A 288358-nucleotide genomic window follows, 5' to 3' on the forward strand; every position below is an offset into this window, starting at 1 on the left:
ATTCAACATAATTTTGAAGTTGTCAAGAAAGGGGATCATTCGCCTTTGAAGCTTATTAGAGATCACTTAAACTAGAAATGCTATTGTAATAAATCAAAGTAAGTGATCATAAGAATGAATAATGATTACACTAGTTTACAATAATTTTGCTCATGAATTGAAACATATGGGGATTTGTGTAATTAGGTCTTCTAACTTCGGAAAAAATATTAAAAAAATCCTGGACGTCAAACTTTTGAGATATTTCTTAAAAACGAAACATATAAAAATTTACATTAAATTAGTACAAAAAAATTAAAAGTGAAGTGTTTTAGTCCTCTTTTTATAATTATTTTCATTTGTCTCCCTCACGACACTCCCACAGTAGTCTCCTAGCATATTCTGATCCCAAAAACCTTGATAATTCCTCTCGAAAATCTTCAAATCTTGATGGAAAAGCTCTCCATGTTCGTCACTCATGTGTCCGAGGTTTTCCGGGAAAAAATCCACATGAGAATGTAAAAAGTGAATTTTGAGGGATATATTTACACCCATCAGTTCAAAATTATGTAATAAATTCACAACAATATCTCTGTAATTTTGACTTTACTTATTCCCCAAAAATTCTTGAACAACAAGTTTAAAAGAATTCCGTGCTGCATTTTCAACATCGGTTAATAGGCACTCAAATTTGGTATCAACCAAATTTTTTTTACTTTGAGGACCCGCAAATATCCCTTCTTTTAGTTTAGCCCCAGAAAGACTCGGGAACACGCTGCATAAATATTGAAATGCTGGTTTTGTCTTATCTAAAGCTTTTACGAAATTTTTTAATGTGTTTGTGTTATGGGAAAACCTTGATTTGACTGAATAATTTTGCCGCAAATAAAACAAAAATGGTCTGGGTTTATTTTACACTTTCTAGAAGACATTTTAAAATAGTTTTTACTTTAGAGTTTTGTATTTAATAGCGATTAATTAACGTTTATCTATAGGAAAGATGTACTTTTAAACAGTATTTATTTTTTTCCCGTTCATTTTTTTTGGAATTTGTCAAAAGAATACAACTCTGAAAGTATCTAGTAGCTTCGCCAGAGTGTTATGTACCCAAAAACGATGTAAATACCTAATTACCACAATTCGGTACACTACAGTATGTATTAGTAGTACTCAGGTCAGGGGAAAAATAAAAACCCATATATCTCAAAATTTTGACGTATAGAAGGGAAACAAAAAATGGTCAATTAACTAGCGTCCCTAGCTCTTCTCGAAAATATAAATTTCATTCCATGAGCAAACAAAAATGTAGTGTTATTTCTCATAACTAGAGCTTTAAAAGTTTTACATTATATTTTAGTGCGATCAGTTGGGTTTTATATATAGCTAAAATTTTATATTTCAATGTATTCTTTGTAATTGTATTGTATTGTTTTATTTTTTTAAAAGTGTTAAAAGTAATGTCTTTTTTGAAAAGTTACACCTGGGGTACATGCGCCACAATACCAATGTTCTATTGTTGCTGGCACCTTGAGCGGTGTCCTTTCGCCTCTATATATAACCAGACCATCTGAGGAGTCGGATAAACAGATTTAATTTTATTTTTTTAAACTTTCATTACATTAAACTGGCAAACTACTCTTCTGGAAACACATTAGTCTTAAATTGTTTATCAATAACGATATTTATGCGCGTTAATGTGTTTTTCGGATTGTCATAAAATGTCGTGGGTAGATATCCAAGTATCCTAAATTGGAGATATGGTCAATTATGGATTGATTGTCACAAAAACCAATACAAACAAGTAAGAGTGTTATATTCGGATATGCCGAATGAGGCACAAGTTTTTGGATAAAAAATCATTTTAGTTTTTAACATCGGCTCCTAAAACATTTCTGCAATTTTTTTATCCCTTCCAAAAAATAAGATTTTTCAAGATCATCAAAATATGTATTTTTTGTGAGATGATTTCATCATAGGAGTCAAATCTCTTTCTGTCGAGACATTTCTTCAGGTTTGGAAACAAGAAATAATCACTCGTGGCTAAATCCGGCGAATAGGGTGGAAGAGAACGCATTTCGTAGCCTAATTAAGGGATTTTTGCCTTGTTCTGTTTTCAAATCCTCATTAAATCGACCCAATAAGTTGGCATAATATTCGCTATTAATAGTTTCACCTTTTTGAATGTAGTCAATGTGGTTTAAATTGACAAACATTGGCAAACCCACCTCGGCCTTCTTTGGTGCCGATTCATCCCCACAAACCCACTATTTTGATTGCTGTTAGGTCTCTGGTGTGTAGCGGAAAACTTTTTCATATCCAAGTACGCATTCAATATTAAAACTACTGAGCCAAGTGTGATGATAATGCCTTCCACAATCTCTAGCACATTCAATCTCCGATCGGCCAACATCATATCGTGTTTATTTTCAATTGTTTCGGGTGTAGAGATCTCAACTGGGTATCCAGAACGTTCGGCATCTCCCGTGCTTGTACAGCCGCAAAGAAAATTTGTAAAACTTTGTTATACCATTGAAATTGATGGTGCTGAGTTCCCATAGTATTTATCAAGCTCAGCCTTTGGCAATTTTCTCCTCAAGTCACGCGGCAGTCTGCTATCAATATAAACTAAATGTCGAAGCTTGTTGAAATTTTTGACAGGAGTCTATTGATAGATACCTCTTGATTGGAGGCTCTTAACTGAAGGGGCAAATTAAGCGGCGGGATATTCAAAAAGTTACGGACGTATGATTGCCGCATAATCAACTTATTTATGACTGCTCAAACCGCATACCGGGAGGACATTTGTATGAAGGCTAGGTGAAATCATGGACCTATATTGCTCACTATCAACACCAAACAAACCTTATCAGAGAGTATTTGTGGACAATTTCAGCAAGGTAGCTCCTTTTGTTTGGGCCCTATCGTGTAACAGACAGACTTAAATTTTTATTTCTGGGTTCTACGACCAATATTTCGATATGTTATAAACTGAATGACAAAATCATTCAGGAATTAGAATTCACAATTCGATATGAGGATTCAAATGCTTTGGTTTTTGAACCATGTATCTGAGCCACTAATATATATCTTAATATAAAAAAACACTTTTACAAAAATGTTGTAATGAATTTAGGGATTATGTTGTCATTCCACTCGCCTACATCTTTATTCAGAAATTCAACACAAATATTCGAGGGATTGCAAACATGGTGAATGTACCTCGCGAAAGGAGACGGTTTACCGTTTTGGTTAACTTTAAACATAGAAAAATAGAAATCAGTGGAATTGAGGAAACATATATAATTTTAGAAATAAGAAGGAACTGCTATACGGAACTCCATAAAAAAGTGGCGATTGATCCCCCTTTTATTCCACTGAAATTATAAAGTCACACGTTCAGATTTCTTTTAGAAATTGACACAACAAGTTTATTAAAAATAAAAATATGATATTTTACTTAAAGTCATTTGTTAAGTTTTTAAATATTTTGCCAAAATGTAAAGAATCTTGAAACTATTTACACAAATTTGTATCAAATACTTTTATATTTACTGAAAGTTTTCTTATAATAAATTATTTTATAATTTTTTATACATTTTCAACTACTTAAATAGCTAGTACTTTTTCGAAATAAATTTTTAACTATTTTACATTAATTTGCAACAACAACCTTAATTTAGAAATTAAACACAACCATGCTTTTTTTACAATTTTTGTTAGATTTTTTTTTTTTGATTTTTTGCACTGCAATAGAACACTTCTTTGTTTAAGTATTTAAATGTTCTTTTAGAAAATAATCATTTTACCCTGGTTTATTAAGTAGAATGTACAATTTCAGTTTATTTAAACATTTATTTTAATAAAAATAATATGCGAAAGAAGGAAGGAAAAGAAAATACACAACAAACCTGAAACATTTCGAAACCAGGTTTTCTGTTTTAAATTAAAAAATATTCCTTCATAGTTCTTTTTAGCATTTTTGTTGATTGCTAATTCCTGAGAAAAAAAAACTGCCTTGAAAAACATTTTTATTTTCTCTTAATGTTTTTTTCTGCTATTTTTGTTTATTTTTTGTTGCCAACTGAAGAAAGACTCCTAAATAAATATTTCGTTTTTTTTTTAATTTTTGTACATGAAAAATAAAATACACATGAAATTTGTTTCCGCTTGTCTGACTGTTTGTCCAGGTGGTTTGGGGTAAACGAGTGAGTACAGGTATTTAATATTTATTTGAATTAAATTTAGTATTTCATCCTCTGCTTTGGTCTCAAATTTACTGCTTTTGATGTTGTTGCAACCATCTTTTACAGAAGACGGTAGGTGGTGGTACAGCGGCTGCTACGGCTGAGGTGGCAGCTGTTGTTGCTGCTGTTGCAGGTACTGGTGAGGCTGTTACTATAAAACCAGCTGATGGCGATGTTGCCATTATGTCATTATGATGTTGCTGCTGATGCTGGTGTTCCATCATAGGTATACTGATGGTAGCCACCTGTATGGGCATTTGGCTGGTTGTGTAGTGTAGTAGAGGTGGTGGTTTAGGTGGTGGCAACACTAATTGTTGTGCCGGTATCTGTTGCTGCTGTTGCAAATTCAATTTCATTAATTCTCACAATTCCGTACTCATTTCACCTACGATTGTGCTCTGCAAAAATAATATATAACCATAAAAGAGAGAAAAAAAAAAGAAAATTTCATTTTAATAAATAATTTAAATGAATTTCTGTTAAATTTTAAATGTAAATGTAAAAAAACAAACAAGAATGTAAAATAAGCTGTAATTTTATGTTATTAGTAAAATGTTGTTTTGTAATTATTATTATTATGTTTTTTTTTATTTTTTTTTTTAATAAAGCTTAATTATTTTGTGCTGGTTGGTTGGTAGTCATATTAATATTATATTTTGGTGTGTGTGTGTCTTTGGGTTACTGGATTGTAATGATTGTGTATTTTTTTGCGTGTGTGGTTCTACTAAGCGTATGATTAATATTAATTAAATGTGATTTTTGATATAAAAAAGCAAAACAGTATACATATACATTGTATATAATTACAAATTCAAATTTAAAAAAAAATAATAATATTTCTGGTTTATAATTATTGCAATGTGAAAGTAAATTAATGTAAAAATAGTTTAAAATGTAATAAATTATTATGGATGTTTGGTTACAACCATCGGAACTCGTTAAAAATTTCTAAACATAGAAATTCTGATAGTCACAAAAATGATAAATCCGGATTGATTCTATTACTAGTAAAAGTCGGTGTAAGAATATAAAAAGAAAATACACAGAAATGGATAGGAAAGCTGGTTTAGTTGGTCATAATTTTAGATAATTTTCGTAGTTCATCGAAATCTTGTAAGCACCCTTAGAGAAGATAATTAATGTCAATGATCTTCAAGGGATCTACAATGTTATGAGAACTTGTGAAACTTATGCTGTCAGACACACATAAATTTCAAATGGTCTTTCAACAAGGAACACAATAATGAAAATATGTACAGTGTTGGAAAAAATAATACGGACAACATTTAGTTTTCATTTTTTCTTAAATTTTTATTTATAGACTCATAAATACAAAAATGTATGCTTAAACAAAAATAAATTAAAATTAGACTTAACAAAAGAAAAAAAAAAAATATTCTATTTTTGAATTTACAAAAAAATATTTAAATTCCAAAAAACAGTCTGGACAATCATCCACATTTGGTAGACGCTCCCTGCATTTTAATTACGTCCTTGCATCTGCGTTACATATATCCAAGAAGACTAGCACAGGTTTTTGGGGATATAGAAAGAATACTACGCTTCCTGGATTTTTTGAAACATATCGTCTTTGATTTTAATCTTTTTTTTTAAGAACCCCCCACAAATACCCAATTTAGGGCACGCACATTGTCTTTTTTTGTGTACCTGTAGTCAAATTCTTTATGTTTTCGTCTTCGTGTAAACATTTTACCATCAGACCCAAACAAATTAATTTTGGTTTCATCCGACCCCAGCACATTTTTCCAATTTTCCTGACGGAGTTGTTGATTGGCGAATAATATCAATCTTTTTATATTTTGATTACATAATAAAGGCACTTTTCTTGGACTTCATAAGTCTATTCCTTATTGTACAACTTGTAACTGATGCCCATAAATCGTTTTTGATTTCACTGGATGACTTAAAAGTATTTTTTTTTTGGATGATCTTTCAATAAGTTGGTCCAAGCGTGCTGAGGTTTTTCTCTTTCTCTTTCTTTTTCGAGATTCATGTCATTTTTAGAGTGAATTGCATTGAAAACTCTATTTTTGAACATTTTAATATTTCTGCAATTTCACGAATAGATTTTCCGTCTTTTTTTAAGCTCAGAATAAAATCTTTCTGAGCTTGAGTATTGTGAGCACCTATAGCCTATAATTAATGGGTATATGGGAGATAAATGTATTGTGGTTCAATCAATACCTGAAGAAAGGTGTTATATCTACAATATCCTCCTTAGTGATCCTTAACATATTCAATTTATTCACTGATAGTGGAAAAAGGAAACACAAGACTGGCATTACTTTAGGCTCGGTCTGAAACAAAGAATATTGGAAATTTCAAAATATATCTCACTGGTTCGTCTAAAGAGAGTCAACTCAAAATTTTTCAATGTTCACTTTTTGCAAGAAATCAACGTACAGTACTCTACCAAAAAATACCGATGTATCCGTAAAAAACATAACAGCAATGAACATAATGAAGTACCAATATTCACAGTTTACTAGGGACCCTATTATGACTGCTTGGGTTTTTCTTTTACTTTAGGATATCAGGCAGCCATCTAGTAGAAAAGAATCAGCTCACTTGGTCCCTTTGTGTTACCTGAAAAAAAGAGACAATCCGAGCAGATTTCCGTGCTATTCCTAATAAAGGTGTTGAAGCATTCTAACTTCGTGCCCGAGAGTTCAGAAATACTGTTGAAGCAACGATGTTCTAGAAACCTGATGCGTAGATCTTCTAATGCCAGGCAGAAGATGCAAAATGGCCTCATCCTATTTTTTTAAGTTTAAATAAATTTAAAAAATATACTAATGGTGTATTACGTTCCCACAAAAAGTAACCAAATATTGATATTAATTCTATGAGTATATTAAAATAATGAATTCATATGATTTACTCCTACTGCTGCTAGATATCGTCTTGTTTCTTGCAAGCAAATTTGATAACATTTCAACAAATTGAGGAAACAAACGAAATAAATGGCAATATTTGGCAAAAAAAAAAAAATTCCCCCTTATGGAATTTTAAAAATTACCAAACACGGAAAAAAATCTAATATTTCCTCATACTACACATAAATACGTTCTCATAAAAACCAGGGATGGATGGTAAATCAAAAGTTATTTGAAGACTATGATGATATGCTTTTTTCGACATTTAACAGAAGCTGCCTTATGAAAAAAATGGGAAATAATGATGCACGAAATAAATAAAAAAAGCTTATGAAAAAGATCGAAACATAAAAAGAAAACAGAACAGAAATTGTTTAAACGTAAAATGAAAGTAATAGTCTGGAACAGAAAATAAAAGGGGAGAGTATAAACAGATACCATATTCTTGTAAGGAATATTCTTTTTTTTCTTCTTAGTTTTAAAGAAACGTAAATGTTTTCAACTCATAAATATTTTTTAGCAAAAAACACACGTGTTGAAGTTTGTATGAGTGAAGGAAAGTACGAAAATATTTATTTCACATCTCTATAAGTCTCTGTTCATAATAATTTCCTGTTTGAATGAAATGTATGCTGGAGTTTCTGTTTTTTTATTATTATTTTTCAAAGGAGGGTGGAAGCAGGAACAACTCATCAGTGTTTGTCAGCCAGTCAAGCAGTCATTGAATCTTCTATAACAAGTCATTTATGGTAGATTTTTAGTATTGCTGTGTGTGTTATAGCATTTTCTATCATCATCTCCATGTTTTTTTTTTTGAGCCATTAACAATAACAATTCATACATTATTTATTTTGATGTTTTATTTTTTGTTTCTTATTATTATTATTTTCTGTACATTTTAAATTAAAGTGGAAAAAATGTATTTATTTTTTTGTTTCAGAATTCTTTTATAAGAGCATACAGAAATAAATTTAATAGCAGGATTTTATATTTGATTTTGTGAAATTTCATTTTAAAAATACTACTTACTTATGTGGGAGTAGTTATGTATTATTTTTTTAAAATTCTATATAAAATGTGTTTCGGTTTTTGTTGAAATTTCTGAATATATCTAGCTTGTAATACGATTGCTGTTGTAGTATCAATTTATTAATATGTACTACTAGTTCGTAACAAATTTTATTTAAATTTTGTTGAATGTATATTTGGGCTAAAACTGAATTTTTCCGAAGAACATGCAATATTGCGATTTAGAGTTATTAGCGACGCCAGAAGCATGCTACACTCTATAAAAAAGGTATATGTAACGATACCATTTCCCCAACAAAACTGAGATGACAGCATATGTTCTAAAATACTATGGTATTGGCTTTCTCAGGAACCTGATAACATCCTAATTGGAGAGCCCTGAGGCTTGATGTTCTTAAGTACAGTTTTCTGTAGAGTGCTTTTTACCATTGCAGTACTGTATATAATACCAATGCACAGTGGGGCAGAATCAAATTTTTTTGGAAATAAATCTGGCATTTCTTAACGGCTGATCCGATCAGAATAAAATTTGACGTGGGCGTAGCCAAGGAGTATTCGAGTTTAAATTATTAAAATGGGCCATTCAAATCATCCAGGGGCGGCGCTATGGGGGGCTCAAAGTACCTTCGACATGTAAAATGTTTAAACACGTTCAGTTTTTTTGTTTCCTATCCGATTTATTTACTTGCGTGTGCTATTTATTTCCGAGTTATAGGCATTTCAAAATTGAAATTTTAAAATTTTGCCATACCTTGGTCCGCTTTTTTACCATTCTGACTTTTGGACCGAATGGACTCGAATTTTTGTTGGTTAGACAATTTCAATGTTATATTTTTCTGTAAGGTATCTCGACGAAGAATATTTTGGTATAAAAAACATGTCCTATTTTTCGAGTATGTCGCCCCTACAACCTTAGGAATGTGGCCTATTTTTTTATAAAAATTTCAACTTTGGGCCACATGTTCTAAAATCCCAAAGCTGGGATCAAAAAATGGGAAGCAGTTTTAGAAACCTTGGTGTGTTACTTATTTATCCCCAAAGCATTTTCCCAGCCCAGAAGGAAATGTGGACCGCATGGGTAAAATTTTAAAAAATACCGTTTTTGGGATTTTTGCTTAAATTTTTTGGAATTACGGGATTGCGTGTGACTTTTTGACGAGTTTTTTTTACAGATTGTTATTTAGAATAACAATTTAAAAAAAAACACTGAAAATTTCATTGAGTTTTGTTAATAAATAAAGATTTTATTACATATTACATATTTATTGAGCTTCTAAAACTAAAATTTGTATCAAAATTTTAATAGGATTGAAAATATTAGGAACATTTATTCCGAGTTATATTTTTACATACATATTTCTGTTTATTTTTTTAGTGTAAAGTAAAAATGCAATGCATATACAATGATGCAAGACCATTTACACAAGATTATGAATTGGCAACGTTTAGACTTATTCGGACATCTTTTTAGGATGGCAATTGTGCGCCGCATACGATACTGTGTGTATATTCATTAAAGATTTCAAGGTCACCACTCAAGGTTATATGAGATAACTTTTAAACAAATTTTATTACCGATTTTCGTCTAAAATTATTTGCCTTAAAAGCTGTAGTCTGAATACAGTCGCTCCAATTCATGCAATATGTAGCATCAGAGCTTCCTCTGAAGACTTCAAAAGGTTTCCTAGGAATATGTTGTATTCTCCCCGTTGGTCACTGAAAAACACATGTTGATGAAATTTCAAGTTTCTCATAGAATTGCGGATGTCAAAATTGACACTTGAAACGAATGCTACGGCAACTTCTTAAGAGGTTGTCGGCATTCATGGACAACAATATTGTGCAGTCAGAATATGCCAGATATAACATAGGCAAGCTTAGTAGCTGTTCATTCAATATAAAATCCTAACACGTCCACAGACTTTTGAACAGTCTATGAAGACGTTAAACATTATAGCTTAAAGAGATCTTATTTTTTCAGTCGGTAATATTATGATCATCACAGCGAAGCGCTTATCAACTAAATATTTTGTTTAACATGATCTGCATAACTCGACTAACCACAATAAAAAGATATGACAGAAAAATACAATTATTTAGTGGAATTTAAAGCATAAGAAATCTTTGTATGACATAAACTCATTCAATTTTCAATTAAATAGTAGACATTCATTTTATGCTCTAGAAATTACTAAGAAATAAAATCTTTACATAATTTGCAATTAGTAATTCTTATTAACTCAATATACAAAACACATAAATATTCCACAATTACCATATTCCTATAAGCGTATGATTAACATAAAATATTTTCTATTACTCATACGCATGACGGAACTCTATGTACATATGTACATATGTAGTTGTATTAATATTCATATTTTCTGCCTATATTATATAATAATTTTACAAATAACACAAATGCTTTTTTATTATTTATATTATTATCTAAATTACAAAACTATCTTCAATTACGTAACTATTTGCCACAATGGCAACAACAATACACACCATTCAAGATGACAATCTTTCCGGAAAGAAAAAAAAACTAAACACAATTTGCAAATGACAAGAGACAGAGAAAAAAAGTCAGCAAAATTGACACATAAACTAGATAATATTTGCTTAATAAAATCATTTATTTAGTTTGTTTTTAAGGAATAAAATCTGGCAACAACTTTAAGTAGAAATTTACATATTAATATTCATGCGAATATGTGTGCTGTAAAGAAAATATTATGTAGACTTAATATTATTTTAGAAATAATATAAGCAAATACAATGACCTTTTTTCTTTATCAGGAAAAGGTCTTATTACTTTGTTTTAATATAAAAAAGAAAATATAATTTTCCAAGATAAAATATAAACTGCTTAAATAAGCAAAATATCAAATATGTATAGTCTTTCAATGGGGTTTGCATGTTTGTCATATTTAAATTTTGTTATTTTAAAATATAATGAAATAACAATTTTAAAATTTCATGATGTTTAAAATTGGTTATTTGTGGATGTGAATGTTTGTCTTGACTGCAAAAATACAGATTATTTAAATTTTATATTTTCAATAATATTTGTATACATTTTAATCCCTTCATACATCATAACATAAGTACTTTATGAGGCAAAAGCTTTTTTTCATAGTATAAATGGTGGACCAAATATAAGAAATATATTTTTAGAAAAGAACTAACTACATACATTTCTATAAGTATTTTATTCATATGGTTTAGGGAACACAATTTCATTCATGTGGCTTACTATGCTGTTTTCGAGGAAATATTCCCAAACCTTGGCTTTATCTCACTAATGGCTGGAACGATATTTGCTTTTTTCATGGCCTCGATATTAAATAGCATCCACAAAAATAAGTCAAATCGCAGTTCCTAGGTGGCCAATTGATATTTTGAAGATGACTGATACCAAGATAGTTCATATCATCAAATGTGGAAATTATCGTTCTGTAGCTCAAGGAAATGTCATTTCAATGTTCCAAGAACAATGTTCCAATATTGATCTTATTTTGTTGATGTTGACTGTTAGTTAAGATTTGGAACAACCAAATTCAATGAGAAAAGTAAAGGAGAAATGCTTGTTTTTACTGTATGATTTCTGTCATTATTTGAGAAGCGAATGAAATAGGACTTTCGCTACAATAAGAATAGATTATTGCAGGGACCGTAACGGTTATAAGTGATATCAAAAAATTATTTTATAACAGCTACTTTGTGACTTTAAAAATAAAAATCCATCTAAACAGTTATTTTTGAACGTAGAAATAAAAGTTCGTATAAAACTCTTAAAAAAAGAGTTTTAAATAACCGTCATAAAAAAACTCACTGGAGGAGTTTTATTTTTTCGTCATAAAAAAACTCATTTGAGGACTTTTATTTTTTCCGTCATAAAATAAAAGTCATTTGAAGTGTTCTATTTTTCCCTTCAGAAAATAAAACTCATTTTATGTAAATTGACACCTAAAGCTTGCCGCTGGTCAGATCATAGAGATTTTTTGATTTAAAATTTTCTGGATAACCGTTTCATTACAAGAACAAAATAATTTTGACAAGAGTCAGAAGTGTCTCAGAAGGCACACGGAAGAAATGAGCTTTTAATGAACATTTTACTAAGTCAATGAATTCGCTGAAGAATACATAGGTTTTCTATATCTTGTTTGAGAAGATACTGATCAAATCATCAAGTAAATTTATGAGAATCTTGTCTATAGCTGGATGATTCAGATCATCTTCAAATATCATTTGCTTTGGTGGCCGGTTCCAAGTTTTTGGGTAGTATAAATTAGTGGATAATTCATTTTTCAACCTGGTGAAATGTCTGTTGAAGAGTTCGCAATTTTTATATTAATTATCGGTACTCAAACCCTCTGAAAAAGTTTAAGAGTAAATAATCGCAAAGAGTAGTCAACATAATATTTTAAATCTGCTGGATTTCGTGTCCTTAACCTTTAGTGAAGACATGATAACATTTAGCAAAGCTTCAGCAAACAGTGATACTCAATGGGATCATAAGATTTTTAAAGAACACTCTTTCGCAGTAAACTCCAAGTGAGTAAAGCATTCAACGTGAAATGATTTAAAGCTTTTAGCAAAGCCAATACTCAATACTTAAAAGTAGTATTTATCAGAGCAGTAGGAAAAATATCTTATATTTATTTTCCCCTGAAACTGTAACTGTTCTTTAGTTTCCCATTATTTTGTTGAAAAGAGCATTGATGATGGATCGAGAGGACTAACATAGTTATCAATTGGATAACAGGTGATAACTTTATTGGTGGAGAAATGTGACTCCTTTGGAAACCAAAATTAATTTCGAACAGTTTTCATGTCTGTAGTATTATTTAGGTATCTATGTGTATGAGTAAGACGTTGAGTCTTAGAGTATCCATAAAATTTCATAATGTCCACCAACACAGTGTCACAGAGTTCTTGATTTTTGGATAAAACATTATTTAGCGGAGCCACCGTTTAATACTTATCACAGTTTAAAACCACTTTGACACAGGACACAATTTTAAGTGATTCTGTGATCCAACCTATACAATGGTAGATCCTGTTGAATGTGGCATTCCACAGCTCAATCTGTGTTAACGTAGCCCATTAACAAGATGTGTGGCTCCTTTTTGTTTGTAACATTGATATATGACACCATGATTAAGTTAAGGGGTTAGACGGTTGCGATCAGCATGGCTGTATTGTCGACGATCACTGTGCCATAAAATACATGGATTGCAATGATTTTGGTTTCCACTGAAAAGGTAATTAAGCTATTGGCGGTCTTCGATATTCAGACGAGTAAACATCTTCGATGATCTTATATAATTAAATAGTAGTTTTCTTACTGGACTCATCTAGTTTATGAAAACCAAGTACGAGTCAACTGACATTATTTGTATAAGAAATTGAAGATAACACATCAATCAGTAGGCAAATGGTTTATTTAAGAATCTCTCTCAGTTGGATTTATAAAATCCATGAGTGATTGAGACGATAATAACACGGCCACTTAAATTTCAAGGATGGATGCCGTATGTAAATGAAGCAAAAGGCATCTAAAAACGGTACAGTGAAACAACTCCCATAAAAAATTAAGTAATTCTCAAAATTAAATGTTTTCTTTAATTTTGTGAACCAGCTTCGTCCAGTAAAGACTTCGTTTACTGCTGATATGGTTTGAAATACTTCAGGAAACCTTTTCACCCGGCAAAGAAAGAAATCTTTACTAAACAATGCCGGTTTATTGCTACACCCCAGAAGAGAATTATATCATAATTAAATTAAATTATTCCCTACAAAAAACTATTAAATAAGTCCAAAAGCATTAGGAGTTTCATAATAACATAAGTTCCAATTTGTATTCAAAATTGTGTGCAGGTTATTTAATTTTATCCTGGGGAGATATAACATGTTACCCCGAAAAACAATTCAATTGATGCATGTTTAATTTTCTGTACATTTTCATCTCGATCAACATAATGATCTAGTTTTTATCTCCAAATTTCAAAATATGTATATTTGTATATCTACGACATGTAGTTTCAAATAGATAGATAACAAATTTAATTACAGAACGAGTATTTAGCTAGTCGCGGAATTTTCAGTTTTAATGATCTATATAGATCATCGAGATCGTACAATTTACCAACCGAACAGAAGGAACAGAAATGTCACTATATTTTAAAATAACATTTAGAAAACTCAATGCAATATTAATATGAAAGACAAAATACTGCAAAGGGAAAGTATTGTGTAACAGTAAGAAGAGTCTGTTTTACTATAAATACAAATTTATTATGTTTTCCTTCAGCCGACCACTGCATAGAAGTCTAATGTTGATGAGCAAAGTCCATAAATTAATTTAAAAATGTCTTGGAAAACGTTGAAAATTTTGAAATTTGCGACGAGCATTTTGTCACAATGTCCATGAGTTGACAGTTTACTAATTGCTGCTCTCATACGATGACTAAGATGCGAAACCCCGAACCACTTGAATTCAAGTATTCGGCCAAAGTTCGTCTATACTTACATGTGGAATTTTTAAGCGATGCCAAAATCTTAATTGTAACGATCATGGACATTATGATTTTATAAGATTCTGCTGTTGCCCGACATATGACGTTAATATGTCGGATGAGGAGGCATATGTTTATATAAATGTTTTGGCTGAACACATTGAAGTAAAATACTAAAGCAGTCCACCAAGGAATAGACTATACAGTACATGTTATAAAATTTTATATACTGCCTTAATTTTTTAAAATTTGTAAACTCAACAAGTTTCTATAAAATAACGAAAGCTAAGGGAAACATTAACTTAAAAAGTAATAATTTTAACATTATGAATAACATTTACAAAAATATTAAATACAGAACGAAATACAGAAATTTATTGGCAAAATATTTCTATTAAATGTTTTCTAGACAAAGAATTTAAACAGAACTTTGGTGTGGTTTCTTATAAGACAAATAAATTGTTGCAACTGAAAGAATAAAGTAAAATAAATGAAACAGCAACTTATTTGTATTCCAAACTATAAACAAAATTTTACAAACAAAATAATAACTGAAAATAGAATATAAATTCCAATATATGAAAAGAAAATTGGAATTGAAATAAAAACTTACCGTCTACTACTTTGGATAATTGGTGAAAGGATTATCTCTAAACTGGAGGAAATATTTTGATTTTGATTTTGTAACTGATTTTGAATACTACGAGTGGTGGCATGTGGTGTTGGCATTAATGTTGTATTTGCTGTTGTTGCTATTGCAGTGCATGTGGATGATGATGTTGAGGCTGATGATAGTGCTGCAGTTGCAGCAATAGTTGGTTGTGTTTGGGTATTAGTGATGCTGGTATTATTTATGTTATAACAAGGATACGTTAAGGGGGAAGCAGTGTGAGGTGCTGGGGTTGGGGTTTGGGTAGAATTTAAATTGAAATTTGAATTTGTATTGGCAGATAAGTTATCAAATTGCTGGGGGGAATTATTATGATTTAGTTGCTGTTGTTGCTCCTGCTGATGATTATGATGAGAATTTTGTTGTATTGTATGGCTAGAACTACAACTACTACTGCTGTTGCTGCAAGTATTATTACAATTTAAGGTTTTGGCCATTAATGTTGGACTGGTGGGTTGTGTTGTTATAACAGGTTTATTACTATTCAACGTGTGGCTGCTATTATAAGGGGTGGTGGATGAGGGATTGCTATTATTGCTGGGGTTTAAAGAATTTGTTATTGATTTCAAAATCGTATTAGCATTAGGGGATAGTAAATGTTGTTGTTGCTCTTGTTGCAGCTGATAATTGTTATTATTGACATTACAATTATCTAAATTATTATGATTAGCCAATGACGTTGGATGTCCAATTGTTGGCGAGTGTAATGAAGAAGTCTTTGAGGCTGCTATTGCATTTACATCCTTTGTTAGTGACAATTGTTCATTATTGTTTATATTGTTTATGAGACAACCATCATCATACTCATCATAGGACACTTCACCATCATACAAGTCTTCATTGTCCAAATGGTGACTGGGCTCTTCATCGATTTCCTCTAAGTCATCTTCGCTACAGGTGGTTGAGCGAGACTGGGAACTGGAAGTGTTCGTGGTAGTAGTAGTTATTGTTGTAGTCGGTGTATGCCTATCATTGCCAATTATATTGTTGGTTATATTGCTAGACTACAGGGGAGGTTGTGATTTGCCAAAATATATTGTTTTTTTTTTTATAAAAATCACATAAAGATTTTTTATTTGTTTATATTTGCATTTAAGGGGGAGAAAAACAAGAAAAAAATATTGTAAATACTTAAAAAGGGGGTTCATTTAATTTCGATTTACACACAGATGCATTCCAAATATTTGATATTTAAGGACACACAATTGACATGCTATCATTTAAGACACATTTACAAATAAAACACAAAACATGCTTAAATTAAAGGGGAATAATTCTTATAAAAGAGAAAGGAGAAAGTTAAAATAGTATTAAATATTAATGCACTGGGAAAAACTTAAAATGTGTTTTTATTTATATTATATTTAAAGGGAAGTGCTTTAATTGTGCTTCTTAAAAAGCAAAATTTGCTAAAATTCTCCTTCTTAAAGGATTGATGTCTCCTTGTTCTCAATGAATCAATAACGAAATATTTTAAATTTGCAAAGTTTTATTGGCGGATGACTTAAAAATGCATTTTTTAGCTACGACCTTTTCCCATCTTTCTGGCAACATATGGATTCCGAGCCTAAAGAACTGCTCATCTTTTGAGGCCAAGAACGAATCAAGCCAATATCGGATACTCTCTTCCAAAGTAAAGCGTATCCCATAGAGATCGTTCTGCATTGATCGCAAACAAATAGTAGTCGGACGGGGTACGATCTGGACTATAAAGCGGGTGAGACAAAATTTCCCAACCACTTCATTATTAATAGTTTAACAGATATTGCAACATGTGGCCGAGCGTTGCCATGGTGGAATATAACGGTTTCATGTCTGGCCGCATATTCAAACGAATCTGTTGCATTCGGTACAGGTTTGCTGTGATGGTCTGGTCAGATGTCAGCAGCTAATAATAGATAGGACCCATTTGCTCCCACCAAATACAGAGAAATACCTTAGCGCCATGGATATTTGCTGTCGATTCGGCTGTTTGGCCGGCCTTTGCATACGATCTCTTACGCTTCGGGTTATCGTAGTGGATCCATTTTTCATCGCAAGTAATGATTCGGTGCAAAAATGATTTTCTTTTATAGCGTTCAAACATCATTTCGGAAGTCTCTCGGCTTCAATTTGTATGTTACCCAAAATACCAGCTTTTGGATGAATCCTGCTGCTCGCAAACGTTTTGAAATGACTTAAGTTGCTTCCAAAGATTTTGCAAGCTCTTATTGAGTTTTTCAACAATCTTATTGAGTAATGTCTCCCATTCCTGGGAGGCACTACTTTTTTGGCTGGCTTGAGCGATCTTTGTTTTCTGTGTCAAAATCACCACTTCAGAACCACACAAACCATCTCTCGCCCATTGAAACCGATGGTGAGCAATCGGTGTGTTTTAGCGGAACTTTTTCAAATTAAAGAAGTAAAGCAAAACTTCCCGCACAAAATTCAACATTTTCGAAACAAACAAAAAAAAAGAAAATTTTGCAGATTGCGCTATAATGTTTAATAACTACGAAAGAATAAATGACAGATATGTACTCTTATGTAAAATTATATATAACTTATTAAGAACTAAAACCGCATTCAAAAGATACGCCATCTATTGTAAATCTCGCATTTTTAAGTCATACACCCAATAAAAAAATTTTAGTTTCTCTTCGCTATAATTCCTAACAGTTGTCTGTTAAAAAAGAAATTTCTCAAGTTGCTTTTGAAAATTTAAATGCTATGATATTATGGTACCACTTCATAGATTTTATAAAGTTTAAGAACTGATTTATGAAATAAAATATTAAATCTGCCACTGGCATTTTACTCTGTTTACTGGCGAAGTTTTTTCTGTAATATATATGTATATTAGGGTGGGTCAATTTGTTCGGATGAGAAAAAACGGGACAGGCATATTGCAAAATTGGAATCTACACAAAATTCTAAGAAAATTTCCAAAAGAAAGTATGGGTGTAAAATTAAAACCTAGCTCCCGCCGAGAGACATAAAGCTACAACATAACACTTTTTTATATGAAAACCTATTTCTTTTTGCACAGTCTTTTAAACAAAATTTTATGTAGACAAAAATGAGACATTACCTGTTAAAATCGGTTATTAAACTTTTTCGAAAAAAGTTCCAAAAAATTTACCTTGTAAATTAAAAATTGTACTAATATTTTTTTTTTGTTTTTTTTTAGTTTTATTCATATGCACTGGGGTAGAAAACACTAAAATAGGTGTTAATGAAAAGTTTAATAACTTTTACAATTTTCATCCGATTTAAATAATTAGAACTGTGTTTTGTTAAGAACTAAATTTCCTTTATACATTGGTATACAGTTTTATAAACTTTCATATCAAAATAAGCAATGAAAATCGACTAAAATCTGAATTTCCTAACTGAGTATTTTTAAGCCTCTCAGCGGCAGCTAGGTTTTGATGTTAGACCCATAGTATCTTGCGGAAATTTTCTTAGAATTTTTCGTAGATTACGTTTTTTTGTAACAGGCGTATGTTGGTCAACAAAATTGACCCACTCTAATGTATATACAAATTTTTTCAATTTATTAAAATAATATTTACAAACTTCCTATGTAGGTATTGTTTGTTTCCTGTGCTCTATATTTTACAATACTTTTCAATTACAACTTTCAGCTTTGTGATATTTTTTTTTATTTTGTTGCTAGCATGCCATGCAATTTTAATGACGTCTATATTATTATTATTATTACTATTGTTATTTATTGTTAAATCAAACAATCGTAATAATACAACACAATATTATTTAAATAAAACATATACAAATAAATACAATAAAATAAAATAAATAAAATAAATACGAGCAAAAACATTCAATATCAGTTACAAAAACGTTAACATTTTTATGAGAAAAATCTCCATTTCCAAGCATTAAAGTTGTTTTTTTAAAAAATATGTATATTTCACTTTATTTTTCATTTATAGCGGAAATTCCTTTTTTATGTAAAATTATAATAATGGGTTTTTTACTGCAGTTTATTTATCTATACGTATTTAAAAGGTAAATAATTTAGTTGGTTTTTGTGCAATAAATACATACATATGTATGCATAATGGATCAATGAAATATTTAAATATTTTCTTTGTATTTATGGTATTAATACATTCAAGTCCTGTATATGTATAAACACTGTGCGAAAAAACCTAAGTAAAAAAAAAACATTTCAATAAATTTAAGGCTAATGAATTGTGGATATCGTTGTCCATAAGCGGATACAACATATAATTAGTCCATATTCACATATAAAATGACAAAATCTAAGTATACAAGTCATGCAAATTACTTGGTAAGTATTTAAAACAAATAATAGACATTGGAGAAATGGTGAAAAATATGTATGTGTATAAGAGCTTCCAAACTAAATTGTTTTTTTTTTAACCCGAGAATATGAAATTTAAAAAAATAACACAAAAAAATACTAAATATGGTAAATATTAGGGTATTCAAATTATTAGATTTATCTCTTTTTCGAATAATTCAATCACACATTTAAAATTAATGGAATTATTCGAATAATTAAAATTTTTTTTTAAAAAGCAAAGAATGAAGATTTATTTAAGTTTTTTAATATTTTATTGTTAAATAAAAACAAAAAGTTACGCTAAAGTTAACAAATCAAGTATTGATAATGTTAAAAAAACATTCAAAAACAAAAGCCATCCTTAAATGTTCATCAGAAATATTCGGATGAGATTCCCTCCCGAACAATCTATAAAACAATTGACTAGCAAACTCTTTAGTTTCCGTTTTGGAGATATGCTTTAACAAATTTGAGCTAGTTGGACATGATCCAGAATTCAAGTACAATATAAATGTATTAAGGACTTTTTCATGTCGTTCATTAATTCGGATTTTAAAATGAGTAACTAATTCTTTAGTAAATGAATTATTCACGTTTTCTAAATTATTTATAACAAATTGTATTATACCCCCCAGTGATCTTAGGGAATTACACAAATCTGTCCAAAGTTTGATATCTTTGCCAGGGAACGTGGCTAATTTGAAGTCAGAAAATCACATACGCCATCTCTTTCAACACCACTTTAATCTAAGCTAATATTTTCATTATTAATTGCGATTGTGCTAATATTTCGCCAGCATATGTTCAGTTTCGAAATCAATTTTAAAATTATTCAGTTATTTTACTGAATAACAAATATTTTATTCCGTACCTTTTATTTTCATTGGTTCAAGACATAAGTTAAAAATTTTGAAAGATTTGTTTTTAGAATTGTAACTTCTAGCAGTAATATTTTTATATTTATAGAAGGAGCTATCGGAACACTAATCTACAGTGATCGAAATACTCCTTTTATCTTTATTTATTTGTCGAATTTCAGAAACAATACAATTTTTATAAGTCATTATTACTTATCTTAATTTGGAATTGTGAAAAATTTTAAGCAATTTAATAAATTTAAATACATTTTTTCGTTTTATTCGATTATTCTACATAAAATTGTTCGAATTGTTCGTTATTCAAAAATGGTAATTTATTATTCGTAAGAAATTATTCGATTAATCGAACGATCATTAATCGAATGAATGCCCTAGTAAATATACTCATAAAGGATTATAAACCAAACAGTTTATCATCCTTCTTGACACTTTGAAAATGGCATTTCATAAACATGTTTATGTAAGAATGGTTAGACTGAACACGACTTCGCAAATAATAGAGAATATACTAAGTCAAAGGAGTATCGGTAGAGGGCACAGTGGGGCAGAATCGAAATTTTTTGGAAATAAATCTGGCATTTCTAAACGGCTGGTCCGATCGAGATAAAATTTGACGTGACCGTAGCCAAGGAGTATTCGAGTTTAAGTTATAAAAATTGATCCTACAAATGCTCCAGGGGCGGCGCTATGGGGTCTCAATTTTTTATTTATTAATGAAACTCAATGAAATTTTCAGCGTTTTTAAAGTTTGTCATTCTAAATAACAAGTTGTAAAAAAAACTTGTCAAAAGGTCAAAGGGAATCCCGCAATTCCTAAAAATTGGAGCAAAAATCCCAAAAATGGTATTTTTACAATTTTGCCTATAGGGTCCACATTTCCTTCGGGACTGGGAAAATACTTTGGCGATAAATAGGGAACACATCAAGGTTTCTAAGGCTGCTTTTCGTTTTCTAATCCCAGCTTTGAGATTTTAGAACATGTGGCCCAAAGAAGGGCAGGAGACCCATAGGCATGAGATGAGGAGTCAGTCGTCTCCCGAAAAATATTAACATTTCCATTCCCTTGTTTTTTTGAGAAACTACAATTTATCAATCTCGAAAGAATATGCCTTCAGCTACAGAGAGCCTTGCGTTTAACCTTCGCTTTACCAAAGGTTTTTTTATGTACATGGTTTACCAATACCCAACCGGGTGGTACTGCACTTCTATACATATGTATATGTATATTCGACGAAAAAAATTTAAAAAAATCGAAAAAACCTTATAAAAAGTATCAAATGTTTTTATTAAATTATATAGAACTCTAAAATTTCTTCAGTGAGTCTAAATTTTATTTAAATCGAAACAAAATGAAAAGAATATTAAACTAATAAAAACCAAGAGGTCACCCGGGTGGGTATTGGTAAAGCGAAGGTTAAAGGGAAGGTTTTTAGAGAAGAATGTCATAAAACATAAATTTTTCAATACCAAGTGGTACGAGATTCGTGGAGGATCTTCTTCAGTGAGCTTTTACGTTTATACAATTAAGAAACGAGAGTAAGTTTGCGGAGCTGTCTATATCAAGCATTTTGGGATAAAGATATCCAGCAGGCTCCGGATAAGGTGTAGAAATCTTCAGGCTTTGATAGCGGTCATTAAAAGTGGCAAACAAAAAAATTAGAATTCCATTGTTTACGTGATGCTCATTACTGCTCCAGTTAATCAATTTTGTTTATAAAATCAAAAGTTGTGGACAGTTTTTAATCATTTAGTGCTTGTATTATTTTGAACTGTGTTTTATATGCGCCTAGAAAAAATTAACAGCATAGCCGTTTTAAAGAACAAAAAATGTCGAAATTTTGATAAAAAAATTATATTTTTTTGGTGAAACAATTTATATTACTAAAACGACTGCGCAGTTTAAAATTCAGTTTTATTTAAAGGTAATTTTATTACGGAATTTCGGTTTTTATTTTCGAAATAAAAAAACATTTAGCACCACGGGTGTCCCGCTTGACTGAAAAAAAGTGTCAATTCGAGCACATTGTAATTTATATTCGTATATAATAATATTAACATAAATTTCGATATAAGTCATTTAAAGTTTTAAGAAATTAATCACCATAGAAGTCCAAAACTTGATATTGATGGTGGGTATACAAGACTCGGCACAGCCTAGTATAAAACTCTTTTTTGTTTTCTATTAAGAATAATATCTGCTTGTATTTTGTTTTAGTTTAAGAACATCCTGACTTTAAACTACAGTAACTCAGCCGATTTTCAGAAATTATTTTATGTTTAAATGGTAAAACTAATCTTTCACACAAAAGGAACAATTTTCAATAGAAGATATTTTTGGGATGTTTTGAAGTCGTACATTTAAGAATATCGTTATTTCATAAATCTATAGATTCCAGCACAGATTAGTGACTCTAGCAAAACAGGATTTCTACATGAGAACTGTTGCATATTTTTATACCCATCACTATGAGTGGGAAGGGTATATATAAGTTTGTCATTCCGTTTGTAATTTTTCATTTGCGACCCCACAAAGTATATATATTCCGTCTGTATGTTGAAATCAACTTTCCGTAGCCCACAAATGGCTGAGATATAAGGAAAAAACAGGGGTAACCGAATTTTTTTTTAACAAAAAATTATTTTTTTTTCAATAAATTTACAAAAAAAAATTTTTAAAAATCGTTTTTATTTAATTTTAAAAAATAATGTGGTGGAGAATATATAAGATTCGGCACTGCCGAATATAGCTCTATTACTTGATTTCGTTCGTTTGTTATCACCAGGGAAACCAAAATATGCAAATGCATGTTTTTTCTGGTGAGTCTAATGGGCACATGGATAAGATATTTACACGTTTCAGAACTATTTAAGAATTTTGGCATAAATTTGTTAGTGCATATTTTTGCATATTTTACCCTTAAATGCATATTTTTGCATATTTATGTCATATTTTTGCGCCTTAGAGCATATTTTACTGTTTAATAGCATATTTTGACTTTATCAAAAACAAGTTTTGTCTTTCTTAGTATTCGCTGTTGTGTTACAGGTTTTTACTTCCTTTGTATAAAATTCAAAATTGAAAAAAATATATGGCTTTTTTTCAATATAAAATAAGCTCTATTTTAATAATAGTGCCATCTAAATATAAAATTTTAGTTCTAATTCGAACTTAACCATTCTAACCCTAACGATAAACCTCCAATTAACATTTTTTTTGTATGAGAACAGTCAGTTTAACGTCACGATAAAAAATTACCAGAGATTGAGAAAATGGGGGTAAGTGTTAAAGAAATATTATCTTTTATATTTGCTCCTATAACATCAATTGATGTCGAAAGAACATTTTCTATGTATAAAAATGTTTTCAGATCCAATAGACAACGAATTTTATTTGAAAATTTATGTCAACATTTTGTAATTTATTGCAATAATAACCTTAATTGAAGAACTGACTTCATATTTATATAAAATATCATCAAAAAATACCTCTCGAGGACTTTTCATAACTTAAATTCCTATTGTTTTTATGTTGTATTTATTTTTTTGTTATATTTGTTTTAGTTCTTGTTATTTTTGTTTATTTTATGTTACTTTTCTAGTCTAGAAATGAATTGTATTGATTTTTTTAAATAAAAATATATATTTCGGTTAAAAATTATGTAAAAGTTTTTTAGGAGCATATTTTTTAAATTTTAAGAGCATATTTTTAGGTTTTTACTGCGTATTTAAAGCGCTTAAAACGTTTTTTTTAGAGCATATTTCCGGTTTCCTTGGTTATCACTGTGTAATATTTTGCATGAGTAATATTTAATACAGCTAATGAATTAATATTAATCATACGCTTACTTCAAATTCTATTTCCTTTGAATATTAATATTTGTTTTTACTACTTATTTTTCGTTATTATTTGCTGATTGTAATCAATTCAAAGCAATCCCAGTAGTAGATCTTTAATTTTCTATTCGTTATCATTTGCAAAATAGAGAAATATATTAATTAATCTAATCAAACGTATAAATACAAGTATGTATCTCTGTACATACTCGTACTTATGAGTTTATATAACTGTAAACAATTTGATTTTGTTTTTAGTTAAATTAAGGAAAAACAAATGAAAACTACTATACCGAAAGAAATACCAACAATGTCACGTACATATGCTGAATAAATGATTCGATATGAATGAAAATCGATTGAGTTGAATTGAGTCTTATATTAGTTTTACTTTTCGTTTGTCTGTTTCTCAACTCATACTAGTTCTTTATTGGATTCAATATGTTGTTGCAAAGAGTTAATAGAAATAATAGTTCCATTCATAGTAAATTGTTGTTTTTTTTTGCTGCTATTATTTCTATTTAGTAGTGAGATTGTAGTTTATTTAAGTATAAATGAACATGAATATGATAAGCATAATAGAATACTATTATAAGATACGTATGTAAACATACTTGAACATTTTACAAACAATTAATGGGTAGGGGAAAAATATCTTTTCATATTATCAAATGTAGTAATTGTAACATACTTCGTAAGGCTTTTGTATACTCTTAAAAATAGCATTATCTACATATATAAAAGTGTAACATTACTGACTCACTGACTGACTAATTCAGTATCGCACAGCTCAAATGACTGAAGCTAGAAATTTTAACTGTGGGTTCCTCCCTCCCCAAAACGATCCGATAAGAAGGGATTTTTGGGAATTCGAACGCTTACGGGGTAAAAAGGGGAAAAACAGGTAAATTCTGTAAGAACATAAAATTGCATGTTAATCCATTTAAAAAATAATCTGACCGGTGTTTCGTACTTTTTCGAAATTCGAACCTTTTAGGGGAGAAAACGGGTAAAAACTGTATTTTGGTACTTTTTTGGTATCTTTTAAACCAATAAACATAGACACAAATTTTAAATTGTATTCTTTACTTATCTAAAAATAAAATATATAAGTTTGGTACTTTTTGAAAATTCGAACCCTTAAGGGATAAAAATTGTCTTTATTTTTGTTACAAGTTTTTTAACAATATTATAGTCACAGTAACTATTTACATGTATGGTTAATTTGCAATTCACATGTTTGTATCAACCATATATATGGTTAAAGTAAAAAATTTTGTGTTTGTGACAACCATTACAAATTTTCCATCAGTACTTAAATTAGTTTAATGCCTCGGAATATGTATCATTGCACAGTGGTTTAAAAAGTTTTTTTTTTTTTTTTGGAAATAATTCGGTATCTTGGGAACTATTGGAGATACTGTTACGAAATTTCACATGGTTTGAGCTGAGGTGTTTTCGAGTTGATTTACGATTTTTTTTTTAATTTTGCTCGATTTTTTTATGGTTTTTTAGATATGGCGGGCCTACGGAGGGACGAAATTAATTTTTAAAATATCAGCGATATTGGCGATAAAATTCTAAATAAAATAAAAAAAACTTGCTAAAAAAACGCATCCAAAGTTGGAACTTGTACAAAGGGCCGTATTTTTTAAATTTTTTCCCAAAAAAGCCCATATATTTTATCTTTTGTAGAAAAAAAATTTCTTCGGGACTATATACAATTTTTATATGATCCGGAAAGATAACTTATTGCAAAAGCGTGTAAAGAAAAATTTGGCTCACTTAAGCGCACATACCACCCCCTAGTACTATCCAAACTTGGTCAATTTTAAACAAAATTTTAGGTTTGAGTAAAAAATTCTAAAAAGGCAAAGCACCGATCCTCTAAAAAGCTCCATATTTATATATGTTTCTTAAATAGCTGCTAAGTATTTTAGTTATCACACGGTAAATAACGTCACAGTAGGCACTTTTATAAAAAAACTCAGTTTGTGGAACACATTTTCGCCGTTTTAAGAATTTCGGTGTTTGAAAATAAAAAAAATAAAAAATTCTAGTTCTAAATTTAAGGACATTTGAGTCTATATTGGTTCCAAATTTTTTTGGATGTTATGATATCTTTAATTGTTAAAATTTTACATTAATTCAAATTTTATATTTTTATTTGTGGAAAATCACCATATGAAATTTTTTTTTAGTTTTTAAGGTAAATGAAGTCCCAAAATTTTATAAACTTATTAATTTTACTCAAATATCAATCTAAAGGTCCTAAGGTTGTCAACAATATCAAATACTTATACAAAAAGCCTTTATTTACTCCTCAGAAGTTCCACAAATTTGTACATTTTTTCATATATTGCATGCAAAATGAGTTTACACCAAACTTTCTGTTAAGTAAGCATGTGTTTGAATTCAAAATTTCCATTTGATACCTTAGTAACATTTTGCATGAAATATATGAAAAAAGGTAAACATTTTTCAAAGGGAGCAAGGTTTGTGGAGCTTTTTTCGAGCAAAATTAAAAAAAATAAATCAATAAACCTAAATATCTCTTCCACTAATAGAGATAACCTACACATTTAAGCGTATTTTTTGTAGATATTCTCAAGGACTATTTATATTTTAAGTTTCAGCTCATTCACTTCGCAAATGGATTTTTGGCGATTTTTTAAAAAAAATTGAGACCCGAGGTGACTAACTTTGAGGGGCCACGTACTGGCCTCCATTAGCGATAGAAAACACTTCAGCTCCAACCATGTAAAATTTCGTAACAATATATGCAATAGTTCCCGAGATACCGAATTATTTCCAAAAAAAAGTTTCTAAACCACTGTGCATTGGAATAAGGCTTTGGGATATGTATAAATTACATTTACCCTTACCCACTTAACAAACATCTCTAAGAACCTGCCTTTTTGGAAATTAAGTTAATATATACTATCTATAGATGTAAAGAGATCATAGCATGAATATCAAATTAAAACTAAAAAAATCTCATGAATACTCATGTATGCTGATGATGACGATAATAATGTTCATTGTTAAGTCTTCATTCTTACAATAATTTCACTACTTTCATCAAATAAATTGAACTAAGTAGTAGCATCAGCACTTATGTGTATCTCTTTTAAGTATATTTACTATTCACATACATACTCGTACATAGTATTCAAAAGTACTGAGACCAAAATAATATGTATGCATACATAAAGTAATGAAGTCTTTTCAGCATTTTTGTTAAGAAATTTGACTTTGATTTTTTTTAATTAAAATTGCATTCATGTTGAACACGTATACTTAAAATTTAGATCAGTGTTAACTTGACTTGGTTTATTATATTTGAATATTGTATGGTGATGGTGCTTACACCAAGGTTTATTATACACACAACTTTTCTATACAAACTAGATCCTTCATACGTCTGTGAGTACATTTTTTTTAAACAAATGTATATAATTGAAACATATTCATTATACAATGATGAATTATGGTGTGACGGACGTGCCCCATATACAGTGGTGGCCAGGAATTTAAGACAAAAATTGTTAGCTAAATTCCACGTGATTGTCAATTATTTTTTCAAATATTTCGACAAATATGTATGCATGAGGATTGTTTTAAAACACAAGTGTGTTTTATTCGACTGTGTCAATTCATACATATTCACCACGAACACATAACATTTTTCTACAACTTGACCAAAAAAAAATTTTTTTAAATAAACATATTTTCTCACATTTATATCATTATATTTTTATTATTATAAAATATTCGGACCAAATTTAGTATTTTTAGTTCCATTAGTTTCGGTCATATCATGTTATTAACAGCGGATGTTCGCTGAAGTGGGTCAACGTATTTCCACATATCTTTGTCCATATATGTTTTACCGATTTTTCCAAACATTTTTCAGAAACTAGAAACATTAATAATAAATTTCATACTCTTAGAGGTCCTTTTATTTTGGCTGTATCGCACTTAAAATTCAGTTGATGAAAAAAATTCAAGTATTTGTCTTAAATTGGTGGCCACCACTGTACATACAATGGAACTGATAGTAAAAGTCAGCATGACCAAGTTGAATCTATAATGTGAAAAATTTGGCCATCTCGATTGTAAATAGCTATTAAAGGGTGTTTTTTTAAGCTCAATAGAACTTATGAAATGGTTAACTGTCAAACGTACTATTTCTATCTATCTGCACTAACTTTTTGAAATTTATGATCAGTATACTCTGGCAAATCGTTATGAATAGACTTACGCTTGAACAGCGCTATCAAATTATCCAAATTTACTTTGAAAATCAGTAATCAGCTGTTTTGTTGCAAAATTGTGTTCAGCGACGGGTTTGATAATAAACATATGGAGTGAGACCATACAGACTCCACAAAAATGAACCGTTTGGTGCATTACGATCAATGAAGATCGTTACCGCACCATGATCAATGATTTTTTTTTGAAGATATTGATGACAAGACTTGATTTCAACCTACGATTTATTGCTACATAAATTTGGCGATAACTTGATTTCAAGAAATGGATCTGTCAATTGATCTCCAAGGTCGTGCGATTTGCCACCTCTCGATTATTTCCTATGGGGCCACGTAATATCATTGGTCTATGCTGAAACAACAATTGACACCTTAGGTGCCAAAATTGTTCCAGTTAGTCTTGACATACGGCCAGAAATGCTCCAAGAAGGGCCCAAAATTGGAGGTCCAGAATGCGCTTCGTCAAAAACAGTCGCGGTGGCCATATGCCGGAAATTATTTCCGAATTTTAATTCGAAAAAATAAAGTTTTTATAAATAATTTTAAAAAAGCAGCAGTTGACATTAGAGATCTTGCAAGACGAACCAAATCCGACTAAAATAGTTTGCTACGACAGGCAGATAATAATACTGGCGTGGATCCAGATTTGGGGGGAAGGAAATTAAAATTTGTTCTACTATTTCACCCCCTTTGGATACGCGCCTGATCTATGGATATGAGAATGAAACTAAATAGCAGTAGCAATTGGGGGTCTTACAAGTCCAATTAAATCTAACGAAAGTTGTTTGCACAGAAATCCAAATGATTTCTTTAGAAAACCTTTAGCTGTCGTCAGCATTAAGGAATTGTCAGATGGTGTATTTGCAATTGTACACCACTTTTTTGATTCTCGGCAGTCAGTATGATATTAAGGTTAAACAGCCTCTAAACAAAGATCAGTCTTTAAAGATGCAAATTGCATCATGGAAAGTTTTTTTGAAAAAAATGAGATCGTTTTAAGTTTGGTTTACTGTTTTCTTTTCAAAATCATAAGCATTATTGCTCGTATATTGCTGTCAAAGGAAGACTAGTTTCAGGATGTGATTTTTGATTGTAAACTTTAATGGCTTCCTACTGTTACTTGGAGATGGTGTGGAGAGGAAGAAACCTTTTACTTTCCGCTCCACTCTCACGGAGTCAAGCCCGACCACATAATACCCTACACTAAGTAAATGACCAAAAACATTTTTCTTATAAATTTTCAATAATTTATATTCGTGAGTGCTTTTCGGAAGTGTGCCTTATATGGGAGCTATGATCAATTATGGAGCGATCACCATGAAATTATGTCGTGTGATTTATGTGTACATGAAACTTATTTATGTTGAATTTTATGTGTATACCAAAATTTTTAGGAGATATATATATGTATGTTAAAGTGATTTTCGGAAGCGGGTCTTATATGGGAGCTATGACTAATTATGTACCGATCATAATAAAATTTGGTGACATGAATTCCGTATATATTAAACTTATTTGTGTAGATACCTGTATAAATTAAACATTTATGACCGATAAAGTCCAATTTCGGGAGGACATTTGTATGGGGGCTAGCTGAAATAATGGACCGATTTCAGGCCCTCGGGCCGAAAGAAACGGACATCGTTTAATCGACTCACAAAGTGATTCTGAGTCGATCGGTATACAATAATATAATATTTTTGAGCGTTACAAACATCAGCAAAAAATCCAATATACCCTCCCCACTGTGGTGGTGTAGGCTATAAACTCGATTAATTTTGTGATGAGATTCCTGTTAGTCACTCAAATGCATGTAAATTTTTTTATGTCGAAATGTCGTTGATCACAACTGTAGCGAATTTGCTAATGTATAACAGGATATCAACAAAGATGAATCAAGGTTTCGAACAGGTATTTAGACGACATTAATTCTAGACAAGAAATGCTGGAAACACATAATGAGACTAGCTTGACAAAATTCTTGGAATGATCGATAATCTTATCAATGTTTAGGAAGTAATAATGGATCAACGAATTACTCTTGTGGATTACACACATATAAAACTGGGTGACGATCTGCTGACATCACCGAGCATTTGCAAATTTTATAAAATTTGACTTTGGATTTATTTCAATGCCAATGTTATATCAAATCTACATCAAATTCCAATAGACAGTCACTAGATCTGTTATTAATTTTATAGATATGCGTAATTTAATATTCATGGACTATTTGTTGAAAGAAATCATCATAATTGGAATAATTAGATGGAATTTACTAAATATAAGACAAACATTTTCTTATCACTACTTAGTCATTTGCCTTGACTGTGGAAAATGAATATCTAATTTCTAGCATCTACTATTTGTTTCTATTGTTCTAAATGAGACCTATTTTAAAGATGTTGAAACGAGTATTCGTACTTTTCTGAATCCCTGCAGGATCAGTGAAATAAAAAAGGGAGAATCCATATCAAAACTTATAGAAAACTTCTATTTTCGGATTTGTTATCTCCATTTTAATGAAATTTACCACACATATTACCGTTCCAAAGGGTTTCTCAAATCAATGACTTTTTCATCGGAAAAACATTTCATTTCAAAAATATTGCACTATATTCGTGCAAAAAATGTTCGATGAAGACTCGATTAGTTCCGGATTTGTAAAGAAACCCGCTATTAAAAGTACGGTTTTTCATATAAATTCATCAAAAATTATGCTGGTCTTTGAGTAGTTTCAAAGTTATGGGCACTTATGTGTATATAATTTTAGACAATCTTAAAAAATTTTTCAATTTTCAAATTGCGATAGTTTTACATCGGAATGGTTTTCCATTGCAAAAGTCATTGATATGAGGAACATATTGGATATGTTATGTATGTGTTAAATTTCATTAAAATCGGAGATGCTAAATCCGACTGATGTCCGCTTTCACATGGATCCTCCCAAAATTACTATTAAATTTTTTAATATTTTAACTAGTTTTAATAAACATTATACATACATACATTCTATGCCAACAGCTAACACTTGGTTTAAAAACTCCTAAGATCATGTTACGTATTTTATTCAAGAAACTATTTTTATAATTTATTTTGTTAAAAGCATCTAGCACCATTAATATATTTTGGTAATAAACTACTTTAATATTCATTTAAATCTAGACCATCTAAAACACCAGCTCATATAAATTCTTTTAAAACAAACTTTTCATATATTGTATGCCAATATATTGTATTTATTTTTATTGTCTAACAATTTTGTTGTTTTATCTTAATTTTTACCGAAATTTCCCTTTTTTAACCCGAAAACTTTGCCAACAAACAAAGAATACATTTTCTTTTTTAAAAGAAAAAAAAATCGCAGACATAAAGTCCTGTTTATCTACTTCTCTTACTCTAGTCGAGTACATACATTCGTATTTGTTTATTAATGTTTTCATTTAAGTTGTTGTTTTTCTATCTTTCTTTTTTAACATAAACATTGTTTGTGCTCCAAAAAAATATAATAAAAACAAGAGGAACAACAACAACGCAAAAATTAATGTTTGTTTGTTTGTTAAAAAAATGAAAATAAATTAAAGTTAATTAAATTCTTGTCTATACAAGTACTAGGAGTCTGTTGTCTATACTACTACTTATGTGTGCATGTGGCTGACTGTACCCAGCAGATCTTCAAGTAGTCAATGTATTTCTGATAAACAAGTCAGCCAAGTGATCAGACATTAGTGATAAATGTCTAATCACTTGGCTGACTTTACATGAAATCGGTTATTGTAACTAATACGTGAGTTCTCTGGTAATTAGTTAACTACTAACAACACACTATTAGACTGTCTCTTTGTAGCTGATATCTGGATGGGTTGAGTACTAGGAGATATATTTTAGACTGACTATATGCTGTCAATAAGATTCCGCCTATGAGTGAGTGTACCCAGCAGCTGATATCTGGATGGGTTGACTGGTTGGTGTTTTAGATGGTCTAGATTTAAATGAATATTAAAGTAGTTTATTACCAAAATATATTAATGGTGCTAGATGCTTTTAACAAAATAAATTATAAAAATCGTTTCTTGAATAAAGTACGTAGCATGATCTTAGGAGTATTAAAATAACCAGTTACGTAGCTAGTAAGGTAACTGACTCTATGTGGATCACATCCGTTGACTACTTTGGACCAGCTATCAGACATCTCTCTTTGTATGTATAGTGATGACCAGGGAAACCGGAAATATGCTCTAAAAAAGCGTTTTAAGCGCTTTAAATATGCTTTAAAAACTGTAAAATATGCTCATAAAATTTAAAAATTATGCTCTTAAAAAACAAACTTTTACATAATTTTTAACCAAAAAATATACTTTTATTTCGAAAAAGGTAAAGTAACATAAAATAAACAAAAATAACTAAAACTAAAACAAGTATAACAAAAAACAAGTAAGAGAGCTATATTCGGCTGTGCCGAATCTTATATACCCTTCACCAAATTATACTTTAAAATAATTTTTTTTAAATATTTTTTTTTAATTTTTTTTAAAAAAAGTTTTTTCCAAATTCTTTTTAAAATTTTTTTTTAAATTTTTTTTTTGGAAAAAAAATGTATGATTAAAAAATATTTTTCCCGATTTTGACCCATTGTAGGTCCAACTTACTATAGCCTTATCTACATCGTTGCAATGGACTTTGAAATATTTATCATTAGATATCCATATTCTCTATATTAATGACTTAAGGTAGGGTCACACACGGCAAATATTTGCTCAAAAAAGCGTAACCACTTTTTTTTAGCACAAATTTGTTTGACGTGTTCACTCTTACAAGTGTTTTGTAAGATCAAACAGCATGAAATAAAATAAAACTAATTTTTTTGTTTTGAATCATCCTAAGTAAAATAAGTTTTTGAAATAAATAAAAGAATTCAAATGTATTTTATTTAGTGGTTACGTCTTTTTCGTCAAATATTTGTCATGTGTGACCCTACCTTTAGTAATCCAGATATAGATCAAAAATAGGTCAAAAAATCGAGGTTGTCCCGGTTTTTTGCTCATATCTCCGTTATTTATGGACCGATTTTGCTGATTTTAAATAGCAAACTTCTTGAAAGCATGTCTGACAGAATTATTGAAGATTTGGATCCCGAAGATATCTGGGGTCTTCAGAAAATTGATTTCAACAGACAGACAGACGGACGGACATGGCTTAATCGACTCCGCTATCTATAAGGATCCAGAATATATATACTTTATAGGGTAGGAAATGAAAAATGTAGAAATTACAAACGGAATGACAAACTTATATATATCCTTCTCACGAAGGTGAAGGGTATAATAAATACAACATAAAAACAATAGGAATTTAAGTTATGAAAAGTCCTCGAGAGGTATTTTTTGATGATATTTTATATAAATATAAAGCCACTTCTTCAATTAAGGTTATTATTGCAATAAATTACAAAATGTTGACTTAAATTTTCAAATGAAAATCGTTGTTTATTGGATCTGAAAACATTTTTATACATAGAAAATGTTCTTTCGACATCAATTGATGTTATAGGAGCAAATATAAAAGATAATATTTCTTTAACACTTAGAACGGTTAAGTTTGAATTAGAACTGAAATTTGATATTTATTTATTATTAAAATAGTGCTTATTTTATGTTAAAAAAAAACCATCTCTTTTTCAATTTTGAATTTTAAACAAAGGAAGTAAAACAACAGCGAAAAATAAGTAAGACAAAATTTATTTTTGATAAATTCAAAATATGCTATTAAACAGTAAAATATGCTCTAAAACGCAAAAATATGACATAAATATGCTCTTAAAACAAATATATGCAAAAATATGCATTTAAGGGAAAAATATGCACTAACAATTCGATGCCAAAATTCTTAAATAGTTCTGAAACGTGTAAATATCTTATCCATGTGCCAATTAGACTCACCAGAAAAAACATGCATTTGCATATTTTGGTTTCCCTGGTTCACTAGTTCGAGACAGTCACCCAGAACTGCTGGTCATATATAAAATTTACCAAAGTAGCTGCTGTACTTGTAGTAATTCTCAAGTGAATATATGTGAGTAACGGAATGTGTGTAAATGTTTGAGCAGTATCAGTTATAAGTAAATGTGTATAAAACGGCTATAAACATACAATTTAACTAAAGTAACGTTTGAAAAAGCATAGATACGAACCCACTCATGCACACACAGTTAGTATGTTCTATGAGAACTTATACTTTGAACTAGAGTGTAGGGATAATATACAACAAATTCTATATTACCACATACATAAGCGCATACTTCTTTGTATTCGCACATTTTGGTAAAATTCTGTGATAAAAGGACTGATATCAGAGAAACTAGTAATGTAAAACTCGGTAGAAGTAAGTAAGCTGTGATTCCAGGTACATTACTTCAGTGGTCGGCACAAACGGAACTTGTCTCATTTGTAAATTTATGGTAGTGATTATATAAACGAATTTTCTGATTGTATTTCTAATGTACAATCTCCAATTTGTTAACCATTTGATAATTTGAACAAGTTTTGTTCACATTGGTGTTGTGTCCATCTGAATAGTCCATCGTCTCTCCTTCGGCCGCGGGTGGCTATGAGTGTCGATCACTGCTTAACATAATGACACTTTTCATCTCTAAAATCCTCAACATAACACATAATCATAACACATGACACATAATCCTAAAAGTAATCTTAAATCATTTGTATGCTTTTGGATATTGTATTTATAGTAAAAAATATAAAAATTTACAAATAATGAATGATCTAACTAATCTCAGTCCTTACCACAACAATACAAACCAAGTGTCTGAGTCTGAATGATTAAATATTTAAGTAAGTATCTGTGAGTGTTTTTGTTTAGTGTATAAGTGTGAGTAATGTATTTAAATCTAAAATTACTAAATCAGCATAAAAGCTCTGGTATAATATTCGTTGCCTCTTTATGTGCGTTACAAACCAATATATGAGCAAATATCTATGATTGGCTGTGTGAATATTATTTGAAATTCTGTTTAGATCCTGTGGATTCCTCATTTTTGGTTTTAGCTTTTTATACACATGCGGCTGTGTTGAAATGCTTGCAAAATATTTACAACTTTTACAAATAAAGCATAAAGGGAAGAAAGAGGTCGGGTCGGCTACACATCCAGTAAATGAAAATATAAAATTTGGTGGTTTTGTTGAAAATTTACATTTGCGGTTTTATTTTTCCTTTGTGTATATTTTTCTTTTCTGATTAAATAAATATGAGTGTGTTTGTACTCATATACATATGCAGGAGTCTATTTCGATAATTATTTGCTATTATTGCTAAGCAAAATTTTGGCTTTAATGTCTATATAGAGATTAAAAGCTAAATTGGCAATGCCGCTTAAAGGTATTAAAAGGAAACTAGATCCACTTTGCAGAAATCTATCTAGATCTTCATAGAAATATGTAAGAGTGTTGGTCTTGTATATCCACCATCAATATGTGATTAGCAGGGAAACCAAAATATGCAAATGCATGTTTTTTCTGGTGAGTCTAATGAGCACATGGATAAGATATTTACACGTTTCAGAACTATTTAAGAATTTTGGCATCGATTTGTTAGTGCATATTTTTGCATATTTTACCCTTAAATATATATTTTTGCATATATTTGTTTTAAGAGCATATTTATGTCATATTTTGCGTTTTTAGAGCATATTTTACTGTTTAATAGCATATTTTGAGTTTATCAAAAACAAATTTTGTCTTACTTATTTTTCGCTGTTGTGTTACAGGTTTTTAAATCCTTTGTTTAAAATTCAAAATTGATAGATAGATGGCTTTTCACCAAAAAATAAAAAATTAAAAAACAGAAATTTTTTTTTAAAATTTAAAATAACAATTCGAAAAATTATTTTATCCAAAAAATGAAAAAACTGAAAAAAAATGTTCACCTAAAAAAAAATTTTTTTCCAAAAAATTAAAAAACTGAAAAAAAATTTTTGTTCACGTAAAAATATTTAAATTTTTTATTTTGAAGTATAATTAGGTGAAGGGTATATAAGATTCGTCACAGCCGAATATAGCTCTCTTGTTTTAATATAAAATAAGCACTATTTTAATAATAGCTCCATCTAAATATCAAATTTTAGTTCTAATTCAAACTTAACCCTTCTAAGTATTAAAGAAATATTGTCTTTTAAATTTGCTCCTGTAACATCAGTTGATGTCGAAAGAACATTTTCTATGTATAAAAATGTTTTCAGATCCAATAAACAACTATTTTTATTTGAAAATTTAAGTAAATTTTTTTTGGTTAAAAATTATGTAAAAGTTTTTTTTTTAAGAGCATATTTTTTAAATTTTAAGAGCATATTTTATAGTTTTTACTGCATATTTAAAGCGCCTAAAACGCTTTTTTTAGAGCATATTTCCGGTTTCCCTGGTGATAATAAAATATATCTCTAATATATTGGTTATATGGGGGGGGGGTTTATGTTTAATTAAGGACCGATCCTCACAAAAGTTAGTAGAACGATATATGTTCTTATAAAACTTGTTTATGGACAATTTCATAACGATATTAATTATTATAAGACAATTTTGAATGTTCAAGTCATTTTCTAAAAAGGACCTTGTATGGGGACTAGCGACAAATGTTTTACGATTTTCGCCATACTTTACTTTATCATTTCAGAGTACTTAGAACTAATTTGCTCAAAATTTTATCAGGATTGACGCATAAGCTCAAACAGTATTCCGGGGGAGATTTGTATAGGGGCTAGGTGAAAGCATATTGCACAAACCAAGGTTTCCAATCTAACCATTTTCCTGCTAGATCGCGCTATCACAACACATACACTGGTGCATATTCCTATAAACGCACTTAATTTTTTCTGTATATTTGTTATATCTTTGTTGTTCTCACCCAAAAGCAAAATTAAAAATGCCCAAGGGAACTTTTTTGTCCGATCAAGAAAAGATTCAAATTACATTTTTTTCACGACCAAGGATGTTCCAATAGAGAAATTGGACGTAAAATCGATCGCTCGGAAAGTGTGGTGCGAAATTTTTTGAAAAAATGTCAAAATTATGGAGTTCGCTAACCTACAAAGGGAAATACAAAACTAACAAGAAGACAACTTAATCTAATAAAACAAGAAGCAATCCGCAACAAATTGAATTCCACATAAATAAAGAATAAATTGCATCTTCCAGTGACTTCCAAACACGTTGCACACATTTTACGAAACGATGAAAACATAAAATGGAAAAAGCCGTAATGTAAACCAATGCTAAAAAAGCACTATAAAGAAACCCGTCTAAAATTCGCAAGAAAATATATGAAATGGACAGATGAGTGGAAAAAAGTAATTTTCTCTGACGAAAAAAAATTTAATTTAGACGGTCCTGACTCATACTCATGCTATTGGTACGATTTGAGATCAAACGATGTTCGGATGTCAAAACGTAATTTCGGTGGTAGCAGTGTTATGGTTTGGGCAGCGTTTTCTGCAGTTGGCAAGTCGAAAATATGCTTTGTTCCGACAAAAATGAATAGAGCGATTTATAACGAACTGTTGGAAGATGCTCTTCTCTCATTTATGGATGAAGATTGCATATTCCAACAAGATAATGCTGCAATCCATGTTTCTAAGCAATCGAAATCCAGGTTTAATGAACATAGCATTCCTCTGTTGGACTGGCCGGCTTGTAGTCCGGACTTAAACCCAATGGAGAACTTGTGGGGATACATGGCCCGTAAAGTTTATGCAAATAATGCCCAAAATGAAAGCATAATGACTGTGACAGAGCTGAAACTAAGAATTAAACAAGTCTGGGAGGAAATTGATTCCAATCTGCTTAAAAAATTAGTGGAATCAATGCCAAACCGTATTTTTCAAACAATCCATAACAAAGGATCATCCACACATTATTAATAATGATACAGTGGCCCATAAATTAAAGTGCGTTTATAGGAAATACCCTTAAAAATGGCTGTTAATCTCGAAATTGAAGTAAAAAAAAAAATAAAGTACAAATAAATTTTTTTTGTAAACAATATTTTAAGTGAAGTCTTAACTAATTTAATAAAAAAAATTATTGCCCCCCAAATATGTTGATGTTTAATTTTTATAGGAATATGCACCAGTGTATACACAACAGGTCACACAACTGGCTTTGATAATGTGAGGATATTGGATAAAGAAATTTTACTTTTATATTTAGGCCCTAATTTTGTAAATCACATCACCAAAGTGATATTTATATGGAAAGCAAAAACAAAATTTCGAAAATTTTAAAAATTTGTTTTTGTTTTATATACAAAATTTTCAAATTATGAAAGGCAAATGAACACTTGAATTTTGGTGCGTTTGTTCTGTTAAGAATTTGTATATAAAACAAAAACAAATTTTTAAAATTTTTGAAATTTTGTTTTTGCTTTCCATATAAATATCACTTTGTGACGTGATTTACAAAATTAGGGCCTTAATTTTTCTTTACCTAAAAATGTAACTTTAATATTTTAGTGAAAAAACTTTTTTAAAATTTTTTAATTTTTTACAATTTTTTTTTTCTTTGAAATTTACTAGTGAAAAAAGTTTTATTACGAAAATATTTTTTTGGTGAAACAAAATTTGGGATAAAAAATATTTTTTCTCGATTTTGACCCTTTGCAGGTTCGACTTACTATGGCGTTATATAAAAAGTTTGCAAAGGTCTTTGAAATATCTGTCATTATATAGAGGTTGCCCTGGTGTTTCCTTATATCTTAGCCATTTTAAATAACAACCGAACTGTATAGTCCCGGTTCGGATATATTTATGTATGAATCATGTATATAAGTTATTTTGGGGCTACGGAAAGTTTACTTCAACATACAGATGGAAATGGCTATATCGACTCCGCAATCTATAACGATCCAGAATATATATAATACTTATGTGGGATCGCAAATGAAAAATGTAAAAATTACAAACGGAGTGATAAACTAATGTAATACTTTGCCACTCATTGTGAAGGGTATATTGACGTACGAGGGCGACTTTTTGAATTTCCCGGCACTTAACTGAAAGGGCAATACTATCCCTGCCAACAGGCATCTCTCAGTTGACTCCTATCAAAAGTTAAATCAGCAGCGTCATTTAGTTTGTCTTTGACAGAAATTGGAAAAAAGTGAATTTCTTCAGCTCATTAGCATTATTTTTTGCGGAAAAAATCATTACTCAAATGGAGTCTAGACTTTTAATACTATGGGAGCTCTGCACCATCAGTTTCAATGGTAAAAATGTGGATTAATGTTTTTCGTTGTAGCCGTACAAAGACAGAAGATACCGAACGTTCTGCATCGAAGATTGAAAGTGCGTGAGATTGTGGAAGCCATATTCATCTCACAATGCTCAGCTCAAATTTTAAATAATCACTTGGATATGAGAAAAATTTCCGCAAGATTGCTGCAAAAATCCATGAAGTAGCCCCGAGTGACTATTTCTTGTTTCCAAATTAATAACTCCGCCGAAAGAGATTTGATTCCAACGATGAAATCATCTCACAAAAAAAAACTTATTTTAATGATCTCCAGAAATCTTATTTTTAGGAAGGGATAAAAAAATTTAGAGAATTGGTAGATAAAGTGCTCAAAGGAGACTATGTTGAAAAATAAAATAATTTTTTATGCAAAAACCTGTGTTTCATTTTCGGAGCTGAAGATTTGGTTATATTGCTGGAAACACATATTCTTCATGTCAAATTACTTTAATTTCTTTCTATTGTTAATTTTCTGTCCAAGTTTCCCCTTAAGACCACTACTGACTCAATCATTTAAAAACTTTTAGTTTTGTTAAAATAAATTATATAATTCTGTTTTAATCTTTTTTTTTATGAAATATTGCTATAATCTAAAATTTATTGTTATTATTTTACTATTATAAACATTGTATTGCTAAATCTTTTATTTTATTTTATTTGATTGAATTTATCGAAAATAGTTTTGGGTTTCATGCTAAATTCTTTACCACATTTTAGTGTTTTGTGCTGAAAAAGCACATGCAACAAGACTGCCAAAAACCATTGAGGAATTTAATTTATTTAAATTAAAAATATGTGTATTGATAAAAAAAAGAAGTATAATACATACATTTATATTTTTATTATTTGTATTCAATTAAAAAAATGAAACATTTTAAATTGATTAGAAATTTAATAAAATATAAAATAACAAGAATTTTTTTTAGATATTTTTATTCAAATATGTTAATTCGAGGGTGGTTTTAAAAGACCGTAAGTTCGCAAATCATGTCCATGATTTTTACTAGAGATGTTAACAATTTTATACATTCACTTTGGGAAGTGTTGTGCACAAAACTATATTTGTCGCTGATGAGTCTAGAATCTGTAAGAAATTTACCGTCTGTAATTTAAAGTCCTTTTTCTCAGTCACTATTCCATGCCAAAAAAAAATGGTATTGCTTTTCTCATAAAAAAATAGACCAACAAACAAAATAGCTGCTCCAATTATAAGTTAAATTTTATTTAAAATTTCTAGTTTGGTTTTTTGGAAGCACATTATTTCCAACTGAACTATTTAGAAAACAGGATTACTGAACGAATTACAAGGAAGTTGTTATACATACATATGATACAAGATAATACAGCAATGAATAAAGCTACAAAGTAATGTAAGTATACATACATAATTATGTACGTACCACTGTTTTGAATAATACTTTCCTAGATTGCATTTTCGTTTATGTCTAACTGTCATAGTTAATTTAACGTTATTTTTCTTGCAATAAAATAAATTTGTGTAAAATCTCCCTTAATAAATAAAAAATATGAATGTATGAAATAATTGCATAAATACACATTTTCAGTTTACATAATTTTGTGTTTATTTTGTTGTAACTGTCTGCCTAAATAATTTATTCAAAAGTGAAATAAACAGCACAATGGATTTGTTAAATCTATCACATTCATCAATTTTTAATATGATGAATAGAAAAGAGTTTTATTTAAAACAAAACGGTAACATAATGTTCTTCTATATGTGGATTTGGTTAACAATTTATGTATTTCAAATTAATTTTTTGCTAGATTCTACATATTCAGCATATGGGCAATTCCATATCATCGTACGTGACATTTGTAAGCCTATAGGGTGGAATAGATTTTGCAAAAATAAGAGTGTCTGAAAAATAATTTGGTCTTTATGTTCCATTCAGAGGATACTATATTTTAAAATAATAAAAAGTTCAGTCGATATATTGTTGTCCAAAATATTGAGCGAAATAAGGGTATATCGTACGTGACATAAAACGGAACTCATTTTGAGGTACATGTAGAAATATGCGAAAATATTCGAATCGTGAGAGGCGTTATGTTTTCTTTTAATTTCTTACACTAAACGAAATATTTTGCCTTTACAATCCGTCATATTTAAATAAAAACAATCTTTTGATGATTTTATAATAAATAAAATTTAATATCGTACGTGACATACCGTACGTGACAGATTTTTCTCTTATAATAAAAGAATATACATATATTCTGTATATATATGTATGTATGTATACAAAAACTAAAATAATGAATAGAAAATATATATTCGGTTTCAATAAACAATTTGACAATAGCAAAAAAACAATCAGAGTTAAATTCATTTTATACTACAAGCTAATTGGGAGCCTAGTTTTCGCCGCAATTTTAGCCTAAAACATACCTAAAACATTAAAAAATTAAATATAATCAATTTAAACTATTATTTTTGTCTTTAAAATGTTGTAATATGATCTATATACTTTCACATAGTAACATTTTATTATTTTCTTCTATTCAAAAAAGTTTCAAGGGTTTTTGTTTTTTCAGTCGTGGTAGCGATTCTCGTGGAATTGCCCATATGACTTACATATACATATATACAATCCTCTGCCATCATGAGTAAGAAATAATTCCAGCAACTGTGTACTATTGACAAAGTGCTGAAATGTTCTACATGTAAGAATCAACCCATTTTGCAGAAGTCAGACAATCTGAAAGTGTTTTTAATTTAGCTTCTTCATTATTTATTCTATTACAAATATAATCAATTATTTTTTGACTCTCTTCAACAATTTTTGAAAACACACAGGCCTTTTTGGCTGGCAAGACGACAACAGGTAACATTAACAATTCAGTCGTAAACTAGATCTCGAAATTAATCGAAATTAATTTTGAACGCTTATTAGCTCCCAACGACTTTGCAAGCTCTTGTTGAGTCTGACAACAATTTTCATGGTATAATGTCTCCATAAAATTCTTGGCCTTCAAACTTTTTTGGTTGGCCAGGGCGATCTTTGTCTTCATTGAAACCTATGCAACACATTCACCATAAGTTTCGATGAGCAATCGTTGTGCTTCAGCTACACTTTTTTTTTCAAATTAAAGGAGTAAAGCAAAACTTCCCGCGCATGAACTAGAAAAATAATGTTTCATCTTGTGAAAATAATGAGCTTAAGTCGATCAAAACCTCTTCTAATTTTATTTTAATCATTTTGTGACGGATGTCAAACAAATATTAGTTGTACATTTATAAAAGGTTTATAATCAGAACGGGTTCCAAACAAGTTTGTTTTCTATGTGTAGCTACGGCAAGCCAGTTGGTAAATATAAATTACGATTGAGACAATCAAATATTGATCACCCCATCTGAAACTTTGCTGGCACAACAGAAAAGTTCAGTTATGAATACCGAATCATTCGATTGACAATAAATTCGGTTGTCACGACAAAACAGTTTTTTCTGTGTAGATCATTATTTATTAAACGATATGAACTTGTTCAGTGTGTGTATCGTAAAGCTGTAACATTTATAAATCATATTGTATTTCTCCTTTATTAGAATGACATTGTTTATTACATCTATTTTCGAAACTCAAACATATGACCTTTGATCTTCATTATATCGAGTGTGTGGACTTGTTAGGACATTGAGGCAAAGATTTAGGATGATTTACAAATTTAATTATTCTAATAAAATTATTTTATAACTTTTGAACAGTTCAGACTGTTTACTCTTTAAGCGATTTTGTGAACTTCTTAAAAAAAACTATTCCTATGTTTTTCCACAAAACAAAAAAAATTTTAAAAATAAAAAAATAAAATTGAACAATAAACCAAATCATTAAATTTCTAACAATTAATTTAAAAAAAGTTTTAAAACTAAATCATTTTTAAACTCTTACTAATATTTTCTATTAATATTTCAATTTCACTTTATTTTTCCTTGACTATTTTCCTGTTTAATTCCGCAACGCAACACCAAATGACGTCTACAGAACAAACAATGTTGGGAAATAGAATATTTAATGTTTTCTTTATGGTTTTCATATCTAAAGTGCTTACAAATCATTGGCATAATATTGCCATAAAAATAAATTGTAACAAAATATTATTTAATGTTCTTTTCTGTATTTTTTTATTTTTTTTTGCTTCTAGTCCCCCTATTTTTATTTTTGTTCTTTGTTTGGGTAACCCAGTAACTAGAGAGAATTTGGAATACCAATTGAGGCATATAGAAAACAGCAGAAATGAAGGTTCATTGATTCAAGGCAAAAAGTAGGAGGATAACAGAATGAAAAAAATTATCAAGAAAATAAAGAATTCAAACTACTAAATTAGATTGTTAATGGCTGAAAGTAAACAAATTATGACAAAAACAAAAACAACAAACAGCAATGAAGAGAAGAGCTTTTATAATTTCTGTATATAACTACAAGCAGAAATTGTTCAACTTTTTTGTTTTGTAGAAAAACAGAGGAATAGTTTTTTTAAGAATTACTTTAAAGATACACAAAATTGCTTAAAGAGTAAACAGTCTGAACTGAACTCATTCAAAAGTTATAAAAGAATTTGGTTAGAACAATTAAATTTATAAATAACCCAAAATCTTTGCCTCAATATCCTAACAAGTCCACACACTCGATATATTAAAGATCAAAGGTCATATATATGTTTGTTTCGAGGGAAAACAATACTAAAGAAACATTTTAACATTTGCAACTCATTAAAATCCCAGTTAATTTTATCATCATATTTTCCTTGTAAATGTAGGTCAATTACCGCCAATTTATTTCCTGCATTAATACATGACAATAAATTACAAACTCAAAAAAAAAAAAAAAACAAAATACAAATAAGACTAATAAAGACCAAACTGAAATATCCTCATTATTGTATCATATATCACATCCATCATATTATTATGCTTAAAAAACATACAAATAAAAATAGCTTAAGTCATCATATTTCAAACAAATTACCCTTGTAAAGCAAAAATTTGTGCTAAAATTGTATCAGTTATTTTCTGTAATATAAATTGAGCAAAATCCAAAAAAAAAATGGCATAATAATAGTAATAAACATAAATAATCATTAACAAATAGAAACAACAGAACAAAAAATAAGCAAAACAACTAAAAATTTATTTATTTATTTCCACACAATAAAACGTGCAAATCACAGAAATTCAGCTCAAGAAATATATGAAAAAAAATCATACTTAAAGGAAAACCAAAAAAGAAATCTTAAACTTCTAGATACTTTGGTCAAAATCCATGGCAATAATAAAAATAATACTTATTGTTACAAATATTAAATACATACAACACAAAACAAGGCAAAAAAAAAAACTGAAAGACAAGACAAGTCAATAAACATGCATTAAAGTCCATGAAGAAATATGTATCAGACAAAAAGTCAGACAAAACAAATTATCTTAACAAGACAATAATAGTTTAGTTTTTTGTGGAGCAGTGTATTTAGTAGGGCATTCATTCAGGCAATGATCGTTCGATCAATCGAACAACTTCTTGCGAATAATTATTCGAATAATTTAAAAATTACCATTTTCGAATGATGAATTATTCGAAAAATTTTATATTGAATAATCGATTTTTTAAGCAATTTATTAAATTGCTTAAAATTTTTCATAATTACAAATTTAAATAACACTGTGCATCAAATTTCGGGTCATTAAATCTTTCCCGAATGATACCAACGGGAAGTGATAGTAGAACATCAGTAGACCAAAACCCCCAAAGGGTTTTAAAAAGTTAGCTCGTATTTTAAAGTTATGCGCCTTTAAAGTTCAGCTTTTTTGAGTAAAAATTTTTCATATATATTTAATTTTTAAAATTTAATTTGTATTTTTTTTACATAGTTTATATAAAAACAAGTAAGAAAGTATGTTCGGTCAAGCCCGACCATATAATACCCTACACTAAGTAAAAGAGCAAAAACATTTTTCTTTTAAAATTTCAATAATTTATATTTTTGAGTGATTTTCGGAAGTGGGCCTTATATGTGGGCTATGACCAATTATGAACCGATCACCATGAAATTAGGTCGTGTGATTTACGTCTATATTAAAGTTAACTATGTTGAATTTAGTGTGTATACCAACATTTCTAAGCGATTTATGCACGTTAACATGATTTTCGGAAGCGGGTCTATATGGGAGCTATGACCAATTATGGACCGATCGTAACAAAATTTGGTGACATGCATTTTGTATATATAAAACTTATTTGGAGCGCAATTTGTGGAGATACATTTATAAATTAAACAATTATGACTGATAAAGTCCAATTTCGGAAGCACATTTGTATGGGGGCTAGGTGAAATAATGGACCGATTTCAGCCATTTTCAATAGGCTTGGTCCTTGGGCCGAAAAAGTAATATGTACTAAATTTGATCGAAATATCTTCAATGTTGCGACCTGTACTCTGCGCACAAGGTTTACATGGACCGCCAGCCAGCCAACCAAACGGACGGACATCGTCCGTCCGTGATTCTAAGTCGATCGGTATACTTTAAGGTGGGTGTTAGACAAATATTTTTGGGCGTTACAAACATCTGCACAAACACATAACACCCTCCCCACTATGGTGGTGTAGGGTATAATAATGAATGACTTACAAAAATTGTATTGTTTCTGAAATTCGGCAAATAACTAAAGAGTCTTACGATCACTGTAGATGAGTGGTCCTATAGTTCCTTCTATAAATATATAAATATTACTGCAAGAAGTTACAATTCTAAAAACAAGTCTTTCAAAATCTTTAATTTAGGACTTGAACCAATGAAAATAAAGGTTATTTAGTTATTTAGTAAATTCAAGGGTGAATGATTTTAGAATTGATTTCAAAAGCGTCTAAACATGAGCATATGCTGGCGAAATATTAGCAGAATTGCAAATAATAATCAAAATATTAAATTAGATTAAAGTGGTGTTACAAATTATGACGAATGTGGTTTTGAAACGGTCGTCTAAAGTGATATTTAGGATGACATTTAAAATGATTATGTTGGAATAGACGAAGGTCATGATCTTAAAATATATATATGGGGGATTTCATGTCAAGTGAACCAACTTTTGAAATCGATGTCTTCCGATCGGGATGAAATTTGCACCAAGGTTAGCTCTATTGGATAGTAACTCAGACACAATTTTTCAACAACATCGGTCGAGAACTCTCTGAGTTATAGGGGGTAAAATTTTGACAATTTGGTCAAACAGGGGTTTTTTCTTATCCATGTAACTTATTACCTATTGTTCTTAGCAAAATGTGTTCCAAATAGTATAGATAGCTATTTCTTCGATCTTTCGAAAAAAAAATATTTAAAAAAAAAAATAAAAAATTTTTAATATTTTTTTTCCGAAATCAAAAACTTTTTTGACTTTTTTTTAAAATACGCTATTTTTTTTTATTTTTTTTTTTTCTTAAAATAAAGTTTAGATATTTTCCTTGAACACCTACTTGGTCGCTTAGTGGGATGCGAGTGGGATATCTATCAAAATAAATATTTTGTAACTCAAAACATAAAATTTTTGACTTTTTTTGCAAAATCAAAAACTTTGTTGACTTTTTTTTTCAAAATGGACCCTTTTTTAATCTTTTTTTTTAGGTCAAACAAAAGCTTAGATATTATCCTTGAAGACCCTTTTGGTCGCTTAGTGGGATGCGAGTGGGATATCTATCAAAATAAATATTTTTTAACTCAAGACTTACAATTTTTGACTTTTTTTTTGCAAATACGATTTTTTTTCCAAATGGGCCCTTTTTTAAAATTTTTTTTTGTAGTCAAAAGAAAGCTTAGGTCCATTCCTTTAAGATATTTTTAGTCCCTTAGTGGGATGCGAGTAGGATATCTATCAAAATAAATATTTTGTAACGCAAGACATACAATTTTTTAATTTTTTTTTGCAAAATCAAAATTTTTTTCCAATATGGGCCCTTTTTTAATTTTTTTTTTTGCTCAAAAGAAAGCCTAGGTCCATTCCTTTAAGATATTTTTAGTCCCTTAGTGGGATGCGAGTGGGATATCTATCAAAATAAATATTTTGTAACGCAAGACATACAATTTTTTAATTTTTTTTTGCAAAATCGAAATTTTTTTCCAATATGGGACTTTTTTTTAAAAATTTTTTTTGCTCAAAAGAAAGCTTAGGTCTTTTCCTTTAAGACCTATTTTGTCACTTAGGAAGATGTGAGTAGGATATCTATTAAAATAAAAATGTTGTAACTCAAGACATTCAATTATTGACTTTTTTTTTGCAAATTCGAATTTTTTTTCAAAATGGGCCCTTTTTTAAAAATTTTTTTTTAGTCAAAAGAAAGCTTAGGTCCATTCCTTTAAGATATTTTAGGTCCCTTAGTGGGATACGAGTGGGATATCTATCAAAATAAATATTTTGTAACTCAAGATATACAATTTTTGATTTTTTGGCAAAATCAAAAACTTTTTTGACTTTTTTTTTAAAATGGGCCCTTTTTGTAATTTTTTTTTTGCTATAAAGAAAGCTTAGGCCTATTCCTTTAAGATGGTTTTGATCGCTTAGTGGGATGCGAGTGGGATATATATCAAAATAAATGTTTTGTAACTCAAGACATACAATTTTTGTGTTAAAACATTTATTTTGATAGATATCCCACTCGCATCCCACTAAGGGACTAAAAATATCTTAAAGGAATGGACCTAGGCTTTCTTTTGAGCAAAAAAAAAAATTAAAAAAGGGCCCATATTGGAAAAAAATTTTGATTTTGCAAAAAAAAATTAAAAAATTGTATGTCTTGCGTTACAAAATATTTATTTTGATAGATATCCTACTCGCATCCCACTAAGGGACTAAAAATATCTTAAAGGAATGGACCTAAGCTTTCTTTTGACTACAAAAAAAAATTTTAAAAAAGGGCCCATTTGGAAAAAAAATCGTATTTGCAAAAAAAAAAGTCAAAAATTGTAAGTCTTGAGTTAAAAAATATTTATTTTGATAGATATCCCACTCGCATCCCACTAAGCGACCAAAAGGGTCTTCAAGGATAATATCTAAGCTTTTGTTTGACCTAAAAAAAAAGATTAAAAAAGGGTCCATTTTGAAAAAAAAAGTCAACAAAGTTTTTGATTTTGCAAAAAAAGTCAAAAATTTTATGTTTTGAGTTACAAAATATTTATTTTGATAGATATCCCACTCGCATCCCACTAAGCGACCAAGTAGGTGTTCAAGGAAAATATCTAAACTTTATTTTAAGAAAAAAAAAAAAATAAAAAAAAATAGCGTATTTTAAAAAAAAGTCAAAAAAGTTTTTGATTTCGGAAAAAAAATATTAAAAATTTTTTATTTTTTTTTTTAAATATTTTTTTTCGAAAGATCGAAGAAATAGCTATCTATACTATTTGGAACACATTTTGCTAAGAACAATAGGTAATAAGTTACATGGATAAGAAAAAACCCCTGTTTGACCAAATTGTCAAAATTTTACCCCCTATAACTCAGAGAGTTCTCGACCGATGTTGTTGAAAAATTGTGTCTGAGTTACTATCCAATAGAGCTAACCTTGGTGCAAATTTCATCCCGATCGGAAGACATCGATTTCAAAAGTTGGTTCACTTGACATGAAATCCCCCATATATATAAGTGATGTTATTAACCGCGTAAGTAAGTGGTGAAAAATATTTAATAAATCTAATGATAAATACAAAATATTGCAACTTACGTTTTGTTACAAAAAAAAATATGGAGTTCGTCTTATGCGTGATATTAAACAACGCGATGTTTAAAGAGGATCACCGTTGGACATCTTTGTTTAACATGGTAATAAACTTTTTGCGTATTTGTAAATGCGTCAATCATTCAAATTAGCCACGTTAAATTACAATGATATCAAACTTTGAACAGATTTGTGTAATTCCCTAAGACCACTTGATTAAGCAACGATTCGGCAACGTTGATAGAGGTTGAGGTATAATACAATTTGTTATAAATAATTTAGAAAAAGAGAATAATTCATTTACTAAAAAATTAGTTACTCATTTTAAAAGCCGAATTAAATACGTTTATATTGTACTTGAATTCAGGATCATGTCCAACTAGCTCAAATTTTTTAAAGCATAACTCCAAAACGGAAACTAAAGAGTTTGTTGATTTTTCGGGAGGGAATCGTATCAGAATATTTCTGATGAACTTTGTTTTTGAATGTTTTTTAACATTATCAATACTTGAAAAATAAAATATTATAAAACCTGCATAAAACTTCATTCTTTACTTTTGTAAAAATTATTAAATTATTCGAATAAGTCGATTAATTTTAAACGTGTGATCGAATTACTCGAACAAGTTAATCGGTTTATTTGAACAAGAGAAAAATCAAATAATTTGAATACCCTAGTATTTCTTCATATTGCTCCAATGACTGTTAAATGCTTGAAGTTTGCAATTGTTGGCAAGAAAAGTTATAAAAAAGTAGTGCATGGAGCACAAGCAAATTAAGACAATCAGTGAACAAACACTTTCTTGTTTAAAATGAGCTTATGATTAAAGATAATTAGAATTTGTTCTGTTTTAGAAATTTATGAAAACACAATACAGCAAACACTTGGTAATGACTTGTAATAACCGAATAACATACTTTTCAGCGACTATTACATACCGAGGCATTGTGGTTCCAGTAGTACAAATATGGTCCATGGTTTTAAGTAAAATTGTGAATTTTTTTAGTCGTTTCTCCACATAATTAATGATAACTCAAAAAGGGTTAGTCAAAAATAAACATAGAAACGTTTAAATTTACATAGCTTTTAGTCAGTTTATATATAGCGTTTTAATCGGCTCAGTAGTTTCGGAGTTATAATAACAAATTGAAGCAAAAAATATATTTTTTACGTGAGAATAGCAAATTATTTTGTTTTAAAAAAACTCAAGAAAAATTAAAAACGGCAGAAATTGTTCAGGTTTATTGCTTTATTGCTTTTAAAGCGACATATAATAACAACAAAATGAGATTCACAATTAAGTGAGTTCACTCATTTTCACAAAATTTTAGTTTTTTGTTTGATATACATAAAATTGAGTAGTTAATGTTCTTCTTTCGATTGATTGAATTTTGAAAACATTTTCCCCATGCTATGTATAAATTTTTATATATATGTATATTGCGTTTCAATCGGCTCAATTGTTTCGGAGTTATAATAACAAATTGAAGCAAAAAAAATATTTTTTTTTTGTTTTAAAAAAATCATGAAAAATCGCAAAAAGCAGAAATTGTTCAGATTTATTGCTTTATCGCAAAGCCACATGCAATAGGAAAAAAATGAGATATCGATCATAAAAATCGATGGATTCTTTTCTAATTCATTCACAATTAAATGAATTGGTTCATTTTCGTTTTGATGTGTCAATTCAAATTATTCGTTTTTTCTCTTGTTCGAATACTTAATCGAATTATTCGAATAATTTAACAAATGTTTTTTTTTAAAGTAAAGAATGAAATTTTGGTTTATGTTTTTTAATATTTTATTGTTAATAAAAAAAAACAGAAAATAACGTTAAAAAACATTCGAAAACAAAAGCCATCATAAAATGTTCATCAGAAATATTCGGTTGAGATTCCCTCACGAACAATCTACAAAACAATTGTCTAACAAACTCATTAGTTTCCGTTTTGGAGCTATGCTTTAAAAAAATTTGAGATAGTTGGACATAATCCTGAATTCAAATATAATATATATTATTTTGGATTTTAAAATGAGTAACTAATTCTTTAGTAAATGAATTATTCACTTTTTCTTAATTATTTATAACAAATTTTATTATACCCTCTAGCTCTATCAACGTTGCCGAATCTTTGGTTAATCAAATCTGTCCAAAGTTTGATATCATTGTTAGTGAACTTGGCTAATTTGAAGTCAGACAGATGATTTATAAATACGCATAAAGTTTATTACCATGTTAGATGAACTATATGTTTTTCTTGCAATAAAGCGTTAGTTTCCAATATTTTGTATTTATCATTAGATTTATTAAATATTTTGCAACTCTTACGTACGCGGTTATTAACATCACTTATATATATTTTAAGATCATGGCCTTCGTCTATTTCAATGTAATTATTATAAATGTCATCCTCAATTAGCAAAATCATTTTACCAAATCCAACTCTAGCTCAGATATATTAATATTATACAAAACAATTGTAATTTTTTAATGTGTTCTTATCATTACTTAAGTGTTAACAAGATGATTCGATTCACAGCTATATTTTTGACCATTCGATTTAAATACAAATTAATTTTGAGTAGTTTCACTTTGAACGGAATTTTTCACAACTTCTCACGGAAAATGTGATCATTTTCAAGGTACTGGAAAAAATGTAACGAGCGTCACGTAACGTGCGTTACAAAATGTTCTCTGCTTTTTATGAAAACGGCAAATGTTTGTTCATGCAAATAAGTTATATTAGAATTCTCTTTCATTAATCTTACTTTTAGGAACAAGATTTTGTGTGCTTTATTATGCAAAATTCGATAAAATTACAAAAAAACACATCAACTTTTAAAATTAATTCCATAATTTGTAACGTGCGTCACAAAACTTTGCGATCAATTAATTCGCAAGAAATGGCAATTGAAATGTAATATCTTATGTCATTTGGAATTGCACTTAAATCTCATTATAGCGTATAGTATACGTTGGAGGTATCTTATTTGAAAAACCAAACAATTTTCATTTTTAAATATGAAAACGTGTACGAATGAAACATTCGTCACGCAGGATTTGCCATATATCTGCTTTCAACTGATATGCGGGGAGGCAGACATCGTTATATTCCTATATATAAGCATCCAACATATTTTTATACATAGTGGGGTCGTAAATGAATATTGAAGAAAATATAAACGGACTGACAAACTTATGTGTTTAAGGGCATAAAAATAATAATCAACTGAATAAGTTTGTATGCGTACAAAGTTACAAAATCACAATACTTTAAAAATATAGCAAAAAAATAGAAAACCATGCAACTAATTTTAATTAAATTGTGATTTAATTGTGTTTGCTGAAATGTTATGAAAAAAATATATTCCCATAAAAAAAAAATAAACAGAAAATTATTTCACTTAAATATCAAAAGTATAAAACGGAAATACATGGTTACACACATTTAAAATTAAATTTGCTAAATAACTTAAATTAAAATGTGGTAAAAACATAAAACATAAATTCAAACACTAAATTAAATAAAACAAAAAATAAAAACACAACAAAGACATGCCAACTAAAAATGTACATATGTATCGTAATGCAACCAATAACATAAATGGTAGATACATTCAACAACATTTACAACAAGTGTATTAAAAACGATCATAATTTACCACAAACACATGTAAGTCAAACATAAAAACAACACGGAAAAAAATAAATAAAACGGAAACATTTAGTTGCAAGCAAAACAAACAAACAATCAACACACATATTTACTGATACTGCAACATTCGTGAACAGTTTTTCTAATAATCTGTGATTTTTCAACTAGTACTCACAGTCTGTTGCATAGAATTGTTTGATGTTGTTGCAACGTTTGACGGAATATTTGCTGCCATAGTACCATTAACGTTCTGTTGATGCTGTAAAAAGACCAGAGGGCCCATGGCATGTTGGGGTGAGGCTGTCGTTGCTAGTCCTGGTCCTGTTGCTGCAGTTGCTTTAGCATTGTATAGAGATTTTGGCTGTTGAACAATGGGTTGTGGGCCTTTAGACGAACAGGCCGTATTATCGAATTGATAATACATGACATCGGTGGCTGGAGTGGCGCCACCATATGCAGCAGGAGTTGTGCTGTTAGTAGTTTTATAAACATTTGGCGGTAAGGAGGGATCAGCAGTCTGTGAACCAGAAATATGATAAGCTGTTGGCTGTTGTTGTTGTTGCAGTTGCTGAGCTTGTTGCTGTTGAGTGGATCTAACAAATTCGGGCATTTGTGGCATTTTATAATTGTATATGAAGGGCGGTTCATACTCATTTGTTGTGGGATACGCTAAAAATAAATCTGATTTGGCTGGATGTAAACGCGAGCCATAGCCCGGATATTGTGAACCGGACATGGAATAACCCATGCCACTGAGAGGCGCCAAATGGCCACCACCCGTCAACAGTTGGGTCTTTGTTATACACTGACCCGATAGACGTCTAGTGGGAAAACCTAAATCCGATTTAGCATCCCGTTTTTTGGCCTGTATGGACGCAGTGGAGGGTCCTTGATAATAGTAAGGGGCAGCTGGGGTATTTGGCCATTCTGGAAAATGATCCATTTGGGCATTAGTAAAGTTACCACTACCGACACCACCACCAATAACACTATTATTATGACTATTACTAATATTAATTGTACTACCATTGCTGCCCCCGCCAGCTGCCAAGGGACGTGGTTGCGTTGCATTGCCACTTTTCGTACCGAAAACATTGTTTAAACTAAATTTATATTGATTATTCTCAAATGTTGTGTAATTTAATAAACGATAACTAGGTTTTGATTTATCAGCACCCTTATCCAAAAGCTGTTGTTGCTGTTGTATTTGTGCCGATTGTTGTGGCAATTGCTGTTGTTGTTGTTGCTGTGGATGATGCTGCTGTTGCTGCATGGGCTGTAGTGGAGGATGTTTATTTATGGATGATTATTATTGTTGTTAGTAAATACTTAATCATGTTTAAATAAGATTAGAAAAATGTTGTTAATTTATGGTGCCCAAATTTAAAGTAGAAATTTGTAAATATACGTGTGCTACAGGCTGTGCTAATATCAATGGCTGCTTGGATGTGTTCAATGTGGAGGAGAAATTTCATGTGAAATTATAATTTTTCATTTGTTGGTATTGAAATGAAATATGAAAATTTACAAAATTGTTTGTAAATTAAATGCTTGCCTTTAGTGGCTTTTACATGAATGCTATTCTATGAATACCAGTTTATAATGTGCTTTATTTTGCACTATTTCATATTTATTTTAATTTCTTATTTGACAAGAAAAAAGAGTTACAATTGAGTAAGTATTCAACCGTCTAGAATACTATGTTTCCTTTACTCAACAAGGGCCTCTAGACTAATAACATTTAGCTATGCTATATCGCCCGATACTGCGACACCTTAAGGATATTTTGTAACACAAATAATACCTGCCCGGTTTAGCTATTTTTATACAAAATAAAGAATGTATAACACTTGTCATGCAAACTCAGCATGAAAAAGTAAAAGTGGAAAATACTATTTCTGAAGATTCATTTGATTCGAAAATAATAATTGTTCAAATAAATTTGAACTGGAAAATGTTTTCATTCGAATGGCATTTCACAGTGATAATTTCAGTGCCGTAATTACACGATTAGAGGCGAGCTTATTTCATTAATATTGGATATTCACATATATTTTTATATTTGACATTTTAGCCCAGCCTGAAATTTATTCGCATCCGTTAAAATGTTCCTAAATTTAATGATGTCATTGAAATATTCATCCTGCAATATTCGCATATACCGAAGACTTTGGCATGTAAGCTCATCTTTAATATGGATCTGAACTTCTGCCTGAAAACTAAAGTTCTCAAAATTTGAAGACACAAAAGAATATAGCATGCTTTGACATTCATGTTCATCAATTTATACTATAATAAGGTCCTGAGTTCAGCATAGGCTCATCGGCCAGAAAAAAGTCAGCGATCTGTCTTCGTATTTCTTTAACATTTGCTTTAATTTATATACCAAACGTTAAATATCTAAAAGAGGGCTATGTGCCAACAGACACTGATATTTTTGTATTTGTTCCATATTTACGTTCGTGTTCAAGACAAAATAGCGATAATATTTTCCTATATTTGAAGATTACATTGAATCTCCTACCTGTCCGTTAACAGACTCTGCATATTCCCACTTATTAAAGAATATGGAATAAATGTATATTCGCAGCAGGGCTCCTTCAAAGTGCAGTATTTACTGCAGAGAATTTTGTAAAAAATATAAGGTGTATTGACCTAGTTTGTCAGTTTTATAAAAAACCCGTTGATGAGAAGACACGCCAACCTCTGAATCTTGGCAATTGTCTTCTGCTTAAAAAATATTTTTATTTGAAGTTCTAATTTACAACTGTAATAGGAAAATAAAAATATGCTTCATTTAGTATGATCCTTCGAACAGATGTTTTAAGAATTAGGGGTATTTCATGTCAAGTGGACCAATTTTTGAAAGCGATGTCTTCCGATCAGGATGAAATTTCATAGTTGGAAATTGGATTACTATTGGATAGTAATTCAGACACAATTTTCAACAAGATTGGTCAAGAACTCTCTGAGTTAGAGGGGGTCAAAATTTTACATTTTGGCCAAAGATGTGTTTTTTCTCATTCATGTAACTTATTACCTATTGTTCTTAGCAAAATGTGTCCAAAACAGTTTAGATAGCTATTTATTTATTCAATCTTTCCAAATAAAATTTTCACATTTTTTTTTGAACATCAAAACTTTTTTGATTTTTTTCTAAATGGGCCCTATTTAGGTCTTTTCCTTAATAAACTTTTTGGTCGCTTAGTGGGATGCGAGTTGGATATCTATCAAAATAAATGTTTTGTAACTCAAATTTTTGATTTTTTTTTTGGCAAAATCAATAACACCCAGGAAGGGAAATCCCGGGAATTTCGCATAATTTTCAATCCCGAAATTCCGAGAAATTGTGCGAAAATTCCCGGGAGTTATTTTCCTTAGTTTTATGTGATGTTTTTTTAACTTGACTTTGACTAAAAGCCGCTTAAAGACTCAAAAGAAATACAGACGATTCACAAATTATTCCAAAAACTCGTGAATTTTCAGGGCTGTTACAGAATTCTATTCTTATCGAAAGTGGAATTAGTTTAGTATTTTTATTTTTCATAAAGATATTATGGGTTTTCATCAAATTTTAATCAATTCAAAATTAAAAAAAATAAAATATTAAATTTTAGCGAATTAACAAAATTAATTGGAATCTAATGGAAATTGAAACCATTCCGATTCAAATGGAAAATGGTGACAGATTTGTATATAACCAAAATTAGAAATCGAGTCAGCTTATCACTTTATATAAATTTTTTATTTGAATCCAATTACCTTTTAAAACCAAAGACATTTATTAGATTTTTAACGAAGTCTTCATTCTTAAAATTGACTAATTTGTTCTAGCCATGAATTCCCGTGATCCCGGGAAATTTCAAAATTAATACCGATTTCCCGGCAAATGAAAAAGTGCGGGAAAAGAAAAACTCAAATTGTAATATGACTTAAGTATGAGTTTGTAATTTTCAAATATGGTCCTTTGAACCAAATTCTCTCATTTGGTATACATTTTCTATATAGCAATTTGTGAACATCCTCTGTAAAACACTATTTAATGATATATTTTCAAACATGAAATTCCAACTTTCCCACATTTTCAACTAACTACAGTGGAGTGTACTTATAATTATTTCGTGTTTAGTGTTATTATTTTATTGTGTTGTTAAAAAATATTAGAGAGTATAAAATGAGATTCAATACCGTAATTGTGTGATTGTTAACTGCTGCGGCACATGAGGAAGGCTGGGAAGATGATGACGATAAAGTTTGCTGCTGCAGCTGATGGTGATGATGATTATGATTCTGATTATTATTGTTGTTGTTGTGATGGTAATGATGTTGATTGTGTATGTTGTTTAGATGGGAATGTTGTTGCTGTAGCAGGTTAGTAGAGTATTTATAATTTTGCTTTGGCTGTGAGGAGGAGTTAGTACTAGTACTACTATCATGACGTCGTTGGCCATGAAATGAATGCTGTTGAGGATGATGAAGATTATTATGATGATGATGATGCTGTTGCTGATGATTATGATGATGTATTTGGTGTTGTTGTTTATTTTGATTACTCACAGTCTGTTGCATTAGGCTATTGTAAGCCGAGGTATTACCAACTCCCACTCCAACTACATTGCCGCCGCCACCTACCCCATTCATAATATTATTATGGGTAATTGAGGATTTACGATGACTACCACTAGAAGCACCTGAAGATTTGTTAGTGCCATACCGTGTACTGTCACTGGATCTACATTAAGGGGAGTTTTGTTGGTAGAAATTGTTGTGTGTAGGAGGTATGTTGCATGAAAATAGAAAGTGAGGCAGGAAAGTGTTCATTAGTATTAGTTAATGATTGGCAATATTATCGTTTGGGATTCAAATAATTGCTGTACTTACCGTTCAGAGGAATAGGCATAATCTTGATCGGCTCCCAAGCCAGAGTCGGTATGCTCATGTGATACTCTTAAAGTGGAATTTTCCATAGGACTTAGATTTGAACCGGTAGGAGATATAAAATCACCCATACTCATACTGGACATCATGCTGTACACAAAAAGTGTTAGAGGTTTTAATAAAGACAATTTAAAGGTTAAATCTAAATACAACACCAACAAGGATTTACTTAAAAGAAACCATTTAATCAACCTAATTACCATTAGAAACCCAAAATACAACTTACCGCACCAAACCACTATTACGATCACATTCCCTCGACGAAACTGTACTAGCTGAGCGTATTGAACCATTTTTGGCACCATTACTATCATTGGGATTAGAATTTTGGTAACATAAGCTAGTGAGTGGCAAATATATTTATAGATACATATATGTAAGTAACAATAGCAATTGCTTGTTTTGTTTCGTTTTTTTTTAGTGTTTAATGCTTTAAGAGCGGCTATCGCAAATTACTTACCCTCTAATGCGATCGACACGATTTTTACCATGACCACTGATAGAACCACTACCATTGGTCAGGGTATTACCGGAGCCGGTACTTTTGCCGCCAACACTATTTTTGCTATTGCTCTTGTGTATGCGTATATTCGAATTGGAACGTTTTGAGTTGGTTTCCACGACGGTATAAGGGATTTCACGTAATTGATCTTCCGTCATGCCAGCCGTGTCTACCAAACCAAATTGTAAATGTTTAGCCAATTCACTATTCCATAAGCGATTGCGATCGGAGGGTGATCTGTAATAAGCAAATCATAAAATTAATAAAATACTTCGTTTGTATTTCTATTTTCATAAACAATAAATAATTTACTTATTCTTTTTGTGCCTTCTTGATTTGTGATGCGAATGTGTATCAGAGTGCGAATCGTTGCTATGCAAACTACGTGCCACCATGCTGCTCTTTGAAACAGATGCTTGCTGCACTGAACTCTGACCCAAACTTGCTTCTTGTTGCCTTCGCTGAGCTTCACGCCACTGCAGACTGGAATCAATTAATTCCGAATGTGAACCCACCGCACTGGCACTACGTGCCGTTGATGAACGATGTCCCGAATAGCTGCGACCACGTGTACTATCATGTTCCGAACCAGCTGAATCACGTCGATGACGTGAACGTCGATGTTTGCGATGATGTGAACGTGCCGATCGTCCCGAACCACGTGATAATTCGCTCTCATTATCTGAAGTACGGCGATGACGATGTTTATGCCTGTTGTGGAGCAAAGAAACACAGCATTATAATGATGCTTATTAATTTGAAATGCTAGAAAATCAATAAAGTTTTTTTTTCTGTCTGTCTCTGTTGAAAAATTACCAGCTATCAATTGTGCTTGTCTGAGATGCTTTATTGATTGAAAAATTGCTACTTCTAGGTAATCATATAACGTGGCTTTGATTTTTGTTTTATATTTTACAAAGTGTAATAAATCTTTTAACTCAATAACTATTTGGTTTTGTAGACAACATGTTGAAAACTGTGTTTTCAATTGTCTGCAACCAGTTTTTTTGTCTCGCTGGGCCTGTTATAGACATATTGTAAACGGAGTTGTCCATTATTTGGTGCACTTCAATAGATTTGGTAGAATAAATTATCTTAGCAGAAATTTACTGGTGTTCCGCTTTATATAGAGATCTAGTTCTAAAAGTCTATCAATGAGAACATGTACTTTACAATGTTTTCTACCTATGAAATATTTGTCTGGCTTTGCACTTAATATATGATGTCAGAGATTAATTTAGAATTGATAATGATAAAGGTGCTGCAGACATCGGAAAGATGATGGTTATATTCTTAAGGGACTAACAAGAAAACTTCACTTAAATCAATTGTTATGTCAATTGTCTCATTCTCATTCAAAATACTATCGAAAGTTTTTTTTTGGAGAAAATGTAGGGCTGTTACCAAAACATTAATTGGTTTTATGGAAACATCCCTATGTGGTCCTTCTATTTGGCTTTAAGTAATGATTTCAGAAGAAACTTTTCCTAAGCAAGAATTCGAGAACAAAAAACTCCTAACATTCCAAAGAGAAAGGAAAAATGTTGTTTTCACTTTACACCATTATCTTTGACACAGCAGTAATAGCAACAGGATTCTTTAAGATGTCTTTCCAAGATGTGCAATGTCTATGTGCCAAAAACTTTCACATCCCTGCAAAATATATACAAAAGATTTGTGTAACCTTCAAAAAACAAAAATTACAACACAACTCAAAATTCTTAATGTTGATCATCATACCGACAAATTCAATTACCTGCGTGTGGAACGTGAATCATTTGAGGAATGACTCTCCACCGAACTAGATCGGTAACGTTGCTGGTGTTGTTGACTGTTCGTGGTGCCATTGGATGTCGATACGTGATCACGCTGTGATGAACGCGAATGCGTATTGTGTGTATGCTGAGAATGATGATGGTGATGATGATTATTACTGCTGCCGCCTCTGCCATCAACACCGTTACCACCACCACCGCCACCTGTTGTGCTGGCCGAACGTACTGATCGTGGACTGGACGGTTTATTGCCAAACAGAGAGCGTTGCTGTGACCTCGGCCATGGTGCGCTACGTGTACTTCGGGGGGAATCAGGTGTCTGTATATGACTGCCACCACCATTGGTATTGTTGTAATTACTTTGACTATGCGGCATTGTTGTATGTTGTGACTGCTGATGATAGGGATTAATGCCAAGACTAGTTGGTATACTATACGTTGAACGATAGGGACTCTCATAGTTGCTGCGAAAAGGTAGATGAATTTTAAATGAAAAATAAATACAAGAGTTTAGTATTTTTTTAAATAAATAAAAATTGATCAATTATAAAGCCTTAAATATAAATTGTTTAATCATAAATCTAAATTAAAGGCAGTTAGTTATTTTGCCCCCAGGACATACCCTTTGTTACATTGTAACGAACTGCTTTGAGCTAAACATAAAGTCCACCTTGATGAGCAGACAGACAATCATCTTTAACTCCTTACATGGACATTTAAAATAGAACTAGAGAGTAGGAGCAAGAGATGTGTTTGTAATTGAGTAATTATAGGCGCGATTTGTTTAGTTGCAACCATGTGGCATTATGATGGTTGCCAGACAAAGCATTTGTTTCTGTTACTTGGTACAAAGAGTGAGTTATTTGTGTGGTTTCTACAGCACTTTATTCATAATGGATGTGTGGTGACCAACCATCTTTCCAGGGTACTAAAGTGTGTTTTGTCCTGGGGTTTCTGTGAGACTGTGGCTGCTGATGTTAAATATTTGTTATTTTTCACTGTTTGGCATGTTGTTGAAAAGTGTAGTGGACGCTTGTAGTTATTACACACAGTCAAACAGATGGACAGACATACGGACAAACTTCCATTCCATTCTTTTATATGATTTATGTATTGCCATTTAAAGTAAATTTGTTTACCAGTTTTATTTTTTTTATACTATTAGTTTTTTACAGAAATATATGTTTGTTGGCAACAAACGAAAGAGCTTTTCCAAGTTGCCTGGTTTGTTGCCAGTTACGGGTATGAGGAAGTTAGTTCTGCTAGAGAAAAAAAAATAATGTTCCATTATATGAATGTATGCTGTTATTTATTTTTTTTTTGCTTTTCTGCTCATTTCGTCTACTTCGTGTGATTTAATGTTATTGGTTTTTAAGTTATGGACAATTTAAATTTTTTGCATCATTATAGTTGTTACATAGGAATGTGGGCAGTCAGTCTGTCATGTTGTAGTGCTGTTTTCTGTGTAAATAATTTTGTTGAAAGGAGAGTACACGTTCTAATGTATCACGTACTTTTACATGAAATTGCGGTGTTTCCACAGCGTCAATCTTGTAGATTTTGAATAAAGATTGCGGAAAAGAGATAATAATTTGAATTTAATAACAAATTCCTGTACACAATCTTAGATGTGTTCGGAGATAAATGTTGTTAAAGGAGCGGTGTACAAAATGTTTGATTGTGTCTTGAAATTATCGGATGTGATTAACGAGTGTTGTTGTTTTCAACTGTATAAAATTTAATTTAGCATTGAGAAATGCTTAATTATTAATTGGAATAAAAAAGTGGTTTAGAAATAAGTTGATAACTTATTGAAAGTGCGTTGGTATCATCAGAGTACTTATATAAAGCCAATTCCTAAAAGTGATAGAGTAATAATCCGACTGCGATATAAATTTGGCCTATATATGATTTCAAATATTTGGTAGTTCTGGATTTTGTGATAGTGGACATAGAGGGAGCAGATCTCACTTTTAGCGAGTTACTTAGATTCCATTAAACTGGATACTAGAAGTGTAGTGGATTCGTTCATTTAAGTATCTTCATTTTAGTTGCCATGGGATAGTGTCCTCGTTCCGTATTTCATATGATGCAAGTACATTTCAGACAGCGACGCTGGCGATCACAGAGGAATACAGAGAACTATATGATAGAAATTTTAGGAATTTGTATCGAAAACCTGACGCTATACATGTCCGTCAGTGTAAATAAGAGTTCTGTAGACAGAACAGTACTTTAATTTCCCTTACATTGAGTGAGCAATAGAACATAGCGGGTTATATGCTGGAATACAGATAAGGCGCAAATTATATAGCTGATAGCGAGATCGGCTCGGACAGCTACGGATACAATCCGAGGAGATAAAAACATGGCCAGAATATAAAAAAAAATATTTCGAGGTTGATGACAATATTAACGGGTCATCGGTTAACTATCAAATAGACTCAAAATCTCTTCCATTGGCTACTGGTGACAGCTGCCGGGATCTTACGAACGAGGCATTATTTCATGTTCTCTGTGAATGTTTGGCTCATTACGCAAATTTACATGTGTTATTGGGTGAATATTCGACGTCCTATCTGAGATTACAGGTGCCGTAAATTGAGAGTATAACGAGGCCTGAATACAACATAAGATACTCTGCTCAACATAACCTTAACGGGTCTCGGACTCTCTTTCAATTAATATTGTATTGCGGAAGAGAAAGCAGCTCATCCGACGAATATACACAGCAGGTATTGGGAACTAACTAAAGCAGGCCTTAATTTGACAATATAATCTCTGACGAGTTATCAAAGGCGTTCTATCCACTATATTTGAAGCTATCTGGCTCGATTTTATTGCTCACTCAGACTCAGAAATGTATGATGAGTCATAAACAATCTAAAGCTCTTGATGTACTGGGCTTGAGATGCAGAGCAATTTCCTTTGGATAAAAAAGTATGAAATGTTACCTTTAAGAGACTCGAATTGTTTTTAAAAGCTGTGGTCACTGTTTAATGCCTATAGAAAATGTAATGGAACTCCTTACATGGACTTACTGGCAGCAAAACGAAGAATACATATCGGATAGACTGATCTGAAATACTTAACCTAAAAATAAAGGTTTCAATAACAATCTAACTAACTTTATTTTCTATATATATAGCTATTTATGTTAACAAACTTCCCTTAAACCATCCCATTTCAAAAGAAATTATCTAATGTAAAACTTATTTAAATTTTCCACTTTATATTCAAAATAACTAACATGTATTTCGCTGGAATTTCTAGTTCCTTCAATAGATTTTCCTGTAAATCTCTCAAGCAGTTAAAGTATAAAATGACACAACACATTTTGTTTGCCATCGACAACTATTTTCTATTAATTTCCCCAACTTTCTGTAAAAGTTGAATTAATAATGTGAATGTCTACTGTAATCTAACAAACAACCCACGTATGCTTGGCTGCTTTGAACAAGAATTTAACAATTTATTTTATTACTTAATTTCTTGGAAAGATATACATTAGTTCTTTACTTTGAGGCATAAAATTGATTCTTGTAATGTCTAGACACAAAAAAAAAAACAATTGCTGTATGTTGCGAATAAGTAAATAAAGCTTCAGCACTTAGGTTGCAGTAATATGAATACACAAAATAATTGAATTTGACAAAATGACTTTGTGGCATGAATTTATTTAATTTTTAAACTCATGGCTCTAAACATAGATAAATACATATACAGAGATCGGAAACTCGACTGTCAAAGGCCTAACTCAGTTGCCAAAAACCTAAGGGGAAAGTAAAAAAAAATATGTAAAAACAAAAACAACACTCGCATGTGTGATTATTTTGAGTAATTTTTGTATTTGAGTTTTTTTCTAGTTTCCCCTCTATGTGTATTTCCCTTCAATTTCATTCTATCTTTATCTTCTAATCTCATGTTTACTCACCTCGCATTTTTGGCATTTAAAAATGCTGAACTGCCACCAAATTGCTCTGATTTTTTACAGCCATTTAAGAAATCATCCATTACACGTCGTGGCTGACGTTTCGAGGGAACACGCACAAAGGCAGGAGGTGAACGATTAATAAATAAAGAATCTTTTGATGATTTCTCTTTGCTATAAAAAATAAAAGGAATAGAAAGAGAATAAAAGAAATGTTGAGGTTTTAAATGTAATAATGTTTATTAAGGCAGACAATTTAGCTACATAGTATATTCAAAGTAATTGCTGTGTTTTATTTAAATTTTAAATATACTAGAGTCGTAAATGATTAAATTATATTGGATATTGGATTAAGAGCCATTTAACAAGTACTCTTACACAAACTTTCAGTTCAACAACTTAAATATATACAAGAATTAGATGTCTATATGCATGTTACATTGTGGTGAAAACTTCAGAAGATAAATTCATGAATATTCCAGCGTTTGTGGTTTATTATTATAGACGAATGACTTAAATACCCTAAAAGAAACAAGTCTGGAGCGGATCTGGCGATCTTGCAGGCCAATGTAAATCGTAAATCAACCGATTCTTCAGATCTTGTGCCAAATCAGAGCTCCATTATGCACGTGAGACGTGGAATACAACAGAACATGACGTAAATTCAATTCAAGTGTTTATTACCCGATATCGTTAAAGTTTTACGGAACTTTGGAGACAAGCAAATCAGCTCCCAAGCCCTATTGAAATTTTAAACTGAAAATGGCATTGAAGTGGTCACACACTGCTCAGGCTTTCACCATCAACTGCACAAGGAAGGACACGAAGTGTATGCACACCATATCATACCTGTAGACGTCATTAAACCGGACCGAATGGAGCAGATTCGTTGTTGCACTTTGTTGCCAATAGAAAACAAATGATGGGTAAATTCACATCGTCCATATATTTGCATTTAATTAAACCAAGCAAACAATCACATAAAAAGCTTCTCTTAATATATTTTCGCGGTTAGGGATCGATATATTGGAACCATGCCCTAATTGATCAACTTGTGGCAATAAATGTTTGTATTGGTCACGCTTCCTCGAGTATCAGGATTATTTCGAGTTCTTAAGGAGACTAACGCATTCCTTGGCTTGTAGCCGTGTTTTCTGTATCTGTTTACTTCACGTCTTCCTACGAGACTGTTTATGTTTAATAAAACAGGATTATAAGCCAACCATTTCATACAAACGTTGGAGTAAAACAAGGATATTCCCTATCACCCCTGCTATTCAATATAGTGCTGGATGACATCATGACCGAAGTCTGTTTAGATAGAAGAGGAATAACATGGAGCCTCTCACGTCAACTTGAGGAATTGGATTATGCGGATGATATTTGTCTACTCTAGCACAAGATCACCAACTTGCAAACAAAAGTAAAAGATTGGCACTCAATGTTGGACTTCAGATAAATATCAAGAAAACCAAAGATATGAGAATCAACAACGTTAGCACCGATAACATCATGCTACAAGTCCAACCAGTTGAATATGTAGAAATCACCTGCTTCTAGTCAGTAAATTATCAACGAATGGCGGCGCTGAAACAGACTTAAGTAATAGGCTCAATAATGTGAGAGCGGCTTCTGTTGTACGGAAGTAAAACTTGGTTAGTATCGAACATCATCACGCAAAAACTACAGGTATTAATCAACAAGTGATTCAGAATCATATGCAGAATATTCTGGTCTAAGAACATCAGCAACACTGATATTTGGAACCTTACCAACGAGCAACCCATACTAACACAAATAAAACGTAGGAAATGGAGGTGGATCGGCCATACTATTCAGACAGTATAACAAGGATTGCGCTAGAGTTCAAGCTTCAAGAAGCCGTGGTCGACCAAAGACTACATGGAGACATGCGATACTCCAAAAAACTTGGATAGTGAATCTTACATGGGAAATCGCAAAAAAAACTGCAACAAATCGTGTAAGATGGAGAGCTTTGTGGAAGCCATATGCTTTCAAGAGGGGTAATGGAAAAAAAAAGTTTAATAGTGGTCAAACACATTACATTTAGCACATAACATCATAAAATAAATTCTCCAATTTGTATATTGCTTCGGCGTGTTGATTTCAACATTAGTTATTCATTCAAATTCTAAAAAAATCCATAACTTATTCATATAATTCTTACTGTAAAGAAGTTACCAACAACCTGTTTCATTTCCCAAAAACTCTTTGCCTCATCATAATGAAATTTATTTGATAATTTAAATAGTTTAAAAGATGAACATAAAAAAACTTAGCATATTTTTCAATTTAATAATGTGTCTGTCACTAAAACTAAATCATAACTTTACATGGTAATGACCATGAAAATGTTAAGAAAACTTTCATAGACACAGTGTGTCTATGCAGCTAGCATCACATGCATCTTGTAGAATAACTGCAATATGAACGTTTTTCTTTTTCGTTTTCGTTTTTTTTTTCCTTCTCGAAAGTTTGTTTTTTAAGTAATTTAATTAGGAAATGTGTTTTTCATTTGAGTTTTTGTAGATTAACATGTTCCCTGTTCTGTCTGGCAAAATTCAAACTTTGTTTTTTTCTGTCTCTGTCTCTGTCTCTCTCCTTTATGAGGAGTGTGTGTGTTGCAAGTACTAAAAGTTTTGTTAAACAAATTAAATAGTAAAACTTTTGTTTTGACTTTGCCGGTCCCATACTAGTCGTGTGTTTAGTTGTATGGTTAAATGTGTGCGGTCTAGTGTAATGCACAAATAATTTCATTCTCTTTCTCTCTTAATAAACCATTAAGATAATTAGCAATAAAATAATAAATGTTTTGGTTAGAGTTGGCTAGAGGTAGGCTTTTGAAGGGAAAACATAAGTTTCTAACATTAATACAGACACCTTCTCATCATGTGCCTTGTGTGAATAATTTAAATATACTTACTAATTTAATATACTAAATGGTTTGGCTGATATCGCACATGCTAACAATATAGAAGACTCATGTAGTTCAGAAAAAGTATGCTTAAGTCTTGAGCTCCTTAGAATGTTATATCTCGAATTATTAATATATAATATTTTATAGGACTTTTGTAACAGTCTGGATTGAAGTCATCTACTTGTTTAAATAAATCTGTATCAATAATAAGATTCATTATTTTGCTGAGATCATTAACAAGAAAATATACTTTTCATGTTGCATAACTTGGACAAAAATATAAGGTAAAATCATCGGAAAATACGTTCTCAATTATACAATTCATATACGAATTTTGTAAGAACAAAGCGTCATATGCGTGAAGTTTTGCTTTACTTCTCCAATTTGAAAAAAATTTGCGCTGAAGCACTCCGATTGCCCACCCAAGTTCCATCGGTTTCAACGTGCGTGAGATAGTTTGTGCAGTTCAGAAGTAGTTATTTTGACACGAAAGACAAAGATCGCCCTGGCCAACCATAAAAGTATGTAGACCAAGAATTGGAGGCATTACTAAATGAAGATAGCTTGCAAACTCATTGGGAGCTACTCAAGCAGCAATTTTAAAAAGTTTGCGAGCAGCAAGATTCCAAAAGCTTGAAAATTGGGTGCCATACGAATTGACGCCGAGAGACCTTGAAAGACAATTTTAAAATTTCGCACCCAATCATTACTTGTGATGAAAAATTGGCAACATTCAGCCGAATCGTCCAGCCTTGACCAGCCCAACTACTATTTGTTTCGATCGATGCAGAACGCTCACTCTGGTATACGCTTCACTTTGGAACAGAGTATTGGCTTGATTCGTTCTTGGCCTCGACAGATGAACTGGTCTTTTGGCTCGGAATCCATATGTTGGCAGAAAGATGGCAAAAGGTCATAGCTAATAATGTCCAAGACCTTGAATAAATTTAAAATATTGTGATTATAGTCATTAAAAGCATCATCTGCTTTTTCTATATGTGATCTGGAATATCGAGAATGTATTTTTGAGGAAATATTGAACTTTTCTTCTAGACTTAATAGAAGTTCCAGTGTCACAACGGTTGCGACAGATTTTATCAGGATGACGAAAAATTATCTGTTACATGTCAGTATAGCAAGATAATGTGTTGCTGATCAGACAGTTCCATCTGGCATCTCACCGTCTTAGTCACCCCAATTATTAAATTCTGATGCAAGATCTCCGCCCAGCTATTGTGCATGAACTATTCCCGGTTTTATTTAATTATAACAATAAGTAAAATAGAATGTGCCACTTTAACCAATAGTAAAGACCGACAGAGGTGAAACAGCTTTTTCAGCACCTGTTAATATCCAATGATATCAATATGAATTATTGATTCATTTGGAGATCGAATTCCGTTTCAAACGAACTCTATCCTCTGATATATTCACTTGGTTTGCTCAGCAGTCATCCCTATCGTTACAAATACTTGACCACTCGCCATCTCACTTTACAAGAGGATAATGACCAGCCAAAATATTGACTAGCTTCTCCCAAAACGCTCCTAAAAAAAGTATGATGGAGAAAATCTCCTCCAGAAAGACTATTGCGAAAATCCTTATTACATACGCTTTGATATTTAGGGTCATAAACACCAGCCCAGTGTCACTACTTGCCTGATTGGGACTGTTAAAGACTCAAAGACCATATTCGTATGGCTTCATGTTCGATACGATCACTTATCCCTACTACACATCACATATACATGTATTTAGATAACCTAATGAGAGTGTTTCCCTCAAGGAGACCGGTAATCCTCTTGGAGGTCTCGTACTTCAAGGAAAGACTGTAGAACTTCGTTTCGGATATGTGGTTTACTCCTTGTAACTATATTCTGTGCGAGTACTTCGAGTGTTTTGTTATTGTAACAAAATACATTTAAATTATTCACTCAAAGTACTCGCCAGGAATATAGAAACTAGTAGGTAAAGCGTCTTTGAAGACCTTGTGCTTGAGGAAATAAAAAAAAAATGGGAACTTTTAGTTTATTAATAGCTGACCCGACAGACGTTGTCCTGTCAAATTAAAAAAAAAGATGCTTGTGTACGATTTGTGAGAAACGGTTTGAAATGGGTAAAAATAGTTAAAAGAAAAAAAAAAACGTATTGTTGAATAATTTTTATTCATATAGGTTTGGATTATGTTTGATTTACATTTGATTTTAAAATATTTTACGTTTTAACCATTTGAAAACGTTGGTTTATTTCCTTTAAATAAACCGGATACTTTTGATTGCAAATAAAAGCCGTTTAGTAGTTTGAAAATTGTAACAACTTTTTATTTATTTAAAATGTACAACAACAGAATTAAATAGTCACTCAATGTTTTTTATATACGCTTATAAATTCGCAGAAATAAAGACACACTTTATAATGTACACGAATTCACTTTAAAATACAGCACACTTTAAGGCACTCAGTTGATGTTTATTCAAATAGCGTCTCCGATAAACTCACTCACGTCTGCAACCTCTGCCACTATTTATAACACTGCATTACCATCTAGAAAGCTCTATTTCTACAATGTTCCTTAACTGTATATTCGAATTCGAATATACGGTCGCAGCAAACAGCGTTGCCATACTTACGATCAATGGTCAACTGAAAGCTTTTATTCAATGTTAATAATGCCCACAGATATGTTAAAGTTTGGGCACTGCTATTTGAAAGCATTATGCAACTTTAAAGTACAATTTCGTAACAATATGTACAATGAATCTTATGGTCATAGAATAAAATATACAATGAAGCGTTACTGAGAGACAACGAACCTAAGTCTGTTGTCAAAAAGCTAAGTCTTGCAACAACGAATTTGGATATTTTGAGTTTTTATATAAAAATCGATTTTTTTTCAGAAATATGAGTGATCACATATCGAGCTCCTTTTCTTGATTAAACGCTTAATGGCCAAGTTACTAACGGTTTTAGATATTGTGAGCTTTTATATAAAAAATCGATTTTTGTTCAGAAATATGAGTGATCACAGATCGAGCACCTTTTCATGATTAAACGCTTAATGGAAAAGTTACTAACGATTTTAGATATTGTGAGTTTTTATATTTTTTTGTTCAGAAATATGAGTGATCACAGATCGAGCTCCTTTTCTTGATTGAACGCTTATTGGCCAAGTTACTAACGATTTTAGATATTGTGAGCTATTATATAAAAAATAGATTTTTGTTCAGAAATATGAGTGATCACAGATCGGGCTCCTTTTCTTGATTAGACTCTTATTGGCCAAATTATTAGCGAATTTCGATATTTTTAGTTTTTATATAATAAATCAGTTTTTGTTCAGAAATATGAGTGATCACAGATCGAGCTCCTTTTCTTGTTTAAACGCTTATTGGCCAAGTTATTAGCGAGATATTTTGAGTTTTTATATAAAAAAATCGATTTTTGTTCCTTTTCTTGATTAGACGCTTAATGGCAAAGTTATTAGCGAATTTAGATTTTTTGAGTTTTTATATAAAAAATCGATTTTTGTTCAGAAATATGAGTGATCACAGATCGAGCTCCTTTTCTTGATTAAACGCTTATTGGCCAATTATTAATGATTTAAGATATTTGAAATATGAGTGATAACAGATCGATGACGAACAGACGTGGACAAAAAAACTTTTGCGGGCTAATTCGGATTATGACATTAAATCGGTCCAGGCGCCCTGCGGTTTTGGATGTATCGAAAAAATTGGCGTGGTCAATATTTCTTTCAGTAAAAACTTAAATTGGATTACTATGAACATTTTCCGCTTTTGGATAAATCGAAAAAAGTGGGCGGAAAGATGGGCGTGGTAAATTTTTCATTCCGTAAAGACCTAAGTTGGACTATGGCCAACATTTAAAAACAAAATTTGTCACAGATTTGTCATTCTGTGAAAAATCCTTATTTGAATTTTTTTACTCATGAACTATTTATACAAGACTACTTTCCTGCTATGTTTTCATCTTCAGTTTTTTAACATAAATTTCATGTGCATGCTTTAAACGATGTAAATAGTTTAACCAACAAAAAAAGTACTTTTTACCAACATAAATATTTCTCAACTTTTACTATTAAAAAAATTTTCATATTTACAGCCTTTTTTCGTTATGCTCATTTAAACAAAATTCCAACAAACAATTTACATGCGTTCATATTTTCTTTTAAATATTTCACTTAAAATATTCCCATAATTTATCACTTCACAATTCTTTTGAAATAATATTTTCGTTGCCATCATCATTGTAGTCATTGTCATGAAAAGTAATGCTTAAAAACTTGACAGATTTTTTGGAATGAAATAAGAGAAACTTACCTGCATTTCAGTCTGCTACCCAATTGAAAAATATCTGAAGTATTTGTGGGAGAATTTGGTAACGTTGGTGGAATACGCATTAAACGAAAAAATGCATGATGTTCCACACAGCAGCGCCATAAATGTTTGCAGGCTGATTTGCGAGGTGTTTCAAAGCCATAAGTACTTAACTCGTTCTATAAATGGAGAGAAAAGAAAATACAAAATTCAGGGGTACTTATTTGGTATGAAGAAAAAGTAAAATAAATCCATTTTTTTATCTATTGTATGTGAACAAAAGCTTTAAAAGCAAAAAATATTTATAGTTTTTCTTCTCTTTTTCAGCTGTATTTATCTTGACAAACTTTTGCTCACAAATTATGATAAAAATGTCTTGCAACTTGTTAGCAATTTTACAACTTCTCTTAACGCCTTTGATAATAAACAATATATTTTTGTGTTAAATAAAAGCTTCAAAGTAATTTACATACTTACATTTTTATCACTTATCCTTAGCATAAAATAACGTCCTTTATAATAAACTTTGGCTATGCGAGGCCAATAATAATGAGCTACTGTTGTCTTGTTGCGCAGCACCACGATTCCACTTGGCGTTAGACCAAGAAAATATTCGACACTATCTTCACCCTGCAAAATAAAAAAAAGAACAGCAAAAAATGCATTATAATATAAATAAGAGCTGTATATATCCTCCATAACTCTTTGTTCTTGTACATATTTCAAAGATGTTTTCTAAGGAATTTTTCCGTGTTTGAACAAAAAAAATACATAAAAACTGTTGACAAACTGTTACCAAGTTTAGTAGTTGTTTGGTTTTTTCCAAAGAATTTCTCTTTTTTGTTTAAATAGTGTTTGTAATTAAGTTAATGAAAAGTTGATAAATTTGAATAAGTTTTCCAAGTAAAAGAGTTCTAAAGAATTTTCTAAGGACATGCTAGTTATTCTTATAAAATAGTAGTATTATGTAATAAGTTTTTGTTGCTGCTGCTGTTGGAAGTGTGAAATAAATTAAAGTTAATTATCTTCAAAAAAGCGTTGTTATAGAAGAGAAATGTTAGAACTTTTTTTAAGTAAATGAAAAAAAAAATAGAGTTAAATAGTACTACATATTTACTAATATAATATCCAATCGTCTTTAATGAAAATTTTGCTTGATGTATTATTAGACAACTAAAACTTTCCTTTAATTTGCTCTCTTCTCAAAGGGAATTTATGTGTATCCCTCTTCAAGGTTATTTTAAGGATAATTGAAAGAAAGTGGAGGTAAATGGGTTTTATATGTCTTGTAATAAAAATTGTGAGATAGTTCATTTGTATTTAAACTGTAGTGGAATGCTATGTGTACTCGGTGAAACAGTAGCATCCAACCTACAGATTTAGCTAGATCATCCAATTTATCTCTGGGCCTGGTAAAATTAAAATGTTCCAAGAGTCAGAAACAACATACGTAATCGGCTAGACGAAAAATGGAAATATTGGATATGCTTACAAATGTTCTTATGACGCTATGGTCCATATGTAGAAACTTCGTATATGGAAAGTAGTGAAATAAGACAACTAAAATTCTGGGTATACTTTGGCAACGGATGTACTTATAACATTAAACTAGTGTGACTGAGACGCACAATCCATGAGCGTCTTATAAATATCGTCAGAATATAATTTTCACAAACAAATGACTAAATTAGAAATCAAGAAATTTAGCACAGTGATCAAATGTCAGTTCATTCTAAGATAACCAGCTTTAAGACAATCTGTTCATTGGAATTTCTCTTGGTTCGTAACAAGTACTTTGTGGGCTTGCACAAGTTACTCTAATGAACTTACATACTTGCTTTAATTTAAAGTAGTTTTGCTAGTATGATGAAATGAAAATATAAAATGAAAATATAAATGGAAAGACGTAAAGATTTTGTAAAGGAAGCAGATCGGTGTTTAGTTAACCATCAAGTGGTGCGAGGAAAGGGTTGACTATCCACCCAGCCAGGACTATTATTGTACCATTTACTAGACTTATAGAGTCGTCTTTAAAATGACTCATCTATTGAGTTAAAATACTTGACAGGGCGCTCACTTGGCATAGTCATTTGTCCAACACTACCAATAAAGATATTAGCGCAATCAATGCCAGCCTATTTGGTCTATTGGGTAGAATGTGGCGCTATAGCACCTTGTTTTCCATTTGATCTCAAAGATTTTTATATTTTTGGAAAGCGCTCGGCTAGGTCTGAAAAAACATGCTGATTCCGGGTTAAAGGCATTACAAAATTGAAATTTTCCCATACATTGGTCCGCTTTTTTAAAAATATATAGCGTACTTTTGGACCGAATAGACTCGATTTTTGTTGTTAGTTAGAGAACTAAATTTATCAATAATACATACAAAATTTCAGAGCAATGTCAATTATGGATCCAAAAATAAACGATTTTCCATTTAAAAATACAACACTTTCTTTAAGGACACATAATAATTTTATATTTTTCTTTAAGGAATATTTACGAAGAACATTTTGGTATAAAAACAACGTTAGGGGCGACATATTCAAAAAATTGGATCCCTTTGAAATTTGACCTATTTTTAATTAAAATTTCAACTTTGGGCCACATGTAGAGTTGTCAAACCGGTTTTAGAATTATTCGAAAAGCCGGGTTTTTCCAATTTTCCGGTTTTTTTAAACCGGTATTTACAAAAGGACGGTTTTCGAGTTATTCGACAATCGGTTTTTTTGTCTCGAATTATTCGACAAAATCGAATATTTTTTAAAACTTATTTTAAGATTTTATGCGATTATTTTTAATAATTTTAATACAACAAGTAAGAGAGCTATATTCTTATATATATAATATATAATCGTATATACCCTTCACAAAATTATACTTAAAAATAGTTTTTTTTTAAAAAAAGTTTTTTCCAATTTTTTTTTTATTTTTAAAAAATCTTTTTTGGGAAAAAACAATTTATGACAAAAAAATTAAAAAAAATATTTTTCCGATTTTGAGCCCTTGTAGGGTCCAACTTACTATGGTCTTATATATGTCGTTGCACAGGTCTTTGAAATATCTATCATTAGATATCCATATTGTCTATATTAATGAGTGATCTAGATATGAGTCAAAAATATGTCAAAAATCGAGGTTGTCCTGGTTTTTTCCTTATATCTCAGCCTTTTATGGACCGATTTTCTCGATTTTAAATATCAATCGAGCCGGAAGAATTCCCGATATATTGATGTATGAACCACGTATGTAAGTTATTTGGGGCCACGGAAAGTTGATTTCAACATAAAGGCGGACAGACGGCCATGGCAATATCGAATTTATAACAATCCAGAATATATATACTTTGTGGGGTCGCAAATGAAAAATGTAGAAATTACAAGCCACTCAATTCTTAAATTTGTGGGATTTTTAAATGAATATAATTAATACGGTAATTTCTTGTTTGTGATTAATTGCGTACTATGCCGTTGAAGGTATACAAAATATCCAGTGATTTTAAAAAATCTTGAAGCTTTTTTTAAGATTCGCCTATTTTTAGTCAGACTCATTATAATGATATGAAAGCTATCTATTATAATAGTTAAAGTAATGCTTCAAATGAGTTATTTTGTTACCATTGTAGATAAAATATATAAATATTCTAATATCAAGTGAATCTAATTGTAAGAGTCTTTAAACTTTTGTAAATTACCAGTGTCCTGTTATGCCAGAAATTAAGAAGGGGTGCCACACCCCTTGTTCCCATCCGTCCCATTTTTGGATAAACTTCATGTACTGATAAGAAATTGATTCGTATAAAGTTTGAAGGCTGTCGCAATAATAGTTCTGCAGATATTCGAAAATACTATATACTTTGCATGGGAAGTTCCACGCCCACTTATCCACTCCAGCCCATTTGCAGCTATTCTATGTAAAATGATAATTTATGTAAAATGATAAGAGAGCTATTCAGACAAAGTTGGAAGAATCTAGTAATTATAGCTCTCAAGATATTTAGAAATAACTAGGTGACTCACCCGAGTTCCGATTCTTCCCATTTGTATACCCTTCACCTTCGTGAGAAGGGTATATATTAGTTTGTCATTCCGTTTGTAATTTCTACATTTTTCATTTCCGACCCTATAAAGTATATATATTCTGGATCCTTATAGATAGCGGAGTCGATTAAGCCATGTCCATCTGTCTGTCTGTCTGTTGAAATCAATTTTCTGAAGACCCCAGATATCTTCGGGATCCAAATCTTCAATAATTCTGTCAGACATGCTTTCGAGAAGTTTGCTATTTAAAATCAGCAAAATCGGTCCATTAATAACGGAGATATGAGCAAACAACCGGGACAACCTCGATTTTTCACATATTTTTTTTAAGTCATTAATATAGTCAATATAGATATCTAATGATAGATATTTCAAAGTCCATTGCAACGATGTAGATAAGGCTATAGTAAGTTGGACATACAATGGGTCAAAATCGGGAAAAATATTTTTTAACCAGAACTTTTTTTTAATCAAAAAATTTTTTTTGTCTTAAATTATTTTCAAAAAAAAAAAAATTTTAAAACTAAAATAAAAAATTTGGAAAAAACTTTTTTTAAAAAAAATAAAAAAACAATTAAAAAAATTAAATTTTGTTTACCTAAAAATATTTAAACAAATTTATTTTAAAGTATAATTTGGTGAAGGGTATATAAGATTCGGCACAGCCGAATATAGCTCTCTTACTTGTTTTTATTAACTTCTTGCACTGATAAGAAATTACCTCATATGAAGTTTGAAGCCTTTTACATTTACAGTTCTCCAGATATTCGAAAACAACTATTTACTTTGTATGGTAGGTGCCACGCCCACTAATTTAATACCGCCCATTTTCAGTCAAACCATGTAAAATGATAAGGGTGCTATTCGGACAAAATTTCAAAACTTCCACAATTATAGTTCACCATATATTTGAAAATAACTATTTACTTTGTATGGGAGGTGTCACACCCCCTGTTCCGATCCGTCCCATTTTTAGTAAAACTTCAAACAGTGATACGAAATTGATTCGTATAAAGTTTGAAGATAGTCACAATTTACTTCTGCAGATATTCGAAAATAACTATTTACTTTGTATGGGTGGTACAAATTTTGCCCTCTTTTGGCCCTTTGTGGTCCAAGTTAAGAAAAACTATATGGTCTATTATTGCTTCCATGTAAAGGAATATCTATGTTCCAAATTTCAATCAAATCGGTGCAGCCGTCTGCTCTTGATTGTTTAAGAACTACAGGTACCAATATTACCGGTTTTCCCCCTCTAAATCTCTTTTTGGTCCAAGTGTTAAAAAAACATATAGCCTATTGACGCTTCCAAGTAAGGATCTATCTGTGTTCCAAATTTCAAAAAAATCGGTTCAGCTGTTTAGGCGTGATGCTCCAACAAACAAACTTACAAAGACATTTATATATTTATATGGATATAACTCCAAAGAAAAACTTGTTCAAGCTTATTCCTTTCTATCCCGAGTATATTAAATATCCATTTGTTAATATGTACACACGCTATATTTGATAAAGTTTTCTCTATCACTGCACGGCGCAACTGGACTCCCTCCATAATTGTTTTTCTTAATGGTGGCAATAAAATTCTACAGAGATTCGTAATTCATTAACATTTTGTTAAGATCTAAAAGTCTACAATTCTTGTTTAATATCAATAAAACTAGCATTTAATTCATGTTTTATTACAATTTGCTTGTTTATGTGTGAATGAATGGATGGATGTATTTATTGTATGTAAAACATAATTTATATTTTATTACATGAACTTAATCGCATAAAAATATGTGGACTAAAGTCGCACCCCATACCTCTTTACACAGCTCGTTGTTGGTTACAAAATAAAAGGAGCAAAAAGGAAAAAAAAAATTAACATAAATTTCTACAATGTCCTTTTAAACATTTTAGTTGGGTATATGATTTCAAAATTGTTGTTATGTTGTTGGTTCATTTTGTTCGCACTCATGATACTAATTTATGAAAATTGTAAAACTAATAAATTTCAATGGCAACACCACGATAAAATATGATGATATGAGTATGTGTGTGGGTGGGTGTTTATGTGTATTAGTTTATTTACTTTTTATTATGTGTAACAACAGCAAAAACAAAATTCTTATCAAGAAATCCCCCAAAAAAAATTAGAACTTGGAACCACTAAAATGGCAACAAAACAAAAACAAACAACAACCATCAAATTCACATTTCAACTGGTGAAAAAAGGGGGGCCAAATAGTAAGCGACAGATGGGGTAAAGAATGCGACTACGCACTCTAACCAACCAACGAACCTTTAAAACAAGGTGATTTATGCGACATGGTCTAATGCTCTATCAAGACTGCCATAAAAAAATGTAAATGAACCAGCCAACCAAACGAACAAACAAAATATTTATATCAATTCATTCATTTATTTCTCTCTGCACAATTAGACCAAAACAAAGACCAAAAATCTTTCAAATGCCACTGACTCGACTCCTCATGGAAAAAGTGTTAAATACCAAAATGTCTAGTAGTAAAATACACAGGAGAAGAATATAAGCGTGTGTGCCTTTTTATCATCACAACACATTCTAAACCAAACATTAGTTACAAAATTTCATTGCTTTTTTTTCCATTAAACTCACATCATAACATTTTCTATGACTGTATGTATGCATGTTGGTTGGGCCTTGTGTTTTGGGTAATAAAATTATTCGTTGGAACCCAACCTTTTGCCTTCATGAGGATACGAGGTTTTGCATTATAAAATGAAATTAGGGTTGTTTTTGGCCATTCTGTCTTTGTAGTAAACTGTTAAATGCGACAATGTTAAACTCACCAGCACTGGATGTAAATCCACACCATACATATCATGCCATTTCACTTTGTCCAAGTAATTTAATTCAGCTGCTGCCGGTGACATTCCTTTTAATTGCTGATGTAATTCAGCGACCCGTGTTTCAAGTTCGCTACTTTGATTCGGTAGCAAACGAAATTCAGATACATAACCTTTGGAATGGCGTCTTTGGTCATAATCACCCAGTTCAGCTGTAATGGGAACAAAATGTTAAATAGACTTTAATATTAACTGAAAATTAAGTACATTTATATGAACATAGAATTTTGAATAAAATAAAGTATTATTTGTAAAAAGAATTTTAATGTGTCTGTTTAAAAAATGTTAAACTACCGTAAATCTTACTTAGTCTTGTATTCCATGCAATATGTTAAAAAATGTTAGCGTATCTTGACATTATGCTACAAAAAATGGCAAATTATCATTGAGCACAGTGTCTTATGTAGTTCATGGGTTCCAATGTCTTTTGATATCAACAGAAAAATAAATATAATTTAAAAAAAATATTTAACCTTCTCCTCTTGAATTTTCCCGAATCATCCAACAGATAATGGTAATGAAGTATATTGGAATCCATGGAAGGTGTTATTAATCGAAGGAAGTCAATGTGTTGATCAAATGAGCCATACTATATTCTAATTTTGAATACATATGCTATTTCCAAAGTAATGAAAGGCACAACTCAATATTTTCAAAATAAAATAAACATCTACGAAACTTTCAATATTTAAGAAGAAGATATTAAATCCATAATATAAAAAACGTTTTTAGAGCTAATGTCAGAATATTATTTATTCTGGCTTGAGTTCAATTTGTTTTAGATTTGTTAACCTTTCCTTTTCGAACCTTTTAATACGATTCAAACTCGGTGGAATGTAATTAGATACCGAAATGTTTGTGAGTGACCCGAGGGACACAAATTCATTAATGGATTTGTATAACAAATCGAAATCCAGAATAAATAATGTTTCAGCAGACAATGGACAAATTAAAACATCTTCTATTACGAAAGTATTTTTTCCTTTGGTTATCATAATCGAGTGAAAAAGATTGATTGACTGCGGATATCACTATATCCGACCCTAAACAGTATGCGCGTGCTTTCAGCTGACTTTTTATTGAGTATCCCGAGAGAGATACTCTGTTCGCAAACAGCATGATTTTCCAGTCTCGGTTACTCCTCAACATTATTAGCAATGGTGATTTTAAAACAGTCATGCCCAAGCCCTATACTCTTGGTACTCTTTTGTTTTTGTAATTGCTCTTAGCTATAGGCTGTGTGTTTTGTATACTCACTAGAGCACTCAGCATTAGCAATACAAAATACACAAACAACTTTGTCTTATTATTTTTTTTGTCGTTCTTCACTGAATACACGCATGTTGAAAGCAACAACACTTTCGTATGCTTGCTGGTAAACATTGACGACTGCGATCATCCATGTAGATTTTGTTTTTGTTTATCGTATGATATTTTAAAAATGTGTGTGTTCAAAGTGAGTTTTTTTTTCTTTTTTCTTTGTATGAATTGGTTTTAGCAACAACAAATATTGAATAAAAAGTAGCTTTTCTTTAACTGTATTGGTGTTTACTCTTCCATAAGGAACTTGTGGGCACCCCTGTTTTAAAACATCTTAGTGAGCGGAGGGCCATTATTATATCCAATGTCTGGAAAATGGATCGAGTGATAACGATGCTGAAACCGAGGCCGATTTCCCTAAATAGACTTTCTTACTAGCACTTGACCTGTCGTGGATCTTCGATATTGTTAATCATGCTACTGATATCCAGGATATCATGCAGTAATGAGTTATTTGAGTGGCCCGGAGGCGTTCGCATAGTTTAAAGACTAATGCCAAAATCCTTGTTGAGTTAAACAAGGAGTCATTTATCATTCTAAACTACCTGCGCTCCCACAAGATGGGAAGGACCATAACATGCTTTGAGCTATGGTAAATAGTAAACGAAATCCATAATTTCGTCACTGCATGTAACCTGCAGTTTTCAACAATGATGTTATCGGCAACACTCTTCACCACTTGGACGAAGGAGATAAAATACAGCCTTTCGACTTGTGATGGTCTTTTTATCTTCTCATCATAACCGGTAGCGCATGGGTTATAGATAAATAAACCTTGATCGTAAACCTATGATTGCCAGGTCAGCTGTCAAAATGTAGTTTTAAGGATCCTGAAAGGCTTTCATAAAATAACCTCCGAATATCGTATTTATTAGGAAACAAGTAGTACCTTTGTTTCCTAATGTCGGGGAATACATCAAGCAGAAGAACGGTTATGGGATATTATCAGGGCAGTCATCCAAAATTCGACATGACACAGGACCCTCCGAAGCATGTCAGAGAGGACCTACATATGTACGAAGAGAGCATAGGGAGGTTTTTAAAGTTAATTAGCTGTTCGCTCTCAATCGCAATCAATTCCGAAAAGATTTTGAGGTAAAAAGCAAGACTCGTTCTGACACAACTGTGGTCAGAATGAAGCAACAGGCTTAATTCCTCTATCGTTCGTGACATCTCCAACTAATCAGTTCCCACATATTTAAATGTTCAGACAACAGTTGTAGTACAATAAATTGGAAGTCATTTCCATTCAAAATTCTCACATCAACAACGAAAGTATTTCCCTAAAATTTAACTTCTGAGAACATGAAAGTCACATGAATTGATCGATAAAATAAACTCTTATTAAGAATCACAACTAGTCTTCACAAGTTAAATCTAGTGGCTGCCATATACCACTTGTAGTCATGTGGTTACTAGAGTGACAATCAGTTGTATGGAAAAAAAATTTTGTTAAAATTTTGAAGAGTGCCGGGTGGAATATTGTGACACTAGGCCTAAATGTTAAGTGCTGAAAATTTGAGCCAAATCGGGCAACGATTTCTGGACGCGCATCGAGGTCAAAGTTCAGATATATGCAAAATTTTACTGTTAATATGGAATAAATAGGTGAAACTCGTTAACTTTCTGCATTGTTTTCTAGAAATATGTAGATTTATTTATATTAATGAATATTACATTAAAAAAAAAGTTTTGGAAATTAACCCTGTATCTCCTTTGGTTCAAAATGACCCAATACTGTATTATCGCCAAAATTAGAGAAAAATGCAAATTTTTCAGTTTTTGAAAAAATGTTGCTACTAAATAAATACTTTTGCAATTGAATGCAAAAGAATCGAAATATGTACGTAATTATCGTTGTAATGAAATATAAATGACAAAATTTGATTAAAAAATGTTAAAGTTATTACAAATTCGCCAGACCATTACCGTGTTTCAGGCCAATTGAACAAAAAATTAAAAAAAAAAATTTAGATATTTCGAGAAAAATTAAAATAAAAGCTCATTTTTACTTAAAATATGTCCATATTTACTTGTATATAAGTTTTTGTCTTCGTAGGATACCGTTAACCTATTCGCAGGTATGGCCAAAAAAAATAATTTTTTTTAACGGCTGTTTCAAAACTCCATTTTCAAATTTTTAAAAATTTTGTTAAACAAATTTCAGATTTTTTCGATCATCACATTGGGGTTTATTGAGATCAAAATAGGGAATAAAAATATGAAAAAATTATGTCAATACCTCTTACAGTTTTTCCGTACCTGCGATTGAAAATTTGCGTTTTTCAAGAAAAACTAATTTTTTGTCCATATTTAGGCGAATGAGTCCAATTTCCTTACTGTTATAAATTTTAAGTAAAACCTATTCATAATATTATAGTCCTTGTAATTTTAAATATGTTCTGAAAGTTTTACTGAAATCGGAAAACGATAACCTTTGAATCGTGAAGGTCAAAAGTAAAATTTTTCAATATTTGGAATTTCTAATGAAAAGATAGCGAAATGTTACATATTTTTGGGCCGATTTTCATGAAACTTGAGGAAAATATATACTGGGGTCTAGCATTTACAACAACAGTGCAAAAATTAATTTTAACCTTTAAGAGGACTTGGGGTCAAAATGGTTGTGTTTTTCTTGATTTTAAAAGTTGAGAATAATTTGGACCCCAAGTGCTGCTAAGGGTTAATTTCCATTTTTGTGCTGTTATTTTAAATTCTGGACTTTATGTTATATTTTCCTCAAGTTTCATGAAAATCGGCCCAAAAATATGTAACATTTCGCTATCTTTTCATTAGAAATTCCAAATATTGAAAAATTTGACCTTCGACCTTCACGATTCAAGGGTAATCGTTTTCCGATTTTAGTAAAACTTTCAGAACATATTTAAAATTATAAGGACTATAATATTATGAATAGGTTTTACTTAAAATTTATAACAGTAAGGAAATTGGACTCATTCGCCTAAATATGGACAAAAAATTAGTTTTTCTTGAAAAACGCAAAATTTCAATCGCAGGTACGGAAAAACTGTAAGAGGTATTGACATAATTTTTTCATATTTTTATTCCCTATTTTGATCTCAATAAACCCCAATGTGATGATCGAAAAAATCTGAAATTTGTTTAACAAAATTTTTAAAAATTTGAAAATGGAGTTTTGAAACAGCCGTTAAAAAAAATTATTTTTTTTGGCCATACCTGCGAATAGGTTAACGGTATCCTACGAAGACAAAAACTTATATACAAGTAAATATGGACATATTTTAAGTAAAAATGAGCTTTTATTTTAATTTTTCTCGAAATATATTAATTTTTTTTCCTAAATTTTTTGTTCAAGTGGCCTGAAACACGTTAATGGTCTGGCGAATTTGTAATAACTTTAACATTTTTTAACCAAATTTTGTCACTTATATCTCATTACAACGCTAATTACGTACACATTTCGATTCTTTTGCATTCAATTGCAAAAGTATTTATTTAGTAGCAAAATTTTTAAAATATCTGAAAAATTTGCATTTTTTCCGAATTTTGGCGATAATACAGTTTTTGGGTCATTTTGACACAAAGGAGATGCAGGGTTAACTTCCAAAAAATTTTTTTTATGTAATATTCATTAATATAAATAAATCTATACATTTCTAGAAAACAATGCAGAAATTTAATGAGTTTCACCTATTTATCCCATATAAATAGTATAATTTTGCATATATCTGAACTTTGACCTCGATGCGCGTCCAGAAATCGTTGCCCGATTTGGCTCAAATTTTCAGCACTTAACATTTAGGCCTAGTGTCACAATATTCCACCCGGCACTCTTTGAAATCTAAAAAAAAAAAATCGGCTGTCACTCTAGTGGTTACTTACGAAAAAACAACGTATGGTGTTCTATGTTCATTATACTTAATACTAAATATTTCAACAGTCGTCAAAATAATGTTTCAATACAAATTGTATAATATATGTATAATTAAATGATTTACTTACATTGCACAACGAAAGCACCCAATTCAGCAGCCAGTTCAAAGGCTACCGGCAGTCTTCCTTGCAAAACATCCTGTTTAACTTGTAGAAACAATTGATATCTGCAATTGAGACATTATGTAAATATTTGACAATTTTAGCAGGCAGACAAACACAGAAATTTAACAAACAAATACTTAAATAAGAAAAACAAATATGGCATAAATCTTTATGGAAAATAAAACGACAATAATAATAATAATAAATACATAAATGGATATACATATGTATATGAATAACCCTTTAACCAAAATCAACATACTTAAAACTACAATTAATAGCTGACTGACCAACACTCCTTATACCACTTTTAGTAAACAGTGTAACTAGTATTTGAGGAAACAATAAACAAAAGTATTTAGTTTTAAAGATTATTTTTAGTTTCCATGGTTTATATTCTGGTATAATATTCACACTGTCCATCTGCTTTACTGAAAGTTTCAAAATCATAATTATCAGTATTAGTTTGTCTGCCTGTCAGTCTGTCATGGGTTGTGAGTGCGTGCGTGTGTATATGTCAGTTTGCCTGTAAAATATCCAAATACTGTCCTTTTCTATATGAATGGACTGACAAATAAGAGTTATTTGTTTAGTTTTATGATAAAAGTTAATATTTACGAAAATTATTACTTTAGATTTATACACTCGTACACTTTTGCACATACTCTGTGTACAGAGTGCATAAATACTTGTGAATTGTAAATACGAGTGAGTATGTGTAGATGAGGAGTACGTTACAGGACAGAACAGAACACTTGACAAATATAACAAATCATAAACAGTGACAGATACAGACAGAGTCATAAACGAATAACAAAAACTGCCACACATCTGCCAAAATATTGGATGGTAGTGAAAGTAATTTCGAGATTTTGTTAATATTTTTATTTATTTGAAATATGTATACATAATTTAATGAAACAGCCTATACTTAGTTACCTATTGGTAGGTCTATGTCGTTATAAATTGAACATATTCAGATTTCTTGATAAGCTTTTTTTCTAAATAAATCCAAACTGAGTGGAGAAATATACAAAACCTGCCTTAAAATAACCTCCGATCACCACATTCTAGAGGAAATAAAGGTTCTACCAATTAGCGAACACAATTTCCTGCTGGGATTTTATTGAAGAAGTAATCCAAATTACGACATCATACTATTTGTGATTCGGCTGAGGCATGTCGGTTAGGATTGGCGTTCCTACGCTAGAAAAACTTCAAGGGAATTCCCAGGAATATTTTTTTAGAAATGTTCCCGAAATTTTTCCAGTGTAGGAACCCTAGTTCTGTCCGACATATGTTTCGGTTCTAGAGCAACATACAGTCAGTTGGTAAAGAAGCATTACGGCGGAAATAACAGAATTTTTCTCACTCAACTACAATTTTTCAGCCACAAATTGAAATTGTATGTTCTTAAACAAATTATAATTTGTTTAAGATCACCACATTCTAGCAGGATCACCACATTCTAGGGATTTTATTGAAGAAGTAATCCAAATTTCGACATCATACTATTTGTGATTCGGCTGAGGCAAGTCGGTCAGGATTGGCGTTCTTACGCTAGAACAACTTCAAGGGAATTCCCGGGAATATTTTTTTAAAAATTTTCTGGAAATGTTTCCAGCCTAGTTCTGTCCGACATATTTTTCGGTTTTAGCAACAAACATTCAGTTGGTAAATAAAGTCAGTTGGATGAAATAACTGAATTTTTCTCACCCAACTACAATTTTTCAGCCACAAATTGAAATTGTATGTTCTTAAACAAATTATTAAGGTGCATAATATTACAACTACTAAGGATATTCCTATTTGGAGAAAATAATAGTGGTGTAAATTTGTTTGTAAACAATCTGTTTTGAAAAATGTCTTCTTCGAAATGAACTACGTATGTATGAGTTTATCGTAAGGAGGTATTTTACCCATAGGTAAGGAGTGAGATCGAAAGAAACCACTAAATTTACAGTTTTGACTTTTTTTTATTTGATTGAAATTATAATTAAACTTTACTAAAAACAAATATTTTTATAGTTCTAATCAATAGTTATGAATTTATGAAACTTTTTCGGCAACCCTTCCATTATGGTTTTTTTAGAGCTTTCTGTCAATTTGCTCGAACAGGTTGATCATCTCCGTATAAAATCTATCACACTTTTGGACACCTTTTTTATGCTCTTCAATACTCATTTAACAAGAGCCCAATATCTATCCACTGGCCTTAGCTCCAGGCAGTTTGGAGGATTTGCCTCTCTTGGTACAAATACCACATTATTTTTCTTGCTTGCCATAGTGACAGGATGTCAAATCAGTCCAAAAATAAGTGGAAACATTAATAAGCCTTATTAATGTTTCCATCTCCTCTTTTGTAAGTATTCCTTGATGTAAATTTCGGTATTTATACCTAACATTGTAACAAATGTTTGGCTTCTTTTGCTGCATCTGCCATAACAAGAACTTTTTGGGAAAATTTTCTGCTTTTGGGTCCTAAACTTTTCTACAACATTCCCTCGAGCATCAGCCAAATTAAAACTATTGCCCAGAAGCTGCGAAAAATTGTCCAGAACATACGTTTCGTCATCCATTATGCAGCAGGTATATATTTTTAATAAAATTTGACTGCATTTTCCGTGCGCTGTCTTTGGCCTCTAAAGGTTTAGCAGAGTTCATGTCAGGAACTTTTTGAGCATTGTATATGTTTAAACCTACATTGACTTTAACTTTTCGAACCAAATAGTCCGAGTACTGAGCTAACCGGACTGCTTTCCTAACGGATTTGTTGGGAGCTCTTTTGAAAATGCTTTCTATTTATTGGCTTTAGACACATCATGTTGACCATTCCTTCTACCTGAATCAGGTTTTCAATCAACGAACAAGTTCTCCCGATACTGTTTAATAACATTGGAATCAGTTTGACGGCAGATCTTTGATTGTTTGGCCAACTTTTTGTAGGATGTTGGGTTTTGTTAAAAATATTTAATAATTTTAATGCGCACTTTTTTCACGTCCTTCATTTTAATCAGATTAACAACAAATGAACATAATAACTGACATAATTTGCAAAGGTAACTTTATCAATCATACAAATAAAAATCATATAATACTTGGGTTAAAAGTTTTAAGGAAAAACGAATGTTAAGGTTTTTTTCGATCTCAACTCCTGTTTCAGACAGGACATACTTATGCAGGATTAGATAATACAGAAGTATGTGTAGGGTTGCAATATTGGAAAAGAAGTAAACGGTTTTCCACCTGATATATCTCACGGCATGTCTTGTTAATCTCAAACAGATTTAACCCAGAGGTGTTCCAATTACTTTTTCAAATTTGTCAAGCTCCCCAAACAAAAACTGATGTCGTTTTGATAGTAGAAAATATTAAATTCATAAATGACAACTAGATAGGTAACTGAGAGTTAAATATCTAAGTCTGTTGTCAAAAACTTAATTCATGAGAATGTATTGCCATGTATTTTGTTATTGTATCACCTGCAATATGTGTGAAAATAGAGTAATTTTGTTTAGTTTTTCTTCATTCTCTCCTTCCGTTCTATGTATTTATTCTATGATTGAATTAATCATTCATATAAAATAGAATTATTTCGATATTGCTTTCTCTTCCACCCATTACAAGTGTTTATACATTTTACAAACAACTCTGTAAATCTTGAGTACTTGATATATTCAATGATGTACTTGTACTCTTATGAAATATGTTGGGCATGAGGATTATGATGGGTATGACGAGAACGACGATGATGATGATATTGTTTGATAATGGTGATGATGACAAATGGTTTATCATCACGTATGTGTTTGTATGATATTCAAAACACGCACCATCAACTACGAGTAACTACTCCTTTTTAATGTCCAATATTGCTACTGCTTTTGTCGTTTGTTTTTTCCATTCCTTCAGAAATACATATTTTCATGTGAGTACAGTATAATCTAATGCAATTGTATTATCTATAGAGTATTGTTTATTTTATTATCTCCTATATATAGCATTGTAATCAGTATTATTTTTTTAACAACCCACAAATACAAATGGAAGAAGTCTGTAATTTGGGTATGTTGGTGTGCGTATTAATGGTAACACCCTTTAATTTCGAATGACAGACCGTAAAACTAAGTAAAAGTATTTGGAGTAGATAAGAAATATACTGTTATTTTATGTAATAAGTACTACATGTGCGTACGTATGTAGAGGTTTATTTTGTAGGTTCCCAGCTGTTCTAGGAGACAGTCCCGAACGAGTGATTTTACCCATCATTTATGGTGGGAACTGGTTACCAAGTTATTTTAACACCTGCATGTCCTAAGCATAAGGTCAATTGACCCTTTTTGACTGGTTACTTGATCAGCTATATAATTAGTTATTTGACCACAAATAGTCATCGAAAAAGATATATCACAGACAGTCAAATAAACGATTGCCTGTAAAAAACTTTCCTCCGACAACTCTTCAATAGATTGCAATTGTTGGCAAAAATAACTATTTTCTAAAGTGACTTCACTATTGGTTACAAAGAGACACTAAAATGACTATTGAATTCACGCTATGTTACATGAGATATCAATATAATTAAGCAAAAATAAAAATAAACTGTATGAGAATTGTATCAATACAATTAGTTTAAAAAAAGTTTGTACGAATTACTCACAAAACGTTTAAAGTTACTACACTCTAGATTACTTATAGACACTTAAGTGGCAATTGTCTTCACGCTGGATTAGCTGGAATGTATAAAGTAACCAATTGTGTTCTCTCTGCACAACAAAGAGCACAAAGGTGGCGTCCAATTTTGCTAATTAAGCGTAAAGTGCTTTATCTACAACTTTGGTATCTTTGGTGACCCCCACTGAAATTTTCCGGCAAAAATTTTCGTCGAATATTTTAATCCTTAAATGTCCTTTTTGAAAGGACTTTTTAATTTTCTCGAAAAAAAGGTCAAATTGACACCTAAGGAGAGGAGCTAGAGAGTTAAGATCTTCCACAAAAATGATCCCCATAAAATTCCACAATATAACTCTGACAATAAGAATTGTCTTAGACATTAACTTTCAACATTTTTTTCAGTTAGTATACTGCTCCCTTCGATCAAAAAATGAAAACTTTGACCCACTGTAAAAAAAAAATTCAGACCAGATGGACTATAAGTTTATTCTACAAAATAAACTTATAGTCCATCTGGTCTGTGAAAGGGGTCTAACAAGTTTGATTAATAAGTATAATCCTATCCTGTAGAGCTTACAAAATTCGTTCACACTCCGAAATGTGTACAACTTACTCGTTATCGTTTTCAATATTGTCAATATTTAGATAACAAAAAAACAAAACAAAACAACAATTTTAATGACTCTTTTAAACCGAGTTTATATGGTGAATATATTGTGGGCGTTTTTTTTTTTTTGGGTGCTCCAGACATAGACAAACTCTAACAACTGTTTAACATTAAAAAAATAATGTGATGCTAAATGTTAATGTTCATTATCAGCATCAGCAACAGCACAAGCAGAAGCAGCAAAAACATTTAAGCCATTATTGATTCACTTATAGGTATTAATGGAATTTTCCAAAAAATATTTTATCCAACGTCCAGTAGTATGTAGTAAAATATAGATTTTTCTTTTTTGTTGCACATACAGACTGGTGGTGTTGTCAATGACCGCAGACTTTGAACAAGTAAAAATAATAAAAGTTTTCTAAAAAAAAATGCTGCCTACAAAAGAGAGAAATGATACAAATATTTAATAGTGTGTGATGACCATGTTATCACTGTTGATGCCGACTACCATGATGATGAGCATTCCCAAATCGTTCATATACCATATTTTTTTTTCTGGCTTATCCATTGATTGCATGGCATATCAAATATACGTCCGTCCGTCTATTGCAAATGAATGGAAAATTTTATGGTATTTAATTTGATTTCTTTTTTTCCATCTCTCGATTTTTGGTTGTTTTAGATTTAAACTATAAATACGTGTCAAATGCATGTTTAGTCTAGTAGTTTTTGTTTTCTGCTGCTGGTTTTTTTTTTTTGGGCAGGCATTCGCTTTTATTTGTTTCGTTTGATTTATTTCCAAAACTTTCATTTATTCATTTTTGTGTTCTAATATTTGGCTGCATTTATGCGAGATTGCATTGCATTGCGATTCATTTCAGTTTTGCGTGATTTTTTTTTTTCTCGTCGGCATTTCATTTCATTAAACATCTGTCGCTTGTAAATATTTATTATTGATAAATGTTTGTTTGTACTTTTATAATTGCTTTATGGAGTGGAAAATTTTTCACATGTTGACTGAAAATCGTTTAATGAGAATGAGTCGTCAGTTGAATAATTAAGAATTTTGATATTTAATTAAGCATGGTGGTGTTTGTCGAGGCCACAATTAGGAAGTGTTAAAAATGAAGGAAGGAATATAATACAGCAATGATTTTGAGGATATAAAAGCAATATCAATTGAATGTGTAAATCAATAACAGAAAATTCCTAACACCCGCTAATATTGGTCCTTCGGGAGCAACTAAAACCTGTTAAGTCCCAAAAGAGAACATCCAACAGATCAATTTTGACCTATATGAAAATTCCATAACACAATATTGGGCACAGAACCAAAAAGTATATATACTTATTCTGGGTTCTCATGAGATTTTAAAACAATCTAGCTATGTCCGCCCGTTCTTCCGTCTGCGCATTTGTCTGTCTGTTTAAAATATGATAGGGCACAGATAAAAGGATCTAACTTGGTGATATATTGGAATAGAAGCTATTTCAGAAACGATATCTTCTTCATCTACACGTGCTGTTTCACTTGGACTTTCTTCTTCCAAATCATATTGCTAAAATTTCTGTTCCAAAATATTCAATATAAAACAAGTAAGATTGTTATATTCGACAGTACCGAATCTTGTATGTGGACTAGGCACATATGTTGCCTGATTTTTCTCATACTTTATAATATAAATTCAGAGTACTGAGAACTAACTTGTTAATAATTTGATGAGGATTGCAGCATTATCAACATATTTATGACGTCTCAACGAGTATTCCGGTTGGACATTTTTATGGGGCTAGGTGAAATCACGGACCGATATTGCCCATTTTGAATACCAAATAAACTATATCAACAAAGAATATTTGTAGAAAATTCCTTGCGTTTGCGACTTATCGTGTTTCCAACAGACGGACGGACATAGCTACATCATCTTAGAATTTCATAAGGACCCAGAATATATATACTTTAGTGGGTTTTGCGATAAATGTTTCATTATGTTACAAATAGCAAATATTAAGCATTAAAAACTGTTTGGGCAATTTTGACCCATGAATACAGGATAAGGGTTAATTAACAAATATCATGTATTTGGTACTTTTCTTAAAAAAGTATTTACATACTTCTGAATCTCTGTACTTACCTTGTAATTTCCTCCACCAGCTTACAGGGATCCGCAGCATAAAATTTAACACCAAAATATAAATCATAAGGATCTGCTTTGGGTTTTAATTGGCGGGAAATGCGTGAGGCTGGATCCAACCAATGCTAGAAAAACACAACATTAAACAATTGATAAGAAAACAAGATAAACAGCTCAAACAATAAAATTGTTTCAAAGTAAAAAAAATAATAAAAAGAAAAAAAAAAAAATAAACAACAACAAAGAGAATTGAATATAAATTGAATAAATTTCAAATACTTATTTATTCTATGCTTATTTTTTTAAACTCAGATAAGAGTCGTCGGCACAGCCAAGGACTGTTTAAAATTCCAAAAGTTGTGGTGTAAAAACACAGTAATAAATAGCCAACATCCGCAAATTTAAAAGGAATAAACAGCAATAAAATAAATTTTAACTAAAATACAATACACAGACATTTATTAGGAGGCCTTGGACTCAAGGCTGAGTGGGAGTGTATAAAAGAGAGTTGCGGGTTAAAGCTGTTATTTAAGTTATGACCTTCACCAACGTGCTTAGGACATTTTAAAACAAAAGTATTTAAGGCTCTAATGGCAGAAACCAAACTAAATAAACAACCACAGTTACACAAAAGGACAATTTGAAAATTTTCCCTTTTTGCTGGATACAAGGCAGTAACGAAAACTTTGTTTTCTCCTAATAACTGCCTTGATGGCTCTCACTGTGTTCTTGGGTTTAGATTTCACAGCAGCACCAGCAACACCCACACCAGCCAGCAAAAAGGGAAAGTTTATGAAGGAATTACTTCTGGCTTGTCTGCTTGTCTTGTTAAATGTTCTCTAATATGTTTGGAAAGTAAATATTTTCATTTCATTTCGGTTTTCCCTTGAAAACCTTGTTATCAATACAAAAACTTTGAAAACATTGAGCAAAAAATAAAATAAAACTTTTTGTTTACTTTTCATTTTCATTAATTACGCCTGATCACATTCCCAATTAGCCCAGTCATCAAAGGATTTGCTCGATATTAGAAATATTTAAAAATAAAATAAATTGAAAGCAGCCTTGATGTGTTGGTGGTCACATTGGCTGTAAACGTATTTGAAATCATGAATCTTTTAATGTGTGTTGCAAGTTCAAATATTGTAAACATTTTGTTGTGCCACAGGTTTTCAGGTTGTATTTAGTTTAGAGGTTTTTGTCCTTGATAACTTTTATATGGTATAATGGTTGTTTTATGTATTATTTATATGTACAATGGTTGTCAGATAAATACTCTTCAGCTCACAATCCTTGCATATAAATAGTTACATATATAGAACATGTAAACTTACCGTTTGATTTTCCTCATCGATATAACGTATACCAAAGTAAGAGGTTTCAATTAAATTCAGTCTGGCAAAAACAACATCTAGCAATGCTTGACCAGGTAAATCATCCTGAAAATAGAAACACAAACAAAAAATTATAAAAAGGAATTTTTAATTAAATTTTAATCATGTTTATATAAGAAACTAGATCAATGTTGGTGAACTTAACTTTTAAAAAATTAATAGTTACATGTAACGAAATGGAATAAACTTGATATAATAATAAATAATGTTATTTAAAAGGAGTATTTGCTTATACGTCCAAGATGCAACTGCCAGTGAACACATATTTTTATTGTTATTTATTAATGCAATTTCGACTAATTAAAAATAATCAAAATAAAAATCTTCCCTATTTAGGGATAATGGGCACACAAACTATTAAATTTTCCAAAGCACCTACATCAAAACAAAGCTGTTTGTGCATGATTATCATCTCCAGCGACGAAAACCATATTTTCGATCACCACCAAGTATCAATATAAACATTTCGTATTTCGAATTTTTGGCAAAACCAATTTCATCTTATTATTTTTGTTACTAATGGGACCCCTAGGTCCAAACTCTAAGAAACATGCTCTGAAATTAACTGAATTAACCACTTAGCAATAAAGTCTCACAAATCGAAAGTGGATTTGATCAAACAAAACACTCTTCTTATTTGATAAATGATGGGATTTTTGTGTAACTGTCATTTTAGTACATGTAATTATTATACCCTTCGCCATGAGTGGCAAGGGTATATATAAGTTTGCCATTACGTTTGTAATTTATAAATTTTTCATTTGCGACGCCACAAAGTATATATATTCTGGATCGTTATAGATAGTGAAGTCGATATAGTAATATCCCTTGAAATCAACTTTCCGTAGCCCCCAAATAACTTACATACATGATTCATACATCAATATGTTGGGAATTCTTCCGGATCGATTGCTATTTAATATCGACAAAATCGGCCCACAAATCGCTGAGATATAAGGAAAAAGACGAGAAAACCTCAATTTTTGGCCTATTTTTGATCTATATCTGGATTACTATGTCATTAATATAGATAATATGGATATCTAATGATAGATATTTTAAAGTCAATGATGTATATAAAGCTATAGTAAGTTGGACCTACAATGGGTCAAAATCGGGAAAAATATTGTTTAACCCGAATTTTTTTTTCATCAAACATTTTTTTTGTCATAAATTATTATTATTCCAAAAAAAAAAAATTAAAAACAAAAATTTGGAAAAACTAATTTTTTTAAAAAAAAATTAAAAAACAATTTCGAAAAAAAAAAATTTAATTTGTTTACCTAAAATTTTATTTACCAAAGAGCTATATTACAGATAGGCCAAAATGTCAAACTCAGAGAGTTCCTGACGGATCTTATAGAATAATTGTGTCTGAATTACTATCCAATAGGACTACCCTATGCTCAGCTTCGGAAATTTCTCCTCTTCTTAGACCAAAGTTCGGTCTTAACTATACTTTACTCATATCATAATAAATTCTAAATCATATAGTCTTCTAGTTTTAGGTCTAAATATTCCCAGACAATGGTATTGGAGAATAGTCAAATTTCAAGGATGAATAGTAGCATGGTTGCATGGTGTGATTGAACAGTGGTCATATGATGCTGATACTAATCAATTGAAAACTTATATATGTTAGATTTAAGTTAAGATAGTTAAAACTAATATTGAACAGACCTATAGTTGCTTGCCACTTGCGTCGAAATCAGGAAAATGGAAACAGAGAACGAAACTGGAACAGAACAGAGAACGACACTGCTGTCAATCTATGGAGACTCAATTAATGGAACGAACGCATGTAACCCAGCAAAAAATTTACTTACCTAGTAAGCCAGGAAGTAATATTGGATCAAAGTGATAACTACTTATTATTTGACTGAAACTCTAGTTACTTTTGTTCGAGATTTAAAAAAAAATCATGTGTCCTACTTATAAATCTACTTACTCATTACCATAAAAATAAGTACTTATTCTAGTAAATAAAGTAATGTGCTGGGTAACCACCACTCATTACAAAATAATGCATGTGGTAACTAGTTGCCCTTACAAAAATTCACAAAATTTTTGCTGGGTAAGCTACGATACCTGCACAATGACTTTTACAGAAACTGCTACAATTAAGAGGAAGAAGTGATAACAAAACATCTTTTCTGCCACTGTTCTCGCTGAATGCTTTAGATTTAAACTGTAATAAGTGCTTACTGAATAGACTTGTCTTTCTACTGGAAATTTAGAAATGATATACACTTTTATCAACTCAACTGATTAAAGAAGCTAGAATTTGGAAGCATGATCCAACGTAACCCACAGCACAGCCAACATTTAAGCAAATAACAAATCATAAATCATGTTAGCTTATAAGGAAGTGTGAAATTGAATGACTAAGGAACACTCACATCAATAACAACGTTACCGAAATGTCACAAGAGGACAGCAAACGCCTTACCACTATTAGCTCTTTAGAAATTTTAGAAATTGTAAATCTAGTCATAGACGCTGCTCCTCAAGTTATTGGTAACAGAACTGCGAATAAAATATACTGGAAGACGAATACAAGAAATAGTCACTCCGGCCTTAATCCGGAGAATAGGGCGAAAGAGAGAGCAATTCGTAGCCTAATTCTTGGATTTTTTGCCATGGAAACTGCACATGTATGTACCCTTTTGTGCACCCGATTTAGAGCAAAAGCGTCAGCCATCTTGCGGGAAGCTTTCTCATACCCAAGTGATCATTAAAAATTGGCACTTTCAATCTCCGATCGACCAACCATATCGAGATTTTTTTTAATTGTTTCGGTTGTAGAGACCTGAATTGGGTGTCCAGAACGGCATCTTCCACTTTTTTACCATTGAAATTGATAAAGTAGAGTTCCCATATTATTTATCAAGATTAGCCTTTATTTAATGTCCAACAGAGAAGTTCTCCCCTACATCCATAACCTAATATATAACTTAAGATTTTTTTATTTTATTTGTTCAGCGTTTAAGCTTAAGAGCAACAGGAGAACATGAAATTTGATGCTGAATAATTTATTGGTAGTAAAAGAGATTTCGCTCTGTAAACCAACTCAAAATTCATCTTTAATCTATTTTATGTTCGCAATCCTGCAAATCCGACCTTATGTTTAATTAAAACCTAAGTTTATCCTGGAGAATTTGACATGCACTATTAAACAAAATAAAAGATATAGATTTCATATGTTTCAACAGTTTAAAAGACTTTAATTCCCAGGAAAACATAAACTTTATATAAACTTTTTTCTTTTTTTGTAAATATTTTCCATAAATTTACTTTATGTTTACTTTTTCATTGGCCTGTGGAAATCATAAATTCTCTTTTTTTTCTTTCTTAAAAAAATTTAATATTTTCTTTATCATACATGAAAAAAACAAATAAACAAACATACATATGTAATCGTAATAAGGAAAACAACAATAACAAAAGTATTTATTTTACCTTGAATATGCTTTAAGTTGTGTTTAAAAAGTTTTTTTTTTAAATCCTTTTACATAAATTCTCAACTTTCCATTTGACTAAACAAACATGACCATCATACAAACATCCTCGAACAAAAACACACAGATACTTACTGAGAAATAAACTTTAAATGTTCATGTTTGCAAGGAGTAGAGAAAGAAGTTTTCCCTTTAAATATAAATTCTTAAGCTGTCTGCCAAACAGCCTGCCAGCCAGTGTTTATACTGATTGTATTACTTTTCCTATACAACATATTCAGTTTTATTTGAAAAAAAAAAAAAAATTAAAAATATGAAAAAAAATCCACATTTTATCTTGTCGACGTCGTTTCTGGGTTTATTTGTGTGCGGCTGGCTGTCTTTATGTCAGTTGGTTTGTTGGAATTTGTTTTCTGTTTGTCTGTTGGTGTAACTTGGTTCTTACATTTTTATTTTCCCTTTAAAAGACGTGTGGCTTTGCACTTTGGAAGAGCGCTAGAATATTTGTTGTTTGTATAAATAAATCCTGACATCTGTTAAGGAACAAAAAGAAAACAAAATAAAATAGTAGAGAATTTGATGTATTTATAGTTTTGATTGAATTGTTGCAAACTTGTTTATTAGACAGCAATTTTGATTTTCTTATTGTTTTACTTAAGCTACATAAGAAAGAAAATAAGGTTTTCTTTCTCCGGCATATTTTCAAAGTATTTATGAGCTTTTAGAGTTGTAAGTTAGAAGTTTTTGGAAATTTTGATAGAGTCATTGAAAAATTATTGCTTGAAAACAATAAACACAACAGAGTTGAGAAATCTAAATACATATACGAATTTAAAGAAATCAAATTGTATACGACTCCTTTTATACCTCAATCAAATAATAATGAAATATTTGTTTAAAGTTTCCTGTTTTTCACCAAAAAAATTTTTTCAAGAATTTTTTTCACCCAACTTAGTTTTTAATATTTATCTTAAAGTATAATATTTATTTAAATTTCCTCAACTCTTCAAGACACTTTGAAATAATGGAGTCTACTAAAAATCTGCAGTCGTATACTTAATGTCTTATTTATTACAATTTTTAGTACGAATGCGAAATGTTTTTCTTTTTTTTTCTATTTCTATGTTGTTTAAAAAAATAACAAACAATAAACGCGTTTTGTATATCAACTCCTCTCTAAGAGTCATTTACTTTAGTCTATTTTGTAAATGCACTAGGATTCATTTAAATTTATTTATTTAGAAACTTTTTTGCTCCTCTAAAAAATCACACACATCACATTTCTATGAATGAGCTGACTAACTGACAAAACGAACGAACCTACAAATGAATGAACGAATGTGAGTAAATCTGAATTGTTGGATGAACAAAAAAAAATTAAAACATTCACATGAGAACATGTCACAAAATTGGTTGAAATGTAAAGATCTGCAAAACACGCAAACAAAAGCCCATTAAAGTGACATTGAGACTGTGAACGACGAAATCATAACTTCAAATTTGAATAAGACTTTTTGTTTGAATCTTGTGTAACAATGAGACAATAACTCTGAATGAGTTTTCGTCTTGTAAATACAGTGTGTTTCTGGTTCGATGTGTGTGAATCATACAGTGGGTAGTAATAGGGATTTTTGGATATTCAGTGAATTTAAAAAAGTAAAAGCGAACTTTTGAATATAAATTCGAATTATTTTCATTTCAACAAACGCATTCTGTACCAGTTCTGTTCTAGTTCTGTTCTAGTTCTGTTCTAGTTCTGTTCTAGTTCTGTTCTAGTTCTGTTCTAGTTCTGTTCTAGTTCTGTTCTAGTTCTGTTCTAGTTCTGTTCTAGTTCTGTTCTAGTTCTGTTCTAGTTCTGTTCTAGTTCTGTTCTAGTTCTGTTCTAGTTCTGTTCTAGTTCTGTTCTAGTTCTGTTCTAGTTCTGTTCTAGTTCTGTTCTAGTTCTGTTCTAGTTCTGTTCTAGTTCTGTTCTAGTTCTGTTCTAGTTCTGTTCTAGTTCTGTTCTAGTTCTGTTCTAGTTCTGTTCTAGTTCTGTTCTAGTTCTGTTCTAGTTCTGTTCTAGTTCTGTTCTAGTTCTGTTCTAGTTCTGTTCTAGTTCTGTTCTAGTTCTGTTCTAGTTCTGTTCTGTTCTAGTTCTGTTCTAGTTCTGTTCTAGTTCTGTTCTAGTTCTGTTCTAGTTCTGTTCTAGTTCTGTTCTAGTTCTGTTCTAGTTCTGTTCTAGTTCTGTTCTAGTTCTGTTCTAGTTCTGTTCTAGTTCTGTTCTAGTTCTGTTCTAGTTCTGTTCTAGTTCTGTTCTAGTTCTGTTCTAGTTCTGTTCTAGTTCTGTTCTAGTTCTGTTCTAGTTCTGTTCTAGTTCTGTTCTAGTTCTGTTCTAGTTCTGTTCTAGTTCTGTTCTAGTTCTGTTCTAGTTCTGTTCTAGTTCTGTTCTAGTTCTGTTCTAGTTCTGTTCTAGTTCTGTTCTAGTTCTGTTCTAGTTCTGTTCTAGTTCTGTTCTAGTTCTGTTCTAGTTCTGTTCTAGTTCTGTTCTAGTTCTGTTCTAGTTCTGTTCTAGTTCTGTTCTAGTTCTGTTCTAGTTCTGTTCTAGTTCTGTTCTAGTTCTGTTCTAGTTCTGTTCTAGTTCTGTTCTAGTTCTGTTCTAGTTCTGTTCTAGTTCTGTTCTAGTTCTGTTCTAGTTCTGTTCTAGTTCTGTTCTAGTTCTGTTTTAGTTCTGTTCTAGTTCTGTTCTAGTTCTGTTCTAGTTCTGTTCTAGTTCTGTTCTAGTTCTGTTCTAGTTCTGTTCTAGTTCTGTTCTAGTTCTGTTCTAGTTCTGTTCTAGTTCTGTTCTAGTTCTGTTCTAGTTCTGTTCTAGTTCTGTTCTAGTTCTGTTCTAGTTCTGTTCTAGTTCTGTTCTAGTTCTGTTCTAGTTCTGTTCTAGTTCTGTTCTAGTTCTGTTCTAGTTCTGTTCTAGTTCTGTTCTAGTTCTGTTCTAGTTCTGTTCTAGTTCTGTTCTAGTTCTGTTCTAGTTCTGTTCTAGTTCTGTTCTAGTTCTGTTCTAGTTCTGTTCTAGTTCTGTTCTAGTTCTGTTCTAGTTCTGTTCTAGTTCTGTTCTAGTTCTGTTCTAGTTCTGTTCTAGTTCTGTTCTAGTTCTGTTCTAGTTCTGTTCTAGTTCTGTTCTAGTTCTGTTCTAGTTCTGTTCTAGTTCTGTTCTAGTTCTGTTCTAGTTCTGTTCTAGTTCTGTTCTAGTTCTGTTCTAGTTCTGTTCTAGTTCTGTTCCAGTTCTAGTACTTAAACTAAAAGTATAAAGTGTCTTAATAGTCATAAAATGGGTTTATAGAAAAGCTCACTTTCTCTTAGTTTCCTAAAATGGTCACGTTTATTGGACTCTTCAACTATCTATACATTCGTTGCTACCAAACTGCTAATTTAATAATCTTGTAAAAAGGTTTTTATATCCCAATATAAATATCAATTTATACTTATGTATTTTAATTACTTCCATAAAAGGAATTTATCTGTCTCACCAACAACAACACCACCTACAACGGACCACTGTTCCTTGAAAACAAAAAAAAATATAAATATAATAAAGAGAATGTGATGCATACATTGTTGACAAGATTTTTATGCTAAATAAAATATACTGTATATAGGATTTTATTAAAAAATCCGTTATAAATATATATTCTAGTAATAGCCTAAGCTTCCAGTGTTCAGTTTTGTTTTGGTGTATTTTTTATACAGGGTTCCTTCATCTCCTGCTTATGTAGATACGGGTATGACTGAGTGTGTATGTGTACATAATGCAAGCTAAAATGAACCTTGATGCAAATTCTACTAGTAGAATCTAGAAAAAGAAATGCAAAAGCTAAACAAAAAAAAACTGAAAAGAACATTACTGGGTAAATAAAGGCAGTAGAAAAAGCATTTGTGTCGCATGATGGCCTTACAAATGTCATTTTTATTTACATTTTTCTTATTTTCTACATATTTGTTTTTATGCTGTCTCTGTTCTCTGCCGTCTATTGCTTTTACTGTAGCCACTACACTCTCTCTAGTCATAGACTACACTCGTCATCAGAGTCATAGTCATAATATGATGTTGCTGCTGCTGTAATGGTGATGATTCTGTGATGCTATTACGAAAATATGTTTTACAAAATAAAAAATAAAATGCAAACAAAACAAAGTACATACTAGCAAAAAAAGTGCAGTTGAAATGTCTATATATATATATAGATATATAGCAGCATTACTGCAAGTATAGTGAGAGAAAAATTAATTTTAAAACTTAATAATGACTCTACGGTCGGTCACAAACAGGTTTTAATGACTATGGCGAGAAAAGTTACGAAATGAAATTTGGGATGGGCAAAAGTCCTATTTAACGAATTTCTGTACTGAGAGTTTTAAAGTTAGTGACAAAACATCAAAGACTTTTAACGATTTCATCTTGTGCAAAGGTTCAAAATCGAAATCATTAGTAGTTTGGCAAGCAGTCAAGTTGCTCTTAGAGAAGAACAACAAGTTTTAAAAGCTAGCTTGTTGTAATTTTGGCAAACTGTCATGCTTTAAAGTTTAAACCCTTGGCAGGCGTTCATATAGTTCAGGTTACGAAGATTTTCGTCAATTTACACGTACACAAACCGAATGTAAACAATGGAGCGTAAATATAGCATTCAGTTGCTTGATGTTGTTGCGGATATTTTATTTTTTACCCATACATGGACACAAATTAAATGCCTCTATTTGCTTACCAAGGATTTAAACGCATAGACTACAACAGCAGGCTACCGTCCACGATCTATCCAAATTAAAATGTACATGTTTATATGGAGACGATTAGTTTGACGCCATCATTGCTGTAACCAACATAAGCTAACTTCTATTTTGGCTCTCAACATATGTCGTTTTCATTATACATAATTAAGTAAATGACATGAAATTTTTTATTGGTCAAGCACCTATCAGAATCAAAATACGGATATATCTTACTGTCCATGAACCGATTACAAACACTCATCGTGGTAAAACAAATAGCAGCGAATCCAGTCATCCAGATATTCACTGACGCATATAGAGAACACAAAATGGTCAGATGTGGTATCTTTTCGGACCAGTTGAATCTGATACTGTACGATAACATAATACTAGCAGAAATTATGGCTATAAATTTTATAGTCATAATTTCTGCTAGTATAAAACCACATACATATATACTAATAGCAAAACGGAGAACCCACTTGCAAGGAGAAATTAAAATTTGGTCTAATATGAATGTGCAGAAACGTTTAGAAACCTTATGCGGTAATTACTGTACACTGGCCTCTTGGCTCAAAAGTTACAACCATAGAGAAACAACAAGAGCGGAAACTAAAAAAAACTCAAACTGTTGTTTTTGTTTTCACATAGTTTTTTACTAATACATTCTCATCACTTATGTTTTTTACAACTGAGTTAGGTCTTTGACAGGAGAGTTTCCGCTCTATGTATATTTCTCTATGGTTGCAACGACTTACGTAGAAGTAGGATAGTAGTAAAGGATTTTTATACAAGTATATGATATTGGCGAAAACCTTAGGACTTGAAGATTAATATTTTAGTAAAATTAAACAATTTAATAAAATTTACCTTAAAAAATTATAAAATTATAATTAATGTAAAATTTTAACGGTTAAAATATCAAAATATCATAGTGTTATACAAATTTTGAGTTTTTTCGAGGATCGGGGCTTGCATTTCTAGAATTTTTACTAACAAATTGTGACGTCTAAACAAAAGGCAAGTTTTCTGCATTTCAAGACTTCTTTTGATATTCAGCTTTGAGCTCTTTTCTGGCAAACATGGTTTTGTCAACCATGTTTGGCAAAAAAGGCAAACATGGTTGACAAAAAAAGGCTAGGAGATTTTCGCAGGGGTTTTAAAAGAGAAACAAAAAAAAAGTGTAACTGCCACCTTAAATATTAAATTTTTTAAATTGGCCAAGTTTGGATAGTTCTGGTGGGAACTGGGTTCGCTTAAGTGAGCCAAATTTCGCTCTACACGCTTTTGTATTAAGTGCTCTTTTCGGATCATTTATAAATGTCCAAATTTTTTTTTTTCAAAATTAATGAATATGGGGACTTTTTTGGGAAACAAAGTAAAAATACGTCCCTTTTTATATCTTCCAACTTAGCAAGTAGTTTTTATTTTATTTATCTCTTATTTAGAATTTTATAGCAATACAACCGATTTTTTTAAAATAAATTTCGATCCTCCGCAGGAACGCCATATCGCACTGGTTCCTCTAAAGTGCGTCAACTCAAAATTTTCCAACTTTTTTGCAAGAAATCGATCCGTACAGTTGTTTCATTGTAATGTATTGAAAAAAAATAGCTTTTTGCTTCTACTGAACATTTTACGATATGTAAAACACCAAAAAAAGATCGAGAAAAATTAAACAAAAACAAGTAAGAGAGCTATATTCGGCTGTTTCGAATCTTATATACCCTTCACCAAATTATACTTCAAAATAAAAATTTTGAATATTTTTAGGTAAACAAAATTTTTTTTTTGCACTTTTTTCATTTTTTGGAAAAATAATTTTTTTTTTAAATTTTAATTTTTTTTTTGTATTTTCAATTTTTTTTTAATATTTAGCGAAAAAAAGCTATTAGTTTTCCGATTTTGAACCATTACATATAAGACCATATATACATCGTTGCAAAGGTCTTTGAAATATCAATCATTAGATATACATATTGTCTATATTAATGACTTAGTAATCCAGAAATAGGCCAAAAATTTAGGTTGTCCTGGTTTTTTCCTCATATCTCAGCCATTTGTGGACCGATTTTGCGATATACCCAAATATCCCTTCAACTAACCTACATATGTAAGCGTATTTTTTGTATATCTTCTCAAGGAATATTTATATTTTTGGATCTCATTTGGATCTTGAATGGATTTTTGGCCATTTTTAAAAAAAAAAATGTGAGACCCGAGGTGCCCAACTTTGAGGGGCCACGTACTGGCCCCGTTAGCCCTAGGAAGCTAAACAACTGCATATAAACTTGAGAACAGCTCCAACTAATCTAATAGTTCCCGAGATATCGAATTATGTCAAAAGAAAAATGTTTTTAAACCACTGTGTGACGCATTAAACGTTTGGCACAATTAAGTTAAGCTTAAGTTTAATTGTTAGTTATGAAATGGCAAAATATTTATACTCATTCGTTGACAGTGCTTGGAAATGCATAATGAGTTGAATAACTCTCTCAGTGTAATAAAGAGCAAAACAAAAATTAAAAAACTTGTTATAAATAAATACAGCGAACAAACAAAAGAGTCCATGTACACGTCTGAATGAGTGTGGTAGATGTCAAAGTTCAAAGAACCCCTATGCCGGGCACATAAACTTGAAAACGATGCGAATGTGTAAATAAAAACAAAACTGCCAACAGAATCATTCCATCAGCATTCGTTTAAACTTAATTTGTCCATAATTAACACAAGAAGCTAAATTTAATACAGTATTTTGCAATTATTCATAACTATCATGACAAAGGATAATTTTTTTCATTTATTACATTGCAAATTTTGTACTTGTAAATAATAGCAGTATTGCCGGACAAGTAGTAATAGAGGTAGTGGAATTATAGGTTACAACGTCGTGATAATGGTATGCTGTGCTATACCGTACATACTAGTTACAGCTTAGTTATTACTATTTTTTAATCATTTTGATTCTGTTTTTTTTTGAGAAAATATGACCTTAGGCTACAATATTGTTTGTTAATTTAACCATATCACCACCACCACATCGTGTATTTACTTACTACTGTATAATTTACTTTTTACTTGCATATACAGACATAAGTCTATTCAATACATATATTTATATTTAAGGTTGATTTTTTTTTAAATTACGATGTTAGTTTATTATAAAAAAAATCCTCAACAATTTTCCATGTAAATAAAACAATTGAAAAATAACAGATATTATTAGTTGTTGGCCCTGCAGCTATAAATATTGAATTTCCTTTACAAGTTGCCAGCACCACAAATAATTCATTTCAGTTTGTTTTATTGGATAGGGCAGCTAAAACAAACATATAATAAAGAACTATCAATAGTGGAGTTCTTAATTAATAAAATGAAAGAAGAAGAAGAAGAAAAAAAACAAGTAAGAGAGCTATATTCGGCTGTGCTGAATCTTATATACCCTTCACCAAATTATACTTGAAAATAAAAATTTTAAATATTTTTAGGTAAACAAAATTTATTTTTTAATTTAATTTTTTGGAAAAAAACTTTTTTCGAATTGTTTTTTTTATAATTAAAAAAAAATAAATTTAAATTTTAAAATTTTTTTTTTATATTTAGCGAAAAAAAATTTTTGGTAAAAAAAATCGTGTTAAAAATATTTTTCCGATTTTGACCCATTGTATATCCAACTTACTATGGTTTTATATATGTACGTCATTGCAAAGGACTTTGAAATATCTATCATTAGATATCCATATTGTCTATATTAATGACTTAGTAATCCAGACATAGGTCAAAAATTGGGGTTGTCCTGTTTTTTTCCTCATATCTCAGCCATTTGAGGACCGATTTTGCTGATTTTAAATACCAAACTTCTCGAAAGCATGTTTGACAGAATTATTGAATTATTGATTTGGATCCCGAAGATATCTGTGGTCTTCAGAAAATTGATTTCAACAGACAGACGGTCAGACAGACAGGCAGACTTAATCGACTCCGCTATCTATAAGGATCCAAAATATATATACTTTATAGGGTCGGAAAATTATATTGTGGAAATTACAAACGGAATGACAAACTTATATATACCCTTCTCACGAAGGTGAAGGGTATAAAAACACATTGGATCGCAAGCATAAAGTTTAAGGAAGGCATTTATAAAGAGAAACATTTTTAAATGTCTTTAATATAGCAATAATTTATGGTTGTGTCATAGTTTGAGAGAAAATTATGAGTTTAAATTTATTAGCGGAATAAGAAGAGTATATAAAATATATGCCAGTGTCTATAGATAGAGTCGCTATAATTTCCTTCAATCGATTGCTTATTTCTATTTTGGATTTTGTATATTCTGCCAGGTGTATAAAAATTCTGTTTGGAGTGTGTAGTGATTTGCATTCGCTCCGAGGATGTGTAACTATCCCTTAAAAAATCTAGTTTGGGTTTCTATCAATATATTCATGGATCTGATAAATGATGGTTCAATGATTGTCTCCATTCATTCTGTATAAAGCTCTCCTTTTGAAAGCTTGTCTAATATTTTATTTATATTTTTTTATTTTACAAAACTCGTTGAGAAGTTTATAGTGAAAATCTTTTCAAAAACAGCCGACACGTCATAATGTCCATGGAGGTTATGACACATACAAAAGTGTAATAATGTCCACGAGCCTTGTGTCAGATAGTCATAATGTTGACTATCACCATATTTTTAAAACCCTAAGTCACAGATGTCTCAATATCAATAATATGTTATTAAATATGTCATAATATCCATAAAGACAACAGATTCTGGATGGCAACCAAATTTGTTCCCAATCGAATAATTCTGTCTTAATGAAATAATTCTACAAAATTTTAAATGTATTGCCAGAAATTCGGTACTTTCAATGTTAATTCATAATTAAAAATTGGGTTTCTGTTTCAAGAAACCAAAAAAACAGACATCGGGAAGGTCACTGCATAATCAGTCTAAAGACTTTTCAGTAAACCATCCAATCCAGTGCAAATGCCACTGAGTATAAAACAAAATCAGCTAGAACAACAATCAGTCCAAAGACTGCTGAAAAAACAACCAACACCAAAGTCTTATCAAGGAAAAACCATGTAGCTGGTTTCTCAATGCACAATCAATCCCTGGTAAAGGAATTACTATCCCGATATTGATATTATTTGGGGTACCAGTTGACTTCTAAAAATATAATCCATTAGTAGTCGCAGAGTAATTTATAGTGAATACGAAAGCAACTAACAGAACAATAATTGGAACTTCGCTCCGGAACGAACCGAAACTCACTGGACGAAATATTGGCAACTCAACGAACGAAAGTGGAACTGTTGCAGATCGCAGAAAGTACAGTCAACCCAAGGACTGTGCAGGGTACAGCCAGTTCGAATACTACTCAATAAAAACTCATTCCTATGGCCTTTTTAAAAAAACAGTCTACTCTATCCGTTGAGAAAACAATTATCCTGAACTATGCAATAACCCAAAACACTTAGCAATGAACTTCAATAATTTCGAAGAATGCTGATTTAATGGACGAACCCATCATTTCTCTGGGTATCTGACTTGAAAAGGAAGTCGAAAGAGTTAGCAGTGATTTAGGATTTCTTTGAGGATAAAAATTAGCTTGGTTATAAACAGATTTCGATTCTAAATACGTCCAAAAATGCCGATCGTCCTTGAAGAAGGTGGTATTCATACATGTGCTGGCATGTTATTAGTAACAATGTTTCTTAAAAGCTGATAATGGCTGATACATTATGTTGAAACATAAGGCTTTCCGAAGGTAAATCTATTATAGTAGATTCTGAACGATACAGAACCATGATCACTGAGTAACATGATGTATAATTTGGTACCAGGCCAAACAAATATGTTTAGGTAATGAAAAAGCAGATGAACTTACGAAGCTCGGTACCCCGGAGTATCCGTGGTAGCAATGTTTCTTACCACTAGCCTCTGTGGGCACTGGTTTCGAATTTGGTCTATGTGAACAAGCAACAAGCTCCGGAAGTTCTCAAAGAGTATATACAATAAAAATGTGAGAACTTATCGACAGAACGATGAAATATGCGATAAAAAGAGTGCAAATGGTCATTAACAATTGGAGGCGCTCATTGACCGAAGATGACTAAATAAATGTACCGCACTGCTCTATCTGAAAAGCATTTCTTTTTCTAGATATCACTAGATATTTGATGAAAATTTTCGGTTTTGTGGGGGGATTCCTATTTCACTCCCTTTGGATTCGCTCATGTATTTGAGAGACGATACTAAATCCCTAAATTACTATTCCCATCTTGTATGACTTTCACTTATACTTATAGTGATTTCATACCAGCCGTCCGATAAAGTCCTTTACCTGCTGAAATCCCTAGGTAATTAAACACAACTAAAGATTTGCATTTAATTAAAAACAGAACTGTTCAATTTACGTTTATTTCAATTATTTCCATAATGATCAGTTGAAGAACTTAATTTATAACCCCACATACAAACGTTCAATATATTTCCTTATTCACTATAAATTATGTATGTAGTATATTAATAATTTAACAAGCGTCTTCTGTTTCTTTTTTATTACTTTCTATCTTTTATTGGCCATTAGCAAGAAAATGCAAATGTTATTTATTTAATAAAAACGTACAAAACCGATAAAAAAATACTCATACGCATGAGCGCATGCGTAACTTTTTACAAGTTGTTTTGATTTTGTTCTGTCTTTCTTTCGGTTCTTTTCTATCCATTCTACATGATGTGTTGATGCTTAAGGTTGATCTTTGTGTTTTTGTTGTTGGTGTTTTAGCTGTGGCAGTTGTTTTTATTGTTATTGTCGTTAATTTTAATAAGCGGTTTGTGTCTTAAGTACCTCAAGACACAAGACACAGCACATTAAGCCTAACAAAACAACGACGATGCGATAATTGTAATGGCAATAAGCCTTCCAGTCATGGGCTTCTTTGAATTTTTTTTTTACTTTTTCCATTGATGGCTGTAAAATCCCAGCAGTTCTAGGAGACTGTCCCGAAATAGCGATTTTATCTATCATCTAGGGTGACAACTAGTTGCATAACTAGCTAGTAGCTACGTAACTTGTTATTTTAATACGTGCATATCCTAAACAGGGGGTCTATTGATCCTTTTGGATTACAATGAGACTGTTTAATAGCTGGTCCGTAGTAATCACAGCAGTGGATTCACATACCGATTACATAGATTACTAGCTATCTAACTGGTAATTGATTAGCTACATAACTAATTATTTTAACATGAACGGATATTGAAATTACCGATTTCTGGTAAACAAACCTTTTTATTAGACAACTCCCCAATAGATTACTTCTAATGGGTGAAGAGACACTAAAGTGACAATTGATTTTAAGCTATGTTATATGAGATGTCAGCATACTTAAGCAAAAAGAGCAGTACAAAATAAATGTTTGAATAGACTATACCCTAGATTACATGGGATGTATAAAGTGACACATAGAGTTCTGAAGTACGTGTCAAATGACTCAAAATTTATCAATTGGAGTCAGCCAAGTGGTCAGACATTAGTGACAATTAATGTCTGTAAGAGATACATTGACTACATGCTTAACTGCTGGGATGCTTCTGTTCGAAGACCAGGAACACACGCACACTTCCGAGCACATGTTTGCTGGTGTATGTGACTAGAACTCTAATCAAAGCAAAAGTTTTCTTGTGTACAGAGCAGTAAAGGGGTTGGTTTATTTAGTAACAGTTTCCTCCATAAAGCAACGCTTACATAATCAACACTATTAAGCATTCTCTAGTAAACTAACTGACATTGAGGAAAATTTAAATCTTTTATTTACTTATCCAAATGTCAGAAATGTTTCAGTACTAATCACAATCTACTCCTTTTTCTAGACTGATATTCGAACAAACTTTTGAGAAAGTTCGAGTTTGGAGCAGGAGAATTATTTTGAAGTCTACAGATAATAAATATGACTTATTTATTTTTACATGATTTCATTCTATTAAACACTACATTTACCATAATGGTTGAACAAGTCTTAATGCTAAGAAACATAAATATACGCAGAATTAACAACTACTACAATTTATAAAATTTTATTAACGAATGACCCCAGGGGGTTAAAAATTATCTGAATGACTAAAATAGAGTGATCCTACATGTGCATATGCAGTTGAATGGACGGAAAGAAAGAATGAATCGAAACAGAAAAAACTCCAACCATAAGTGGCATGCAAATATGTGTAACCAAGTAAGGTGTACAACCCTGGTATTTCGCATAGATACATATTTGTTGTTTAATTTTAAATTTCTTTAGAAATATAGCTAGCTACCTTCACTGCTTAGGTGGCCACTGCAACAAAAGCAGCATTTACTATGGCCATTATAGTTTCCGGCGGTTACAAATACAAAAAAAAAACAAAACAATTATGTCACCTAGCCTATGTATTTCATATTGTCAAATAGATAACGAAAGTATTTAAGAGTTTTGCTTCAAAAATTTCCCTTTTTTGTTTAGAAAATGAACTGTGATAAAATGAAAGTGTTTGTTTTAAACAAAATATTTGTTGAAAGTGAAAATGACTTCATAAAGGCAATGATTGTGTTAAAAGCTAAATTGCTATTTTGGGAAATATATGCAAAATATATAATAAACATTGTGTATTTTTTAAATATTAATAATGAGTGGGTTGTACACTCCCATGAATGACTAAAAATTTTAATTATACTGTTCATATCTGTGTAATATGGATGATAAAATTTCTCTATATATAAAATTAATTAAGTCAAAATCATCAAAATCATCCTTCTTTGGTAGAGGATTCTCTGTAGCCTATCTCGGAGGAGCTGATTTGTCTAACTTAAGAGATTATCATCTCTTTATGGAACGATGGAAATCGCCCGGCAAAGTGCTTTAGAAGCTTTAAATGTCTTGTTTTGAAATGAGGGTAATATTTAACATGTTTATCTGTGCACTAGTAGTCTAGGTAGGTAGTCCTAGTTAGCAGGGCCTAGTGAATATATCTGGACGTCAGGAAGACGGATTCGTTCATTCAGGTCAGGTTGATTCCGCACTGAACCCATCTGTGACATGTGAAGCACCTCTTGAGGACCTAAGTATGATCCTTTGGGTATCACAAAGGTACCAACCAATTCATGGACCCAAGTGAGCTGGTTAATAATGTCTGCCTTCATAACCTAACCTATTTAGGCACTAATCATCAGTTTGAAATTTCAGTCTAAAATTTATTTAGAAATGATTTTAACTGTAAAACCTTGTTATAAAACGACGATATAATTCTAGATTAATGCTGTGATCTACAGGTAATTTTAAGTGGGGGAGATAGTATAGTATATATTAAGATCAATCAAAGATCAAACTGCTGTAAAGTCATTATCTGATTCTTATGCGACATACGATTTTATGCACGAATGCCAGCCATATCCCAGTGATGAAGATGAGCAGAAAAAGTTCACTGGATATCGAGATTGACTCAATAACATGCAAACCGCTTTATACAGGTCAATCATTTCGGGTGGGTTTCGGAAATTAAAATTTGTTCTACATATTTCTTTTTTTACTTTTTTATATGAAAACTTTTCGGATTTGGGGGGAATTCCTATTTCAAGCCTTCTGGATCCGTGCCTGATCAGCAGCTTTCGTGAGAACTAAATGTTGGTCACCAAAATGGGAGAAATTTGGCAGATTTGGCTTAACCTTCTTCTGCTGCAAGAGTATCATCCTATCAGTGAGATCATCCAATTGTATGCAAGAATGTCTTGCTTTTTTTAGTAGGTAAGTGAGCCGTTCTGCTTTGGAATGCATTTGGTTGCCAAGTTTTACTATCATGCCTGGATATTGTAAACAGTTTGATCAACTCACTGCAATGTTGTATTCGAATGTTAGCCTTGGTGCTCCCGTTTTGTACTGTCTGCTTTGACAATGCATTGCGCCTTTAGGAATCATTGTCAGATTATTAATGGATACGTGGGACGACTGTTTATGCCAATAATTCGTTTGTTCATGAAGAATATTAGTTTTGAATCCTACTTTAAATCGGATCATATGTGCTGCAAATTGGTTTTGAAACCTAGTTTGATCATATAGATAGGCTTGTGGTAGTCAAGTACTTGTTAAGCAAATAATTCGTTCATTTATGCAGCAAATCGGTTTGTTTGTGAATCCTAATTTAACTATATAGAGGATCTAAACTTAGATAAACTTCGTAAGATTGTTAATACCAACTTATAGTGTCAGAGTAGAAACACAAGCTTGCGGACTGCGAATCTTTTCCTTTGATATCAAGATTTGACATTGTAAATGTAGACCCATGGTAGGCGTTCATATTGTTCAGGTTACGATGATTTTCGTCAAACAACCCGAATGTGAACAAAAGAGCGTTTCTTGATGTTGTTGTGGATATTTTATTTTTTACCCAAAAGAGCACACAAATTAAATGCCTCTTTTTGCCTACCAATGATGTAGACGGAATTCTCACGGAATCCGGAATTTCTCCAAAGCTCATATATTTTCCCTCTCTCCCTCTCAATTAAATAGATTAGCCATATTTTTCTTATATTTTACGAACAACCATACCTGTTTGTGAATGGCAAGGAGAAAAAGAAAATATCGCTATGAAATACATACAACAATAAAATCCGCATCGTTTCATTTAATTTGTATTCTCTATGAGAAGCGGAATCTGCATTAAAATCCATGTGCTTGTGTTTCTACACTCGAGTCAATTATAAAATATGAATCTTTAGATTTTTTTAGAAAAATTTAAAGTTGAAGTGTTTAGATTCCTTAAGGAAATCTATTAGATCCTTTGAGTATCCACATACAATACAACAGTCAACGATTTTTGATCTCTGTAGGATCCCTATTTGCCATCACATCTTAGATAAATAAAAAAATATCTTTGCTTTCTTTGGAAAAACTTCAAGACGATAGGCAGTATATTGTTCTTGTCTGTATGGGCACTGCTACACGTTCAATATATATTGATCGCCATCCAATATCGCGATATTTATTGAACGTGTAGCATTCAGTATTGATGGATCGCGATCCAAATCGCAGAATAACCTAATCTTGCGTGATCCAATACAATGGATCGCGATCCTAATATCACAAATTATATTGAACGTGTAGCAGTACCCTATGAGAGACCAACAATCAATATTCAGCATATTTTCATTTCAAAAATGTTTGAGATTCTTATAGATTCTTTGTTTAGTTGTTCCTTATATTCATTATTAGTTTTGCATAATTTTGTTGGTTCGAAATTTAGATGGAAGTGAAGAAAATCGAATCTTCTGTCACCCATTTTGCGATTATTCTGCCAAGGACTTGCAACAATTCGCTTGTTCGGTTTATCTATTATATTAGCAAGGATGTTTCGAAAATTATTCCCCAACTGCTGCTTATTTTCATAATTGGTACGACAAAACCTTGACGTTTGACATTTTAGGATAGTAAGATATTGGAAACCCGTACTATGCAACATCTGCTCTTCGTTTGAGCAGATGAAACTGATCGCCTGAGCTTCTACTTTACCGTAATTATACCTTACACCACCATAGTGGGTGTTCGTGCTGATTTTTGTAACGCTCGAAACTATTAGTCTAACAACCACCTTAAAGTATACCGATCGATGTCCGTCCGTCCGTCCGTCCGTCCGACTGGCTAGCTAGCTGACTATCCATGTAAACCTGTGGGAATAGTTTCGTAAACTAAAAGTGGTTTCCAATTTTCGGGACAAATGTTTATGCTGTTATTTACCGTGTTATGAAAAGTATTATCTCTTTCATTAATGGAATTTATATACGAAGTAAAAAAACTAAACTAACTGATAACATAATTTAATAATTTTCCTGAAGTTCGTCTAAAAATGCACAATTTTTTCACTTAATCGTAATAAAATCCAAAGTGAAATTAATAACAGAGAAAAATGTACCCTTTTACAATCCACTTTGATTTAAAACAAACTATAAAAACTATTTGTAATAAAAATTTTATTAAAAGCTGAATTTTACTACTCTCTATTTTCTGCTTTTCATTTTTTTAACAATTTTGCAGCCATAAACTACTTTAGCTTTAAATTGAGAAAGTTTTTTATGCAGATTTTCTGTGTTTTTTTATAGCTACTTATTTTCTATTAGTTAAAGTTTAATAAATAGAAAATCCTTTTATTTAGCAACAACTACAGCTTAAATTCCTTATTAGGTTAAATTAAATTTAATCATCTTATGTTGATTTTCCCTATTCTTTGACATGTTCGTGCGTTTTATATACAATAAAAAAAAAACTAGGAGTAGAGTATGTATAAAAGAAAATGTCACTATAAATTTTTATCTTATGAATTTTCAATAGTTTATTCTGGGCTGGTAAAAGAAAAAAAAAGAACAGAAACTATGTAAAATTTTTAATGGATTTTAGTAGGATGTACTACTACCGTTTCGTTTTTTACATTAAATAAGTAAAAATATACAATTTTCCGGTTTATAGCGATAGTGTTTTTGAAAATGCGCTACACTAAAACGAGGATAATTGAGGTTTGTCATAGAGAATTACTTTTTCTCTTCTCGCACCAAAAATTTAAAAACAATTACTTGTTTTAACCTTCTTCTCACCCTTAGATAAAACCTACCTTGTTTAACTTGTTGTGTTGTTTTCCACACAAATGGTGTATCTAACAATATATATTTTTTTAGTTTGTTGTCGAAATCATGATTTACCATTAGTAGCATAATTATTTTTATATTTTGTTTTTATATATGTATGTGTGGAAAACCACACACCATAGAGGGCATTGACAACTTTTAAATTTAGCTTAAAACGAATTTGCTGGTATACAGTCTTCAATTTGTTCCCTCATATTCGATCATCGCCGGGCGTATGAGGTCTGCACTCTTTTTACTATTTATTGTTATTTAGGGTATTTAAATATTCTATATTGTTCACCATAACTTCCTATAAAATATATGTATAGTCTTATATTTATATTGCGCCCACGTTTAAATTTACTTTATATTCCTTGTCCCTCCTCTCTACTCCTTTTCCTTACTTTCAGTTACCACCAAGTCTTTCGTAAAACTATTCTTGTTGGATGGTTTTTCGTTTTTTTTTTCTCAACAATGCGGAAGATAATTAAATTTGCATTTGCGGTCAAGATGACCGTTGGTTGGGTTGGTTTATAAGTGTGTTGTTGTCGTATTTAGTTTTGGTTACAGGGAAATTTCTGGCCGGCCGGCCTGTTCAGTCAGGTCTGGCTTGGAAATTTGTCTTCTATTTCTACGTTTCACAATTTGTAAGAAATTTCTTGTATTTTATGTGTTTTTTTTACCTTTTTCTGTCCACATTGTGTTAAATAATGGAAAAAAACTTGCGAAAAAATCTATGTAAATTCATGTAAATATTTATCTTGTGGCAACGGTGAATACATATTTGTGTTGAATGCTAATTACGCTGAAGAATAGTGTGATAATATTTGTTATTTTCTGGCTTCCTACTTTTATTAATGTAATTAAGATGGAAACAAGGGTAAACAAGTGGTTTGATTTGGCTGGCAGAAGAATATGTATAAAAGCGATTTATTTTCTTTCAAGAATAGAATAATAGAACATCAATGTTCAGTGATATAGCAAATATGAGGTTCAGTTAAAGCTTCTTTATAACGGCTGGTCAAGTTATAGAGAACGCTAAAATCTTAATATAGATCAATATGCAATATAAATCATGTGATTTAAAAGCATTACTTTAAATTATTAAAGTATATTTTAAAACCTTAAAGAATGTCCCAAATTTTCAAACAACTTCAAAATTTAACAGACAAATCTGTCATAAAAATAACTGATTTGTAATAAATACGCTTTAATATCGCATTTTAAAATACCATTGAAAAATTTCAAATTATAAAAACTACAACACTTTTAGTGTATCTACCTACCTAAACTAATGCAAAAACAAAATTAAACTAAACTACTAAATTTCAATATTAAATACTAAAAAACATTTTTTTATTAGACTTTAAAATAAATAAATAAACTTTGCGAAGGTGTTACTGGTATTAAAGGAAGCAAAGAAAAAAAAACTAAAAACTGCCAACTGATTGCTTAAGTTTCTAAGCCTTGAGAGAAACAGTTTTAACACGAACCAGATGAAAAAATAAAACGGCAGCAGCATTTAACTAACCAAATGGCTGGCAGGCAGTTTTTATAAAATGCCTTCTGTGTTTGCACTTTTTTGGGGTTGTTGATTGTCGGACGAGAAAAGAAAAACTTAACTAAACCAAGCCAGAAACAAACAATATTTAAATGAAACTCAAATAAAAAACTAGATTAAAACAAATAACAAAAATAACTTTTAAATATGTAAAAAAAAAATTGCAAAAATAACGAAAACATTCCCAAAAAATTACTACTTAAGAGCAGCTGTGAGATTAAAATGGAAGTTAAAAAAAATGTTATAGTGAAATATTAATTTGTCTTAGGGTTTGTAACAAATTCTGTTTAAGCAAACATCATAAAAAAAAGATTTGAAAAATGCTTTTTTATGAAAGAATCATATTGAAAAAAATGATATAATGAAATTTTGTTTGAAAAAGCTTTTTCCTGGTAAAAATTTTATGAAATCTTAATTTAGAATATGAACTTCATGATGAAGTTCTTAATCTTATTTTGGTAAAATAAATATTTTTGATAAAATATTAAATCGTATTTTCGAAGAAAATCTTATACAAATTATGAAACAATAAATTTTGGGTTGAAAAGTTTTCTTCTTAGAAAAAAATATATTTTTTTCAAAAGCTTTCATACAACAAAATATTTTGAAAATTTCTAAAAAGCTTTTTATGAATGATATTATGAAAAAAGGTTTTTTTGCAAAAATAAATTTTACGAAAAATTGTCTGGTTCTAAAATATATTTCTTCTCGACAATAACTTTTTATGCAAAACTTTTTAGAAAAAATCATGTTTTAAAATAAAATTTGTCTTATAAAGATGCTTATATTGAAAACCAATCTTTCATATGCAAGAGGCTTATTTTGGTAAAAATCTTTGTTTTTGGAAAAAACGTTTTATTTTATTTAAAAAGGCTTTTTTAAAAAATGTATTTTCAAAATTTCTAATAGAAAAAAGGGTTTTTAGGAGAAAACCCTAACAAAATCTGTTTATGAAAAATTTACATGTGAAAATTAAGCTTATTTTGGTAAAAAGCTTTAATATGAAATAATCTTGTTTTCAATAGCCGTAATATCGAAAATGCTTTTTTTGGGATAAAAAGTTTTTTATTAAAGGATTCAAAGCTCAATTTTTAAAAATTTTGTTAAACAAATTTCTGAATTTTTTGATCATCACATTAAGACTAATTGAGATTATAATAGGCAATAATAATGTGAAAAAATTATGTCCATACATCGTACAGTTTTTCCGTACCTGCTATTTAAATTTTGAGATTTTCGAGAAAAATTTGATTGGCCATATATCCTGAAAGTTTTACTAACATCAGAAAACCTTAACCCTTAAATCGTGAAGAAAATATAATATTTAAGTTAAAAGGTTATTCGGGAATACAAAATTAGTATTTTAGTAAAATTGTTTTATGCTAAATTCCCAATTTTTAATTTGATAAATTCACTGAAATTTATTGTTGGGGGATAAGCTAGTTCCTATGCGCATTTCACTGGTTGCTTAGGCCAGAGTATCAGGAAACCTTTTCCCAAAAAGCTTTAGAAAAACTAAAGATATTATACAAATAAAACTATAGAGTATTGGAGAATTACAGACACTCAAGCTTTAATTGTAAAAATATCAAAGCTTAAACAAAACACCAACAATAAACCGTGATTTATCTTTTCTTACATTTCCTTATAAATGTTAGAGTTTTTATATAAATGTTAGAATTGAAATCAAATTAATATTATTTAAAATGTTGAATCTTTTTTTTAGGACAAATTTTAATTATCAATAAATCTATTAAAAATAGGTATTTTAAAGAATTCTACTAAAAAGCTTTTTTTTAAAAAAAATTTTTTCCTAAAATCTTATTTTTAAAGAAAAACATTGTTTGCAGAAAAGCCTAATTTTGGAAAAAGCTTTCATAGGAAAATGAGACAAATTTTTTTTTGTAGGAAAAGAAACTTTGTTATAAAAGACTTTATATATTTTTAAAACAATTCTCATGGAAAAAGATTTTTAAAAAAACTTAAAAAAGTCTTTTACAAAAACGAAAAATGATAACTTTCTACGTCTTCTTATGGAAGAAGTTTTTAAAAAAAAAAATTGCTTAAGAAAATAAAGAATCTCCAGCTTAGGAAAAACTTTTTCCTTAAAAAAAGTAGTTAGAAAAGTTTTCTTTCTTCTGAAAACTCTTATCTTGGAAAAAAAAAAACTTTTTAAAAAAAAAAAAAAATACGAAAAAACTCTGGAACTAAAGCTATTTGATTATCCTCAACTAAGATTTCTCGTGACAAAAGCGTTCTAATTAGAGAAGCTTTGCGCAACAAGTTTAATGTTAAAATCGTATATATCACAGCCTATTATCAATAGCAATAATCTGAAAAGTATATTTGACAGTTGAAAATATGGGGGCTTCTTGTAATGAGCAGAGCAATCAGGGGCAAAATTCTCGAAAATATAACAAACTTTTCTAAAAATTAAAATCTTATTTTGTATTTTTTGAATGAATTTGCAAGTTTGGGCGAAATGATTTTAAGAGACTAACGAATATAGTTAAATTCACACAATGGACTATAGGGTGCAGACTTCCAAAAATAATGTTTTACAAATTTGCTGTAAAATTAAGAAAAATGTTGTATCTAGATGAATTAAAAAGACCAAAAGTTTTCTGCAATGTTGTCAACATTTTTAGTTGCTGTTGTCTGTCTGTAAACGACAAGGTATATTTGTTATTGTTGATATTGTCGTCCAGACATGCTGGTAGACAAACGTGCAAATAATCATTGTATTGCTGTTTCTTTATCTACACACACCGGCTTTTGTTTTTTTATTTATTTAAATTTTTATAATAAAAAAAAAACTCTTGTTTATATTTTAATAACTGTATACAGCAACTACAACAATTTAACAAACAAAAAAAAAAACAACTAAAGCAAAATTAAAACAAAAAAGCAATTCAAAAACGTTTTTGTTTCACTAAGTATGTATTTAAGCCGACTGTGCAGAAAGAACATGCTGAAAATTATAGAAAAACAGACCCATGAAGTACAAATTAAGCAAAAAGTTGAAAAGTTATTTTGCCTTTAAGGTCTTTTCCATAAGGTTTTATTTTTGTCGCACTCAAAACGGTGTTTGTAGATGCCGTTTGTTGTTTGCTGACAACGTGCCGATTCATATTGTTGCTGGTAGAAATTCTTGTGTAGATTCAAAACTTCCTTTAACTTGATTTAATTTTTTTTTTTTTGTAAAGAGTTTGTTCTGTATGACATTTTTCCCATTTATTGTTGTGTGAGCTCAAAACAAATTATTTATTTTTATATTTTAAACTTTTTTTTTTGTAAACACTTGGGTCACGTTTTATGATTTCACAACTTAACACTGTTAACGTAACCGGCATTTTAAGAGTTTATCTTGTGGTTTTATTTAAGCAATTGCTACATGGTATTTGGTTTTTAACAAATTTTTTTTTTCAAATTTTAAGAAAAATATAAATTATCATATGCAGACGTTGATTTATGGTAATAATGTTAGTAAAATGCCTAAAAAATCATAAAGTTGTAATTTCAAAAAAGGTGGACATAAGTGTAATCAGATTTTAATAAAATTTCTACTATACAACTCTTTTATAGTTTGGACTTAATAGCATATTGGAGGACGAGATCAAAAGGCCCCAAAGGTATCCACTTTATGTATTTTAATTATCCCAATTTTGTGTTTTTCCTAAATATTGTGCTATATATGGTTGAAGTCTACAAAAACCTAAATTATCACGTATAGATTTATCTTATAGCTTACAAAGTATTCGCTTTTTATACAGTGAAAACGTGCAAGAAAACAATAATTACTGCGAATTGTTAATTTTGCATCCATTCATTTGGCTAGTGGATAAAGATAAGGTAGATATCGAATCAGATAGGGAATTTTGCATCGTTTTTAATTTTGCATCCGGTGTGCCCCACTTTGTGGGCTTGTGACTGTTCTGAACGTTGCTCTATAAAATCCAAATTCAAAACCATTAGAAATTACAGATTTTATTTCACCTACGGAGCGCTGTGGCACGGTTCCTTTTTTACAAATTATGACCGATCGTATATTACGCTAAAGTTATAAGATTTTTGTTTTAGTTTTATTGTTGAAATAATTCAATAATATTAATTTTTGTACTCAAATTTTTAAGCAATTTAAAAATCCATTAACAGACATTACCTTTATTTAGCAATAACAATTTATTAGGCTTTTAAACCAAAAAAAAAAAACATTACATTCATTAATTAGTTTCATTTATTTTCATTATTTCTTTACAGTTTTATATGCCGCTAATGCGTATTAACCAACAAATAAAGTAAGTTTACCTTGAAAATTTCTTTAAATCTAACACCACTAACACCTACGACAAAAATCCATTATTTCAAACTACTTATGGCGTCATGTTTAAACTTAATAAAAAAAAATACTGAAATATAAAACATGAATTTCTCTACAATACTTAAATCATGTGGAAATAAAAATACAAATAATTGTGTAGAGGTTTATTTGAATTTATTATCCAAAGCTAAAGTATATTGACAAACAAATACTCATGAAAGTACCAGTCAGTACACGAGTCTTGACATTGAAACAGCCAGGGTCTCATAGATTTTTTTAGTTTGTTAGCAACTGCCAGTGTATCACTAAGGTACTTGTCATACTCTTGAGGCACTTCAAATGTCAACTTGAAAATGTATATTTTTCAAATACATACTTATTTTGTTCATAAATTATTTTCAAATTAAGCTACAGTCATTAAAATGCATATTTGTAAAGATTTTTTCAGCACAGCATAAATTTTACGAATAAGTACATATTTTTTTCATTTATATTATAGCAATTCGTGTCACATTTAAAATATTATATTTAAAGTTCATTTGAATATAGGGATGATTTATTCGAAAGTTCACAGAGGGTCAGATTTGTCATCTTGATATAGCCAAACCCAACATTTTAAATTTTTATGTTGAATATACAAAAGTCTATAATTAAGCGTTTCCGAACTTTATATTTAAATAAAACAAAGAGATATCATCGATATTTTGTATTCATTAGAAAGGCCTACCGATGCCTTTATGTTGCATCCGAAATGTAAATATTCCATGACTCTGGCTCATAAATAACACTGAAATTGAACGATGCTGGCATGAGGGCCGCTTGATTAGTGGCTTATTCGCATATACCTGCAACTTAAGAAAACCCCACAAAAGTCTAACGCACGATCTCGGTGGCCAGTTCAAATTATCTCCTCGTGAGATTACCATGTCCTCAAATAGCTCGTGCAGAATGTTCAATGTGGTATTAGCTGTATGGTATATAGCGCATGTTGAAACCTTTGTTATCGTCCTAAATTCTATAATTTTGTTTGTTGACGTACCCATTCATCCAGAAATAGGCCTTATCGCTGACGATGATTTTCTGATGAAAAACGAACAGAAAATACATGAACGTATTTTTAACAGAAAATTCGACAATTGTAGTTTCAACAATATGGCCACTATCAACTGTCATATTGTTGTCACAGTTCCGAAATCCCTATTGAAAGAACCTCTATATTGATGACTGAAAAGCCCCTTCTAAGTATATCTCTACAGATTTTTAAGCTTGACACTCTTCTAGTTTTGGTGTATAAATCCTAATTTTTTTAAATTTGCAAGATGTCATCATTTTGGACCGGATAAGGTCATGAATAGTATTTATAACAAAACCGACTTTTTAAAAACCGGTTTGTGGGTTAACCAAAAATTGCCCATTTTTAAGATAAAGTGCTAAGTCCATTTTATTTTGTAAAAGTTTCAAAATTATTATCTCATTTACATGGAATTGAATATAAATAACTACGTTACTAAATATATAATATTTGATTTAATTATTGATTTAGTTTTCTCATTAAATTTCAACAAAAAAGAGAAAATCATAATTTTTTTAATAAAATATTTGATCATTTTGAAATTTAGTATCACTTTGACTTTGTGATATGAAACAGAAAATCCTATACGATGCAAAAGCACTTATTCTTAACAGTGATTATTTTTCATACCAAATAAGTAATAAAATTGCATTAACAGATTTCAAAAACATTTAAAATCAAGGATTTTAGATAGTTGTTTGTCTCTCTTGTAATATTTCTAAAAGGAACATTGCACGTTTATACACTAAGCTAAAGAAATGATTAATAAAATTGACTTTTAGGAACAAAATATACTAATGAAGTCAAATTTGTTGAAAGAAGGTATGTACATCAAATTCAATTTAACGTTTGGTAAAATCATCACTAAGTTTTTAAAGAATCATTAGTAAGATTTAGCCTAAACTGCTAGAATTATGCGGAAGTTAATTTTAAATAGTTTCATTATGTGCTATTGATTCTGAAAAACTTTTTAATTAAACTCATTATTCACTACTATTTAGAATCATTGTAATTCTTAAAAAATTGTATCGAATGTGGTTTATATTGTATATCAGCAGTTTAGGACCAAGTGCTTGATATAATGTGTATATAAATAATATAAAAAAATCACCAAACATGAGATTTATTCATTTTAATCCAAAATTTTAAAAACCGATTAACTGAGTGATATTATCTGGATCCTTATAGATAGCGGAGTCGATTAAGCCATGTTCGACTGTCTGTTGAAATCAACTTTCCTTACATACATACACGATTCATACATCAATATATCCGGAATTCTTCCGGCTCGGTTGCTATTTAAAATCGAAAAAATCGGTCCACAAATGGCTGAGATATAAGGAAAAAAACAGGACAACCTCGATTTTTGACTTATATCAGGATTACTAAGTCATTAATATTGACAATATGGATAACTAATGATAGATATTTCAAAGACCTTTGCAACGATGTATATAAGACCAACCTACATTGGGTCAAAATCGGAAAAAATATTTATATATTATATAAATATATTTTTTTTTGCTAAATATTAAAAAAAATTTAAAAAACAAAATTTTTTTTAAATTCTAAAAAGAATTCGAAAAAATTTTTTTCCAAAAAATTAAAAAAAAACTTTTTGAAAAAAAATAAATTTTATTTTGAAGTATAATTTGGTGAAGGGAATATAAGATTCGGCACAGCCGAATATAGCTTGTTTTTTTAAAATATTTGTTTATATTGTTTAATGTTCCTAGAACTCTTTTCAAGTATTTGATTAAATATTACTGGAGTATGTGGCGATGTGTGTAAATTTATGTATGTACTTGTTGTACTTGCAGATTGAATAATGGTTTTGTACATATTTGTCTATATATCTGGGATCTTCTTAATAAACAAATATGCGTGTTCTCTCTCTACATATATGTACGCACGTGTAAGAACTGAAAGTGGGCTTATATTTGTGTGTATATTCTAAACGTGTTCTCTTTGGTAACCAAGTTATTCAAATCACGTCATCTTCTTATACAACTAGCGTTGAATGTACTAACTCATTCGCGTTAAATTCATATTTATACACAAATATTTACATAAATCAGGCAGATTTGTAGTATCTGCAAATCAGAGTTTTAAAGGAATTGTTAAACATGCATTTTGATTAGTTGATGCAAGAACTAGTTCAAAAGTATTACATTGTTGAGAAAAAATGATAAGTATGACTCGAATTTATAGGCAAAATGCATGTTTTTTTCCGAACTACCAAATACCAGTTATATCCCACGCTGGATCGTTTTCAAAGTTTTTTTTTTCCATCGTAGCACCGTGTAATCGATATTTTGTTATATTTTAATTCAAAAAGTATATTTAAAAAGAATTCCTTCCCGTCCAATACCTGAAAGTTGTCTTCTATTAAACCTTCTTGACGACAAACTCAACAGTATTGTCTGGATTGTTGTCTTTTATGAAAACATTTTGACGACAAGATAACACAAGGCAATAAAATCGAAAAAATTTTAAAAACAAAATTTTTAATTCCATGGAGAGTTTTTTTAAAAAATGTTTAAAGGCCTGTTTCAAGATGTCAAAAGAAAAATTAGTCAAACAAATTGTATGAAAACTATTCGAAAGAATTTTAAAAACTGAGTCTTTTTCATACAATTTCTTTCGACTCAATTTTCTTTCGACATCGTGAAACAGGTCTTAAGTAAAATTATACATTTTTTTAGATGTTTCTCCACATAATTAATTAAAAAGAGTTCGTCCGATGTTATTAAAATAAATTAAAAAAAATTGAGATTATACAACCTTAAATCCGTTTATATATTGCGTTTCAATCGGCACAGTAGTTTCGGAGTTATAATTAAAAATTGAAGCAAAACATATATTTTTTATGTTGAAATAACAAATTTTTTTGTTTTAAAGAAATTATGAAAAATCGAAAACGGCAATAATTGTTCAGATTTATTACTTTATCGCAAAGCCACATGTAATAGAAACAAAATAAGATATCGGTCATAAATATCTATTGATTCTTTTCGAATTTATTCACAATTAAGTGAATTCGCTCATTTTCACAAAATTTTAGTATTTTGTTTGATATACATAAAATTGAGCAGTTCTTCTTTCGGTTGATTGAATTTTCAAAACATTTTCACCGTGCTATGTTTAAATTTCTTAGATTTTGGACGAACCACACAAAAATTCAGAAGCATTTAAAATTGTAGCATGTCTGAGGTGCCCTAATTTTAGACCTCACAGCGCAGGTTTTGAGGATTGTGTGTATAAATAATTATTCCTGCCAATGATCGTTGATGCAATATTAGAGTACATTTTGAGAAATTGATCAATGAAAACGAAATGGGCGACATTGTCCTCCAAATAATTGAGAATGCTATTGATAAGCAAACTCGGTCCATCAATGGCTTGAATATGATAAATATCCCCAGACAGTTATATTGGATTTTTTTCTTTGATAATTATCATTTCTCATAAATTAACGATTTCAGTCTTTTAATTTCCCTTTTGGTATTTATTGCCACAATGTGGTAGGGATTGAATCAATTTCTATACATTTTACATACATATACTGTACTTAGTATATGTACTCGTACTTTGGTACTTACTTACATATGTACGCAATTTAAATATACTTAATTGTAATGCCGTTCGTTGTTGTCGTTGCTGTCATTGTTGTACTTGTACTTAAGACAGGTATTTGAACTTGTCAAACATGTTTCAACTTTATATAACACTTGATAAGTCAATTTGATTAAGTATCTGGTACTTTTTTTTTTATTCGTAAGTACTATTGTGAACACAAGTATGTATTATTATTATTATTATTTGCTGCTGCTGCTATAATTTTGCCAGCGGCGTGTTGGTGCTTTAAAATGAAACCTGAAGAAATTATTTATTTATAACAAATCAAATGTTGTGCCAATAATAGAATATAAGGGCAAGTTCTGGTTAATATGTAACCAGTGTATAGGAAGTGTATTACAGTTGTTAATGTATTGAGTATTTGGGTACTCAGTATACTGTATATTTTGCAATACCTAAAAGTATCTAATCAATAACGAAAAAACTAAAATGAACTACTCTGTTTAGGAACTAAACATTTTTAATGTCCCCCTTGTATGGGGACCAGTGACAAATGTTGCCCGATTTTCGCTATACTTTATAGTATAATTTCAGAGTACTTAGAACTAATTTGTGCAACATTTTTGATTGCTCAAACAGTATTCCGGGGAGACATTTGTAAGGCGACTATGTGAAATCATGGACCGATATTGCCCATTTTCAATACCAAACTAACCTTATCAACCGAGAGTATTTGTGGAGCAGCCACACAGCCTTTCGTTTGGGCCTTATCGTGTTTTCAACAGCCAGATGGACGGAAAAAGCTAGATCGTCTTAGAATCTTATGAGGTCCCAGGATTTATATACTGTTTGGTTCTGTGGCCAATATTTCGATATGTTACTACGGAATGATTTAATAGTGGGAATAAAAAGTATTGAGTAGCATCCAAAGTACACAAAAATATGTATTGAGTAGTCAAAACTTTTCACATTTTACACCTTTAAAGTGTTTTTCTATGTGAACTCTTTAAATAATAAAGTTACTTCAGTTATCTTTTTGGGCGTGGTGATCCACATACGCTTAAAATCCGGCATGTCCTGGGATACCTTTCGTGTGTCCTTTAATTCTTTTTTTTCAAGAGCCCAATACATTTCCACAGGCCAAAGTTCTGGACAGTTGGTTGGATTTGTCTCTCGTTGTACAAAATTTACATTATTGTTGAAGGGCCTTTTTTCCATAGTGCCAAGTCAGGCCAGAAATATGAAGGCACTCTGTGCCTTTTTAAGAAAGGTAAAAGCTGTTTTTGTAGGCAATCCGTAATATATATTTCTGTGTTTATCGTGCCTGGTGTGACAAATGATTGGCTTCTTTTACCACAATTGCAAGAAACAGAAGAAACTTTTTGGGGATTTTTTTTATCCGGTATAGTTCTTGACATAAGTTTGACCTCAATTATTTTCGCTCGTTATTTTGCTTTTTAGTGCCCCGATCTAAGGGTTGCGGGTTCGATTTCTGCCAGAGACTCTTGGTGTTTCTGCAGACAAGCAAAACGATTCGCAGTTCGTGTGTTTTTTAAAGTTCCTTAACGCATTGCGATGTGGAACTTTGTGAACTTTATACGACTTCAGCCAAGCATTAGCTTTGGCTCTGCGTACAAAATAATCAGATCATTTAACTTTACGAGTTGCTATTCTGATAGAAGTGTTTGGTGCTCTTCGAAAGTGATGTTCGACTTCTATTGCCTTACCAATATCTGTGAGACCTTTTTTTCTTCCTGATCCTTTCATGATCAAGTTTTCCCTATAATGTTTAATGGCTTTGGAAACCTTCAGATCTTTTGCTTTTTATTTGAAAGTCCATTTTGGTTTTAAATATTTTTTCACGTACTTTTTTTCGGTGACCATTTTTACCGAAATAATAGTAGAAAATTAATGATTTATAAAAGATTATATCTGACATAATTTATTAAAAAAATATTAATTTGTAGGACCAAGGATAAGTTTTGGCTGGAATAGTGTGTATACGTTTTTTTGATTCACTCTTTATTTTACTAAAAATTAGAGTACAATAATAGCATTCATGATAATACAGCATGTTGTTAAATTCATTAGTGTTTTACTTTATACGAACTGCAAAATCTACTTCTTTATCGCTTCTTTGGAAGTTGTTTTTTCGCTATACAAAGCAAAGTAGTTGATACCCGTTATACCTTCAATTCCGTACTATTGTTTGCTTTTACATAATTTCAATTTATTAAATATTTATCAATATTTGTGCACATTATTTAATGCCCCCATAAACGTTTCCTTTTTTTATTTTCGTATTTTAACATTTCAATTGTTTTGCTCAACCTCCTACAAAACAAATTAAGCTCCCCATTTGTTCATTACATCCGTTTGTTTCTCACCCCTAACAATAATGGACTTATTGCTGATTTAGCAAAAAAAAAATATATAAAAATTGTGTGGAAAAAACACAACACAAAACAAAAAAAGATACTAAAATGGCAAAAGTCTCATCAATAAATGGAGTAAAGTGACAGTTGGCAAAAATAATGTGTTCAATTTCATTTATTCATTCGTTCATTCATTCATTCATTTGGAATTGTGTGATGTAGTTGTTGTTCATTGTTCAAATTATATTGTACAAAGTACAGTGACTGTGTATTTGTTCGTTCGTTAGTTTGTATGAATGAAACATTGAACATATGAATTGAATGAATGTGTTTTGTAGTTGAAATATTTTTACTTAAACGTTTATGACCCCAAATGACAGATGTAATTTGTAATTTACGAATTTATATTGAACATAAATAAAATAAATATTTATTGATTTATTGTTCGTTTAAAAACATTAAATAATAAATTTGTGGCTGTGGGGAGTAGGGATTGTGTACAAAAATAAAAAATAAGTTAGAATACAATATTTGGCTGTGTTTAATATTAAATACCCTCCATCACAAATTTAAGGCAAAGTGTGGACAAAGGTTAACTCTTTGCGGTTTGGTGGTTAGTTTACTAACCACATTTTCCATAGTCTTTAAAACATAGTTTATTGTCATCTATTGCCATTTTGCTAAACAATTATATTTGTTAAAGTCATCATTTATGATTTTTTGCTCTGGTTAGATAAATATATTAATTTGAAAATATTGTAAAAATCAGTTTGTTTAAGAGACTTTTAATTCAATAAAAAAAGCACAGAGTGTGTGTTTATTGTTCATCGAATTCAGTGTGTGGTCAGAAAATTTAGTCAAAAATATTCGATTTCCAAAAAATTTATACGAACCAAACATTTTTATCATAGTTATTTTTAATGTCAGTGGTTAGTAAACTAACCACTTCACCCCACAAAAACCTAGGAATGGGGTGGTTTTTTGTTAATGTTTTGATCAATTTTTTCTTACTTTTTATAATAAACTAACCTTGATTAAAGTAAAAATTCAATTGTTTTGATTTTAAACTTATACACAAAAAAGCGTGGCTAAAAGAGTTAAAGGTTTTTGTTGTGACTAGAGTGTCCAAAAAACCGGAAAATTTAAAAAACCGGTTTCCGGTTTAACCGAAAAAGTGTGTTTTTGAAAAAACCGGTTTCGATTATTATCTTTTAAAAAAACCGGTTAAGCGGTTTCGGTTTTTGCTTTCAAAAAAACCGGTTAACCGGTTCATATTAAATTTTTATTTAATGGAAATTTAGCCTTTGAATTCTTTATGCAACTATTTTATATCTTTTACGATATTTTTTTTTTTTTTTTTAAAACAAACACAAACTGCGAAGCGTTTTGCTTGTCTGCAGCTACACCCAGAGTCTCTGGCGGGAATCGAACCCGCAAACCTCAGATTAATAGTCCAGCACACTATCGACTAGTCTATCAGGGCACCCATGTTGTCAATGTTGTCAAATGCTACAATTTTCTATAAAATAAATCAATATTTTTAAAAATGGTATCAAAGTTTTTAATAAATATGTTTGAATAAGCTTTAGAAAATAAATTTAATTAAAACCGGTTAACCGTCTTCCAAAAACCGGTTTGTCAAAAAACCGAAAAGTTAAAAAAACCGAAACCGCTGGAGTTTACAAAGATAAAAAACCGGTTTTCGGTTTCGGTTTTGGATACTCTAGTTGTGACTCAATTTTGCATATGAATTAAGGAGTGAGATCGAAAAAAAATCTTAACATACAAAAATGTTAAAAAAGAAATCACTAAACCTACAGTCTTGATTTTTATATTTGATTGAAATTATTACAAAAAATATTATTTTTATAGTTCTAATCAATAGTGATGAATTTATGAACCTTTTCCAGAAACCCTTCCATTAAGGTTTTTATAGAGCATTCTGTCACTTTGTTCGAACAGGTTGTCCATCCCCGTTTAAAATCTACCACACTTTTGGACACTTTTTTGTGCTCTTCAATTCTCTTTTAACAAGATCCCAATATCTCTCCACTGGCCTTAGTTCCAGGCAGTTTGGAGAATTTGCCTCTCTTGATACAAATACCACATTATTGATCTTGTACCACTCAAGACCTTGCTTACCATAGTTTCCGGATGCCGAATCAGGCTAAAAAGAAGTGGGCACATTAAGAAGGAAGCATTCTCTTCTGTAAACATTCTTTTATGTAAATTTCGGTATTTATAGAACCCTTTGCAACTAATGTTTGGCATCTTTTGCCGCATATTGCATGCCATACCAAGAACTTTTTGGAAACATTTTCTGCTTTTAGGTCCTAAACTTTTCTACAACAATCCCTCGAGCATCAGAAACATAAAACAAGTAAGGAAGTATGGTCGGTCAAGCCCGACCATATAATACCCTACACTAAGTAAAAGAGCAAAAACATTTTTCTTTTAAAATTTCAATAATTTAAATTTTTGAGTGATTTTCGGAAGTGGGCCTTATATGGGGGCTATGACTAATTATGGACCGATCGCCATGAAATTAGGTCGTGTGATTTTTGTCTATATTAAAGTTAACTATGTTGAATTTTGTGTGTATACCGACATTTTTAAGCGATTTATGCACGTTAAAGTGATTTTTGGAAGCGGGTCTATATGGGAGCTATGACTAATTATGGACCGATCGTAACAAAATTTGGTGACATGAATTTTGTGTATATAAAACTTATTTGTGTAGATACATATATAAATTAAACATTTATGACCGATAAAGTCCAATTTCGAGAGGACATTTGTATGGGGGCTAGGTCAAATAATGGACCGATTTCAGTCAGTTTCAATAGACTTGGTCCTTGAGCCGAAAAAATAATATGTACCAAATTTCATCGAAATATCTTCAAAGTTGCGGCCTGTACTCTGCGCACAAGGTTTACATGGACAGCCAGCCAGCCGACCAGACGGACGGACGGACATCGTTTATTCGACTCAGAAAGTGATTCTAAGTCGATCGGTATACTTTAAGGTGCGTGTTAGACCCACTATGGTGGTGTAGGGTATAAATATTGACCCGGAAGCTGCGAAAAATTGTCCATACGTACGTTTCGTCATCCATTATGCAGCAGGTATATTTTTTGTATAAAATATGACTTCAATTTCTGTGCTCTAAATTTTTAGCAGAACTTTTTGAGCCTTGTATGTTTTTAAAACTGCATTGGCTTTAACTTTGCTAACCGGGCTGCATTCCTACCAGATGTGTTGGGAGCTCTTTTGAAAATGCTTTCTATTTATTGGCTTTAGAAACATCATGTGGACCATTCCTTATACCAGAACCAGGTTTTCTATCAACGCACAAGTTCTCCCAATACATTGTAATTCAGTAATCATTGTAATCAGTTTGAAGGCACCCCTTTGATTGTTTGACCAACTTTTTGTAGGACAACATTGGGTTTTGTTGAAAATATTTAATCATTTTAGCAGGCACTTTTTGCTCATCACTTTTCTATAAATATTTATGACCGATATAGCCCTATTTCGGGAAGGAATTTGTATGGGGGCTAGGTGAAATAATGGAACGATTGCAGCCAGTTTCTAAAAGCTTCATCCTTGGGCTGAATCAAATGTATGTACCAGATTTTACTGAAATATCTTCAAAATTGCGAACTGCTCTTTGCTCGTAAGGTTTATAGGGACAGCCAGCCAGTCAGCCAGAAGGATGAACGGACATCGTTTAAGTCATTCTAAGTCGAGCGATAGATATACTTTAAGGTGCGAATTAGACTAGTATTATTGGCCGTTACAAACATCAGCACTCCCCATTATGGTGGTGTAGGGTATAAAAATAACTCATAGTTTGGTCCTTAACTCTATTTCTACTAGACCGATTGTGCTGATTTGCAATACCAAACTACTTATGACAATAATAAAAGTGTTTGTAATTTCAACATTTTTCATTTGCGACACAATATTCGGGATCGTTAAATATAGCAGAGTCGATATAGCCTGCCCGCCTGTGTGTTGAAATCAACTTTACGTAGCCCCCAAACAACTTACTTACATGATTCATACATCAATATATCCAGTATAGTCCCGGTTCGGTTAGTATTTAAAATCAAGAAAATCGGCCAACAAATGACTGATATATAAGAAAAAACTAGGACAACCTCGTTTTTTTCCTATTTTTGATCTATATCTGGATTACTAAGTCATTAACATATACAGTATGAATATCAAATGATAGATATTTCAAAGACATTTCCAACGCCGTATAAAACACACCAACTAATGATTGGAGTGTATATCGAATAATAAGAACAAAACATTTCGGAAGCTTTACACAAAATGTAGCACTCACCCTCTCCCTCATAAAATACGTGATTTTTATATGTTGAGTTCCCATTTGGGTACAGGTTTCTGTGTAATTAGAAGCTCCTCTTCAGATAATGAAAAAATTCATTATTAGTTTACTTCTAAGTAATGCATATTTTATGTACTAGTCATAGAAAAGTATGTTGTTTGAATTGCAAGTCATTATCAAGTTTATGCTGGGTAACCTAAGTATTTCACACAAACTATGGCTGGTTCTTTTAAAATGAATAGATTTTGGTAATTTGAACAGTTTATAATCATTTCGTAGTTAACGAAATTTATTATACTTAATACGCATTTAATTAATTGCTATGATTTAATGTGGAATCACCAATTTTAGTTTAACAACAGAAACATATTTTTATTTGATATTTAGTAGGGTATTCAATCGATTAACCGTTAATCGGTTAACCGATTAATTTTAGACGGTTAACTGTTCGAATAATTTGAAATTGCCGATTTTCAAATAACAAATAAACCAATTAATTTGTGTCGATTAACCGATTAACCGAAAATCCTTTTTTTTGCACTTAAAAAAATGCTTTTGTATTTATTTATCCGTTTCAATTCAAATACAAATTTCAAATTAAAATTAGATATTTTTTGAACATCCTATAAACATGATTAGTGAGTTGTATAACAACTGACATATTTAATTTACATGTATTTGAAACTTTGTTTATATTTCCATGTATAGACGAAACTTTTTTTTAAATGAGTATTTTATCATAACTAAACGAAGCTATTAAATTAATCAAAATCTAAAACAATCCAAAAAGGAATATTCTTTATCATGCTTTTGAGAGTTTTTTTCCAAGAAAAGTTTTATTAAATCTAAAGAAAAAAATCGTTTAAATTATATTCTTTTTATAAAAGATTATTTCAGAAGATCTCACTAAAACCCTAAAAAAACTCACACATCGCTAATTTGCTGCAACAACGTCATAATTCAAAAAAAGTTGTTTCGAGAAAAACGTCTTTGAATATTTTATGACATTTTACTATTTCTTAAATAAATTTTCAACATATCATGCGAATTCAGAAATATAAATAGTAGATGTTAATATCTTTCTAATCTGTATTTAACCCAAATTTTTACTTATCAAATATACGAGAAAACATGAATTTTAATTTTGATGTTTACAACAAAAAAACACTCTCACACAAAAAATAATTGACTTCTTTGAAAAGTGATACAACTATATGAAAGATTATAGAACAGCGCATATTTTGTATTACTCAGTTCAAAAAACACGGATTTTGAGTTATGACGTTGTTGCAACAAGTAGGCGATATGTATACAAAAATGATCTCAAATACCTTATTTGCTGTTTCTATAAAATTAAAATAGAAATTATTCGGTTAATCGAATAATTTTAAATTAACCGATTATTAACCGAATAAATCTAAACCTCGATTAATTATTTGCTCGATTAACCGATTAAACCAGAAACCCGATTAATTGAATACCCTAATATTTAGCAAGTTAAGGTGAACTAACAAGTTTTAAACACTTAAAAATACACAATGACATATTTGTCAACAACTCTGCCACATTTGTACAACAGTAACAACAACAATACAACAGCAATCAGACCTAAATACACAATGAAATGGCAAATATTGGCAACATGAGAAAGTGTCATCAGTCACACAACAAACACTTAAAATATATACATACATGCATGCATAGTTACAAGTGATATAATGGTAGCATCATCATCGTATTTACGTACCATCACATATTATTATCACACATAAAAGCAAAAGCAACAATGAAACTAACAAATGTTTTTGTCATAGTTAATGTTTTGTTAGCACACTTCACCCGCTCCCCTCTCACACTACTCACCAGCCTAACACATGTTTACTAAAATATTTAGAACATTTAATACATCTACAAAAGAGACAGACAGACCAGACCGACCGACTGGCAGATAGACGGACAGACGGATAGACATCAGTTAGAAAGAAGTGTTAAAGTGTTGCAATGTAGTTGACTATATAAAATATGTAGAATAATGGTTTCAACACTGTACTGCGGCAACATCTGTGCAACACGTAACGTGTTGTAATGTGCGAACGAAACAGTAGCAATGAATATTTATTTGCATGACATTCTAACTTGCATACGTTTGCTAAAATGTTTTATTTTATTTTCACACATTTTAATGTAGAAAAAGAAAAAAAACAAACTCAATTGCCACAGAGTATTGGTGCCACAGGCTCATGTTACTCATTTAACTCTTGAAAAATAACAATATGACAGTTTAGTTGTCATTTGGTAATTTTTGTTGTAAACTATTTGCTAAATACTTAAATGTAGGTGTAATATTTGTATAGAGTACCATAGAAGACAGAATAATTGAATAAAAACAGACTAATTTCTTTCCTAATTCGATTCCAACCTATTTTGTAAAATAAAATTAATACTCTGAAAACATTCAAGAGTCAGCTCTGCTGAATCAGCAGTAGCTTGCGCTTGTCTCGTATCCCAAAAGAACGCGGAAATCACAATTACTCGAACCATGGGGCAGAATCGAAATTTTTGGAAATAAATCTGGTATTTCTAAACGGCTAATCCTCTCAGGGTGAAATTTGACATGGGAGTATAAGTTATTATTCGAGTTTAAGTTATTAAAATGGACCCTACAAATGCTCCAGCGGCGGTGCTATGGGGGCTCAAAGTGTAAAGTAACATGTAAATTTTTTAAACACGTGTAATTTTTTGTTTCCCATCCGATTTCAAAGATTTTTACATTTTTGGAAACCGCTCTGCTAGTTCTTGAAAAAACATGCTCGTGTCTGCTATTTATCTCTTAAAATTTTCAAGTTATAGGCATTTGAAAATTGAAATTTATCCACTTTTTTAAAAAAATATAGGCCGTACTTTTGGACCGAATGGACTCGAAGTTTTTTTTGTTAGTTAGACAACTAAATTACCAATAATATGTAAAAGATTTCAGAGCAATATCAATTACGGATGCAATAATAAACGATTTTCAATTTAAAAAATAGTAGATTTTTGCTGTTTTTAAAAAAAAAAAATTTCTTTAAGAATATATACAAATTTTATGTTTTTCTGTAAGGTATCTTTACGGAGAACATTTTGATATATAAAACATTTCCTATTTTTTAATCTGTCGCCCCTACGCCCTTCGGAATTTGACCAATTTTTTTTATCAAAATTTCAAGTTTGGACCACATGTTCTAAAATCCCAAATCAGGGTCAGATAATTGAAAGTAGTTTTGGAAACCCTTGTGTGTTCCCTATTTATAGCCAAAGTGTTTTCCCAGCCCCGAAGGAAATGTGGACTCTATGGGCAAAAATGTAAAAAAATAAAATTTTTTGGACTTTCGCTCCAACTTCCCTTTGACCATTTGACAAGTTTTTTACATTTTGTTATTTAGAATGAAAAATTTAAAAAACGGTTAAAATTTCATTGAGGTGTGTTAATAAATAAAGATTTTATTACATATTTATTGAGTTTGTAAAACGAAAATTTGCATCAAAATTTTAATAGGATTGCAATATTAGGAGCAATTTGAGATTTAAGATTTAAGTTAATTTTCAAGTCAATATCTCAATTATATTCAAAAATATGCCACTTTAAACCACCGTCCTTCAAAAATATTGCACTTTTTCATATTTTAATATGACTAACTCAGAACCATTGACTGGTTGTTAAATAAAATATGAAAAAAATGTATAAAAATGTTTTATTATGAAAAACGGACGGAGATTTAAAGTGGCATATTTTTTAAACTAATTGAGATATTGACTTGAATTTTGTTAGTTCAAAAATAAACTTATCTAAACAAAAATATAGAGCGCTTTCCAAAAATGTAAAAATCTTTGAAATCGGATGGGAAACAAAAAAATGGCACGTGTTTAAAAATTTTATATGTCGAAGGTACCCTACTTTGAGCCATAGCCATAGCGCCGCCGCTGGAGCATTTGTAGCATAAATTTTAATAACTTAAACTCCAACAGTCCTCGTCTATGCCCATGTCAAATTTCTAAACGGCTTATCCGATCAGAAATGCCAGATTTATTTCCAAAAAATTTCCATTCTGCCCCAGTGTGCATTGTAATAGTTGGATTTTGTTGGTACTCTTAAAATTATGTCATAGTTCCAGAACCTTTGAGATTTATGGGTGGTATATAAGTCCATGTCCTGATATTTTTCAAAATTTCTATTCTTAATGATTTAAATATATGAGGGTTTTATGTCAAGTTTCCAAAATACAATTTTTGTGTTAAAACATTTATATTGATAGATATCCCACTCGCATCCCACTAAGTGACCAAATAGGTCTTAAAGAAAAAGACCTAAGCTTTCTATTGAGAAAAAAGGGCCCATTTTTAAAAAAAAAATAGAAAAAAGTTTTTGATTTCGGGAAAAAAATTATTAAAATTTTTTTATTTTTTTTAAAATATTTTTCGAATATTTTTTTAAAATATTTTTTCGCAAGATTGAAGAAAGAGCTATTTAAACTATTTGGGACACATTTTGCTAAGAACAATAGATAATAAGTTACATGGATAAGAAAAAACACCTGCTTGCCAAAATGTCAAATTTTGACCCCCTCTAACTAAGAGAGTTCTGGACCGATCTTGTTGAAAAATTGAATTACTATCCAATTTGCACTACCTTAGTCCAAATTTCATCCCGATCGGAAGACAAGGATTTTACAAGTTGGTTCACTTGACATGAGATCCATATGTCTAAAATGGATCCATTGGATGTGTTTCTTTTTATAGTAGAAATTTAATTCGGAAATGACAAAAAATTCTTTAAATTTATATCAATATTTAAATGGACTACCAATAATCGTTGGGGTTTGAGAATGACACCAATGCTTTCTGTAATTTAATTATTTTTCAAAACAATTAATTGTTGTTATACTGATTTGCTTGAAAATCACAGTATTGTTACACAGAATGGGTTCTAGAAGTGCTTACGACATATCTAATTTCAAATATGTCCTTAACGAATAAGAAGTGCTTCTCATTATACTCGTTCTAAATTTCAATTATAAATACTTATCTACATATCTTAAACTATAATTACTTACCTTTATTTCATGTATAAAATCAGTTTCATCCAATAAATTTATGCGAACGGACATAATCCGTGATGGTCTACACAAGCAATGCATTTTTTATGATTTTTTTTTCTATTTTTTACAATACTATATATGTGAAATAATTTTCAATACAATTTTTTATTTATTTATTTTATAGTTGAATGTAACAACAATTTTCATCTATTATATTATTATTTTTGTTTGCGCTATTATTTACAAATATATTTTTCAATCACTAACAATTTAATTGAACTCATGCACACATGTAATATTTGAATGTATGAACAATATTACATTTTGTATTTTTGTATAGATGTTGTGATTTCAAATAGAAAATTTGCAATTTTTTCTAAATTTATTTAGTTTTACTTTGTTTATGGCTACATTATTTAATTTATTTAAAAAATCATTGTTGTTTTTGAAAGGGGAAACAATAGTTTATTTTTATTTATTTAGTTTGTTGTTGCTGTTATTATTTATTGTTGCTAAATATTGTTTTATGATTTTTTTTTTGTGCAAAATTTATAAATTTGTTGTAAAATTCTGGTTGCTGCTCTAAATATTAGATTTTTTTTGTTATATTTGTTTGAAGTGGAAAATTTGATTGGTGTTGATGATCTGGAAATAAAAAAAATTGAATAATAATTTATTAAATTTAATTATATAATAAGTAGTTGGAATAAATTAATAAAATTTAATATTTACAATATTTAAAAAACTTTAGAATATTCATATACATGCAGAGAAAGGATATAGTTATGACAAGGTAGCGTTAACTATACAATGTTCTACGCTTAAATATAGTTTCATAAGTTCAAATTTTAATTATTGTTAAACTCAGCCATAATATTGATTGTATTTTCATGTCATTATATGGTTATGCTACTATAGGGTTTTAGAGTTGTTTATACCCAACACTAAAAATATGGGAAATATATTGAATTTGAAACTCTCTTTGTAGCATATTGAAATATTGCTCGTAGAACCAAAAAGTATATATCGTCACCTAAAATGCAAAACAACTTTTCCTATCAAAAATAACCAAGTTATAACCAAAATTGAAACTAAAGTATCATCAAGTGTCTGATTTTCTTGAACAAAATAACGTATACGCTTTGAGTAATCATTTAATAAATCGTTTTTACCTTATTTTATGTAGTATCCTAATTTTTTTAAATAAATTAGTTGCAATTGAATATTTTTTGCATTCTTAATGAAAATTTAATGAAGAACCTTTTTTAGTTTAAAAAAGTAATTGTTAGTAATTAAAATAAAAAAAAACATAGTAAAATTAAAAATGTATTTATAAACTGCTTTTATTTAAAACAAACAAATATTTTTAATTAAGTTATTATTTTTTCATAAAAATTTATATTGATGATACGTTTTTTTGTTTCAGAAAATAGCAATTCAAAAAAATGTAAGCCACATATCTTAAAGTGTGCTTTGAAAAAATTAGTTTTTTTATAAAATATATTTCTAGAGTCATTGTAATTCAGATTTGAAAATTTTGTTTCAATATCTCAAGTAGTTTTCATTTTATATTGTTTTTTGCTCAAAATCGGCCATATAGAACCAGAGTTATGACCAAAATGTGTGACAACTGATATATTTCGAAATTCGTTTGCTATTTTCATAAAATATATAATAAAATGAAATTTTTACACATTTTACTTGTGATAAAAATACAAGCTCTGTTAACAAATGCTCTGTTATAGAATGGGACCATGGTTTCTCCCAGCCCCCATACAAACAAATCACAAAACGAAATTTTGTTTGGATCGGACATAGCCCACATATATGTATATGGGGGATTTAATGTCAAGTGAACCAACTTTTGAAATCGATGTCTTGTGGATATATATCAAAATTTTGAAGAAAAAAAATTCGATTTTAAAAAAAAGTCAAACATTGTATGTCTTAAGTTGCAAAATATTTATTTTCATAGAAAGCTCTTAAAGGAATAGGCCTAGGTTTTCCCTTGAGCAAAAAAATTCAAAAAAGGGTCCATTTTGAAAAAAAGTTAGATTTTGCAACAAAAAAAATTAAAAAATTGTATGTCTTCTGTTACAAAATATTTATTTTGATAGATATCCCACTAAGCGACCACAAAGGTCTTTAAGGAAAATATCGAAGTTTTCTTTTGAGCAAAAAAAAAATAAAATTTAATTTTAATTAATTAATTTTGGAAAAATAGTTCGATTTTGCAACAAAAAAAAAAGTAAAGCTTTTATGTTTTGAGTTACAAAACATTTATTTTGATAGATATCCAACTCGCATACCACTAAGAGACCAAATAGATCTTAAAGAAAACTATATTTCTTTTGAGAAAAAATAAAAAAGGCCCATTTTGAAAAAAAGTCAAGAAAGATTTTGATTTCGAAAAAAAAATTTAAAAAAATTGAAGAAATAGCTATCTGAACTATTTGCGACACATTTTACTAAGAAAAATAGGTAATAAGTTACACGGATGAGAAAAAACAGCTGCTTAGCCAAAATATAAAATTTTGACCCCCTCTAACTCAGAGAGTTCTCGACCAATCTTGTTGAAAATTACTATCTAATAGAGCTAACCTTGGTGCTAATTCCATCCCGATCGGAAGACATCGATTTCAAAAGTTGGTTCACTTGACATGAAATCGCCCATATACCACTCCCTAAAATTACTTAAATCTTATATATAAATAGGCCACACGTTTTTTTGTGGTACACTTTTAAGTATGTTATTGTCCACCAATATTTATGAAACATATATGTTTTAAATGGTTTTTTTCTCCAGATATGCACAATATAACAAATTATTTCAAAAATCGTTACATAAAAGTGGAAAAAAGCGTTTTAAAAGTGGTCGAATTTCGGCCACCAGACGATCCTAGTAAGCATAAATCTCTTACAAATATCGATATCAGGTTGAAATTCGACAAAAACCAATTATAATATATTTATATAGAAATCGTCGTACCAAATTTTATGAAGATCGGTCCATAATTGGCCATAGCTCCCATTATGTAAAGTCAAATGTCTTTGTCTCCCGGGAAATAATAAACAAAACTTTTCATTCCCGGGATTTGAACCAAAAACTATTACAGTTTTACGATTAAAAAGTCTTCAAAGACATTTCCTTGCGCCATGTATGGGCGCTAGTTGAAATCATGGACCGATATTGCCCATTTTCAATACGCCATATCGGGTTTTCAACAGACAGACAAACGGACGAACATAGCTATATCGTCTTAGAATTTCATAAGAACCCAAAATATAATTTTGTGCGATGAATATTTTGAAGTGTTACAAACTGAATGACAAAACCAATATACTCCCCATTTTTTACCCATTATCAAGGGTATAAAAAATAAATGTCAGAGTCTGTTCTTTAGATTCGTAAAAAGGATTCCGATATTCAATTCATTTAAGATTAATATAGAACCATAATATGATTAACAAGGGATTAAATTATGGTTAAGTAGGATCATATTATGATATTGAATTATGCTGTACATTAGTAATATTATGGTAATATATGAACCGTAAAACGTATAATTTGACAGCAACTATAAAGGGGTTGTGAAATTCTATTAATCTTTTAAATATTAGAAAAATAAAGGAAACTTAATGTTGAATGGTCATGGTCTCCAACAATTATCACAGAGACCTAAATAATATATTTCAGATGGGCAAAATACCCCTTTAGCTTTCTAACTAATTCCAAATAATTATATTATTATTGTGGCCTACTCTGCTACTTCACGTTAGTCCCCCTGCATTTTAATAAACCTAAGCTGTATCAATTCCAATTCTTTTGCATAAATTTTTAAATCTACAATTACTGTGAGATTATTTTTTCCCCCAACTTGTCATATATATATTGCATGTTGGAACTTTAGACAATTTCAATTCAATTTAAAAATGTCTTTGTGGCAAAACAGAAAAAAAGACACAAATAGCAATTAAATTGCCATAAATTATTTTACTCACAGAGTAACATAAATAAAGAATTTATTTCTATTTGTTCAAATACCACAAAATATAAAATAAACAGTATTCTCACAAGATAATCTAAAACACAAATATTTGCTCTTGATTTTCTTTCATGTTATGATTGTCATGGCTGGCGAACACGCCAGCTAAATTTTTCATAATAAAACTATTGAGAAAAACAACACGGCAATGGCAAGAAAAACAAACTTTAATTCCAGCATAATGGCACTTGAACTCCAAACAAACCGTTCCAAAAAGCTTGACCAAGCTATGAAATAAAGAAAAACTCTTAGGCAAGTATTAAATCATAGGAAAAAAAAATAAAAACGCAAATACTTACCAACTGACTCAAACTACACCCACCTCATTTTAAACGAAATGTTAAATTAAATTTAATAAAACTAGAAAAACAAAGATTATAAAACAATGATATGACTGAGTACTGGCACAAAATAGCTGCAAACAACTCCCCAAACAAAACAAAAAAATAAACTTGATTAGTCCATAGAACTTAAGAACAATAGCAGAGCAGCCAAACAGCTCAGTTGATAGATACTAGATACAATTGTATAAAATTAAGTGGAGTATTAAAAAAATATTTTCCCACCGCACCTTTTATACTGAAAAATAAATAAAAAAAAAACTCTAGCTAAATAAACTGGATCACTACCAAGAGGAATTTAAATGTTTTTTGTTGGAAATTTTTGCTTTGTTTTGTCTTTTATGGCAAAATAATTAAATCAAATTATTAAGCCGCTGGCAGAGTCATCAAAACAAGAACAAATTGTTTTTATAGATTTAAAGTTAGAGTCAACAATATAGGGTTTGATTTTATTAAAATTTTTATAAGAAATCTATAAAATCTTTAGTGAAACATTTTTACCAAAATATGACAGTCCCATGACTCTTACGGCTGACAGCAAATAGACCAAAAATTTTCACAAAATTTGTGTGACGATGTTCTCGATTTTAAATAGCAATCCAAGTTGGACAATATCGGTTGGATTGATATATCAATCATGTGTGCAAGTTTTTTGGGGACTTGGGGGAAAGTTGATTTCAACAGAAGAATGAACGGACATGGCTATATCTACTCCGCTATCTATAACGATCTAGAATTTGTGTATACACATTAAGCTGTCGCAAATAAAAAATGTAGAAATTGCTAGCGGAATGACAAATTTATACATACCCTTTCCACTCATGGTGAATGATATAAAAAAGTCAACCAATTGGGTGGTAGGAGGTGTAAATTTAAATTTTTTCTGCATTTTTCTTTTTTTTATTTTTAATATGAAAACTTTTCGGTTTTGGGGGGTAGGGGAAGTCCTATTTCACCCCATCTGGATACGCGCCTGATTGTAAATGTCGGACAGACATTATGATCTAAATTTTTCTTGGTTGGACCGATTTTGTCCATTTTCCATACCAACCATTTCTGATGTACAGATAATATTTGAGGAAAATTTCATCATCAAATGTTCTCTGGCGCATTCCATCTAGGCCCTATCGTTCCAAAAATAGACAGACAAACGCACATGGCTATATCGTTTTAGAATTTTGTGGTCCACATATTACAAAAGGATTGAATATATTCCCATCTTTTTGGTGTTGGGTATAAAAAAGACAACAATTTTTCGTCAAAGAACTTTAAGGATTACTCCAGTCTCATTATTTGGAAAGTGAAACATTTTGTTGGAATATTCTGGTATTATTAAGAAATCGAAATCACCATGCGTGTTTTCCCGAATAGGGCTGATTATCTTTAAAATATGTTATACTTTTCAATTGCAATTCATTGGAGTGTAAAAATTACTTTGCTATAAAAAATGTTCGCATATTAATTAAATTAAATTAAATGATTTTAAGAGTAAAATATTACAAATTTCTTACAGTCTAGACTTGAAAATAATAAGCGTGTAAAAATTTAAAGTCAGACTAAATTTAATAAGTTTGAAAAAAAAAACATGAAGAAACAAATACCTACAAACCCAGAGCAATGACCCGTTATAAAATGCATATAAAATTTAAAAAAAAAAATAAATAGTAATAATAAACGAAAACGAGTAGGAGGAGTTAAATTAAAAATTGGTTGGGTTGATGGTAACGAAAGAAAAAAATTGCATTATAACAATCATCATTTATCTTTTTAAATATTTATAGCGATTAAAACAAAAGCAAAATGTACTCCTGTACTTCACCATACAACTTGTTGTACTCATTTCTTTTATTTTATGTATATTTTTTTACTTTGTCAGTAATGGCCATAATTACTAAATGGCTGAAAAGAAAAGAGGAGATTGTAAAATGTAAAAAAAATTACACGCATTTTAATGCACACAATTGTTAAAAGTTTTTCTGTGCTCTTTTTTAAATTTTACGCAGTAATAGTACTTTTTTGTGGCCATAGTAGGGATAATATACATATTATGTATGTATTTGAAATGGCAAGATTAAAGGGGAATTTTTGTAATATTTATTATGTTTTCTAGAGGGGAACGGTTTTTTGTTTGATTTTGTTATGATTTGTAATATTTACTTAGCACATTATTAAGAGATAAAGAAAATAAACCGCCTCAAAACATTCGCATGAAAACAATTAAATATGAAGTTTTTAATAATAATTTTGAGGGCAACGACTGACTCTATTAGTGGATATATATAGGACGACGAAGTTAGAACAAAATCTTATGTAAGACCCCTGTTTATGAACTGGTAAACAACTATGAATTACAGTTCCACTTCCTTATTTTACCGACATTTCAGATAATAAAAAAATGTTTCTTTCTCCAGATGCTTAGATTTGAAATTGTAAACCGATCAAATTCAACTTTAAAATCATCTATTTCCAGTATCGTACAAAGCATTTTCTAATCAAAAAAACTTAATTTTAGGGGAAGTTTTGGTAAAATTGTCTCCGATATTTAAAAAAAATACTGCATATTTAAACAAACCTTTTGAAACTGTAATATATTCAATAAAAGGTCTGTTCATTAACATAGCACAGTGAAACTTATTGAGTCGGTAGACTTTTTGTAAAGGTGAAAACAAATATATGATTTAGGGAAGATCATTTACGCATTTTTGGGAAAAGTCCACATTTGGGCCGAGGCTGGTAAAAGAATAATACGAATTATTTGGCATCACCATAGTATCTAAAACTGTTGCCCATTTTGGAATCCAGCTTTGAGATTTTAAAACGCTAAGCCTTAATTCAAAATTGCGATAAAAAAAAAGCTAAGTAAAATTCGCAAGGACCTAGGCAAACCACTAATAGTATATTTCTATTTTAAAGCTAACCCTGTTGAGTAGCCTTCAAAATAAATATGAAAACATAAGTTTCTTAAGAAACTTTTTTCTATGGAGAAAGAGTACTAGCGGGTTTCCTATAAAAAAATAAAATTTTCGAAATTTTCAAATTTAAATTAAAGAAAAGTGCAGATATATTGCTGCCTTTTTAATTTTCACCAGTTAATTTACATTTGTTTGAAATTTATTCGATTTTCAATCCTAAAAATAGAAACCATAAATATATATAGATCGGAAACTCCCCTGTCAAAGGCCTAACTCAGTTGTCAAAAACCTATGTAGTGGGAATTTATTAGTAAAAAAATAATGTAAAAACAAAAGCAACACTCGTATGTGTGATTATTTTGAGATAATTTTGGGTTGAGTTTTTTCCAGCTTCCGCTATATACGATAGAAACTCAGTTTTATAGTTTAAATAACAAAAAATATAAAATATGAAAAGTTAAAAAAAAAATAGTTGTTTAGTTTGAATTTGTTAATTAATTAAGATGAATTTAATCGACAGTTTACAGTTAAAATTTCGAGACTTTTGATATATTTACATCTCTCACAAGGGTGTTGAATTCACACGGAAAAATAAAGAGTCGGACAACTTGTTATTTAATTTTTATGTTTATTGCTTAACTAACAAGAAGCATTTGAATAACAATTTGTGATTTAGTATGCCTATATAGGGAATAAATATTAAAAATATTTTGAAGTTACTTAAAAATGAGTTTCTGCAGGGAAGCTCTAAATACTTTCACATAAGTAGTAACATTTTAGTGGTTTTTGTTTTTTAAGTTGTAATTCTTGTGGAACTGCCCATATGAAATTTTATTCGAATCAGATCACCTGATTCGAAATCACAGATTTATTTCCCAAAATATTTTGATTCTGCCCCACTGTATTTTTGCGAACACACTTACTTGTGTAAATGTGCATTAAAAAATGTTTTGTTTGAAAATAAATGTGTTCACACCATTATTCGTAATTCTCATTAAAAATTCATAATTTTCTTACATTAAATTTGCTGATGCTGCTACTGTTAGTCTTATTATTGTTATGGTACAACTTTCTTTTGCTGGCTTAGACCATTGTTTGAAAGAACACACCATCTACAGCAAGTGTAAAGTGGGGGAAATTATTTATAGTTTTATGATTTTTTTTTTTTTTGCAATTATTTCTTTTCACCCACTTATCTGGGGTCTCTGTGGTAGTAGGTGAATTGCACAGCAACAAACACTTACACATATGTACGTACGGGTAGTTGTGATGCACATTTAAAATTTTTTTGCAAACATCCCTGCAGTTAAGCTGGGATGTATTCCTTATAGACAGTAATTGTCACTAATGTCTGATCACTTGGCCGACTTCAATTTATAAATTTTTAGGTCATTTGACACGTATGTGCTCTTTGTGGTGCTAAGAGTCAGGTGATTGCACCCATATATGTTAAAATAACCAGTTATTTTTTTGATCAAGTAACCATTCTGACTCCATGCAACCTGTATATGAATCCAATGCGTTGACTACTTTAGACCAGCAATCGAATAGTATTATTGTAATCGAAAAGGGTCAATTTACACGTGTTAAAATAACTAGTCACGTAGTTTGTTATGTAACTAGTTGTCACCTTAGATGATAGGTAGAATCACTCCTAGAACTGCTGGGATATTTATCTACAAAATATATATGGAGATTAAAAATGCACTTAAAGAAATGCAGAATTTTATTACAATGAATATGATTGATGACTGCGCGTTGAAAGAGACAAAACTTAGGTAGTCTGCGATTACCACTTGTAAAACACCTAAAATGATCTGGCATTTCTCTAGAATATAAAACCGTAATGACTCTATTGGTTCTTGTTTGGAATTCAACAACGCTTACCACAGATATAGGGTGAATTCCAAAACGTCTGTATGCAATGCAACCTTGAAAAGTCGAGCGATTCTTAACGCAACCGTCTAAACTTTGATAATGTTTCTTATCGAAAAATGTATGAAAACGTAAAAAAACAGGCAGTATGCTAAGGGCCGTTTTCTCATTAGGTGATTATCTTTTCTCCCAACGAAAAACTTAAATCGAAAAGATTAAAGAAATTTGATTTTCTCAATGTCTCATTTGCTTCTATTCTGTCGTAAGGCTAACCCGACCTCATCTGCCAATTATTTATTTATCGTACAGATAAATTCAATCACCTGACTGCTGTTCATAGTTTTTATTTGTTTGTGTTTTTGTAAACGAAATTAAAAAAAACAAAGTTTAATAGAGGAATTAACATTAATTTGATGGAGGATAAACTCGAAGAACATGAGTTCCAAGTGAATGCTGAAAGAGTTTATCATAACTCTTTATCATAACTACCTGGCAGACATGCCATGAATGGATTCCGGCTGTCGATGGCCACATTAAACCGCTGATTTATGTAAACTTGTTGTCACTTGAAGACAGGGTTCCCAACTTTCACATCTATTTTGAGAGGTATTGCCAACTGAAAATAATATTTTTTGTCGGTATATTGAGAAAACCAAAATTGTTAACGGACAGTTTATCGGCCTAATAAATTTATGTCTACATTTAGTAACAGGCAGTTTGTAGAGACATTGAGAAAACGGGCCTAAGTCTTTTTTAAATTTTAACTACTCGTTTGCATGCTTTGTCTTGATAAAGATATGACTGCATTGCATACAGACGTTTTGGAATTCACCCTTACTTACTGGGCACTGTATGATGGAGAATATATCGGAACGTATGATCTGTCTCAAAGATGAGTCACGAATCTGATCCAATTTCTCAGAAGTACCGATTGGTGCTCATAGGGACTACATAAGTTACAATGTCTTTCTAATTTTTAATATTCATGTATAATTCACATTATATTTGCAAACTTTTAAGGCTATCACCAAGGGTCTTAAAATTCTCCAAGTATACCTACTCTCCTCCATATTGCTAATAATACTAAATACAACAAGTAAGAGAGATAAATTCGGCTGTGCCGAATCTTATATACCCTTCACCAAATTATACTTTACAATAATTTTTTGTTAGGAAACAAAATTTTGTTTTTTTTTCAAAATTGTTTTTAATTTTTTTTCGATTTTTTTTTTTATTTTTTTTAAAAAAAGTTTTTTCGAAATATTTTTTTAAATTTCTTTTCAAAAAATATTTTTTTCGATTTTGACACATTGTAGGTCCAACTTATTATAGCCTTATATACATCGTTGCAATGGACTTTGAAATATCGATCGGCTGTGCCGAATCTTATATACCCTTCACCAAATTATACTTTACAATAATTTTTTGTTAGGAAACAAAATTTTGTTTTTTTTTCAAAATTGTTTTGAATTTTTTTTCGATTTTTTTTTTTATTTTTTTTAAAAAAAGTTTTTTCGAAATATTTTTTTAAATTTTTTTTCAAAAAATATTTTTTTCGATTTTGACACATTGTAGGTCCAACTTATTATAGCCTTATATACATCGTTGCAATGGACTTTGAAATATCTATCAGTAGATATTGTCTATATTAATGATTTAATAAAACAGATATAGATCAAAAATAGGCCAAAAATCGAGGTTGTCCCTGTTTTTTCCTTATATCTCAGCCACTTGTGGGCCGATTTTGTCGATTTTAAATGATGTATGAATTATGTATTTAAGTTATTTGGGGGCTACGGAAAGTTGATTTCAATATACAGAAGGACAAATGGACAGGCGGACATGGCTTTATCGACTTCGCTATCTATAACGAACCAGAATATATATACTTTGTAGGGTCGCAAATGAAAAATGCCATTTCTGGTGAAGGGTATAATAATATGTTAAACATTGCAATAGTATTCATGGTTTGTGGCTTTCACGAATTGCTTGACAACTTTTGCATTTTTCTTAAATTCCAAATTTCCTAAAAGTGTGTTCCAAAAAATGAGTCATTAAGCACCATATCCATGATACAATAATTGTAGAAGGTAGAATCACTAGGGAGAGTTTTCAATATTTAGCCCTAGAAAGTCAAACATTGATTTTTATTTTTTTCAAATTTTTTTTATATTTTCTTTTGTTTGACGTTACAAGAATTGTATAATTGAGAATTTATTTTCTACTGAGTGTACGTACCTTATATTGTTGTGTCATGAACATATCAATATTCGTATCATAGTTTAACAACTCCTAACTAACATAATATTCTAGATAAAATAATGTTTCTTTGGCATATGCAGTACCTATTACATTTTGATGTTGACTCAATCAAGATTCAAAATAAACGGACTGACTCTTATTGTCGCTGCCTCCATTTATATACCAGCGTCATCCTCTAGCAATTTCGTATCAATATTATATCTTATTGACATATAGAGGTCCATAGAAATTTTTATTTTTATTATTCGTTGGTTTGCATTTTTTATTTTACGTTCAGAAGCATCTACAAATTGTTTATGAACCTGACGAGTTATTTTTGTTTTGGCGAAATAATATTATTTTATAATTTTGTAGATCAGAATAGACAAACTTTGATTGTCCGCCTCGATGACAAGCCCTTGCTTTTACTATGGAACCGTACATTTTCCAATCAACTCAGAAAGTGTTATGAATTTTTAAAATTCACAACCAACTGGATTTTTTCCAAAATAAAATGTTTCTAAACTACCAGCAATATTCGATATGTGCAGTACTGTCAAATGAAAGACATCCTAATTCTCCCTAGTTTACCTACAGTGAAAACTCAATATAAAATTTAATTGGGAGCAGCATGAATTTATATTTTTCCAAGTCTAAACATATTATTATTATTTTGAGTTAATTGAAGGTGGTCATGGTATGTATGAGAATAACTACTATATGTACTGTGCCAATATATTTATATAGGGTGTTTCATTTAGAGTTTATTGTCTTAATTTCAAAAACTGTTTGGCAGAATCTTTATTTAATAAAGTTTATTATAACAAAAATAATAATCTCAGCAAATTAAAAATAATTTCGTTGAAATGTTGGCCGCGTCCATTTGGAATGTCCAATTTTCTATCACCCTATCCAGCAAGATTTGCTACAGGTAACTTTTGACTTCGCATAACCCCAAAGAAAAATTCCTAAGGTATGTTATCCTACGATCTAGGTGACTAGATGATAGGTCCAGAACGCAAAATTAGCTGCTCACCAAATTGATTTATCAATAAGGCAATTGTTGCTCGAAGTGCACGAGAAACATTTCTAACAAAATGCTGATTTTATGTGTGAGCTGTAGAACTAAAAGACAAGGAAAATAACCTCTTAATTAATCACCCCATATGTATTATGTCCATACAGCATGAAGGTGTTTGTTGAAACAGTGTAGATAAGTAATTTACATGCGCATTCTACATATATTTATCTAGGCTAATAATATGAAAATGAAAACCAAAAATGCTAATGAAAAAATTATAAAAAAAAACTTAATAAAACCTAGCAAAAAATTAAAAGAATCAAAAATTTAATAGAATTCACTAAATATTCGGAACCAGGTAAAAACTAGTAGTAGATAGAACTTTTCTGCTGATCCATTTGATTCAACTCTTTTAAATTTCTTTACGAATTAATTCTATATATTGATTAATTTTTTATCACTTTTGTCTTTTCTTAAGAATTAAATTATTGAATACTTTAAAGCATTTGCTATTATTCAAATATGTTGCGTGTTTTCAGGCAACACACTCATACACAAGTTAAGCTACTTCGTGTGTAGCTCTTGATTTAACACAACACTAGCACGAATTTGTTTATAAGTTTTGTGACTTCCTTGTCAAAACTTGTGAAGTAAATAAAAAAATAAAGCAAATATATGACACAAAATATCATTGAAACGGTTTTTATTATTTTGACACAGTTTTTTTTTTTTTTTGCATTTTGTTTTGATGGCGGTCTCATGTTGGATTGTATAGGAATACTTATGCAACAGGGATTGAAAGGAGTGTGGTATTAAAAAGTTTTGTATATGTTAGAAAGAAATAGAAATAATAATTAATAATAACTGGAAAATAACTAATTAACCCTCTAATGCTTAAGCAGGCCCAAGACACTCATCTCATGAAAATAAAACTTGTTTTTCATTTCAAAATCTCTTTTAACAGTTGCTAAAAAGTACTTAAATATTTTAAAAAGCTTTCAAAGTTTTTGAAATGAAAAATCAGTTATATTTGCATTTATTGGCATTTTTGCGATAAGTTTTAGAGGGTTAAGGAAGAGAATATATAAATAAAATGTTGTATAAATACACATTAAGGAGTGAGATCGAAAAATTCTTAACACACGTTTTTCATTACATTTTTTAACCCAAGTATTATTTGAATTTTTTTTTGATCAAGTTACCTTTGAAAAACATGTCAGTTATTATGTGTAATGTCAATTATATTAATTTTTTTGTTAATCTGATTAAAATGAGTGACCAGAAAAAAGTGCGTACTGAAATTATTAAATATTTTCAACAAAACCCAACTTGGTCTTACAAAAAGTTGGCCAAGCATACAAAGGTCTGCCGTCAAACTGTTTCCAATGTTATTAAACAGTACCGGGAGAACTTGTCAGTTGATAGAAAACCTGGTTCAGGTAGAAGGAATGGTCCACATGATGTTTCTAAAGCCAAAAAAATAGAACGCATTTTCAAAAGAGCTCCCAACACATCCGGTAGGAAAGCAGCCCGGTTAGCTCAGTGCTCGGACTATTTGGTACGAAAAGTTAAAGCTAATGCAGGTTTAAAAACATACAAGGCTCAAAAAGTTCCTGACAGGAACGCTACTAAAAATTTAGAGGCCAAAAACAGAGCACGGAAATTGAAGTCAAGTTTTATAAAAAAATATTCTTGCTGCATAATGGATGACGAAACGTATGTTCTGGCAGATTTTTCGCAACTTCCAGGTCAAAAATTGTATGTTGCTGATGCTCGAGGGAATGTTGAAGAAAAGTTTAGGACCCAAAAGCAGACAAAATTTCCCAGAAAGTTCTTGGTATGGCAAGCAATATGCAGTTGCGGCAAAAGAAGCCACTCATTTGTTACAACGGGCTCTATAAATACCGAAATTTACATCAAGGAATGTTTACAAAAAAGGCTGCTTCCATTCATAAGACTTCATAATGTGTCCACTTATTTTTGGCCTGACTTGGCATCCTGTCACTATGGCAAACAAGCCCTTGAGTGGTACAAGAACAATAATGTGGTATTTGTACCAAGAGAGGCAAATCCTCCAAACTGCCCGGAGCTAAGGCCAGTGGAGAGATATTGGGCTCTTGTTAAAAGAGAATTGAAGAGTACAAAAAAGGTGTCCAAAAGTGTGGTAGATTTTAAACGGAGATGGACTACATGTTCGAGCAAAGTGACAGAAAGCACTATAAAAACATTAATGGAAGGGTTTCCGAAAAAGGTTCAAAATTTCATCACTAGTGATTAAAACTATAAAAATAATTTTTTTTGTAAATTGTAATAATAATTTCAATCAAATAAAAAAAAAATTAAAGCTGTAAGTTTAGTGGTTTCTTTTTTATAAACATATATGTATGTTAAGAATTTTTCGATCTCACTCCTTATGTAAAGGGTGGTTTAATTTTACATTTTAAAAACGTTTTTACATTTTAAAAACGTTCCTTTAAATAAGCCGTATTCTTTTTAATTGCAAATAATAAATAATAATAAAAATAATAAAGTAGTATACAAATAATAACTCTGAATTTATTAAATTAAACACAACAATGGTTTAAATAACCACTCTCTTTTAAAGCACACACTTATTTTACAAAATTTAAAATACATATTTGATGTTTACTCAATCACTGCTTACGATAAACTAACTGGTTCAGCAACTTGCTATCACTATTTGTATACACCAGCGTCATCTTTCGAAGATTTCTAACATGTTCTAGCAGAGTATTGATGACAAGGTGCATCAACATTGTTTCTAAGCAGAAGTCTCCACTTATGGCAATATATACAAAATATGAAGACTTTTGATCAATCCAATATTCCAAGGTCATTTTGTCGGTTTCTATCACCTTCACGCGAATTGTTAAGCTGATATTCATCTTAGAAGCCGGAATTGTTTTTCGGTTATGCTGGTTCCATCGATATTTAGCAGCACTCCACAAAGAAGTTTAAACGCAGTTTCGATCACACGATTACCGAACCAAATGTGCAAAAGATCGACATTTTGATTTGAAATTTTGTTCCACAAATAATAGTAATGTTTTGAAGAGAATAAGTTTAGTTTTGTTAATTTTCTTTGAATATATTGAATATACATTTGGACCACCCTTTATATGATACATAATGTTTTGGATATTATTGCACAATAGGTGTCAGAATGTAATTAAAACGTTCGTCACTAGATACTTCCACCTTACAATAGAAGTTGCATAACGAACCTTATTGTGTTATGACCTACTTTTGCATAATACTTTAGTGTTTTAAATTGTTTTATATTATTGAAATGGTATTATAATAAATCCTCAGTATTATTATGCCAGACGCCATAGGAAACTCTCTGTAGACATTAGAAAATGTGGAAGTTATGAGTTCATTATACACTGCACTATTTCCGCAGAATTCATTTTAATCTATAACAATGATGTAAATTGTTAATTGCTATAATTATTATGAAAGCTAATAGAATCCTACCAGCTGTCACAATTCACATATACTCATGTGGAAATGATGAAATGAGGAAATGTAGTAAATTTTTAAACTTAAACAAAACGAAATACATAAAACGATACTCTAGCTTCATATAAAAACTAATGATTCGTTCCAAAATTCTGAAAAACCGCATAAATTCAAATTTTAATTAAAACACCAAAGCAAAATCGCATAAAAAAATCAACAAAAGTAGATTTATTTCATTTACTTAAACAGTAAAAACAACCGTTTAAAAAAAATAAACAAAAATATAATATTAATTCATTAATCACAGAAAAAACAGAAAATGATCCAAAAAAAAGCTAAAACATTTTTTAAGGAAATTCTGTAAATATTTATGATTAATCAAATGTTAAATTTGATTAATCATTTGGAATTGGTTCAACGTCACTTTCATCACTAGATGATATAATCATATTGTAAAATATAATTTTCATCACTAGAATTTAAAAAGAAAACATCTAAAATTTTAAAATCTGTTAAAATTCCCAAAAAAAATCGCTAATTTAAAAATCCCATAAATTTGAATCCGCATAAAACGAGACCTGAGTGTATATAAGTTTGTCCGTTTGTAATTTCCACAATATAATTTTCGGACCCCATAAAGTATACATATTCTGGATCCTTATAGATATCGGAGTCGATTAAGCCATGTCCGTCTGTCTGTCCGTCTGTCTGTTGAAATCAATTTTCTGAAGACCACAGATATCTTCGGGATCCAAATCTTTAATAATTCTGTCAGACATGCTTTCGAGAAGTTTCCGTTTTAAAATCAGCAAAATCGGTCAACAAATGAAAGAGATATGAGGAAAAAACCAGGACAACATCGATTTTTGACCTATATATGGATTAATATAGACAATATGGATATCTGTTTTTTTTTATTACGTTTATTTATTTATTGAATCTGCCTTACTTAGGCCTGACAATAAGTAATAAAATCTTATAACTAAAATTAAAACTAAATGCTCTCTGACGGGAGCGTTGATGGACAGACATATGGGCCACGTCTTAGCGGCCCATATGATAGTGTTTGGGTCTGTGTGAGAAGTCTTGCAAGCGGGTTCGGGTGGTTCCGTAATTTCATTAATTTTCGATTGGGACCTCTGTATAAGCTCAATACTGGAATTACTGGCCATTCCCCACAATTGGATTCCATATGTCCAGATTGGTTTTAAAACACATTTATACAGGATGACTTTATAGTCAAGGCTTAATTTTGATTGGTCATTGATTAACCAGTGAAGGCTAGAGGCTCTTAACTTCATGTGAAGTCTCTTGGCTTCTATATGACGATGCCAATTAAGTCGTCTATTCAAGTGAATACCAAGGTATGTAACAGTATCTGTCTGTGGAATGTTTATGTTATTTAGTGTGATGGGTGGACAGTCACCTAGATAGATAGATATTTCAAAGACTTTTGCAACGACGTATATAAGACCATAGTAAGTTTGACCTGGGTCAAAATCGAAAAAAATATTTTTTAACCCGAATTTTTTTTTCACCAAAAAAAAAAAATTTAAAAACCAAAAAATTTTTTTAAAATTTAAAAAAAAAAAAATTTTAATATTTAAAAAAATTTTAAAATAACAATTCGAAAAAAAAAATTTTCCAAAAAATGAAAAAACTACTTTGGAACAAAAAAATAAATTTTGTTTACCTAAAAATATTTAATCTTATTTGTATATAAGATTCGGCACAGCCGAATATAGCTCTCTTACTTGTTTTATATACTAAAGTTAGTAGCTCAATTTTTTTTTGCATTGAATCCTTTAAAGTCCTGATATTTATAGACACATTTGCTGTTTTGCTGTTACTTTTATATAAAAACACCCAGTTTACATAGATACATATGTATCTATGTATATCGCCTTATTGATGACAGTCATTCAGTCATATCTTACATTTTTGTACTATTATTTTTATTTTTTTTCATAAAACACGTTTTATTTCGTTGAAATAAAGGCTTTGGGCTTTATTTGGCAGAAAGAAATATCAACATAAAAACGACATAAAATATGGTGATGATTACTTGCATCTAAAGAGACATGAGGGCAAAATAATGTGAAAAGAAACAAGACAACATATACATACATATTTTATTTGTGTGCGTTAGTCTTAACCCATTTGCAACGAGGTGTTGGTAATCAAATACATTCTTACATACATATGTACATATAATTAAGGCTTTTTGTACCATAGTTATGGTCAAGGCAACAATGCTCGTTCTAAAGGTTAGTATTAAATCAAATTAAAGGCAACAAGATTTCAACACATTTTGCTGAAGTCGTACAGCATCCTTTTTGTTTATGCTATAATTTACACTATAATAAGACCAGCATTTTTCACAACTACATGTTGTTGTTTAAGTATAATAAAATTTAATTGGGTAATCAAGTTATGGTTAATATTATAGAAGAATGAATGGAAAATTTGGAAGCTGTTAATTCGAAATACTACTTAATTTTGCAGTACAGTTGAAGGGCGACCAATAACCAGTGGGACTCATGTGCCTCACCTATTTATTTGGAAATATTCTCTCATGAACTCTCGATATCTCTAAGATTACTAATATAAAGTGATCATTAAGATATTTGACATATCTGTCATACTGTCATCTGATTTGTATTCAGTATTGCTTTTATTATATATACGAAAATCAGCGTTCGATGGCTTTATTGAGAAATCATTTTGTTAAGCAGCTAATTTCGCGTTCCGGACCTGTCAACTGGCAGATTTTTTTCGTTGAAGTTATGTGAATTCAAAAATTCGTAATACGCGAAATAATGGTAGCTGGAAATGCTGGAATTTTGTAGCAGTGGTCGATGGTCACTGCAATGGATTACACGCCATTTCACGGCCTCTGAAAATGTTGTTATAATGAGGAAGAGGAGGAAATGGCAGAGCATCTCTGTCATAATCCGGCACTAGCGAAACTGATATTCATGACGTTAGGTTGCCCTTTTCTGCTTAAAGGATATATGTCTTCGTAAGGATGTAAGGACTCCTTTGCTCGACGTTTTCATTCCTAATTTCACAACGGAACAGATGTTAAAGGACCGAAGTGTGTCAGTATTATATTTGACAGCCTTTTAACCCTAACTACCAAGATCAAAAAAGAGATTCCGCTAAGGTATAAGAACTCCTATGGGATGCTGCTGATATAATGAATAATCCAGGCGACTATATTATGTCCAAGAACCATCGTCTTTCAGATCACAATACGCCTGTGACTTTGGAAGTTACAGAGGGAAAATATCTTTAAATATAACGACCCAGTCCAATCCGTCGCTTGAAGGGCGTACGGATTCGGTACTGCTAACCTCTATATTATTTTCCCGGTATAATAAAAGGACTGATTCTGACAGCTTTTAAATATGTTATGAAACGATGTCAGGTCTCGGAAAGTCTTGGAATCTAAAAAGGAGATAAACTCCTACCTCACATTTGGAGATTTAGAGATTATCAGATGTACAATAACTGATCTTAAGAGCCTCAGGAAATCAGTAACGCATTACATAGAGGAGACTATGTAGTTATCCTAACGATCTGACATGTAATCCAAGTGATCTCGGCGGACCTTTTTTGAGCAGGATCATATTCTCAATAAATACTATTTCAATATTTGAAATACTCCATTCGAAATGGGTTAAATTAAAAAAGGCCCACCACAAATGAGCCAAAAGTGTATGTAGCTCACGTTGAACATGAAAAGCTGGAGTAAATATCTATAAATTACACAGATTTTTTTTTTTTTTTTTTTGGCAAATGAAATGATAATGATGATAAGAGATTTGTGTGTACAAGTATATTTTTGTTTTTATTTACAGGGACAATTCATTTTCTGTTTACAATTTAATTTTCTGTTTCACTATTTAAAGCTAAAATTGCTGTTTCGTTACTTTTTTTCTACATCTTCATAGTTTATTGACTCTTTGAAACAGTTTGTAAATCATTGCTGCATGTGAGTGCTTGCAAGCTGCGTTTTTATGATGAAAATATTGTGAAGTAGTTTTCTAAACAAAATGTTTGCTGTTTATTTGTATTTGCTTTAAACTTATATGTATACATGCCCTGGCAGTGTATATTTTTTGTAATTTACAAATAGGTGTTTTGCTATATTAAAAACATACTCGTTTTAGAAATAGAAAACCTTTAAAAACAAAATCTTTCATCTGAACAATATTTAGATGCCTATAACATCTACTCGTTCTTGCTACAGTCATCCTATGAGCACCACTACTCACTGGTTGTGCAAGAACATAAACAAATTAGGGTTATTCCTGTCATCACTTTCACCTTATTCTCGGTATAATCTCATAACAATGATACTATGTTACTTGAAGATGTTTAAACATGGTTTTCATAATTTTTTGGAATGTTTTTTGACGAATTATTTAATGGTTTCCATAGAAAGTGATGCGCTTTTTCCAGAATAGAGCTGAATATTTCTAACAAAATTTCTATGTGTATGGTGTAGCATCATCTACATACTCTACTACTATTCGCTCATAAGTGCCGGAATTACGTGCTTTTCTTCATGTTGATGATGTTGAAGCTTTTGTATTGCGTTGGTGGCTGTTTAATTGTTGTCGTCAAAAGCATCTCACTTCTACTCCCTAAACCATAAAGTTTATTTCTATTTCCACAACAGCTGAATTATGTTTGTGCATATGTATGACTTTTGTTTTTAGGTTGTTCACGTGCAAGATTTTTCAGCAGAATTTAGTCAAATAAATAAATACAAATTTTTAAAACCAAGCACGCACCAACAGCTTTAAGATGTCTAAGTCTAGTTGGGAGTAGGTTCGTTGGTGTGTGCCAAAGGAATGTTTTTGTCAATTTGGAATATAAATTATCACAGTATCGATCATTCTACTAAACAATTGAGATCTTCGATTTATTTAAACACTTTACTATCGGTTCTGAAGCCTAGAAATACCATGAGATGCAATATTTTGTTTCCATCCGGGGTATGCTTGAAATCTTTTTTACCACAGAGCTATCTTGTATCTTTGCGATGTGTTTGTTAATGGACGAAGCTTCTAATAGAGGATTCCTTGAGATAAATGTTTCGGCTCTCAGTCGGCTAACGACAATTACACTGTGCTAGTTAAAAACACAGTCAAGCGGGGCACCCAACGGGTTAAACTAATTCGAGTACGCTGAGTTTAGTGGTGCTAACCGTTTTTTTAGGTTAGCTCGTATTTTCGAGATATACCGTTATTTCGAAAATGGAGGAGGTTGCACAACATATATTAGCGTAACTCAAAAACGGTTTAGTTTATTGCATAAAATGAAAAAACCGAAATTCCGCAATAAAATTACCTTTAAGTAGGACTCAAACTTTTATTTGAAATATAAATATTTTTGTCTGCATTTACCAATTTTTTATGCCGTTTTAAAAAACAAAAAATTCTAAAATTTCCAATTTTTACGACTGAGCAGATTAAATAAGAATTTCGGTTTTTTTAGATTATTCAATACACTAAACCGTTTTTGAGTTACGCGAATATATGTTGAGCAACCTCCTCCATTTTCGAAATAACGCTATATCTCGAAAATAAGAGCTAACCTAAAAAAACGGTTAGTACTCGAATTAGTTTAACTCACTTGACAGAAAAAAAATGTCAATTTCGTGCATAGTGTTATTGGTAAAAATGGATGCAATCCGAGGAGATAAATTTTTCTGCTCTTATCGGCTAACTTAACTTATTGACTAAAAAAGCTTTGGCTCTCGGTCGACTATCTACGGATTTTAACTCAGTATTGTACGAAGTTAGAATTATGGCTCCGTCTGATTATACTTTGTTACCCGATAGTAAAGTATAACTAGATCGGGACTTCCCTTGTTCATGTTTTTCTCAATTAATAATTAATAAATAAAATTAAATATCGGATACAAAATATTCAAGTTATCATAAATTTGCACGATCATTATGTGCCTCAGGTCTCTAGTATTTTCAAAGCTCCGATTTGAAATTCGATTAACATTTTGCTAAATCGTATTTAAAATTTGATCTGCTATTTTATTAAGAATTTTGGAGTTTATAAATTTAATATATAGCAGAAAATCGATGCGTTGCTAATACTGCGGATTTCCAAAAAAAACACGATAACTCCAAAATCTGCGTCAATCCAAAATTGCAAAAATCTGCACTTTAAAGTTTGACATTAAAGGCAAAAAAGCTGCACCTTAAAGGTCAAAGGTCAAGATTTCAAATTAAGACCTAAATATAACGAATTATTTTCTATTTTTCTATTGTAATTCATTATTATTTTTATAATCAACCTATCAATGAAAAAGGCCTAAACGCTTGACCTACATACGAGTATATTCCAGTTTCTATAATTCTTGCTAAAAATTATTTCAATACTCCACCACCATTATCATCATCAATAAATCATCAATTGTTATTTATATATGCCTAAAGCTTCATAAACTAACAATAAAATCTACCGTTTAATATAAAAAAAAAATTTAAACAAATTATGTAAATTTTATTTGTTTTATCTAAAAAATAAAAGCCTGAGAACTAAAGCAGGTGACATAACACTAAACATTGAGAGTTGCTTAAAAAATCCCACATTCAATTCTTCACCAAAAATTTTAAAGTCACTGAACTGTATACAATAACAGCGGAAATTTACATTTTTAATAACTATTTTTAAAGAAATTTTAAACAATGAAAAAAAAAACTTATTAAAGCAATGGTATAAAAAGTTGTATATGATTTTAAAAAAAGATATATTGATTTGATTGATGGTTACAATAAATTTTCAATAAAATCGTATAAAGGAAATGAAAACAATACAGATTTAATTAAACGAAATTTTTGTTAGTAACATGAATGAGTTGACGTTTTTTAAGCAAGAAAATCGCATGTATAACATTATTTTCTATATAAAAAGTACTATTTTAATATTATTTTGATACCAAATTAAAAACATAGTAAAAGAGATAATTTACACATGTAAGCGTCTTTTTTGTAGACCATCTCAAGGACTATTTATATTTTATATTTCAGCTCAGTCGGATCATAAATGGATTTTTGGTGATTTTTTTAAAAAAAATTAGATCCGATGTGACCAAATGTCAGGGATCTCACATTACCCCCAGGAAACTCAACAACTGCAAATCAACTCGAAAACATCTTAGCTCCAACGTGTGAAATTTCGTAACAATAACTCCAATAGTTCCCGAGATACCGAATTATGTGTTTGTTGATGATGACCCGCCTACCGAGGTGGGCGCAGTATTGAGCGGATCGACTTAAAATAGACACCAATACAATATTATTAAACTATACTCTATTTCAAGTGATCTTTTCCCCTTTTTTTTCTCCATTACCCCACTTGGGGGCATTTGGCTTTCACAAAGCATGTCCAACTTCTACGAATTGTTGCAGTTGTTTTTCGCGTATTTCCCATGCACAGAAAAAACAAAAATTCAAATCCAATCACAAAATTCATAAAGTCAATTGAATATTTTATTGAAATGGGACCTATCACAAAAATCACAAAATCAAACAACAAAATTTGTAAATATTTTATTGAAAAAAAAAAATTTTTTTTTCTTATTAAAATATATTAACTATCAATGAAACATTTATATGAAATTCCACATAAAATCAAACAATATTTTTAATAAAACCATAGAAACAAATAATTGGTTTTGACTAGATATTCAAACAATATTTTTTATTAAATCAATTAAAATATTAATAACATTTAAATTCAAAATCAATAAATATTTTAATTATATATTATAATATAATATTATAAACAATATTTTCTATATAAACTACTGATATACACAATATTTTCTAAAGAAAATACTGTTTTACACAATAGTTTCTAAAGAAAATACTGTTATACACAATATTTTCTATATAAAATACTGTTATACACAATATTTTCTATAGAAAAACACTGTTATACACAATAGTTTATAAAGAAAATACTTTATACACAATAGTTTATAAAGAAAATACTTTATACACAATATTTTCTAAAGAAAATACTATTATACACAATATTTTCTATATAAAATACTGCTATATACAATATTTTCTATATAAAAATACTGTTATACACAATATTTTCTAAAGAAAATACTGTTATATACAATATTTTCTAAAGAAAATACTGTTATACATAATATTTTCTATAGAAAATACTGTCATATAAAATATGAACTAGTTTCTCCCATTTACGGACTATTCAGCAAACGGGAATCCAAGTTATATGGATATTGTTCACCTGTGGGAAGATAAACCAGTTTTCACATTCATCTTAATGAAAATCAATCGTCTTACCAATTATGTCGTATTCTCCCAAATTTCTGTCATAGGAAGCTAACAACGTCTGCAATTATACCGGAATGTTTAACAATGATATAATAAAGAATTTTAAGTTCATACATACTTACCAATCTTGAAACGTGAGGAGTTATTGAGCCCTTGAACTCCTAGTCTGTTTCATGACGACCAAAACTTAAAAATTGTGTACATATGTAAATATTTTTTTTCAAAATATATGTATAATTTATTTTTATTTTACAGCTGTTTGTCAAAATTCACTATAAATTTGTTTTTGTTTCAAAGTAAACAAACATTTTTTCAATAATTTAAAAAATTGTTTGAGTTTATAAAAAAATTCAAACAAAATTTTAATAAAGAAAATATTTTGTTATGTACAAGTGTTGTCTATTATTTTGAATATTATAAAAATGTATCACAAAATGAAAACGTGCTTGATTTTAAGTACATTATGTTAAAATATTTACAAAACAAATAGACGTTTCTCATTATTAAAAAAAGTTGTTAGCATTGTTAACCATAAAATTTGAAACCAATTAAAATATTTATGAAACCAAATAAAATACTTAAATAATTAAATACAAATCTGATTTCAAACATGCATTTGTTTGAAAATATTTTAGTCATAATTTTTTCTGTGTGTAGATTACACTATCCTAATTATTGGAGTATCAGGCGTCTCCATGTACGATTTTGCCATTAGATCCATTATTATTGTTTGTATCAGTTTAAACGGTTGTTGTTCCAGCTAAGTAGATGATTGGTCTGCTGTAGCGGGTCCTCGGCTACATGTATGATGTTGCCATAAGGATTCAATCGATTGTTATTATTGCTTTGTGTCAGTTTCATTAATCGGTTGTTGTTCCAGCTAAGTAGATGATTAGTCTGCTGTAGCTGGTCTAGGGTAATGGTGCTGCCATCTGTCGTTGCCTAGAAACAACGACCTCTGTGTATTTGGTGTAGTAGTGGGGAACCTTGTTCATCTTTTGATTCCTACCTTTATTTCTCCCAGGTTCCGAGCTGCCTGACCTTTTCCATGATGTTTCCTCTTTTCCAGGTGGAGGAGTGGCCAGGGGTCTTCTTGGATGGATTGTTTAGAGGGAGGTTGATTTTAAAAACTCGAAAACCATGATTTACATTTTTCGTCCTCTGCCAGGGATCGAACCTGGTGTGCTTGGTTTTGTAGGCAATCACTTTAACCCAGCATTCCATCAGTTGATACATCGAAAGAATATTCATTCACATTTTTTTCTAACCATTGTAATTCGGGAATGATAAACATTTCTTCATAAGATGGTGAGGCTAATGAATTCACTATGAATACTACATGGTTAATCAATTTGGCTAATGAGGGACCATCCACATAAAAATAATTGCCATTTGTGATAAACATTCTCAAATAATTCTCCCAAAAATATTTATAAATATAATTCAGTATTAATTAGAGGTTATTAAAAATACATGCATATATCATTTCCATAAAATCTGCAGCTTTATTCACAATAAATTACAAGCTAATTTCAACATTTTCATTTTAAAATAATGAGATATTTTAATTATGCTGACCACTATTACTCATGTTAGTATATTTGGTAATATAAAACTTGTATATTAGGGAGATACTTGAAAATTCAGGATTTTTTTTAGTCTAAAAAATTTAAAGTAATGATGCTAATTGCTTGGGGATTAGTTCAAATTTTAAAAGTACACCATTAAAATTTGTTGGAAAATATTTGTATGTGATAATTAAGTAGCACCTTAAATTGCGGATGGTATTAACACTATAAACTAAAAGCCTCTATATACTCAATTTGTTTTAATGAAATTTGTGGCGAAATTTATTTTGCAGTTTTGAATTTTATTTTGTTTAGGTATGAATATATATTTTTAGAAAATAAATATGCAATGTGTGTGTGCGTTTTTTCACAATTGTTGTAGCTTATATAGGTTTTTTTAAATAAATTATGATATATTTGTGTTATTAAAACCAAACTCCTAGATGTATGCTAAATATACAAAAATATGTATATACAATTGCCCAATTCACAACTGGTGTTGTAGCGTTGTATCGTTGTATGTCGTAATTTTTTTTATTAATGTTTTGTTTTTGTTTCGAAAAATTTGTTTGAAAAATATTTACGACATACAACGATACAACGCTACAACACCAGTTGTGAATTGGGCAAATATTTACAATGGGGAGACGTGAAATTATTTTGCATTTTAATCCCTAAAGTATAGGAATGCATATTTAGTTATCGTATGTGAATATATTTATATGTTAGTAATAAAATTATAAACAACATTTTAATGAGCAATTAGACGATAGACTAGGCTATGGATTAAAAAAAAACATTATTTAAAGAGGAATTATTTAGGGACCTAAATCACCTTAGGCATTTTAGTTGCACAAGTCTTTTGTGATTGTTGATGTCAGAGGTAAGGTCGCACAGTGGGACATAATCAATATTTTTTTAATAAATCTGGTATTTCTAATGGCCTGGTCCGATCGGGATAAAATTTGACGTGGGGGTAGCTAAGGAGTATTCGATTTTAAGTTATTAAAATGGGCTCTACAAATGATCCAGGGGTGGCGCTATGGGGGCTCAAAGTAGGGTATCTTCGACATGTAAAATTTTTAAACACGTGCCATTTTTTGTTTCCCATGCGATTGCAAAGATTTTATATTGTTGGAAAGTATGAAAAAAACATGCTTGCGTATGCTATTTATCTCTTACAATTTCCGAGTTATAGGCATTTCAAAATTGAAATTTTAAAATTTTGCCATAACTTAGTCCGCTTTTTTAAAAATATAGCGCGTACTTTTATTAGTTAGACAAATAAAATACCTATAATATATAAAATATTTCAGAGCAATATCAATTATGGATCCAAAAATAAACGATTTTCAATATAAAAACTCAAAAAATAGTAGATTTTTACTGCTTTTTTAAAAAAAAAAACTTCTTTAAGAACATTTAACAATTTTATATTTTTTTGTAAAGTATCTTTACGAAGAACATGTTTAAATATTTTACATGTCGAAGGTACCCTACTTTGAGCTCCCTTGGCGCCGCTCCTGGAGCATTTGTAGGGTCCATTTTTATAACTTAAACTCGAATACTCCTCTTCTACGCCCACGTCAAATTTAGAAAATCTAGATTTAATTTCAGACAATTTTCATTCCGCCCCACTGTGCGTTGATGCTTTGAACCAATTAAATATCAATTGACAATTGACATAGTATAAAGCTTATTTTGTGGTATAATTTTGAGTACGTTTTTGACGACATATTTCTATTGGATTGAGATCTGGCGATTGGACAGGCCAATTCAAAACACGTACAACTCGGTTAGAGGTAGTCTTGGGTTCATTGTCGCATATTTTCATAGGAGTACGTATGCCATATCATGGTTTAAAATGGATCTGTAACCGATGTATGAATTAAACCAATACGTTGCACAGAAAAACATCCCCACACTATAATATTGCCACCGCTAAACTTGACTGTCTTATTAGTGTATGTATTTGAGGATCAGTCTCCTTCCATTTAGACGTCTTGCAGATATTCTCACTCGCATCACTGCCTCTTAAATTGTATTTGGATCAATCCGAAATGATAATAGTAAACTATTGCTGTATCGACAAGTTTAAATTTTCTTTGGCAAATTGTAAACGAGCAATACGGTTCTTCTTTAGAAATAAGAGATTTTTTGGGAATTTCTTAAACTTTTTTGATTAATTATATTGTCTTATTATCTCCGTAATGTTGAGTTTTAACAGTATCTTTCTCACGAAATTTGTGTATATTTTTTTAAACTGCAAATATTTTGGTTATGTATTACAGATAGTTTTTTTCGAATCAAGCAAAAAAAATCGTTTTTATTCCCACCTTATAGATAGCTATGTCCGTCTGTCTATTGAATACACGATAAGGCCCAAATGAAAGGAGCGCGCTGGCTGATTTTTTGCACAAATACAAAAATGGTTAATATCGGTTCAAGATTTCACCTTGTCTTCATACAAATGTCCCCGGAATACTGTTTGATCAGTCATAAGTATGTTGATTATGCGGTAATCCTTATAAAATTTTGCAAACATTAAAATTGGGCAACATTTGTCCCTAGTCCCCATACAAGGTTTCCCACATTTGGCACAGCCGAATATAATACTCTTAGAGCCAGTTTTTGGGATAAATATACATTCAAAAATACATTATTTGTTTAAACCTAGCTAAACTCAAAATTGTTTTAACTGACTGAGGTTTAACTGAGCATTGTTCATGCTGAAACCATAAGAAATTCTGACTGATGATATGAGGAGCCGCAGAACAAAAGGTACTTTTTTGCACATTTAAAATTGGCCCCTTAAAAAACTGCATGAACCTGGAAATGGTAACAAGTTTATTAATTATCAATAAATATATCTAACTGCCATAAGTCACCACATTAAATGATAAGGATGTTTGATATAAAACCATTTTAATATCGGAAAAAGAAGCTTTTGTTAAAAAATAAAGAAAAAAAAATTCGTTTTGTTAAAAACAAAATTAAAAACTATGTTTTTTATGCGTTTTTTTAAACGATAATATTTTAAATTAATGTTTTTAATCTAATATATAAACAAATTACACATTGAAATTAAATATTTTTTTTTTTCGTTTTATACTAGTGTTGTACGTTTTGTTAAGCACAAATTACTTATCAAAAAAATTTGCTAACTTGATAATATTCAACCCAAATATTATTAAAATACCTAAGAACCCAATTTTGAAAAATTGCGAAAAAGTACCTTTCATTCTGCGGCTCCTCATAGGTTCAGAAGCCTGAAAATCATATAAATTCAAAGAACACCTTTCTTCATATATCCTTAATTGTTTATTAATTGACTGATTCCTTGTGATTGATCTGTTCATCTACCATTTGTTTTCTTTTATCTAAAAAACACTATACAATGAATTAGAAACAATTTCTGTCAAAATAACTTTTTCAATGAACTAAAAAAAACTTTGAGAATAAATCACTAAACCGATTAACCGCCAACGGTATCGAATAATTGAAAACCCTAATTAGAACCCACAAATTTTCACAAAACTTATACTCACTCACATTAAACAAAAAAGGACTACAAGGAGATAAGGCAACATACAAGTTTGTACAATATAATCGTCATACATACATGCAACTTACAAACATAAAGACGTATTATGTTGTTGTTATTAAACTTCCTAGAACTCATCAACATCTTTATAGATTAAACAATATTTTTGTGGTCGTTTGTCTACATCTACGACCGTGATGAACTACTAAACAAGTGTAAAAGCTACGTGTAAAACACACAAAAACACAAAAATATTTACACATTTGGTAAAATATGTATGTAACAAATGTACTACGTATTTTAGCCATTTACTGAAAGTCTGACAGTAGTTGTCGTACAAGTCTTAGTAGTAGTTTTTAGTAGTTGTGGCATAAAAACCACAGCCCCTTGTCAGACATTTATACCGTCAGTCAAACCTTATGGCAAAATGCTAGTTGTCGTTATAAGGATGTGGTTGCTGTTGGTGGCTGTGTTTTTTTTCTTTGTTTTTGTTCTTCTTGGTTTTGGTTGTCATTTTCCAAGATTTGTGTAGAAAAAGTGCTTAAGCGAGAAAATGATAAACAACCTCAAGCCTTTTAAAAAGCCTCATTAATCTTCTTCACTGGTTGCGTTTGTATTTCTATTACTACTACTATTGCTGATGCTTGCTGCTCCTGCCTGACTGCCTCTTTTTCAAATGATGAACGTTAAGAAATGAAAAAGACAGAACAACAGAAACACATAAATTTTCACAATTTACAAGGCTTGAAATTAAATGTTTGTTCTTGTTACAACTATTTTCTATGTACGAGACTCTCGTCAGACATTTGTTGAGTTTTCGAAGGTACAATAAACCTACTTAAAGTTTCAAAAAATAAACTTAAACTGAAAATGAACAGACTGTCTAAAATATGAATTTAATGTTGCTTCATTTTGTTGCTAATAAAGCAAATAAAGATTTTTACGACCTTTAGAGTAGCTGAAGTAGAAACGTAAGAATTATGGCTTTTAATACAATTTATCCTGGTTTGCAAATGGAACAGTCTCTTAAGTGTGTTTAGAGAGAAAAGAGCTTAGCAATAAATAGAGTGGTTAATAATGAAGGGATTTCATTTTCGCAAATTACTGGCTGTGGAGTAAAAGATTTTTAATCAATCTTGTAGGGATTAGGAATGTTCTCTACTAGCAATTTAGAAATAAGAGGACTTTAGTTTTTATATGTGATGTTTAGAAATCATTATGAATTTTTGTTAAATTTAATATTTAAGATAAAAATGATATAAACAAAAGATCGGTTATGTCAATGAATCAACATACTCCCGACAATTCTTGCATATCGCGCATATAACTCAGATCATGGCATAATTCCCGCTTTCCTTTCACTCTCCAATCTTAATAATGTTTCTCCTAAAGCCTTGCTTTCATTAGAAGTTGAGAATTTCAGAAAGAAACATTGAAAATCTGATGTAATAATGAGAACGATGATAATGATTCCCTACGGAAAAAGGCGATATATTTGTGCAAAGCTTGAAGAAGCCTTTATGAGCAATGATATGCAGAGTTACTCTCGGGAATTGGACGATTCATGTAGATTTTTTTGGACGGCACACAGAGGGATGGCTTCATACATTTTTGTGCAAAAATTATAAGAAGTGGTCGTAGAGCATTGAAATTTGGCACCGAGTATTATATGGACTAATAATATCCAAATCGACTGCCCATACAATCCAAATCGATTTTTTCGCATAAAATTGTTTATATCCAAGTAATAGTCTAAAAATTTGGTACATACATTTTTAGCACGCATGCTAAGTTTTATTAAAATCGGCCATGCCCACCCATGCCATACGCCCATGCAATCCAAATGCAATACATTTTTGTGCAAAAATTGTAAGGAGTGGTCGTAGAGCATTGAAATTTGGCACCGAGATTTATATGGACTAAATTAAGAAACAAAATTAAATTTTATCAAAATCGTCCACGCCCAACGCCCACTGCCCATATAATCTAAATTGATTTTTTCGCATAAAATTGTTGATATTCAAGCAAAAGTCTAGAAATTTGGTATATACATTTTTTGAAACAAAAAAAGAACGCATGCCGATTTTCAATAAAATCGGTCAGGCCCACGAAACCTATACAAAAATAAGAATTTTTTGATATTTCGTTTTTTATTCGACAACAAATTTTAAGGTTTTTGACACAAAAATCCCTCTGTGCAGCATGCCGCGGCATCTCATCAAACAAAATAAATATTAATTAAAGAATACCGCAGCGTCCAGTTCTTTCTCCTATTTTCTAAATGATCTGCTTCCAACTTTATCTTTTCTTTTGGAAATGATATTAACATTTGTTATTCATATTAATCAAATTAAAGGCCGAAAATATTGCAGATTAGATCCATCAGACATGGTTTATATGATTAACGGTGATATTCTGTCAATCTCTAAATTGAGTCATGCGAACAGGATCGTCCATGATGCTCTCAAGACCCCAACGTTGGATGTAAACATACTAGGTGGATCAAGTTGCGGTATTTATGGGATATTGCTTCAAAGGCTATTGAAGTTACAGCTTACTACTATTGGCTTACTCTCACAATATATGTTGCGTTTCGATACATCAATTGTACAAGTTCTGATGAAATTTTGGAACTCTTACTCTCATTCATCAAGACCTCAAGAAATTGATTTATAAATTCCAGTCTATAGTTGCACTGTTGATGTATGGAATGAACTCTCTGTACACGTTTTTCCAGACTCTGCAATATCGGAGATATATACCAAAGTGTTTGTTACCACATCGAAATTTTTCCAAGAATTCCAGGTGTCGCTAAACGAGATATTCATCCGCGTTCTGGACACGGCGACAGGTTGAGCACTCGTGAAAGCTGACACGTCTTTAAATTGAAACGAATTCGAACGTAATATTGGCGTTACTAATTTAAACAACTAACTTCAGACAAATTTCATTCCAATGCCAAGGAAATATGAAGAGTTAAAAAACTTGCAAGGAGATCATAAAAATCTGCCATAATACGGATATATAGACGACATGAATTGCGATAAATCTGCCTAGATATGTACCTTCAAGAAACCTTATAACGGTCAATATTGGACATTTACAACGACCTTTTTGAAGCTTTAACGACGAGGAATAAGAGGAGACAACAGAATATATTGTTACGAAATTGTACTTGAATTCAAATATAACGATTATTACGGCTGATTTAAAGTTGCATAATACTTTCAAATAGCAGTGCCTCTCAAACTGTAACATATCTCTGGGCATTATTAACATTGAATAAAAGCTTTGAGTTGATCGTTGATCAAAGTTCACCAGAGATGGCGTGTGTATTAGAAAATTCTAGTCTTCGAATATACGAGCTTTGACAGTTAAAGAACAATCTAGAGTGCAGATGGAAGTGTTATAAGTAGTGGCACAAGTTGCAGTCGTTAGAGAGTTTGAATGCCTTAAAATGTACTATATTTTTTAAGTGAAAAAGTGTGTCTGTATTTCTGCGAATTTATAAACGTGTATGAACAAAACACTGAGTGACTTTTTAATTCTGTTGTTGTACATTTTAAATAAATAAAGCGTTGTTACAATTTTCGAACCACTAAACGGCTTTTATTTGCAATCAAAAGTATCCGGTTTATTTAAAGGAAATTAACCAACGTTTTGAAAAGGTTAAAACGTAACAATATTCTCTGTCATTTGTGGACCTAAGACGTAGAATGTTTGGTCAATACATATTCACAAAATCTGTCTATCTGGGGGTGACAGGAGTAAAATTCACTCCTTCATTAGATCAGAGGGTTGCGGCATCCAAGAAACATAGAACGAATAGTGTATTATGTATCAAAACGAGAGGTATGCGTGTGTGATATGTTTCAAGGTGCGACCAATTTAACCTAACCATCACACCATGCCCGAAATATTTTATTAAGCTTTAGTAAATGATTGAATTTATATCTAGTATATCTAGGAACCCCGATAGTGTGCTAGGATATCAATCTGAGTGTTGCAGGTTCGTTTCCCGCTAGAGACTCTGAGTGTATCTGCAGACCAGCAAAAATTGTATTTCTCAAAATATTATGTGGCACAGTTAAGGGTTGAACTTGAATTGTTTTATTTGGTTTTATTACTGGGTGAATGACAAGGAATTTTTTTAATTTATACTATTGTTGGTATTGTAAAAATTGGCATTAAGATCTACAAGACATTGAATATATGACGCATAAGGATAGAACTTCGCCACACAAATCCATTAATCTATTAACCCAACACTATAACTTAAACTCAAATTGAAACTAAATTCTATAAAAGTAACCTAAGACGAACAAAATTTTAAAAACGAATTTAACTCGTACTAAAGCACAATGCAACATTTATACACAAGCCACGATGTGGCAGCTTTATGACCTGGTGATTCTACATGTTGTATCTTAAGATTATGTGATTTGTGCAGTTGTTTTTTTTTTTTGTTTCTCTGTTGAAAAGACTTATTAATGTACATACGTGTCATTATACAGCTGTTGTAGAGAATTGTCACTGACTGTTTTCTACTGCCAACGCATGAAGTATACTTATGCTTATATTTTCCCCAGTTACTTTATTGGTTTGGCCTTGTTGCACAAGAAACTGATGATGGCAAACTTTAAATATTAAATAAAGAAAAGAAAACAATTTTCTTGTGGAAAAATGTTATCAAGACTAAATGTCATAAAGTAATGTATGTGTGGCACTGGCTGTCTAATGAAAAGACTTGTGATTTGAAAACAAAAAAACTGGGAATTGCGTAGTAATGTGTTGAGTAGCTGCTGGTTCACCATGGTGATGTGTAAAATCAGCTTATGTATGGACAAAAAAAAACTTTATTTAAAAAGTAGCAAAATCTTTAAGTTCTTGTTTGTGTGGTGATGGCAAGTTAACGTGGCTTCTTCATTAAATATTGATTTTTTTCTTGTGTTTGGTTTGGTATAAATGTTTCCTTGATGGTTTAGTCTTATCGTTTTTTCTTCTTTCAGTCTTTAATGGCCAGAGAATACAACAAATGAAAACAAAAACATGACCCAGTTTGTTTTGCTCCTCTTCTTATTCGTATTTTTATTGTTTTTTTATTGCATGTGTTTTTAATGTTTAAAGATATAAAACTAATTTAAATAATAAGCTAATTCACAAGGTGTCCTAATTTCAGAAGTACTAAAATAATAACAAGAAAAAATACGACTGTTGTGAACAACCCCTCATAACTAAGTGTGCTATTTCAAATCTAAATCAGCTGATATAAAAGACAGATACAAAATAAAACAATAACAAAAATTTTCTTTAACAATGCCAAGTGAGAAATCTAAAATAATATCCGGTTTGTGCGAAAAATACATTTTCGAGGTGGTAATGGCTGACTCAAGTAAATAAAGATTATCTTAAATTTGTTTGCATATTATTCTGCAACCACTTTTACACTTTTACGAAAACAAATTTTGTTCAAAAAATAATTGTAAACAAAAACAGCTGATTATCAGAGACCTGTGTCGAACACTTTTATCGGTGGCGGCGGCTTGTGAAAAATGGTATGGCGGCTTTGCATAATTTTTCCAGACTATAACTTTTTGACTGCGATTCTCAGTGTCGGCTCCCGAATATTATCAGCGACTCGGCGGCTCGGCGTATGCGGCTATTAGGGTTCGGCGCAGGTCTCTGCTGGTTGGTTACGACAGCACAATAAACATAGCTAACAGAGTAGTAATAGTTTAGGACATTTTTTGCTTGAATGGCAACAATAACATTTTTAAACCATTGTGAAATATTAGAACATTAACACAATATGACATGATAAGAGACCTTGTGAATTGACCAAATGTTTAATAAATTACAATAGGCTGTGTATAAGAGCTTTAAGTTATGCAGTAGTTTCTTGAGCTTTTTAGTTGCTAAAAGTATGCAATACTTAATTGTTTGATAATTATATAAATTGGGTGATGAAATCTTTAAAGATTTTTGTTGTAGCAATAACAATTTAATACATTTAACTAAAAGGATATTCAAATATTTGTTAATGTTTTACAGCATGGACTTCGAGGCTTTAAACTCTTAGGAATATCCAAAGCCGGCTTTGCTAAACTACGATTTCTATGGACGTCAAGACTGACTGCAAGCCATGGAAAGTATATCACTCTGTTAGCTGATTACTATACATTTTGCAGTGTCACAACATAATGAAGAACCTCTCCTAGCTTTACCCATCCCGTCTTAAATGTATAAATTTACTTGTCAATTTAATGGATTCTCCTCGACCAGTTTAAACATAATACTTGCCTAAGTAACCCATTACCAGCAAAAAGTGTTTTTTTTTAAACAAAATGCTTAATCTTTTGGAAAGCATTTTTCTTATTTTTTTTTACAAAAAAAATTACTTTGTTGAAATTTCCTTAAAAAAAAAGAAAACAAAAACATTATTATAGTCATACATCAGCCAACGGTACTTGGACATTTTATTCCTCTCTGTTTTTTCTGATTTTTTCTAAACATTTTTTTTTTCCTTAAATGTATCAATTACCCAGGCTTTGCAATATCGCATACAAAATAAATCAAACAATGCTACAGTAGTTGTTGCAAATAACCAACCAACAATAACAGCAACAATGAGGCAAGAAAAAGGAAGCAAGAATGAAAAAAAAAATCTTCAAATGAAATAAAAATAACAACTTAACACTTCTTTCTACACAACTTTATAAATAAATACAATTGTAAGATGCCTTGACTGGTTGCCACATCGAACACAGAGAAAACAAATAGAAAAATACCAGAAAAGAAGGAATGAAAGGACTAGAGAGCGGGAAAACTATAGCAACAACTTTTCAAGTGGTATTTCATTGACACTTTTTTTCTGTTGTTGCAAGTATTTTATTTATTTGTTTGGTCTGAAATCAACAGTAACATTTAGTTGTTTCCTTTTATTTTTTTTTGGTGTTGGTTCTTTATTTTAACTGTTGTTTGTTGAATGTGAATGTTGCAGTGAATTGAATTGCAACAGTATCGCCATCATCATCATCATGATTCGTGAATGATCATCATGTGTATTGTTGTTGTTGCATGTAGTTTACAATTGAACAAAGTGTAATCAATACAATGAATTCCAAGCAACACCATTATAGTTAGCAGCAGTAGCTGCATCATTCGACATCATGCTTCGAAGTCAAAGCTGTAGCAGGAGCCACTGTCACATCAGTAACGATAACTGTAAACAATGTTGCCGGATTGAGCACTTAGCATGAGCATAGAAGGAATTTAATCAGGGATGAGAAATAAAGTTTGAAAATGTACTTTATGGGACACAAGTGATACCAAAATTTTGGTAAACTATATATATTTATAGGAATATTTAGAGATCTTCTAACATGATGTATCATCATTTGCCTTGACTTATCAATTTAATTTGTGGGTTGATAATCACGGCTTTGTTTCGTTACTGATTAATTGCACCAAAAATACTTCCATGATACCACGTAAAGTAAGATTATGTTGGTTATTTAGAGATAATCTCGGTATTCAAGAGGCTTAATATGGTTCCTTGAACCCTTCAATACTTCTAATAACCCCTATGCTACGAATCAATGAACGATTTATACAAGGATTATAGTCATTAAAAAATACTAGACACTGAAACCTCCTTAATATCATTCAATGAAATTCTGCGGCCGTTATTTACACATTCACCTTGTCGAACAATGACCAGATACCCCTATATAAGGAGAGAAATTCAGTTCAACTTACGAATCAGAATCGGAGAGAGGCTTATGCCATTGTTATCGTGGTCAATTCATGAAAATCAATGCTGATGGACCACAAAGAAAAATGCTTAGTGCATCATTAGTACCAACTATTGCCATCCCTGAATTCATTGAATGAACAAATGAACGAATTGAACTGAAAATAAAAACCTACCGACCGACTACAACAGCAACAACAAAAAGTTTAAATGTTGCATTTCACACTTTTCTCTCCACTACAACTGCATACAAAAATACTTGATGACGATGGAGTTGAAAGAAAAAAGTCTCAAGAGGTTTTGGGAAATATTGTTTTCTTTTGTTTATTTTGTTGCTGTTGTTTTGGTTTTTTCTATAGAATGAACATAAAACAATGGCAACATGATGAAAACTAACCATACAAAATACCCAACAAATGGAAAGAAAACAAATCAACAAGAAACGTAAAAGGAGACGGAAAACAGAAATTGATGATGTTACATAGGATTACGATGATGATGATGCTGATGCTGATGGGTGGCATGGGGCTGGTTGGTTTTAATGACTGAAATGAAATGTAAACAAACGTCATTGTGGAGATGAACACAACAAATAAATACTTTTATACAATGATTAAGGCATACAGACGTATGGCGGGCAGACAGACTTAAACACAATAGAATTTAAAAATATTGGAATTTAAAAATAACTATAAATAAAACAACAGCATTTTGGGTGTTGCTTTAAAAATATGTATTATATTTGTTTAACAATGAATTTTTAACGAAAAAAATACATTAATTGTGTTTTTTTGGAAAATAGAAATGGGATTTCTAATAATTCTAATTGAAACCAATGAAATTTCAAAATATATTGTATGTTACAAACAACTTCAAAAGAATGATAAATTTTCAAAGCTTTCACCTATAGTTTTTAAATATTTAACATATTTTGTATATAAAATGGGAATACATATATACAAAATCTTAGGATCATATTAACATAAATGTTTTTCTGTGGAAATCTTAGAACAACTCGCAATATAAAATACACTGACTAGTTCATCTGTCCAAACCCAAATCTCTTAAAACTTTCGTAAGTTGAAGGGAAGTAGTACAAGACAGTATTCAAGTTTCCACGACAATTGGATCTTCACTCCGGAATGACACCAGTCCATTGTCGGCCAAAAAGTATTAACTCAGCGACAGCTGTATCAACCGCAGAAGAATATATTGGCGTTGACCCCAGATATCTTTTTCCTGGTCTACACTGCAATTCTTTATCCAATTTTCCTACTCGGAATAATCGTTTAGTGGTTCTACATAATTTACAGAGAATATTATAGATGCTACAAGTGCTGTTTGCACTACACTTTCGAATAATATACTCCCAAACATACTGCCGCTGAATTTAGTAGCGAAGAATTTGGCTCGGTCTTGATTATATCACGCAATCACTCCTTTGAAGTGATGTATGAAGTTTCTATACGATGCGGATATCATCTCGGATTGACATACGAAATCTTATTTCTGGCGTTACATAAATGCTCAATCTCTCATTACAAAGATCGTTAGGATCGCAGTAATATTTTCCCGGTTTAGATGCTGGCAATTAAAAGAGTTGTGGTTTGATTTCATTGAGATTAAATGTCGCCGCCATTTACAGTAAATGTATATACTAACAGTTACATATAAGCAGTACTTGACACCCGCTGATTGACTAAGCAATTAAACTTAATGATCATTTTGGTCTCAGTTCACAGCGATCTTTCCAGATTTCCCAGTACTCTCTTCTCTCTTTCAAACTTAGTCTTCATCGTACGACTGAAGAGGGCGTGCTACTTCAATTATGTGGAAGATGGGGAGTATGTATATTTGGGTGGCCCTTAATAAACGAAAGTTGGATTTTGGCCATTCTCACCCCCCAGTTTGGTGAACATTAGTAAAAAAATCATCCTGAAAAAATTGTAGGTAAATCGGTTGGGGTTAAGACGTGCCCAAGCCCTCTGAAGTTTTGCCCTCATAATTTTTTTATGGTTTTAGAAGTTTGGGTTCATTTTAACCCCAAGATATATATAGGGTTAATTTTAATTTTTCTGCTGTTTTTGTAAATACTAGGCTTTGTGTTATATTTTTGTTAAGTTTCATCAAAATCGGCCCAAATATATACAACATTTCGCTCTTTAAATTAGAAATTCAAAATATTGAAAAATGTGACCTTTGACCTTCAGGATTTAAGGTTTAAGATTTTCCAATTTTAGTAAAACTTTCAGAGTATATTTAGAATTATCTGCACTATAATATTAAAATTTATAACAGTAAGGAAATAGAGCTCATTCTCCAAAAAATTGCCAAATAATTGGTTTTTCTCAAAAATTTCAAAATTTAAATCACAGGTGCGGAAAACTATGAGAGATATTTTATAATTTTTTCATATTTTTATTCCCTATTATATTCTCAATAAATCCCAATGTGATGATGAGCAAATTCTGAAATTTGTTTAACAAAATTTCTAAAAATTGGAAATTTGAGCTTTGAAACTGCAGTTAAAAAAAAATTATTATTTTTGGTCATACCTGCGAATAGGTTAACGGTATCCTACGAGGACAAAAACTCATATACAAGTAAATATGGATATATTTTAAGTAAAAATAAGCTTTTATTATTTTTCAAAATATGTTTATTTTGTTCATAAATTTCTTGTTCTAGTGGCCTGAGACACGTTAATGGCCTGGCGATTTTTTAATAACTTTAACATTTTTTAACCAATTTTAGTCTTTTATATCTTATTAGAACAACAATTACGTACACATTTCGATTCTTTTAAATTAAATTGCAAAAGTAATTATTTAATGGCAAAATTTTTACAAAAACTGAAAAAATGCATTTTTTCCCCTTGTAAATGCACCTCAAAACTAAATCGCTAAGTCGGCACGGGTTGCCCTTCTTAGAACAAGCTACAAAATTTTTTGATGGTATTTTAGGTCATTACGAAAGTTTTCAGCGTGTATGCGATATCGAAAAATACGGGACACTCTAATATATATACTAACAGTTCCATATAAACAGTACTTCACAGCCGCTGATATCTTTACACAATGCCTGAGCAATTAAGGTTAATGATCATTTGGGTCTCAATTTACAGTGATCTTTTCAGATTTCCCAATATCAGATTTAGAGTACTCCCTTCTCTCTTTCAAACTTAATCTTCATTGTACAACTGAAGAGTTGGCACACACGATAGGCATCACAGGATTTATTTCAGCGATACGATTTATTTTGCGATAAGTGGATACGGTTTCGTTAAGCAACTCTTTTTCAAAAAGAATGACTTATGTAGAAGCTACTGAGATGAGACCAATGAGAAAAAGTTTTAAAACTGTGTCACCTTGAATAGGAAACGAAAAGCCTTGAATACCATTGTAATGGATACAGGATAACTAGGCAACTGTGCTGAAGCGTGCTACTTCAATTAACCTTCGCTTTACCAATACCCGGGTGACCACATCGTTTTTATTGGTTTAATATTTTTTTTAATTTTGTTTCGGTTGAAATGAAATTTGTACTCACTGAACAAATTTTAGAGTTCTATAGAATTTAATAGAAACATTTTAAAATTTTTATAAGGTTTTTTAAATTTTTTAAAATTTCTTTCGTCGCGTATATTTATAGAAGTGTAGTGTCACCCGGGTGGGTATTGGTAAACCATGAACATAAAAAACCTTTGGTAAAGCGAAGGTTAAGTATGTGGAGTATGCATATATCTGTGAATGCATTTGTGATAAATGTACTGGGTTTCATTGAGTGGCATGCGCAACGACTGGATGTTTAATACAATGATTTTTGTAGGAGTTGCGGAGGTGGAAAGATTGCTGAATACTTTCTATGTCATTATTCCACCTTGAAAATGAAACAAAAGATCATCATGGGATTCGATATCTACAAAAAATTGTCTGGCCTATCGGATATTAAAGTGGAGCATATTAGGAGATTTGAAACGTGATCGGTTCGGTTTTACTGTAAAGACTCTGATAGAACAAAGTAAATGTGAATTCTAATAGTCGAACCGTTTTGTGAGCATGGCTAAGCAGTTTTACTTAAGAATCACTTGGAGCAGGAAGATGTTAGAATCAGGGCAGATGATCTTGGCAAATTGGTTCAAGTGTGACTGACCTTTTCTATAGAGTCTAGACATGAAAGATTTATTGTAGAACCAAACTAACATTCGATCGTGAGTAGGTCTTATGCACATATATACTGAGATATATCTCAATATTACTGAAGAGATATTTTTTTTTTTTTTAAAAAAAGAGAAGTAACACTCAGGCAATTAATATGCCTATATATAATTGTGTTACTTTCTTTGGAAAGGGGATAGAGTGTAGAAGAAAAGGTGGTGAAAGGAGAAGAAAAGCTTTTTAATTGACAACTCCGCAATTGCGCGTTATGTTTATTATTAGTGAAGGTTGCAGCGCATGTGGTGGTGAGATGGCGCATTAGTCAAGCCAACAACATTTATTTAATTATTTTACTTCGGTGGCGTTTTAGTGTTATACCACCGAAGGAGGGCGCTGTGATAAATATTAGTTATTAGTAAACTAATAATTATTATAAACTGATGTTGTTGATTGGCAGCGGCTGGGAATCGAACCCAGGCCACAAATACCATATCATGCTTAATGATCAAACGCGCTAACCAATTAAGCCACAGCACCCTTTATTTCCCCTATAAGCAAATTGTTTCACTAAATATATTTCAATATCATAATTCAATTATTAATGCCCTATAAATAATTCATATTGTGAATTCATATGAAACAATAAACAACATTAAAAAATAAATTCAAATTACGAAAACAGTTTTTCTTTAAATCATATTCTATGAAGCAATTTTTGTTTTTATCTCTCAACTTCTGGAATCTGACTGACCATTATGCGAATATGTGGCCACATTAGTCATAATCAATCATTATTTTCAGTTGTGTGAAAACAAACTACAACAACATTATAAAAAAAAATGCTCATTATGACATTGCAAAATGTTTGCAAATCATGCAACCGTATCACGTTGCATATATGTATGTATGAACAATATACAAATTCGTTGGCTTTTAGCCTGTGGTTTAGCAAACATTGCACAGAAATCATTACAAAGAAATAAACAACAACTTCAAAAGAAAAATATAATGAAAAACCAAAGTCATAATGCATTAATAGTTATGATGACATTGAAATAATTTGTTTTTATAGCTTTATCCACATTTAGATCTATGCTTTTTTTCAGTTATAACCAATATTGACTATTTTAGCCATATTTCTGTTTAGTTTCATCTGTGGCGTCTTTGTCTCCAGCATTGATGTCTTTGTGCTTTTTCGTTTGTCATAAATTGTTAAAGTCAAATTTTCTGGAAAAAGAAAAACCAAGAATAATAGTACAGAAAAAGAACTATTTTTTTTTTGATATTTTTTGAAATTTTTGCAAGTCAATAGAATTAATGCATGCTTCTGCAATTTGTTAAACAATCTATGTTGACATTTATCTGACTGTGTCATTATGCATAAATGCATTTAAAGTCTGACAAAACCGACTTGCAGAAGACAATCAGACAGACAGACCAACTGCTAGATAGTTATAAAGACAAATAAATTCTCTACTTAAGTTTGTCTTCTTAAAAGGCACATGCACAATTTATTTTTAATGCTATTGTAATAATGTGATGTTGATGATGATGTGTGGTGTCTGCCACAGAATGTATTAAATCAAATTATTGTCAAAAGGTGAGTTGCACTGCACTGTGTTTGTTAAGAATAATTACATATCTTCCGGGTTTTATTAAGCGGATTAAAGAATTAGTGTATAATTAGAATTAATGAAATGTTAACAAATTAAGTAAGTTTTTGTAAACGATTAGATATTAGAGGGAATCAGCTGGAAATTCTAAGGGCTTGTCTTGTGACATTTTTTGTTTAGTTGATGTTAAATATTGCGCCAAATTTAAGGTTTCAGCTACATTCTGACATACACAACTGGGTCTCTATAAAATCCCGCTGACAGCCCTCGACCTGTTCATATGTATTTGTTTACAAATGTCAACAGAACAAACTCAGTTGGTCTACACCAGTACTGCAATATTTAAGCCTGGAAATGCAGTAGATGTTTTATGTACTATTGACAACCTGCTGATTTTGTGCTTCTGACAACAACCTGGTTTAACATATATATATATTTATATATATATAAATACCGGGAGTGTAACTTAAAATTACCGGATTCACAATAGATGGCGTATCTTTAGAACGCGGTCAACACTTTAAATAAATTCATATTGTACAAATGTTTTAAAATAAAAGCTAAAAATTTTAGAAAATCCCGCATTTTTAAGCCATAAACCCAATAATTTACCCATTTTTTTGGTAAATTTAAATTAAATTTTCTCACTAAGCGACCAAAAAGCTTTTTTTGAGCATAAAAAACTAAAAAAGGGCCCATTTTGAAAAAATAAAAATTTTTGATTTTGCCAAAAAAAAGGTCAAAAGTTGTATGCTTGAGTTACAATATATTTATTGATTATTGATAGATATCCCACTCCCAATCCGCTCAGAGACAAGAAAGCTCTTAAAGGAAAAGTTCTAAGCTTTCTTTTGAGCAAAAAAACAATTAAAAAAGGGTTCACTTGATTTTGCAAAAAAAAGTAAAAAATTTGATGTTTTGCGACCAAACAAATTATTTTTATTTTTAATTTTTTTTTCGAAAGATCAATTGGTAATAAGATAAAACACCTGTTTTGCCAAAAAGTAAAATTTTCTAACTCTGAGAGTTTTTGACCGATCGTTTTGAAAAATTTTTTCTGAATTACTATCGAATATGACTAACTTTGGTGCAAATTTCATGCCCATCGATTTCAAAAGTTGGTTCACTTGACATGAAATCCCCCATATGTGTATATATTTTCCCGTAGTTCCCTTTAGGAGCATAGTGCCTCAACAAAGGTTTTCCATCTGAGTTTGTCGTTAGCAATATATTTTATTTCGCTCCAGGATACACCAGTCTCCGCTTCTTCTATTTCCACTAGTCTGCTCCAGTTTTTGGATGGACGACCCCTACTTTGGCTTCCTTTAGGTATCCACTCGATACCTTATCTTGGTATCGAGAACTGGAGATAATACTTCCGAGATATGTGAATAGTTTTTGTTTTGCCAACATTAATCTTCAGCCCGGCTGCCATATTGCACAATGCTTGCAGCTTAGATTACATATGGGCAATTCCACGAGAATGACTACCACGACTGAAAACCCAAAAACCCTTGAAACTTTTTTTCAAGATGATTTGAATAGGAGAAAACACTAAAATATTACTATGTGTAAGTTTTTAGAGCTTATTACAACATTGGCATGTTTTAGGCTAAAATTGAGGTTAAAACTAAGCTCTCAATTACCATATAGTGTGAAATGAATTTGACTCTGACGGTTTATTTGCTATTATAAAATTGTTTATTGAAACCGAATGTACATATAGTCATATTGTCATAATGTCCTAATATATTATAACAGTTTTTGTTGTGTTTTAAACAAAAAAAGTATTATTTTATGACAAAACAATAAACATAGTTCAAATAGTCTTATTAGTTTAGAACTTTTTTGTTTCAAATACAACAAAAATTTGATTAAACTATAATAATATATTAGGAAATTATGACAATACTACCAAATAGTAGACCGTGTGAATACCCCAATTGTTTTATTATAAGAGAGAAATATGTCACGTACGATATTAAATTTTATTTATAATAAAATCATCCAAAGATTGTTTTTATTTAAATGTGACGGATTGTAAAGGAAAGATATTTCATTTAGTGTAAGAAATTAAAATAAAACATAACGCCTCTCACGATTCGAAAATGTTCGTATATTTCTACATGTACCTCGAAATGACTTCTGTTTTATGTCACGTACGATATACCCTTATTTCGATCGATATTTCGGACGACAATGTTTCGAAAAAACTTTTTATTATTATAAAATATAGTACCTTCTGAATGGAACATAACGACCAAATTATTTTTCAGCTACTCTTGTTTTTGCAAAATCTATTCCACTCTATAGGCGTAAAAATGTCACGTACGATGATATGGAATTGCCCATATGGGAACGTTTATGAGCAAAAGTTCAAATGTCATCCGTATAATCCAATTAATCTAGCATTTCATTTTGTACGACACTCTCTGACACTCGAGTGCATACCAAATAGCCTGGTGTTGTAACGTATTAAACTCTTTTTTAAAATCTATAAATGTAAGATAAAGCGGTGAACACCATTCAACAGATTGCTCGACTAGATTGTTAGAGTATTTGTGGACAATTTCAGTTAGCTCCTTTCGTTTCGGCACTATAGTGTGTTCAATAGACGGACGGACGGTCATAGCTAGATCCTCTTAGCATTTCATAAGGACCAGGATATACAGTGGTTGACAAAACAATGGAAACTTTTCCAAATATTTCATTAGTGGCCTAAAATCTGAAATAATTTTTTAAAAAATTTTAACATTTTTGTAGTATTTTATTTGTATACTTTTATTAACTTAATTTAACAAAAACAAAAGCACATAATTAATTAAATTCTAAAAATGAGAAAACAAAATTAAAAGATTTCTTTATTACGGCATTGACAAAACAATGGAAACTTAGGTATTATTTTAACAAATATGGTCTAAACTTTATAATAACTCAATATTTTGTTGGGTATCCCTTATTTTTTATAACTGCTACACATCGACGATGCATGGAACCAATTAAAGAGTCAATGGTCTCCTTTGAAATATTTTGCCATTCCCTTATAACCGCCTCCGATAAATCTTCCTTTCTGGCGTAATTTTGGGTCCTTATTTTACGATCTACAATTTGCCATAGATTTTCTATGGGATTGAGATCTGGCGATTGGGCAGACCACTTCAAAACACGTTCCTCGTTGGATTGTAACCACTCAGTTACAACCCTAGAGGTGTGTTTCGGGTCGTTGTCGTGTTGGAATCTCCAAACTAGGGGCATATTTTCCTCAGCGTATGGATCCAAAACATCGTTTAATATAGTTCTGTATCCTATACCTGTCATGGTATCATTTATAATATGAATTGGGCTCATACCTTGCCCTGAAAAACATCCCCATATCATAATATTGCCACCGCCAAACTTTACAGTCTTATTTGTGTACTTTGTATCTAATCTTTTTCCCTTTGGTCGTCTTACAAATGTTCTCCCATCACTGCCTCTTAAATTGTATTTGGATTCGTCGGAAAAGAGGACAGTATTCCATTTCTGTATCGACCAGTTTAAATGATCCCTGGCAGATTGTAGACGAACAGGACGGTTCTTTTTAGAAATGAGTGGTTTTTTCACAGGACGATAGCAACCAAGACCAGCCTCATTTGCCCTGCGACTAACTGTTCGGGTACTTATTTCTAATTTTAAAACAAATTTGTTAGAGTTAAACGTTATTTTTTTATTAAGTTTGCCATTCTAGGGGGAGTTGAGTTTAAATTTTTATATCATTCATTGATTGGCATCCTTAATACATTTATTTAATATCCTTTATTAAATTCTCTCTCAATTTCCTCAATTTATTTGAAAATAATCATTATTGTACATGTAGATTTTTGTTCATTTACATCTTTAAATTTACATTTAATTTTATAATTAAAATTCTTTTGGCAACAAAAAAAGAAACATAAAAAATATAAAATAAATTGAAAAATATATGTATATGTATACAAACATATCTACAGTAAGTAAATAAATAAACAACCACAGTGGCATACGTAATATTTTTGTAATTAATTTTATGTCAATCATTTACAAATACAACAAATAATTCGTACAACAAACACACTCACTGACACACTGGTACAACACACACTATTTCTTTGAAAAATGTTTTGCGGTTTTAAAGACTGACAAAGTAAATTTAACAAGAACAACTACAGCAATAACTAAGAAATAACAAAATAAATAATAGAAAAACCAAAAACTATTGGTATTTTACTAAATAAATTATTTATTCATAAAATAAAACACCCACACATGCACTCACTCTGTTGTACAGTGACAGCACAGCACTCATTTGAAATAACAAACAATCGAGAGCCCAAGTTAGTAGACTTAACTAAAACATTGACTTTAACCAACTAAAACAAAATTGGATTTTTTTTTTATTCATACAGACTTTGAAATTTACAAGAAAATAAAATTGAGTTTGCCATTAAACCGGCAATATGAGAATAAATTGAGCAGAAAAAGTCAGTTAACATGAATGTTGATAGTAGACTTGTTGTAATATAACATACTTATGTATATAAAAATTAAACATGTCTAGAATTGTTGCAACTTGCACGTAAAATATACAGCAAACTAATGGTCATTACAGATCATAATGTATGAATACAAATATCGTGGGTTTCAGGGGGAAGTTATTCAATACTTAAGTCAATATTTAATTGATATATTTATGGATAATAAACATTTTTGTTAAAACTTTAAAAATAAATAAATTTAAATTTCTTGGTTATATACTTCTTTAATACATATTAACTTTTGCTGTGATAACTCTCTTGAATTTCTTATACATTTTGTTCAAGTGTTAGGAGCTTTATCAGGTCCTGTTTTTAAAGATAAAGATTGTACTAAAAATGTGTAAATGTTGAATTGTCTAACAGGATGACAAGTATCACAGTAAATATTATCGAGTCATGCCTTGTTCAACAAATTTGCCCTACATACACACCTCGCCGCTTGAATAGGACCCCATCACTCACTTTTTATTTCTTTAAAATTTCGCGAGTAAAATCGGAACAAGTTGGGTCTACGTTTTAAATCTTGTATAAATTGGTACTTCGTTTATTTGTTATAGCCTAAGAATATATGACTTTTTAAACCAATATTTTTCTTGATTTTAATATTTTTTAGAAATTTAGAGGTGGTGTTGATAAGTTTAAGTTTTGAATTTGAGCTTGAAACACCAAGGAGGTGCCGAGCCACAATGCCCCAAAATGGGGCACCTAGGGTATATCAAAAATTAAAAATGATGCCAAATTTTTGTTCTCGATTAGATTTGAAAATTTTTTGAATACATAGAATCTAATAGAAGAGACATACAAACAAAAAAAATATTACTATACCGATATATTATCTTTTATAGTAAGTAATTCGCATTTGAAAATTAAAATTTAGTTTTTTTTTATCTACCTTATTCTGCTTTTTTGCTAATAACGGTTCCAAATCTACCCCGATTTGCTTGAAATGTCTTTTTTATACCCTTCACCATCGTGAGAAGGGTATATATAAGTTTGTCATTCCGTTTGTAATTTCTACATTTTTCATTTCCGACCTTATAAAGTATATATATTCTGGATCCTTATAGATAGCGGAGTCGATTAAGCCATGTCCGTCTGTATGTCGAAATCAATTTTCTGAAGACCCCAGATATCTTCGGGATCCAAATCTTTAATAATTCTGTCAGACATTCTTTCAAGAAGTTTGCTACTTAAAATCAGCAAAATTGGTCCACAAATGGCTGAGATATGAGGAAAAAACCAGGACAACCTCGATTTTTTACCTATATCTGGATTACTAAGTCATATCTAATGATAGCAACGACCATAACAAGTTGGACCTACAATGGGTCAAAATCAGAAAAAATGTTTTTTAACCCGAATTTTTTTTTCACCAAAAAAAATTTAAAAAACAAAAATTTTACAAAAAATTTACAAAAAAAAAAATTATAATAATTCAAAGAAAATGTTTAACAAAAATTAAAAAAACAACTTTGGAAAAAAAATAAATTTTGTTTACCTAAAAATATTTAAAATTTGTATTTTGATGTATAATTTGGTGAAGGGTATATAAGATTATATAGCTTTCTTACTTGTTTAACTTACCAAATTTATTAATATTCTTTAGAAAGAATTGTTTAAAAACCTCTACTGACTCAAAAGTTATGTGCGTTTAAGTTTAAAAAATGGAGTTTTTCGCGAATTTATTTTTTAGAAAAAAGTACTTACGTTAATGTTTAGTTATACAGAAAATAAAAACAAAATAAATAATGTGTTTATATTTTTCTGAAAGGAAACATTTTGGGAAGTACTACAGAAGAAAACTAATTTCGAAATTGGTATTACTGCGCGGTCCAGAGACTTCCGAATTAGACCTATTTTTTATGTAAATTTCAACTTTCTAATAATAGAAACCTCTTTTGTATGAATTTGCAATTTTTCTATTCTTTCTCTTATTGAATATTACATATTTTTCGCTTCTTTGGAAGTTCTTTTTTGCCAATCTGATTGTAGATTTATTAAATTATTTTGTAGTGAATTGAATTAAATACATATAGGTATTTTGGTTAAATCATATTATGATTTAAAATGTTTACATTGTTTAAAATGTTTACATTGTTTCGCACATCCGGATTTAATTCATTGACATTCGAAGAATATCAATTAATATTTGTTAAAACGCAACATACCTAGTACCTGACTGTTTTAACAAGATAAAAATACTTCTTAATTTTTAAAAAAATTTCTTTAAATGAAAAGAACACTGAAAATGTGTGCTTAACAAAACGTAAAACACTAGTATAAAACGAAAAAAAAAAATATTTAATTTCAATGTGTAATTAGATCAGGATTAAAAACATTAATTTAAAATATTATCGTTTAAAAAAACGCATTAAAAACATACTTTTTAATTTTGTTTTTAACAAACCGTAACATTTAAGTGGTGACTTATGACACTTGATAAGTAAGAAACTTGTTACCATTTCCCGGTTCATGCAGTTTTTTAAGGGAGAGAAATAAATAAAACTCCATTTGCCAAAAATTTTAAATGTGCAAAAAAGTACCTCTTGTTCGGCGGCTCCTCACATAATAAATTAAGTCATTAACCCTTTTCATATATACAATATATTAATCATTAAAAATATTAATATTTCATATTAAAAAAATATTAAACTACCTGTTAAAGAAGTAAACGATTTTAGTTGGACTGGACAGACCACATGATACCCTGCACCTCTTACGATTATACATTAAAGTTAATTGATTTTCATAAGTGGACCTTATTAGGGAGTTTTGGTCAGGGAAAACTTTATGTTTTCTTGGAACACATCTGAAAATATCCTTTTAAGTAAATTTTTGCAATATTCTTTGATTTCTCTATGACTACTATATACCGTCTGCATTACGTAGACATAGTCAAATAATAACTTATTTATTATGTGTTATATAACTGGTTGTTTGTTAGAAATTTGCATGAACACATTATATTTTTTTTACTAATAACTGCTGCTGTGAGTGCTTACAATCAATGAGTTATAAAATTCATTACTTGTAACTTGTTTTAGTTATAGTAAAGTAATAACTTACTAATAAGCGGTTGTTACCAATGACATCACTATTGCTTAAATAGTGAAGTAACAAAATATTCATTACTTTGTAATGAATTTTTATGCTGGGAGTTTCACATGAAAGGACAAAATTTAAATCAACTTAGAAAGTTAGTATACAGTTAATGTTGGACCATTATGTTACAAACATTTATACAAACTCATAACACTTTCCTCACTTCTAGAAGTTTTGGTTTAAAAACACTCAATTTAAAGCAACATTTTTGCCAGTCATACTTGAGCCCCTATGTTTATTACGGATTAGAAAGATACATATAAAAAAATAAATAAACTTTTTCATACTCTCAAACATGATAAATTCTAACCGTTCGTGTACATTTGAATGTATTTAATTTTCAGTTTGTTTTTTGTTCTTAATTTGCCGGTAATTATGTTGGTACGCTTAGGCAAATGTGGCATGACAGGCAAAAGGGTGCCGCAAGATGCCGCCACCGACGCTACCAACAAACGCTTTATTAATATTCGTTACAACTTCAAACAACCTGAACATCATACGAGTGCGATTATAAAGTTTTTACCTAATTTTTCTTTATTTATTATTTATTTTTTACATTATTTGAATTTGCTTGTTTATGTTTAAATAATAGAAGAGTTTTTTTTTAAATTAATTAACAAATATTGTACGTTCTACTTACATTCACAGACAGACACTTTTTATAAGCGGCTTTAGAAAATTATAGAGGGTGTTTTTTGTTTTGTTGTTGTTACTGAAATGAAAATACAAATAAAAACTGCAATTAGTTTAAGACAAATAATTACACTTGAAGAAATTCATGCTCTTTAAGTGTGCTAATTAGTTATTTTGCATGCTTGTAATTGGAACATATATATTTACAGATGTACAAGTTTTAGGTGTGTTTTAGAAAAAGGGAACATTTAGTTATAGTTTATTTAATTAAAGTACATTGACAGATGATTATTATAACCTTCATCATTAGTGGATATATGAGAGCTATAGAAGCAAATGCTACAATGTCCATTTTTTTAATAAATTTATCTAAAAATGCCATTTAATGAAAGCTTGTGGTTAGTCAATATACCAATACCTTATCCACTTTTAAACAATATAAATCAATGGTAAAAAATCAAACAGCAATGTCCATTGGACATAGTAGCTTTTGCTTTGCTCTCAATATGAGACGGTCAGCTCTATCATCAATATTACCCTATTTTCAAAAAATTTCATACTGTTCCTTTCTAATTTAAACCTTTTGTTTTGAAACATATTTTGTTTTCAATTTTAAAAAGCCAAAGTGAAATATTGTTAATAAATGATATGATTAATATTTGTTTTTTTTACAATTTGTTCATGTTAGAATTAAATCATTTTAAGCGAAACTCCAAAAAAAAATTTTATAATAATTATTAATTTTAACCAATCTATCTCAAACGAAGCAATGAACTTGATTCAAACTTACTTACAAAACAGTGATATTCTGGATTTTCATAAATACTGAAGTTAGTATAACGATGTTCGTTTAACCGTTAGTGAAAATCAAATTACCGAAGACCCCATTTATCTGATGGATCTAAATATTATATCAATATATCAAATATATTTTCGATTACACGGTGCTACGATATAAAAAACTTGGAAAACAACCTAGCGTGAGTTATAGAACTGGCTGAGTACATTACAAATTGTGTCAAAAAATGTCAGAAACACCCTCAAATTCAGAAGTTATTCTGTAAAAACAGTTTTCAGTGATGTTCGTCAACTTATCGATCTGTCACGCAGTCAGTTTTTGGCCGACTTTAAATTTTTTAACAGGTTTTGAAAGAAAATTGATTACGCTTTAAAATGATGTGCATTTTTTGATGCATTTGTAAGTTTTAAGTATTGTTTTTGTTAAGAATATCTAAAATTAAAACCAAATTTATAAACTTTTTTGATTTTAGTCGTTTTTCATTGCTTATTTTGCTATGGGAGCATATACAAATTTCTATCAATGTATAAAGGAAATTTAGTTCTTAACAAAACATGGTGGTAATTGTTTAAATCGGATGAAAATTGTAAAAGTTATTCAACTTTTCATTAACACATTTATTCGAATTTTCTCCTTTAATTTACAAGGTAAATTTTGTCGATCTTTTTTAGAAAAAGTTTAATAACTTTTGCAAGTATAAACCAATTTTTACAAGTTATATCTCGTTTTTGTCTACACAAAATTTTCTTTAAAAGACTGTGCAAAAAATAATAGGGTTTCATAGCAAAAAATTAAAATAACTATTGTTGAATTTGAAAAATAAAAAAGAAAGCGAAACTATTTATAAAAACTCACAAAATTTCTTGAAATATAAATTTTATGCATACATTTTATAAAAGCTTAATTCTTTACCTATCCATAATTGTTTAAAATTTTGAACTCCTTCTAAAAATGTGTGAGTTATAGATACTAAAGTGTTACGATCCACCCTAAAACCGTTTTTTCAAAATAACTCAAAATTTTGAGGGAGTTTCAAAATCTTTGAAAACGGTTGTAGTATGTCCTCACCTATGCCAACCACCTCCATTAGGTCGCTTTTTAAGTTCTGACAAAAAGTGTCATTTTGTAGCAGAGTGTTATTATGGTATTTAAAATCATTAAAATCGGTCCAAAAGTAGCTGAGATATGATAAAATTAAGTCGACTATCTCGACTATATCGATTTTTGGATAATATATATATGGCTATGGACAAGAATTGCAAATTTCAAGAATCTCTCTACTGAGATACTCGCTTGAGATCAATTGACGTAGAAACTGAAATGTAATGTACAGGGTTGAGAATTTGTGGAATAGATTACTGAAGCACAAAATGTTGACAATTGGCGTTCAGAGAAACCATACGCGATTGTCGATAACCAAATTCAAATACAAATTTTTACAGTTTGGAGGCATCATTGGATCACACTTCTTCGAAAAAGTTTCCAACAAGACAAGACATACAGCCTTTCAGAATAATTCAATGAATGCATTAAACATATCCTGGCTGTGTATTATCTCATTTCGTTGATCAGAATTGCCCCCCTAGATCTTGTGATCCAACACCATTAATGTTATTTTTATGGGGTTATTTGAAGTCACATGAAGAACATTATCACCTTGATGGCTTTGTTTATCATCCAAATTTACATCTACAACATATGGTACAGATTTTGGTCTCGATACATCATTGGACCACACGTCATCGAAAATGAGGAGGAACAAGCAGTGATGGAATAAATCCAATTTTGTTAAGTCGTGTGATTTAACATCATTGGATTTATTTTTATGCTGTTCTTTGAGCTCACTAGTGTATGCGAATTTCTCCTTCAAAGCATGGTTGGATGTGGTCATACCAAAGGCAGAAATTCCATGATGCATCAACGAAATTCAGCCACATTTATGCAAAATAGTCTTGCAAAATTTCGACAAATGACTGATTGTGTGTCATCAATGTCGTGAATGCCACTTACCTGATGTACTAGTTAATCCATAATCTTAACCTCTGTACTTTATAATTCAATAAGAAGATAACAATATAAAAAAAGTCTTTTTCTATTTCATTCAAATCTTATATACATTTTGGGCCACTCATCAGATAATGAATAAGTCATTTTAGGCTACTTCAAAGTAATACAGATGGTATGTACTATTCATTATCTTGTTTCTATTAGGTTCGATTATTTAATTGGATATTAAAGTATGCTCAGCGGGATTGTCCCGCTTTTAGTCACTAAATCTCATACGCTTTTTTAGGGTTATGTTGGAAATATGTAAGATGAATTCACCAAAACAACTAACTGAGGCTCCAAATGCAAAACATAAACTCAGCTACACCTCCTCTATAGTCGTGGGCAATTTTAACAATATTAACATCGGAATATCGGTTTAGAAGTTACAGATTCATTTTCACTTTTTTTCTGTTTCCCTTACTGTGCGGCGGTTATAGCCAACGAACTGTATCAGATCAATACCACATAAATGTGAGCTAAACTCGTTAATAGTTAAGATACATACCGACCACTGATATAAACAATTCAGTATCTGGCAGCAACTATGTGAGGTGCAGGAACTTTTCAATCCAACCATAGTATCAATAAACCATCAAACTACATACAAACATATGTAAATTAAATCAAGATTTAGCACCCTGTATTCGAAATGCATATTTACATTCACAAATAGTTATTTTGTATTACCAACACATTGACTTCTTTTCAATTATTTATGAATTTTTAATTGTTTTTCATACAAATTCATCATTAATATTCAGCATGACACATGTGACCACAGGTGTGTCACAATTCTTGTAAAAAAACTCAATTGGAACGCAAAAAAATTTCCTAAAAGCCCAACAATTGAAGACTGTCGCTCACCCAGACTACAAATATTCTTATGCTGCCCACAATATAATACTAGTGATTTATATCGGAGTGTTTCTTGAACATCATTATCACTTGGGAAGGAGTATGGAAATACACAACACATTCATAAAATAATTTTACATAAACAAATTAATGATAAATGTGTGGCTGTCATAAAAATACCACTGTTGTGCATTTTAATGTGTCAGATGGTCAGTCAATGTTGCTTTGCATACTTTTTTTCCGTATTTTTTTGTAGTTTATGGTACCATAAGAAACCCATTTTTAGAACCAGAAACATCAAAAAAAAATATGGGTGTAATCAATTTGTAAGTAATGTTTTTGCCATGACTTCTGGTATAAAAATGTTGAAAAAGAAATGAACAATAAATAGAAACCAAACACAGCTTTAAACGCATTTTGATGTTTTCATTAATTAATGTTTAAAAAAAACAACCAAAAATATAATTTCCAGGCCTAAAGCAACATTTGAAGCTCAATTTATGTTCACTTTGTAAATGCTTTTTAGTACTTTTTTTTGGAAATGAGTGTTTGTGTTAATGTAAATGTTTTTTTCCTTTAAACATGGTTTTTAATTAAAAACACAGCAACATTTTTGTAAACTTTTTGTCAACAATTATACAATCGTCTAAAATCAAGGTGTGGTTGAATTATTTTGAGGGTTTTTTTCTGTCTTTGTAACAAATCAACAGTTTTTATACTTTTTATGCCCGTTTTTATTTTTGGAGGTAGGGGAATTTTTAAACGAGAGTCTTTAATTATGTTTAGGCTAAAATAATTCTAAATTGTATGTGGTTTAATTTAAAGTCACTGCACAGTGAATAATAAAAACAATTAGTACCATTTGCTGATGAACTTTTTGTAGATTTACTTAGATAAACCATGAAATGAAGTGTAACTAAAATGTTGGTCTAAATTTAACTATAGCAATTAAGAATGTTTTTTATGTGACAATAAAATACCAACCCTTACAAAAACTTATTTATATCCAATTTAATCACAATATCACGAAAAAAATTATCATCATTTTCGCATAATCAACATATTTATTGCAGTATTTCGGGGGACATTTGTATGAGGGCTAGGTGAAATTATGGCCCGATGTTGATATCAAACAAATCTCTTTTAAAAGAGAGTATTTGGGGAAAATTTCTGTCTGCTAGCTTCCTTCGATCTGTCTGTCTGTTGAATAGACGGATGGACATAGCTAGATCGTCTTAAAATCTTCTGAGGATCCAGAATATATATGGGGGGTTTCATGTTAAGTGAACCAACCAAGTTTTGAAATCGTTGTCTTCCAATCGAAAAGAAATTTGCACCATGTTCTATTGGATAGTAATTCAGACAATTTTTCAAAATGGGTCCAAAATGGACCATACTTTTTAAATAGAAAAGAAGGGTCCATTTTGAAAAAAAAGTTAAATTTTGCAAAAAAAAACTCAAAGTTACAAAACATTTATTTTGATAGATATCCTACTCGCATCCCACTCAGCGACAAAAAAACTCTTAAAGGAAAAGACCAAAGCTTTCATTCGATCAAAAAAAATGTATGAAAAAAAAATTTTGAAAAAAAGTCAACAAAATTTTTGATTTTGCAATAAAAGTCAAAAATTGTATGTTTTGTGTTACAAAACATTTATTTTGAAAGATATCCAACTCGCATCCCACTAAGCACCAAAATGGTCTTCAAGGAAAAAATTTAAACATTCTTTTGAAAAAAATGGCCTATTTTGAAAAAAAAAATGTAAAAAAGTTTTTGATTTTGGAAAAAAATTACAAAAATATTTTATATTTTATTTTCGAAACTCAAAGAGTTCTTGACCGATCTTGTTGAAAAATTGTGTCTAAATTATTCCAATAGGACTAATCTTGGTGCAAATTTCATCCCGATCAGAAGACATCGATTTCTAAAGTTGTTTCACTTGACATGAAATTCCCCATATACTAATACGGGTCTACGACAAATATCTTGATGTGTTACAAACCGAATGACAAATCCTACATCTTTTTTGATGGTGGGTATAAAAATAATAAATTTATTTGTTTACTAAATATTCCAGTTACTAAAAACAAAAGTTTAATGAAGTCTTGCATCACTATCCCCTTACTACAGGTTTATTAGTTTTAAGACCTACATTAATATGGCCTTTGCAGCCAACTATTTATGCTACTTAAGGTAGAGTCACATATGATAAATATTTGACGAAAAAGACATTACCACTAAATAGAATATATTTGAATTCTTTTATTTATTTCAAAAAACTTACTTTACTTAGTATGATTCAAAACAAAATAAGTAGTTTTATTTTATTTGATGCTGTTGATCTTACAAAACACTTGTAAGAGTAAACACGTCAAACAAATTTGTGCTAAAAAAAAGTGGTTACGCTTTTTTGAGTAAATATTTGCCATGTGTGACCCCACCTTTAGACATCAGATTGAAATCATATCACATCAAGTAACTAGTTGAAATGTTTTCAAAAATAAATAAATTATTGATGAACATGTAATAATTTTTTAATGTTCCCTAATACTTCGTTAATTACATTGAGTAAAATCAACAACTTACAAGAAATTAGCTAAATCTTGCCATTTTGTAATATGTTTTTAGTTACTGCATTGCCTACAACTGCATTACCAAACATGTAAGAAAACAAGAAGGTGAAGCTAATTACTGCGAGTTGTGTATTTTGAAGCCATTAATTTGACTAGAGGAAAACTTTAACAAAACAATAAAATAAACTTATGATTGAAAAACCAGGCTATAGGCATAACTAGGTTTTTTATTTGATTTCATATACAGTAGAATCTTTTGATCGGAACAAAACCAGAAAATTTAAATCCTATTAAATGTTGCCCCATTTTGAGACTTTGTGACCGTGCTCCCGACATTCTATAAGGCCCGCATTCGAAACATTACTCGACTGTTTATTCACTTATGTTCAAATATTTAGACACTATACCACAAATGTTATTTCAATGTTTATTTGTTTAGAATTTACAAATTGTACGAAATAGTACCAACATAACGTTTCTACTTGTTTCCTATCTATATACATTCATTCGAATTTCTAAAAGCATTTGGTGTAAATCAAGATGTGTTGTAAATACTACGTATATCTTCATTAGTTTAGTATGTAAAAATGCGCCAGTTTCGCCCGTTTAGAACATTCGAATTTGCGAAAAATTCCTTCGCAGTGGATCCATGTTCCGGTGGAGGAACCTGTCGGAATTTCAAGTCTATAACTGAAGCAGTTTTGGCTGGGTCCCGATAGACTAAACGATAGTGTGCTGGACCATAATCTGAGGGTTGCGGGTTCGATTTCCGCAAAAAGCAAAGCTTCGTCAGACAGTAAGTAGGTCATACAGTTTATTTTATATAAAAATGTGTCGTGTCGGGACTTATTATTACTATTAAGTTAATATGTCATTATTTAGTTATTATAACTATTTAAGCAGGCGAGAGTGACATTTATAATGGAATAATTAAAGTCTTTGGAAATCTCTACTATTGAAAAATATTACTACTTCTGGACGATCATTTGAATGCTGGCCCCATCGTAGTCGTTTAGTTGGTCTATACTTTAATAGAGGATTATCGTTCGGTGGACTAACAAAAAATGTATATGTCAAACCAAAAAAGAATTGTTTAAAAATCTTGACTTACTCCAAAATTATATGCATTTGAATTTAAAAAAGCCTATTTTTCGCTAGTTTTTGGTAAAAAAAGTACTTTTTTTAAGTTATCTAAAACATTTCTGAGAAGATGTATTAGGAATTTACACTTTTTGAACAGCTAAATTTACATTAAATATTTTAAATGAAAAAAAAATGAAAATTATTGATACCGAGGGGACCAGGTCCATTCAAAAAACACCTATTTTTTATGTAAAATTCGACTCGCTGGTGTTGGTCTCAACTGCTATTATGGAATTAGAATCGTCCTTCCTGAGAACGAAAGTAACACTTGATGGCCATTTGTTTGTAACGTAATTGCTGATCACTTTAACCTAAGGATCACTTGACTCACAGGTATTAGGTACAAAAAGTGTATTCTCAGAACATAGGAACTTTCCAGACTGAGTATTAAGTATCTTAATAGCTACACTCATAAAAGGTTAGGTGGCCACACCTGAAGAATATACTACCTCATTACTTTAGATGATTAGAAAATATATATCTATGCTGGTGACTCTGATAACTAGAGATTACTTCATTAGGCGACAAATGTGCTGTCTCCCAAGGAAGTGTATGATATACGATGTTATCAGCTGTCTTCTCTGTTATCAGACTGACATGTATATCAGACATTGATTATATCATATTTTGATATTTAGAGCAGAGTATCGTGGTATCACACATGCAAACCACTGTAAACTTCCGCAATTTATAGTTCCAACTAATTATACTCAAGGTTAAAATTACAAAGCAAATAATATGATTAATTTTAAAATAATATTTCTCAATTTTGTTTGTATAATGACAATAACAACAACACAGTTCAACTGTTATTTCTTTTTTTTAATAAAAAATTTAAGAAAATATTTGTAAAGGTGTTACATCATTAATCATATAGAAACAAATCAAACAAATTAACCTTAACATATTGAAAAATGTTTGATTTAGGTGGCCAAAAATCATGTTTGCTGTTAGCCAAAAACCTCAACAAATCTAGCGTAACTTTCTATTTCTTTGATTCATGTCTATTTTTTTTTTCTTGTTAAAAATTCTTAATACAAACTTTATTTGTTTGCAAGAAAATGTGTGAATCTTGCCAAACATTAAAGGTCACTTAGAATAGCATGATTTTCTAATTTGACCCACAGCAGTAAAAGAAAGTCTACAAAATATAATTAGGAAACTAATTTGTTAAAGTTAAACATGTCATTAGGTTAGTTAGCTAATTTTAGAATTTTTTAAATTTGTTCTTATTATCTTTTTTAGTGAGACATGAAGAGGAACAAATTGAAGTTTGAAGATGTGATAGTTTCTTGGACTATTTTATATGCGAAATGATAAAAATTATATGAAATGTAAAATAAGTTATAGATACAAATTGAGAACCATAAATCCAATCTTGTCCCGATAGACTAGACGATAGTGTGCCGGACTATCAATGTGAGGGTTACGGACTCGATTCCCGCCAGAACCTCTGGTAGCTGCAGTTTGAGTTTGTTTTTTTTTAAATTTTAAACTTCTTTACTTCCTGCAACATTTTTGGAAAATTTTCTAATAATTACTTATAAATTAATCACTGTGCATTAGCTTTTAAGTATTTTCCTCTTCAATGCATTTACTCAATTACACTTCTTTCTAATTATCCAACTTGCTTCAAACTCATTATGTGATATCAATTACAGCAAAAGGTTTCCACTAAGATTAAAAGACTAAATACTCTGTCATAAAATAATTTTAATAACAGTATGTATGTATGTATTTGAAAAACAATAAAAGCTTTGTAAGACAATAATTATTTTTCTTTCTATTTTCACAAATCTTCATAATCATCAGCATGATGATAATGATGATCATGGCAAGTATTTAAAAGTAACATTCTCGTCTATTCTAAAACAATTTATAAATTGGCCACTTAAAGAAGTTTTTAAACTGCCAACAAACAAGTAAATTGTTTAAACTATTACAAACAATTTAAGATGAGCAAAATGGATGATAAAAAAAACAACAAAAAAATAAAATAAAAAACTGATGAAATGATTGCCGGCTGCTCCTACTGCTTTGCCGACATTGATGAACTGTGTGCTGCATTTTATTAAGAGCTTTAGAAAAACTTAACAAAAAACTAAATTATTTTATTGAGAAATGACTGACTGACATCATCAGTAGCAGTTTATCATTTGTTTGTAAAAATTGTACAGTCAGAAAAAAGATTAGAAAAACATCTTGTGCTAAATAAATACTGAAAATAGTTTAAGAACATTTTATGTTTTCTGTTGCTGTAACTGCAATGAATTTTGAGTTTACAAAGGCAGCCCATAGTTTTATGTTTCCTAGATGTGGTGCAATGTACTTTGGTTGTTTTGAATGGCTGGGTTAATTTAGAAATAGTTTTTTTCTCTTATTTGTGAAATATTTTACAAACTTGCAGCAATATTTTCACACCACATTCATAATGAAAATAGTCATAAAATCAGTATTGGCAAATGAATGTGAAAAATGGAACAAGGCTGAAGGCATGAAGCATTGAGGGGTCAAATAAAGTTATTTTAAATCTTTGGGAAAAATAAGCTTTTGCATATTGTCAAAAATTGCATGGAAATTATGTTCCACAACCCTGATTAGTTTGTGCGACAAAATACAATTTTTTTATTACAATCCCGTTTTTTTGCTTGCTTATTTACATGTTTTTGTGAATATATTTAAACTTACCCTGCACAGGGCAGCAGAATCAACATTTTTTGAAAATAAATCTGGCTTTTCTAAACGGCTGGTTAAAATGGACCCTACAAATGCTCCAGGGGCGGCGCTATGGGGGCTCAAATTAAGGTACCTTCGACATTTTTTTGTTTCCCATCCCATTTCGTCTAGGTCTTGAAAAAACATGCTTGCGTGTGCTATTAATCTCTTATAATTTCCGAGTTATAGGAATTTCAAATTTAAACATTTTGCCATACCCTGGTTCGCTTTTTTAAAAATATAGTTCGTACTTTTGGACTCAATCATTACACGAACTACTTGGTCGATAGAACATTTAGTCGATGTTTAAATTTATTTAACTTTCCGCTATAAATTCTTAAATCAAATTAATCGGGCTAAATTAATGTTATTAAAAAATATAGCGGGTTCGAAGGACCATATCACACAAAAGTGCCTCAATTCAAAATTAATTTGTTGGGGTTTATATGCTTAAACAATGCACAATACACTTGTTTATCTATAAAAAAAATATCAGTGTATTTTGTTGTAAAAAAAAACAGTTACGTCTTTCATTATTTTTCAATTGGTATATATTTTTTTCGATTTCTGAAAAATTAAAATTTTGAGTTTTTTGTATTTTGTATTCACTTCACTTAGAAACTATAAAAATGGTTTTATTTTTCATAATTCTGTATTGATATTATAATTTTGTTGTTTCTAAAATACCATAAAACTGTATGTGAACGCTCATTGAACTGATGCTTTATCAATTAGAAAGTATTAAAAGCTATTTCTTTTCTAATACCTTGTAGAATTGTAAATTTTTATTATTACTTAATTCTTTTGTGCTTGTGGTTGTGTTTATTTTATTTTTTCATCTCAGATCATAAAAATTCCATTCACCATATACATACGTATCTGGAATCTACAATTGTGTCAATGAATTTCTAGGTGCAACATAAAAACAAACACTCACTCTCGTACACATAAAAAATATAAAGAAGAAAATAGCCATGGATGACCATCAAAAAATGTATTGGAATCGCATTGTGGTGGCGATGGTGGTGGTTAGATTTAGTTGCCACATTGTGATACTGTTGAATGTTTATTATTTGTATTTGTTGGTTTTCTCATTTTATTAGCCATAGAGAGAAAATAGAATGAAAGAATCCAATAAATATACATACATTGATTATAAATGTCTAGATATGCCAAAATAAGAAGAGAAATGTTGTTTTTTTATTAAGAGGAAAACTGAAAAAAAAAACAAGTAAGAAAGTATGACCGACCAGTCGCCCGAACATATAATACCCTACACTAAGTAATAGAGCAAAAACTTTTTTCTTTTAAATTTCAATAATTTATATTTTTGAGTGATTTTCGTAAGTGGGCCTTATATGGGAGCTATGACCAATTATGGACCGATCATAACAAAATTTGGTGACATGAATTTTGTATATAAAAAACTTATTTGGAGCGGAATTTGTGGAGATACATTTATAAATTAAACATTTATGACCGAATTTCGGAAGGACATTTGTATGGGGGCTAGGTGAAATAATGGACCGATTTCAGCCAGTTTCAATTAGATTGGTCCTTGGGCCGAAAAAATAATATGTACCAAATTTGATCGAAATACCTTCAAAATTGCGTCCTGTACTTAATCGACTCAGAAAGTGATTACAAGTCGATCGGTATACTTTAAGGTGGGTGTTATATTAATATTTTTGGGCGTTACAAACATCTGCACAAACGCATTATACCCTCCCCACTATGGTGGTGTAGGGTATAACAATACATTAACCGAAATTTTAATACACCCTGCGCTATTACCGACGCAGTTAAATGTAAACTTATGAATACTTAGGATTTTTCACTAAAAATGCAACGATTTAAATGTACTCTGGGAGATATATAGAGGAAACTTCAGCAAATGGAAACAGAAAGCTACTAAATGTATCTTAACACTTCAACTGAATTGGGGCTTTTAAACACTGAAAAAGTGAGCAAAAAAACAGTTTTCGAGCCAAAATAAATGCTCATCTTTTGAGGCCAATATTGGATACTCTGATCCGAAGTAAAGCGTATTCCAGAGAGAACGTTCAGCTTCAATTCGAAACAAATAGCAGTCGGACGGGGCACGCTCTGGGCTATAAAGCGGGTGAGCAAATCTTCCCAATCACTTCACATCACATGTGACTGAGCAGTTTCATCATGAAATATTACGGTTTCATGTCTGGCAAAAATTATTTTTTGTAATACCTTTCAAGCAGCATTTCGGATAAACAAAATAGTCTTTCAAGGTTTCTCAGCTTCAATTCGTATAGTACCCAATTTCCTTGCTTTTGGATGAATCCTGCTGTTTCCAAACGTTTTGAAATTGCTGCTTGAGTAGCTCTCAATGATTTTGCAAGCTCTTCTTGAATTTTACAACAATCTTCATGGAGTAATGCCTCCAATTCTTTTTTGGCTGGTCTGGCAGTTTTTTTTCAAATTAAAGAAATAAAGCAAAACTTCCCGCATATGACGATTCGTTGGTAAAAAAGTCGACATTTTCGAATCAAGAAAACAAACTTTGTTGTTTACGATGTTCAATAACTAAGTGAAAATAAATGACAGATATGTAACCTTCAAAAAAAATATATAAGTTATTAAAAACAAAAACCGCTTACAAAATATACGCCTTCTATTGTAGATCCCGCATTTTTAAGTCATAAACCCAATATAAATATATAATTTTTGATCTGAGACACATGATAGTCATAATAAATTTGTAATAAATTGAAAATTTTCCAAGTGATTTATTCCTCAACTGTAATCTTAAAGATTTATATCGTTTCTTGTGATAAAATGCAAATGAGTCACATTTATACTCGCATCTTGAGTAGGGTGTTTTGTGAATCAAAACAGTAGATAATTCCTTTTTGCGCCAGTACCATAACAATACAGACATACACTAACTAACGGCGTTATTCGTAAAGTTAACAACACATCGTAAATCAAGATTTCACCCAAAAATGTTGCATAAAGAACGTCTAGTTTAACAACCATGTTTGGTTCTATTTATTTTGTTGTTTCTATTTCATTTCGTAACAAGATTTTACTATTTTTTTTTTTAGCAAGAAGTTATCTCATAAATATACCATAGAAGAATGACAACGAGTTTCATTCACTGGCATAGAAAAGCGGACAATGAATACAATAGCTACATTTTGGTTACACTGAAATTCATTGGATTTAATTCTTTAAAAGATACATATATTTTATAATAAAAAAAAACGAATTTGTTACCAATGTTGTGTACTTTTATTTGCTCCCGACTTTGAAGCTCAAAGAGATTTAAGTTCAGATTACAAATACTCAGTTCTACCAAAAGATATCGAATTATATTAAAAAATACGGAACTGGTGGTGGATTTGTTACTTCGGTATAACTAGAGCGAGGTACAGATCTTCGGGTAATCCGTAAACTGTTCTTCAGCATTTGTGGAAAAGCCAATTTTTATTTGTATGTAAAATATCATTAACTAAATGAGAATTATATAGAATATAAGAATAATATTCTACTTTATCCGAATATAACACAGCCATTTTTAAGTTTTAAATATGTATATAGTAGTCATTGCAAAGTATGGTAATCAGTAATAGCATGTATTTACCAATATTTTATTAGTTATATATAATTATTTATTATTGTGCCTTGATTCTAATCATACATATTTATTGTTCCATTGTACATTTCTTTCTTATAAATACTTACATATTTATTTCCTTTTGAGAATTTATATCTGAAGGTTATTTTTCTCCCAAATGTCAACAATTATTGTCTTTATTAGTTTTATATTAATGCGATTTTTTAATATCTCTAGCAAGGCGCCAAATTGTCGTTGCCACTTTTAATTTATTTCCTTTTGAAAATTGTATTGGTTAAAAATTCCTTTTATATTGTAGTGATACAGGGCTATTGCTATAAACAAATTTTATGGCTGTAGTTTATAACAAAATTTTGTAACATCAATAACAAAATATGTATGTAGTATACAAAAATTATTTTGTAAACAACATATTTTTATAGTAACATTTATCTAGGCTGATAAAATTTCAATAGCCAATGAACATTTTTTATATTAGGCTCAAATATACAATAGACTAGTATTGTTTCATTCATTAAAGCTACAGAAACAAGTCGAAATACCGTTACTTGGTGTAAGTCTTTACGTTTTCAATTTCTACAATATTTCTTTACAAGCCTGTAAAGTATATATATTATGGCCTCTTATATATCAATTTTCTGTAAATCGCCTATATCTTACGGAACCACATTTTATATCAATATACCAGACTTCAACACTAGAATTTAGGTATTAAAATCAGCACAATCTGTTCACATATTCTCAGTCATGACCAAAAAACCACGATTACCTGATTTTTTGGAAATATGTTTGTCTACATCTTGAATATTTACAGAACAAAAGGTACTTTTTTCGAATTTTTTTACAAATTGATTTTTTGGTATTTTTATAGTATTTGTGTTGAAATTTTCTAGAAAAAATCAATTTCCCAAATTTTTTAAATTTTCAAAAAAGTACCTTTTGTTCGGGGGCACCTCCCTTAATTCAGTATTTATTTTTGAACAATAAATGTTTGGAAAATTATGCTTAAAACAACTTTTCCAATCATAGTTTAAAATTTCCTACTTTACCTCAACTTTTCCGAAAATACATAGGAGCCAATTGCTAATGTTATTCCAGGAAGACTACCAGCAATTTACCAAAAACATTGTATAAACTGCCTTCAATCCTGAACCATTCTTCTGATTATACAATCCATACTACAGAGTTTCAAATGACATTCAAGTTATATTTCCTTACAGGAGGAATGCGCCGAGGTTTGTTTAACGAATGTATTTCACAATAAACCAAACATTGATGGGTCTAAGACATTGGTCAGCTCTCGTAGCCATCACGGGGGCCAACAAAATCGGTTATTTAACTGTACAACATGAATATCTACGAAGTCCAAAAAATTATCAAATAAGAAACAAAATTCACAAGTTAAAGAAAACCGAAACCTTTTAATGTTATAATAAACCCTAAATACCTTCACATTACTAGCATAGTAACATTTTTTTAGTGTTTTATTCTATCAACTTGAAAAAAAATTTCTAGGGTTTTTGTTTTTTCTATCGTGGTTGTAATTCTCGTGGAATAGCCAATATACTAGTTGCTATTGTAGGTCAAAAAAATTAAATATAAATTTAGAAATTTATAAGAGATAATCTATAGGCGTAGCTATGTTATTTACCTTAACTATATAATTTATAGTATAATTTTTTGGATCGGTTCAAAAACATAAAATTTAATCGTTTTAAATATTAGATCCCCAATATTCTATAAGGTCCAAATTCAAAACTTAAACTCGACTTTTCTACAGCAATGGGAAGTTTTATTAAAATCGTAGTATCCCTTTACAAATTACAGATTTTTTCCAACTTGACATCTCGGAAAGCTACATATTTGAAGAATTGCTCTAGTTACTATTGAATATTAAAATTCTGTACATCGAACAAATAGTTTATAAGCTCTGTTCTATTTGAAATTACTTAATCGTTCTTTATTCTCGCAAAAACTATATTTCCGACTGAAACTGGAACTGTATTAATATTCCTACTTAGTATAAACTTGTATCGATTCTACAAAAACTTACTCGTAATTCGAGCAGTAATCTAGTTTTATACATAGCTCAATAAATGTTAGTTTTTATTGAATTATTATAACCTACACCACCATAGTGGGGAGGGTATTATGCGTTTGTGCAGATGTTTGTAACGCCCAAAAATATTAGTCTAACACCCACCTTAAAGTATACCGATCGTCTTAGAATCACGATGTCCGTCCGTCCGGCCGTCCGGCCGTCTGGTTGGCTGGCTGGCTGTCCATGTAAACATTGTGCGCAGAGTACAGGTCGCAACTTTGAAGATATTTCGATCAAATTTGGTACATATTATTTTTTCGGCCCAAGGACCATTCCTTTTGAAACTGGCTGAAATCGGTCCATTATTTCACGTAGCCCCCATGTCCTTCCGAAATTGGACTTTATCGGTCATAAGTGTTTATTTTATAAATGTATCTTCACAAATTGCGCTCCAAATAAGTTATATATAAAACTTATTTGGAAAAAAAAATTTCATCATCCATTGTCACCAAATTTTATTACGATCGGTCCATAATAAGTCATAGCTCCCATATAGACCCGCTTCCGAAAATCACTTTTACGTGCATAAATCGCTTAAAAATTTTGGTATACTCACAAAATTCAACATAGTGAACTTTCATATAGACATAAATCACACGACCTAATTTCATGGTGATCGGTCCATAATTGGTCATAGCCCCCATATAAGGCCCACTTCCGAAAATCACTCAAAAATATAAATGATTGAAATTTTAAACGAAAAATGTTACAGATCGTAATTTTCAACATATTTCGATTAAATTTGTTAAAAATAATTTGTTCATGTCGCTTAATTGTATGCTGATCGGCCTATAATTAGTCATAGCTCTCATATAAGGCCCACTTCCGAAAATCACTTTAACAAGCATAAATGTCTTGAAACTGTTTGTATTCACTAGGGACAAATTTCCCGGGAATTTTGCCAATTTTTCACTACCCGATTCCCGGGATTTTTAGTCGGGATTCCCGGGAATTAAAAACTGATAAAACTACAAAGAAAACAAGATTGTTTTTCAAAAAAAGTGAATAGTTTTTTTTTACAGTTTTTCGTTTCTATCTCGGTAATAATAAACCGCTTATTATTACTATTTGGGGTTTTTCGAATGAACATTTAAAAAAGCATATGGAAAACTGCACGATAAAGGTGAATAATCTTCAATGCCAAGATTGACCGATGCGAATTATTCCAGAAACACTAATAGAACCTTTTGTTCTACTTTTGATGGCGGCACACCATTTAGTTTTTTCAAGTATAGAATTGATTTTGGACTTGAAAGGAAACACAGCACTAGTCATTGGTAACAATGTCATCTTTAATAATAAGAAGCTCAAGAAAATTTTTCCGATTCCCGGGAATCAAAAAAGGTCGGGAAATTAAAAACCGTAGTATTCACATAAAATTCAACAAAAATAACTTTCATATAAACATAAATCACACGACCTAATTTCATGGCGATCGGTCTATAATTGTTCATAGCTCCCATATAAGGCTTACTTCCGAAAATAAAGTATTGACATTTTTAAAGAAAAATGTTTTTGGTCATTTACTCAGTGTATTTTATTATATGGTCGGGCTTGACCGACCATACTTTCTTACTTGTTTTATATAATATTTTTCTATTGAAATTTAAAAGTCCATTTAAAAGAATATCTGAACCTATATTTTCACAATATTTTCACTTAAGTATGTACCGATTTTTTCATCTGTATAAATTACTGTTTAATAAATTGCAAATGAATGCATTTCCTTAGATTTTTTTTTTTAATTTTGATAACAATCATTATTATAAAAAATAATCATTTTATTAGTTATATCGCTAATTTACACATTATTTTTGAACAGTTAATTGCCTTCATTATGATGGCTGAATATTATGATAACCTTTTTGTAGGAAAAATTTATATTATAAAATACAAATTACTTTTAATAAGCTAACATTTAAGTTAAGCTCTACAAATAATAGTTAGTACTTAAATAAATTCCCAAAAAATTTTCATTGGCCATCAACATGATCGCCCATATCGAAATTCATGCCTACATTCTTTCTTTACAAAAATTTAAAACACAAAAACTTTCAAATCAAAATTTCATTGAAATTTGAGAACAAAACAAAACCCAAAACTAAGCCTTAAACGTTCATCCATCATAAATCTTTCTATATTGTTATTTTTCGTTTTTGTTCATTCTTCGTCTATAGTTTTAGAAAGTATTGCTAGAATATTGTGCAACAAAGTAACAACTACAACCACAAGAATAGAATAAAAACACTTGCTTTAAATAAATCGTATTCAAACTTAGAAAATAGACAGATAAACTCCCAAAGAAAGAGTAGAATAACAAGAGAAATAAAAAAAAACAATTTACCACACTTTATTTAAACTAATGCAACAACTATCCAAAAAAAACTCTTTATTTAGTCGTTGAAATGGAGAAAGAGGTAGAAAGAAAGCTTTGATTTTCTTGTACTACTTGTAGTTGTTGTTTGAATGTAACCAACAACAATTGCAAACAAAGTATGCCAGTTTTATGTATTTGGTAGTTGCATGATTTTGATGTTGATGCGTGATGCAACCAACAACTAAAAGAAAAATGTAAAATGTAAACAATTTTTTTGTAGACAGAGGCTGTTGCAGATAATTGGGACATACTTAAAACAACTGATTCAATTTCGGGTTCAGGTCATTGGATGTTGTTGATTATGTCGTTTGAGGTTTTATTTAAAGATGCAGTTTTATACAGCTACTTGTTGACTTAGCAAGTGGCTGTTGATGGTAAATTGCGAGCACATGTTCAGAGATTTAAAGGTATGGAATTGTATATAGATATTTGTTGCATGATATTGTAACAGTTTCAATTTTAACAATATTTCTATACTAATGATAGCGTGGCGGCCTCTGATTTGATTTTTCCAGCAAAATCATCCTAAACGACGAAATACATTTTCATCTTGATTGAATTAACAATTGTCAAAATTATCGCATATTCGATATGGCGACATGATATCTGACACGTGGTTCCAAGTGTACTCTCTTGTTTCGGTGTTCTCAATTGTCATTGAAGGAGATATATTTATGCAAAATTTTCATAGTAGACAAAGTGTAGTTAATTGTAAATTTGGACAGCATGAGTCCACCAGGGGTGCGGCCAGGTGTCCCCAAAGTAGGACACCTCGGGTATATTCAATTTTTAAAACGATCCTATTTCTTCGCCTGTGATTCGATTTCAAAAAAGTTACATATATAGAATCTTCTTGTGCAGAAAAAGCTATCAATTATCTCTTAAAACTTAGGAGATATTCACATTTGAAAATTAAATTTTCAATATTTTTAAAACCCTACTCCACATTTTTGATAACATCGGGTCCCGATATTCTCCATTTTCACTTTATTGGACTAACAACAAATGTATATGTCAAACAAAAAAAGATTTGTTTCAAAATCGGGACTGACTCCAAAGATATATGCATTTGAATTTAAAAAATTTTAAAAAGGCGATTTTACGTTAGTTTTTGAAAAAAAATTATTTTTTTCTTTTTAAGTTATATAAAAAATGTCTAAGAAGATGTATTAAGAATTTTTACTTATTGAAAAGCTAACTACATTAAATATCTTAAATGAAAACAAATTAAAATATTGTTGATACCGAGGTGACCAGGTCCATCCAAATAATGCCTATTTTTTTTTGAAAATTCAAGTTTAGGAAAAAATTCTAAAATCGCATAGCCGATATCAATATATAGTAACCCATTTTAGATGGCGAAATAGATAGTATGGATATTATAGCTATAAAAATAAAAAAATCCCACTTTTTCGGAATTGCGGGATTCCTGATTTGTTTCCAATAGAAAATTCTGCATAACAGTGAAATTTCACTAAAAACTATTCATAAATAAAAATTTAATTTCAATTTGAAAAATTTGTATCAATACAAAAATTCAATTTGTCATATTTTTCATAAAAGTATTCCATGAATTTTTTATTTATCAAAAGTTATATATATTTTTGAGAAGTAGACAAAAATTCCTATCCATTGATATATAACATGTCTAACTTATATTTTTTACGTGGCAAATTAATTAGGGAAAACTGAACAACTCGTAGAGAATTTACTTTTTATTTTGCTTATCGACGCACAATCTTGCTCACTTTGGTACTTATTGAAAATTCCGGTTCAATGCGTTGATGATCGGAAGAAGTATTTTGACGATCGTAACATGGATCTTATTGTGGTCCATACATTCGAACTGCTTTTTACGGCGACCGCGCGCATCATCGGATGATGTTGACCAGACGTCAATGGCTGTTGATCCGATGTCGATGGCTCCTGAACACGATGACGGCGCGGCATTTTCTGGTTGTTATTGAAGTGCAAGAATTGGCGAATATTGTCATGAAGATTTCGTGACATCCAATCCATTATGGGTTTGAAACCATAGTCACTGCAATATGATCGATGCTTGGATGCTTGAATACTGACATGTACACAGATTCGTATTAGCAACCGAATTTGTTGCCAACCGAATGATTCTGTTGTACACATAGAAATTGTCGGTTCTAGTAACAGAAAAGAAAGAAGAATAAAGAAGAATTTTTATTGAAGCAACCAAACTTTTATTACCACTTCTAAAATTTTGTAGCCACAGTAATTGATTCCCATGAATCGTGTGGTATTCAGTTCTGAGCATCTGCTACATCCATTGCTTCGTTTTCATCATGTAAATGGCCTACTTGCTCGTCATCTTCAAAATTTTCATTTCGGAAAGCATCATCAAAATCGAAAACTATGTCATAATCACTATCCACCATCTTCTCTTTCCGACCACAGCATCTGTTCTAAAATCACGAATTCTACGCGACATTTCTTATAAACAAACCCAAAAACTTTGCTATATAATTTTATATAAGGAAAATTTTTAACTCCCGGTGCCTGACGGTTTCGCAAATTTAAAAAAAATCCACTAAAATAAAAATTTTTATTTTAAACACTCTCAATAGCTCCTATTTTTGTAAGCTAATTTTTACGTATTTAATACAAAAATTATTTTTTTGAAAGTACGGTTTCAAGAGGCCATCGGCGCAAACTATGGCGCTTGTATCAAGAAATATTTTTAAAGTCGTAGCGGGAAGTTTATACAAAAATCGTTGAACATAGTTTTTAATTTTTTTGGTTGGTTCCTGGCTGTAGCAGTGGGATATTAAGGGCTAAGAAAGTAGTAGAAAAGTTTTTACATTTAAAATTTGGAAATGAAGTTTTTGCTGGTTATTAATAGATGAATTAAATATAAGTATCACAATTAATTTATAACTAAACATTAAGAGATAAAGAATTGCAACTTTAAAGCTCAGAATTTGATCAGATGTTTTTTGTATATATGGGAAATTTCATGTCAATCTATCTATCTAAACTATTGGAGACACATTTTGCTAAGAACAATAAGTAATAAGTTACATGGATGAGAAAAAACACACGTTTGACCAAAATGTCAAATTTTGAGCCACCCTAACTCAGAAAGTGCAAATTGGTGCAAATTTCATTCCGATTGGAAGACATCGATTTTAAAAGTTGGTTCACTTGACATGAAATCCCCCATATGTATGTTTTGTATATTGTTTCACATTTGACTTTTTTATACTCAAACTAGATGTTTTTCTTGTTCTGATTTTGATGTTACACTTGTCCATTAAGTTCGTCTTTAGACTATTTATGTTTTCTGTTGACTGCAGCTTGTTGAAGTAGCACTGGCGTGATGCAGTTACAACGTCTATTGTTGCATTAAACTTGTTATCGTTTTTATAAAAAAAAATATATGTTTTTTTTTACTTTTTTTCAATGTTAAATAAGTACGACATGATGTAATAGAATACACACAGGCATAATTGTATGGAATAGATTTCTAAAGCACAATTGAAGTTGATTTGACTGACATCTTTAAGTTGCAACTAGATTTTATGGGTTTGTTTTTATTTTTTGTGTGTGGTAATTTCTGTCTAAAGTAAAAGGCTGTGTAAAATATACATTGTATGTTTGACTTAATTAAAGCACAAAACCAAGTGTGGCAAGTTGGCAAATATGGTTCTAACGTGTGTAGCACACATCAACACACTTATCAGGCTAACTAGAAAATGTGTATTAAAAAGTTAGTTGCAACAGGGGGGGAAGTATTCTACCAACTGAACATAAATGTTTAGATTACAAATATTATATCTATTTTTATATTAAAATAAAGGTAACCTTCTCCTAAATCTAGATTGTTAGCTCATTTAAACTCTTTCTTTAACTTGATTTGGAAATTAGAAAATATTAAATCTGTATACCTATTAAAAAAAAGAAAACATGTTCTGTTTTTTTTGTATTAGATAAATATTTTATAACCATAAATGTCTTGTTGTCTTTTTTTTGTGTTTTATTTGAACAGTTACGCAATGGCTTAAAGGAAATTCTTAGCTAATAAAATTGAATTTCAAATCTATTTACGCCGGATGTTTAGTTGTTTTTCTCTTTGGCTTATTTTCCTGCTTATTTTAAATACAAATTACTCTCTCACACAATTTAATTTCTTAATTAAACTGTAATTTATTTATAATTAATTTGTTTTGTGCTTTTTTTTATTTTGTGCCTAAGTGGTGACTGTATTTTGTTCCCCTTGAAACAAAAATACGCTTTTAAACCTTTCAACAGAATTGCCGGCAAACAAACAAAAACGAATAATATTAAATGTTAGAAATTGTTGGGAAAAAAAATCTTCTTTTTTTAGGGTCCCCAATGACCTTTAAACAGACGACAGCTAAACAGCATGAACAAAAAAACGGCAACGGACGGTTATTAATTCGCCAGAAAAACGAGTATGTATGTTTGATGGTCATAAAATTTTATGAACAGCTTAAAAAAAATACACAAAAATTTAGACAATTTTATAGGAAAATATATGAATATTGGCTTGAAATACAGATAAAATTGGTTTAACCCATTAAAAGGGCATAATAAAAAGGATTCATACATTGTTAAGGGTTCCCTGAACGGTTTGCTAACAGCAGATATATATATATAGGTATATATTAGGGTATTCATTCGACTAATGATCGTTCGATTAATCGAATAATTTCTTACGAATAATTATTCGAACAATTTAAAAATGGCCATTTTCAAATAACGAATAATTCGAACAATTTTATGTAGAATAATCGAATAAAACGAATAAATGTTCATATATATTTAAAATTATTAAATTGCTTAAAATTTTTCATAATTTCAAATTTAAATAAGTAATAATGACTCACAAAAATTGTATTGTTTCTGAAATTCGACAAATAAATAAAGGCAAAGGGTAGACTTGTGCTTATTAGTTCATCTCAATGACCGCTCATTTTAATTCATAGTTCAAAAATTAACAGGTAGCTCTTCTAGTTCAATCGCTCTTTTTGACTTTTGAACTACATATTTATAAAAAAACAAGAAACAAGTAATACATGTCTTATAATAAAATATTAAAATTGTCTCTATGTTCTGAACTAAAACAACAGATATGATACTAGAGCTAAAATGCTCCTTGGGTTTTTAATTTGCTGTCAGTTGCCGTATAATTCTGAGAATCTATCCATTATGACCCTTATTTTTTCGGCATTATGTCAGAATTCTTATAAAAAGAAGTAGGAAAAGCAACGAAAACACGCATTAAGTTAAGAGCGCACATATGAACCATTTTAGTTCATAGTTCAATACTGAACTAAGTGAGCATATGATTTGAACTAGTTCATTTAGTTCAAATAATGGAATCGTTCAATTGAACTAGTTCGTTCATAAACTACCCAAGTCTAACAAAGGGAATTTCGATCACTGTAGATGAGTGTTCCGATAGCTCCTTCTATAAATATATAAATATTACTGCAAGAAGTTACAATTTTAAAAACAAATCTTTAAAAATTTTTAACATAGGACTTGATCCAATGAAAATAAAAGGTACTCAATAAAATATTTGTTATTTAGCTGGCGAAATATTAGAAGAATCGCAATTAATAATCAAAATTTTAACTTAGATTAAAGTGAGTTGAATGTGATGGAGAATGTGATTTTGAAACGGTCGTCGAAAGTGATATTGAGGATGACATTTATAATTATTACATTGAAATAGATGAAGGCCATGATCTTAAAATATATTTAAGTAATGTTATTAACCACGTACGTTGCCACAAGTGTTGCACAATAACCACAAGTGTTGCACAATATTTAATAAATCGAATAATAAACACAAATATTGCAAACTAACGTTTTGTTGCAAGAAAAGCATGGAGTTCGTCTTATACATAATATTCGTCTTATAAGATTCGGCAACGTTGATAGAGCTTGATGTATAATACAATTTGTTAGAAATAGTGAATAGTTCATTTACTAATGAATTAGTTACTCATTTTTAAACCAGAATTAATGAACGACATAAAAAGGTTCTTAATACGTTTATATTGTACTGGAATTCAGGATCATGTCCAACTTGCTCAAATTTTTTAAAGCTAGCTCCAAAACGGAAACTAAAGGATTTGCTAGTCAATTCGCACCTCCCTACGTGCGATAAACTAACAATTTCAACATTTGCTGATGATACCGCCATTATTAGCTCAGACGAAAACCCACTCATGGCATCTAGTCAACTACAGAATTACCTCGTACGTGTGGAGTCATGGTTGAAAAACTGGCGAATAAAGGTAAATGAGCTGAAAAGTAAACATGTTACGTTCGCTCTAAGGAGAGGAAATTGCCCACCTGTCACACTCAACAACGTTAATATACCGCAGTCTGATTATGTCACCTACCTTGGTATTCATCTAGATAGACGGCTTACTTGGCGCCGACACATAGAAACCAAGAGACTTCACATGAAGTTAAAAGCCTCTAGCTTTCATTGGTTAATCAGTGACCAATCAAAATTAAGCCTTGAATATAAAGTCATCCTGTATAAGACCGTTTTAAAACCAATTTGGACATATGGAATTCAATTATGGGGAATGGCTAGCAACACCAGTATTGATCTTATACAGAGGGCCCAATCTAAAATTCTTAGGACCATGACGGGAGCACCATGGTACATAAGAAATGAAAACATCCACAGAGACTTAGAAGTGACATTGGTAAAGGAAGAGTTCGAGAAAGTCCGTGAGAAATATATTGTGAAGCTGCGAAACCATCCCAATACGCTTGCAAGACAACTTGTGCAGACCCAAACCCGATCCAGGCTCCGTAGAGCAGATCTACCACCCCGCTAAGATGAGTGACAGTTTACCATAATGGCTCTCTTGCTGAAGAGCAAATAGTTTTAATTTTAGTTATAAGATTTAAATACTTATTGTAAGGTCAAAATAGACAGATTCAATAAATCAATAAAACGTTAAAAAAAAAAAAAAAATTGTTTTGTAGATTGTTCGGGAGTTAAACTGATCAGAATATTTCTGTTGAAAATTTAATGATGGACTTTGTTTTCGAATGTTTTTTAACATTATCAATACTTGAATTGTTAACTTTAACGTTATTTTTTGTTTTTCTTTAACAATAAAATATTAAAAAACGACATCAAAACTTCATTCTTTACTTTTTAAAAAAAATGTAAATTATTCGAATAATTCGATTAATTTTAAACGTGTGATCGAATTATTCGAACAAGTTAAAATCTCTTATTCGAATTATTCGTTTTATTCGAACAAGATAAAAATCGAATAATTCGAATACCCTAGTATATATGTATATAAACAACGATTTAGATAGAAAAACCTGCAATTGTTTAAATTGTAAAAAATATGCTGGAGAAGACCAGTCGAAATGTGAACTGTAGGTTCTTTTTACATTCAGAAATTATTGAAAATTGTTAGAATTTAGCATTTTTGCAAGTCAAACATTACAGTGTTAATACAGTTGAATTTAAGCCTTTTATAGTACAAAGAAATTCCAGCAGAAAACAAGTAAGAAAGTATGGTCCATATAATACCCTACACTAAGTAAAAGAGCAAAAACATTTTTCTTTTAAAATTTCAATAATTTATATTTTTGAGTGATTTTCGGAAGTGGGCCTTATATGGGGGCTATGACAAATTATGGACCGATCACAATGAAATTATGTCGTGTGATTTATGTCTCTATGAAAGTTTACTATGTTGAATTTTGTGAGTATACCGACATTTTTAAGCGATTTGTGCACGTTAAAGTGATTTTCGGAAGCGGGTCTATATGGGAGCTATGACTAATTATGAACCGATCGTAACAAAATTTGGTGACATGAATTTTGTATATATAAAACTTATTTGGAGCGCAATTTGTGGAGATACATTTATAAATTAAACATTTATGACCGATAAAGTCCAATTTCGGAAGGACATTTGTATGGGGGCTAGGTGAAATAATGGACCGATTTCAGCCAGTTTCAACAGGCTTGGTTCTTGGGCCGAAAAAATAATATGTACCAAATTTGATGTAAATATCTTCAAAATTGCGACCTGTATTCTGCGCACAAGGTTTACATGGACAGCCAGCCAGCCAGCCAGCCAGCCAGCCAGCCAGCCAGCCAGCCAGCCAGCCGACCAGCCAGACGGACGGACATCGTTTAATCGACTCAGAAAGTGATTCTAAGTCGATCGGTATACTTTAAGGTGGGTGTTAGACCAATCCCCACTATGGTGGTGTAGGGTATAAATATACTTTAATTTAAGCTTTGAAATAAAATGTTTCCCGATCTCATTGAACACAACAAACTGCACATAAATAAATGTATTTTGTTTTTGTGTCCGCCATTAAATTTGGGAGAGAGTAATTATTATACCCTTCATGAGAAGCAAGGGTATATACAAGTTTGTCATTCCGTTTGTAATTTCTACATTTTTCATTTGCGCCCACACAAAGTATATATATTTTAGAACGTTATAGATAGCGAAGTCCATATAGCCATGTCCTGCTGTAGGTTGAAATCTCCTTTCCGTAGCCCAAAATAATTTACATACATGATACATAAATATATAGGGAATTCTCCCGGCTCCCGGAAAAAATCAGGACCTCGATTTTTTACCTATTTATGATCTATATCTGGATTACTAAGTCATTAATATAGACAATATGGATATCCAATAATAGATATTTCAAAGACCTTTGCGGCGTATATAAGGCCAAAGTTAGTCGGACATACAATGGGTCAAACTCGGGAAAAATATTTTTTACCCCGAATTTTTTTTCAAAAAAACACAATTTTTTTTCAAAAAAACACAATTTTTTTTCAAAAAAACACAATTTTTTTTTGTTATAAAATATTTTTCACAAATTAATTTTTTTTTAAATAAAAAAAAATTTGAAACAAATTAAAAAAAATGTTTGCCATAAAATTTATTTCGCTAATAATTTAAAAAAATTATTTTATTTTTATATTTAAAATTTTTATTTTAAAACATAATTTGGTGAAAGGTATATACGATTCAAAACTGACGAATATAGCTCTCTTACTTGTTTTCTCCTCTCAATTGCGTCTCTAGTTCTACCATATGCTCTAAACGTTATCCGAATTTACTTAAATTTTCCACATTTGATTTTTAGGTAATGGAGATCAATTTTAGACCTTGGGACATTCGGAAAAGTGCACAATAGGGGCCACTCTAATACTTAATTTGTTTATATTCCGTATGTTTTTCCTTTTTAAACAACAAAATATTAATTAAACACCAATAAATACTTATTATATTTTTTGATAAATTAAAAAACGAATCATTTCATACGACATTAAACAATGGAATTTTTCGTTAATCGAAAATTTCAATTTTAGCCGTTACAAACGGTTCAAGTATTCATACATTCCGGTACATTATTCGAATGGATAACAATTTCAATTACTTTTTTTATCATTTCCTCTAAAAGAAACAAACGATTACCAACTTCCCCATCAATATATCAATAACACATCCTTACTTCCACAGAACATAATACACATCATATCTATTCTCCAACTTGTTCCTTTTTGCAGCACTTAATCAAAGTCCATTAACTCCACTATACAAATCATTGAAAACAAATTCCGAAAAGGAAATCATAATTATTCTTTCGATAATGTTGAACAGTTTCTATGTACCCATAGCTAAAGTACAAAGTACGTTTAAATTTATTTCAATTCATTACCAATAATCTTCTCTCTTCAAAGTCTCTTTCTTTCTTAATTCGCACTCATTCACTTTCATCTGCATGCAATAATTGACATTGATGATTTAGTCAATGGAACGTGTAGACTTAAGACTGGCACTAGTTGCCACTAGTTATTTCTCTAGAAAAGGAAGATATTAAAAAAAAAACTTATTGGTACTTGTATCTTCTTCCCAGATTTTAGTTTTATTTCTTTCTTGTTTATTGCACAGATAAAATAAAAACTAAAACTATAAAAACAACTAGACTATAGATAGAAAGAAGTATATAGTAGTAGTTTTCAAAACAGGAAATTATGGAACCATTAGAAAACTATTCATTAAATTCTGTTGTATGTTGGGCTGCTACAAGTCATCTCCAGCATTGAACATTGTACTTGAGCTCATTTATGGTGGGTTGGTTGTATTGGCAAACAGCGAGAAAATAAAAGATTGGACAAATAAAGTGGAGGCATGAAAAACATCATAAAGTTGTAAATTATTATGAAAAATTGTCATTAATCAGTAAAAATAGAAAGGAATAAAAATATAAACAGAGATAATTTTATATTGTAGGTTCTATTTAATTATACATAGGATGTTTGTTCACTAATTACCATCATGAAAAGATTTAATTAGAAGACGAATTTCTAAGAGATTTAATTTGAATAAGAAGTCTTTGGTATCTATACTCGCAGAGATTTTAACTTGAGGTCCAAATGACCCTTAACTTTTAAAATCACGAAAAACACAGTCATTGTGACCTCAAGTGCTCTTAAGGGTTAATTTTCATTTTGTGCTGTTATTGTAAATTGACTTCATGTTATATTTTTCATAAGTTTCATCAAAATCGGCCCAAAAATATATAACATTTCGCTATCATTCCATTAGAAATTTTAAGTATTGAAAAATTTTACTTTACGGATTTCCGATTTTAGGAAAACTTTCAAACTATATTCAAAATTACCTGGACTATAATATTCTGAACAGATTTTACTTAAAGTTACTAACAATAAGAAAATTGGGCTCATTCGCCAAAATATGGCCAAAAAATTCGTTTTTCTCGAAATTTATATCACACATACGGAAAAATTATAGGATTAATTAACATACTTTTTTGCCACTTTTATTTCCTATTATGTTGTCAATAAATCTCCATGTGATGATCAACAAATTCAAAAATTTGTTTAACAAAATTCTTAAAAATTTGAAAATGGAGTTTTTTTTTGGTCATACCTGCGAATAGGTTAACGGTTTCCTACTAAGACAAAAACACCTATACAAGTAAATATGGATATATTTTAAGTAAAAATTAGCTTTTATTTTAATATTTCTCAAAATATGTTAATTTTGTTCATACATTTCTGGTTCCAGTGGCCTGAGACACATTAATGGCCTGGGGAATTTTTAATAACTTTAACATATTTTAACCAATTTTTTTCTTTTATATCTCATTACAACGATAATTACGTACACATTTCGATTCTTTTAAATTAAATTGCAAAAGTAATTACCTAATAACAAAATTTTTACAAAAACTGAAAAAATTGCATTTTTCCCCTTGTAAATGCACCTCAAAACTTCGAGCGGCACGGGTTGCAATCTTGGTAGTATTTTAGGTCATTTTGAAAGTATTCAGCGGGTACCGTTTCAACATTTCAAATATTTAACTCTAAGGGACACTCTAATATACAGTCATATTTATTTACATGAAGGGTATAAGGGGGACGATACGCCACTATCTTAAGGTAAAACCACAATACATATTCCTAAATTATTTCTTGATTCGGATACTTAGACTTAGTTTTATTCATTTCAATCTTCCCTATCACATATTAATACAAATATTTTTTTAACATTTCTAGACTGACCAATAAAATATATTTTATCAATATTTTGCTGTACATCAAAGGGATTTCTTATATCTGGCGAATGTGCCTCAGGGGGATTTTTGAGGTTTAATACACATTTGTTTCTTACTTCAAATTAAATGATCGAAAAAACTATTGTCACTTATTGTTCACTATTATTGACATTCTATCACCAATATCTTTTTTGAATTATAAAAACTAAAAAAGTTAGCACAAAAAATTAACACATGTGTTATAACTTTTTTTTCTTCTAAATCACAAATATTTTTTATTTTTTCATATATTTTTTATATAAATATTTGAAATGTTCAAAGAATTTCCTTTGAAAAATATAAAATTCTTTTAATAAAGACGAAAACTAAGTTTCTTTCATTAATAGGTCGAATTGAATGAGCTAAAAGTTTCATAAAAACAAGGAGTTAATAATGTATTCAAATAATATCGATCACTCGAATAATACAAAAATTACAAATATATTCCCGGGAAAATGTTTAGAACGTGCTCCGAAACCAGATTATTCTATAACATCCATATTAGAGTTTCGTGTTTGGTTTTAACCGAAACCGAAACCGCGGTTTTCAAGGCCAAAACCAAAACTGACAATTATTCTTTTGTTTTAACTTTTAATCTATTTTCAATAGAAAAATTCAAAATTTAGAAATGAAAAACAAACTTGTTCATCCAATGATTCATCCAATTTCTCTAAAAACAAATCGATGTAAAAATATTCAATCTTTTTAATACAAAATTTAAAAAATTGTTTATTAATAAGACTTTTAGTTATTTTCAAATATCCGATAAAAGTATGGAGTACTATTAATGACCGGCCAGCTTTGCCATCCCAATTCGAAGAAAGAAATAGTACTATTAAGTCTCGCTTTTTAAATTAATATTAATTCAGGATAACATGTTTTTAGATACATGTTTTTTGGTTCATTGTAATGTGAATTCTAGTTCATTCGAAACTAATAGTTTTTGTTATCTCAATATAATTAAGGTATCTATCCTTGATTCTTTATTTAATCAGAAGCATATCAGTCAACTATTATGGATATAAAATAGGTAAAATAATTTAATATAATAGAAAGTACCATTGGAAGAAAAAGTACCAATTTTACACAGTTGAACTAACTAATTTAATATATTAAGAAAGTAACATTATAAGAAAAAGTACCAATTTTCCTTTATCCTCTTGAACACCCGTCAAGTTTGAATTTTAATTTTGTGTAGCATTTCCTACATTATCAACTGATTGTGTTATGGAACACCGAATATTTAATAAATTATCACAAAACCGAAAAAAATCCGAAATCGATCGTTTTTAAATTTTTTAAAACCAAACCGCGGTTTTGAAATTTTTCGGTTTTTTTGAAACTCTAATCTATATAAGTATCGCTACTTCTAGAATTCACTCTATTGTGATTCTTAAGAAATTATTTAGAGTTAAATAGATCTACAACACAAACTAGATCCAAAAAAACTTCATGGAACCATTAAAAAAACATTGAATTTTGTTTTGGAAAAAAAATAAATAACTAAATATTTGTCAAAAATAAAATTAATTTAAGAAAAATGCAATATAAAATGTTCTTTAATAACGATGAACAAAAATGGAAGATATGATGGATTTGGAGGGATTTACAAAGGTTATACTTTGTTTGTAATATAATGAAAGAAACAAACATTTCATTATTTGGTTCTCAGAACTAGTTCCAAGTATGACAATTTCAAATAAAATACAATGATGGATGAAGTTATACATATATCTGTTCCGTAGAACTAGTACCGATGGCGATAATTTTAAGCAAAAATCATTGATTAGAGAACTGATTCCAGATCGTGATAAGGAAGGGGTATTGGCTTTGTACCAATTCCATATAACTAGTTTCGAAGGTGACAATTTGAAACAAAAACTAAAATAGAATGAATACATACTAAGTGTATGCATGCGTTCTAAAACTACTAAGTTATGAATTAATACATTTACTCTAAAGATTATCGTTTTAAAAAATTATATTTCATTTCGTAGGGTTTTGCATTTTTCTAGATGAAGTTGAAAACTTGTTCTATTTGTCACGTTCTTGATCCCATGTTTATTCCTTAAATATTTTATATAATAAAACTACTAATATTCTATCGAAAAATGGAAACAAAATGAAATTGTTAAGATTTCTTTGCATTTTCTTCCACATAATTCAGCAATAAGATAAGAAGATGTAATTATGCACATTATTTAAACATATAAAGCCTGTTTTTATAATATGTACGATTTTCTAAACGAACGATTCGATAACACTCTGCTACAAAATGACACTTTTTGTCAGAACTTGAAAAGCGACCTAATGGGGGTTGTAGGCCTAGGTGAGGACATACTAAAACCGTTTTCAAAGATTTTGAAAGACCCTCAAAATTTTAAGATATTTTGAAAAAACTGTTTTAGGGTAGGTCGTAGTACTTTAGTATCTCTAACTCACACATTTTTAGACCGATTTCAAAATTTTAAACAATTATGGATAGACAAAGAATTGAGCTTTCATAAAATGTAAGCACAAAATGTATATAAAGAAAAATTGCGTATGTTTTTTATAAAAAGTTTCGCTTTAATTTTTATTTTTTTTTCGTAATTTTTCATATTCAACAATAGTTAATTTAATTTTTTTCTATGAAAACCTATTCTTTTTTGCACAATGACAACTTTATATGGGAAAAAAAGAGATATTACTTGTTAAAATCGGTTTATATTTGCAAAAATTAATAAACTTTTTTGAAAAAAGTTCGAAAAAATGTACCTTGTAAATTCAAAATTTTACAAATATTTTTTTTTCAACAGTTTTTTCTTTATTTTTATTTATATGCGCTGGGGGAGAATGTACTTAAAATGGTGTTAATTTAAAGTTGAATAACTTTTAGAATTTTCATACGATTTGAATAATTAAAACCATGTTTTGTTAAGAACTAAATTTTCTATATATGTTGGTGTAAATTTTTATAAACGTTCATATCAAAATAATCATTGAAAAGCTTATTTTGATATGACCTATCAAGTCGTCGAACATCACTGAAAACGGCTTTTTCAGAATAACTTCTGAATTTGAGGGTGCTTCTTAAATTTTTAGAGACAATTTGTAGTATACTCAGCAAGACCTATAACCCTTGCGTTTTCCAAGTTTTTTTCCATCGTAGCACCGTGTAATTAAAAATAAAAACGAAAGTTTTAAAAATTTGTTTTTTTATAAATCACAAAAAATTTTCTATTTTTTTAATGTACTTTTTTTTTGTTCAAATTATTTTGTTGAAAAATAATAAAATTCTTTTAATAAATTCGAAAACAAAATTTCTTTCGTATCGGAATTAATAAGCTAAAAATATTAAAATAATAATTAAAAATACTAAACTCGTTCATTTTTTGTCACGTTCTTGATCCTCAAATTATTCCTCAAATATGTGAAATAACAAAGCGATAAAACTACTAAAATTCTATCAAAAAGTGGAAATACGATAATAAAATTGTTAAGATTTCTTTATGTTGTTTTCACTTCAAATACGGCTATGAACGCGACATTCCGCGTTCATAGCCGCAGAAAATCCTATATCCTTTGCCCCATAATGTTGCAATAAGATTAGAAGATGTAATTTTTAAAAATTTCCTAAACAAACGAAAGTGTTCAAAGTTTTGTTTTTTATAAATCACAATTTTTTTATTATTTTTCATGTATTTTTTTTGTTTGTTCAAATATGTATAATTTATGATGTTATGTTTTTTTTCTATTTATAAAAAAAATAACAACCATTTAATTTTTTGATATAAAATAAATCAAATAGAAGTAATGAATAAGTGATTCTCAAGAAATTATGAATTATTTTCCGGATCATATCTAACTGAAGTTTTAGACATATACAATATTTTTCGGCTTTATTAAATAAACATTCAGAATATAGCGATTAGGAATATCTTTATATTGTTTGTTTAAAAAATAGTCAATATTTTGTTATTAATTTGTTTCAGATTATAGCATTTTAATGAGTATTTTTAGAACTTACTTAATTAGAGCAAAATGTTAATTATATTAAACGCTGCATATGATTCCAAAAACACTTAATTATAGGTAAAATTTGTATATGTTTTATTAATTTTTTTTTTTTAATTTAATTGATTTTTTTAATTTGATTAAATTCTGTATATGATTATTATAATAATTTGTTTAATTAGTTAAAATTTTTTGATTATTTTTTTTAATATGGACACACACACAACTTCTATTAAACACCTTTTTGAAATTTTAATTTTCGTATTTTTTTTATTATTCTCTATTACTTTATTTAACACTTTTCTAAGGGACAAACAAGTTCACCCTTTTATCTTAATTTTTGTATCTTTTGTAGTTGCTACTCGCTAAATATTTTTTTTTTTGGCAATTATCGTAAATATAATTTTAAGCCTTGGAGCTTAAGAATGATACGCATTTTCTACAGCACACAAATGTTTTAATTGTAAAGCTGGGTTAAAAGGAATGGCTTAAGTAAATCTTTATTTTATTTTATTATTATTTTATTCATGACCGAAAGGAAAATATTTATACGCACACACGAAACTTCTTTTTGAAAACATTTACAAAATAGTATTAAACATTCCGCTTGAAATACCAAAATGTTGTTATTGTTTTAATTTCTTTGCCACAAAATACAATAACATAAACAATCCAAAAAATTAAAAACATCTATGTGTAACATACACGCACGCACACCTTAAAAAGGTATTTATATTTTGTTATTATTGTTATTTGCTTTGTTGTTGCATGAGAGGCATGTGTTATGAAGAATGTATCTTTAAAGTAAAACAGATATTCGTACCAACAAGTAACAAACAAACAAACAAACAAACAGACCAAGCAACCAGTCAGTCAGTTAGTCGTTAGTCAGGCAAGCACACGCGACTTTGAAATGCAACTGTATCTGACAGTTGCTCATCAATCACTGAAAAATGGCATTGCTCTGCATCTTTTCACAACCACGCAACGCACTTGAGGCAAAACCATAAAATCATATGAACACAGCAGCAACATCGATACTGACTGCAACAGAAAACAAAAAAAAAACAGCAATTGCAGACAGCAGCACTAAATGCAAACAACACAATCACTGGTCCGAAGTATGTTCGTATATAACGTGCCACACTGTTTATTTCGATTTTATTTATTTTTTACTGGCAACGCAAGAGATAAAACATCTGATAGTTTGTTTAATTTTCTGTTTTCATTTTTTTTTGTGGCAACACACTCTACTCTGTCTGCTCTAGACACAACAAACCACTGTAATGTTACTGTTATGTTTGCTTTGGATCAAGTATACAAACAAAAAAACTTGGCCAAAAACACACACAGACCGACAGTCAATCAATTCTCAAACAATCTCCAAGTTTGTGTTTTGAACCAGTCCATACCATTTTACTCGCTTGTGGTTGGCAATGCGTACCAATTGTACCGTCGCGCACGAATAGCAAACACGTACTAAATGCTGGTATTGCCGTCTAAAGCTCACCAAGCCTGTTACACTGACTGCTGCCAGAAGTATATGAAAATGTTTACAGCCAAGAACTATTGACTGTTTGTTTGTATTTTTTTTGTTGGCTGTGGAGCTCTGAGATTTTTGTTCTATTGTTTACAAGTGGATGGTATGTTTGTGTTTTTGTGGATGGAGCATTTTTGGGGAGTTCATTATTTTTAGAGAGAGTAAATTTAGCTTTAAAGAGACCGGCTTTTGTGTGGATTTCATTGGTTTTTGGGTGCCGACAAATATAAACAAAGTATTGAATAACAATATGTTTACATTTAATTAAACAATAATATAAACACGATTTAAAGAGTGTGTTAAAGTTAAAGTATAAAATTGTGTAATTTTTTATAAAAAAAAAATTAGCAAAAAACACAGATTTCTTTCGCATTTCTGTTTGTATAATAATTTAGAAAATACATACATATGTACTCTTATAATATTGTTAGAAACTAAATTTGCTATAGAAAATATTTTTAGACACATGATTTCTGTTATATACAACATTTTCTATAGCAAATAACCTAATTTTCTATAGAAACTCTGATTACAGACAAATACGTTTATAAACAACATTTCACTAAAATGGGAAAATTAAAAGAAATCGAAAGGAATGACAAATTATACAATAAGTCAGGACATACTTACACACAGAGGTTCGAAAGAATTAATTCTTTCCATTTTCAAAATCAAAATTAATTTTATCTCGTAAATATTCCATTAATGAATTCATTATGAATTAATTCATAGACTTAATTGCTTTGTACTTCAGATGTATTGAACTCATTCCATTGATAATTAATTCTTTATAGAATTAATTCAAGTCCATTACATTTTTCTGCAATTCAAATCAATTACAAAAAGACTTTGAATTTGTCATTCTTCAACAAGAGCTTGCAAAATCATTGGGAGCTACTCAAGCAGCATTTTCAAAACATTTGAGAGCAACAGAATTCATCCAAAGCTAGGGAATTTGGTACCGTACAAATTGAAAGTGAGAGACCTTGAAAGACGATTTCGTATCTCTAAAATGATGCTTGAACGCTATAAAAGAAAATAATTCTTGCAGCGAATCATAACATGCAATGAAAAACTGATCAATTACAATAACCCGAAGCGTAAGAGCTCGTATGTGAAGCCCGGAACCAGAACCATCCGAATCGAACCCAAAGCCAAATAATTTGGTGGGAACAATACGGTCCTAAATATTATAAGCTGCTGAAATCTAGGCAGTCTATCACAGGGAACCTGTACCGAATGCAACTGTTCGTACCGATTTTTATGAAGATCTGTACAAAATTGGTCATAGCTCCCATATAAGGACCACTTCCGAAAAACACTTAAATACGCATGCGACAATGGATCCATAATTATATGTAGCCCCTATATAAGGCTCCTATCTGGAAAATACATTATCTTCTATCTATTTTAAATTAACCACAGATATTTTTTAGTTATAGATAAATGTATTTTTACAAAATTGCCGTATTATATTGGTTTTGGTTATATGAGATTCGACATAACCGAATATAACACTTTTATTTGTTTTCAATTCATTTTGTAAAAAACTGAATGAAGAACAAATATTTTAGTTCTATTTGTATTGGATTTGAATTAACAAAAATTTAATCATTCAAATATTGAATTCTGGCCTGAATTAATTCCACGATGAATGAATTCAATTGAAATAAAGGCCTTTGAATGAAGCTAAAGAACTTCAGGTAGGGAAAGGATTTAAGATTTTGGCTGACATTTATTGGGCTCCTTTGAGTTTTATAACACAAAACACACCATTTACAAATTTTGGTTGAAAATAATGTATTTCAAATGTTGATGGAATCTCATAAGAAGTCAATTGTTAACTTCATCATGGAAATATTGAACTGTCATTATCATATGACAGTTACGAGGTGTCAACATTTGACAAAGGATGTGTAAATATTCTCAAATAGTTTTTATTTAATACAATCAGCATTTTTGTAGAACAGGGCAATATAAGAATTTTGGTATGATAACACAAACCTGATGTATCATTAAGCATTCTCTTGAAATCAGTGTCAGAATTTTGACAATAAAGAAATATTAGCCAAATATTTAATAAAATCGAACTTTATTGTCTTTAAAATATATACAATATCTCAAGCATGCTTTTCACTTTCATTGTAAACATGTTGCCTCAGTAATATATGTTTATAGAAAATAACGAATGCAACAATATTGCCTTCTACAAGTTTTGATGTTAAATTTTATAGCAAAATGTATAGATACATACATACGTCGATGTACACGAATGTTTAGATGGATTTGTATCGTATAAAAAATATTTAAACATGTTTCCAACAGATATAAACATATCTTTACCTTAGAGCAGCCATAGGACTTGTGGCATACATATTTTGCACTATTTATCGATTCAAAAATGTTTTAATGATTAAATTTGTTTATATTTCAAATAATCGAGGAACATATCAAAGTAATAATCAAAAATTTACACCTTGTAACGAACATTAAACCTCAACTTCAGTAAAGCATTTCAATGGAATTCAAAACTTAAACTCAGCCACAACTCCTCTATAGTCGTGGGAAATCTTATTAAAATGGGATTATCGGAATAGACGTTACTGATTTATGTATTTGCACTTTTTTTATTTCCCCCAATGTGACCCAAAAGTTCGTATTTAGGTTCTCGCACAACCACGATATGAGATTCTTTAACCACCCCCGGGTGAAGTTTATCTTTAATCTTCTACATTTGCAAATATTCATATTTTATACCTTTTTTTCCTTTCGAACAAGCCCAAACATAATCCATTTTGTCAAGTTTTTTAGAAGACTCAATACAATTTTAGGTTTCTTGGGCAAAACTTCTTATAATTCGTCGTAAATTACGATTTCGACAACCGCTTGGTCGAAAACTTTTAAACGGATGTCCGATTTTAATAAAATTTAACATGGCTATCGATTTGATGCAGTAGACCCCAAGATTCCACTTCGGTTTTTATACCCTACACCATGAATGTTTTTTATTTGCGATTCCATATTCTGGATCGTTATAAATAGCGGAATCAATACAGCCATGTCCTTAATATACAAAGGCTTTTTTTGGCTAAGTATGATATATGAGCCGACAGTTTATCGAAATAAACGAAAATCTGGGATTACCAAAACAACAGGAGTTAGGTCCTTTCTATATTAAGGTAACGATATGTATGTCTGTATGTTAAAATAAATTTTCCGAAGCCACCAAATAACTTACAAACATAATTGACATCAATATATCTGCCATAGACCAATGGCTAAGATATAAGAAAAAAACGCGACTGCCTCGATTTTTCTCCCAAATTATTTTTTTCACAATTTTTTTTTAAATTAAAAAAATCACTACTTAGTCAAAAGTTATGTGCATTTCAATTTAAAAAAAAAAAAAATTTTATACTCGAGGCACCTTATTTTGGGACCTTGTTGCTTGAAGTTCAAATTCAAAACATAAACTCAATCACTCATATTTCTGAAAAAAATCGATTTTTTATATAAAACTCAAAATATCTAAATTTGCTAATAACTTGGCCAATAAGCGTTTAATCAAGAAAAGGAGCTCGATCTGTTATCACTCATATTTCTGACCAAAAATTGATTTATTATATAACAAGTTTTTAATATAATTTACAAAATTTAAATATTTTTAGGTGAAATTTTTTTTTTTCAGTTTTTGGAAAAAAAATTTTCGAATTTTTTTTTAAATTTTTTTTTGGTGAAAACAAAAATTTCGGGTTAAAAAATATTTTTTCCGATTTTGACCCATTGTAGGTCCAACTTACTATGGTCTTATATACGTCGTTGCAAAGGTCTTTGAAATATCTATAATTAGACATCCATATTGTCTATATTAATGACTTAGTAATCCAGATATAGGTCAAAAATCGAGGTTGTCCTGGTTTTTTCCTCATATCTCAGCCATTTGTGGACGGATTTAGCTGATTTTAAATAGCAACCCAGCAAAAAAAAGTTTAAACTTTTCGAAAGCATGTCTGACAGAATTATTGAATATTTGGATCCCGAAGATATCAGAAAATTTATTTCAACAGACAGACAGACGGACGGACATGGCTTAATCGACTCCGCTATCTATAAGGATCCAGAATATATATACTTTATAGGGTCGGAAATGAAAAATGTAGAAATTACAAACGGAATGACAAACTTATATATACCCTTCTCACGAAGGTGAAAAATTCAAAATATCTAAATTCGCTAATAACTTGGCCAATAAGCGTTTAATCAAGAAAAGGAGCTCGATCTGTGATCACTCATATTTCTGAACAAAAATCAATTTTTTATATAAAAAGTCAAAATAACTAAATTCGCTAATAACTTGGCCATAAAGCGTTTAATCAAGAAAAGGAGCTCTTTCTGTGATCACTCATATTTCAGAACAAAAATCGATTTTTTTATATAAAAACTCAAAATATCTAAATTGTTAATAACTTGGCCAATAAGCATTTAATCGGTTACTTATATAAAAGCTCAAAATATGTACATTGACTATTTTTACCCATTTCAAACCGCTTCTCACAAATTCACAAATCGAACACAAGCATTTTTTTTAAATTGACAGGACAACGTCTGTCGGGTCAGTATTCTAATATTTTCCAGCTTGGCAAATTTTTATTATGAATTTATTATAAAACATAAGCCTCTTAATATTTTGTAGAAGGACTTAGGTTCAAGAAGGAGGTTCCAAAGGTGTTTGGTTTTGGAGCTTTTTCTTTCTGTGATTTTGAAATCTTAATACTGCAAGGATCTACATTAAAAAAGGGAAAAAATTAGGCTTAATTTAACTAACTGTTTACAAACCTGAAATATTTTTTTCTAAAGCTTCTTGACTTAAAGTTAACTTCCATATATTCAAACACACGTCTAGCTGTATATGTATATATTAATTTGAATGGACATTATGATTTAAATATTTAGTTTTTTAAAAAAAATAAATCTAAAAATAAAATTTGCTTCCTCAAACTGCATATCCATTGCAATGGTTTTTAAATAAGTCTTTTGATTATAAAAACCGAAACAAAAGTACAGCCCCAAAATTGTATCAAATAAATATTTCTGCTAGATATGTATGTATGAGTACTTGCATACGTTCTTACTCTCAATTATTTATGTACTTCAAAGGCAATGCTGGTGGCAAAATTGTGGCATTTTTCCTTTTCAAGCCTAGAAAATAATAAAATTGCATGTTGTATTTTTAAACTGTCTTAATTTTGTTCTTGTTGTTGTTGTGGTAGATATGTTTGTTGTTCTGTGCAACAGTGCACCAACAACTGAGATTGCAAACGAATGCATAAAGATTTCAATCCGTCACTCTTTGGTCGATCTACATATTTTTGTGTCATTTTTTACAATAAGATTGGTTACACATTCTGTTTTATTTGATTCCTTTTTTTCTCTATTTTTTTGCTTATTCCACACAAGAATAAGTTGCTCTGAATAATTTATTTTTTGTTGCTTTTTGCCGCAAAAATGAAACTAAAATTACAAATGCACGTGCACATTATATGCAATATCGTAAATCAAAAACAAACAATAACAAAAAAAATATGAAAAAATACATTAAAAAAAGTCCTCCAATACTGCAACAGTACAGGGAGTAGTAACTGGGATTATAATACCAAAGCTTAAGCGAACAGAAGGGACGTTTCATATTTATGATTTCATGATTACATTCAAATACATAATCATGCGAATACAAGTCTTTCTTTCTTTCACACACACAATACCACAAGTGATTGTGAGGAAATTTTGAGTTTAAGTTGAAGTTAAAAGCTGCAGCTAACCAAATCATTGCCAACAAACCTTGGCATTTTTATACCCTACACCACCATAGTGAGGAGGGTATTATGCGTTTGTGCAGATGTTTGTAACGCCCAAAAATATTAGTCTAACACCCACCTTAAAGTATACCGGTCGACTTAGAATCACTTTCTGAGTTGATTAAACGATGTCCGTCCGTCCGTCTGGTTGGCTGGCTGTCCATGTAAACATTGTCCGCAGAATACAGGTTGCAATTTTGAAGATATTTGCATAAAACTTAGTACATATAAATTTTTTGGCCCAAGGACCAAGCCTATTGAAACTGGCTGAAATCGGTCCATTATTTCACTTAGCCCCCATACAAATGTCCTTCCGAAATTGGATTTTATCGGTCATAAATGTTTAATTTATAAATGTATCTCCACAAATTGCGCTCCAAATAAATTTTATATATACAAAATTCATGTCACCAAATTTGGTGACGATCGGTCCATAATTAATCATAGCTCCCATATAGAACCGCTTCCGAAAATCACTTTAACGTGCATAAATCGCTTAAAAATGTTGGTATACTCACAAAATTCAACATAGTAAACTTTCATATAGACATAAATCACACTACCTAATTTCATGGTGATCAGTCCATAATTGGTCATAGCTCCCATATAAGGCCCACTTCCGAAAATCACTCAAAAATATAAATTATTGAAATTTTAAAAGAAAAATGTTTTTGCTCTTTTACTTAGTGTAGGGTATTATATGGTCGGTCTTGACCGACCATACTTTCTTACTTGTTCTGAAAAGATTTAAAACATTTGCAAAATATTTTTATCTAAAAAAGGAAAAGTTGCTTGAAATAGCAAAAAAAAAAACACCTTAATGCTTTAAAATACTTAAGATGTTATATAAATATTGATGAAAAAAAAACTAATGATCGGGATGCAATTTATAAGTTATAGAATTATTCATATATTGTTTTAATTCAAATGGAAGATTTCTTAGATATAAAGGGTTTCGAAAAATGTGGGCAAGATTTGAATGGCATGTGGCATCAATATCATTCAATTTAGCCTGAAAGATCAATGTCACGATATCGTACACTAGTAGCAGTCTCTGCCTGACCAGCCTTATTTTCGAAGAAGTATTTTCCAAAGATTCCTTTAATCGAAAATCCACATTGATCTCGCGTGAAATGGCCCTAAACTGTTTTCTTTTTTGGTTGACATTACTTTACTGCACATCTTTTAGAAATGACTTGGAACAACGTAAAAACTATCTAGGTGTTGCAATAAAAATCAGCAGCTGCATAGTGACCATGTTGAAATCGAAAGTTATACCTGGATGTCTTGGGAACTACAAGAAGTCGAACTAAATTGGACATGGAACACCCCAAGTTGGTAGTTATCTTTCCAGTAATATGTCTAATTGTAGCTAACACGATATAATCGGCTTGTACAATAAGGTAATGAAAGCTGTTGCTTATGCAGGCGATGTGGTATTGTTGGTTACAGCCAGTCTAACTAATTCTTGTCTAATTGGCTTAAAAAATGTTGTATTTGGCTGTGACAAATACAATTTATGAATATAACACACTATCAAATGAAAGAGTTACAATGGTGATTTAATAAGTCCGTGACATTTTGAGTTTCCCGGCTCTTGGCTGAAAGGCCAACACAAATTCAGTTGACTCCTATCAAAATTTGAACAAGCTGCCTCATTTAGTTTGTGTTTGACAGCCATTGATACCAGGCTACCTCGTGACATTAGTAGACAATGGAAAAAGGTGAATTTCGTTGCCAATTATGCATTTTTTTTGCGGAAAAAAAACTGGTTTACTGAATTTCGTTGTGGCCGTACAAACACAGAAGAGGTTGAAAGTTCTGGGTGCCCAATTGAGGTCTCTACACCCGAAACAATTGAAAAAATCACCATGTGGTGTTGGTCGATCGGAGATTGAAAGTGCAAGAGATTGTTGAAGCCATTAGCATCTCACATGGCTCAATGGTTTCAATATCGGTAGCACAAAGGGTACACACATGTGCAGTTTTCATTGCAATAATCCATGAATTAGGCTGCGAAATGTTTCCTCTTCCATACTATTCCTCGGAATCAGCCCCGAGTGACTATTTCTTGTGAAGAAATGTCTCGGCGGAAATAGATATGACTCCAACAATGAAATCATCTCACAAAAAATACTTATTTTATTGACCTCGACAAATCGTGTTCTCTGGAAGGGATAAACAAATTGGAGAATTGTTGGACTAAATGCATAGAGACTATGTTTTTCACGGAATCTTATTATTTCCAGACTCTGGTGGGAAGCTACTATGCACTTGCTTCTATTTCAAAGCTGATTCCGTTATAATACCCACGAAATAAACAGCTGGTCATATCGAACCAACCATGTTCTCTGTTGAAGGAATGGATGTGATTTTAATTCATACCCGACAGCTCTTCTAAGCACTAAGCGGAAAAGGGTTCCAAGAGTATGCTCTCTCATGTTGACCATAGCCGGGAATTGGCAGAAAAAGTGTCACACAGTGTCCTTCTCTTCCTCAGTATGACAACTCCTACAGTAGTCCTCTAAGTTGCCATATCTGCCTGCGACTGAATACATTAAGTAGGTTCGGCCTGCCATCATCGACCAAATCGACCATACAAGTGGAATTTTTGGTACATCTGCTCTTTGCAAACTCATATAGTTTTTGCTGAACAATCGTCTTACAATTTGTAAGAGGAATGCTAGGAAAGAGGCATGCATGGCACCCCGTCTAGTCGAGTCTGACCCCCATCATCGACCTCATCGGTAGGGTTTAATGTTCTTAATTGGTCTTCCAGATCAGGAAGCTATGTAAAAGAACATTATCGGGAGCACAGAAATTTACTATCTGAGTCTCTGCTCCAGAAACTAATGTGATAATGAGCAGTCAGAAGAGTTTTCCAGAGAAGGAACCGCTTGAAATTCCTCAGCTGTAGTATCTGGGTAATACAATTTGGGATACATAAAAGTGAAATATTCACATCAATATTTTGAAGACTGACTGTCAGAAAATTGTCAACCTAAGATTTCGATTTATCAATTATCTATCTAAGACCAGACTTATGATTTACCTGAATGCGATAGCTTTCAACATCACTAGCATGTAATATTGATCTAGTTTAATTTATATTATTGAGTGGTGTGTGAAAATGAGCCACCAACTAATCAGACGATATCTGACGATACTTATAAGTACCACAATTTTTGGCGCCCTGTAACTCATCTTGTATTTAAACAGGGTGATTAAACTAATTACTCATTGCACTCATTTCAGTTCATAACTTTTAAACTAAATGACTGTCAACCTTGAAACCTTTCAAGAGTATAGAGTTTCTTTATTACTATTTTTGTGTTTGGGTTATTGAGATACAGGCCGCATTGAAATGGATTCTCCCAAAAGTTAAACTAAGAGTTGAGGCAAAAATTTTAAAACTATATTTTTTTGTTTCCTTTATTTTTCTATTATTGGTGATAGCTGCTAGAAAAGGTTAAGGCAGATCATGATTTGATTAAATTATTGTCAGCACAAATTAAGTAGAAAATTTAGCAAATCTTTAAAAAGTTATTAGGTGATTGCCTGAACTTGACTTACTGATAAATTAGCCCCTTCGAAAAAGCTAACTAGTGCCAATATCTGACAACCAATAAGTTGCAACACAGAATGGCATAAACAAATTATTACTTAAAGAAAGAAAAACTTAAACTACAAAAAAAAAAATTAAATAAAAAAGACAAAAACAAAGTTATCTATGTGAAGTTATGCAAACACATTTTAATATGCAACAACTTTTTCTTATTTATATTAAAATAAATAAAATATAAAAGAGCAGAATCTATCGTAGTTGTATTTAGAAATCTTGTAAGAAAAGTTCTGCAAGTATGAAGGAACGAACCACCCAAGGGTTTTAATCTCAAACATACACACATGCTCACCACAAATCCATAACAACTTAAGATGTTGCATAGAAAAATTCTTAAACAGAACAAAAAACAAAAACATTTGCAACAACAAAACTAGTGAATTACAAATAAATGCTTTGATTGTTGTAATAAGCTTAAGATTTCAAAAGTAACAATTGCAGCTACAAACATTAATATGTATGTATATCCATAGAAGTGTAGAATATGCTGAACATGCCTGCAACAAACAAGGTGTGTTAAACCCTTCATGTATGGAGATTTCTTTAGACGCTGCCTTTTCACGAAAGCCTGTATTAGCCTGCCTAGCTTTGTTAGTCAGTTTACAGTCCATGTCTGAGAAATCATCATACTTATACAATTTGTTTTTTTTTATATATAGTAGATTTCTATAATGATAGAAGAATGTAGAAGGGGCGTTTGGCCAAATACATGGGTAATTTGTAATGATTACTAATATTATGGCTATTTTAGCCAAATAATAATTTTCTCAATGTTTTAAAGTGCTATCGAAATGGTTATGGTCGTATTTGTTAGTGTGGTTTATTTGTTTTACATAGATAGATAGATAGATTTACTCAGGCATGCTATTTTAAACATTTATAGGTATGTGGTTTCTGTTAGAATAATAGTTTGAGCTAGACTAAACAGATTTATTTAATAATAAATAAGTGACTTTTGAGCAGATCTGGCCAACATCATTAAGAGGCTAGACAATTTAAGATGAAGTTGACAAGAAATATAGATGATTAAGTTTTGAATATCGTTGAACTGTGGATGATCGAAAATGGAAACGAGTTTGATGCCTGTGTTTGAGGCGAGAATCAAACCCTCAGAATGACAAACTAGTACAATTCGGATACTTGATTCTCGAAGTTTTAAATCAGCCAATACTAATGACAAGTCTGATTTGTACATGTCTCGCTTTTCTAGAGCCTGCGGTAAAACTGCAACTTTCAGCCGGATAACTTATCAACATTTTTCTATACCTTCCTATGTGCACGATACGTTTTCATAAACTTCGAAATTTGAAACTTAAAATCATTAATTTCAAAGTATTTTTTACTACAAAGGCCCAGTCCTGCATCCTGATGTAAACTAAACTCCCCAAGATCATGTCATGCAGAGTGCAAATTGAGTTTCGGTATGATCGATCTCATAGTCAATGCTTAAGGAATCCATATAATAAAACTGTCATCAAATGCTTCGGTCGATGATTGTCATCCGTATTAATATCAGGAGTACTGAATTGATGGTTGGGGATAGAGCAATTTATCGAATAGTTATAACCAGGGAAACCAAAATATGCAAATGCATGTTTTTTCTGGTGAGCCTAATGAGCACATGGATAAGATATTTAAACGTTTCAGAACTATTTAAGAATTTTGGCATCGATTTGTTAGTGCATATTTTTGCATATTTTACCCTTAAATACATATTTTTGCATATATTTGTTTTAAGAGCATATGTATGTCATATTTTGCGTTTTTAGAGCATATTTTACTGTTTAATAGCATATTTTGAGTTTATCAAAAACAAATTTTGTCTTACTTATTTTTTGCTGTTGTGTTACAGGTTTTTACTTCCTTTCACCAAAAAAAAAATTTAAAAAACAGAATTTTTTTAAAATTTAAAATAACAATTCGAAAAATTTTTTTATCCAAAAAATGAAAAAACTGAAAAAAAATTTTTGTTCACCTAAAAATATTTAAATTTTTTTATTTTGAAGTATCATTAGGTGAAGGGTATATAAGATTCGGCACAGCCGAATATAGCTCTCTTACTTGTTTTAATATAAAATAAGCACTATTTTAATAATAGCTCCATCTAAATATCAAATTTTAGTTCTAATTCAAACTTAACCGTTCTAAGTGTTAAAGAAATATTTTCTTTTAAATTTGCTCCTGTAACATCCGTTGATGTCGAAAGAACATTTTCTATGTTTAAAAATGTTTTCAGATCCAATAGACAACGATTTTTATTTGAAAATTTAAGTAAATTTTTTTTGGTTAAAAATTATGTAAAAGTTTGTTTTATTAAGAGCATATTTTTTAAATTTTAAGATCATATTTTAAAGTTTTTACTGCATATTTAAAGCGCCTAAAACGCTTTTTTTAGAGCATATTTCCGGTTTCCCTGGTTATAACTTTCGCTTAAGGATAAATTGTTCAAGCAATTTTGGAAAGATTCATAACTAATTCAGGAACTTGTGGAAATGAGAGCCAGTGAGGAAAGAATAGTTCAAAAAGCGGATGGGATTAAATATTATAAGCCACTAGCAGGCTTCGGAATAACAAACCGCTATGTGATTTTTAAAATATTTTGAAACTACCGCAGAAATGCCCGGAGTTAATATGGAATTACTGCAAAAGATCAATATTGTTCTACTGGCTATAAATAGTAGTGAATAAATAAAGTGAACGCAACAAATTTTAGAGAGTATTCTACAGAAATTTCTATGTAAAATACTTTTGAAATTATATCCCTGGAAAGAAATTACACCTACAGTTCACAAGTTATAATGTCATGGCAAGATCATCATTAAACATAACATTTTGCCTTTAGGAGAGCTTACAGAAGAACCTCAAGAAACGAGGATTAGAAGCTTTAAGCATATTCATCAGTTTAGCTCATGGAAGGGTTCTAGGCAGTCTCAAGATGAAGATATTTTTAATATTTTAATCTTCTGATCCTGTAGATTGGATTTGCTACAGAACATTTGAAATATTTTAGATACAGACTACTGTGACTCCGATTATTTTACAAAATTATATTAATTTAACTCTGTGTTCCTCCCTCTCCAAAACGTTCCAATAAGAAGGGTTTTTTTAAAATTCGAACGTTTAGGTGGTAAAAACCGAAAATTATATCTTCAATACTACTAAAGATACAAAAAAACTTAAGATTGCATGTTACTCCACTTAAAAAAAAAAACTGACAGGTGTTTGCTACTTTTTCTAAATTCGAAATAAATAAATAAATAAAAAATGTATTTTGGTACTTTTTTTGCACCCTATGTATCTTTTAAACCAATAAACATAAAAACAAGTTTTAAATCGTATTATTCACTTATCAAAAAATAATAAATTTAAATTTGGTACTTTTTAGAAATTCAAACATACAAATTGTGTTTATTTTTGGTGGTTTTTTCATCAAATAAGTTTTTCTAGAAATTGACATAGACATACGAATATTTTGTATGAGCTCACACCACATGCAGAAATTTATTTTAATCAAATTTTACCTTCGCAATTGGGATAGAAAAGATAGCAAAAAGGGAGTAAAAACGGGTAAATACAAAATTGAGTATTTTTAAATTTCAAACTTGACGGGTGTTCAAGAAGATAAAATTTAGGTACCAACATGTGAGAAATGAACTATCGGTACTTTTTCGTTCTTCTAATGGTACTTTTTTAATTTTCTTTAATAATGGACCTAGATATATAAAATTATGCATATTTGGTTTTGAGTCAATAAGAATCCAAGGTGAAGATTTATGGTCCTTTTTTATGTTAATGGTACTTTTGAATAATGAACCTGGAGTCATGAAATTAGACACATATGATCCTGAATGTATAAGAATCTGCAAAAGTGGTACTTCTTTTTCGTTCTAATGCAGAGTTATCAGTTAGATGGGAGAGTTCCTGCCCTATTTCTCCGCCATTTTGAATCTGAAAAATTTTACCTCAGATTTGAAATCAGCAATCTTGAATAGAAGACATTTTAAAATTTACGCAGCCATATTGAATCCGCCATTTTGAATATGAAATTTTACATCAGATTGAAAACCGGTACTTTTTCTTTATCTTTATGGTACTTTTTGAATTATTTCTAATAATGGAACTAGAAAAAATAAATTAAATAGGAATCAGATGGTATAGGACGATTAAATATTTTGAAAATTATGTACAAACTGTATTTGCTAATCAAATAATTTGGTAAGTTAAGATGTTTCATGCTACATAGAGAACACATTTTTAAAAAATTCATGGAGTAATTTTTTTAAAAGTATTACAAAAAATGATTTTTATTGAGTTTCTGCGAAAATAGAAAATTTTCAAATATATATATAGATTTATATAGATTTTTTAATTTCCAACAGGGGCGAGATTATCGGAACCTTTTACAAAATAATTAAAAACATATTGAGCCATTCAAAATGGGTTACTATATTTTGATATCGAAAAAATTTTTAATTTTTTTTTCATTTAAAATATTTATACTTGACTGCTTAGAGTCAGAGTGCTACCAACAAAACAATTTCACCTAAATAACCCAAAATACCGTTACCGAAATAATAAAAGTTTGCGTTAACGTAACATTTAAGCTCTTTCAAAGCAGTTGGCAACCTGGCTTAATAATTCTCAAAACCAGTTTGCAAATAATAACAAGAGATCAGAAAGTTCCGTCAAAATGGATAATATTGTACTTAATGTGCTAAAAATAACTAACACAAAATAGAATATTTTCTTTTAAAATCATTCATTTATTTCAACAACAAAAAAGTACAGCTTTTAAATATTACCCTCATTAAGTACACAAACATATAAATTACAAACATATTTTTGTATACAATGTTGTAAAGGCTAAAAATACGATTGGAAAATCTTCCTATGACAACAGCTGCATAAATTATGACAAGTAATAAGTATTACTCCCAAAGTAGAAACATATTTTCAAATTTTTAACATAACGAGAATATTATTACAGTTTGGTTTTGCTTTTTTTACTTTTGCATTTGCTGCAGCAAAAAATCAATTAAATTAAAAACTACACCTCCTTATCGTTTATAAATTTTCTTTTAAGTTTTAATGATCTTTCCCATTATGCTGCGCCATGTATAGACAGACATCAGCCATCCTACCAAGCCACCAGTCATCCTTACAACCTACCAACCATCATCCATCCATCCAACCATCTATCTAGCCGTCTATTGTAAAATAATCTACAAAATGATATTATCAAGGCGAAACGACGATAGTGGCATGTTAAATCAATCCAAAATGTCAATGTAGAATCAAACACATCTTCGACTTTTACTCTACTGCACTCGACACAACTCAACTGCAGCAACATAGTGAGTGAGTGAGGGCTGGTTAAGATGAACAAAGATAAAAACAAAAACAAAATAATAAAACAGAAAAAGTAGAAATGACAGGCGTAGCCTTAACACTTAACTATGTCAACGAATACATGTCATCATTATCTGGGCAACACCATCTAGCAGCCAGTCATCATCGTCAACCTCATCATCATCACATAATACCGACACCGATATCGTCACCCAAAAAACGCATCTTTTTGGTTTGAACTTCATCAAAATTCCAAGGAAATTATAAAAAAAAAAAATACACCCAGCGTATGTTGCAAGGTACAAGTACTTGCTCTACTGTGGCAAGGTTTGAAGTCATCACGGTTAGCGCATTGAAACTTATGAAAAATTCATTGAATTTTTTGTTGTTTTCGTTGTTATTGCACTGCACAACCCTATTATATTTTTGTGTGTGCACGAGATTTTTTTCCATGTTCATTCACCTAGACTTTCAAAGACAAATACTGCAAATTATATTCCTACTTTTTTTTTTTGAAATGCATTTCTTTTTTTGCCAGCGAGCGTATCTGAGTGTGCAAGTTTATACTGCGGCGAACGCATTGCAGCTTTCCTCACGTAGAAAAAAAAATCGAACAAACCAAATCAAAAAGAAAAAAATCGATTGCTCTTGTGATGGCTTGAAAATTAATGCACAAAAGTTATAAAAAAATAGGCAGTAGTATCAGTAATCGTGCCTCATGCCTCACATCACAAGGTAACAACTCCTACCGCCACAGTAATACATTCCAGACGAGAGTGTAGGGAAAAGCAACAATAACAACAACCAGGACGTGCAAAAAATCTCTGAGTGAATGCGAATGCATTCGTATATCATCACTTTTTTGCGATGTTTTTGTTTCTGCTGCTGTTGCACAAACATAGCAAACTCTTTAAAGCGATATTAATTGCTTACTGTTTGACTCTGACTTCAGTTCAATGATGCTGTTTTTTTTTCTCTCTTTATTTATGTTTTTCATTTTCAATTTCTTCTGCATTCTGGTTGCGTCATCGATGTAGTCATTTGGGTGGCATGCTTCTACACATACAAATGCATACAGAGTTCATTCTACATGTTGCATTTATTTACATTAGACTGCTGCATAAACCTATATTCGTGATTTTCATCTGCAACTCCTGCCTGTATTATTTCAGCATGCTATATTATCGTTAATCTAAAACCATTCGGATTTGAAGTTTGAAAATGCTTCAATTTGAAATTGAAAGTCTCTTTCGGAACACTCATCTACAATGATCGAAAGTCCCTTTGTCTTTAGTTAGCAAAATCGGTCCATAAATAACGGAGATATGAGCAAAAAACCGGGACAACCTCGATATTTGACCTATTTTTGATCTATATCTGGATTACTAAGTCATTAATATAGACAATATGGATATCTAATGATAGATATTTCAAAGTCCATTGCAACGATGTAGATAAGCCTATAGTAAGTTGGACCTACAATGGGTCAAAATCGAGAAAAATATTTTTTAACCCGAATTTTCATCAAAAAATTTTTTTTGTCATACTTTTTTTCCAAAAAAAAAAAGATTTAAAAAAAATTTGAAAAAAATTTTTTAAAAAAAAAAAATAAAAAAATTTAAAAAAAATTTTTGAAAAACAATTAAAAAAAAATTAAATTTTGTTTACCTAAAAATATTAAAACAAATTTATTTTAAAGTATAATTTGGTGAAGGGTATATAAGATTCGGCACAGCCGAATATAGCTCTTTTACTTGTTTTTAATCATTTTTACTTATTTAAATTTTAAATTATGAAAAATTTTCGGAACACTCATCTACAATGATCGAAAGTCCCTTTGTCTTTAGTCATTTGTCGAATTTCAGAAACAATACAATTTTTTTTAATCATTTTTACTTATTTAAATTTTAAATTATTAAAAATTTTAAGCAATTTAATAAATTTAAATATATATGAACATTTATTCGTTTTATTCGATTATTCTACATAAAATTGTTCGAATTATTCGAAAATGGCCATTTTTAAATTGTTCGAATAATTATTCGTAAGAAATTATTCGATTAATCGAACGATCATTAGTCGAATGAATACCCTACTATATATACAATAACTGTATAAATAATGTGGATATAAAAATCGACCTTCCTAATCTGGATGAAATTACGATTTCTTAGTTTCCTTGGAATCCAAATGACCAGATTCGGCAGTGACAAAAATCTCTGAATCAGAAAACTCCCAATGTGATGTACCTTCTTGTGTGTCGTCTTTTATTTGTAGGTTTACCAGTGTCGGTAATCTGAATAAGGTTTCCATTAAGAATGCCCTTGCGCTTATGAAAAAAAATATTAACCACCGCTTTCATTTTCTGTATGGTTATACATAATTATATTCGCATTGTTTTAAGGATAATATGGATAATATTCACCTTTGATCCTGTTAGTATTATTGAACGATCATGACAGTATACGTTCGACTTTACTACCAAAGGGTATTAAAACCCTATACTCAGTTTGTCCATTTTGGTGACCAATTTTTTTTTTTTGGTGTCATCAGTTTTTGGCCATCAGCTAATTTAGACTCGGTAATACCGTTTAACTTTATATTGCAATAATATAGCTAAGACTCCGCCAGACAAATTTTGTTAAAATTTTTCCCCCAAAAATAGCTTTTTCGTGCACTTTTTTTGAAAAAATATAGGAAGAAAAATTTGTTTTTACTTTTTTTAGAATAACTTCCAACAAAGTTGTAGCTACAGTAAAGCTTAATAACTATTGTGAACATATCAATGAATTCTGAACGTGTCTAGTCACTATCACACATACAGATCACTTTGTACCTTAACATTTTTCGTTTTTACTATTTTTTGACGCTAAAACAAAGATTTTTTGTTAAAATAGTATGATCAAGTCCACACTTCTATGTTGTGCTGTAATAAAGGTTAAATTTTTTTTTAAATTTTGCTCGATCTTTTTTTCGTATTTTATATATGATGGGCCTACGGAAGGTCGAAATTTCTTTTTTATATATGATGTATATTTGCGATAAAATTCTTACACGCATCCAAAAAGCATCTTTTTATATACTTCAACTTTGTATGCGTGTGTTTTTTAAGTTTTTTCCCAAAAAAGTCCCCATATTTTTTCTTTTATAGCAAACAAATTTTCTTCGGGACTATATACATTTTTTTATGATCTGCAAAGAGAACTTAATGCTAAAACGTATAAAGTAAAATTTGATTCACTTAAGCGGACACTGTGCCTCACAGCCGTATCCAAACTTGGCCAATTTTGAAACAAAATTTTAGGTTTGAGTAAAAAATTCCCAAAATGCAAAGCACCGATCCTCAAAAGCTCTTCATATTTGTATAGCCCTATATGTTGTGTATATACATACAAAACGTTTTTGCTATAATACTGCAAATGACGTCAAAGTGTTCACTTTTCTAAAAAAAACAAAATATTGCCCACTTTATATTTTTTTTCATATCTTGCATAAAGCCGGTCTTGTGTGATCAAGATTGGGTAACGTGATGGACCCGGATCATACTGATAATTATTTGCCCATTCTTCGTTATTGCAGTGCAATAAAGATCTATACACTCGAACATACTTTTTTTAACAACAAATCTTTGTTTTAGCGTCAGAAAATAGTAAAAAACGAAAATTTTTAAGCTGCAATGTGATCTTTGTGAGTTTAGGTGTGTTCAGATTGCATTGATATGTTCACAAAAGTTATTCAGATTTACCGTAGTTACAACGTTGCCAAATATTGTTAGTGAAAAATTAGGAGTCCTTGGAAATTATTCTAAAAAAAGAGAAAAACAAATTTTTTCTTTCTATATTTTTTCAAAAAAGTGCACGATTTTTGGGGAAAAATGTTTAACAAAATTTGTCTGGCGGATCTTAGCTATATTATTGCAATTTAAAGTTAAGCGGTATCACCAAGTCTAAATTAGCTGTTGGCCAAAAACTGATGACACCAGTTTTTGAGGGCCCACTGGTTTTCAAAATCTTTGGGGACCCATAAAAAAATTGGTCACCAAAATGGACAAATGGAGTATAGGATTTTACTACCCTTTGGTAGTAGAATCGAACGTATACTGTCATGATCATGTGTTTTTCCAAAAGTCTTCATTTGTTGCATAGTGTAATCATTAACGTAAATAAATTGTTAACATTAAGGAGTCCTCAAAGAGCATCTCCTTTGCTTTTACATTTGGAACAACCGCGAGAGTTGTGGTGGCAATTTGCATCACAGGCAGCATACACGATACTGCCTTAGTGACCGAATTTTACAGTTGTGGCTACACAATTTTAGAAGGGATAACCAAAGTTTGGTTGCTTCAACCAAAATTCTATGTGTACTTACGAATCATTCGATTGGAAACAAATTCGGTTGCTACTACGAATCTGTTTTCTCTGTGTATCTGATATACACATACTTTAGGGTTGTAATGGCTGATTTGCGATCGGTAATTATGTGGATATCTCTGCTCGATATCCCTTGATATTGAAGCTATTTCACGGCTACTTTATAACCATAATTTCAGTTTGAATTACACTACCGTAATCTGCCAAAGATACAGTTTTTATTTAGAGTATTTTTCTTGTTTGTTTTTACTGTCATCTTATTTTTATTCAGTATTGTTTCGAAATTTATCATGCAACGACTTACACCGCAACAAAGTCTTCAAATTATTCACTAGAATTACGAAAATCAGCGTTCTGTGAGAAATGTTATTTTGTTCACTTCGAGCTGCATATGTGTTGAATCATCGATCTTTGCTAATTTCGCATTCAGGATCTGTCCTATCGCCGGATTGACAATCTTTGGCCGAGTGAGTCTCGGGTCATTCCGGTGCGTAGATCCAATTGTTGTGGGATCCAAAACTGTGTAGTATCGTCTGTCTCCAAGACGACATTATTTTCGTTTATGTCGATTTCTAGTGACTTCTGTCTCTATTGGCATTTTTCAAGAAGTGCTTCTGGACTCGATTACTCCATATTATTTTACATATGTATGACGGCTGTTCTTTGATAATTCGATTGATGTTATAGTTTGGGAAAGTATTTTTCGCGAGTTACTTTTAAACCGTTTTTTACCTATGATGTTTAAATATTTCACATTTTGTATATATAAAATAAAGCTGCATTTCCCATGATTGAATTTAAATTTTGAGCTTTTTTTCTTGTCTCCATACAAATGTATTGCAGTCTAATGTGTTTATGTGCAATGTTTTTTTATATAAATTGCAGCACAATGCAGCATATGTTTGTTAATAAAATTAAAATTGGAAAGCAAATATAATTACGTATAAAATTGCACACGTTTAAATGCAATTTGTTGGCGCCTCAATGTCATTTTAAATGTTAGTTGTTGGGTATTTTTTTGTTTCTTATGTAAAAATGATCCTATAAATTCTTTTGCAGCATGTTAATGGAAAAGGTAGTGGCAATTTACTAGCAGTAAATGTATTTAATTTAAGGTATGTAATTTATTTACACATCTTAAACATTAGAAATTTAGATTACAAAGAGATTTTCTGATGAATATATGTTGAGTTTAGTATGGTTAATTAAACAGAGTTTTAAATATCAGAAAGAACTTACAAAGAAGCGAAATAGAAGTAGGATTTACAGAAAGCGTCTAGAAACATTTAGCATCGGATGTTATTATTTTTTGATTGGCATTCATTAAATCGGAAGTTGTGCTATCAATGTGAAAAATGGGTTCATTGATGGTCTTTAGAATTTTTTAAAATAATTTGAAATCATTGTTAAGTATTTTGCTTAAAATTGTATTGCATTTTGAGTTGAACATATATTTATATTGAAATGTTGGGAAGTTGTTAACAATTATGTCTAAAGAAGTTGATTCAATTTTGAACATCAATGATTTACATTTAATTCGAAGTAGTTTTTGCAGGATTGTCGACATTCTATTCATTATTGCTACGTTACCAAATTTATAAACTATTGGTCGCATTTTGAGCCGAATTTTAAAACTTCTCTTTGTCAAAGTTTTCAAATATGATGTGTTGTGTGGAACACAGATTTCGATGGTTTTAGCCCTGTAAAAGTCACAATCCTACACGAAAGGGAACTTATACTGGACTAGTATCATGACTGGTTCCATGGGGATGGAAACAGTAGCGTACAAAACAGTGGGACACATGTCGAAACGAATTGGTGCATATGATTTTGTTGAGTTAATTGACTATTTAATTTCAACTTTAAGGGAATATTAAAAACTCAAGTTCTCGAAGCAACAATATAATGTTCCTAGTTTTCCATAACTCTACACATAACTAGTAACCCTCGTACTTGACAAATATTTAATTAAAATATATTTACTTTATTATTTGAAATTTATTAAATACCATTTAATTTAAATAACATTTTCTTTTCCACTTTCACTCACACGTAAGATTTATAAACCCAAATGTATAAGAAAATATTTGTGAAATTATTTTAAGTGTTATTTAATTATCTTGGCCATGTTTCATGAATTGAAATAATTTTGTGGTTTGCAAACTAGACACTAAGATGACCAACTGACAGGCCAGCACTTAGACAACACACTGACAAATGACTGAACTTAATTTATTTATTTATTTAACAAGAAAAACTCCTAATATTAGACAGACAAATACTAACCATCTGACAAACATATAAACCAACTTGAATTAATTGTAATTCGACCACATAATTATAATTAAGACAAGATATTGTTTGTGAAATCAAGAAAATCAACAAACAAAAGAGTAATAATGTGTTTAATGAAAAACTGTTAAGGGTGTAAGAGGAGTATTGCAGAAAACTTAGCAACTTGAAACATTAAACGATAAATTTTTACTTTAAATACTTTTAAGAATGTTTGGAAAAGCAAAAATATTTGATAGATTTAATGTAATTAAATAAATAGTGTTTAAATTAGTTGTGTGATTATTTTGAGTAATTTTTATGTTTGAGTTCAGTTTCCGCTCTATGTTTCTCTATGCTTATCATAAGAACAATAAAATATATACATATAATTATTTAAAATAATATTGCAGCCCAATTATGAATAAAAATTCCGCGGAAGTTTTTTCCCTTTTCTCATTTTTCCTATTCAATTTCAATGAGAAAAAACTCCCGGGGAACAAAATCCCGCGGAATTTTTTATTCATAATTGGGCTGTTTGTGTTGTCGAAAACGAAGCTTGAATTTCGGCGTTACAAACTTTAAAAGCATTTAAGAATAATTTGTTTTGCTCAAATTTGTCAAAATTTTGTAAATACAAAATTTAAATAAATCACAGACTAATTGATTCGCTGTTGTCGAGTCCTTCCAATTCTCTCAGAAAATATTCTTTCGAAATGGCGCAATTGTGAACTTCCTGCAGAACATAATTAAACTCAAAAACACATTTGGTGGATAGATGGAATCTCTTGAACAAATAGATGAAGTCCCTCAGAGTTTGTTGCTGTTCAATTTTAAGCCAAAAAGTTGTAGTTTTTATATATTACATGCCTAAGTGTATAACTATTAACTCCAGTTGGTGAATGGGAATAGCATATCTTCTATATAAATAAAAATCAAATGTCGTTCGTTGGTAATTGAATCAGTTTTTTTCATGTTGGTCATAGTCCAACTTAGGTTTTTACGGAATGAAAAATTGACCACGGCCACTTTTTTCGATTTATCCAAAATCGGAAAACGGCTACACCGATTTGGCAAATTTTTTGTTTAAATGTTCATAGTAATCCAATAAAATCGCAGGATGCCTGGACCGATTTAACTAATATTTTTTTAATATTTGCAATAGTCCGCAAAAGTTTTTACAAAAATAAAAATTTTCCACGTCCACTAATACGTCCACTTATTAAATACATCTGAAAAATACATCGATCTGTGATCACTCATTTCAGACCAAAATTCGATTACTTATATAAAAACACACAATATCTTAAATCATTAATAACACTGTGCTACGATGGAAAAAAAACTTGGAAAACGACCTAGCGTCATATCAATGTATAAAGAAAATTTAGTTCTTAATAAGACAAGGTTTTAATTATTCAAATCGGATGAAAACTGTAAAAGTTATTCAACTTTTCATTAAAGGAAAACAAAAAAAATATTTTTAAAATTTTTAATTTACAAGGTAAATTTTTTTGAACTCTTTTCGAAAAAGTTTAATAACTTTTGGAAATATAAACTGATTTTAATAACTAATACCACGTTTTTGCCTATATACAATTGTCTTTAAAACACTGTGCAAAATAATTTGGTTTTCCTAGAAAAAATTTATAATAACTATTGTTGAATTAGAAAAATTGCGAGGAAAATACAATTTCTTGAAGTATACATTTGATGCCTACACAAAAGGAAATCTTAATTCTTTGTTTATCCATAATTGTTAAATCGGTCTAAAAATGTGTGAGTTAGAGGTACTAAAGTACTACGACCTACCCTAAAACAGTTTTTTCAAAATAACTCAAAATTCAAAATCAAAGTTTCAAAATCTTTGAAAACGGTTTTAGTATGTCCTCACCTATGCCTATTACCCCCATTAGGTCGCTTTTCAAGTTCTGACAAAAAGTGTCATTTTGTAGCAGAGCGTAATTGGCCAATAAGCGTTCAATCAAGAAAAGGAGCTCGATCTGTGATCCCTCATATTTCTGAACAAAAATAAATTTTTTATATAAAAACTGAAAATATCAAAAATCGTTAGTAACTTGGCCAATAAGCGTTTAATTAAGAGAAGAATGTCGATCTGTGATCACTTATATTTTTGAAAAAAACGATTTTTTGTATAAAAACACAAAATATCTAAATTTGCTAATAACTTGGCCAATAAGAGTTTAATCAAGAAAAGGAGCACGATCTGTGAGCACTCATATTTCTGATCAAAAATCGATTTTTTATATAAAAACTCATAATATCTAAACTCGCTAATAACTTGGCCAATATGCATTTAATCAAGAAAAAGAGCTCGACCTGAGATCACTCATATTTCAGAACAAAATCGATTTTTTATATAAAAACTCAAAATATCTAAATTCGCTAATAACTTGGCCAATAAGCGTTTAATCAAGTTATCCATTTCAAACCGCTTCTCACAAATTCACAAATCGAACACAAGCTTTTTTTTAATTTGGACAGGACAACGTCTGTCGGGTCAGCTAGTTGTGAATAAAATAATTTTCAGATTTGTAAACAGAGGCATTAAAGTCACTAAATGGACTGTTTAATGGAGCTAGCTAAAACGTTTTGGAAGTTCACACAACCGAAATGGAACTTCTGAATGTCACGTCTGTTGAATTTTCAAAAGATTCCAAGAGTATTTGTGTAATAATGAACTTGAAACATTCATGGAAACATAACGCTGATACTAAAATGAGCAAATCATTACCAATATTTATCAATATCTCTTGTATATTAATGCATTACTGACAGCATGTGATCTAATCCCGAAATAAGACTTTAAGAAATTTAGCTAGCCTTAATATCTACATAAAATTAAAAATGAAGGTATAATCTTTTTGAACAAGAAACTATCTTACAAATCGTGGGTGAGACAGAAACGTTCAGAGTCAGAGTCAAATATGGAGAGTCTTGGTTAACCTAAAAACCGGGAATGACTGGACGGTCAACTCCGATATTTAGATTAGTGAAAACTGAATATACTTTAATAACCTCAAATTTTCTGCGTGAGCTTATGTGTATCTTACGAAGAGATGGATCTAGTATAGATCTAGTGACTGCTTGAGTGCAGCAATGTCAAACGTGAACCAACATGGTAACTCATATTAAGCTTAAACTTATAACTTTTGAAAACTAAAACAAAAAGGGTTCAAATCTGTGATCATTGCGAGAAAGGCGAGGATCCAGGGGTGTTGATAAAATAATTCCTACCAAAATCGAAATGTACATTTATTTCCTCTCCCCCCAAATGGTTGAGCTGGATCCGTATCTGCAGATTTAAAAATTAAATAAAATATTTATGGATTAACAAGTAAGAAAGTATGGTCGGTCAAGCCCGACCATATAATACCCTACACCAAGTAAATGAGTAAAAATATTTTTCTTTTAAAATATCAATATTTATATTTTTGAGTGATTTTCGGAAGTGGGCCTTATATGGGAGCTATGACCAATTATGGACCGATCACCATAAAATTAGGTCGTGTGATTTATGTCTATATTAAAGTTAATTATGTTGAATTTTTAAGCGATTTATGCACGTTAAAGTGATTTTCGGAAGCGGGTCTATATGGGAGCTATGACTAATTATGGACCGATCGTAACAAAATTTGGTGACATGAATTTTGTATATATAAAACTTATTTGGAGCGAAATTTGTGTAGATACATAGATAAATTAAACATTTATGACCGATAAAGTCCAATTTCGAGGGGACATTTGTATGGGGGCTAGGTGAAATAATGGACCGATTTCAGCCAGTTTCAATAGGCGACCTGTACTCTGCGCACAAGGTTTACATGGACAGCCAGCCAACCAGACGGACGGACGGACGGACGGACATCGATTAATCGACTCAGAAAGTGATTCTAAGTCGATCGGTATACTTGAAGGTGGGTGTTAGACTAATATTTTTGGGCGTTACAAACATCTGCACAAACGCATAATACCCTCCCCACTATGGTGGTGTAGGGTATAAAAATGCTATGGATTTCACAAAAACTTGTATATTAATGATTCTTATCTGTCGTTTAAATCAAATAAGAAATGCTTAGAAAAAATCTCTAATAAATTTGTTGGTTTTTTGGAGGACATTTTTTCCGTTTGAATTAATTAAAATTAATGAAGTTAATGTTACTTTTAACTTGAACCTTGCATTCCTCAACCTCAACAAAATGAAATTATCTTATAAATATTTAACCTTAATCTGTGTCATTTTAATAAAATGATATAAAATCACAACATTTTACTTCTGCCCTTAAAAACAAATCCAAAATTACAAGCTCTGTTGGAGGAGCTGAGGATAAAAAAAAATGTCAAATTATCATCAAACAAACACAAAATGTTCTTTTGGGTGTATTTTCTAAAGTTTTTGTTTTGTATCTGTGTTATTCGTTGTCTCGTATACTTTTGCTTTTATGTTAATAGGTTTTTTGCTGTGTTGTTGGTTTTTATGGCCCATTTGTATCTTGTGAATACGAGTGTTTTTTTGTTGGTATTTATTTCTGCTTTTAGCCATTTTCATGTTTAAAGATTTTTCTTTTTCAGTTGGACGTTTTCCTTTTTTTTTGTTTGTTTTCAAGAATATTTGTGTGGACACTTGAGTTTTAACAGTTGTTTGTTTGTTTTTTTTTGTACTGTAGCCATTTGTTTTAGTTGTTGTATTCCAATTCTCTGCAATAATAACAGAAATTTGCATTGACAACTGGGGAATAATTTTTAGTTTCTCTTTATTCGATTATGCCGCCGCTGCTGCCGATTTTGTTGTCTGTTTATTTGTATTTGTTTTAGTATTTGTATTGTATTTCAGTTGTATCATAAGCCTTGTTTAGTTTTAGATACATTTTGCATTAATATTTGTTGCTGACTAAAATTTTGCCATAGATTTAAAAGAACAACATTACAAACACGAATTGAAAATTAAATAAAATTATTTGAACAAACTTTCATATAATGACATTTCACTATTTAATGGAATGTAACTCATTTGTTTAAGCCGGTAACGTCGTGAAGGTAACTAGTTAGCATAAATTCATAAAGAAAATCTGATTGATTTCTACAGTCCTGGTTTTAAAGGATAGAGGTATATATGAAATAGCAAATCTGGTAAATGGCCTCGACGGCTTTGCTGCACGTCTGCAATCTTTTATTTAAAGTGTCCATAACCATTTTGAATAAATGTAGCTGATTTTTGTTAATGCGATGTTGGTTTGTATGTCTCCTTCAATTCATTATGTTGATTGGCAGGGGCTGGAAATCGAACCCAGGCTGCAAATACCATATCAAGCTTAATGATCAAACGCGCACATCAATTAAGCCACGACACCATCTAATTCCCACGATTTGGGGAGCATTTTTTAAATATTTTTTTTTTATTTATCAGAAAATTTAAAAGTATTTTTAATTTTTTTTTATCACGGAAAATAATTTCAAAATTTGTATTAGTGCGCAATGCAGAGCCCAACGAAATATATCTATTTTTTATGTAAATTAAAATTTAATTTTAGCTTTTATTTTGAAACATTTTTATACCCTACACCACCATAGTGGGGAGGGTATATTTAATCACTTTCTGAGTTGATTAAACGATGTCTGCCCGTCCGTCTGGCTGGCTATCCATGTAAACCTTCCAATTCCAAAACGTCGCAATTTTGAAGATATTTCTATAAAATTTGTTACATATACTTTGTTCAGCCCAAGGACGAATCCTATTGAAAGTGACTGAAATCAGTCCATTATTTCACCTATTACAAATATTCTACCGAAATTGGACTTTATCGGTCATAAATGTGTAACTAATATAGGCATCTTGTCAAATTTCGCTAGAAATAAGTTATATATATACGGAATTCATGCCACCAAATTTTTTTTATGATCGGTCCATAATTAATCATAGCTCCCATAGAAGACCAGCTTCCGAAAATAACTTTAACGTGCATAAATCTCCTAAAACTGTTGGTATACACATTTCATATAGACATAAATCATAAGACCTAATTTCATGGTGATCGGTCCATAATTGGTCATAGCTCCCATATAAAGACCTCTTCCGAAAATCTCTCACGAATATAAATTATTGAAATTTTAAAAGAAAAATGTTTTTGCTCATTTACTTAGTGTAGGGTATTATATGGCCGGGCTTGACCGATATAAAATAAAATTGTATTTACATATTTTCAAAAACAAAATATGAAATATATGCAATTCAAAATTACCTCATATAGTTTAAAAACCAAAAAGTAAAAAGAGTAAAGAAGTAGAAAAGTAGAAAAGTAGTTCTAATGTATTTTGTTTTTGGTTTCTGCTATACTACTCTTTAGCTACTTTGTTAGAGAAATACGCTACATATTGTGAATACCGTTTATGTATATCTTATCTTTCTTCTCATTAATAGCTCCAAAAAGCATAACTGAGAGTAATTACCTTTACTTTTTGATTTACCTCGATGTTTGGTAATGCAGTGACCAAAAATATATTACAAAACGGCAAGATTCTGTAAATTTTCTGTATGTTGTTCTGTATATATCAATATTTAGGAAATTGTGTATTCTTTTAAAAATGTAAACAATTTTGAATCATTAAAAAATTAATAGAAGATTTTTTACAAAAATTAGAGACAAAATTTTTGCAATATTTTTTTTAATGAAATATTGCAGTTATAAACAAATTTAAATTAGTCCTTGAGAATCCCATAATTAAAAAAAAAACTTTTGAAAAATCTCAAAAATTTTATTTTTAAGGTACCCAAATCGGGATAATAAGTTCCCTTTGCATAATATTCAAGAACATATTGGGACTAACAAACAGGTTTTAATTTTTTGAAATCAGATATGTGATTAGAGAAAATTTGGCATAAATTTGAATTTTATATTGAAATATGTATACTTTGGTAACTTCGCACTAATAACACTAGTTTACAAATCAAACATTTTTGTTTGCTCATGGAATGAAACTTATATTTTTGAGAAGAGCTAGGGACGCTAGTTAATTGATAATATTTTGTTTCCCACCTATACGTCAAAATTTTGAGATATATGGGTTTTTATTTTTCACCTGCCCTGAGTACTACTAATGCATACTGTAGAGTACAGAATTGTGGTAATTAAGTATTTACATCGTTTTTGGGTACTCAACACTCTGGAGAAGCTACTAGATACTTTCAGAGTTGTATTTTTTTTGACAAATTCCAAAAAAATTAACGGGGAAAAATAAATACTGTTTAAAAGTACATCTTTCCTGTAGATAAACGTTAATAAATCGCTATTAAATACAAAACTCTAAAGTAAAAACTATCTTAAAATGTCTTCTAGAATGTGTAAAATAAACCCAGACCATTTTTGTTTTATTTGCGGAAAAATTATTCAGTCAAATCGAGGTTTTCCTACAACACAAACACTGCAAAATGCTTATTTACATTAAAAAATTTCGTAAAAGCTTTAGATAAGACAAAACCAGCATTTCAATAATTATGCAGCGTGTTCCCGAGTCTTTCTGAAGCTAAATTAAAAGAAGGGATATTTGTGGGTCCTCAAATAAGAAAAATTTTGGGTGATACCAAATTTGAGTGTCTATTAACCGATGTTGAAAATGCAGCATGGAATTTTTTTAAACTTGTTGTTCAAGAATTTTTGTGGAATAAGAAAACTCAAAATTACAGAGATATTGTTGCGAATTTATTACATAATTTAGAACTGATGGGTGTAAATATATCCCTCAAAATTCCATTTTTACATTCTCATGTGAATTTTTTCCCGGAAAACCTCGGACACATGAGTGACGAACATGGAGAGCGTTTCCATCAAGATTTGAAGTTTTTCGAGAGGAATTATCAAGGTTTTTGGGATCAGAATATGCTAGGAGAATACTCGTGAGGGAGTCAAATGAAAATAATTATAAAAAGATGACTAAAACACTTCACTTTTAATTAGTTTGTCTTAATTTAATGTACATTTTTATATGTTTCGTTTTTAGTAAATATCTCAAAAGTTTGACGTCCAGGATTTTTTTTTAATATTTTTTCCGAAGTTAGAAGACCTAAATACACAAATCCCCTTATGTTTCAATTCATGAGCAAAAACGTTGTAAACTAGTGTAATTTTCTTTTTTAATAATTTGTTCCTTTATGATATTGTATTTCCAAAAATGTAGTCTTTCAGAAAAATATAAATATGTTTATTTTCTGTAAATTTAAAAATTGAAAGTACTTCTTTCGAAAAAATATATTAGTGCTTTAGCGGTGCACAGTGGTATGAGAATAAAAAAAGATGGAAATAAATCTGTAACTTCTAAACTCTTACGCCGATTTGAATGAAATGTCTACCTCATGACCCCACCAGGAGCGGGACCAGGGCTTCCCAAAGTAGGACACCTCGGGTATGTTCAATTTTTTAAAAGATCCTATTTCTTCGTTTGTGTTCCGATTTAAAAAAAATTACACATATAAATTACCTCATTAAAAAATATTCATAAATAAAAATTTTATTTCAATTTGAAAAATTTGTATCTATGCAAAATTCAATAAAAAGCATTTTTGGTCATATTTTTCAAAAACGTATTCCATGAATTTTTTAATTGTCAAAATATATATAATTTTGTGAAAAGTAGACAAAATCATCTATCCATTGATATATAACCTGTCTACCTTATGTTTTTTACGTGTCAAATTATTGAATTTTGCATAGATACAAATTTTTCAAATTGAAATAAAATTTTTATTTATGAATATTTTTTAATAAAATTTCAAAGTTATGTAGATTTTTCTACTTAAAATGGAAAAATGAAAACAAATTTTGAAATTTGTTATCAAGTATCCCGCAATTCCCAAAAAATCTTGAAAAATCCCAAAAATCGGATTTTTTCGTTTTTTGGCAATAATATCCACACCAGGGGCTGGGTTATCGGAACCCTTTACAAAAAAATTAAGAACTTATTGGGCCATCTAAAATAGCTTACTATATTTTGATATCGAGTATGCGATTTGAGAATTTTTGCCCTAATGTTGAATTTTATATAAAAAATAGGCATTTTATGAATGGACCTGATCCCGTCGGTATCAAAAATTATAAATGGTTTTTACATTTAAAATATTTGGCGTAAAGTTAGCTTTTCAAAAAGTATAAATTCATTATACATCCTCTTAGAAATTTTTTAGATAACTTAAAAAGAATAAAAGTACTTTTTTCCCAAAAAAAATTGCGAAAAATCGCCTTTTTTAATTTTTTTAAATTCAAATGAATATAATTTTGGACTCAGTCATGATTTTTAAACACTTCTTTCTTTATTTGCTATACAGATCTATTGTTAATCCTATAAAAGAAAAATGGATAGAATCGGGAAATATTTGGAACCGCGGTCACCAAAAAACTGGAGTAGGGTGGGTAAAAATGTTGAAAATTAAATTTTCAAAGCTATAAGAGATAATTGATAGCTTTATATAATGCTATTCTATATGTGTAATTTTTTTTAAATCGGAACACAATCGAAGAAATAGGATCATTTTAAAAATTGAACATTCCCGAGGTGTCCTATTTTGGGAACCCCTGGTCCCGCTCCTGGTAGGCTCATGAGGTCCGAAACTTAAACTCGACTTCACTTCCTCTTTGCGCATGTGAAATTTCATTCAAAGCGGCGTAAGGGTTTAGAAGTTACAGATTTATTTCCCTCTTTTTTTATTCTCATACCACTGTGCGCTGACTAACAACAGATATTCTTATTCTCTTTTGTCACTGACACAGCTACGAATGCACATGCTAAGCGAGTGCATTTCTATTTTAATATTTATTTTCATGATCACTGAAAGAAATATTTAGATTGTTTAATATATTTCGAACTTTAAAAAATTATTGAAGTGTTGTCTGGGTTTTTCCTTTAATTTACTTATGTGAACAATTTTTTTCAGATATAAAATTAATTTAATCAAAACGACGTAATAAAATAAGCAAAAAAATATTAAGTTAATACGAATTTGCCAAAAGTTATTAATATGTAACTCTCAATTAATGAGCTATGATACTAGTTGTTAACAAATAAAGGCTGATAAATACTGACATATTTTATTTAGTTCACTAAAATGTTGTTTTTTTAGGTTGGCAACACTTTACTGTGCAATTGATCGCAAATTCTAATCTTGAGTGAATTTTCAGATACCCTTTGTAATTACATTTACGCATTCAAGATATTATTAAAAATATTTCAGAGTAGTGCCCCCGGTATATAGTATTCATTAAATATTATATTAATCCTAATAAAAAGTTTGCCTTTCACAAAATGAATTCATTCCTTTAAATTATTCGTTATCTCACACTCTTAAGTGTTTGTTTGATAATTATAATAAAAACAAAAATAAAACAAGAAACATTTCCTTGTAAACCCCAAATTTTATTTGAAAAATAAGAAAATCTTTTAGTTTTCCCTGCTTTGTTGCTGTTACTGACTGCTGTTGCGATGACTGTCTTCTTTATAGTGATTGTTGTGAGTTTCCAAGGTACATTTGATTTTAGTATTATTGAAAAATAACAAGCAAAAGTATTTCACATCACATTAAATGCTTCGAAATTCGGTTTGTTATATTTTATGTTCCATGTATTAATTTTATTTTTATATTTAGTTGTCCAGTTGTGTTTTTGTTCTTTCTTCGTTATAGTTGGGATAGCTGTGATTGTAATTGCCAACTTTTTTTTACTGTTTGTTTTAGGTTTTGCTAATCTGGCACAATGTCCTAAAAATAAAAATTTATTCTAAAAAAAAATATATAAAACAGTTGTAACAACAAATGTGTGTTTTCAGTGTTTTTGTTAGTATGAAATAAGTTCATAAAATAAAAATCGATGTTGTGTTAAACAAGAAAATTTAACATTTTAAATAAACATTAAAAATGTCCTCAATAGTGTGAATTAAGTTTTATTTGACATAGTAAAGAATTGCTTAATTAGTTAAAAAATATAATTTGTAGACGTTTCATAAAAAGGCTGTGAAAAATGCACACTATGATAAATTCTAAAAAACCCTGATTCTTAACTATTATCCAGCTGCTGAAAATCACTTTCAGAGTCCATATAAAAATGTCCGTCCGTGTGTATGTAATTTTTGCAGATAATTAGATAAGATTTGGTACAAGAAGGGTTTGAAATCGATCCATGATCTGACCCAATCCTCTCTTAACTGTACTTAAACTCTCATAAATATGTTAGTATATTACACCGCACAACAAAATTAGAAAAAGTTTTTAACTTTTTGCTTTTCTACAGATACACCTAGAGTTCTGGCGGGAATCGAACCCGAAGTCCTCAGATTGATAGCCTAGCACACTACCGTCTAGTCTTTTGGGGAACCCGATAATATCCCTATAGGTTTGAAACTACTGACTTCATATAGTCAAACTGCATTTTCAGTTTTTCATCTCGTGATCCTTTTTTGCTTTCAAATGACTATGAATTATCAAAGGAAGTGAAATTTAAATTTCTTTTTTTTTAACTTACACTAGACCTAGTATGGCATATTATGACTCGAAAGCACCTCAGCTCCAACCATTTCAAATTTCGTAGCAATATCTCCAATAGTTACCGAGATACCTAATTATTTCCCAAACAAATGTTTCTAAACCACTGTGTGGTGATTCCAAACACATAATTTATTCACTAAATCTGTTAAATTAACACTTTTCTCCTATTATTACTGTACCTCGGATCATTTCCATATACATATATTGTATTTCCAACATTATTTCGTAATAAATAATATTTTCTTGTACTAATAAATTATAATTTATTTATGATCAATTATGGCAAATAAAATTCATATCAAATCATTGCCATAATCAAGCCATTCATATTGACTGCAACACCAAACGAAAAACTACAGCTTAAAATTAGTGTTGCTAAAATAAAACAGCTTAATTCGAAATAAATTAAAATTCATGTGTAATTTTTCATGGTCACTCATGTTATGGCTCGATTCTGTTTTTTTTGTCCAACATAATCACAACTAAAACAGCTTAAATTATAATCACGAAAACTTTACGAACAATTAAGTTGGACTGGGTAAAAACAAATGTGAGTTATGTTAAAATTACGAAAAAAAAAATAAACACATTTCGAAAACTCCTACTGCTTGACTGCTAGAGCGACAGATAGACGGACAAACGGACAGACAGCCACTAAAACCACTACTACTCATTACCAGCCAACTACATTTTTAATACGGGCCAGGATAGGAGTAGTCAAGTCTAGGAGTAGTCAAGTCTAGGAGTAGTCAAGATAGATGGCTAAGAAAGCGGCATAGATTAACTCTTACAAATGAAGTGGCAGTGTTTCTTACTTCCATATGTTGATATTCGCATACTAGTATGGAATTTGAATTTTGCAGCTTTTTTGTTTGCATCGTAGTCTTTAATAATGTTAAGCAAAGCGTATGTCAAAAACAGTCTTACTGGAAGTGATTTCATAAATTGCAAAAATGACACAAAACTAACCGCAAGACAGACGGACAGCTGGACAGACATATATGTCATATAATTGTTCATACCAAGTGATATTGTATGTATGAATATTGTAGAAATAAGCTTGTAATCTAGATTAAAAAACAGCAACTTCCACATAGATACACTTAGAAAAATATTATGTTGAATGTATGCTAAATTTATAAGTTTTTTTTACTAACAAGTCGATATAAGCATCATCCCAGAAAAGCAGTAAATTATACAAATGTTTATGGTTTTGAAAACAAACATTTCAATGCTGTTGCGCTGGTTTAAAAGATACTCTTGGCGGTGATTACCACCTGTAAGCAATTCACGATTTTCTGATAAATGAGTGAAGCTTTCGTACTTATCTACTTCGAAAAATTCACCTTATTTGATTTTATTATACAATTACATCAAAACTCTCTACAAAGCAGAGCTCTCTCTTGGATAAGATGGCTAACCGACGACGTGATATGTGTTTTTTTTGTTACTGATAAAGTTAGTGAAAGCAAGTGAGGTAAAACTTCCCAACAAGTTCCTTCTAAAAGCTTTTCAACTGGTATTGCAACATTTCGCTTAGAAATGTTACGGTTTCATGTCTGGTCGCATATTCTGGGCGCGTTTTTCGGCCAATGCTCTCTTCAAAAAAAATCAGTTGCGATCGATAAAGATACCAAATATCCTAGCGATTGGATATTAGTCGTTGTTGTCGATTCAGCTGGTGGCCGGGCTTCACATATGATCTCTTTCGCTTCGGGTTATCATAATGGATCCATTTTTCAACGCAATTAATGATTCGGTGCAAAAGTGATTTTCTTTTATAGAGTTGAAATATCATTTCGGACAAGCAAAATTATCTTTCAAGGTCTCTCGGCACCGAATTTCCCTACTCACAAGCTCTTGTTGAGATTTACAACAATCTTCATCTTTTTGGCTGGCCTGGGCGATCTTTGTCTTCTCGCACGTTGAAACCAATGGAACACATTCACCATATGATTTAGTGAGCAATCGGTGTGCTTCAGCTTCAGGTTAGGTTTAGAGGCAGTTTCAATTGACAAATGGTATTATTTTCTTATTTATTTCGACAGCTTTCACAGACATCCTTAAAGATCTGTACTAGACTATTTTTGAATGAATGCGAAATTCGTGAGTTCGTCCTACTGAAACTGCAGTCAGAGAGTGGTATACTTCCACATACATCGTCGACGCCCACATTCTAAAACATTCTTCCACTTCATGCCGGTCCACTCTTCCTGTCTTGCATGTCTCTCCAGTACATTCAAGGATGTACGTTATTTCTGGACTTGACTTGATGACTTGTACCCAGACGTGTGTTGATCATTGATAAGCTGTAACTCTCTGCAACAGTGGCCTAATATTCCTGCTACCAAATGCCTGAATACTGGCTTGAATGTCTAAGTATTATTTTGTCATATCGTTTTAAGACTTCGTCCTCAAAGTTAATAGATTGAACACTTCAATTACATCTGAAATTTCGTCCAGATAATTTTGTCTGCACGTGTTTCTACTGTCAATTTTCTCCCAATATACTTCACTACCAGCACCATTTCTCTTTCATTAAACCCAGTTTTCTATCTTTGGTATAACTGTTGAAATATTTCTTTTCCCATTAATTTGAGATATTATCGGTTACGATATTCCAAAAATAGTATTTTAACTTCAATTAGCGTATGCAATCATAACTTTCCTGAAATGTTTGATATTTGTTCTACAGAAATGCCATTTATTATAAACTAGCTTGACCCGGTGCGCTTTGCTACCACTGTCTTAGTTATTTATAAAAAAATGTGAAGGTATTTTATAAAAAAATAAATTAATATAATTAATACCGGAATTTCTTGAGTAGTGAAAAGGAGGCAGTAACATTTAATTCTTTGAGTTTTCCTAAAATTTCTCACACTAAAAAATGAGAACTGAAAACGAGGCAGTAAAATTTTGTTCTTTGAGTCTGCTTTTACACAGGGCAAGTTTACTTGAAGCAAGTCTCGTCGATTCCCTTTTAAACTTGCTCGTCTGTTTACACACAGCAAGTCTGTGAGCAATTTTGTATGTCAAAACCTAATAGACGCCATATTGAAAATGAGAAAACAAAAGAAATTTGAAGAGACTTGCCAGTACAAGCAAGTGTGTACCCCTCTTCTTTCTTCTTGCCTCTCTCTCCTATAAACTCTAGACTTGCGCAAGAAAAATTGCCCTGTGTAAAAGCAGACTTTGAGTCTTCCTAAAATGTTCTCATACTTAATAATGAGAAGTGAATAGAAGTGAATAGTTGCTAGTTATTCAAGTTTCTCCAAAAAAAACTATCCTATTAAGAAAAATGAGAAGTGAAAAGGAGGCAAACAATTTTCGAGTTTTACCAGAAAGTTTTTTATGTATTAAATTATTAAAATCCAAAAAAAGTTTTTGATTTTGCCAAAAAAATCAAAAATTGTATATCTTGAGTTACAAAATATTTATTTTGATATGTATCCCACTCGCATCCCACTAAGAGACTAAAATTCTCTTAAACGAATGGACCTAAGCTTTTGAACGAAAAAAAAGGTTTAAAAAAGGGCCCATTTTGGAAAAGTTAGATTTTGCAAAAAAAAATTTAAAAAATTGTATGTTTTGAGTTACAAAATATTTATTTTGATAGATATCTCACTCGCATCCCACTAAGCGATTAAAAAGGTCTTCAAGGAAAAGACATAAGCTTTCTTTTGAGCAAAAAAAAAAAAAATTAAAAAAGGGCTCATTTTGAAAAAAAAAAATGTCAACAACATTTTTGATTTTGCAAAAAAAGTCAAAAATAGCTTGTTTTGAGTTACAAAACATTTATTTTGATAGACATCGAACTCACATCCCACTAAGTGATCAAAGAGGTCTTCAAGAAAGATATCTAAGCTTTCTTTTAAGAAAAAAAGGCCCATTTTGAAAAAAAGTCAAAAAAGTTTTTGATTTCGGAAAAAAAATATTCAAAATTTTTTAATTTTTTTTTAAATATTTTTTTTTCGAAAGATTGAAGAAAAAGCTATCTAAACTATTTGGGACACATTTTGCTAAGAACAATAGGTAATAAGTTACATGGATGAGAAAAAACACATGATTGGCCAAAATCTCAAATTTTGACCACCTCTAACTGCGAGAGTTCTCGACCGATCTTGTTGAAAGATTGTATCTGAATACCAATAAGTCTATCCTTTGTGCAAATTTCATACCGATCTCAAGACATCGATTTTAAAAATTGGTTCACTTGACATGAAATCCCCCATATATAGATAGATATTACCATTTATTTAATATTCAATCTCACAGTGCATTATTTTATTTATTAAACGTTTTTTTGTTTAATGTTTTTGAGACAGCTAGAGCAACATTTGGTAGCGTAACGAATTTTTGTATTAAAATGTTGTTTGAGTTGCTGGACGAGTTGAAGATTAATGAAGTTTGACTAGAAAACAGTAATATTTACTTGTAACCTGCTGTTTATCATTTTCTCGCTTCAAATTATTATTAGAACTTGTGTGTTGTGAGTCGTCTAAATGCGTATCTGTGTGTTTGTCGGACTTTTGATTGGACAGTAGTTGTATTTTGTACTGTTTTGGTTGTGTGTGTGATTAAGACAAAAGTCAAAAGCAGTTAAAGTTATCCTCACTTTATTTTATATAAAAAAAACAAAAACAAAAACAAAAAAAAAATCTGTCTAAAACATCCACTTCATCATTATTGCCATTTCTGCTCGTTTTGATGATGACTATGATGATGATGGTCAGTGATTATAAATGGTTGATGATAAAGTAGCTGGTCAGACACATAGTCAGTTGGTTATTCATTTATAAAGAGTGGGGGGAAGGTACGCCCCTTTAAGGAACTTGCTTTCCTTTGTTAGATAATTAGTAAAACAATTTTAGAAAATGTCTTTGTATATCTATTTGAAACATAAATATATTAAGTTTTTGTTTAAATATACTTTCAATGTCAATTAGTTTCTTTTTAAAACCATTAATTTCCCTTAGCTTTCATCCCCTTAACAAAGTTCTGTCATTTGAATGATGTTTATATGCTCATATACACAGTCTTTCGTTTGTTGCTTTTGTGTTATGTCCAGTGATAATCACAATAATGTTAATAGATGAACAGCAACAGAAAATAACACAAGGATTTGTGACTTTAAACGAATAATGAGTAAAATGTTGCACAAAACCTCAACTCCCTCCAGCGCTCCACTGTACGCTTGACTACGTTTATTCTTTAAATGTCTACAAAAAGGATCAGCTCCCTACAACTCTACACAAACATTTAAATACTCTTGTACATATGTATGCATGTAGTTTGTGTGTCTGTATAAAACAAGAGTTAATGATAAATTATATGATTATTATGGCAAGATTCATAATTTCACATTAAATATGTATGTATGTTGCCATAATAATTGTAGACAAGGAAAAACACATTGAAAATATTTAGCTGAATGAATATTTTTATTCATTAATTTCATCTGTTTCTTATTAAGTTTCCTCTTCTGTTTCTTTTTTTTTTCCCTTATTTCAGACAATTTTGTTTGTTTTGCGTAAAAAATTAAAATTAATAATGTTGTGTCAACTGAATGTACGAAACAAAAAAATTATTTATTTATTTATCAATATTGCTCTTTATTTATTTAATCATTCAGTTTTACTACACGAGTACGAGTGTTTTATTGGTTGAACACAATAAAAGAAAATAAAGAAAGTTTTTATTTTTTTTAATTGAGTGTATTTCATCAGTTCTAGAATTTTTTTGTCCGTTAATACTCTACATTTTGTTGGGAATACTATTCAGTTTTGATATATTATTTGAATGTTGAAAAATAATCTTTGGAATTCCCTGAACACGCGCTATTTTGTCGAAATGTTCTATACTTGTTTTACATAAACCTAGCTAAATTCCTGACACTTCTCCGGAAGTTGAGAGCTTTTTGGCATAGACCTTTGATTTCAAATAACTGCATTATAAGAAATCCAATGGTGTTAAATCTCACAACTGGGAAGCCAATTCTGATTACCGCGAAGAGAGGATATGATACCAAAAATGTCTCATGTAGTGATTAAATTGTTCCACCGGCTGCATGTCACGTGGCACCGCACAGTGGGGCAGAATCAAAATTTTTTGGAAATAAATCTGGCATTTCTAAACGTCTCATCCGATCGGGATAAAATTTAACATGGGCGTAGCCAAGGAGTATTCGAGTTTAAGTTATTAAAATGGGCCCTACAAATGATACAGGGGCTGCGCCTGTAACATTGGATACACCCATGTTAAATTTTATCCCGATCGGATGAGCTGTTTAAACATGCCAGATTTATCATTTAATATCATTCAATTAGGGCAGAAAAACTGTGTCGAGTTCTTGTACAAATAACAATCACTGCTTGATCAGCATAATTTTCGATGAAATATGGTTCAATGATGCCTGCAGCTTAAAATCCGCAACAAACTATGACCTAAATATGTAAATTTTTACCATTAACAAAGCAATCAAGAAACTGTGCTAATTTGTATAGGATAATTTAGCTCGAACTGTTGCCGTCCAACTTTCATTATTTTAATATTATCCCTATAGAAAGTTAATGTATTTCACTTATTCTTATTCCTCAACTCTTTTTTCTATGTCTTCACTTTTCAATTAACAGTGATGTGCATTGGCTTCGCAGCCTAGTACCAGGTGCCTTGTAAGGCATATACATATATACACAGATTTCAGTGTAAGTGTTGATTTACATTTGGAATCTTGTTAAGTTACCACAACTAAAAAAAGATAAATTTTCAAATCAGTTCGTTCTTTGCCAAAATATAAGTCTTTTGTGGAAAGGACAAAAAATTCTTAAATCTTATTGAATTAAGTCTATGTCTGCTTAGGAATTTTTCAGGAATGATTTCAATTAGGTAGAAGCTTCGTTACGGTGGTGCAGATTTACTTAAACCAACTACAGCTACTTTCGTTTTATTTAATAGGTTTCAGAAGCCGGAATATAACATTGCCTAACTTAAAATTGCAAGTCCTCCTATCATTCTCATTCTTAGTCCTCTGCGAATCGAAAGTCTCTTCTCTTCAGTCACTCTTGACCTTAATGGCAGACCTTAATGGTAGATACTCCGATCCTAAGGGTGGTGGAATCTATACAGTCACTCTTGACCTTAATGGCAGATAAGAGGCATTTATCATCTGAAGCTTTGATTTCGAGCGAAGATCGCCGTAATTGTTAAATTTTACTCTGAAAAACTCAAATAAGTTATTGTTATCGAAATTAACAATCTTAACTTCCTTAGCCCAATCTGCGCTCTTTAATGATTTGCATTCTCTGATTTCTCTTTGCAGACGGCAATTTAATCGATTTTAGCCTTCTCTCAACCAACTGATCCTATAAACGGGACATTACGGTCTGCCGATCTATGACAGCCTCTAGAACGTAACCATTCATGCTCGACGATTTCTTCACCTTCTTCGACATTGTGAGTTGAACATCTTCAGATCTATCTCCGTCTCTTAAGAGATTTTAAGAGATTCATCAGGGCATTATTAAATCTCTCCGAAGACTTGAGTGTTTTAACGGACAGCATCCACAAAAATCTCTAGATTTTAGACTTTTTATGAATAACGTCGCCATTTCTTACCCTATTGAGAGATTATTGTCCGTAAAAACACTGAAGTCTTCGGAGAGATTTAATAATCCCCAGCTGTTTCTCTTAAACTCCCCAAGGGCTTAAACAACATTCAAAGATTGCTCTCCTAGAGGAATTGTCGATTTCTTTACCTTCTTTAACGTCGTAGGGTAATCGCTACCAGATTTTTCTTATCTTCAGATCAAGTTTCGAAAACTTTAGCGTTTTGGCAGACATAACTCGAGTTTTTAACAACAGACAGTTCTCCGGAAAGAAGTGGATCTTCCAAGAGTATCTGATTCATTTACCTTCTTCTACATCGTAGGGTGATCGTCTCTAGTTTGAGCAAGTCTCCAGATCTAGTTATTTTTTAAAAGTTGAACGTTTTGGCAGACAAGTTACCACTCATATCCCTAAGATCTAAATCGCCTGTGACTGAAGTCACCACTCTTCTGTTGAGTAAGAATCACAGGCTGGTAGCCGGGGAATATAGGATTTTCCAGGAATAGCACTGACATAACCATAAATTCTTTCGAATTTCATGGCTTTCTACTTGTGCTTCCTGATACGACTTGTCGAATTATACTGGAATATTTTGCGTATTCTTTTTTTCTACATTGACCGTATCGACTGTGAGAAGATATTACAATGTCATTATGCTCATCGTCAGAAAGTAAGATCAAATCATTCATACCCCAACTGGGCAGTCATGTATCATTTATGTTTTAACACGTGGGACTGGCAACTGAAATTTAATCATCCAACACAGATCTTCAGACAAGCTGTGTATTTCTATGTCTAAAACATAAAACATTTATCTCGCTTTTGAACATATTTAAAAAAGAATTTCAAAAAAATTGTTGCATTTATTAATAAGGTGTTGAGAAAGAAAGAGAGAAGGTTGGACATTTTTAAGCAAAAAGTTTGAAAAGTAAAATTTTTTGTTGAACAGGATGGTGTCAAATCAGCAACGGAATGGTGTCATTTCTTCGTTGTAAAATTGACACCGTTCGTTAAGATTTGTGTTCATACGAGGTTGATACAGTATTGACACCAAATGGTGACAAATCGTAGATGTGTTAATTTTTTCGATTTTTTTTAACACGAAAAATCGTATAGCAGAAACTAAAATACGTTTCTAAATTCTAAGAAATTTTCCCCAAGAAACCATAGGTCTAAAATCAAAGCCTATCTTGCGCATTCCGTCTTTTATTCAATGAAATTTCAGTATATTTTTTTTTTAATTGATTTTTTATTGGATAGAAGACAAATACGCAAGATAGGATTTCATTTTAGACCTATGGTTTCTTGAGTAAACTTTCTTAGAATTTTCCGTAGATTGCGTTTCTGCTATACGATTTTTGATCGTCCATACAAATCGACCCAGCCTAATGTACATGCTTTTCTCTGCATATCGATGATATACATTTTCCATTACAGGCCATAAAATCGGTCAATTTCCATTAATTTTATTAATTACTCAGTGTAGCTCACTTGCTTTTACTCTCACACAAAATTACACGTTAGCACTTGTTTGTTTACTGTTATTATTTCTTTTTCTTTCGAAAGGACTTTTGCGGTCCATACAATCGCCCGAACGCATACAAAATTAAAGCGTTTGTCTATCTATATATCTGTGTTTATTTGCATTTCGTTCTCGAGACTTTATTTAAATACATTCATATGGTCAATAAATATATTAAATTGTTTTAATTTTTTCCATTTTCTTCTTTTTTTGCGTGCGGCTGTTACTGCGCCGTGTTGACTGTTTTCATTAAATATTTCTGTCTGCCTCCAGAAAATTGTATTTACACTTCTGTGACCATTATCATTAACGCAATGCAGTGCCATCCATCGACTGCATCAGCATCAACAGCAATGTTCAATGTTTTTGAGTTGTGGTATGATGTTCACAATTTTTTCAAGGGGAAAATTTAATGGGCAAAACAAAATAAATTCCATGTATGTATGTATATTAACTTGATCAAATATTGTGAACCATTTTTTATGGGTTTACTTTAAAAGAAAATCGATTATGCAGAATTTAAAGTTCTTTATTTACAACAAAATTATATGATTCCTTTAATAAATAAAATACTTAAGAATAGATAAAATCTATTTTTCAACTAAAGCTATGATTTTCAATATTTGACATTTACAACATATTCGGACAAAATTAAATTAAAACTACTATGTTTAGATTATTATAGAGTATATTTTATTCCCTTTCTATAAACTACTATTTGCTTTAATTAATAACATCTGAGCATTCTTATAATGCTCTATTTAACACTAACCAATTCATGTAGCATCTACTCTCAAGCATTTCCCCTAAAATTTCCAAAAACCAATGAGAAAACAAACACTTTCTGGAATTGTTTTATTCCCGGGCTAATTTCTCAAAATTATTGTTATTTTAGTCTAATAATTTTAACAACCAGGAAAAATCCCAGTTCTAACAATAAAAACTACCACTTGGCATAAATTATAATAAGCTTTTTTAGGCCAATCTACTGCAAAAAATATCCCAACCATTATAAGTTTAGTCATCCACAAATTGTAGTCCGAGTGTTGGCTTTTTATTTACTGCTTCACATCTACAACTCCAGTTTCCTGGTAACCTGTGTAAGTATTATTTTGCTTCACACATTTTTGGCTTTTTTATTTTGTACTTCAGTTTAAGTGGGAGGAGGAATTTTTCATTTAGCTTTTAATAATAAACAAAATGGAGCACATAATTTTGTTTATTTTGTGTTAAAAAAAAGAAGAGAATAATTAAAATCAATTAAAATTAATGGTTTGCATCATTTTGTTTGTGTATGTTTGGTATACAAGGAATAAGCATCCCGGAAATCATAAACAACCCATTAATTTAGTTTAAAAAGAAGCAAACCAAAAAAAACTGGGAGTTGTTTTTTTTATATACTTTTTTTCAGAAGTTGCTAACAACTCCTTTTATTACAGAAAAACGACCAAAATAACAAAAGCGTAAAAAAACGCTACAAACTCTTTGATAAAAATTTAAGTATGAAATATAAAATGAAATTTTTTCTCAAACACTGTACTTATAGTTAATTATAAGTACGTTAATTTAAAAGGAAGAAAACAAAAGATGAAATAAAATCAACTACTAAAAGCCAGCACAAACATCGTAAATGAAAGCAGTTCAAACCAAACCAAAAATATTGCTATCAAAGGAAGCCAGCACTGAAACGAATCATTTTTGAGAAAAAAAAGGAATTATTGATGCTGAGCAAGATGCAAAAGTTGTAAAGAAACTAGGAATCTTATGCGAAATACATAAAATTTTTATGCTAAATACTAAAAAAGCTAAGAACACTATCGATTGTTTTGAATTTTTGTATAAAGCTCTTTGTTATAAATTGCCATCATAATAAGTTTGTGTTAAATTTGTACAACATTGCAATATGATTTTAGATTACATATGGGTAATTCCACGAGAATGACAACCACGACTGCAAAAACAAAAACCATTGAAACTCTTTATCAAGATGATTTGAATAGGAGAAAACACTAAAATGTTACTATGTGAAAGTATTTAGAGCTGTTTAAACTGACTTTATTTAATTATACCCTACACCACCATAGTGGGGAGGGTATTATGCGTTTGTTAAATTATACCGATCGACTTAGAATCACTTCCTGAGTCGATTAAACGATGTCCCTCCGTCCGTCTGGTTGGCTGGTTGTCCATGTAAACCTTGTGCGCAGAGTACAGGTCGCAATTTTGAAGACATTTCCATCAAATTTGATACATATAATTTTTTCGGCCCAAGGACCAAGCGTATTGAAACTGGCTGAAATCCGTCCATTATTTCACCTAGCCCCCATACAAATGTCCTCTCGAAATTGGACTTTATCGGTCATAAATGTTTAATGTATATATGTATCTACACAAATTTCGATCCAAATAAGTCTTATATATACAAAATTCCTGTCACCAAATTTTGTTGCGATCGGTCCTAATTAGTCATAGCTCCCATTGAGACCCGCTTCCGAAAATCACTTTAACGTGCATAAATCGCTTAAAAATGTTGGTATACACACAAAATTCAACATAGTTAACTTTCATATAGATACAAATTACACGACCTAATTTCATGGTGATTAGTCCATAATTGGTGAGCTATAACCCCACTTCCGAAAATCACTCAAAAATATAAATTATTGAAATTTTAAAAGAAAAATGTCGGGCTTGACCGACCATACTTTCTTACTTGTTTTTTAATTTAATTGGTATAAGATTACGGCGAAGACTAAGCTCTCAATAAGCATGTAGTATGAAATGAATTTGAGTCTGATTGTTTTTTTGCTATTATAGTTTATTGAAACCGAATATATATTTTCTATTTATTTTTTTAGTTTTTGTAAGAGAAAAATCTGTCACGTACGATATAAAATTTTATTTATTACAAAATCATCCAAAGATTTCTTTATTTAAATATTAGGAAAAATATTTAGTTTAGTGTAAGGAATTAAAAGAAAACATAACGCCTCTCTCGTATTAGTCACGTACGATATACCCTTATTTCGCTCGATATTTTGGCCAACAATGCTTCGAAGGAACTAATTATTTTTTTTTTAAATATAGTATCCTCTGAATGGAACATAAAGACCAAATTATTTTTCAGATATTCTTATATTTGCAAAAACTATTCCACTTTATAGGCGTACAAATGTCACGTACGATGATATGGAATTTTTATAATTTGTAATCTTGTGATGTTGTGAGTTTTCAGTCAGATTAATTTTAAAATTTATTTTATTTAGTTTTCAAAATTTTTGCATATCGTTGGCTTAACATGCAAAAGCCCTAAGTCCATATTTTAAAATTTTACAGGAGAGACAAAAAACAATTAGAATTTTTTTTCCGTAATTATTTTTGAATTCTGTAAACTGTATATTTAATAGGAACTTCGAGATTTTTCTTGTGATAAACTGGACTAAGAGCTTTTGCTCATCATTTCAAAACAGAAACGAGATAACTGCATTTTTTTCTTTGGAATCAAGGTATTTTGACATATTTTACTTTATTGCATTAAAATCTCAATTTGTAAAAAACGGACTTAAAGCCTTTGCTTGTTAAGTCAGCGATATGTCTAACTTAAAACCATAGATAAATACAAATAGATCGGAAACCTAAGTGGTGAGAATGTATTTGTAAAAAAAAAACTATTTGAAAACAAAATTACTCAAAATAATCACACCTATGTGATGGGTGAGAAAAAATACATGTTTGGTCAAAATGTCAAATGTTGACCCCCTCTAACTCAGAGATTTCTCTACCGATCTTGTTGAAAAATTGTATCTGAATTACCGTTCATCGCAATCGGAAGACATCGATTTTAAAAGTTGGTTCACTTGAAATTAAATCCCCCATATACTAAACTGCTATTAATATCGTTCGATGACACAATATCGACAAATTTTTGACCTTACAAATCGGCCAATGGGTGGGATTGGAATAGTGGGCGGGATTAGAATAGTGGGCACTCCTCATAAAAAGAAATTAATCAACTTCGAATAAAAAAGATATATGACTATTCTACATTTCAGATTTGTGGAATTTTTTATTAAAAGATTCCTAAAATTGTTATACTATCTCATAAATTCACACAATTCTTAATCATTTGCTCCTTGCCAACGATTTTAACGTGCGTGTGTTCTTTAGGGTTTTCTTTTTATACAATATTTTGGTTAAATTTATTTTTTGTTCCTTTTATTTGTGGCAGTATTTACGTTCATCATTTCCTTTTTTATCTTGTTCTTGTTGTTATTGGCCGGCCAATGTTAATACGAAGACGAATATCTGTTTTTGATGCCTTCATTGTTTGTGGCCCCTCAGGCCAATTTAATGAGATGAAGATGAAGATGAGATATTATCAGTATAAATGTAGGTGTGCAAAAGAAATTTGTGGTTACGTTAATATTATTTTTTGTTGTTACTTTTTTGTTGGTTTGTCTAAATAAATTTTGTTATACTGGCGGTTCGGACAAATATAATAAAAAAAGGGTTTGGGTTCAATATCCATGCACAGATTTATCATACTTAAATGGAGTTCAGCGAACCTAATGTTCTTTTTATTTTTTGTTTTTGGTTACCTTCAAAGGAAAGTGAATATTAAGTAAATTTAGTGTAAATTGTTTTAAATTTCTTTGGTAAAGACGTTAAAATAAATTTACTTTTAAAAAAAAAATAATATAAAAAAAATGGACAAAACTGGTTTTAATGTTTTGTGGGTAAATTAATAAATTGTAGCAGTTTGTTTTTAAAGGTATATATTGCCAGTACTTACTTTGTGGTAATTTATTATTTTTTTACGTTAAAAAATATATTATTTTCAAGGAACGTGAGTTCTCCCTAAAAACTTGTATGCATTTTTCATCGATAATGGCTTTAATATTTAAAAAAAAAAAATACATTTTCTAAAGAAATTTTGGATAACAGTTTATGCACCATAGTTAAATGTTGTTTCATGAAAGCCTGCTTATTAGATAATTCTTCTGTGGTACCGTGAAATAACTACCAATAAAATAAATCCCAACAAAAATGAACTAATTCGCAATCTTACAAAATGAAATAACTCCCATAGGGTAAAATGCAATTACTCCCAATAAATGTCAGTTTTATAATAATAAAAAGATTAGTTCCATAATCTCTGGGATAATTCAAAAGCTGGCTTCGCCCAGTAAAGGTTTCATTTACTGCAGAAATGTTTCTAAATACTTCAGAAACCCTTTTCACCCGGCAATATAAGAAATCTTTACTATGCGAATTCAGATTTTGGTACGCCCAGACGATAGAACCTTCGCAATGCATGAAGTCGTTATAGGATGAAGTCGCTATTTGATACATCCGAGAGGAGAAAATCTTTAAATCTTTAATCTTTTAATTTGTGGAAACACAAATTAGGGAGTTATCTCAACTGAGATTTATTTCACTGTACCTTATTCAGCAGGGTCTCTTGATAGTAGAAGGAGAATGAAAATCCATTGCATCTATCTCAGGTCCCAATAACTAAAACAAAATAAACTTCGACTGAAATACTGGTTTGGATCTCAATTTGGATCTCAAACTCCAGACATATGATGGTATTTTATTGTCATAATAACCCAGTAAAAACTTGGTAAGAACTTGCAATTACTCAATAAATTACTTTTCGACGACCACTAAATCCATTGCTATATAAATTCAAGAAAATCGGATTACTAGATTACTTTATTATTCATTAACAATATGGATATCTAATGAAAGATTATTTTAAATACCTTTCCAACGACTTATATACGGCATAATTATGAACGACAATGGGTATAAATCGGAAAATATAATATAAACCCCGAATTTTTCATAGACCTTGGGCTGCAAGTAACCCCATAAATAGAGATATAGCAGTATCAAATCACACGTTCAAAGGTGGTTATTCTAATTACAAAAACGAACCTGGAAATCTAACATTAAATAAGTGTGGCTAGTTCTTGTTGAAACCATGTGTCATCCATATCAATATCATTTAATTAAGACAGAGAAACTCACAAAATGGAGCATCAGTAAAAGTGACCAAGGTGCCAATTCTGACCACCGAAACAAGAGACTACAAGATCAGGAAATGTCTAATGCAATAATGTCATCCACTTCAATATGATCCAATTTAGACTCTGTTATTAACTCACAACATTATTAACAGTCACTACTTGACAAATACTCTGTTATCAAGTCACAAAATCAAAACCGGAATACAATTCATGGACTGATGATGATGACTAGTATTCCAGCAATTTTTACGATCTAGGTGAAAAATTGCTTCTTCGCTTAGGATGTTAGAAAAGTGGCCGCCAAATTGTCAATTTTTGTATTATTCCTCACAAAGAATACGGCTTGTTTTCCCGCGTAAATTCCAGTTTTCTAACCCTAGCTGTCAAACTTTTTTTTATTTTTTGATTGGCAACACTTTAGTGCACAAATCTTGAATGAATTTCAGGTCATTCTTTAGTTCAAACAAACAGCAGTGCAGCTTTTCTAATTGTCCGTTTTGTAATTTTCTTGAACAGCGATTGAACGATCGAAATTAATTTCAAATCTATAAATAAAGGAGGAACTTGCCGAGATTGACCACACATCTGCTGCTTTAATGTGTCATTCACAATGGGGTTTGATCGATCGTATTTTAATAATCTTAAAATGATATTTAGAGAAATTATACCAGTTACCAAAGAACTCCTTATAAAAATAAAATTTCCGCACTAAATATATCGACTATTGTTTGGTAATAAAAGTTAATGACTCTGCTGGGGCAGCATGAGGAAGAATATCAGATTATTGGTAAAGTATTAAAGTTTCTGCACTTATATTTCATTTATTCAATTCTATTAACAGTTTATGTAAAGTTATAAACATAAAATCTATTGCTAATAATATAAAAATTTAAAGGCTTTTACACAAATTGTATAACTATATCTTATAGAAAGAGTAGCCATATTCCTAACATGAGGATAATAAGCTTTAAAATGGAAAATATTTTTAAATCACCAAAAAAAAAAAATAAAATATGAGCCAATATTAGACACAAAAGTCTTCAAATTCATGGATTGCATGGTCATGTCACATTATCATACAAACATCCACACACATGATTACCCTTGAGGAGCCTGAGATAGTATGGGTGTTTACAAATTTATTCACTACGGCATACATATGTATATTAAGGTGGCCCCATACAAAGACACTACTTTAAAAAATTTGGTGTGCTGGATGAAAAGATAAAAATGTCCTTTTTAAGGTTTTTATGTTTTATTTTCATATTTCTCGCAACGGAAACATATACAAAATTGGTATCATGTGAAAGATCGTTGAATGTCGTATCTGAAATTATTATGTAAGTCCAAGCATTTTCAAAGTTTTGTAATTTTTTGCAAACATTTTAAGTTTTCTATATTTTCTATATGTTTTCGATGTCTTCCGATCGGGATGAAATTTGGACAAGAACTCTATAAAATTTGACATTTTGGCCAAAATCGTGTTTCTTCTCATCCATTTAACTTATTAGCTATTGTTCTTAGCAAAATGTGTATCAAATAGTTTAGAGAGCTATTTCTTAAATTTTTCGAAAAAAAATAAAAAATTTAACATTTTTTTCCGAATTAAAATCTTTTTTGACGTTTTTTTTGGTTGGTTTAGTTGACATGAAATCCCCCATATATTAATATTTAAAACAAGATATTATATGGGGGTAGGATCAATTCTGGACCGATCCTGTTAATCTTGCGTTATTACTTAATCATATTAATTATGATATGATAATAATTACACGGTGTAACGATGGAAAAAAAACTTGGAAACGACCTAGCGTAGGTTACAGGGCTTGCTGAGTACATTAGAAATTATGTAAAAAAATTTCCAAAACACCCTCAAATTCAGAAGTTATTTTGAAAAAACTGTTTTCAGTTATGTCCGTGAACTTATCGATCTGTAACTCAGTCAGTCTCTGTCCGACTTAAATTTTTTAACGGCCTTAAAAAGAAAACTGATTACGCTCTAAAATGACGTGCATTTTTTGATACATTTGTTAGTTATAACCAGGGAAACCAAAATATGCAAATGCATGTTTTTTCTGGTGAGTCTAATTAGCACATGGATAAGATATTTACACGTTTCAGAACTATTTAAGAATTTTGGCATCGATTTGTTAGTGCATATTTTTGCATATTTTACCATTAAATACATATTTTTGCATATATTTGTTTTAAGAGCATATTTATGTCATATTTTGCGTTTTTAGAGCATATTTTACTGTTTAATAGCATATTTTGAGTTTATCAAAAACAAATTTTGTCTTACTTATTTTTCGCTGTTGTGTTACAGGTTTTTACTTCCTTTGTTTAAAATTCAAAATTCAAAAATAGATGGCTTTTCATCCAAAAAATTTAAAAAACAAAATATTTTTTTTTTAAATTTAAAAAAAACAATTCGAACATTTTTTTTTCCAAAAAATGAAAAAACTGAAAAAAAAAATTTTTCACTTAAAAATATTTAAATTTTTTATTTTGAAGTATAATTAGGTGAATGGTATATAAGATTCGGCACAGCCGAATATAGCTCTCTTACTTGTTTTTAATATAAAATAAGCACTATTTTAATAATAGCTCCATCTAAATATCAAATTTTAGTTCTAATTCAAACTTAACCGTTCTAAGTGTTAAAGAAATATTGTCTTTTAAATTTGCTCCTTTAACATCAGTTGATGTCGAAAGAACATTTTCTATGTTTAAAAATGTTTTCAGATCCAATAGACAACGATTTTTATTTGAAAATTTAAGTAAATTTTTTTTGGTTAAAAATTATGTAAAAGTTTGTTTTTTTAAGAGCATATTTTTTAAATTTTAAGAGCATATTTTAAAGTTTTTACTGCATATTTAAAGCGCCTAAAACGCTTTTTTTAGAGCATATTTCCGGTTTCCCTGGTTATAACTAACATAAATATAAGTATTGGTTTTGTTAAAAATATCTAAAAGAAAAACTAATTTATCAACTTTTTTGAATTTAATCGCTTTTCATTGCTTATTTTGATATGGAAGCTTATACAAATTTATACCAATGTATTAAGAAAATTTAGTTCTTAACAAACCATCGTTTTAATTATTCAAAACCGGATGAAAATTGTAAAAGTTATTCAAGTTTTCATTAACACCTTTTTTAGTATTTTCGCCCCCAGCCCATATGAATAAAAAAAACAAAAAACTATAAAAAAAATGTTCTACAATTTTTAATTTACAAGGGAAATTTTGTGGAACTTTTTTTTTTTAATAACTTTTGCAAGTATAAACCGATTTTAACAACTAATATCTCGTCTACATAAAATTTTCTATAAAATACTGTGCAAAAAAAATAGGATTTCATAGACAAAAATTAAAATAACTATTGTTGAATTTGAAAAATTAGGAAAAAATAAAAAAGAAAACCAAACTATTTATAAAAACTTACACAATTTCTAGGAATATAGATCTTATAAATACTTAATTCTTTGCCTAACTATAGCTGTTTAAAATTTTGAAATCGGTCTAAAAATGTGTGAGTTAGAGGTACTGAAGTACTACGACCTACCCTAAAACAGTTTTTTTCAAAATAACTAAAAATTTTGAGGGTGTTTAAAAATCTTTGAAAATGGTTTTAGTATGTCCTCACCTAGGCCTACAACCTCCACTAGATGGCTTTTCAAGTTCAGACAAAAAGTGTCATTTTGTAGCAGAGTGTTATTATACAACAATTATGAAAGTTTAAGTAATTTTCTGAGACGGAACTTTTATGAGGACTAGGGACAAATGTTGCCTGATTTTCGTCATACTTCACAGTATAATTTCAGAGTACTTAGAAATAATTTGTGCAACATTTTATTACGATTGCCTCATAATCAACATATTTGTGACAGTATTGCGGTATTTCCCAATATCAATACCAAACAAACTTTATTAACAAAACGTATTTGTGGAAAATTTGAGCCAGAACGGTCATAACTACATAGATCATCTTTGGACCCAGAATATATATGGGCAATTCCACGAGAAGGACAACCACGACTGAAAAACAAAAACCCTTGAAACTTTTTTTCAAGATGATTTCAATAGGATAAACTACTAAAATGTTACTATGTGAAAGTATTTAGAACTTAACAACAATTTAAGGGCAAAAATACTTAATAGTTTAAACTGACAATATTTAATCTGTAACGTAAGGACGAAGGCCACAGTAGCCAGTTTCCTAATTTCTTGTTATATTGATATGTAAATTTAATTTGCTATTAATAAATAATAATAATAATAATAATCTGTAACGTACGATATTAAATTTTATTTATTATAAAATCATTAAAATATTGTTTTTATTTTAATATGATGGACTGTAAGGGAAAAAATGTGGTTTAGTGTAAGAAATTAAAAGAAAACACAAATATTCTCATATTTCTAAATGTACCTCCAAATTACTTCCGTTTTATGTCACGTACGCTATACCATTATTTCGATCGTTATTTTCGACAACAATGTTTCGAAAGAACTTTTTATTTAGACCAAATTAATTTTCAGATAATCTTATTTTTGCAAAATGTATTCCACTATATAGGTGTACAAATGTCACGTACGGTGACATGGAATTGTCCATATACATATATACTTTTGTATGTCTGCGATGAATATTTCGATGCGTTACATAATTAGTTTAAATTATTATCCCACATAATTTCACCAAAACGGTTTTGTCCGTTTTATGAAATTCGAATTTTATTTGGATTTTTCGAAATCTAATTCTTTCAGATGTGAAGTTACCTGGAATATCCATATCTATTACAAAAGTTTGAACATTTTTACATTTCAATAAATGATCTCCTCAAGAAAACTAAACTTTAATTTTATTTGGGAACATTGACATCTTATTTTTTCTCCATACAAACGGAACCAGGCTAATATACATGCATATATAGATTATGTTTATTTATGCATATGTGTGTATTTATTAGTTTTTGTTGTTTTCAAGGCAGTCAGTCAGTTAAGTCAGCCAAACATTCATCCATCCAGCCAGTCAGTCAGCCAGCTAGCAATCATAAGCTTTTAATGAAGTGTTAACAAATCATGGCATGTAAACATGTCAAAGAGTAACACCACATGAAATAACAACCAAAGGAACGTGATCGGCATTGGCAAAGAGAAAAACGGAATCCAAAATGTCTATAACTACATATAATAAAAACAACAGTAACGAAAAAAAAACTACAAATAGAACTAGGAGCTGGAAAAAAGTTGTTGGACAAAACTGAAAAACTACTGTAATAAATACATAAACAAACCACAAGGCTTACTGTAGAAGTTTTAGCAGAATTGGATTTTTACTATCTGGCGAATCTTTGTTGACCACCACCACAACATGTTCCAGGAATTTAGATATTTTATAAAGGGGGGTCAATTTTTAAAAAATGCCAAGCTGAATTTTTAACACCAACAAATCGTCCATATTGCGGCTTAACAACGCCAAACACTTCTTCGAAGTTGTCACAGAATTGAGTTTAAGCAAACGCGGCACCCGTCTTGTGACAAGCTTTCTCATACACAAGTAATCATTCAATATTGAAACCACTGAGCCGTGTCAGATGAATCTCAATCTCCGATCGGCCAACACCATATCGAGAATTTGTCAATTGTTTCGAGTGTAGAGAGTCTATCTCTACTAGAGACATTGTAAATATTTATTACAATATTGCAAAATGTATGGAATTTTTATTCAAACAGTTTGTAAATACATTTATAATTCATAATCTGCCTTTAAACAACCACAAACATAACGATTCGTTGTAGCAAATAATTTTTTCCAAAAATAAAACCCACTAAACTTAACCATGCCTGATGATTATCATACAAAACACTAACAACAGCATAATCTTCAATTATTTTGACTAAAACGTAAAGTATGCAAACTAATAAAGACACGAACCAATGCATTTAGAGCAGTGGTCGACACTTATTGCTACAACAGGCTGAAACTCTTTAAAATTATCAAATTAGAAACGAAATAGTTATACATAGATTGAATATCAAAACTAAAATACAAAAATGTTTTTCTTAAAACTTGCTACTACATTTTCTATTGTAGTATGTGCTCTATGTGCCGACAACTGATTTAGTTTAGCAGCAATTTAAAACAGGTAATAGTTAAAATAGATGATGCATGCCAGGGGTTGATGGTCATGTACTCTTAGCTGCATTTTTGCTAATTTTACCTTCATTCAGCACATGGTTGTTTTCGCTACTTTGCACCTTTATTTAATATTTAGTTGCTTTAGCTAATTGAGCGCCACACTCGTCTAAAATTTATTCGCAAATATTTACATGTTTTTAATCAAAATCATGCATGTCTTTCGAGGACTAAGCAACAAAAAGCGGGATGGCAGGCAAAAATTCTTAAATACATACTCGTATGGCTATCATTAACAAAGAACTACTTATTTGTTAATGAAATTTTAAACAAATAACCACAATTTAATAAAACTCACGATATGAAAATGTAAATGAGTGTTTAGTTGGAAGGACGAGTATATTCTGGTTGGAGATATGTGTATGTTTGAATATCTAGTTCCTTTGTTTAAATAACTTATGAACTGTTAACATGACTATGATTTTTTCATTGGATTTAAGATGAATTAACACTTTGAGGGCCACATGATTAAGTACATAAAATATAATGAAATTTATGACATATCCAGCTTTTCTTAAAGGTTCTTAAATGCAGTATTTCCGATCAAAAGTTTTTGTCAATTATACAATTCAAAATTCGTAAAAAAAAAACAAAAAAAAATGTGGTGGGAAGACTTGTTCTGAGAGTAATTTGGTTGTTCTGAAAAATTAGCCTGAAATGGGCTATTTGTAGAACCTTTAAATATGTAGACGTTGTCCTGTCCAGATTTAAAAAAAGCTTGTGTTCGATTTGTGAATTTGAGAGAATCGGTTTGAAATTGGTAAAAATAGTTAAAAACTAAAAAAAACGTATTGTTGAATGATAATTTTTATTCATATAGATTTGGATTATGTTCGATTTACATTTGATTTCAAAATATGTACAATGAATCTTATGATCATAGAATAAAATATACATAGAAGCGTTACTGAGAGACAAAAAACCTAAGTCTGTTGTCAAAAAACTAAAAATGATCGCTTATTAGCCAAATTATTAGCAAATTTAGATATTTTTTTCGCTTTTATATATAAAAATCTATTTTTTGGTCAGAAATATAAGTGATCACAGATCGAGCTCTTTTTTTGATTAAACGGTTATTGGCCAAGTTATTAGCGAATTTAGATATTTTGAGTTTTTATATAAAAAAATCGATTTTTGGTCAGAAATATGAGTGATCACAGATCGAGCTCCTTTTCCTGATTAAACGCTAATTGGCCAATTTATTAGCGATTTTAGATATTTTGAATTTTTATATTAAAAATAGATTTTTGGAACAGATCGAGCTTCTTTTTTGATTAAACGCTTATTGGCCAAGTTATTAGCGAATTTAGATATTTTGTGTTTTTATATAAAAAGTCGCTTTTTGGTCAGAAATATCTGTGCTCACTGATCCTGATTAAACTCCTTCTCCTTTTCCTGATTAAACGCTAATTGGCCAAGATATTAACGAATTTAGATATTTTGAGTTTTTGTATAAAAAATCTATTTTTGGTCAGAAATATCAGTGATCACAGATCGAGCTGATTTTCTTGATTAAACGCTAATTGGCCAAGTTATTAGCGAATTTAGATATTTTGAGTTTTTATATAAAAAAATCGATTTTTGTTCAGAAATATGAGTTATCACAGATCGGGCTCCTTTTCTTGATCAAACGCTTATTGGCCAAGTTATTAGCGGATTTAGAATGTTGACAACACTTTTAATTAGATTTTTAAAGTTTAGGGAATCCTTTTATATATAAAATGTGTTTGCATCCTCTAAATTAATTGTTTTGTATGACAACGAATGAGTAATTTAATTAATGGATATTTTCTCGTGATCTCGTTTTCGAATTTTAATTAATAACACTCCGCTACAAAATAATAATTTTTATCAGAGCATTAAAGGCGACCTAATGAGGGTTGTAGGCCTAGGTGAGGACATACTAAAACCTTTTTCAAAGATTTTGAGTTATTTTGAAAAAACTGTTTTAGGGTAGGTCGTAGTATTTTAGTACCTCTAACTCACACATTTTTATACAGATTTAAAAATTGTAAACAATTATGGATAGGCAAAGAATAAAGCTTTCATAAAATGTATTCATAAAATTTATTTTCCAAAAAGTTTTTTAAGTTTTTATAAAAAACTTTTTTTTTTATTTTTCTTACGAATGTTACTACGAACATTTAGCCTAATTAGCTAAATGAAAAAAGTGGGCGTGGCCAATTTTTTCTTCAGTAAAAACTTAAATTGGATAACTACGAACATTTAAACAAAAAATTAGCCAAATAGGTGTAGCCGTTTTCCGATTTTAGATAAATCGAAAAAAGTGGGCGTGGTTAATTTTGCCTAAGTTTAAGTAAAAACCTAAGTTGGACTATGGCTAACATTTAAAAAAAAATGTCTAAATCGGTCCGGCCGTTCTCAACTGATGAAATTACCAACGAACCACATTTGATTTTTATTTATATAGAAATGTTCATCGTTAGGTTTAGCTTATTGAATGAACTTAAAAATTGAAATTCTGCAATAAAATTACCTTTAAGAATGACTGAAACCTTTTTTAATCTGTGCAGTCGTTTCAGAAATATAAAATATTTGTTTAAACTTTTGTGAATAAAATAAAAAGTTGTGGATAGATTTTAATCATTTAGGGCTTGTTTTGTTTAGAACTTTGTTTTCTATAGCATAGCTGCATTTCAATTTTTATAACGTTTTAAAAATCAAAAATGTCGATTTTTTTTTTTTGCAAAAAAATATATTTATATTTCAAAAACGAAAGCTTACATAAATAAAGTTTTAGTCTTTATTAAAGGCAATTTTATTTCGGAAATTCAATAAACTGGACAGTTTTTGAAATAACGGTATATATCGAAAACAAGAGCTAACCTAAAAAAATGGTTAGCACCACTGGAGCAGCGTACCCGAATTAGGTTAACCCGCCGGTTTCCCCCCTTGACAGTTTTTCAACTAGCACAGTGTTATCTGATGTTCCCTAATTTCCGACCCCACATCCTTTTGGGGTACGTCGTCAAAAAATAAGCTCGACGATTTCACCCCTGCGCCTATGTGAAATTGCATATCAATCCAGTTAGAAATGACAGATTTATTTTTGAAAAATATGTCGATTCTGTCCCACTGGGCCTATGTAGTGTGTAGGGCATGTGGGAAGAAGACTTTTGGTGGGATAGGGGACATATATTTATTATGGTATACAAATCCTAAACTGGAACATATAAAGAGATCCGTCCTGTAAACCCTAAGGTGTAGATGAAACAGGGTTTCTAACCTAGTTTACTATATTGGGCAACCGGAACCAGTCACTCCAGAACGCACAGTGGGACATATATTGAGCCTAAGTGTATACCATACTTTAGTTATACGGAACATTGTATATCCCAATCCGATCAATTTAACCTAATGGGTTAATTTGCGAAGAGTGCGCTATGTCAGTGTGTTGCATATTTATTGTTGGTGGTTATTTATTTTGGTTGCACGAAATTTATATATTTGTATGTGTGTGTGTATTAATGCATGTAAAAGTTAAACATAATTTGTAAAATATTCATGTCAAGAATTTGTTAAGTGAATTCTTGTTGTCTTAAGACTAGAGGCACTTACTCCAAAACCTACACAGTCAGACACACTCACTCGAACATAACAATGATGCTGAAGCTGCTGATAATAAAGTAAATATCTGACTGTTCTTATCCTCAAAGAAGTTGTTTGGTTTTGTGGCGAAGTAAAGTAATAGTTATAACTAACTGATGCATGCACCACCATTATCAAAAGGTAAAGTTTTCTCTAAAGTTTCTATGTGTAAGTATTTAAGTTTTTATTTTTTTTTCGGCTAAGATAATCATGATCATTATCTATTTAAACATGTTGCTAATTTCTATAGCAACTACTTATTTGTTAATAGTTGTCTGTCTATTGCAGCCAGCTACTTTGCCAAACAAAGTTTGGCTTTATTGCTCTGTTAAAGTGAATGCAGCAGGAATATTTAGCATTTTTAGCTTTCAGCCATTTATTTTTTTGACTGTGATTATAAAATTACAACGTTACAAGTAGCATGATTTTATTCAAGTTTATTTTATTTTGTTTTAAAATAAATATTTCCTTTTGTGTGCATGTGTATGCAGGATTGCCACCAAAAACTCTTTCCTTAGCATTAACATATTGTTCATATAATCTTTAATGTTGTTAGCAGCTAAATGTTTTATGTTGTTTTGTGTGCTTGCTGGTGTTTTTGATGCCTGCAACTATTGGGTGCAAGAATAAGTGATAGTGAGATATTAAGCTAACATTTCAATAGTCATGTGAAGGAATTACTATTAATTGTATATACAATTAATTCGGCTGTGGCGAATCTTAAAAACCACCTAAGTATAATGAGAATTATAGAAACTACAATCGGAAGTGGACCAATCCAACCTTAAAATATAATATATGGGGGATTTCATGTCAAGTGAACCAATTTTTAAAATCGATGTCTTCCGGTTATAGGGTTATAGGGGTTCAAAATTTTACATTTGGGCAACATCTTTTTTTTCATCCATGTAACTTATTACCTATTGTTCTTAGCAAAATGTGTCCCAAAGAGATTCGATAGCTATTTCTTCAATCTTTGGAAAAAAAAATATTTAAAAAAAAATAAAATTTTTTTTTTCCTTTTTTGATTTTTTTTTCAAAATGGGCCCTTTTTTTCTTAAAATAAAGCTTATATATTTTCCTTGAAGACCTATGTAGTCGCTTAGTGGGATGCGAGTGGGATATCTATCAAAATAAATATTTTGTAACTCAAAACATACAATTTTTGAATTTTTTTTTCCAAAATCTAACTTTTTTTCCTAAAAGGGCCCTATTTAATTTTTTTTTCGCTCAAAAGAAAGCTTAGGTCCATTCCTTTAAGAAGGTTTTAGTCGCTTAGTCAAAATAAATGTTTTGTAACTCAAGATATACAATTTTTGATTTTTTTGGCAAAATCAAAAACTTTTTTGACTTTTTTTTTCCAAAATGGGCCCTTTTTAATTTTTTTTTTGCTAAAAAGAAAGCTTAGGTCTATTCCTTTATGAGCTTTTTGGTCTCGTAGTGGGATTCAAGTGGGATATATATCAAAATAAATGTTTTAACGCAAAAATGTATGTCTTGAGTGCAAATTGCATCCCGATGGGAAGACATCGATTTTAAAAATTGGTTCACTTGACATGAAATCCTCCATATATATAATGCTGCATAAATTAAACACATTTGTGTTCAATTTTATCTCTGTGTCTATATATATGTTCACTATGATTTTCTGAAGTGGTAATTATATAACAGCTATATCCAAGTCAATAAACCGATATTTACTGAGTTTTGCAAAATGTTATAGGTTAAATTGTTTTTCGCAAGTTCATATAATTCGGTACAAAAAATTGTATATTTGTATATATGAGGACTAATTATGGATGTGATTCTTATATGTGAGGTATGACTATTTATGAGTCCCCCCGTGTGGCGAATTTTATATATTTGATTTTAGCTGAATTTAAATTTGATGTAGCATTTTTAAAAGTTTTTTGCATATTAAGTAATTTTTGGATGAGGATCAGAATAATTTTTCGCTCGTTTAAAATTTTTGGAAAATTGAGTTTTATTTATTTCGCCCCCTTAAAAAACTGCATGAACCTGGAAATGGTAACCAGTTTCTTACTTATCAATAGATACATTTAACTGCCATAAGTCACCACATTTTATATGAATGATTTTAATGCTGATCTAATATATCGTCCCCTCAATAAAACAAAAGTGTATAAGAATATACACCATTTTTATTGCATAATAAGAATCTACATACATACATCATTCTATATGTGTTCAAAATTTAGTGAAATTCTACTTCCACAAAGTGGGTCAAAAGATCAATTGAAATATTACTTTTGTTCTAGATGTCTACTAACACAAAAACTTTAAACTCAATTATTTCGAAATGGCAAAAAAAATATACACTATTGTTTTATTAAGGGGACAATATAAACAAATTACACATTGAAATTAAATAATTTTTTTTTTAGTAAAAAAATTTGCTGACTTTATTGATTGTTTATAGAAGATTTCAACCCAAATATTATAAAAATACCAAAAAAACAATTTTTGAAAAAATGCGAACAAGTACCTCAAGTTAGGCTAGGTGAAATAGTGGACCGATTTCAGCCAGGCTTCGTCCAGAAAAATATATGTACCAAATTATATCGAAATATCTTTAAAATTGCGACCTGTATGTTGCGCACAGCCAGACGGTCGGACATCGTTTAATCGACTCAGAAAAAGATTCAGAACAAAATCAATGGAAATGAATCTGGCATTTCTAAACGGCTGGTCCGGATCGGGATATAATTTGACGTGAGCGTAGACAAGGAGTATTCGAGATTTCTGAGAAATATCAATTATGGATCCAAAAATAAACGATTTTCAATTTAAAAATGACTTAACTCCTTTTTTATTAAAAAAAATTTCTTTAAGAACATACATATAACAATTTTATGTTTTTTGGTAAGGTATCTTTACGGAAAAAACTTTGGTATTTTTCGAATATGTCGCCCTACGCCCTTCGGAATTTTACCAATTTTTTTTATTATCAAAATTTCAACTTTGGTCCACGTGTTTTAAAATCTGGGATCATAAAACGAATAGCAGCGTTGGAAACCTTGATGTGTTCCCTATGCATCCACAAAGTATTTTTCCAACCCCGAAGGAAATGTGGACCCTATGGGCAAAGTTGTAAAACACATTTTTTTTTTTTGGAATTGCGGGATTCCCTTTTTACCTAAGTTGGACTATGAGGAACATTTTAATAAAAAAAATGACCAAGTCGGTCTAGTCGTTCTCAACTGATGAAATTACCAACGAACGACATTTGATTTTTATTTACATAGATTGAAAAATTTTATTCATTTTATTTTTTAAAGTTGTTTTCATCTATTGTGACCTCCCTAATATGTACTAGTATTAAAATAACTTTTTCACCCAGCCAAATCACAGACATAAATAAACTCTGCTGTCTGGTGGCAAATTTCCATTTGCTCATCCTCTATTTGCAACAGTGACTTTATTTATTATCATAAATATATGAAACCGACTCTCAGCTTTTCTCGCTGGATGACTGGCGAATCAGCTATCTACTTACCACATTTCAGTTGTATCATGTACATTAGAGTGTCCCTTAGAATTAAATTTTTTGAAATGTTGAAAATACCACCAACAAAATTTGTATCTTGTTCTAAGAAGGGCAGCCTGAACTTTTAAAATCACGAAAAAAAAAATTCAGTTTGACCCCAAGTATAATAATTTTTCCCTACATTTCTTGTTCTAGTGGCCTGAGACACGTTAATGGCCTGGTGATTTTTTAATAACTTTAAAATTTTTTAACCAATTTTTGTGTTTTATATCTTACTAGCTAAAACCCGGTGTGCTTCGCTACCCGTACCGTAAAGATTTACAATATATTTAGTGTATCTAAAATTAGTTTCTGTTCATGTGAAAAACATAGATTTTCTAGATTTAGTCCGCAAACTTGCAAACACTGACGTTGGGCTTTATCAATTGTCATTGCAAATACTAAGCAAATAGGAAACTGTAATCGAATAAAATCAAATGGCATTTCCGAAGTTATAATTCCCAGTTATAAAGGTCGCTCCGATTAGATTGTTCATTAATTGCCTTACTGTAAGTCGAGTGCCATTACAAATACGCAAACAATCATACAAACAAACAAACACACATTAACTTTTATATATATGTATATAAGGGTTTCAAATGTATACATACAAATTTTAGCATTTACTTAATATTTTTGGTAGTCCGCGCATTTCTGTACTAAATATTAATATTGATAGCTGCTATAGCTGTCCCTATATATAATTTTTCATCACATCTATGGGAGGTGCCACGCCCACTATTGCTATTTTGCCCATTTTTGGCCTAAATAAGTAGTTCATACAAAATTTTAACGCTTTACATACTACAATTATACAGATAGATATGAATCTTAGTATTTAGATTGTTTGGGAAGTGCCACGCCCATTATTTCAGTCCGCCCATTCTTGTCCTAAATATTAAAATTGATGGTAGAATATCCGTACAAAATGTATGGATTCTATCTCTTATTGTATCCCATATATTACATTTTTTAAATAATCATCATATGGGAGGTGCCACGCCCTCTGTGGCTACTACTCCCATTTTTGCCGCAAATATTTAAACAAACAGTGGAATTGCTCATGCAAAATTTGAGGACTATAGCTATTATAGTTTCCTAAATATTTGATTTTAAAAATTAACTTTGTATGGGAGGTACCACGCCCACTTAAAATTTCAAAACAAAAAGTAGCCTATAGCTCCTTCCAGACATACATAAATATACTGTACAAATTTCAAGCAAATCGGTTCAGCCGTTTAGCCGTCTATAGATCCCAAACTAATAATAATAAACATACATACATACAGACACACATTCACTTTTATATCTATAGATTAGAACGAAAATTACATACACATTTCGATTCTTTAAAATTAAATTGCTAAAGTAAAAAAATGCATTTTTTCCCCTAAATCGAAAGTCGGCACGGGTTGCCCTTCGTAGGACAAGCTAAACATTTTTTTGGTGGCATTTTAGGTCATTATGAAAGTTTTCAGCGGGTACCGTTTCAACATTTCTAAAAATTTAATTCTAAGGGACACTCTAATGTACATATTAGAGCTGAAGTCCATTGTCATGTATCTTACATGTCATGCAGTTGTATTGTGTGCTATGGTGGTGTTTGGTGTGGTTTGCTGTTCATTTAGGAAAAATTAATTGAATATGTTTAATTCGTGTCTGCCTTCAGGCTATTTATTGCAGTTTTGTTTTGTTAGTTTAAAAAAATATAAAAACAGGAGTTTGTTTGAGTGCAGTAAATGTATGATTATTTTGCCAGCAAGAAATAAAGGCAAAAGAAATGCAGCATATTTGAAATTTAAGACATTATGCAAATTAGAAGTTTTATAAATTGAGAATATTATGTATCTTAAACAGCTTCTGGATTTTGGTTACAATTACGAGAAGTTGCTCATAAATATTGTTTTTTTTTTAATTTTTGTGGCATACAGAGATTAATTTCAAAAGTTTTGTGATGGCTTAACACTTTTTAAATTGGGTGTAAATGTGGCAATGGGAATATGGAAAAGTTCTGATTATAATTATAATTGAAAAGTGTGTTAATCTTGCGTTATTACTTAATGATATTAATTATGATATGATATTAATTATTATAAATCAATTATGAATACTCAAGTCATTTTCTGAGAGGACCCTTATTATGCTACAGAATTAAAATTAATTATATTTAAGACATAGGTAGTGGCCGTCGTATTTCATAGCACTCTTTACATAATTCCCTTTTTTTTAACAATTAACTGCAATTAAATGCCTCTGCCATTTCTACATCACTTTAACATTTAGTTTATGAACCACTTGAATGTTCAAAAACAAAAAAAAATGTAGTTGCTGTCCTTTAGCTTAACCCTTTAACCTGGAAAGAAATTTGGAGCGTGTCAATAACTTTGGCTATTTTGTACACTCGAATGTATTTGTTTTGCCAACAACATTTTTTTTCTCACACATTGTTGACCAAATTCGTATTCGCCTTGTAATACTTTTCATGTTTGAGTCAAAAGCAAAAGTTTAAAAAAAATGTTTTATTAACTATTAATAACATCAAACCAGCGTTGAGCAGGTTTTTGTAACCTTTTTGAGAAATAGTACAGAGTTTAAGTGCTTAAATAGAGTAGAGGTTTCGGGTGAAAATATTATTTCCTTGAAAGTAACTGGGAAACGGCAGTTCTTTAAATACAATGGGAAACTAACTTCCAGCTATTCTAGAATTGTATGAACGAGATTTCCAGAAAATGTTTATGACCAGATACCATTAATGAAATAATTGTTCCCTTATAGTTATTTAAACACAAATAAATCGGAAATATGATTGTTCACAAAAGAGTTACGATCTGGCCAATGAAAATCCCATTGTAATTTCTATAAAGTATGGAAGACAGCATTGTTTTTTGGAAGACAGCATTATTTTCTAAATTAAATGTAAGCAATGACCTCATATTGCAGCATCAGTTATTTCAATTTAGAAGAGAGATAAACGACCTGAGAGACAGTTTATCAGAATAAGAATCCATCATGCTAAATATAAGTGAAAGTTACGAATGGACTCGATATAACAGCTTTACATAAAGCTACTAACAGAGCTTCTTATAAAATAAGACAATCTCGAGGAATTCGAAGCGATCGAGCATACTCATGCTCGAATTCGAAGACTATGCCTGCTGTTACTAGTGCTACAGTTGATGATATGAAAGTGATGAGACACAATCGGATAAAGGTGCGATAAGTCATGACGAAACTTTTCAAGCCACCACAGTCACAAATAAAGAACGTCCCGAATAGATGAAGAAGGAAGTATATGATCAATATGATGATAATCAAATATACAATAAGACGAAAGAACATGAATGAACAGAACATGAGCAAAGGGCAGATCTTTTAGATGAAAGCAAGGAGTATGTAAAATCTGGAGTGGGCTGATATTTTATTATCCGAACTTGATCTAGCCGATGCGTTATAAGCATTCCAAATACAAACATAGCGACAATTACCGTACTAGTTACCTAATTGGTTAAAGTGACTTTACTATAGGTTACTTAGGGACACTAAAGTGACTATTGATGTCAGCATATGTTACATGGGATATCAGTATACTTATGCAACAATAAAAATAAACTGTATGAGAATTATATCAACACAACCCAGCAGTTCTAGTACCGAACTAGTGATTTAACCCATCATTTAGGGTTGGAACTAGTTACTTCAACAGCTACGTGACTAGTTATTTTAACACGTGCTTGTCCTAAGCAGGGGGTCATTGACCCTTTTTGATTACAATGAGACTGTCTAATAGCTGGTCCAAAGTAGGCAACGCATTGGATTCACATACTGGTTACATAGCGTCAGTTACCTTACTAGCTTTGTAACTGGTTACTTGATCAGCTACGTGACTAGTTATTTTAACACGTGCATGTCCTAAGCATGTGGTTAATTGACTCTTTGTGATTACAATGAGACTGTCCGATAGCTGGTCGAAAGTAGTCAAAACATTAGATTAGCATACTGGTTACATAGCTTAATTTACCTTACTAGCTACCTAACCAGTTATTTCAACATGGACGGCAGCTAATTGATCTTAAATAGTAAACTAAAAATACATATCATAGACAGTCCAATAAACGATTGCTTGTAAACAAACCTTCCTCAGACAACTCTCCAATAGATTGCTTCTGATGGGTAAAATAAAGAGCAGTACACAAAAAAGTTTGAAGTGACTTCACCATAGGTTACTAAGAGACACTAAAGTGACTATTGACTT

The 288358-nt window shown here is 30.5% G+C and overlaps 1 protein-coding gene across 2 annotated transcripts; it reads right to left on the reverse strand.

Annotated features, from left to right (window-relative positions):
- Positions 1-4327: 4327 nt before the first annotated feature.
- On the reverse strand, positions 4328-136130 carry LOC135963542 (band 4.1-like protein 4). Of its 2 annotated transcripts, XM_065515455.1 has the most exons (15): positions 136007-136130; positions 92741-92845; positions 91407-91531; positions 83952-84049; positions 78591-78799; positions 72211-72363; positions 71737-71912; positions 64462-64632; positions 60509-60991; positions 59065-59463; positions 58711-58989; positions 58477-58590; positions 58194-58340; positions 57870-58044; positions 4328-4621 (listed from the first exon to the last, which is right to left on the reverse strand). In XM_065515455.1, the coding sequence occupies exons 1-15, from the start codon at positions 136088-136090 to the stop codon at positions 4586-4588; spliced, it is 2754 nt and encodes a 917-aa protein (XP_065371527.1). In that variant the 5' UTR covers positions 136091-136130; the 3' UTR covers positions 4328-4585. The 2 variants fall into 2 exon arrangements, with proteins under 2 accessions (XP_065371527.1, XP_065371526.1); XM_065515454.1 differs by lacking the exon at positions 4328-4621 and having other exon boundaries at positions 57438-58044.
- Positions 136131-288358: the final 152228 nt, after the last annotated feature.

Source organism: Calliphora vicina, chromosome 1 (assembly GCF_958450345.1).
Source record: "Calliphora vicina chromosome 1, idCalVici1.1, whole genome shotgun sequence".
NCBI lineage: Eukaryota > Metazoa > Arthropoda > Insecta > Diptera > Calliphoridae > Calliphora > Calliphora vicina.

What these genes read in the sequence shown, in the direction of transcription:
- LOC135963542 (XM_065515454.1), bottom strand. Translation starts at nt 136,090, where the DNA reads ATGCATTGCTTGTGTAGACCATCACGGATTATGTCCGTTCGCATAAAT. An exon ending in GGGTGCTTTCGTTGTGCAAT is followed by an intron (nt 78,800 to 83,951) that starts GTAAGTAAATCA and finishes TTCCCATTACAG; the next exon opens with CTGAACTGGGTGATTATGAC. An exon ending in CGTAATAGTGGTTTGGTGCG is followed by an intron (nt 58,341 to 58,476) that starts GTAAGTTGTATT and finishes TTTTGTGTACAG; the next exon opens with CATGATGTCCAGTATGAGTA.